At 43.9% G+C, this 235,325-nt stretch overlaps 5 protein-coding genes across 18 annotated transcripts; 3 read left to right on the plus strand and 2 right to left on the minus strand.

Moving 5' to 3' along the window:
- Positions 1-1,646: 1,646 nt before the first annotated feature.
- On the plus strand, positions 1,647-107,623 carry LOC110529583 (protein FAM184A). Of its 11 annotated transcripts, XM_036985005.1 has the most exons (20): positions 1,660-1,799; positions 1,922-1,972; positions 2,199-2,385; positions 44,024-44,878; positions 48,002-48,137; positions 51,507-51,688; positions 54,060-54,245; positions 58,981-59,103; positions 59,628-59,789; positions 60,969-61,090; positions 70,708-70,858; positions 74,588-74,800; positions 78,334-78,487; positions 78,891-79,018; positions 94,941-95,125; positions 96,574-96,720; positions 99,540-99,663; positions 100,055-100,159; positions 100,891-101,102; positions 107,099-107,623. In XM_036985005.1, the coding sequence occupies exons 3-20, from the start codon at positions 2,224-2,226 to the stop codon at positions 107,178-107,180; spliced, it is 3,429 nt and encodes a 1,142-aa protein (XP_036840900.1). In that variant the 5' UTR covers positions 1,660-1,799; positions 1,922-1,972; positions 2,199-2,223; the 3' UTR covers positions 107,181-107,623. The 11 variants fall into 11 exon arrangements, with proteins under 11 accessions (XP_036840897.1, XP_036840901.1, XP_036840903.1 ...); XM_036985002.1 differs by lacking the exon at positions 1,922-1,972 and having other exon boundaries at positions 1,647-1,799; XM_036985003.1 differs by having other exon boundaries at positions 1,658-1,972; positions 2,128-2,385.
- A 1,081-nt stretch (positions 107,624-108,704) lies between these two features.
- Positions 108,705-128,151, plus strand: mcm9 (minichromosome maintenance 9 homologous recombination repair factor). Its single transcript, XM_021611923.2, has 13 exons — positions 108,705-108,981; positions 109,759-110,075; positions 117,675-117,988; positions 118,139-118,220; positions 118,633-118,833; positions 119,021-119,146; positions 119,263-119,382; positions 119,490-119,664; positions 119,797-119,999; positions 123,198-123,404; positions 123,590-123,672; positions 126,030-126,175; positions 126,417-128,151. Exons 2-13 carry the CDS (start codon positions 109,766-109,768, stop codon positions 128,080-128,082), a joined length of 3,633 nt encoding a protein of 1,210 aa, XP_021467598.2. The 5' UTR covers positions 108,705-108,981; positions 109,759-109,765; the 3' UTR covers positions 128,083-128,151.
- A 6,243-nt stretch (positions 128,152-134,394) lies between these two features.
- Positions 134,395-221,436, plus strand: LOC110529585 (centrosomal protein of 85 kDa-like). Of its 2 annotated transcripts, none has more exons than XM_021611926.2 (13): positions 134,395-134,430; positions 149,478-149,636; positions 177,224-178,023; positions 201,866-201,951; positions 208,110-208,227; positions 209,911-210,108; positions 210,327-210,479; positions 211,321-211,475; positions 211,600-211,717; positions 212,056-212,106; positions 214,766-214,867; positions 216,552-216,735; positions 218,788-221,436. In XM_021611926.2, the coding sequence occupies exons 1-13, from the start codon at positions 134,415-134,417 to the stop codon at positions 218,949-218,951; spliced, it is 2,304 nt and encodes a 767-aa protein (XP_021467601.2). In that variant the 5' UTR covers positions 134,395-134,414; the 3' UTR covers positions 218,952-221,436. The 2 variants fall into 2 exon arrangements, with proteins under 2 accessions (XP_021467601.2, XP_021467599.2); XM_021611924.2 differs by lacking the exon at positions 134,395-134,430 and adding an exon at positions 145,617-145,961.
- Positions 178,856-188,524, minus strand: LOC110529586 (cardiac phospholamban). 3 transcript variants are annotated; one of them, XM_021611927.2, is made up of 3 exons: positions 188,310-188,518; positions 181,141-181,495; positions 178,856-180,251 (listed from the first exon to the last, which is right to left on the minus strand). In XM_021611927.2, exons 2-3 carry the CDS (start codon positions 181,296-181,298, stop codon positions 180,242-180,244), a joined length of 168 nt encoding a protein of 55 aa, XP_021467602.1. In that variant the 5' UTR covers positions 181,299-181,495; positions 188,310-188,518; the 3' UTR covers positions 178,856-180,241. The 3 variants fall into 3 exon arrangements, 2 of the variants coding, with proteins under 2 accessions (XP_021467602.1, XP_021467603.1); XR_005052832.1 differs by lacking the exon at positions 181,141-181,495 and having other exon boundaries at positions 188,310-188,497; XM_021611928.2 differs by lacking the exon at positions 178,856-180,251 and having other exon boundaries at positions 181,137-181,495; positions 188,310-188,524.
- Positions 221,437-222,617: 1,181 nt separating the features above from the next.
- On the minus strand, positions 222,618-232,476 carry si:dkeyp-114g9.1 (oocyte-specific F-box protein). The gene is given in 8 exon segments (NM_001197208.2): positions 222,618-223,206; positions 225,022-225,191; positions 226,334-226,515; positions 228,207-228,298; positions 228,713-228,970; positions 229,922-230,044; positions 230,444-230,723; positions 232,207-232,476. Coding segments are annotated over 8 exon segments (1,545 nt in total). The 5' UTR covers positions 232,465-232,476; the 3' UTR covers positions 222,618-223,024.
- Positions 232,477-235,325: the final 2,849 nt, after the last annotated feature.

Raw genomic sequence — 235,325 nt, forward strand, 5'->3', positions numbered from 1 at the left:
CAGCCACCCTCGAAGCATCGTTACCCATGCAGAGCAAGGGAAACAACCACTCCAAGTCTCAGAGCGAGTGACGTTTGAAACGCTATTAGCACGCACCCCGCTAACTAGCTAGCCATTTCACATCGGTTACACCAGCCTAATCTTGGGAGTTGATAGGCTTGAAGTCATAAACAGCGCAATGCTTGATGCACAACGAAGAGCTGCTGGCAAAACGCACGAAAGTGCAGTTTGAATGAATGCTTACGAGCCTGCTGCTGCCTACCACTGCTCAGTCAGACTGCTCTATCAAATCATAGACTTAGTTATAACATAATAACACACAGAAATACGAGCCTTAGGTCATTATTATGGTCGAATCCGGAAACTATCATCTCGAAAACAAGACGTTTATTCTTTCAGTGAAATACGGAACTGTTCTGTATTTTATCTAAGGGGTGGCATCCATTAGTCTAAATATTCCTGTTACATTGCACAACCTTCAATGTTATGTCATAATTACGTAAAATTCTGGCAAATTAGGCGGCCCAAACTGTTGCATATACATTGACTCTGCGTGCAATGAATGCAAGAGAAGTGACACAATTTCACCTGGTTAATATTGCCTGCTAACCTGCATTTATTTTGGCTAAATATGCAGGTTTAAATATATATAGTTCTGTGTATTGATTTTAAGAAAGGCATTGATGTTCATGATTAGGTACACATTGGAGCAATGATACACACCGCATCGATTATATGCAACGCAGGACACGCTAGATAAACTAGTAATATCATCAACCATGTGTAGTTAACTAGTGATTTTGATTGATTGTTTTTTATAAGATAAGTTTAATGCTAGCTAGCAACTTACCTTGGTTTACTGCAATCACGTAACAGGCAGTCTCCTTGTGGAGTGCAATGAGAGGCAGGTGGTTAGAGCGTTGGACTTGTTAACTGTAAGGTTGCAAGATTGAATCCCCTGAGCTGACAAGGTGAAAATCTGTCGTTCTGCCCCTGAAGGAGGCAGTTAACCTACCGTTCCTAAGCCGTCATTGAAAATAAGAATGTGTTCTTGACTGACTTGACAAGTTAAAAAAAAATACAAAAATAAAACCGGCCAAATCGGTGTCCAAAGATACCGATTTCCAATTGTTATGAAAACTTGAAATCGGCCCTAATTAATCAGCCATTCCGATTAATCGGTTGACCTCTAGTTACTAGCCTACTATATTCAGCAGCGATTTAAGACTAGCTCCGTGGAAATGTTCCTATGTATAGGTGCTCCAGGCATGCAGGCAGCAAGCTTGATCAATGAACAGCTTTGTCCTCCTCACACATCTCCTAAAATGTATGATCTGGCCACACACACACACGCACGCGCACACACGCCATGAACCATATCCCCAAAATATGCAGCTTTGTCCTCCTCACACACCTCCTAAAATGTGTGATCTGGCTACACAGACACAGACACACACACACGCGCGCGCACACACACACACACACTCGCTCCTTGAACCATATCACCAAAATATGCAAAAATTACAATGTTTTGATTAATACTATTGAAATGTGGTGAAGGTTTCCGCTGACTCTGATCCCCATCGTAGCAGTACCAATAATATTTCATCGCATCAATGAAACTGAGGGGAGAGCGTGAAAACGAACGGAACTGACGTCAGTCATGTAAACTGTTGAAGTGATCCATGGTAACCGAGTCCTTAGCAGTGCAGCAACCACTCAGCCTGTCATAGCTAGTTATGCATTGAAGAAACCACTCTTCGGACCGGCTCTCTCCGGTGCAAAATATCGTGTTCAACGTGAGTAACATCAATTCACCAAGCTCTTTCATTCGTGCAAATACAAATCGACGAATTTCCGGAATTTGAGTGTGGTCAAACCAATGCTGTTGCTACACCTAACGATAGCTATCTAACGTTAGATAATGCTGAGGACCTCTTCATGAAACTGCAACATTTCTGTGATGATGATGGTAGGCAGTGTTAATTGGTTCAGCAAATAAGCGCAAATATTACAACGTTATGCTAGCAGCTATTGCATTAGTTTTTTTCCTGCGCAAAATGAGAGATTGATATCCAGCAGTTGAAAAATTGATGTCTTGATGTTGTTTTATTTTACCGTTTCGAGGAGAAAGATCCCGTTGCAGGAGAACCTGCTTTGACCATTGTGCCATTGATCGCTACATCACATTCTTATAGTAACAACATTTGAAGGATCGTGAAGATGGCGACTGGAGCGGGTTGGCAGCAGTACTACAGCCCTGCTGTTGGCAATCCATCGACCGGAGCAGGGAAATATAATTCTGGCTCATCATCAACAATCACCATGGAATATACCCAAGATCTGCACCTCAAAATGAGCAAGAAAATAGCACAGCTGACAAAGGTAAGGATTGTAACTGTTATATTTAGATATTCGGGTATCAAGGGTCCTTGTATCAGGTGCTGTGACCCTGCTACTGCACCTGTCAAGGCTCGGGTGCTGAGGAGGTAACTGACCCCGATCCTATCGTTCATCAGCGAATCGATGCTCTGACTGTACAGAACGCAAATGTAACAATTATGTTGCTAGCTAATGTAGTCATTAAGTTTGTAGAAAATGAAATGCCTAGTTTGGTCATGGGTATTATTCAATCATACAATTGAACACGGGACGCCATTACTGTATTACTCAGTGTCTTATACTGCTCAATAATAATAACTTTTAACCCGAGGTGCTAACAGCTGTTTATTCCACCAGCTGGAATGAAATGATTGTGTGTGTGTGTGTGTGCTGATCACATCCTAAAGCCATTTTCAAATTGAGAACATGTAATTGTTACCCCTTTTAATAAAGCCTATGTTTTGCTACAAGGTAATTTAGGACGCAAGTATCCCATCCACACTAGGAGCAAGATCCATTGAAGTAAAGAAGAGATAGTGGTTCCACATGATCCTAGAACCTGACCTTGTATGGGCTATTAACCCTTTAAAGTGGGCACAGATTTTGCTCGGGGCAGGGTTTCACATTTCAGTACATTTTATATGTGAGTTGGCTAAAGTACAAGACAGACTAGGACACCAGACTAGTATTTTACCTACTCTAGCCTTGCGGTTTTCCATTTGATAACCAATCCAAAAGGATGGTCCTGCGAACTAACCCAAAGTGTGTGTGACCATGTTGTTTGTACACCCCAGCAGCCCCTCTCCTCTGTCTGTGCTTCACCTGTTAAGACATTTCTTTTTCTTTTTCTGCCCTGTCAAACAGACACAGACAGACTTCAACTGATTTAAAGACTAGTGGCAAGTGTCCTCTTGTCCAGGTCATAACTCAGTCTAAACATTGCAGTAGTGGACATGGGTCTGAAAGGGGATACATCTAACCTGCCCTAAAGAAGCATTAGAAGGCAGCTCCATTGTCTGTTTCTGAAGCTCTAGTTTGGTCAAACCACTGTCTCCTACTCACTACAGTAAGGTCCTGATTCATAACTTTTGCAGTGTCATTCCGAGTAGGTTGACACTACAGTATTTTGAAGCTCATTGGGATGCAATACTTTCATATTTCTCAGCTTTACAGCACAGCATTAGATGTTTGTTTCAATCTCATAGTCACCTGAATGAGTGATGCAGAAAAAAAAGTTTGGATGCAGGCATTTCAAACTGATGGGCCATATTTTAGCCTACTGTAATCATCTTTTTGAACGGAAGCCTAATATCCATGTGATTTATATTTCCTTTATTGGTCTTTTTAAATCAGATCTTGTGTTACACCATTTGCACAAAATCCTTTCTGTAAAATGTTTATTTTTCTTGTACCGCTGCCCGCGCGAGAGCAGTATTTTATTGTCCGTTGAATTTTATATAGGATGGCTGTGAAGACTGTAAGTTGGCCATAGCAACCAGCTCCATATAGTTCAAGGCAATATCATGCAGGTATTAAGATGCATGTTTTTCTGAAGCAACTGGCCTTGACCAGTCTTTTGTCCTTAGCTTCGGCTATGAGTAAGGTTATGGGTTTCTAGATAAAAGTACCTAAAAACAGAATATTATGCAGATATATTATGCACCCTTAATATTGTTCCAAGGACAAACAGGTGCAAGGCAGTCTAATTTTATAGCCTATTTTAAGTACAGAGCTGGATCTAGTTGTAGGCTTTAAAAGCTTTCCACCTGAATAGTCAAACTACAACACTATTATACACAACAGGGCTACAGACTTTGACCATTTAGTCACATTTATGCGACCCTTTGATATGGCTGTGTGAGTTATATTTTTAATTGGTAGCATCTGTGTGAGTTGCACATTCTACCTGGACACCGCAATCAAAACTGCCTATTCCTTGCCTGGATAAGACCATGACTTGGTCGAACAGTAAAGTGCATTATCCTCATTATTCCTGAAATGATTGTGTCTGCCCTGCGGCTGTGCCTGTTTCGTTAGGGACGGCTGCTGTGATGAGCGAGCTCACTCCCTTTCCCCTTATGTGGGCACTGAAACATGCATTCTCTATGTATAAAATGCAATTTGGAAGCAACTACTGTTGTACTTGTTGAAAAGCCCATCTCCACTTTCTGTACTGTAGGTATACTTTTTATTTTTCAACTCTCAATATTGAGCTAGAACCCCACGGTTTTATAATACTTAATTTCACCTTTGAATGTAGTTTTTATAACCGTGTGTTGAGCTACTTCTGCGCATTTAGCCCTCCAGTCATCCCTGACATCAGTATACTATTTTCCCCACCTCATTGGCAATTACAGGCTCTCATTGAACAGTTTCCACAAGACCCAAAAAAGATCAATGCAAAACACTCAGTTCTATCATGGTGAAAATCCTGTGTTCCAACGGCACGTTGTCTTAGCTAATCCAAGTTTATAATTTTAAAAGGCTAATTGATCATTAGAAAACCCTTTTGCAATTATGTTAGCACAGCTGAAAACTGTTGTTCTGATTTAAAGACACAATAAAACTGTCCTTCTTTAGATTAGTTGAGTATCTGGAGCATTAGCATGTGTGGGTTCGATTACAGGCTCAAAATGGCCAGAAACAAAGATCTTTCTTCTGAAACTCGTCAGTCTATTCTTGTTCTGAGAAGTGAAGGTTATTCCATGCAAGAAATTGCCAAGAAACTGAAGATCTCGTACAACGCTGTGTACTACTCCCTTCACAGAACAGTGCAAACTGGCCCTAACCAGAATAGAAAGAGGAGTGGGAGGCCCTGGTGCACAACTAAGCAAGAGGACATGTACATTAGAGTGTCTAGTTTGTTTCTCAAACGTCTCACAAGTCCTCAACTGGCAACGTCATTAAATAGTACCCACAAAACACCAGTCTCAACGTCAACAGTGAAGAGGCGACTCCGGGATGCTTTTCTTCTAGGCAGAGTTGCAAAGAAAAAGCCATATCTCAGACTAAAAATAAAATATTAAGATGGGCAAAAGAACAGACACTGGACAAATTTAAGTTTTTGAGGTGTTAGGATCACAAAGAAGAACATTCGTGAGACGCAGAAAAAAATGAAAAGATGCTGGAGGAGTGCTTGACACCATTTGTCAAGCATGGTGGAGGCAATGTGATGGTCTGGGGGTGCTTTGGTGGTGGTGGGAATACATGTACATGTCTTGGAATGGCCTAGTCAAAGCCCAGACCTCAATCCAATTAAGAATCTGTGGTATGACTTAAAGATTGCTGTACACCAGCGGAACCCATCCAACTTGATGGAGCTGGAGGAGTTTTGCCATGAAGAATGGGCAAAACTCCCAGTGGCTAGATGTGCCAAGCTTATAGAGACAAACCTGACTCAGTTACACCAGCTCTGTCAGGAGGAATGGGCCAAAATTCACCCAACTAATTGTGGGAAGCTTATGGAGGGCTACCCAAAAGGTTTGACCCAAGTTAAACAATTTAAAGGCAATTCTACCAAATACTAATTTAGTGTTGTAAACTTCTGACCCACTGGGAATGTGATGAAAGAAATAAAAGCTGAAATAAATCATTCTCTCTACTATTATTCTGACATTTCACATTCTTAAATAAAGTGGTGATCCTAACTGACCTAAGACAGGGAATTTTTACTTGGATTAAATGTCAGGAATTGTGAAAAACTGATTAAATGTATTTGGCTAAGGTGTATGTAAACTTCCAACTTCAACTGTGTGTGTGTGTGTGTAATATCAATTTGATCAGAAATACAGTGTCGACATTGTTAATGTTGTAAATGACTATTGTAGCTGGAAATGGCACATTTTTTTATGGAATATGTACATAGGCGTACAGAGGCCCATTATCAGCAACCATCACTTTCAATGGCAGATTGTGTTATATACACTGCTCCAAAAAATAAAGGGAACACTAAAATAACACATCCTAGATCTGAATGGACGAAATATTCTTATTAAATACTTTTTTCTTTACGTAGTTGAATGTGCTGACAACAAAATCACACACAAATTATCAATGGAAATCAAATTTATCAACCCATGGAGGTCTGGATTTGGAGTCACACTCAAAATTAAAGTGGAAAACCACACTACAGGCTGATCCAACTTTTATGTAATGTCCTTAACAAGTCAAAATGAGGCTCAGTAGTGTGTGTGTGTGTGTGGCCTCCACGTGCCTGTATGACCTCCCTACAACGCCTAGGCATGCTCCTGATGAGGTGGCGGATGGTCTCCTGAGGGATCTCCTCCCAACCTGGACTAAAGCATCCGCCAACTCCTGGACAGTCTGTGGTGCAACGTGGCGTTGGTGGATGGAGCGAGACATGATGTCCCAGATGTGCTCAACTGGATTCAGGTCTGGGGAACGGGCGGGCCAGTCCATAGCATCAATGCCTTCCTCTTGCAGGAACTGCTGACACACTCCAGCCACATGAGGTCTAGCATTGTCTTGCATTAGGAGGAACCCAGGGCCAACCACACCAGCATATGGTCTCACAAGGGGTCTGAGGATCTCATCTCGGTACCTAATGGCAGTCAGGCTACCTCTAGCGAGCACATGGAGGGCTGTGCGGCCCCCCAAAGAAATGGCACCCCACACCATGACTGACCCACCGCCAAACCGGTCATGCTGGAGGATGTTGCAGGCAGCAGAACGTTCTCCACGGCGTCTCCAGACTCTGTCACGTCTGTCACATGTGCTCATTGTGAACCTTATTTCATCTGTGAAGAGCACAGGGCGCCAGTGGCGAATTTGCCAATCTTGGTGTTCTCTGGCAAATGCCAAACGTCCTGCACGGTGTTGGGCTGTAAGCACAACCCCCACCTGTGGACATCGGGCCCTCATACTACCCTCATGGAGTCTGTTTCTGACCCTTTGAGCAGACATATGCACATTTGTGGCCTGCTGGAGGTCATTTTGCAGGGCTCTGGCAGTGCTCCTCCTGCTCCTCCTTGCACAAAGACGGAGGTAGAGGTCCTGCTGCTGGGTTGTTGCCCTCCTACGGCCTCCTCCACGTCTCCTGATGTACTGGCCTGTCTCCTGGTAGCGCCTCCATGCTCTGGACACTACACTGACAGACACAGCAAACCTTCTTGCCACAGCTCGCATTGATGCGTCTTCCTGGATGAGCTGCACTACCTGAGCCACTTGTGTGGGTTGTAGACTCCGTCTCATGCTACCACTAGAGTGAAAGCACCGCCAGCATTCAAAAGTGACCAAAACATCAGCGTCGTCTGTGGTCCCCACCTGCAGAACCACTCCTATATTGGGGGTGTCTTGCTAATTGCCTATAATTTCCACCTGTTGTCTATTCCATTTACACAACAGCATGTGAAATGTATTGTCAATCAGTGTTGCTTCCTAAGTGGACAGTTTGATTTCACAGAAGTGTGATTGACTTGGAGTTACATTGTGTTGTTTAAGTGTTCCCTTTATTTTTTTGAGCTGTGCGTGCGTGCGTGCGTGCGTGCGTGCGGGCGGGCGGGCGGGCGGGCGTGCGCGCGCACACAATTGGGCCTCGATGACATCACGGTATTTCTGTCCAATCAAATTGCCATCAATAAAATGAAATTGTTGTTCATTGTCCGTAGCTTATGCCTGCCCACAACATAACTCCACCGTCACCAAGGTGCACTCTGTTCACATTGTTGACATCAGTAAAACACTCAGCCACACAATGGCATACACATGGTCTGCGATTGTGAGGCCGGTTGGACGTACTGCCAAATTCTCTAAAACAACATTGGAGGCGGCTTATGGAAGCAAAATTAGCATTAGAATATATGGCAACAGCTCTGGTGGACATTCCTGCAGTCAGCATGGCAATTGCACGCTCCCTCAAAACTTGACCTTTGTGACATTGTGTTGTGTGACAATACTGCACATTTTGGTGGCATTATATTGTCCCCAGCACAAGGGGCACCTGTGTAACGATCATGCTGTTTAATCAGCTTCTTGATATGCCACACCTGTCAGGGTGATGGGTTATCTTGGCAAAGGAGAAATGCTCACTAACAGGGATGTAAACAAATTTGTGCACACAATTTGAGACAGACAAGCTTTTGTGCGTATGGAATTTCTTGGGACTTTTTATTTCAGCTCATGAAACCATGTGACCAACACTTTACATGTTGCGTTTTATATTTTAGTTTAGTATGTATACATTTTTTGGGACAATTTGGATATCTGAAAAAATGTCATGCCAAGCCTACGAGATATCTCATATGGTTTTGAGATACGGATTGTGCAAAATGCGCATCGGCCATTGCAAGTGTATACATAGACCTCATTGGTGAAAAGTATTTTAGGACATTACATTAAAAATACATGGCTTCTAGAGTGGGTTTTATATTTAGAGTTAGCGATCAGCCTCGTGTTATTAGTTTCCACTTCCTCAGGTCAATTAGCCCTAAATCATGAATCAGGCCTATGTGATATTAGTGCACATAAAGATGTAGGGAAATTCATCTCGATTGAACAATTCTGGAACCCTATTTTGACAGTAAAATCTAACAACAATAGCCTAATGTCATGAATTTTGGTTTGACAAATCACCGGATTAGGTTGCACATCAAATTATCTTGTATCATGCATTCCTGCTTGGACATGTTAGATGAAACAACTTACAGTATTTATTGAATTCCATCTCAGTAGTCTGACACTTCTGAATAAAGAACTGTGAATGACTTTAATGACTGTATAAGATGGGTACATTTTGTTTTATTGTGTGGCGCTGCAGAATGTTTTTGTGTTACCAAATCATGGGCTGGTGTCACCAACTGCAAAAGTTACAGTAGTGGAAACATTAGTCGCAAGCCTTGCAGCACAGTTAAAACATGTTTCCTCATTTACATAGAATAAACCCATTAGTTACGTAGTTATATTATCTTAATGATGCAGATTCCCATTGGTAACAGAATATTGCCTTTAAAGAGTGAGTTGGAGCCAGAGAGTCAGCCTTCTCAGCCCTCCTGTTCTCCAAGCACTGCCCTGTTAACCTTTTCTTCTGGAGCATGTTTCACTTAGAATGAAACCAATCTCTGATTTAGCTCCAGCTAGCTCCCAGCACCCTGTATTTACTTCTGAAATGGAGAGGATTGCTCTCTGTAAAGTGATGACAACCACACTTGAAGGAATGTGTTTCTCCCCTTTAGCCCAGCCGTGCCAAGTGGTACCGTCCATCCCATCTCCCCTGTGGATTTCTCTCTGTAGTGAGATCACTCAAGAGGATGGGCTCAGGCTGCGTTAATACCTCTGCCAGAGAGGGGAATGTAGTGCAATGCACTGTCTGCATGTGTCGTGCCATAATCCCAGGGGTTAAAAGTGATTTGATTTCTTTGTCTTATCAGGTGGCAGGATTGCCTGGGCTGTGCTACAGAGCAGATGGCTGTGGCCCAGGGCTTAGTTCCAATAGGTATTGCTGGGAGGAACTGTAACAATATGTTATTTTAGGAAACAGCTTCAGCGTTATCCGGTTGACCTCAGAATGAAATGGCACTGCAGGCTTAACAGAAAACGCTTATTCTGCGTAAGCATGTTAACGCTACAGTACCTATGAGTGGGTAGGAAATGTACTGCAAGATTGCAACCAAAGATGTGCTCCAGAGGGATGGCAAGAAAGAAAGTCTGACAACTCAATCTTTCTCAGGAAATATGCCATTTATGGAGAGAGAAAAAATTGCACATTTTATAGTCAATAGTATTTTGTGGTGAAGAAAAAAGCATGTTATTTGAGAACACATTGTCCATGACTTTACCTGCAGGCACTGGGGATATTGAACATTATTTCAATTACTCTCCCAGAAGGATTCAGAGAGGGGTCAAAATCAAATGAGAAAACTGTCAAAATCAAACCCTGCTGTAGATAAGGCAGGGTTGTTATTAACCTTGGCAGGATGCTTTGGGATGAATCCCATGTCAGATTTCATTAAGATACGCTCTCATACCCCATGGCTACCTTGTCACAGGATACATGTGGAAACTTGTCTCCGATTCACCACCAACTGTCAAATCAAACTTTATTTGTCACATGCAACTAATACAACAAGTGTAGACCTTACCGTGAAATGCTTAGTTACAAGCCCTTAACCAACAGTGCAGTTCAAGAAGAGTTAAGAAAATAGGTAATTTGTACATGTAGGTAGGGGTGAATTGACTATGCATAGATAATAAACAGCAAGTAGCAGCAATGTACAAAACAAATGGAGGGGGGGGGGGGGGGGTCAATGCAATGGTCCGGTGACCATTTGATTCATTGTTCAGCAGTCTTATGGCTTGGGGGTAGAAGCTGTTAAGGAGCCTTTTGGTCCTAGATTTGGCGCTCTGGTACTGCTTGCCGTGCGGTAGCAGAGAGAACAGTCTATGACTTTGGTGACTGGAGTCTCTGACAATTTTATGGGCTTTCCTCTGACACCGCCTATTATATAGGTCCTGGATTGCATGAGGCTTGGCCCCAGTGATGTACTGGGCCGTACGCACTACCCTCTGTAGCACCTTACGGTCAAATGCCGAGCAGTTGCCATACCAGGCGGTGACGCAACCGGTCAGGATGCTCTCGATGGTGCAGCTGTAGAACTTTTTGAGGATCTGGGGACCCATGTAAAATCTTTTCAGTCTCCTAAAGGGGAAAACGTTTTGTCTTGCCCTTTTCACGACTGTCTTGATGTGTTTGGACCATAATAGATCGTTGGTGATGTGGACACCAAGGAACTTGAAACTCTTCACTCGCTCCACTACAGCCCCGTCGATGTTAATGGGGGCCTGTTCGGCCCACATTTTCCTGTAGTCCACGATCAGCTCCTTTTGTCTTGCTCACATTGAGGGAGAGGTTGTTGTCCTGGCACCACACTGCCAGCTCTCTGACCTCCTCCCTATAGGCTGTCTCATCGTTGTTGGTGATCAGGCCTACCACTTGTGTTTTCAGCAAACTTAATGATGATGTTGGATTCGTATTTGGCCACGCAGTCGTGGGTGAACAGGGAGTACAGAAGGGGACTAAGTACACACCCCTGAGGGGCCCCAGTGTTGAGGATCAGCGTGGCAGACGTGTTGTTGCCTACCCTTACCATCTGGGGGCGTTTAGTCCCAGGGTCCTTCGCTTAGTGATGAGCTTTGAGGGCACTATGATGTTGAACGCTGAGCTGTAGTCAATGAACAGCATTCTCACATAGGTGTTCCTTTTGTCCAAGTGGGAAAGGGCAGTGTGGAGTGCGATTGAGATTGCATCATCAGTGGATCTGTTGGAGCGGTATGCGAATTGGTGTGGGTCTATGGTATCCGGGAGGATGCTGTCGATGTGAGCAATGAACAGCCTTTCAAAGCACTTCATGGCTACCGACATGAGTGCTACTGGACAGTAATCATTTAGGCAGGTTATCTTTGCTTCCTTGGGAACAGGGACTATGGTGGTCTGCTTGAAACATATAGGTATTACAGACTCCTTCAGGGAGAGGTTGAATATGTCAGTGAAGACACTTGCCAGTTGGTCCGTGCATTATTTATTTTTTGTTTTTTTTTTGTGTGAATTTTACCCCTTTTTCTCCCCAATTTTGTGGTATCCTTTGTTTAGTAGCTACTGTCTTGTCTCATCGCTATAACTCCCGTACGGGCTCGGGAGAGACGAAGGTTGAAAGTCATGCGTCCTCCGATGCACAACCCAACCAAGCCGCACTGCTTCTTAACACAGCGCCCTCCAACCCGGAAGCCAGCCGCACCACTGTGTCGGAGGAAACACCGTGCACCTGGCAACCTTGGTTAGCGCGCACTGCGCCCGGTCCGCCACAGGAGTCGCTGGTGCGCGATGAGACAAGGATTTCCCTACCGGCCAAACCTTCCCTAACCCGGACGATGCTAGGCCAATTGTGCGTCGCCCCACGGACCTCCCGGTCGCGGCCGGTTACGACAGAGCCTGGGCGCGAACCCAGAGTCTCTGGTGGCGCAGCTGGCACTGCAGTACAGCGCCCTAACCACTGTGCCACCCGGGAGGCAGTCCGCGCATGCTTTGAGTACACGTCCTGGTAATCCATCTTGCCCCACGGATTTGTGAATGTTGACCTGTTCAAAGTTCTTGTTCACATCGGCTACCGAGAGCGTTATCACACAGTCATCCAGAACAGCTGGTGCTCTCATGCATGCTTCAGTGTTGCTTGCCTCGAAGCTAGCATAAAAGGAATTTAGCTTGTCTGGTAGGCACGCTTCACTGGGCAGCTCCCGTCTGGGTTTCCCTTTGTAGTCCGTAATAGTTTTAAAGCCCTGCCACAACTGACGAGCATCAGAGCCGGTGTAATATGGAGTTGGTCCCCAACTTTTGCTGCTATAAGGCTTTCCACTAGATGTTGGAATATTGTTGAGGGTACTTGCTTCCATTCAGCCACGAGCTGTGTGATGCAACCCGTGGTAAACAGTCATTGCCATACATACTCTGGGCAGAGTAATTCAGTTGGTGGTGCAGTAACCAAACAAAGTTTGGAACCACTGCTGTTTTGTACTGAGTTTCAATTGAGGAACCCCAGAACAAAAACAGGTGAAGACGATTAGAGAGGGCAGGTTGGAGGTGTCAGGTGGGGAACTGATGACAACACAGGAAGGACACGATCCTGAATGTCAGCACAGGTCAGACTGTTGGACTAAATAATAATTGTTATTTACATCCGTTTGGAATCTAGCATCATTCTTATTCTTATAATGTTTTGAAATTGAAATGCATCCACTGTCAACCACTGTAAACATAATCAATGTCAACCATCGTCATTTACATTATATTTCCAAAAGTATGTGGACACCTGCTTGTCAAACATCTCATTCCAAAATCATGGGCATTAATATGGAGTTGGTCCCCCCTTTGCTGCTATTACAGCCTCCACTCTTATGAGAAGGCTTTCCACTAGATGTTGGAACATTGCTGCGGGTACTTGCTTCCATTCAGCCACAAGAACATTAGTGAGGTCAGGAGCTGATGTTGGGCAATTTGGCCTGGTTCGCAATGTCGGAGTTCGATGAGGTTGAGGTCAGGGCTCTGTTCAGGCCAGTCAAGTTCTTCCACACCGATCTCGACAAATCATTTCTGTATGGACCTCGCTTTGTGCACGGGGGCATTGTCAAGCTGAAACAGGAAAGGACCTTCCCCAAACTGTTGCCACAAAGTTGGAAGCACAGAATCGTCTAGAATGTCATCGCATGCTGTAGCGTTAAGATTTTCCTTCACTGTGGAACTAAGGGGCCTAGCCCCAACCATGAAAAACAACCTCAGACCATTATTCCTCCACTAAACATTACAGTTGGCACTATGCATTCGGGCAGGTAGCGTTCTCCTGGCATCCGTCAACTCGGATTTGTCCGTTGGACTGCCAGGTGGTGAAGCGTGATTCATCACTCCAGAGAACATGTTTCTACTGATCTAGAGTCCAATGGCGGCGAGCTTTACACCACTCTAGCCGACACTTGGTATTGCGCATGGTGATCTTAGGCTTGTGTGCGGCTGCTCGGAAATTGAAACACGTTTCATGAAGCTCGCGATGAACAGTTCTTGTGCAGATGTTGCTTCCAGGGGAGTTTAGAACTCGGGAGTGAGTGTTCCAACCAAGGACAGAAGCACACTCGAAGGTTCTGTTCTTTGAGCTTGTGTGGCCTACCACTTCGCGGCCGAGCCGCTGTTGCTCCTAGTAGTTTACACTTCACAATAACAGCATTTACAGTTGCCCGGGGCAGCTCTAGCCAGGCAGAAATTTGACAAACTGACTTGTTGGAAAGGTGTCATCCTATGACGGTGCTACGTTGAAAGTCACTGAGCTCTTCAGTAAGGCCATTCTACTGCCAATGTTTCTCTATGGAGATTGCATGGCTGTGTGCTCGATTTTATACACCTGTCAGCAACTAGTGTGGCTGAAATAGCCAAATCCACCAAAATAAAGGGTTGTCCATGTATTTTTGTATATACAGTGTATGAAACATAGCTAGCTAGTACACTTATTTACAGTTGCCGATGTTACACGTTTTCTAACAAGTTGTGAACGCGAGGCGTGGTGCATAGCAAATTAGGAAGCACCAGGCTAACTAGCTAGCCAACTCAAGTCATGTGCTAACGTTTGCTGGTAGGTGGCTGTAGGTGTCTGGTTGTAACGTTAATGCTTGCTGTTTAATATCCATATCTATATACAATTTATCCCTGATTTGTAAAACTATATTTTTAGTCGTAGATATGGCAACAGATAGTTTTTCAGCTAACTTAGCCCAAAACATATTTTCCCCCCACTGTATGTTTGCCAACAATACCAATAGGGGTTTCATTATATAAACTAAGCTAGCCACCGTATTTGCCACCTGCCCTCTTGGTTCTGTCATCGGCAATAGCTGAGCTTCTGTTCTAGCTAAATCCAACTCTTTGTTTCAAAATCTGTTCGCTATATTCAGGTTGAAACATGTATGGTTGAATGTCACCATATACTGTAGCTAATAGAAAATCAAAAAATGCTCCATAGTCGTGCTAGTGAGAGGAATCACTTGAAGCCATTGCATTCTGGTCAGTGCTTTCAGTTGTGCCCAAACAGTATTTCCAATCATTTTTCAGTGAGATCCCTATTGGCTCCTTGATTTGCCGATAGAAGTTGCTAGATAACGTTTTGCTACGATGACGTCACAGCACCAATTTGCCTTGCTGCAGCAAGGTTTTCATCAAGGATCTCTCTGTACTTTGCTCTGTTCATCTTTCCCTCAATCCTGACTAGTCTCCCAGTCCCTGCCTCTGACACACTTCACCATAAGGATGGTTTCAGGTTTCCTCCAGACATGTCACTTGGCATTCAGGCATTCAGACCAAAGAGGTCAAACTTGGTTTCATCAAACCAGAGAATCTTATTTCTCATGGTCCGAGTGTCCTTTAGGTGCCTTTTGGCAAACTCCAAGCGGGCTGTCGTGCCTTTTACTGAGGAGTGTCTTCCGTCCGACCACTCTACCATAAAGGCCTAATTGGTGGAGTGTTGCAGAGATGGGATAATCTTCCAAAAGGACAACCATCTCCACAGAGGAACTCTGGAGCACTGTCAGTGTGACCATCGGGTTCTTGGTCACCTCCCTGACCAAGGCCCTTCCCTTCCTCCCGGCCGACAACTCTAGGAAGAATCGTGGTGGTTCCAAACTTCTTCCATTTAAGAATGATGGAGGCCATTGGGTTTTTGAGGATCTTCAATGCTAGACATTTTTTGGTACCCTTCCCCAGATCTTTGCCTCAACACAATCCTGTTTTGGAACAATTCATTCAAAGGGCTTGGTTTTTGCTCTGACATGCACTGTCAACTGTGGGACCTTATATAGACTGGTGTGTGCTTTTCCAAATCATGTCCAATAAATTGAATTTACCACAGGTGGAATACAATTGTATAAATAATTCAAGGATGATCAATGGAAATAGGATGTACTTGAGCTCAATTTCGAGTCTCATAGCAAAGGTCTTATGTAGTGTGTTTTACATTGGATAAAAGTAGAGACTCACAGCTAGACAATGTTATATCATACATTGCAGTTGAGGAGCAATGGGAAAGTCATTCTGCTTTGAAAGTTGATAAACTTGTAACCTCACGTTTGAGAAAATGGCCCTTGAATGTTTTGGTACACCTACTGGAGTGCTCTTCTTTCAGCATCGTTCACATCCTCTTAAGACTTAGTCCCACCCATCTCTAAGGATTCACATGTGAGGCCATGTGGTAAACACACACTATTTGTCACATGCACAGGATACAGAAGGTGTAAACACTAGAGTGATAGTACTTGCATAGTAGCAATATTAGATTATGTTTACGGATGGGTCATGTGAAGGAAATGCTATAACCACCCCCCAGCCACATTTAGCTAAGTGGACCGGTCACTATGGTCTAGACATGTACACATGTTCATTAAATACTATCGATGGCTGTAATCACCCCTAGACACACCTGCTAATTTCATGGGTCATGTAATAATCCGCCTGAAGTGGTGTTTTTTTATTTAGATATGTAGCTAGCTAACTAGCTAGCGAAACAATGAACCAGAATAACCCCAACTCATACTACCAATACAAACATTGGCATAGCTGTAGTATGAATCTTCAACAAAATAGGTCCAATGTTAGCTAGCTAACATTGGGCTATAATTAGCATTGCAAATTGATTTCTGATTAGAATAATATTACTACACAGATCATACACGTAATGTTAGCTAGCAAGCCAGCAAGCTAACTTTTGCTAGATAACTAACAGTAACGTAAACTCACCCCATTCCATACAAATGTGCGCAACCGTGACATTCAAACAAGGCTACAAAGAAAATTAATGGGACTGTAGCGACTGTGTTGACTTCAAAATCTGCGGAGTGAACTACGTTTCTATTCAAGCGTTGGTCGACATGGTAATGGCTCCCTGGTATTGGAGAAAAGTTTAAAAAACTGACCCTCCGTTACATCGTAGTGTGTCATGTCGTAACGTACAACAGGCATAAAGCAACTATTTCTGTCTTACAATCTCTCTCCACCAGGTGTAGCACTTCTCATCATTTAAAAACAAGAAATGGACAGTGACTGGATTAAGGGGGGGATACCTAGTCATATTTTGCGTCGTCACTGCAAGTGATCACGACTCTCAAAAAAACTGTTGACTTCTGAAGATCACTTTAGCACCGTCCTAAAAACCCGATTCAAATTCGACACAAACCTTGAAATAGGTATGTAATCACACCAACTAGGTCCATAAACTCTTTATAGCGTTTTATTTACATTTTAGAGGCGATAAGGTGATAAGTTGGACAGATCGAGTGGAAAAAAAAGCTATTTTCCCACAAAACATCTCTCCTTACTATCACGTATTAGTTTAGCTTCCCCACCCGCCATTTTTAAAAACACCAGACGGGCATCATTGCCTGCTTGAATTATGCAGAAACGGGCAGCGTTTAGGTCATGTCATTTATTTTGTTGGCAAGGGGAGAAAGTGTGCTTTACAATGGTATTGACATTACAGTTGATCTGGAAGTATTACGTTTTTTGGGGTGATAAAATAAGGTCAATTGTACAGACCAAGGCGATGTACAAAAGTGAGTGAGTTTACATTACGCTTTAACTTCCAATAAAAACTACTTTATGACAAAATTTGAAACTTTTTTTAACAGAAAATGTAGCTAGACTCTTACCTGTATATGTGGATGAATGCTTCACGGCAGACTAGAACCATTTAACTCCGTTTGTTTGTAGCTACATCTTGTTTGCCCAGCTTTGTGTCAAGTCACTCCGGCTCACACTGACGGTGGCGTGTGCAGAAAGTAGCCCATCACTTTTTCCTACTGACCCGTCAATGGCGCCTGCTAAATTCAGGGCATCAATGTTGAGAAAGTAGCAAAACGTTTGTAGTTCTCGATGGCTAACATTATATCTTTCAAAAACGGCGCGGTAAAAGGACTGTCAACACATATTGAACAGCTCACGTTATAGACAGGAGCGTGCTACATGGCAGACCAATCCAAACTCCTCTCCCTGCATGTCCAGGCCATACATTTTCTCAGCCAATCATGGCTAGTGGGAAGGTTCCTGTTTCCATGGCTAAACCAACTAGGCTCATTATGGGGTATTGTGTATAGTTTGAGGGATTTGTTTTATTTAATCAATTTTAGAATAAGGCTGTAACCTAACAAAATGTGGGAAAAGTCGGTCTGAATAGTTACTGAATGCACTGTACATTGTGAGTTCAGACTGATGGCCTCTCCAACACTGAAGTGCCATTTTCTTCTATTGTAAGATATTTTGTGGTAATTTGCACCCTTGCAGCATGTTGTGAATTCTCAATGTGGCCTAGTTCATATTTAATTCTGCACGTCATGCCTGTCTGTCCTGCTGGGTTGGGAGGAACTTAGAGAAACATGACACCCTATCCTCTCACGGCCTCACACGTTGTACCATATGATGGAGTCATTTGGTTTTATTGTCTCTCGCACATTGTCTCCCCACGGTATTGTCAGCTATCACGCTGCATGTTGGCTTCTCCAGCGCTCTGCTTTTGTGTACTCTCTTCTCTCTGACACACATATTGGTGTCAAGCTTCTCGGATGGTTTGGACACATTGGTCTCTGGCTCATGCACACACACTCACATACACACAGATTAGAACACCACAAGCAACCAGAAACATCCTGCTCCTACAGGGAGGGTAGGGAGAGCACTAGCGTGTGAAACAAGATAACATAAACAAATTAATATTCTAACTGGCTGAGGGGCTACAGGTGAGAGTGTACAGCTCCTGCTGTGTCATGGTTACAGAGAGATGATGGAAGGGGACAGGGGCTTTCCCCAGGGACATCCGGAAGGCCCTCTGCTATTACAGCCCAGTCGCCCCCTCTCTCTGCTGCCTCACCCCCCTCCATCAACCCCCAATTAAGATTAGAGGGAGCCGATATGACTTGGCCTTTCTCATCAGACGGCGGAAAGTTAATAGATGTTGACTCAAGAACCCCTCCACCTGCGGCCTGTAAGCGGGAGGCGTGGGGTGATGAAAGAGGCTAAGTAAGTCGAGGACTGGTAAATGGTAAATGGTAAACGCCTGGTAAATGGCTGCCACATCAACATGCCGAGTCGGTGCAGTCTGGGGGACCGGGCTGCCGAGGTGTCTGCCGAGGTGGCCGGCTCAGTCATCCAGGCGCTGTAAAACGACTCATATCAGTGAAAACGGACTGGCTTGGGTCAGGAGCTGTCCTACCATGCGTACTGGAAGACACTGCTGCAGGCGCTGCGTCTGAGTGTAGCTGTCTCGTACTCTGTCTCCGACTTGTCAGTTTCTCTGTTCTGCAAGCTCTCCCCCTCCTGCTCTTTTTCTCTCTGCTTCTTACTATCACACATCATCCTAGCCTCCAAGGTAAATACACAATGAATGGTAAAATGCTTCCACCTCAACCACCCCTCCCATTCCTCGCTCACAGAGCCGCGGAGGGATGTATAGCGCTGCCGTCAGCTCTATGTTTAACACTGAAGTAAAGTCAGTGGTATTCAACTAGCTTTGAGTTGCGGACCTCCCCAAGATCTTTGAAGTTGAATGGTTATAAATCTCTTGGCTTGGTGTTGGGCTTGTTTGTGTGCCCGACAACAGGTGTGATTGTGAGTGTATATTGTGTGTAGAGTGCTACTCTCTCCTCCCCCCCTATAATCACAGTTCTCCCGAGCTCCGCAACAAATCTGTTTTACTGGCCTCGTTGACATCGTACTTGGTTTTTAACACCCAACGTGGTGCTGACAACTCTACATAAACGCTCATCATACTACAGACGATAGATCAGGTTGGAATTAGCTCACAGTGAAACCCTCAATGGGAAGAACTTAGCAGAGGAGTCAAACTCCAGAAAGTTGATTTAAATATGTAGCCTAATTGATGTAGTGTTTCGTTTTCTTACTGTATTACTGTTCCAGTGTCAAATCTCAGGATTTTATGGTGCATGTGCTAGTTGTGCTAGTTGTGGTCACTTGGCTTTTAGGGCCTATCTCTGTGTGAGACATTTAAACAGGTGAGCTGTGTCAGCCCACTATTTCTCCTCCTTTACTCCACTATAAAGCCAGTTTTAGAGAAGTCTGATCTAGAATTCTCCCCCAGGACTGACTGACTGGCCTCTCCCACAGCCTTCATCACCCTTTCATGATGCTCCTCTCACCTCATGATGTGCCTCTCAGACAGGCCTAATGAGGGAGAGTGGTGGCACAGGCTCTCTCTCTCTCTCTCTCTCACACACACAGACACCAGACTAATGTGCAACACGGTGGCAGCGGCGCTTTTAAATAAACATCCATTGTTTCTTGAAGTAGAGATGAGAGGGATATACATGTTTTTGAAATGCTGGGGGCCAGCTGTGCAGATCCTAATGCTGCTTTGATCTATCGCCATGCTAATAGCGGTGTGTGTGTGTGTGTGTGGGGGGGGGGGGGGGGGGGGGGGGGGGGGGGGCTATTATCAGCTATTATCAGACTTTTATTTCCTGTAATGATTTTCCACCTCACACAGACAGCAATAGGATACAGCTGCCCTCTGTGTGATGTGTGTTGTTTAAGTGTACATCTGACACTTTGCTGTGGTAAATGACAACCCTTGGCTTGGTGATGATTTTTATTGCCCGGAGTCTGATGGAGAACGTATTGTTACGTGACCTTGCAGTGCGGGAACCAAGGTCATGGCTGTCATTTTCTGTAAATATTAAAGGGCTCCAATTTGATCAGCTCTGTGTATTCATCTCATTGGGAGTCATGAGTGACGTATGCTCACTAGTCGAATTGTGCTTCAGCTATAGCTGGGCAATTCCAATGTTAGAGTGATGCTGAGACACTGAAGATGCCAAATTTCTTAACAGAATGGCAAAGTTTGCGTCTGCACTGGTCTTTAAGGAAACTTGTTTTTGTCAAATGTTCAGGGGAAATTGTTCAAAGACGTCCTTGTGCATAGAGTTGCATTGTTTGTTTGACATACATTTTAAAGTCTCTGCATCACAGCTTCACTGCCCAGCTTCTGTCTCTTTTTTCTTTATGCCGTTTTAAAAGGCGAGGCCTATCTTACCTGAAGAATGCCCCTGAATACAGGAACCTGTCCAGCCTGCTCCATCCAGCCTATCCTTCTCTCTGGTAAATAGCCACACCGCTCTGGGCTCTACAATAGAAGATAAAAGCCAATGAAGCCAATCTGTCCACATGTCTTTGTGTCTGTGCCTATAGCAGCTCTATTGATTAGACTCTTTTGTAAGACAGAAGTGAATGGGGTAAGCTATATAGTTCCACCACAGAGGTGATGGCGTGAGTGAGCGAGCCAAAGCATTGGACGGGCATGGACTTGAGAGCACTGTGCACTGTGTGTCTGGACAGGAGAGGAGGGCAGAGTTAAAAGGCCCAGCACACTGGTGTGTCTGGACGGGAGAGGAGGGCAGAGTTAAAAGGCCCAGCACACTGGTGTGTCTGGACAGGAGAGGAGGGCAGAGTTAAAAGGCCCAGCACACTGGTGTGTCTGGACAGGAGAGGAGGGCAGAGTTAAAAGGCCCAGCACACTGGTGTGTCTGGACAGGAGAGGAGGGCAGAGTTAAAAGGCCCAGCACACTGGTGTGTCTGGACAGGAGAGGAGGGCAGAATTAAAAGGCCCAGCACACTGGTGTGTCTGGACAGGAGAGGAGGGCAGAATTAAAAGGCCCAGCACACTGGTGTTTCTGGGGGCAGTTTCTGTTCCGTGCCACTGCCCATGAGAGGCTGTCAGGATGCTCTGCTCTCTTCTGTTTTGACCAGGCTCAAAGAGGAGACTCGGCAGTAATCTCCAAAGCTTTGATTCTCTGGCTTCAAGCATCACTCCGCAGGATACAATTCTACTAGAATGAATGTGGTCTATTGAGCTGTCGATGCTGGTGCCTAGTACTGGAATGGTATGCAAGGGAGAGAGGGAGTTACTGGGTCTCAGCTTAGCTGGGTCTTGTTCTCTCTCTCTCTCGCTCTCTTATTATATTGGTTTCCTCTCCTCTTTCGCTCTCTTATTATATTGGTTTCCTCTCCTCTTTCGCTCTCCTATTATATTGGTTTCCTCTCCTGCCAACTGACTCAACGAATCGCTCAGGTGTCCATGAATACACAGGTTCACTGGAAGGTTCTTTGTCATAGACTGAAGTACCCACAGTGATGGAAACCTATGTTCCAAAGCATGAAAAGAAACAACTTTACAAGAAATATGTTTACTGTTTTTGGTTTTGCTTTGGGGCTAGAAAAAAGAGAAAAAAAGAGAAGGTATTCGCCACACCTCAGTGGGGGACTTTGAAACATTACTTTTGATGTGCTCAAGCACACTTCTATTGCAGAGACAAAGCACCCTGAAGGGGTAAGAAACAATCAACTTCGTATTCATGCAGTAGTGCTTTTGCGATAGCGAGGGAGGCTGAGGGGGGATGCTGTGCTTTAGGCAGCCTAGCCACAGAACACTGGCAGGACGTGGGCTTTTAGTGTGTGTGTGCCCATCCATCTTCCTCTGTCAGAAAGCAGCTCCCAAATCCTCCTCTTCCCCCATCCTACATGTCCACTGGATGTTTCATTATGTCCTCCTGTGTGTAATCTTACGGCATATTCTCTCTCTCTCTTCTGTCTCTGTCCCTTAGAATGCATCCCCTGTGTGAAGACTTCTCTCTCTGTGTGTGTGTGTGTGTGTGTGTGTGTGTGTGTGTGTGACCCTGTAGGGTGTACATCCTGTTATGGGCAGGAGGTCTGTCTCTGCATCCAACCTGGACCATAGCTGATACACCATTTCACAGCTGGCCTATCCATCAGCCACGCAGGGCCACCGCAGTCAGGGCACTGGGCCGCCTCAGGGCGCGACCTCACCTAGTGGGCAAACAGACTCCCTGGGCTCAGTTGTGTGTGTGTGTGTGTCTACCAGACAAGACCAGGTCGGTTCTGTTTAGGTGGCATATGGTGAAGGGGACAGCTAGAAGAAAGGGATGGTTAAATGGACAAGTAGCTAGGCCGTACAGATGAATATGAAGTCAGAAAGGACCCAACATTTATTCATGGACTTAAGTTGAATTGCTGTTGCATAAGCATGTTGGCACTTTTCTCTCCCTCTATGTGTCTGCCTCTGTCATAATTAAAGCTGAATTTCACATTTGGATGGCAGTACATTCCCTGGTTGGACAAGTGCAGAGAATTCCTAGTGTGCATACTCTGGCTACAGGTGTGTGAGGCTGTGAGTGTGGCTGTGTGTTTGTGACAGTGTAGACAGACAGGCTGGATGGTGAGGAGGTATTAAAACAGCAGCTGTGGAAGACAACCAGCAAGTCAACAGAAACAAGTAAGACTGCGTGGTTAACAGCTAATCAAAATGAAGTAGAGGGTTTATAAGTTAAAGACTTGCCTTAAAAGCTTACAGGCAATTGATTTTGTGTTTTTTTTCTGGCGTGCAGTGGGTGTACATTTAGTGTGCTGTTATAATGGATGCTAAGGTGAAACAGAATCTTAATGATTTAGAATTGAAGGTTGGTGCTCCTGAAGTGCGGGTAGCGTGAGGGCCGGACTAGATGCTCCTCTCCTCTCGAACATGAAGGCACTGCTATGGACTGGTGACTCATCCAGCTTGATTCTCTCTCTGCTGCAGAACATCAGCAGCTAGCTACCTTTATCTCACTGGCACTGGCTCTGTAGAATCTATAACACACACACACACACACACACGTATCAAAAGTATAAATAATTTCAAATGTCTTATTAAGTAAACCAGATGGCACAATTATTATTATTTTTTTAAATGTACGGATAGCCAGGGCATGCTCTTACACTCATACATAATTGACAAACAAAGCATTTGTGTTTTGTGTCCGCCAGATAAGAGGTAGTAGGGATAACCAGGGATGTTTTCTTGATTAGTGTGTGAATTGGGCCATTTCCCTGTCCTGCTAAGCATTCAAAATGTAAGTACTTTTGGGTGTCAGGGAAAATGTATGGAGTAAAAAGTACATCATTTTCTTTAGGAATGTAGTGAAGTAAAAGTTGTCAAATATAAATAGTAAAGTACATACCCCCAAAAACGACTTAAGTAGTACTTACACCACTGTGTACAGTATATGGTGATATTACATAAGAACAATGGTGCAACACTAATAAAAATACTACCATCTTATAACAAATGCGCCTTTTCCCGCTTTGGATAGTGGTCGCGGTTCATGTTGCTATATGCATAATAGCAAAGTTAACCAGCATATTGGTGTTGAGAGCAATGTGGTGGAGGCAGCAGCAGAATGAGGAGACGAGAAAACAGCCCGTGCCTTATTGTCTAAGAAAAGTGAGGAGAGAGGAAACCACAACTAAATGATGTCTATAATCAATAGCCTAACTGTTAAATGTGCCTGGCTTTATAAATCATCAATATATCTAGAGAAATAAGACAGATCCTACTTGTGTTGCCTGTTTGAGTGTTTAACAGATTACTGATTCCGTGAGCACCAAGCCTGTCAAGTAAAGAATTTCACAAATTTGTCTTTTAAGCTTTGCTTTGCTGTGACAAAGAGCTTAGCACTATACCAAAGATGGTTTGGTACGGTTTACAAACTTGGGAACCAAACTCGAGTTATCAGTGGACATCACCTGGACATGTTGAAATACTGTATCTTCACACCTAGAATAAAAACCTCCAGGCTTCCATCATAATTGTTGATTTCTAAAAATAAAAAACGAATCCCGTCTGAATTGGCCTCTTGAATAAAGGACATTCTGGAGTAATTGTTATATAACCAACATTCTCTAGTAATATTAGTCCCGTGCGACTAGGTCTTTCATGAATACGTGTCACGTAAAGAGAGCAAGGGTGGAGGAATAGGGAATGTTTTTCCTAAATAAATGAGGGGTTTTGGTAACAACTTTTCAGTGGCTGTAATTATGTTGCAGCTTTAGCAACATGGACAGCGAGCTTAAACACGTTGATGTTCTGTGGTGGTCGCTACTGCAGGGAGGAGGGAGAGACGACGAGTGCTAGTCACACAGTCACTTGCTGTCTTTTTTTTTAACACAGCGCAGGAAGTCTGGTCGGACTCCCTCTAATCATTAGTGTGTCTTAATTATTTAATTAAACTGCGTGCTTAAAGCATCAGACAAGCTCAGTAAATATAGTTTATTAATGTCCAGACGGGGCCAGTTCACGGGCCTACGGTTGAATGGCCCTGATGTAGCTAGACATGGCATTTATAAATTAACACGTGCAAAATGTTGATGGTAATGTAGGCTATGGCCTGTCTGACTTTGCTGGTCTGACCAACAAACACGTCTTTTTTTTTGTCCTTGATACACTTTTCACATAGGATTCACGGTATGTTGCCTGTAAAAATAATTGGGCAATGTTTATATGATCCCCTTCCAAATAGACCCATTTTTACCTCTTTCTTGTCAGCATTCACCTTTTTATATAGCCGTTGCTTAGCCGGCAAGGAGCAAGAGACATTCAACTGACCCTGTTGTTGTGACCGTTGTCTTGGTAACCTGATGTGACAATAGCAAGGTCTAAATTCCTCCTACAGAATGCACTGCATTCATTTCTTTGCATTCACAACAGTAAGTTAGCAGCTACTCGTGCTTGTAAATAATTACCTTGTAATGTGTTAATTTTCCTGTTAGGGTGGATAAATAGTTGTCTAACTCAAAAAGTTGTCAGATATGTTCTGGTAATTATATGAGCTGGCTAGCCAGCTAACGTAAACTCACCCCATTCCGTACAAATGTGCGCAACCGCAACATTCAAACAAGGCTATACAGGAAACGAATGGGACTGTAGCGACTGTGTTCACTTAAAAATTGGGGGTGTGAACTCGGTTTCTATTCAAGCGTTGATCGACATGGTAATGGCTCTATAGTATTGGAGAAAAGTTACATCTTGACGTGTCATGTCGTAACATACAGAACGCATAAAGCAACAATTTCTGTCTTACAATCTCTCTCCACCAGGTGTAGCACCAGGTGTAGCACTGTAAGGGGGGGATACGATCATCATTGCATGCGATCATCAAAGCCGCTGTTTACTTCTAAGATCACTTTAGCACCGCCCTAAAAATCTGATTCAAATTCGACACAAACCTTCAAATAGGTATGTAATGATACATTATATAAACTCGTTATAGTGTTTTATTTACAATTTACATTTACATTTTTATTTACATCTCCTTCTCACTATCACGCATTAGTTTTGCTTCCCCACCCGCCAATTTTAAAAAGAGGCTCATTGCCTGCTTGAATTATGCAGAAACGGGCAGTGTTTAGGTCATGTAATTGATTCTGTTGGAAAGGGTAGAAATTGTGCTTTACAATGGTATTGACATTACAGTTGATCTGGAAGGATTATGTTTTTGGGGCTCTAAAATAAGGTCAATTGTACAGACCAAGGCGATGTACGAGTTTGTGAGTTTACGTTAGATAGCTAGCTAACATCGAACCAAAGTTGCCTGGCTTGTTAGATTCACATATCCTAAATACATTTTTAAACGCATAGTTTTTTTGTGTGTAAAAATAGAACAGGTAACGTTGCTATTTGGACAAGGCTGCTGCGATGTCATGCCGTTTTGTGTTTATACTTTTTCATAAGGACAAGTTTGATGTCGGACAACAATAGAATGTTCATGATTTAATGGCGTTAAAGACGCTAAGATGAAAGGGGATGTTTATACTAACGGGCTGGCAGGACTTTTTCAACAGATTACTGAATCATAACTACCACGGTTGGCGGAATAAATGTATGAGCTTTTTTTTACAAGCAATACCTTTCAGATATAAAGAAAAGGCGGAAAAAGGTTGGCAGCTTTTCGTCTTGGTTTGAAGGGTTTTTAGAGACAGAAGCACGCGATTGTATGAATATCTTAACTCAATCACATCTTTATGTTTAGTGCGTCAACCGCTAAAGTAAATTACAGCGAGGAAAATGACCCGACGGCTCGGCTCTCGCCTCCACCTCTCTCTGCGGAGGCAGCTGTTGCCACGGCAACTCTCTTTCTTTATGTTAGATTTGCTGTGTCAATCAGGAAGGCAACAATGTGCCTCAATTCCCTGATTCTCTGCCGTGGTGTGCAATTATAGTCCTCCCACACAATGCTAACTATAGCACACCACCATACAAGGCTTAATATGAACTTTCTGCATGAAACTGCTCTTTGTTCTGCTCTCAATACCATTAAAATGCTGTAGGCATCCAGTCACTTTTTTTTTTTTTACACATAATGTTACATTGTGGATTTATGAGTCATTAAAACATTACAAACAATCAACGTAAAGTTGCTCAGCATGGGATATGAGGCAAAAGTAAAACTCATGACTGATACAAGCTTTTCATTGTGCCTCAATCCCATTGCCTTTACTATGCTAATTAAAACTGGGCTGATTTATTTTTTCCTTTGGTCTCTCTGGGTTCCATTTAGGGCCTTTGTTAAACACTGTGAACTGTAACAAGTGGTGTAATTAGGAGAGGACCCTCTCATTATAGTTCTGGTGATGGTCAACCTGCCGCAGGGTACAGATAACACAGGCACCAGTTCAGAGGTAACTATGTTACGATAGTTCCCCACTGTGTGGTCTTGAAACTGACTGCCATGACCCTTAACCTTCACTGTGAGTTATCGACGAGCCTACTTCCGCTCATAATCATCTTGTTCTCTGGGAGTCTTTGGCCAGGGACACATTTGTTTGTGCAGGTCACCTCTGCTATAACAAAGATAGACATTCTGGAACAATCCCAACTGACAAAGCAGTGATTTGTGAAGTTCCTTATACAAATTGTCCCTCTGATTGGCTGCTGGCCAGCTCTCCTGTTCAGATCTCTAACCCTCATATCAGAGAGAAAGATTAGTGACTCTCCCCCCCCATAGGTTTTACCTGGGCTTTCAAATGGCACCTGCAATGTCTCATAGTGAGGATTTAATTTGACACTCCCAGCCAGCCATACTGTGTAAGGTCTTTTTAAAATGCTATCGGCTTCATCTCTATTTTCCGTATCTAGGCTACATCATTAATGTGGTAATATGTGTGTCATTGCTTGATCAGAGAATTGAAAATAATAATTAGTAATTGATTGGAGAAGTCAAATAGCTTTCAATCCATGAAGGAAAGATGCCTGGCCTGAAGGAATAGAGCTGTCTCTTCCCAATCCTCTGGCCTAAAGCCTGAAACCTGTGTAGTCAGCACTGTATAACATCATTACCAGATGTTGATATCAGTCAGAGATAATTTTGAAACAATTATTTAGTTGGACTTCATCCACACAGGAAAAACTATTTGAAGAGTGAAACAGAGGAAGGAAAGGTTGTCTTTGTAAGTTTTCTTTATACAGTGCATTTGGAAAGTATTCAAACACCTTGACTTTTTACAGCCTTATTCTAAAATGGATTCAAAAATAAATAAATCTGCACACAATAGCCCATAATGACATAGCAAAAATCTTTTCAATTTTTTTTACAAATCAAAAACTGAAATATAAAATTTACATAAGTATTCAGAGCCTTTACTCGGTACTTCGTTAAAGCACCTTTGGCAGTGATTACAGCCTCAAGTATTCTTGGGTATGATGCTACAATGCTACAAGCTTGGCACACCTGTATTTGGGGAGTTCCTTTCTTCTCTGCAGCTCCTCTCAAGCCCTGTCAGGTTGGATGGGGAGCATTGCTGCACAGCCATTTTCAGGTCTCTCCATGTGTGGTTAGGGTTGTTGTCCTGTTGGAAGGTGAACCTGCGACCCAGTCTGAGGTCCTGAGCTCCATGGTTTTCATCAAGGATCTCTCTGTACTTCCGTCGGGCCACTCTACCATAAAGGCCTGATTGGTGGAGCGCGGCAGAGATGGTTGTCCTTCTGGAAGATTCTCCCATCTCTACAGAGGAACTTTAGAGCTCTGTCAGTGTGACCATCTGGTTCTTAGTCACCTCCCTGACCAAGGCCCTTCTCCCCGGGTGGCCAGCTCTAGGAGAGTCTTGGTGGTTCCATACTTCTTCCATTTAAGAATGATGGCGGCCTCTGTGTTTTTGGGGACCTTCAATGCTGCAGACATGTTTTGGTACCCTTCCCCAGGTCTGTGCCTCGACACAATCCTGTCTCTGAGTTCTACGAATAATTCCTTTGACCTAATGCATTGACTTTTGCTCTCACATAACACTGTCATCTGTGAGACCTTTTGTGTAGACAGGTGTGTGCCTTTCCAAATCATGTCCAATCATGTCGAAGAAACATCTCAAAGATAATCAATTGAAACAGCTCAATTTCGAGTCTCATAGCAAAGGGTCTGTTTTCACTTTGTCATTATGGGGAGTGTGTAGATTGCTGAGGATTAATACATTTTATAATAAGGCTGTAATGTAACAAAATGTGGAAAAGGTCAAGGGGTCTGAATACTTTCCGAAGGCACTGAATGGATTCAAAGACGCCCCTCGCAGACAGCATACAAGCTTCGTGGACTGAAGGTTGTTCATCATAGAGATCCAGTGCCCATGTCTGATGTAGGAAGAGTAGAATGGGACTGTGTGGGATAGATGCTGCTGATGTGGGGTGGTTAGGTGCTGCTGGTATCTACAGTCTTTAGTGATAATTGTAGGTCCAAGCGTCATTCCTGCGTCACTGCAGTGGGTTGGAGGAGAGATGAAATAGACAAAGGAGGGATGCATTGGAGGGATGAGCCAGCATGTGTGTGTGTGTGTGTGTGTGTCTCTCCACAGGGACTCTCAAGCTATCTGTGTCAACAGACAGGTGGGAGACCAGGTTGTGGTTTGTATTAAACTACATAGATAGATAGTCTTTCTAGTGTTGAGTCAACAACACCAATGTCAGCATCTGATGGTCGACCCTGCGGGAGGGATCGTAGTCTCAGATAAAACATTTAGCACAGTGACCTGACAGTGGCATCACTGCTGAATGTTGATCTCTGGGTGTCATAGATTTTACAACGATGTTGCCTGTTCGCAAAGTGAAAGGAGCTAATCAATTTTCCAGCTCGGCATGTTTTCTGTCACATCATCTTTAAACAGTGCAGACAGATGAACGAATAAACTGTCAAGCGAAGCAACGCGGTGTCATAATGACATCGTTGAATCCACTCAAACCATTTTGCACTCCGAAGCATGATTTTTGTCAGAGTCTTGTGAAGTTTGGGAGACTGTTTTAGCCTCAGATTAGCCAGGACAAACATATTTTTCCAATGTCAATAATATAATCAAAATCAATAAAATCATAGCATGTTATGGGGCTCATGAAATAGTTTTTACCATATAATTGTGTTAAAATGTATATTCCTAAAACATGCATTAAATGATACTTCCTGTTGTGATCGCTTTTTGATTCATGGCAGAGTGTTAAAACACTGGTTTTAGATGTCCAAATTCATAATCAATATGCTGAAATAAGTTGTGATATTTTGACGACCAATACATAAAAGTGACTCCCTACACACACGTGTCCCACTTGTCTTCAGCTTTTTTTGTATTTTGCTAAACTATAACCTGAAACTGCACACGGAAACATTATTGACCAAGCGGTCACTCTAGACTGGAATTGATTAGCTTGTTCTGCTGTAATCAATAGTGTGTACAAATTAATCACTTGCACCAATATTGTATTGAAATTAATGGAACTGGGACAATAACCATGGCGATGTACTTTCTGCGCTCTTCTAACAGATAAACCTCAGTGAACTTGGATATGCTGCATATATCTGTTGATAGATGAAACCTGTCAGAGCAATTTATCAATGTATTTTTCTGAGAATCTGATTTTGGTAGATGGCCAATGCGAAAAGGAAACGCAACACTTTTTTGATTGAATTTATTCAACGAATAACCACCTCACATTGGTTTCTAAATAGCAACAGGAGTTGGGTTTCATTTAAATTATAGATTAACCCTCAAATCCATGAATTGTGAGGCCAGAAATGTTGATAGAAGGAGCGCCCAATTTCTTTCTGGCCATCGTGGTCTGAAAATGACAGTTACAGTTGAAGTCGGAAGTTTACATACACCTTAGCCAAATATATTTAAACTCAGTTTTTCACAATTCCTGACATTTAATCCTTGTAAAAATTCCCTGTTTTAGGTCAGTTAGGATAACCACTTTATTTTAAGAATGTGAAATGTCAGATTAATAGTAGACAGAATGATTTATTTATTTATTTCAGCTTTTATTTATTTCATCACATTCCAAGTGGGTCAGAAGTTTACATACACTCAATTAGTATTTCTTAGCATTGCCTTTAAATTGTTTAACTTAGGTCAAACATTTCGGGTAGCCTTCCACAAGCTTCCCACAATAAGTTGGGTGAATTTTGGCCCATTCCTCCTGACAAAGCTGGTGTAACTGAGTCAGGTTTGTAGGCCTCCTTGCTTGCACAAGCTTTTTCAGTTCTGCCCACACATTTTCTATAGGATTGAGGTCAGGGCTTTGTGATGGACACTCCAATACCTTGACTTTGTTGTCCTTAAGACATTTTGCCACAACTTTGGATGTATGTTTGGGGTCATTGTCCATTTGGAAGACCCATTTGCAATCAAGCTTTAACCTCCTGACTGAGGTCTTGAGATGTTGCTTCAATATATCCACCTCATTTTCCTCCCTCATGAAGCCATCTATTTTGTGAAGTACACCAGTCCCTCCTGCAGCAAAGAACCCCAACAACATGATGCTTCCACCCCCGTGCTTCACGGTTGGGTTGGTGTTCTTCGGCTTGCAAGCCTCCCCCTTTTTCCTCCAAACATAAAGATGGTTTTGGAGCAGTGGCATCTTCAAACCGTAGTCTGGCTTTTTTATGGCGGTTCTGGAGCAGTGGCTTCTTCCTTGCTCTATGGCCTTTCAGGTTGTCGATATAGGACTCGTTTTACTGTGGATATAGACACTTTTGTACCTGTTTCCTCCAGCATCTTCACAAGGTCATTTGCTGTTGTTCTGGGATTGATTTGCACTTTTAGCACCAAAGTACGTTCATCTCTAGGAGACAGAACATGTTTCCTTCCTGAGCGGTATGATGGCTGCGTGGTCCCATGGTGTTTATACTTGCGTACTATTGTTCGTACAGATGAACGTGGTACCTTCCAGCGTTTGGAAATTGCTCCCAAGGATGAACCAATAACTTTTTCTGAGGTCTTGGCTGATTTCTTTTGATTTTCCCATGATGTCAAGCAAAGAGGCACTGAGTTTGAAGGTATGGCCTTGAAATACATCCACAGGTACACCTCCAATTGACTCAAATGATGTCAATTAGCCTATCAGAAGCTTCTAAAGCCATGACATAATTTTCTGGAATTTTCCTAGCTGTTTAAAGGCACAGTCAACTTAGTGTATGTAAAAATCTGACCCACTGAACATGTGATACAGTGAATTATAAGTGAAATAATCTGTCTGTAAACAATTGTTGGAAAAATGACTTGTTATGCACGAAGTAGATGTCCTATCCGACTTGCCAAAACTATAGTTTGTTAACAAGAAATGTGTGGAGTGGTTGAAAAACGAGTTTTAAAGACTCCAACCTAAGTGTATGTAAATTTCCGACTTCAACTGCATGTCCCACTATGGACTGGCGAGTATGACAAAAATACCAGTACTAAACCAAAGATATTGATCTGTTTTAAGCAACTGATTTTGTGAGATCTTGATGACTTAAGCTTTAATACTAGCATCACGAATGTAAGGTAAAAGGATGTCCCTTTCATGTATTCAAATCACATTTATTTATATAGCCCTTCGTACATCAGCTGATATCTCCAAGTGCTGTACAGAAACCCAGCCTAAAACCCCAAACAGCAAGCAATGCAGGTGTTGAAGCCCATTGGCTAGGAAAAACTCCCTAGAAAGGCCAAAACCTAGGAAGAAACCTAGAGAGGAACCAGGCTATGAGGGGTGGCCAGTCCTCTTCTGGCTGTGCCGGGTGGAGATTATAACAGAACATGGCCAAGATGTTCAAATGTTCATAAATGACCAGCATGGTCAAATAATAGGTCTGGAACAGGTAGCACGTCCGGTGAACAGGTCAGGATTCCATAGCCGCAGGCAGAACAGTTTAAACTGGAGCAGAGAGAGAAAGAGAGAATTAGAGAGAGCATACTTAAATTCACACAGGACACCGGATAAGACAGGAGAAGTACTCCAGATATAACAAACTGACCCTAGCCCCCCGACACATAAACTACTGCAGCATAAATACTGGAGGCTGAGACGAGGGGTCAGGAGACACTGTGGCCCCATCCGATGATACCCCCGGACAGGGCCAAACAGGAAGGATATAACCCCACCCACTTTGCCAAAGCACAGCCCCTATACCACTAGAGGAATATCTTCAACCACCAACTTACCATCCTGAGACAAGGCCGAGTATAGCCTACAAAGATCTCCGCCACGGCACAACCCAAGGGGGGGCGCCAACCCAGACAGGAAGATCACATCAGTGACTCAACCCACCCAAGTGACGCACCCCTCCTAGGGACGGCATGAAAGAGCACCAGTAAGCCAGTGACTCAGCCCTTGTAATAGGGTTAGAGGCAGAGAATCCAAGTGGAAAGAGGGGAACCGGCCAGGCAGAGATAGCAAGGGCGGTTCGTTGCTTCAGAGCCTTTCCGTTCACCTTCACACTCCTGGGCCAGACTACACTCAATCATATGACCCACTGAAGAGATGAGTCTTCAGTAAAGACTTAAAGGTTGAGGCCGAGTTTGCGTCTCTCACATGGGTAGGCAGACCATTCCATACAAATGGAGCTCAATAGGAGAAAGCCCTGCCTCCAGCTGTTTGCTTAGAAATTCTAGGGACAATTAGGAGGCCTGCGTCTTGTGACCGTAGCGTACGTGTAGGTATGTACGGCAGGACCAAATCAGAGAGATAGGTAGGAGCAAGCCCATGTAATGCTTTCTAGCAGCCGTATTTAGCACTAACTGAAGTTTATTTAGTGCTTTATCCGGGTAGCCGGAAAGTAGAGCATTGCAGTAGTCTAACCTAGAAGTAACACAAGTGTGGATACATTTTTCGGTATCATTTTTGGACAGAAAGTTTCAGATTTTTGCAATGTTACGTAGATGGAAAAAAATCTGTCCTTGAAACAGTCTTGATATGTTCGTCAAAAGAGAGATCAGGGTCCAGAGTAACGCCGAGCTCCTTCACAGTTTTATTTGAGACGACTGTACAACCATTAAGATTAATTGTCAGATTCAACAGAAGATCTCTTTGTTTCTTGGGACCTAGAACAAGCATCTCTGTTTTGTCCGAGTTTAAAAGTAGAAAGTTTGCAGCCATCCACTTCCTTATGTCTGAAACACAGGCTTCTAGCGAGGGCAATTTTGGGGCTTCACCATGTTTCTTTGAAATGTACAGCTGTGTGTCATCCGCATAGCAGTGAAAGTTAACATTATGTTTTTGAATGACATCCCCAAGAGGTAAAATATATAGTGAAAACAATAGTGGTCCTAAAACGGAACCTTGAGGAACACCGAAATTTACAGTTGATTTGTCAGAGGACAAACCATTCACAGAGACAAACTGATATCTTTCCGACAGATAAGATCTAAACCAGGCCAGAACTTGTCCGTGTAGACCAATTTGGGTTTCCAATCTCTCCAAAAGAATGTGGTGATCGATGGTATCAAAAGCAGCACTAAGGTCTAGGAGCACGAGGACATATGCTGAGCCTCGGTCTGATGCCATTTAAAGGTCATTTACCACCTTCACAAGTGCAGTCTCAGTGCTACGATGGGGTCTAAAACCAGACTGAAGCATTTTGTATACATTGTCTTCAGGAAGGCAATGAGTTGCTGCACAACATCCTTTTCTAAAAATTGAGAGGAATGGAAGATTCAATATAGGCTGATAGTTTTTTATATTTTCTGGGTCAAGGTTTGGCTTTTTCAAGAGAGGCTTTATTACTGCCACTTTTAGTGAGTTTGGTACACATCCGGTGGATAGAGAGCCGTTTATTATGTTCAACATAGGAGGGCCAAGCACAGGAAGCAGCTCTTTCAGTAGTTTAGTTGGAATAGGGTCCAGTATGCAGCTTGAAGGTTTAGAGGCCATGATTATTTTCATCATTGTGTCAAGAGATATAGTACTAAAACACTTGAGTGTCTCTCTTGATCCTAGGTCCTGGCAGAGTTGTGCAGACTCAGGACAACTGAGCTTTGAAGGAATACGCAGATTTAAAGAGTAGTCCGTAATTTGCTTTCTAATAATCATGATCTTTTCCTCAAAGAAGTTCATGAATTTATTACTGCTGAAGTGAAAGCCATCCTCACTTGGGGAATGCTGCTTTTTAGTTAGCTTTGCGACAGTATCAAAAATACATTTCGGATTGTTCTTATTTTCCTCAATTAAGTTGGAAAAATAGGATGATCGAGCAGCTTTAAGGGCTCTTCGATACTGCACGGTACTGTCTTTCCAAGCTAGTTGGAAGACTTCCAGTTTGGTGTGGCGCCATATCCGTTCCAATTTTCTGGAAGTAATTATTGTGTACATTACAAAATTATTGTATGTCATGTGGTAACGGGTTCTGTCCAATATAGGGAAATGCACTTATAATACAGTAATTTATCATGTCAAAATAATTTGAAGTACATTTAAGATACTCACAGATTTTTACAATAATTTCATCTTTCTCACTACTTTTACCCTGGAGAATAAAAATAGCTCTTAAACACAATTTAGCCAGGTGTTTTAGACCTAGAGCTTCCTTACTGACTGCAGCAGCCTGAACATTTTGACATCCCTACTCAGATTCCTTGGGAGTCTAGCCAGGCGTAGGTCAACAGTAGACAGTTGAGCTCTGAAAGGTCTGGAGTCACACCTGTAGCTCCTCAGTGGAGCTGACCTTTACGCTCCCCACATCCCATATTGGTTTGGGCCACAGATGGCACCAGAGCAAATGTTTTCCAACATTTTGTCTCATCTGTATGCAAAGTTCAGAGTATAAAGTACTGTACAAAGTTATCACGGACACTGTGTTGAATAAGAGGCTATGATTTGGACTCCAGATATTGTATTGTACATCTTCTGCTTGCTATATTCGTGCATTTCTCATTAGTCAATAATATGTCTCGCTCACTGCCGTTTCCCTGCTAAGTATTTCACTGCCAAAAGGCACAGTAAAGTCTTCTTTAATCAATACTGGAGCTAACGTGGTCAGCTGTACAAAAGGCAAAAGTTTTGTGGTCCCAGTAAATCTAGATATGTCTATTGATCAGACCCAGTTCTAACATCCAGGTAAAGGCTCTGTTCAACTCTTTTAATCAGCTCTGAGAACCACATTCAGTAAAGTTTCATTTTACAGGCTCATCCAAGCCAAGCATTGGTCAGCTTCTTATAAAGTGCAATTTGCCAGGTTCACATTCAGAACCTGAAGCATAGAAACATGTGGATTCATAAAACATGGCTGTAAAGTGGTTATTGCTGTGTGGTAAACAAATGTGGCTTGTAACAGACTCCTTATTTGAGTTGATAGACCAGGTGGTGCTTAGCCAGTTTAGTGAGGTTCTAGGAATCCCTCTGAGAATTCTTTAAGGGATTCTTTACGACACGGATGTAGTGAGTGGGTTTATGAATGGGAATGCAGCGGTTAGTAGTATGTGATGGCTTTGATGTAATCAGGACGGAATTGAATAAATGAGATGTGGGAAGACTGGGCAGCTGTGTGATACAGACCGGCGGTCTCTAATGAGTAGGAAACATTCCCTCATCCCCACGTCTTTCCAGCCAAATAACCTTCTGTAAGAAGCCCAAAATGGATAGCTAGCAGTTTGAATAGTGGGGATTTCTGCTTCTTTTCTCCTAATTTCTCATCAAATCGTAGTGTTCTTTGGATTTTCCATGCTGCTCAAGGATAGAGCTGATATTTAATTAACTTGGCCCACATCCTGAAACTCGGAGCCTGTCTGCGACTACCTTCCCAGAGGCTGCTTTGAGTTACCATCAGATAGTAGCTGGGTATTGAGCTGAAATTACAGCACACTCTCTTAAATACACATCACTTTGTCCAATTTCTTCCCATTCGCCACAGGTAAAGGTGATAATGGATGGATTCAGCTGATTTAGGTTTAATTTTAGGTGTCATTTATTTGCGCCAAGGAAAATAAGTGATAAAGATCAAATAAAATAAATGATGTGTAGGTGTGGTTGGTAGTCCATGGGATTCTATAAAAAACACACCATTAAAAAAAACAATATACAATATATAGGTACAAAAATAAATAAGGTTTGTAAAAGCCTGGTGCTATTGGCTGCTGACCTACTTAATGCAACTTTGTTCTTTGTGCAAAATCGCCTAGCCTGAACTTAAAATCACTCTCCTATACCTTTTATGGTCAGAAAGCTACTGATATCTGTTAAGTGTCTTTTGCCCAGAGGAGAAAAGTAGAGTCCAGAGAATCTAGAAAGGGGACAATGGGGCTGTGGACCAAAAAACACCTCACTGAACCAGCTGACAGAAACGGCAGTCGTGCTGTTAAGGCTGTTTCTGCGGTAAACATGGACTCTTAACAACATGATGAAACTTTGTTGCACCTTCCTGAAAAAGCAAGGGGTGGGTCAAATGAGTCTTCGGTTGCCAAGGAAATGCCCCCCCTCCCTGCAAAAGCAGCACACATAGAAATAGAATGATTGAACATGCTTAGAACCTCTAACCCTGGCCATTTTTTTTTTATTTTTTACAATATATTTATTGTCAACCCTGGCAATTTGACTGGTACTCTTGCAATAACTGCCTGCAATTGTGATGCAATACTTTCCATGGTAATGTAGAATGTTCATTCAAATGATCTTAACTGATGTGGCTCATGCAATAGAATGTTTGAAAAAAATATATATATAATTTCAGTTGTGTTGACTCAACAAATCACACACTTCCTGTGTTGCTCCTATTGGTACACTTGCAATGGCCGCCAGTCCACCCATTATGTCATGACTTAAATGGGGACGCCCGTTCTATTCATTCTATTTCTATGGAAGCACATGCGGTCAGGAGGAGAGGAGAAGATGTGCGTTTTTGCTATTAGAACGGTTATTACGTTGATTGTGGTCATTTGGCTGGCACATTACCGTCATCTAAAATTCACTGCCCTATCTGTAAGTGCACTGAAGAATGTGCATAGTGTAAGATCAGAAGAACCAGTTATTGTAGGGAACAGCCCCTACCCAGCTTCCTCTCTTCAATCACTAGAACTCCAACTAAACAATGGCACTGTGAGCTTTCAAAGACTGAGCTTTCTCCTGGCTTACACTTCTCCAGTGGAGTTATGCATTCACAATGTGACAAGCCCTGTTGACAGGTTTGAGATCAAGGTGGTGATTTGGGAGGGGCCCATGGGCCATGGTTGCGACGATAATAGGCTGCGGGATGGAGGCTGACAGGGATTGAACCCCCTGCCCCCTGCACCACCCGTGCTTACTCTCACATGGGTTTTTCTCCAGGCAGCAGAAGGCCTGTAAAGACTCTTGATGAGCCCATGCATGGGCAGGGAAGGCCTGCCCTGTGTGGGTAGAGCTGATGTCTCTCTCTGCCCATACACTCGGTTAACCTGGAACTAAAGTCTTGCGTCAGATGCTCGATTTAAGTTCTGGGTCCATACAGTGCTAAAAGAAGAGGGAGAACGAAGATCGGAACCGGAAACAAAGAGCTCCACCCGCTCTCTTTGCAAGTTACGGGCAAGTCTATGCCTAAATGTCCCCTCCCATTTCGAAATTCGAAAGATGTTAACACCTGCAAAATTGTGATTTGCCCAAATAATCAGTGAGGAAAAACTCAAGCACCGGAAGTAATGCTGCTTTATCTCACTCATCTTGTTGTGTCATGACAGCTCTACAAAATAATTTTATGTTTACGTAGTCTTTCCATGAGAGATTATGCTGCCCACCACTACCCACTACCCAGTCCTGTTGGGCTCTGGAGATGGTGAGGAAAGAGGGCCAAGAGACAAATAGACCGACTGACCCCCCCCCCCCCCCCCCCCCCCCCCCACCAGACAGACTGTCATATCAGGGTCACTGACACCGTGGAATCTCGTAGTCTGGCCCATATCCCTCCCTGTTTCAGCCCCCCAACAGAAAGGCCCACTGAACCCAAGTAGGAGTGGAAGAACACTTACCTCCTTGGCAGACAATCTGATTCCATATTGCCTCGCGCAAGGAGCATCATGTAACCTGGACAGCTCTTTTGAAGTAAACATAAAACACTGAGATGATGGAGTGACTATTAGAATTGGGATTGAGCATATCAGACTTGGCAGCGTGTGGAATGTATCTCTGTAATACCTCCCTCAACTCCACAACCGTCCAGGGCCTGGTTTCCAAGGCGGTGCTTTAGAAAGTTGTTCGTCGCTGTGCTGATGGAGCGCTATGTACAAGGCCAGTCAAAGTCCTCTAGTACTCCACTCCCTCTGCCTCATTTTCTCCAGCTAGTCCCTGGGATGAGGGGGAGAAAGGAGGCCAACAGAAGTGCTTTTTCTTCCCCGGCTGATCAGCCTGTTTCCCCCTAGGGCGATGGATCACATAACAAATTCTCCACAGCACGCTGCCTGCGATGCGCTCTGAAAAGGATGCTCCGAACCCCACTAGGAGATGCCTTGTCTGTCGCCTCACTCAAAAAATAGGCTCCAAAATACTGTTGTTATTTTGATGTGAAGATATTGATCTATAAAGAGCCTTTCTGTAATTTCCAGATCTTTTAAACCATTTTGTTCTCTTGCATTGTTCGAGGTGTCATCCAGTCATGTGTGGAGACATGATCACATGCACATTTATACAGGCAGCTTCTCCAGCAACGCCACAGTCTGTTCTCATCATGTTCTATGGCAAATAGCTACAGAACAAAGCAAGTCATACATACTGACATTTTGACCAATAATGTCTGTCTCTCTACTCAAAGTTATCTGAATTGAAATGCTATAAAATGACCTCAAAGTAAGAAATGTATTTGAGTGGCTGGTAAGACGTAGTAGGTCCAGCCCTGGACACATTCTCAGACAGACGTTTACACTGTTCCTTTCCAGCAGATAATTACAGATGTGTTCTGCTTTCTGCCCTGCTGACAGCCTCCACCTTCTAGAGGGTGCTGCCCAAGTTGGATGACATCAGGGGCCTGGCAACCGTGCCTTCCAGCAGCAGGCACTAAACCCCCTGGTAAAACAGACTAAACCTGTCAAGGCCGGCTAAGGAAATGGGAACCACTGTAATCAAGGCTTTTCTCACCACCCAGTGCTGCAGTCTAGTACACAGTATTAGAGATTGATCAGACAGTATCCCAAAAGTTGGCATGAGTCCTCTGCATTAGTATCTGAGTCCTCTGGTTTCATTTGCTTTAGTATCTGAGGAAGATCAGGGACCGTAGACAATGCTGTTGGAAGGAAGCATATTTACAATATTAAAATGAGAGGCATGTGATTTAATTATCTTAATCAACCATTACATTTCTGAAGGAGGAGATTGCAGTGCTTTAGAATTAGATCTCATTCAGTTAGGCTTTCAGGGTAGTTAGATGAATCAGAGACAAATTGGGGCATGACTCATTTGTTTTGCACCCACACACTAAAGGTAACCACTCCACCATCCATTAACACAGGCACTTCCTGTCTGAAGGCAAGTGGAGCACATCACTTTCTGTGACCTTCGCCATGTGTCTCGGTTGTAATTCAAATGTGTTAAATCTCAATGGAAGACCGATAGGGAAGTCAACGTTTCTAATCTCAGCCTACAGTACAGTGCATCATGATTAGACCAAGAGTTGTAAATGAATATTGCAGATTATATATATATAGAGCGTGTGAAATATTCATCACTGTAATGAAGCTGTGGAAAAAAACATCTATCCCAATAACTAAGAACGCACCAATACAGTTACGTAACAGAACAGAGAGAGGAACGCCAACACAACATCAGTGAGTGAGTGTCTGGAGTTTCTCTATGAAGAAACACCATATAGTGGATTCAGAGCAATGACTCCCAGAGCAATGACACTGCAATCAATCAAACCTGCCTTAGATAAGATGACGCAATGACTTGTGTAAAGACTATTTACACAACTACTGCCTATGTACGCAAACCATAATCTTCTGTCTGAGAGAGGCTTAAAAATGAGAGCGGGAAAAATAATACATTAATATGTGGACTGCTGCTAAGTCAGGCTTTTAAAACAAACATATTCACAATCAGGCCATGTAAAGGCTGCAGTGGGGGAAGTTTTGGTGACACACTGCTGGAGAAACTCATCATAGTGTTCCCTCTGTATGAAACCAAGTAGCGTTTACAGAACCAGCCCAGTCCTACCCCATCATCTGCCTTAATTACCTTCTGGATTAAGGTGCACCTTGCAGTTTAGTGGAAAATGTGCATGTAATTACTGTAATTAGCACTAGGCTATCTTTCGACTTCATTCAATCCTTTTCCACACTTAATGCATATTCAGTAGCTTAGCGAATCAGCATCTCACTTCTTTAAGTGGCCTCGAAGGTGGTTGATGTGCTACAGTATATTTGTACGTTACTTAGTCCAACTAATACTGAATACGAGTCAGGAATTAGGTTTACAAAACTGGAAACATAAGCAAGATTGCCTTTATGTTGGCCTCAACTGAATACTGATGCAGACAGTCAATGGCAAAGCAGCTGAACATTGATGACCGCCCGGGCATTGAGATGGCAGTCAGTCATTCTGCAGGCTGTCCGTTAATGTTGAAAATACATAACATTTTGATCTCCAGCACAGAGCAGAATGTGATTGCAGCCTCACCAAGGCAGTTACCACCGCTCAAAGCTAATTTGGCCCCGTTTACCGAGTCCCCCATTGTACTGAACAATGTGTTACCCTTCCGCACTGCTCTGCAAATGGCGGTAATAATATCTATCATCAAGGTCCCATTTGCAGATGTAAAGACATTAGTAATGACCCCTGCACTGGGCAATAGGAGTGATTTTAAAGCCCCAGTGCCAGGAGAAGAGGAGAAGTAGTGGATTTGTCAGAACTGAGCCCTCTCCTGTTGAGGCAGATGATGCCTCATGCTGACTTCGGCCTAGATATGAATACCCACAACCAGAGAGCTTTGAGTTGACCATCCCGGTTCATTTCTATGTCTCAATCTTGTCACCTGGAATCTTTGATCATCATTCATTTATGGCAATAAGTCCGATTTCATACTCGTTTGTGTATCAGTATTCTGTATGACAGAGTCTGATGGGGAATATTGAGTAGTTCGCTCTGAAACCTTAGCCCAGAACCATCTCCAGTGTAGCCCTGAGGTGTCTTTGCCTTTTGTGATCTAATGGATCACTCTTTATTCTCTATCTTCAGCATCGTCAAACCATTCTGGGACCATGAATGAGGCTTACCTCTCTGCAGGTGTTGTAACTTAGTGTTATGACTGAGACCACACATTCCTAGCTTCAGTAGCACTAAGTAGGTCCAGGCCTACACTTGGGGCTTTTGGCTCATGTTTCAGATTGACTACATCCCATCAGTGATGAATGTATACATCTAGAATCACTGATTCAGCTTTCACATTTTTTGGCGCAAAGCGCACAAGGCTGGGATTTCAACCACTCAAAGTTTGCCTTAGTGGGATTGACCATATAATTCTATTGGAGTCAGCCAGCAGTTCCACACATTGATCTGTGGAGGTGGGAACGGCTGATGTTAATAACACATGGAGACCTTCTCCGCTCACTTATCCAGGCAGCAGCAATAATTTACTATGTTGAGTTGGGAGTTTGTGATCAATACATAACTATGATGTCGATATTTTTGAGAGCGAGAGAAAGAGAGAGAGAGAGGAAGGCAGGCAGCAGGCCAACAGGGTTCCTCTCAGGTCAAATGGAGGAGAGAATCATTATGGGATGATGACATCACTGCACACTTCTCTGCCAAAGCCATTGTCTCTCAGTCCACTGCTTTCACCCGCTGAGCCTATGGGACTGCAGACCGCACTCTCTCTATCATCTCTCTCTCTCTCTCTTTATCTCACTCTTTATCACTCCCTCTCTATCTCTCTCTTCATATGTGGCTGGCTAGATTGCCGCGCCAACACCAGATAGGCCCAGAACTTTTAGCTCTTTCCCCTAGTCATTTGTCAAAACAATTATGGAAATGAATTCTGACTCAGCCCTCATCGCTCGTGAGAAACTTCACAAGCTGGGGCCCTTTCATTCCCATAGAATGCCTTTCATTGAGGGTATTAAAAGATTAATATTATGTTTATAATGGGAATTGAGCTGGGATCCTGCTGCATAGGCCTTTTATCTCCTTTGAGAGCTTGCCATGCGATTGAGATATGGCACAGCAGTAGAGGTCACAATAGCAAACAAGAAATGCCTGTTGGTTTAGTATTTTCTTGAATAAACCTTTGATTAAAATGTTGTCCTACCTGGCTGGGAACAATGTATTGCATCTGCTCTTGTTTGATGGAGAGCTGGAACGGACAGTCGTACGAGTGATGCCAATAGGAGTCGGTTTAAAAATGAACATTTTCTGAACATATTAAAAACACAGGCAAGTTGGCAAAACGTTTAAGAGATGCACAGTCCTCCCCCGGTTATTCACCCTGGCATATAAAATATGGATACAATTCTCTGAAAAGGGCATTTTATTTTCCATTTCTACTCTATCTTCTTATGACAGGCGTTTTCAAAAGTATTAAAGTGATGAATTATTGACTAGGTTTATCTGGTGACAAAACAAATAGCCTTATTCCGTAAGGCAGCACCCTGCCTGGAGCCAGCACCCTGGATCAGTAGACGGGAGGGAGGATTAAGATTAGGGGGGAATTTCTCATGGCTTTTGAACTGTAAATGTAAAACGTATTTCCCCCCTAAATTCTGTGTGACCAGAAAATCACTTTGTATTCAGATTATCCAGGCTTTCAGTTGGAAGTCATTTTTGGGATTTAAAGGTCAGCCACTCACTTAACTGTCAATCATCTGTCTCATAAGTGGTTTTTTGATTGTTGCAAGTAATGATAAACTTTCAAGGTATCCCTTTTAGTTTGAGGACAATGCTAACACATCCCCACACAGTTTTAACTTTCTTACTGGTGAACATTTACTTTGATCTCCAGCACCCGCTCAAACAATCCATTGGATGTGCGTTTGTTCTATGCTGTCCTTTCTCAACCATCATACTGATGCTCTCTCTGCCTCCCCAAGGTGATCTACGCTCTGAACACCAAGAACGACGAGCACGAGGCGGCCATCCAGACTCTGAAGGAGGCTCACGAGGAGGAGGTGCAGCAGATCCTGTCCGAGACACGGGAAAAAATCATGCAGTACAAGAGTAAGATCAGCGATGAGATGGACCTTAAGCAGCGCATCCAGTCGCTCGAGGAGTCCATGGAGCTGCATGAGCGCATGAAGCGCCAGGCCCTCGCCGAGTTTGAGACCTACCGGCAGCGTGTGGAGGACATGCAGCTCTGCACTGAGGCCCAGCACACACAGCGTGTTGTCACCATGTCCCGTGAGGTGGAGGAGATGCGGCACTCGTTCGAGGAGAAGCTGCGCTCTTTCGGCACGGCGCAGGCCCAGTTTGAGCAGGAGAAGAAGCTGGCCCTGGAGGAGCTAAAGGCCAACCATCGGCAGGAGGTGTCGGAGCTGCTCCGCAGCCACCAAAGCCAGAACCAGAACCACAGCAAGGACCAGGAGAAACTGGGCCAGCTGCACAAGGTGGAGGTGGAGTCCCTGTCGGAGCGTGTGGAGGAGGTGAAGGGGGACAAGAAGAGGCTGGTGGAGGAGTACGAGGCCAAGCTCAACAAGGCCCAAGCCTTCTACGAGCGCGAGCTGGAGGCCATGAAGCGCACGCAGCAGCTCACCGCAGATAACCTGCAGGCCTGGAAGAAGACTGAGGCGGAGCTGCGGAGGGAGTTCCACATGCAGGAGGCAGCGCTGCAGAAGACCCTGGGGAAGCTGCGCTCCGAGCTGCAGAGGGTGCAGGAGGAGGCCCGGGAACATAGGGAGAAGTCCCACAAACTGCAGGCCTCGCTCACTGCAGCCGAGAGCAATATCAAGGTAAGAGAGCCTGTGGAGATACCCAACTGTGGCTTAAACATCCTAATGAAAGAGCCCAAAGCTATTAGTCTTAAAGAGATACATGAGTGAACTTCATAGTAGAGCATATGTAGCATTGATGTTAAATTATCACTGTAATCTTTAAACCCTGTAATCCTTAAACCCAGAAAGCAGTTAATATCTTAATCCTGAAAATCCCATTGTGGTTTAATAGTCATTTAATGAAATGATTAGAAGTTGAAATCAAACTTTGAAGTGCGCAGGATTAAAAAAGTGTAATCCACAGTTTGATCTAAATTTAAGGGTCCATTTAAATTGCCATAATTAGACCTCTTCATCATTCACACTCTCCTAATGTTTAATCATTTTGATTTTTACCAAAAATGCTCCTACCTAGAATGCTCCTCCTACCTAGGGTTACACGATATGGGAAATGTTTTGATCAAATATTGCTGTTGCGATTTGATGTGCGATATAGATAAAAACAGTTGGAATCATATAATTAAGCAAAAAGGCATGAGAACCCGGGGGATTATTGTGTGAAAACTCCCAACTAAGGGCTGTTTTTAGGATGAGGTTATCACACAATAATCCTGGGTTCGAGGGCCGTATTGCTTTTATAAAATGGTTGGCAATATATTTAAAATATTAACATATTTTCATTTCATTTTAATGAGTACATTTGTTTTATTTCATCCTTCCAGCAGACTATATAGTCCGGGCAAAAAAACAGTTCTTAGTTCTGAAGTTGCTAACCAAACAGGCTGGTCGTTAATTCTATTCTCATGTTTTCATCTGTCGTTCATTCTATTCATTCCATGTTGCTATGCTAAACAAATCATTGGCATGTAGCTAGCAACAGAGGTTCAATGATGATGAGAGACAACGATGACGAGATAAATAATTTATAAATAGGCAGCTGATTGTCCAATAAAATATTGCTAGGCTAACGTTACTTCTCCTTTGCTAGCTAGCTAGCTAGCTAGCCAACTAAAGCTAACACACTATCACATCAAGCAGCTGAAATAGCAGCAAACTATGTGCACTTTAGTTTGTTTTACCTTTGGATATATCCAAAGGAATTGCAATAGAAACTTTCTCATTATTCTGATGAATGAATTTGCCTGGCTCAGAGAAGCTGTCAGTCTCGTCACATTCATATGTGTGGCACGGTGGAGATGGCAAAAATAACTTTGCTTTGACTCAGGAAGGAATGTACCCTATAACACTGGTTATTACAGATATTCCCTTTCAGTCAGCCAAAGGCCTAGTCTCTGTAACATGTATTGCTGGATCTTTGTTAGCTACTTTCTCTGAATGTATTTTAATGGATAGCTCCCAGGAGCTCTTCCAGTCAGTTTAGTATGGGACGGGTGCTCAGGTGTGACACGATGATATCAGTCATGCCGCCACAATTTGATTGTTCATTAAGGAAACAAAACAAACTGTGAGGGTGATTAAAGCGTGTCCTCTCCACCTAAACAGCTCATCACACACACACACCAGCAACTGCTCATCAGGGAAATCATACCACACGGACCAATCAGAATGCATCCCCTATCTTACTCCTGACAAGATTTTTATTTTACTTTAGCTAGCATGGTTTGTCTCTCTACAAAACATGCAGATGTTATTTAAAATCAAATGCTTACTTACTAACCTTAACCAACAATGAAGTTTAAGAACTAGAGTTAAGAAAATATTTACTAAATAAACTGGGCCGTACGCACTACCCTCTGTAGCGCCTTATGGTTGTATGCTGAGCAGTTACCATACCAGGCGGTGATGCAACCGGTCATGATCAGTCCATGATCAGCTCTTTTGTCTTGCTCATGTTGAGGGAGAGGTTGTTGTCCAGGCACCACACTGCCAGGTCTCATCGTTGTCGGTGATCACTGTTGTGACATCAGCACACTTAATGATTGTGTTGGAGTCGTGCTTGGCCACTCAGTTGTGGGTGAACAGGGAGTACAGGAGGGGACTAAGCACACACCCCTGAGGGGCCCCGGTATCTATAAGGATAGATATAAACCGGGCCTTATGAGGGAATGTGGCACTTAAGGCCTAAGATACTTTACAACTCCAAATTAATATTTGGAGATGCACCGAGGCGTTCTTAAATTTAATATCATATTTTAGCTTGAGGACATATAGTCCCAAAATCAAAAACAAGTTCTCCCCACACCGATCCTTCAGAAAAAGGTTTACATTTCAAATTGACATCTTAGTTATTTAGCAGATGCTCTTATCCAGAGCGACTTACAGGAGCTATTAGGGTTAAGTGCCTTGTTTAAAGGGATACTACGGGATTTTGGCAATGAGGCCCTTTATCTACTTCCCCAAAGTCAGATGAACTTGTGGATACCATTTGTATGTGTCTTTCTCCAGTATGAAGTAAGTTAGTAGTTTCGGGAGCCAATGCTAACTAACTTTAGCGCAATAAATGGAAGTTTATGGTTATCTGTTAGCATGCTACGTTAGTCTACTACCTTAGCTTCCTTCATACTGAATACATATAAAGAGACATAGAGACATATAAAATGGGGAATTACATAAAAGGCCTCAATGCCAAAATATTCCTTTAAGGGCACATCAACGGATTGTTTTTCATCTAGTCGGCTTAAGGATTCAAACCAGCGACCTTTCGGTTACTGGCCTAATGCTCTTAACCTCTAGGCTACATGCCTCCCTGCTTCCTACTGCCCCACCAGACTAGTCAATATATTTACATATGCATTAGAACTCCACTTCCATATGGACTATATTCCCATGGGAAATGTAAATCTAAGTGACTATTTCATGGCCAGTCCTTGAGAGCAGTAGAGAACATGCACCATACTGTAAAATCTGTCCAATTAAGAATGAAAAGTGGCTAGTTTCTCGAGCTCTACATCTCTACAGAGAGAGTGCAAATGCAGGAAAGAAAAAAAGAGAGCGATGTAGAGAAAGTTAAATGATTATTAGAGCATATGAGTGAGTGAGTCGTGTGTATATATATATACTGTTTCATTGTTCTGGCAGAGAGAATGAACACGGGTCAGGAAGTTGACCCTGTGTTATGCGTGTCTGTGCCTCAGGAGGGTAAGCTAACCTGTGCTCTGTGTATCTCTGTCTATGCTCCAGGAGTTGAGCAAACAGCTGGACGAGGTGACGCAGGATGCCGAGATCGTGGAGATTCGACAGAAGGAGGCGGAGTGTGAGCTGGAGGCCACCAGAGATCGTGTGCAGCAGCAGGCCACAGAGATCCTCCTCAAAGCCAGTGAGTTAGCATGCCACCCTCCTCCCAAGCCTTTTTATCCTACACTCTACGCTATCCTTCTCTTCCCCTCTTCTTCCCTCCTTTCTCTGTTACAACCCACAGTACCGCACTACCTGAACAACACTAATTAACCACAATTTGAATAATGACCCACAACACTCTTAGTCCAAACTTGATTTCCCCCAACGTTTAAGTCTATGTACAGTTGAAGTCGGAAGTTTACATACACCTTAGCCAAATACATTTAAACTCACTTTTTCACAATTCCTGACATTTATTCCTAGTAAATATTCCCTGTCATAGGTCAATTAGGATCACCACTTTATTTTAAGAATGTGAAATGTCAAAATAATAGTAGAGAGAATGATTTATTTCAGCTTTTATTTCTTTCATCACATTCCCAATGGGTCAGAAGTTTACATACACTCAATTAGTATTTGGTAGCATTGCCTTTTAAATTGTTTAACTTGGGTCAACCGTTTCGGGTAGCCTTCCACAAGCTTCCCACAATAGGGTGAATTTTGGTCCATTCCTCCTTACAGAGCTGGTGTAACTGAGGCATCTCTTTTGCTCACACACGCTTTTTCAGTTCTGCTCACCCATTTTCTATAGAATTGAGGTCAGGGCTTTGTGATGGCCACTCCAATACCATGACTTTGTTGTCCTTAAGCCATTTTGCCACAACTTTGGAAGTATGCTTGGGGTCATTGTCCATGTGGAAGACCCACAAGCTTTAACTTCCTAATTGATGTCTTGAGATGTTTCTTCAATATATCCACGTAATTTTACTCTCTCATGATGCCATCCATTTTGTGAAGTGCACCAGTCCCTCCTGCACCAAAGCACCCCCACAACATGATGCTGTGCTTCAGGGTTGGGATGGTGTTTTTCAGCTTGCAAGCTTTTTCCTCCTCATCGGACCAGAGGACATTTCTCCAAAAAGTACGATCTTTGTCTCCATGTGCAGTTGAATACCGTAGTCTGTTTTTGTTGTTGTTTTTTTACCCCCTTTTTTCTCCCCAATTTCATTGTATCCAATATCCAAGCGATTACAGTCTTGTCTCATCGCTGCATACTCCCATCGGGAGAGGCAAAGAGCCACGAGTCCTCCGAAACACATCACAAGACACCCCAACCAAACCGCACTGCTTCTTGACACAATGCACATCCAACCCGGAAGCCAGCCGCTTCAGAGTACACCAGGCGACCTGGTCAGCGTGCACTGGTCAGCTTGCACTGGTCAGCGTGCACTGGTCAGCGTGCACTGCGCCCGGCCCAACACAGGAGTTGCTTGTGCGCAAAGATATCCCTGCCGGCCAAACTCTCCATAACCCGGACGACGCTGGGCCAATTGTGCGCCGCCCCATGGGCCTCCCGGTCGTGGCCGGCTGCGACAGAGCCTGGGCTCGAACCCAGAATCTCTGGTGGCACAGCTAGCACTGCGATGCAGTGCCTTAGACCACTGCGCCGCCCAGGAGGCACAGTCTTTTTTATGGTGGTTTTGGAGCCGTGGCTTCTTCCTTGCTTAGCGGCTTTCAGGTTGTGTTTATATAGGACTCGTTTTACTATGGATATAGATACTTTTGTACCGGTTTCCTCCAGCATCTTCACAAGGTTCTTTGCTCTTGTTCTGGATTTGATTTGCACTTTTGCACCAAAGTACATTCATCTCTAGGAGACAGAACGCTTCTCCTTCCTGAGCGGTATGAGGGCTGCATGGTCCCATGGTGTTTATACTTGCGTACTATTGTTTATACAAATGAACGTGGTACCTTCAGGCGTTTGGAAATTGCTCCCAAGGATGAACCAGACTTGTGGAGGTCTATGATTTTTTTTTCTGAGGTCTTGGCTGATTTCTTTAGATTTTCCCATGATGTCAAGCAAAGAGGCACTGAGTTTGAAGGTAGGCCTTGAAATACATCCACAGGTACACCTCCAATTGACTCAAATGATGTCAATTAGCCTATCAGAAGCTTCTGAAGCCATGACATCTGGAATTTTCCACGCTGTTTAAAGGCACAGTAAACTTCTGACCCACTGGATTTGTGATCCAGTAAATTATAAGTGAAATAATCTGTCTGTCAACAGTCAAAAATGACTTGTCATGCACAAAGTAGATGTCCTAACCAACTTGCCAAAACTATAGTTTGTTAACAAGACATTTGTGGAGAGGTTGAAAAACGAGTTTTATTGACTCCAACCTACGTGTATGTACATTTCTGACTTCAAATGTATATATCAACAACTTCAAGTCATGAAATATTAAAATAATGTTGGTTAAAAAAGTATTTGCACCAGTTTGCATCAGATATTTTCACAGGTACACAGGCTCAAACCTACTGTATATAGGCTTCCAGCTATTCTCAATTATGTGTCACGCAACTCTTTCCTTTTCACTGGTATGATACATTCCCAGTGGATGGCAGAATGAACCAGAACCCAGATAGACGTTTTTAATTCATTCTGGAGGTAGGTAGCTCCAGCTTCAGCTAGTGTACCTGTTGACAGGAGATTGTGCTGTGACAAATAACTTCTCCGGTATCCCGGCAACAGAGGTCCAGTGTGCTCTGCAGCCTAGCCCCAGCTCTGCTCCGAGACCTCTTCACCACCCCCCCCCCCCCCCTGGCTCTGGAATGTACCCTGATGGGGAGAGGGCTTACATAGACCCCCTCACCTAGCTCTTATCTAGCCCTGCAACATCTGTTGTGGTTCAAATGCCTGTCATACCGTGGTCAAGGTATACATCAAGGACAGAGAGAAAAAAAACTTGTTTGCCTTTGTGTCTGGAATGTTCTGTGGTGCCTATTGTGTAGCTGTGTAGTACTGTATATATCTGCAGCCCCATGTTTGGCATCAGACACAGAGAGGCTGCTGCTGCTGCTGCTGAAAACACTCACCTCTTAGCTGTTGGAGAAACACTTAGAATATTAGCATCACGGCTACTTGGGCTAATCTGAACTGCTGTAACATAACTGTTTAATGGTGAAATGGTGTATCCCTGCATTGATGGTAGTCATGAGCCCAAGGAGGTGAAAGCCGTGTTCAAATTAATTATGCCTAGTTTACGGCGTGCTGCACTTTGTACGGTCTATACTGCAGCCAGCCCTGCTGTATACTCACAGCCATGCCTGTGTGATCTCATTTGATTATTAGTGATGCCTTGCTGCATCAATATTTAATCTGGCAATGAAATACTGGCTCACCGAAACGTCAATGTTTAAACAGTACATTGACCCAGGGCAACTCTCTGTGGTTACACTGCTGTTACAGGTAATGTCATTCTAATAGCCCTGTCTGGCTGGACTGTTTGTCACTGTGTTCTCTCTCTTCATCTCTCTCTATCTCTCTCTCTCTTCCTCTCCTCTGCAGGTCACATTGGCAGCCTGCAAGCCACTCAGATGAACCACGAGGCAGCCATCCGGGACCTGGAGTCTGAGAAGTCTCGTCTGAAGGACAAAGTGGTACGTCTAGAAGAGGAACGCGGGGCCCTGCAGAACAAGTCCCAAGCACTGGACGACAGGCAGAGGCAACAAATTCTCTCCCTGGAGAAGGTGAGCCTTCAGGGGTGTGGAGGGAACTGTATTTCTGCCACTGGAGCCTGGAGTTGTCTGAGGACAGACTCTTATTCTGCACCAGCTCCTCTAAAGAGAAAATATTAGGTTTGAACGTGTTTACAACAGATCACCCCAGTTAAACACTCCTCACTGCTTTACTGGCCATCAGCTGCTGCAGGGCCTAAATCCACCCCTCCATGTTTAATTCACTACTAGTGCTGAGCGATTAGTGCTTTGTGAGGTCGGTTTGACTATTAAAAAATTATCACGGTTTTCGATTTGTGTTTCAATAAAAAAAAAAAAACATTAAATGCGTTATCAAATAATGACATTAAAATTATTTTAGAGGTTCCCTCAGCCATCACCTGCCTTCTTCCTGACAGTGGGTTGAATGCTGTAACAACACAGAATTAAACTATATGAGCCCCTTGATGGTAGTGAATGCCCATTACTGCTGGACACTTATTAAACCATCATTTATTCACTTACTTTACTTACTTTAATAAAATATTACAGTTGTGTATATTACTTAGTTTTTTTTGTCTTATTTTTCATTCCGTCATCATCTGATCTCTGCCCAGACAGTAGCAGCCAGCCAGTCAACCATCTAACGTTATCTCACGTTTCTGTGATGAACTAGGTTGATTATTTGCCTAATGAAAACTTCCAATCAGCCCAACAGCCCATAGTTCTTGACAAATTCTCTCGTGAATAGTTTGATTTCTCCCTAGAGAAAACGGCGCGTTGAGCTCACTAACTAAATGGAATTCAAGTAATTGAACCAACGTCGGTCAATTAGTTGTTAAATAACCGAAAGGAAGCTCAACATTTTGATTAATGGCTGAGCGCTATTCCCAAAACTCAACATCTTGGAAAGAGAAGTTACTGGACAAAACCATTTTTTGTTGACGTTTAGCTGATTATTTCGATTTAGGAGACTACACTTTAGCTGTAAATAGACATCCATTTTGTGTCACAATTCGCTTCATATATCTCAACTATTAGCCATGGCTGCTACTTCCACTATAGTCAGCATTTTTCTTTCAGCCATGCTTTCTGGTTGTAAAATAGCATTTAACTTCAATTATTAATGTCAGATTACACATATAAACTCAGATTTTACGACTAAGCATTTAGATGGCTCCTTGGAAAGTCCTCTGTGCTCTCAGGAGTTACGGAGCCCTGAAATATGCATGGCTTCTGAACACACAAAACTGCAGATGGTCATGCTCCTTATTTACCAACAGTAGAGCCGAAGACAAACTGCACTTCCCCCGTAAATGAATGTCAAGTATAATCTATTTTTCATTCATCGTTTACATTATGGTAAAATGTACAGTTGAAGCTTTCGCAATATGCCGTTCTGCATGACGATATCAGTGGAGGCTGCTGAGGGGAGGACGCCTCATAATAAGTGCTGGAACGGAGCGAATGGAATGACATCAAACCATGTGTTTGACGTATTTGATATCATTCCACTTACTCCGCTCCTGCCATTACCACGAGCCCGTCCTCCCCAATGGAGGTGCCACCAACCTCCTGTTATCAATACGCTCTCAAGACAGGTAGCGTGTTCTGTTGACAGTGACAGTGACTCAATGCTATGTCCCTGTCTCTCTTTAACCTTTATGTAACGAAGCAAGTCAGGGAGCGAACAAATTCTTATTTGCAATGACGGCCTACCCCGGCAAAACCCGGACGACACTGGGCCAATTGTGCGCCGCCCTATGGGACTCCCAATCACGGCCGGATGTGATACAGCCTGGGTTCGAACCAGGGACTGTAATGAAGCCTCTTGCACTGAGATGCAGTGCCTTAGACCGCTGCGCCACTCGGGAGCCCTAGCCACTTTTACCGCAATGCTGTAGCCTGAAAACCTGACCTCATCTCTCCAGTTTCTAGGAAATCTTCTGTTCTGTTTGCCATTACCATAGCCTTGAGTTAGGTGTTACTATGGCAACCTGCTGTGAACGGAGGTGTGAGTGAATTGTGCAGTAATCCACTGGGCCACTGGCATGCTGAGAAACGCTGCTCTCTCTCTCTCTTGTCTGGTAATAGAGGCCTCTCTCTCCGTTCGTTTTGGCTTGCTGCTTGAGCCTCATCTCTGAATGGGAATAATGTGTCAGAGGGGATTTGAAGCATCTTCAGGCTGTCACTTTCCTCCGTTACAAGACACCAAACAGCCGTTCACATGTTACCTGTACGTGGCTGACTCAAGCTCACTCAAATGACTCAAAGGAAATAGAAATAAGACAGTAATGAGTTTAGCATTCTGTTCACAGCTGGGTTTTAATAAAACTAGAATCAAACGTCTTTTGATTATCACAGGGCATACTGTCATGGTGTTGTGTCTGTGTTGTTCTGTCAGACTCTACGGGAGGAGAAGCAGATGTATGAGAAGGAGATGGTAAACATGCGTGCCAAATACGAGGACGATGCCGCCCACTTCAAAGAGTCACAGACCCGGGCGCTGGAGGAGCTGTCGAAAAAACACCGGACCACCCTGGAGAACACACAGACTACTGCCGAGACGGAGAGGAGCTGGCTACTGGCCGTAAGAAGAGTGTACACACACACACACACACACACACACACCTTAGGTAACACTGCACTGAATCTACGCAACACACACACACACACACACACACACACACACACACACACAGCAGCGAAACTGCACCTACACACCTCAGCAATGGGATGGGATTGGGATTTCCACTGCAGAAACAATCACTTCACCTCCAAGCTATGATTTGCTATGATTTGGCTATTGTTATGAATAGCAAATGGCCTTGGCTTACGGGGTAATACATTATCTAATTGCATTATTGTGCATATCTATACCAAACTACACTCATCTGCTCTTGCAGTGCACAGTGCCATTACAACCACCCTAATGAACCAAGTCACATAGGATCCAACAGCAAGACTAAAGAACAACAGTTGAAACAATGATTCTCTTCTACTAATTGAATGTGGGGATAAGAGAAAAGGTCAATGCTGAGTCTGAACCTTATTATGAAAGCCCAATGATTACCAGTTTGAAATAGGTTTTTAATTAATCACGGACTACAAACAGCTGGTGGAACCACTCTGTAGAGACCGAGAAAGAGAGCCGTGGATAGCCAGAAAGAGAGAGAGGAGAAGGGAGAGAGCGAGAGACTCATTACCATGGGCAGAACAGCTTATCTTTCCTCCAAGTCCCTCCATGTCATTTGCATGCATGAATTCCAGGCTTTTCCGTGCTGGTTTGGCTCTACAGCTTGTCAGAGCTACTTGTCAAGGCAGTCCCATGAGTGTTGAGAACAGCTCTATGCTGGTATAGCTTTGACTACCCTCAAGTGCTGCCTTCCATTCCACACAGAACACATAAGTGCTTCCACTATGGATGTCTAGTGGTTTAAAATCATACAGAAAGAGATTGGTTATATTGGTTGACAACAGACCCATCCAAAAAAATATATAGTTTCCTTGCTGTAATGTGGTTTGTCACTAGTCTCCCTCAGCTTTTAGGGCCCTGTTTTGCTCAGTTCTTGATTAGGTATTTCTCTCTGTTCAGCCTTCTCTGTATGAGAGCCCAGTGCAATGTACCTCCGCCATGTCTGTGTCTCTCAGGTTGTGTCTGTGTCTCTCAGGTTGTGTTTGTGTGTCCCATGTTGTGTCTGTGTATCTCAGGTTGTGTCTGTGTCTCTCAGGTTGTGTTTGTGTGTCCCAGGTTGTGTCTGTGTCTCTCAGGTTGTGTCTGTGTGTCCCAGGTTGTGTCTGTGTGTCCCAGGTTGTGTCTGTGTGTCCCAGGTTGTGTCTGTGTGTCCCAGGTTGTGTCTGTGTGTCCCAGGTTGTGTCTGTGTGTCCCAGGTTGTGTCTGTGTGTCCCAGGTTGTGTCTGTGTCTCTCAGGTTGTGTCTGTGTCTCTCAGGTTGTGTCTGTGTCTCTCAGGTTGTGTCTGTGTGTCCCAGGTTGTGTCTGTGTGTCCCAGGTTGTGTCTGTGTCTCTCAGGTTGTGTTTGTGTCTCTCAGGTTGTGTCTGTGTCTCTCAGGTTGTGTCTGTGTCTCTCAGGTTGTGTCTGTGTCTCTCAGGTTGTGTCTGTGTGTCCCAGGTTGTGTCTGTGTGTCCCAGGTTGTGTCTGTGTGTCCCAGGTTGTGTCTGTGTCTCTCAGGTTGTGTCTGTGTGTCCCAGGTTGTGTCTGTGTCTCTCAGGTTGTGTCTGTGTGTCCCAGGCCTGTGTCTGCCTCTTTCCCAGTGTGCTCTCTGTGTGTGTCAGGGCTCAGAGCTCTGCTGCCTCAGCTCTAGTCCTGCAGGCAGTAGAGCAGTGCCTAGCACCCACGCCTCGTTATAAACTACCATGACAACAATCTCCCCACCCCGCTCTGCTCAGCCCAACCACTCAAACACACACACACACACACTGTTCCAGGACCTGCCTATGCCGAGGTGTTGGAGATGCTGACAGAACCTGGCTCTCACTCTATTAAATAATTACTCTTTTTTTGTTTTCTATCTGCTTGAAAACATCTGCTGCAGTGACATGACTAAACTGTCTGTTTTGATATCCCTGACTGATAACATATTCAATTAAAGCACTCAAAAGACATGCACGATTGACTCAGCCAAAATGCAATTAGTCATCTTTTTATTTCTCAGCTCGGTAGCTGCCAAAGGCTCCTGTCAACTCGTCCCTCTCCAACATGGTTGCATGATTTACTCTTTATGTAATAAAATACCGGCCAAATGACAGATGTTGGGTTAAGCCGATGTAATTAGCCAGTCCCTTGTTTATATCAGGGCCGGCCAACCTAACACCATTGTGGCCACTACTCTCTGGCAATTTGAAGGATGACAGTGGCTTTCCTCATGGGCTTTGGAATGTGTGTACGTGCGTGGGTGTCTCTGACACACAATGACCCTGTTAATTCTTCATAGTCAACACATTTTCCACTGTTTCTCCTTCCTGTTTTAAATGGGAGGAAATGGAGGTAACGACCCCTCTTGTTTTAAATGGGAGGAAACGGAGGTAACGACCCCTCTTGTTTTAAATGGGAGGAAATGGAGGTAACGACCCCTCTTGTTTTAAATGGGAGGAAATGGAGGTAACGACCCCTCTTGTTTTAAATGGGAGGAAATGGAGGTAACGACCCCTCTTGTTTTAAATGGGAGGAAATGGCGGTAACGACCTCTCTTGTTTTAAATGGGAGGAAATGGAGGTAACGACCCCTCTTGTTTTAAATGGGAGGAAATGGAGGTAACGACCCCTCTTGTTCTTCCACCAGGATGCTATTTGAGCTCCGGAGTCTCATCGGCAGAGGAAGACTGTGATTACACCTGTCTGCACCTCACCAGCTGCTTTCAGGAACCTTATCTCAGGCAGACAAACGTTGGTCGATCCCGTGTGTGTGTGTGTGTGTGTGTGTGTGTGAGTGAGAGAGAATTTCTCTATCTATCATCTCTGCTCCTCGCTCTCTCAAATGGGAATGGAGAGAGCGGAGAAAGGAGAGCATAATGAAATGGGTCGATGTTTGTGCGGCGGTGAGTCATTGTAGTCGCAAAGAGCAGCTTGACAAGGCCATGTGGCGGCAGCTGACATCATATTTTGGGCCAACTCCCCCAGGCTCTTCCTCTGCGTACAGCAGAGAGTCATTTTGTCGTCAGCACCAAGGTGTGGGATGGACTTTTTAGTTTGGACACTGAGATAGAACTAGTGACTAGTCAAACTACAGTGGCCCGGCTGACAGACTTTGTGTGGCACACTAAACGTTTAGAAGCTTTGAAGAGTATGCACTTATTCAAGAAGCGTGGGAAATGGGAACTCAACGTCTTCGCACACACATCCCTTAACTTGACACCCAGTGTAAAAAATAAACATAGGGGAAGACTCTAACAAGATTAAATGCATAATGTCATACACTCTTGTTGGGATGGGATCACGAAACATAGATGAGCTCCTATTTGCATATGTGAGTGCAGAGAAGGATGAAAGCGCTAAACGATGTAGCCTTAACCTACCAGACACGCACCTACAGTGTGCAGCGCAGTACTCAGCCTTACTTAGTCCATCGCGCTGACCAGTCTTCTGCTCATATAAAGACCTTTTGAGATTGCACTTTGATGTGTCTGTGGTATATTCCATTTTGGGTCATTGGAAAGCATGAACCGAAGTTACAGAGGGAGAGGATCATGCTGCAGAGTGTCAATCCCCTTCTGTATCAGAGGAACCTTAATATTGGAGTGGACATGGTTCACATAGTAGTCTGTCACTAGTCAGCTCAATGCATTTAGTGTTTATTTGGCAGTCATTGATTTAGCTCCAAGGCGTCCTTTCAGAGTTTTATTTTATTTTACCTTTATTTAACTAGGCAAGTCAGTTAAGAACAAACTCTTAAGAGTAATATACTAGTCATAATGTTTTTATGAAAGTGGTCAAGACTTCTGTTTTCGTAGAAGATGTAGGCCTATATGAAGGGGTTTGAACAATGTCCTGTCCACAGTTGAATCAGCGCTGACGTTAAGAGATGCAGAGCTGTTGAGAATTTCATGGCATTTCCATGCCTGGTGCTAAAAAATGCCACTCATTCCCTCCATCTCATTGGCCTGTCCCTGCTATGGTGATGTCTACTGATTTATATTGTCACTTTGGTGTCGTCTACTGGCACAAATATCCTGCAATGAGAGTGAAATGGTAGACTAGCGATCTATGCCATACGAGAAATGTCTGAAGGCTGCATTTGATCTGTGATATCGCACCGTCACAGCGGAAAAATCTTTCCTCCCTGCAAATGGAATTCCATAATGTGACATGACTTTTATCAGTAAACGCTGCATCTTTTATTTGCTTTGCAGACATCTTTGTCTTGAGTGGCCTGACTTTGCTTAAATAATGAACTCACTCATGTCATCTGTTTTCCCAGCAGGATATTAACCACCTGCCCTGGGGTACCACATTTAATGTGTCACTTGTGATTTAAACACACACACACACAACCTCCTAAATATAACAGCTCTCGAAACAAGCCCTCCTCCAAAGAGCTCCACTGAATCCATATTACCGGATTGTGTAACAACGATGCTGACAAAACTCTTTTTATTAGTGTATTCATGTGAATAATGCCAACTATTGTCCTTTCATGTACTATTCATTCCCTTTTAAACTGTCATTGATTTTCCTCATTGATTTTCCTCTAAAAGCACAATTATATCTACAAAGTATTTTCAATTCATAAAAAGCCTATAATATTGTAAGCCCTGTAATGGTTATTGTGCTGGTATTATTATAACAGTCTTTGTGGTATGCCTACAGGAAATGGAGCAGCAGTTTGAGAGGGAGAGGCTCTCATTGGTGGAGCAGAAGAACCTTCTCAGACAACAACTGGACAGCCTGAGGGAGGAGCTCGCCGCCAAACTTGAACAAGCCAATCAGGAGGTCAGTCATGAGTCACTCTACCTATCAGATCTCTCCTCTTTCTCAATTCATTTTGACCATGTATTGTGGTCAGACACATAGAATTAGAATTACTGGTGCTAATTGGTGTTCTTTGAATTTTGATGCTTTCGATTCTCAGAAAACAAACCAGGTTTGAAAGGAAAATAACAGCAGGAATGTATGTCTTGGCTCATTTGAAGTGCAGTTTCCCAACTCTTCCCAACTCTGAAGGGAATGTCTAGGAGTTCATTACAGCTGGTTAAGATATTAAGGCCTCTCTGAGCACTGAGATAGACTTCTAGAGAACAGCTGCTGATGTGTAGAGTGTGTCTTGACTCATTTCAAGTGCAGATTCCCAATTGTAATTTATTACAAAAGGGAATATATTTGACTCTACTTTATTACAGCCGTTTTTAAAGCCTGTCTGGGTACTGTGGTGTATGATAGACTTCTAGCCTTTATTCTTGTTCTGTGCTGAGTGTGGGTCTGCTCTCCCTCCCTCCCTGTCCCTCCCCTGTGTGCAGGTGTTGCGCCTGCAGGAGCTGGTGAAGGAGGGTGAGCAGGGCATGGGTTCAGCAGAGGGACACATCTCCAACCTGAAGGAGGCCCAGGACAAACTAGTGGAGGAGTTGGACGCTACCAGGGCCAGACTGAGAGAGACCAGCAACCTGCTGACCGCCCTGCAGGTGATAGCACTGTTACAGCGCACACACACACACATACATACACACACACACACACACACACACACAGGCAGGCACACGCAAACACACACAAATTGATTTTTTATGGGTCCTTGGTGGGGTTACCTCATCAGGGAGCCATTGGATTCTCCAACAGGCACCCTAATGATTTTCCTTCCTCATTCCCTCTTCTGACCAGGTATTTATTGATTGTATATTAAGCTTATTTATGGGGGTAATAAAGTTTATCTGTACTGAATAGCCTTGAGTCTATTCCCTTACTAAATCTATCACGTCCACCCGCTTTGTCCCAGATTCCAATTCTTCATATGCCAAGCAGTCTTTCCAGCAGCTTTGTCCCAGATTCCAATTCTTCATATGTCAAGCAGGCTTTCCAGCAGCTTTGTCCCAGATTCCAATTCTTCATATGCCAAGCAGGCTTTCCAGCAGCTTTGTCCCAGATTCCAATTCTTCATATGCCAAGCAGGCTTTCCAGCAGCTTTGTCCCAGATTCCAATTCTTCATATGCCAAGCAGGCTTTCCAGCAGCTTTGTCCCGGATTCCAATTCTTCATATGCCAAGCAGGCTTTCCAGCAGCTTTGTCCCAGATTCCAATTCTTCATATACTAAGCAGGCTTTCCAGCAGCTTTGTCCCAGATTCCAATTCTTCATATGCCGAGCAGGCTTTCCAGCAGCTTTGTCCCAGATTCCAATTCTTCATATACTAAGCAGGCTTTCCAGCAGCTTTGGGTTGACATACCTAATCAGGCTCAGATTGTAAATTTTGTTCTCATCTTTAAGGAGCCCATGTGGCATTGGCACTTCATTATGCCATTGACCTTCTGAGGCTCCCCTCTCTCCTCTTCCCTCTCTCGCTCCCTCGCTCTGGTCCTGCGTAATGAAGCAGGCTGTAGTCTGAATGAATGTCAGGGGAAGTTTTGGAGCGGCATTGATGGTAGTAGGTCCAGGCTGTTTTTCCTCTCCTCTGACTGATCACACAGAGCACAGAGCACCCATGTTCACACAGGCCCCCAAGATCCTCATTGGTAGTAATGTGTGTTGACTCCTGTCCATACATGGTTAGATCTCATGCTCAATTGTGTTGTTTATCATGAGAGTTAATATCATTAACCCTTTCTCTCTTTATTCCTGTCTTTCTGTCTTTCTCCTTCCCCGTCTCAGGGAGAGATGGAGGCCCAGAAGAAGCAGCACGAGGCTAAAGTCATCACTATTAAAGAGGACGAGAAGCTCAAGATGGACAAGATGGCACTGGAACTGGAGCTCAAGTGGACCGAGACGTTAAGGTGTGTGTGGTGTGTGTGTGTGTGTGCGTACATGCATTTCTTGTTTTTGGGTCTGCCTTGGCCCTGGGGTTAATTTGGTTGAGATGTGCCAAGGATGGCGATGGAGAAGTTAAGTGAAAGAGTGAATCCAGCTTCATACTAATAATACCAGTCCAGGGCTGGTCTCTCCCCAGCAGGAGGTCCTTCTCTCCCTGGCTCAGAGGATTATGAATGGACGGCTTCATTTAAAAAGAGCCAGTGCTGCAACACAGATTATGACCACTGAAAAGGCCTGTGACCATTGGAATTATCTTTAGAGGGCTCAGCGTCCACACAGATCATTAGAGTAATAATAACACTAATAATGCTGTACTTGTAAGTACTGTAGCTAGCTAGGTCACACATTGAGTTAGTGTGCAAGTGAAAGAGGAGGAGATGATGATGATGTGAAATTATACTGCCCCAAAATATGGGCCTTCATTTTTCACAACATTTGTTCAGCCGCTGCCCTCGTCTACCTCTAAATGTGTTTTTCGTCTGAAGCAAAAGCGGTTGTTTACCAAGGGAATTGAGCCCGAGTGACAAGCCACTGCTTATGAATTTCAAGTGTAAAAACATTTTGTTGGCACAATAAAGGGCCATTTGAATCTCAATGTCGACCACAGCGCATCAGGGACATGTGAATCACGGTGTGAACAGAACTGCAGCTCAGAGATGTGACACTGGAGATGAGGAGGAGGAGGAGGAAGTTCATCCTAGCTCATCAGACAGTCCAATTAGTGTCTCTCTCCCTTGCTGGGGTCAATGTTAATACAGCATTAGGGATGCCTGATCACCAGGAAGGCTCTGCTACACATGGACTTCTACAATAACACCATCCAGATCAGCTCAAAGTTTTCTCCTGTCCTCCTCTTTATCTCGTGTACTGTAATTAGGTTTCATTTACCCTCCTCTCTCGCAATGTTCATATTTCACAGTTGCATTCCCCTTCAGCGCCTTTTCATTTTGTAATTTGTAAGTTATGCATTTTACATGCTCTTTAGTTCTGACAGCATTTAGGGTTTTTATTAAGTGAGATAGTAATTAAAACTAAATTGAAGACTGCTTTTTCTCTAGTAAAGCATAATGCAAAACACAACCCCCGGGGGTTCTGATTGTACTTCTGCCATGTCGAACTCGAGCCAACATGCCACTCAGGGAGAGCGAGAGAGAGAAAGAGAGAGGTAAAGGCAGAGGGAGAGATATTCCCATTTTCCTCCTCCCTCCTCTGTTCTAGGCCCTTCTCAGTAGGAGGAGGTGCTAAGGAGCACCTCTCTTTCATGTCCTGTGACGGACTGTCAGACACATCTCTCCACCTGCTGGTGATGTGGAGCGAGATACAGCAGCAGAAATACCCACATTTAAAACCTCCTCTCTCTGTTTACCTTATGTAATGGTGGGCTTGAACATGAACTGCATTAGCAAGAGGGACAATGCAGATGGGCGGCACCACCCGACCGCACCGCAGCGTCTATGACACACCTGCACACCTGCACAGAGAACACATGGAGAATACACACACACGTAGCGTCACAGACAGAAAATGATTGAACAGAGCTGGTCTGGCTCTGTGTATGTTCTGAGAGAGTAAGCCCTTTAAGGTCCACCATTCCAGACGGCTAGAATAGAACAGGGAGCTTCGCTACTGTGTGTTTCATTGCGGTGATGTCAGAACTGGGTATAATGAACATCCACAGTCAGTTTCTATCAATTGAGATTTACCTCAGTCAAATGAAAGCTTTGTGAGAGATGCAGTTATTGGCGTTGGTGTGCCCCAGATATGGGGGGGGATTCTTGAAAGTCAGGTTAATCCTTGTCCAGCAGGGAAACAACATTTTTATAGTTGGAAAAAAAAAAAAGGATTATTTGAGCTTATATACATTTAGGGGAATTTTTATAGTAAAATATAAATGTGGAGAATTTTCTAAATACTTTCAATACTAGTAATTTCATGTCGCCTCTATGCCTGGAAATTCCCTTGTCCTGTCACGATCGTCGTAAGAAGCGGACCAAAGCGCAGTGTGGTGTGAATGCATCATTTTAATGGATGACGAAAACACAAAGTAAACTGAACAAAACAATAAATGAACAACGACCGTGAAGCTATATACCAAATGTACTAACATAGACAATCACCCACAACCCACAATGACAAAACAGGCTGCCTAAATATGGTTCCCAATCAGAGATAACGACTAACACCTGCCTCTGATTGAGAACCATATCAGGCCAAACACAGAAACAGACAAACTAGACATCGAACATAGAATGCCCACTCAGATCACACCCTGACCAAACAAAACCTAAAAACATACAAAGCAAACTATGGTCAGGGCGTGACATGTCCAGAGCAAAGGATCCCAATTTCAAACTTAAAAAAAAAAAACTGCCAATAGTGGATATTAATTAGAGGTCGACCAATTATGATACCGATTATTGGAGGACCAAAAAAGCCAATACCGATTAATCGGCCATTTTTAAATATATATTTTTTTATAAATATATATTTGTAATAATGACAATTACAACAATACTGAATTAACACTTTTATTTTAACTTAATATAATACATCAATAAAATAAATGTAGTCTCAAATAATGAAACATGTTTAAATAATGCAAAAACAAAGTGTTGGAGAAGAAAGTAAAAGTGCAATATGTGCCATGTAAAAAAGCTAACATGAAATCTGGTGGTTCCTTTTAACATGAGTCTTCAATATTCCCAGGTAAGAAGTTTTAGGTTGTAGTTAGTTATTATAGGACAATTTCTCTCCATAATATTTGTATTTCAAATACCTTTGACTATTGGATTTTCTAATAGGTACTTTAGTATTGCCAGCCTAATCTCGGGAGTTGATAGGCTTGAAGTCATAAACAGCTGCTGGCAAATGCAGTAAAGTGCTGTTTGAATGAATGCTTACGAGCCTGCTGCTGCCTACCACCGCTCAGTCAGACTGCTCTATCAAATCATAGACTTAATTATAATATAATAACACACAGAAATACGATCCTTAGGTCATTAATATGGTCAAATCCAGAAACGATCATTTCGAAAACCAAACGTTTATTATTTCAGTGAAATGCGGAACCGTTCCGTATTTTATCTAACGGGTGGCATCCATAAGTCTAAATATTGCTGTTACATTGCACAACCTTCAATGTTATGTCATAATTGCGTAAAATTCTGGCAAATTAGTTCGCAACGAGCCAGGCGGCCCAAACTGTTGCCTATACCCTGACTCTGCATGCAATGAACGCAAGAGAAGTGACACAATTTCCCTAGTTTAATATTGCCTGCTAACATGAATTTATTTTAACTAAATATGCAGGTTTGAAAATATATACTTCTGTGTATTGATTTTAAGAAAGGCATTGATGTTTATGGTTAGGTACAGTGGGGGAAAAAAGTATTTAGTCAGCCACCAATTGTGCAAGTTCTCCCACTTAAAATGATGAGAGCGGCCTGTAATTTTCACCATAGGTACACTTCAACTAATCAATCCAGAAAATCACATTGTAGGATTTTTAATGAATTTATTTGCAAATTATGGTGGAAAATAAGTATTTGGTCAATAACAAAAGTTTATCTCAATACGTTGTTATATACCCTTTGTTGGCAATGACAGAGGTCAAACGTTTTCTGTAAGTGTTCACAAGGTTTTCACACACTGTTGCTGGTATTTTGGCCCATTCTTCCATGCCAACCAATGGTTTTCACAGCATTTCTCTGTTATTTTGAGATTAGCTAAAGCTGCAGTATGAGGGGAGAGATGGTCTACAATGCTGTTCAAATCAATATTTTATATTTTGATGTTTCTGAAGTGATATTTTGCTGAAAAGGCTAGCATGAGGGACAAGTAGCTATCCACAATAAGATGCGTTTTGACAAAAGTCACCCAACCTTGTAAGTTACCTAGGTATAATCAATCAATCAAATGTATTTATGACGCCCTTTTTACATCAGATGATGTCACAAAGTGCTTATACAGAAACCCAGTCTAAAACCCCAAACAGCAAGCAATGCAGATGTAGAAGCACTGTGGCTAGGAAAAATTCCTTAGAAAGGCAGGAACCTAGTGAAAAACCTAGAGAGGAACCAGGCTCTGAGGGGTGGCCAGTCCTTTTCTGACTGTGCCAAGTGGAGATTATAAGAGTACATGGCCATTAAGACAGATCAAACGTTCATAGATTACCAGCACCTCAGGAGTAAATGTCAGTTGGCTTTTCGTAGCTGAGCATTCAAAGGCCGAGACAGCAGGTGCAGTAGAGGGGGAGAGAGAGGGATGAAAACAGCCGGTCCGGGACAAGGTAGCATGTTCGGTGAACAGGTCAGTGTGTATAACTAACAGGTCATGGTGTATAACTAACTAGCTAGCAACTAACTAGTTCAATTTCTCTCACGATTATAAAGGATGATGATGCTGAATGAACATGGTAGCCTCGCCGCGAGCTCCTAGAAAACTTTGCAGGTTTCTACTTTTTCTAGTGTGTTCTCTCATTTTCTTGCTCTGTTTGTTTAATGCATTACTTCATACACCCAGGTAGAACTATTGGAATATGAATTGCTTGGTACTCACCATCCACCTGATCTTCCCGAATTCCCAGAGACAGCGGAAACAATGTTCTAGCCTCGTCAGTGAGGCACCGGGTAGCCTGGGAGTCCTACCGGATAGAAGAAAACAAAGACGCTGATGGAGAGGCAGACGTGGAGGGGTCTTAGTGCGATTGAGACGCCGGGCGACCCGTCCTCCATTACATTTTATACTACTCATTAGTGAATTAGCTTGACAAACTCAGAACGAGGATCTCCTTCCAGACGGACATCAGATTCTGCAACATACTTTTTCAGTTTTTCTGAGACTTGGCTTTCCTCCGACATTCAAATTGATTATATTCAACCAGTGAGTTTTACAGTTCATCGAGCAGATAGGAAGTGGGCTCTCTCTGTCTGGCAAGAACAAAGGTGGTGGTGTCTGCTTCATGACCAGTAACAAGTATTGCGATTGGCGCAATGTACAGGCACTTCAAAGGTTCTGCTCTCCAGACTTCGAATAGTTGGTCATCAAATGTCGCTCTTTTTATCTTCCCGAGAGAGTTCTCGGGGATTATCATCATGGCTGTGCACATCCTGCCCCAAGCAGACACCAATCGCCATTGCACTGGATACTACCCTCACTCACCTGGACAAAAGGAATGCATACTTTGAGGATGCTTTTTGACGGGCCGTCCCCAGGTGTTGAAGGTAGGCAGCAACACCTCCTCCTGTGGTCCTTAACACAGGGGCCCTACAAGGGTGCGTCCTCCGTCCCCTCCTGTACTCCTTGTATACCCAGAGATGCATGGCCGTACACAGTTCCAACTCAATTATACATTTCACTGACAACACGAGAGCAGTATGCCTGATTACCGACAATGACGAGGAGGTCTGCACTCTGACGACGTGGTGCCAGGTAAACAACCTCTCCCTCAACGTCAGCAAAACAAACGAGCTGATTGTGGACTTCAGGAGGAACCAGGCTGGGCATGCCCCCATCCTCGTCAACGGAGCTACCGTGGAGACGGTCAAAAACGTCCCTGTGAAACTGCACTACGCCACTGGATGGAGTCCATTTGTGACTGACTGCCTGTCATATTTTTGGTGTTCAGAGTGAAAGCTTGGATCTCAATGGGAATTTCACACTGACGTAATTCCTCCATTCTCGCTATACCCTCCCATTCTCCTTCCTCTACATGCTCCACTGTCCTTCTTCCATTATCCCCTACTGCCTACACTCCTCAATCCTCTCTGTCTTCTCTACATTCTCACCACTTCTTCCATCTCCTCTGCACACCAGGTGCTGAGTGCCCTCCTAGGTAATTAGCCAGATTGGGGATTCGGGGCTGGGTTATGAATATGAATGTGAGGCTCTTTACAATATAAAGGCCCTGAGAGCTGCGTGTCTGTGTTTTTCTGAAGCGATGAGGATCAACACATGTCCTTGCAGAAGTGTCAGCGGGCTAAACTGGTGTGATGCGTCATAGCACTCACTCACCCTGATGCTCATCTGGTGTTAGGAGGGTCAAAAACACTGGTGGCGTCCTGCCCTTAACAACGTCATTCTCTGATAAATAACGATTAACATGCAGTCCACACTCCTACTAAAAGGTATTTGCAGCGCCGTTAAACATGTGGGCATTGGATAGCACTGAGATGGTGAGGTGGGAGATGTCTGCATGACGCCGTGGGGAATTCTACACAGATGTACGCTCTGCTCTGTTCCCAAGGATGTGGACTCGGAACACCTCCAGAGCTCCGACAGCCAGCGGCGTGCTGGAAATGTTCAGCAAATACAGGACATAATGTTGAGCTGTTACAACTTCATAAGGCTAGGGGCCCCGCTAGCGGGACAACTTCCGGTGAAACTGGAGGGCACACAATTCAAATAAATAATAATTAAAATTATGGATATTAAACATTTAGGAACATACAAGTGTCTTATATCATTTTTAAGCTTAAATTCTTGTTAATCTAACCGCACTGTCTGATTTACAATAGGCTTTACAGCGAAAGCATGCCATGCGATTGTTTGAGGACGGCGATCCACATCAAAATATTATTCCACAAGCACAGGTTTCATAAATTCACAAATAGCGATTTAAATATTCACTTACTTTTTGAAAATCTTCCTCTGATTTGTCTTCCAAAGGGTCCCAGCTACAACTTGTAGTGTCGTTTTGTTAGATGAAAATCCGTCCTTATATCCCAAAAAGTCTGTTTAGTTGGCGCCATCGATTTAAGTAATCAACTCCGTTCAACATGTAGAGAAAGGAATCTAAAAAGCTACCGCTAAATTTTGTTAAAACAACTCAAAATACGTTTCTATTTAATCCTCAGATACCCTAAATGTAATTAAACTATAATATTTCATACGGAAAGAATATGTTCAATAGGAAAATAATATTAGCAGGTGCGCGTCCTCTTCGTCGCGTGCGCGTAAGACTGATTTCCAAGTCTGTATCCCAATACTAAAACTCAGAATTCTAACTCGTTTGGGAAGAAACAAGCCTGAAACCTTGAACAAAGATTACTGACATCCAGTAGAAGCCATAGGTATTGCATACTGGGAGCTAGATTGAATTATTTCCCTATACGTTCCAATGGTACCAATTATATGCATATCCTGGCTTCAGGGCCTGAGCAACCGGCAGTTTACTTTGGGCACGTCAGTTAGGCGGAAATGGAGTAAAATAGACCCTGTCCTGAAACCTCTTAGAGACCCTCTGTGTCCCAGGCGCATGCATTAACATCTTCGCTGTTATTCGGCCCCCGTCTCTCTCCTCTCTAATGTTCACTGTTATTCGGCCCCCGTCTCTCTCCTCTCTAATGTTCACTGTTATTCGGCCCCCGTCTCTCTCCTCTCTAATGTTCACTGTTATTCGGCTCCCGTCTCTCTCCTCTCTAATGTTCACTGTTAGTCACCCCCCCCGTCTCTCTCCTCTCTAATGTTCACTGTTAGCTGGCCCCCCTCTCTCTTCTATCTAATGTTCACTGTTATTCGGCCCCCCTCTCTCTTCTATCTAATGTTCACTGTTAGCTGGCCCCCCTCTCTCTTCTATCTAATGTTCACTGTTAGTCGGCCCCCCCTCTCTCTTCTATCTAATGTTCACTGTTAGTCGGCCCCCGTCTCTCTTCTATCTAATGTTCACTGTTAGTCTGCCCCCCGTCTCTCTTCTCTCTAATGTTCACTGTTAGTCTGCCCCCCGTCTCTCTCCTCTCTAATGTTCACTGTTAGTCGACCCCCGTCTCTCTCCTCTCTAATGTTCACTGTTAGTCGACCCCCGTCTCTCTCCTCTCTAATGTTCACTGTTAGTCGACCCCCGTCTCTCTCCTCTCTAATGTTCACTGTTAGTCGGCCCCCGTCTCTCTCCTCTCTAATGTTCACTGTTAGTCGGCCCCCGTCTCTCTCCTCTCTAATGTTCACTGTTAGTCGGCCCCCGTCTCTCTCCTCTCTAATGTTCACTGTTAGTCGGACCCCGTCTCTCTCCTCTCTAATGTTCACTGTTATTCGGCCCCCGTCTCTCTTCTCTCTAATGTTCACTGTTATTCGGCCCCCGTCTCTCTCCTCTCTAATGTTCACTGTTAGTCGGCCCCCTTCTCTCTTCTCTGTAATGTTTACTGTTAGTAGGTCCCCGTCTCTCTTCTATCTAATGTTCACTGTTATTCGGCCCCCGTCTCTCCTCTCTAATGTTCACTATCAGTCGGCCCCCGTCTCTCTCCTCTCTAATGTTCACTGTTAGTCGGCCCCCGTCTCTCTTCTATCTAATGTTCACTGTTAGTCTGCCCCCCGTCTCTCTTCTCTCTAATGTTCACTGTTAGTCGCCCCCCCGTCTCTCTCCTCTCTAATGTTCACTGTTAGTCGGCCCCCGTCTCTCTCCTCTCTAATGTTCACTGTTAGTCGGCCCCCCGTCTCTCCTCTCTCTAATGTTCACTGTTAGTCGGCCCCCCGTCTCTCTTCTCTCTAATGTTCACTGTTAGTCGCCCCCCCGTCTCTCTCCTCTCTAATGTTCACTGTTAGTCGGCCCCCGTTTCTCTCCTCTCTAATGTTCACTGTTAGTCGGCCCCCGTCTCTCTCCTCTCTAATGTTCACTGTTAGTCTGCCCCCCGTCTCTCTTCTCTCTAATGTTCACTGTTAGTCGCCCCCCCGTCTCTCTCCTCTCGGCACCCGTCTCTCTCCTCTCTAATGTTCACTGTTAGTCGGCCCCCGTCTCTCTCCTCTCTAATGTTCACTGTTAGTCGGCCCCCGTCTCTCTTCTCTCTAATGTTCACTGTTAGTCGGCCCCCGTCTCTCTTCTCTCTAATGTTCACTGTTAGTCGGCCCCCGTCTCTCTCCTCTCTAATGTTCACTGTTAGTCGGCCCCCGTCTCTCTTCTCTCTAATGTTCACTGTTAGTCGGCCCCCGTCTCTCTCCTCTCTAATGTTCACTGTTAGTCGGCCCCCGTCTCTCTTCTCTCTAATGTTCACTGTTAGTCGGCCCCCGTCTCTCTTCTCTCTAATGTTCACTGTTAGTCGGCCCCCCTTCTCTCTCCTCTGTAATGTTCACTGTTAGTCGGCCCCCCGTCTCTCTTCTCTCTAATGTTCACTGTACGCCAGTGTGCTCTGGAGATGAGTGCAAATGGATTATGTTTATTAAATATGCACGTAGTGGCAGATTTTTCTCTATTTTCTTTTTGCTGCTAACAAATGTCTTGGCTGTGCTGCGTCGCTCATTCCAATGAGAAGTGGAGTTTGAAAGGGTCTTAAAACATGCCACAGATGAAATATTTATAGAGGGGGCTTTTCAAGCATGTGCTCTTGCACGCATGACTAGCATGATGTTCCCCGGAATACGTCGACCTCACGTTACTGTGAACAGACCGCTGTTCTATATGATTTGCAGCAGCTTCACTTTTTATGGAATACATTACTACTATATTACTACTCCATTAAGTTATTTCCAGAAGGTTTTGCTTTCCGAGTCAAACTGACATTATTTTGATCTGCTGAGCCCTGGATAGTCATCATTATCTTGTGTTTATTTAATTTAATGGAAAGTGTGTGTGTGCGTGTGTGTGTGTCCACAGACAGGAGTGTAAGAAGCTGCGTGAGGAGCTAAGGGAGGATCATGAGGATGACAAGAGGGCAGCCCTCATCCAGCTGGCCCAGAACAAGGAGCAGGAGCTGGGCAGTGCCCGCGAGAGCTGGCAGAGGAAGGTGGAGGACCTACTGGAGCAGGTAAGAGACAGTCCACCCTCACCCTGCTGCACCAACTGGGTGTTGTGATATACACACTGGGCTGGGCTCCTGGTTAACTGGACAGTAAGAGGACTCTATCATTTCTACATCTGTCCACTATTATCATCAGTGCTAAGGTTTGGCTGAGATTTCTATAGGGATTTAATATACCTTAAGGTCAATAACATAGGTCGTAAATGTTCACCACTTAACCCATTATATCATGAAACGTCCATTTGGAAGTGTTTGTCATACAATATTAAATCATCCACTTTCTTAATGTCCATGAATAGGCGCGTGGAGAGTGCTCAGGGCCTCGCCCTATGCAGGTAGCCATCACAATGAAAGACTGCTGAGGAACCTGTTCTGTTACCTTAGCTGTAACTCCCACTGCAGTTATAGCCTGCACTGTCACTGACACAAAAGAGGAGAGACTGTAGTGTATGAAGACACAACATGGTGAGTTTGAGGTTGTCATTTGAACCCCCTCTATTGGATATCTATTCAAATGATTGCATTTTAAATCTTCCCAAACTGGCACTGGCAGCCCTGTGAAGGGGACTGAATGGACCAAATATAATTCAAACTGAAACGTTTAAAGTACTTGAACTTGCTAATTGCATTAATATTCTACTTTCCCCTCTTTATTTCCCCGTCACTGTACTGTATTTACAAACAAATACCAGTATATTTAACTGGTGTGAGTGGCTTGCATGATGCTGCTATGTGTACTCGCTCTGGCTTGCACTAAAGATGCTGGTTTCACTTCAGAGCGTCCATTTTCCTTTACGCAGGTCAGGGTTTATTGTGGGCAACACTTGCAGTGTTGTGTTTTTTCAGGATGGATAGAGTATTTTACCTGGGCTATATACCTATATACCTGGGCTATTTACCTGGGCTATATTTCGGTTTGAAATCTCTGTTCTTTCTGAATGTACCGAAGTATGTTTGGCTTCTCTCTTCACTCCTTGTCTCGAAACAGAGAGAGTTGTTGTAGAACCACTGTGACTGGTTGCTACAGCAGTGAAGCAACGCCATCCAGTTCACAGGCAACACGCATGAAACACTCATGACCTGAGTCTGCCCTCTTCTGAGCATGTATATTCTGTATATGCTCTGGAACTGATTCCTGCTGCACTTCCCACTGGACTGTTTTCATCTTCTTGACCCTGTGAAAGGTGTGTATTTCTGTTATTTTGACGAGACAGAATTACAGCCTCTCTGAGTGGCATGTGATTTACTATACCTCCTACTCGGCTCTCTCTGCTGTGCCATAATAACTACAGTGCCTTCAGAAAGTATTCACACTCTGTTACTTTTTCCATATTGTGTTGTGTTACAGCCTGAATTTTAATCCATTTAAAATTGATTAAATATGTATATATTTTTCCCCCACTGGCCTACACACAATACCCCATAATGTCAAAGTTGAATTATGTTTTTTGATGTTTTTACAAATTAATAAAAAATCTAAACCTGAAGTGTCTTGAGTCAATAAGTATTTATCCCCTTTGTTATGGCAAGCCTAACTATGTTTAGGAGTAAAAATGTGCTTAACAAGTCTCACTCTGTGTGCAATAATAGTGTTTAACATGATTTTGAATGAGTACCTCATCTCCGTATCCCGCACATACAATTATCTATAAGTTCCCTCAGTCGAGCAGAGAATTTCGAACACAGATTCAACCACAAAGACCAGAGAGGTTTTCCAATGCCTCCAAAGAAGGGTACCTATTGGTAAATGGGTAAAAAAAAAAAAAAAAAAAAAAAGCAGACATTGAATATCCATTTGAGCAAGCTATTAATTACACTTTGGATTCTGTATCAATACACCATGTCACTACAAAGATACAGGTGCCCTTCCTACCTCAGTTGCCGGGGAGAAAGGAAACCGCTCAGGGATTTCACCATGAGGCCAATGGTAAATTTAAAACAGTTACAGAGATTATAGGAGAACTGAGGATGGATCAGCAACATTGTAGTTTGTTACTCCACAATACTAACCTTATTGACAGAGTGAAAAGAAGGAAGCCTGTACAGAATAAAAATAATCCAAAACATGCAACCTGTTTGCAATAAGGCACTAAAGTAAAACTGCCAAAAATGAGGCAAAGAAATTAACTTTATGTCCTGAATTCAAAGCTTATGTTTTGGGCAAATCCAGCAGAACACATCATTGATTACCACTGATTATTTACAAGCATGGTGGTGGCTGCATCATGTTATGGGTATGCTTGTAATCAGCAAGGATTAGGGAGGGTTTTTTTTTATTATAAAAAGAAACGGAATAGAGCTAAGCACAGGCAAAATCGTATAGGAAAACTTGGGTTCACTCTTGGCATTCCAGGTGAAGCTGGTTGAGAGAATGCCAAGAGTGTGCAAAGCTGTCATCAAGTCTCCGGCTTGATGCTGTTTGCGCTCAGGTCCCAATGGAAGGCATAAAGTAACCTCTTATCCCTCTTCACAAGGAGTTGTGATTTTATCAGGGATGACGAGGGGTGCCATTTAGATAGCAGTCAAACATTTTGCCCAGCAGGAGATGACTTTGATAATGACTCTGGGCACACCAGTGAGTGAGCATTACAGCCTTACAGGCGCTGTATGTCACCTCTTGTTCACTCCAAGGCAGTGTGGGTATTGATTCTATGGGAGGTGTGAATGTCTTCTGTCAATGGCCCGACTTTGCACTGTCAACAGCAACCCACGGCTTGATCACCACTAAAACCCACTAGTCCCTCTCTGACATGAACCCACAGACACGTCCACTGACTCCACTTAGATCACTGCAGCCTGTCTGCCACATGCCCACCGTATCACTGTGTCCTCTGCTGCCCAGAGACAAACTAAATACACTCACTGCATTATAACAGTTTGTCTTTGATCTGCCTCTGGCTTGATAATGTACTATGCACTTCGTACTGTTTGTTGTCCAAATGTTTCATTACGCAGATGCTGGAAATCAATGCATGTGGGGAGAAGGAGGGCATTCAGACAGAGATTCCATTCTCAAAGGCTTTGCTCCAGATTCTTCCTGGTAGCTAGCAGCAGAGTCAGGGTGACTTATGGAGGTGTCACCACCGTGGTTCTCTTCTTCCCATAAACTCCTCTCCTGCTCTGGGCCCAGTCAGTCTCATTATTCACAGTAATAATACTAAGTACTAATGAAGCCATGGCTGATTCATGTGGGATGACTGAGCTGTCATGTTGATCACACGTACAATACAGTACTGATTGGACATCACCAAAGGTTGCTTCTTCACCTGCATTGCTTGCTGTTTGGGGTTTTAGGCTGGGTTTCTGTACAGCACTTTGAGATATCAGCTGATGTACGAAGGGCTATATAAAATAAATTTGATTGATTGATTGATTGATTGTTGCAAAGCAGCCAAAGTTGCTCCAGGCCTACCATTTTGAAAGAACGATTTTGAGGGCGTAATGGAAAATGTCATTTTGTTGCACCCTTTAACAAAAATGTAATGTTGTGTTGCTTCAGGTCATAACTGCCGGTAAAAATTGATATCTGTTTTTGTTGTTAACAAAATAGGCATATGTTAAGGAAGTTTACAGACAAACAGCTATCTGTAAGAGAAATACTAATAACACGCAGACAATCTGATCTAAAATCTGTTCTTCTCTATTCCCTCTCTTTCTCTCTCTCCCATCACTTTATCTCTCTCTCGTCCTTCTCTCTCTCGCTCTCTCTCCCTTTACTTCCCTCCCCCTCATCAGATCTCGTTGCTGAAGCAGAGTCTGGAGATGCAGTTGTCTCAGTCGCAGACCTCCCTGCAGCAGCTCCAGGCCCAGTTCAGCCAGGAGCGGGAGCACTTGAGCCAGCAGCTCCAGGAGCTGCAGCTGGAACACCAGCGCAGGGAGCACAGCCTACAGGAGGCCCACTGCTGCGCCATGCAGGACCTGGAGGAGACCCGCCAGCACGACCTCAAGGTGAGGCCCCTACCGGTCTGTCTACAAAGTCTCCGGTCATAGTAAATGTCCTGACCATCAGACCAACCCGATCACCACCAAGCCCAACCCCTTTTGTCTACTGGGGGATCTAGCCATGACATTCCCTCTGTCCCTGTGACATCACTACCTCTTATCTGTATCATTTGTACTTTATGCCCATTGACATGCACATTGCGACTCTGCTCTACAGGGTGCCCAACCCTCTTCCCTTTTACATATGAACTCTTTCAGCTTACAAGTGGTTAGAATCACTGCCAGTGTGAAGGCTCCCATCTGGTGGCTTTAGAGCACTAGATTAGAAATGAGGCATTATGGGCCAGTATAGGCTCTGATGTGTCAGTAAGACTGGATATCAGTCAGGTACACAGAATGAGGAGAGACGGTGAAGATTTACTGGTGACGTGGCCAGATGAAGTTTTACAACAGTGAGTCCATCAACATTACCAGAGACGTGAAGGGGTTGACTCCTGAGCGGATCAGTGATTTGGACCTGACCCTGATTGCTGTCTGGGACACACACTATTTTTCAATTCTTCACCCTTCAAAACGAAAAGGCTACATCAGCATAGTATTTGATGGAATTACGATGCAACACATCTAATATTGTCCCAGGGTTTTAAATATGAGTAATGTGGTGCAGTAATGTAATATTATGGGAATGTTTTGGGAATCTGGCGTGGCATCTGTGTAATAGTAATTCAGATGGTGATGAGTTTGTTGTCAGCACAGCCGGGGGAAATACACTTGGGTCCATAAGCCAGTAACTTCATGCTCAGTTCCAACTCTTTAAAAATCAGCCCTCTGCTCATAGAGCTCTTTATAGGACATGAGAGTCATGTAGCAAGATGGAGCTATATCGATCAGCACGGGTCATGAATGTGGGTTCATGCTTGAAAGGCAGATTGTCAGTCAGGCTCATGCATGGGTTAACTGTGTAGGTCTTTGTCAGGAAGACGATTGGATCTGTTAATTTATTCACTGGTGTTTACTAAGTAAATGCATCTGGGTGCAGGGTTCACTGTGGCACAATCTCAGCTGGAGCAAGCTGCATTTCCTCCTCGCAAAACAATTAATACTGGATAGCCAAAGAGCGGGTACCATTTTGTGGCAGAACAGATATGCCCAGTTCTCCGTCTTTACATATAACACTTACTGACTGTACCCTAAAACACTGACATTTCAGTACTGATCTGGGCATTTCATAATCATGGTTGAAGTATGAATCAGAACTTATTTATTAATCCAGAAAATACCCAATACGTGAAAATAGACTTCTGAAAAATATAACGACATTCACATTTTCAAACACGGAATCTTTTCTTTCCAAAGAAAAGGGAACAAATGGGTTTTTCTGCACTCAACACTCCATTATACAGTCAAGGCCGTTTTGAAATGCATTTAACCTTACTCAGAGGCTTCGTTTGAGATTCTAAAACCCTCGGTTGAAGTTTATGTTAAGGGGTCATGCAGGCGTTATGCAAAGCTGACACATTGTCCCTGAGCATTCTGTCTCACCTCTCCAGCCACAGATTGGATTAGAAGTATAAGACCTATGAGTCATCGGAGATTGAATGGGACGAAAAGTCTTTCCTGTCTGCTAATGAAAGAACATAGCTCACAAACCTCCCCTAGGAACACATTTATCTCAATAGCTGTTCTCTCTTAAAAAGACGCTAGGTTGACTCAAAGTTGTTTCTTATAACCTTTTGCGGGGATAAATGTATTTGGGTTTAGTTTGTTCTAGACATGTTTTATGAGGAGAAAGTCATTTAGAGTGTAGTAAAGCAAACAGAACTGTATTGTTTGAGGCATTAGGGACAAATTCAGTTTCTCCTTGCCTGCAGGAGGAATACACATCCCCTGATTGTATCTATTTGCATCACAAACTCTGTTATACAATAACTAATAAAATGCTAATTTTAACATCCAATCTAGATCTCTACTTTTTCACAGTAAAACATTTCCTGTAAATCCCCTAGTTCTAGGTATGAACACACAATACGGTGTCTCTTGGGATTCTCGCAAACTATCGTTTTTTTCTCCGTTCAATTTTATTTTCAATTTGTGCACAGGCTGCAGACAGTATCAACTGCATGAATGAGACTGCGCACAGACCTAACAGACCCAGGGCTTTGGACCTGAGAGAAAATATATAGATCATTTACTAGCCTTGTCCCATACCATTGTCAACCAATACATGAACAAACACACTTAGGAATTAGCTAAAACACAAACACAAACACGGCCCAAGGACCACCAGCCTAACAATTACCATCTAGATACTACACTACATAGACTCTGACAAATAGGCATTGAAATAAGCCTTGTTACTGAGATACCAACATAGCCATTCCCTCTAACTCCCATGTTTCTACAGTACATGGTTTGATCTGGAACTTTGTTTGTGGTGATGGGAGACTTTAGCTTGTTATCTATTCTAAAAGGGCTGCTGTCGCTACGGGGTTCTTCCCCCACTGAGGTTAGGAACATTGCTTTCTACTGAACTCTCCCAGCAGTAGCCTATTAGAGGCCTTGCTGCCTAGCCACAGAATGTCCCCCCTGACGGCCATTAGAATGATACTGACATGACCTAACCTTTTACTTCTCCACAAGGACACTGTGCCGACACACACAGTGATGTGGCTCAACCACTAACTGTTGGATATAGTATTCAACAAACATAATTGCTAAGAACATCATGCCTCAGCTGATTTATTCTTGTTTACTTTGTAAGGCCTACCTATTTGATTTAATATTATACAAGTCATATGTTGATTGAAAGGCACTGTTATCTTTCCATTTCCATCTAAATCGTGTTTTATCCCTATCAATCTGGTGTTGTGGCCCCTGTCTCTCTGTCTCTCTCTACTCTCTCTACTCTCTTTCTTTGTCTCTTTCTTTGTCTACCCCCTCCCTTCCTCTCTCCCTCCCATGATTGGTGATTGTAGTGTGATATGAAAGGTGTATTCATGAGGTTTGACAAGTACCAGGTGTCTAGTGTTACTTTATGGAGCTGTGACCTTATCCTTGCCATGTTAACGGCTCTGTGTCTACTTAATTGAGTTTTGAGTGGCGTATTGTGTGCTGTTTTGCTTGCTGTTGCTGGAAAACCTTCCAAAAGCCCTAACAAGCTGCTGATGTGCTTAATATGCTTAAGTGCTAATTAATTGTAATATAATTCCATAGTGATCAGGAATAATGTTTAGAACATGCCACTGCCTGAGTACCTTTCAGCCTTTTTGTTACTGAACTACACTTAGTCCAACAGCAACATATAGGTTGAGTTGAACTGATGCTGTTGCAAGATTCTCCCAAACTGATCTTTCTCTTCACCATCTGAACTCTTCATATATGTTTCAGACTTTCCCTTCTAGCGATGAAAATAATGATTCTTTTTTTTTCATTAACCATTGCCAACATTATATACAATGATTTGTATGTCATTAGTTTGTCCTTGTCCTAACCTGTGTGTGTCCCTCCTGACCTCTGAACTCGCGTGTGCGTGTTTGTAGAAGCTGGAGCATCGTCTGCGGCAGCAGCACCACATAGAGCTCCAGTCTGTGAGAGAGGCTCACAGACACAGCATTGAGACGCTCAAACAGCAGTCAGAGCAGGAGCTGCAGACTCTACGCTTCGAGCTGGAGGACGAGGGCAAGGCCATGCTGGGTAAGAGCCATGCTGGGTTAGGGTCTGATGGGGGAATGGTTCTCCGGGTCTCTCCGGGTCTCACACTGGGTTAAGGGCCCAGCAGACGTTGGGGCCACATCGGAAGCCCTAACAACGAAGGCCATGTTGGGTAAGGACCTTGAGAGAGAGAAAGGCAATATGTAGTGAAGGACCATTCTAGGTAAATAGCAGACTTGGTTGTAGCCTTTAGAAAAAGCCATTGGAAGCTAGTCTTGCTAAACACAGCCTGACACTCCTCCCTTTAGGAATCAAGGCAACGCTGGATATTCCATCACATAGCTTATTAGAAGCAGGAGATGTACTGTGTGATGAATGTGTTTTAATTAGCTAGAGGCGAGCTCCCTAAGGACCCTGTCTGTCTCTCTATCTCTTTGGTTCCTAGCCTCTCTGCGCTCTGAGCTGAACCACCTCCATGCCTCGGCCATAGAACATCTACGGCAGACCCACCAACAGGAGACGGCTGCAGCTAAACTGGAGCTGGAGAACGCCCTGGAGAACAGCCGGACACAGGTCAGAGTCACCGGGACTTACTGGCATTCCACATATCACTTAGTTAACAGAGATAATGGAAACAATATGGATGGGCCAGCATTAGTTTGTACTACAGTATTATTGGATATTGGCCATGAACAACAGCATTGTAAAAAAATATGTTGGTATTGTAATCGCCTTTAACAGCAGGCAATTTTGTATAGTGGCTTAACGATGAGGTTAGACATTAGCTCAATGAATGAGGATAGATAATGATATTAAAAAAGGGAGAAATAGTAAAAAAAATCTAGATAATCCTTCTGTGCCTTTTATTGTGCAGACTGAAATGATTTAGCAAAAATGGCCATAGAAGAGAAATATCTCCCTTGGCAACAGCCCTTTTTTCTCTTCTCCACTCTGGCTTCTGTTGCTTGTATATTCACACATCTGAATAGCTGTGTGGCTTGTTGGATACAGCTTGAGCAAGAGTAATCAGTGGGTTGGAACCTGGGGTTCTGGCCTCCTAGAGAGAGAACAAGTGACGGCCTCCCTCGCTCCCACACACAGACAGACAAACACACACACTCCACAGAGAAAGGGTATTTTAAAATGCTCAATACATCCTCCATTTGCTCCCGATTCCTCGACTTTCTGCAACATATCTGGGTGCTTTATAACACTAACACATGCGCTATTCACAGAAACAAAGATCTTAACTATTGCCTATTGTACATAACCAATAGCTTTGCCACACCCAGATTACAGTATGTGCAGTTTAAAAGATGGTAATACGCACGGGGGAAGGCTGATGTGTCTGTTAGAGAGCAGTAGGTTTACCTCCCATAATAACAGCACTCTGAGCCGGTCCAACTCCTGTCAACGGGCTCTTCATCTCAGGCATAAATCACTCTAATTAAGTCTAATGCCCTGGGTCCTCTCTCATCGCCATGGCAGAGCCAGATGTTCAGGACCAGGCACACAGCTGTTTCTGAGGGGACCTACTCCTACGCTAGTCAGCCTACAGCAAGGTTACAAGGCAAATACAAGTTCTACCTGCCAAATAAAAGAAGATACGAGCCAGGGTACCTACTGCAGTGCGAGCAGGTTCACTTTCCACAGTGGGGGCAATGCAAATAGTCTGGGTAGCCATTTGATTAGATATTCAGGAGTCTTATGGCTTTTAAGAAGCCTTTTGGACCTAGACTTGGTGCTCCAGTACCGCTTGCCCTGTGGTAGCGGAGAGAACTGTCTATGACTAGGGTGGCTGGAGTCTTTGACCATTTTTAGGGCCTTCCTCTGACACCGCCTGGTATAGAGGTCCTGGATGGCAGGATGCTTGGCCCCAGTGATGTACTGGGCCGTATGCACTACCCTCTGTAGTGCCTTGCGGTCGGAGGCCGAGCAGTTACCATACCTGGCGGTGATGCAACCAGTCAGGATGCTCTCGATGGTGCAACTGTATAAACTTTTGAAGATCTGAGGACCATTCCAAATCTTTTCAGTCTCCTGAGGGGGAATAGGTTTTGTCGTGCCTGCTTCACGACTGTCTTGGTGTGCTTGGACCATGTTAGTTTCTTGGCGATGTGGACACCAAGGAACTTGAAGCTCTCAACCAGGCTCCATTGCAGCCCCGTCAATGAGAATGGGGGGCGTGCTCGGTCCTCAATTTCCTGTAGTCCAAAATTATCTCCTTTGTCTTGATCACGCTGAAGGAGAGGTTGTTGTCCTGGCACCACACGGCCAGGTCTCACCACGAGGCTGTCTCGTCGTTGTCGGTGATAAGGCCGTTGTGTCATCGGCAAACTTAATAATGGTGTTGGAGTCGTGCCTGGCCATGCAGTGATTTGTGAACAAGGAATGCAGGAGGGGACTGAGCACGCACCCCTGAGGGGCCCCGTATTGAGGATCAGCGTGGCGGATGTGTTGTTACCTGCCCTTACCACCTGGGGGGGTGGCCTGTCCAGGATCCAGTTGCAGAGGGAGGTGTTTAGTCCCAGGGTCCTTAGCTTAGTGATGAGCTTTGAGGGCACTATGGTGTTGAACATTGAGCTTTAGTCAATGAATAACATTCTCACATAGGTGTTCCTTTTGTCCAGGTGTGAAAGGGCAGTGTGGAGTACAATCGAGATTGCATCATCTGTGGATCTGTTGGGGCAGTATGCAAATTGGATCTAGGGTTTCTGGGATGATGATGTTGATGTGAGCCATGACCAGACTTTCAAAGCACTTCATGGCTACAGACGTGAGTGCTACGGGTCAGTAGACATTTAGGCAGGTTACCTTAATGTTATTGGGCACAGAGACTATGGTGGTCTGCTTGAAACATGTTTCTATTACAGACTCCGACAGGAATAGGTTGAATATGTCAGTGGAGACACTTGCCATTTGATCAGCGCATGCTCGGAGTACACGTCCTGGTAATCCGTCTGGCCCTGCGGTCTTGTGAATGTTGACCTGTTTAAAGGACTTACTCACATTGACTGCGGAGAGCATGATCACACAGTCATCTGGAACAGCTGATGCTCTCATGTACGTTTCAGTGTTATTTGCCTCGAAGTGAGCATAGAAGTAATTTAGCTCGTCTGGTAAGCTCGTGTCACTGGGCAGCTCGCGGCTGTGGTTCCTTTTGCCATCTGTAATAGTTTGCAAGCACTGCAACATCCGACGAGTGTCGGAGCTGGTGTAGTACGATTCAATCTTAGTCCTGTATTCATGCTTTGCCTGTTTGATGGTTCGTCGGAGGGCATATTGGATTTCTTATAATCTCCCGGGTAAGAATGCCACTCCTTGACAGTGGCAGTTCTACCCTTTAGCTCAGTGTGGATGTTGCCTGTAATCCATGGCCTCTGGTTGGGATATGTGCATACAGTCACTGTGGGGACGGTGTCATTGATGCACTTATTGATGAAGCCAGTGACTGATGTGGTGTACTCCTCAATTTTTATTTTTATTTATTTCACCTTTATTTAACCAGGTAGGTAAGTTGAGAACAAGTTCTCATTTACAATTGCGACCTGGCCAAGAGTCTATATACGATGTGAGCAAAAGTCTATATACGATGTGAGCAAATGAGGTGAGATAAGGGAGGTAAAGGCAAAAAAGGCCATGGTGGCAAAGTAAATACAAAATAGCAAGTAAAACACTGGAATGATAGATTTGCAGTGGAAGAATGTGCAAAGTAGAAATAAAAATAATGGGGTGCAAAGGAGCAAAATAAATAAAATAAATACAGTAGGGAAAGAGGTAGTTGTTTGGGCTAAATTATAGGTGGGCTATGTACAGGTGCAGTAATCTGTGAGCTGCTCTGACAGTTGGTGCTTAAAGCTAGTGAGGGAGATAAGTGTTTCCAGTTTCAGAGATTTTTGTAGTTCGTTCCAGTCATTGGCAGCAGAGAACTTGAAGGAGAGGCGGCCAAAGAAATAATTGGTTTTGGGGGTGACCAGAGAGATATACCTGCTGGAGCGCGTGCTACAGGTGGGTGATGCTATGGTGACCAGCGAGCTGAGATAAGGGGGGACTTTACTTAGCAGGGTCTTGTAGATGACATGGAGCCAGTGGGTTTGGTGACGAGTATGAAGCGAGGGCCAGTCAACGAGAGCGTACAGGTCGCAATGGTGGGTAGTATATGGGGCTTTGTTGACAAAACGGATTGCACTGTGATAGACTGCATCCAATTGGTTGAGTACGGTATTGGAGGCTATTTTGTAAATGACATCGCCGAAGTCGAGGATTGGTAGGATGGTCAGTTTTACAAGGGTATGTTTGGCAGCATGAGTGAAGGATGCTTTGTTGTGAAATAGGAAGCCAATTCTAGATTTAACTTTGGATTGGAGATGTTTGATGTGGGTCTGGAAGGAGAGTTTACAGTCTAACCAGACACCCAGGTATTTGTAGTTGTCCACGTATTCTAAGTCAGCGCCGTCCAGAGTAGTGATGTTGGACAGGTGGTCAGGTGCAGGCAGCGATCGGTTGAAGAGCATGCATTTAGTTTTACTTGTATTTAAAAGCAATTGGAGGCCACAGAAGGAGAGTTGAAGCTTGCCTGGAGGGTTGTTAACACAGTGTCCAAAGAAGGGACAGAATAATACAGAATGGTGTCGTCTGCAGCAAGAGCGACATCATGGATGTATACAGAGACGAGAGTCGGTCCAAGAATTGAACCCTGTGGCACCCCCATAGAGACTGCCAGAGGTCCGGACAGCAGACCCTCCGATTTGACACACTGAACTCTATCAGAGAAGTAGTTGGTGAACCAGACGAGGCAATCATTTGAGAAACCAAGGCTGTCGAGTCTGCCGATGAGGATGTGGTGATTGACAGAGTCGAAAACCTTGGCCAGATCAATGAATACGGCTGCACAGTAATGTTTCTTATCGATGGCGGTTAAGATATCGTTTAGGACCATGAGCGTGGCTGAGGTGCACCCATGACCAGCTCTGAAACCAGATTGCATAGCAGAGAAGGTATGGTGAGATTCGAAATGGTCGGTAATCTGTTTGTTGACTTGGCTTTCGAAGACCTTAGAAAGGCAGGGTAGGATAGATATAGGTCTGTAGCAGTTTGAGTCAAGAGTGTGTCCCCCTTTGAAGAGGGGGATGACCGCAGCTGCTTTCCAGTCTTTGGGAATCTCAGACAGAAAGAGAGGTTGAACAGGCTAGTAATAGGGGTGGCAACAATTTCGGCAGATCATTTTAGAAAGAAAGGGTCCAGATTGTCTAGCCCGGCTGATTTGTAGGGGTCCAGATTTTGCAGCTCTTTCAGAACATCAGCTGACTGGATTTGTGAGAAGAAGAAATGGGGAAGGCTTGGGCGAGTTGCTGTGGGGGTGCAGTGCTGTTGACCAGGGTAGGAGTAGCCAGGTGGAAAGCATGGCCAGCCGTAGAAAAATGCTTATTGAAATTCTCAATTATAGTGGATTTATCAGTGGTGACAGTGTTTCCTATCTTCAGTGCAGTGGGCAGCTGGGAGGAGGTGTTCTTATTCTCCATGGACTTTACAGTGTCCCAGAACTTTTTTGAGTTAGTGTTGCAGGAAACAAATTTCTGCTTGAAAAAGCTAGCCTTGGCTTTTCTAACTGCCTGTGTATAATGGTTTCTAGCTTCCCTGAACAGCTGCATATCACGGGGGCTGTTCGATGCTAATGCAGAACGCCATAGGATGTTTTTCTTCCAATGTCATTGGAAGAATCGCGGAACATATTCCAGTCTGTGCTAGCAAAACAGTCCTGTAGCTTATCTGTTTCATCTGACCACTTTTTTATTGACCGAGTCACTGGTGCTTCCTGCTTTAGTTTTTGCCTGTAAGCAGGAATCAGGAGGATAGAATTATGGTCAGATTTGCCAAATGGAGGGCGAGGGAGAGCTTTGTACCCGTTTCTATGTGTGGAGTAAAGGTGGTCTAGAGTTTTTTTCCCCCCCTCTGGTTGCTTATTTAACATGCTGGTATAAGTTTGGTTAAACAGATTTAAGTTTCCCTGCATTAAAGTCCCCATTCACTAGGAGCGGCGCCTCATGATGAGCGTTTTCCTGTTGGCTTATGGCCGTATACAGCTCATTGAGTGTGGTCTTAGTGCCAACATCGGTTTGTGGTGGTAAATAGACAGCTATGAAGAATATAGATGGAAACTCTCTTGGTAGATAGTGTGGTCTACAGCTTATCATGAGATACTCTACCTCAAGCGAGCAAAACCTCGACCACTTTTCCGAGAGAGAGATATTGATTGATTCATTGATTCATTTGAGGGAGCTTTGAGGGATACTTAAGTTCACACAGGACACCAGATAGGAAAGACTCACCCTAGCTGCCCGGCACATAGACTATTGCAGCATAGATACTGGAGACTTGACAGGGGGGGTCGGAGGACACTGTGGCCCCATCCAATGATATGCCCGGATAGGGCCAACTAGGCAAGATATAACCCCACACCACTAGAGGGATATCAACAGACTACCAACTTACTACCCTCAGACAAAGGCTGAGTTTAGCCCACGAAGATCACCTCCACCGCACAAGCCTGGGGGGGGCGCAAAACCGGACAGGAAGATCACGTCAATGACACACCCATCTTAGGGACTGCATGGGAGAGCGCTAGTAAGCCAGTGACTCAGCCTCCGTAATGGGGTCAGAGGCAGAGAATCCCAGTGGAGAGAGGGGAGCCAGCCAGGCAGAGACAGCAAGGGTGGTTCGTCACTCCAGTGCCTTGCCGTTCACCATTGCACCCATGGGCCAGACTACACTCAATCATAGGACCAACTGAAGAGATGAGTCTTCAGTAAAGACTTTAATATCGAGAACGAGTCTGCGTCTCTCACATGGATAGGCAGACCATTCTATAAAAATTGAGCTCTATAGGAGATAGGGACAATAAGGAGGCTTGCGTCTTGTGACCGTAGCATACGGCAGGACCTAATCGGAGAGATGGGTAGGAGCAAGTCCATGTAATGCTTTGTAGGTTAGCAGTAAAACCTTGAAATCAGATCTAGCCTTAACAGGAAGCCAGAGGCTGGCACTGGAGTAATATGATCACATTTTGGGGTTCTAGTCAAGATTCTAGCAGCTGTATTTAGCACTATTTGAAGTTTATTTAGTGCTTTATCCGGGTAGCTGGAGAGTAGAGCATTGCAGTAATTCATCATCATGCAGTGTTCAATATGGAATAAAATTCCAAAGAACAGGCAAAATAAACTAAATTGAACGTTTGTATATATCAAAAGATGACCGATTTTGGTTTGTAACCCTGAAAATGTCTGCTAAAGTAACAAAACAAGGCTTTGCCATTGCACAACCAGGCTTCTACAAGCAAGTGCAACTGCTGAGGTTACTGCCTTTTTGAGGATTGTGTTCCACGAGATAATATAACCAGTTGATGTTTCGGTTGGCACTTACTTTTTATTGACTGAATATATATATATATATATATATATATATATATATACAGTGCCTTGCGAAAGTATTCGGCTCCCTTGATCTTTGCGACCTTTTGCCACATTTCAGGCTTCAAACATAAAGATATAAAACTGTATTTTTTTGTGAAGAATCAACAACAAGTGGGACACAATCATGAAGTGGAACGACATTTATTGGATATTTCAAACTTTTTTAACAAATCAAAAACTGAAAAATTGGGCGTGCAAAATTATTCAGCCCCCTTAAGTTAATACTTTGTAGCGCCACCTTTTGCTGCGATTACAGCTGTAAGTCGCTTGGGGTATGTCTCTATCAGTTTTGCACATCGAGAGACTGAAATTTTTTCCCATTCCTGCTTGCAAAACAGCTCGAGCTCAGTGAGGTTGGATGGAGAGCATTTGTGAACAGCAGTTTTCAGTTCTTTCCACAGATTCTCGATTGGATTCAGGTCTGGACTTTGACTTGGCCATTCTAACACCTGGATATGTTTATTTTTGAACCATTCCATTGTAGATTTTTCTTTATGTTTTGGATCATTGTCTTGTTGGAAGACAAATCTCCGTCCCAGTCTCAGGTCTTTTTCAGACTCCATCAGGTTTTCTTCCAGAATGGTCCTGTATTTGGCTCCATCCATCTTCCCATCAATTTTAACCATCTTCCCTGTCCCTGCTGAAGAAAAGCAGGCCCAAACCATGATGCTGCCACCACCATGTTTGACAGTGGGGATGGTGTGTTCAGCTGTGTTGCTTTTACGCCAAACATAACGTTTTGCATTGTTGCCAAAAAGTTCAATTTTGGTTTCATCTGACCAGAGCACCTTCTTCCATATGTTTGGTGTGTCTCCCAGGTGGCTTGTGGCAAACTTTAAACAACACTTTTTATGGATATCTTTAAGAAATGGCTTTCTTCTTGCCACTCTTCCATAAAGGCCAGATTTGTGCAATATACGACTGATTGTTGTCCTATGGACAGAGTCTCCCACCTCAGCTGTAGAGCTCTGCAGTTCATCCAGAGTGATCATGGGCCTCTTGGCTGCATCTCTGATCAGTCTTCTCCTTGTATGAGCTGAAAGTTTAGAGGGATGGCCAGGTCTTGGTAGATTTGCAGTGGTCTGATACTCCTTCCATTTCAATATTATCGCTTGCACAGTGCTCCTTGGGATGTTTAAAGCTTGGTAAATCTTTTTGTATCCAAATCCGGCTTTAAACTTCTTCACAACAGTATCTCTGGACCTGCCTGGTGTGTTCCTTGTTCTTCATGATGCTCTCTGCGCTTTTAACGGACCTCTGAGACTGTCACAGTGCAGGTGCATTTATACGGAGACTTGATTACACACAGGTGGATTGTATTTATCATCATTAGTCATTTAGGTCAACATTGGATCATTCAGAGATCCTTACTGAACTTCTGGAGAGAGTTTGCTGCACTGAGAGTAAAGGGGCTGAATAATTTTGCACGCCCAATTTTTCAGTTTTTGATTTGTTAAAAAAGTTTGAAATATCCAATAAATGTCGTTCCACTTCATGATTGTGTCCCACTTGTTGTTGATTCTTCACAAAAAAATACAGTTTTATATCTTTATGTTTGAAGCCTGAAATGTGTCAAAAGGTCGCAAAGTTCAAGGGGGCCGAATACTTTCGCAAGGCACTGTATATTAGGATTTGTTATCTGTAATGGTTATGGTAAATTAGGCATTGTTTCGGACTGTTGGCATACACCTATCAATAAATGCGCACATATGTTTTTTGAGTGTGGGCCTGTTGTAAAATTTAAAAAAAATTCTCTCTCGATTCGAGTCCTCTAACAGTAAAACAATGTCAAATGCCCATCTCTACCATGGGACGTGTATGACCTGCTTTGTGGTCTGTTCCCATCTCCTATATACTGTAACTGCCATATCCAGTCACCACAGTACACACAATACCTCAGACAACTCACATGGGATAAACAGGCTTCCTGGTGGTTTCTCAACCAAAACAACAACCTTCCCCTAAGACCCCTCGCTCCCTCTGCTTCGACTGTCTGTGTGTTCAGTAGTCAGATATGTCAGGACACACCCCTGTCTCTCTCTCTATGTCCCATATGACTGTTTGATTTACTAGCCGCTGAGCCATCCCTCCCTCCCGGGTGGGTGGGACTCTTAATCATTTAAATGCATTATGCCTATACTAACCGTACATCGACTTATCTTTAATTATACAGATATCCTAATCACAGCAGCCAGTTGTCTCCCAGACTGTACGGCTGTTGTTACCTTTTATGGACATGTGTTGTGTTTTTACCCAGTAAATGGTAAAGCTCTGATCTTTAGAATGAACATGTACCTTCAGCGCTTTAATCAAAGAGCCTTAGCAACACCGAGCATGTTGTTTTCCTTTGAACAGCCCCACTAGCCCAGCAGCCCTGGCAGACAGTAAAGAGATGGGGCCATCTGAAGAGAGACTGGGAGACAGAGAATGGTTTCTAAGAAAGAACTCCCTGTGCTGAGCCGTGGAACGTTTGGCGTGGCCGCAGGGCCCGCGTTGAGCGCTGTGTTGCCTTAGCTTTAATTGTGGACCCCTGAGAGATGGACGGTGCTGGCTCGTTTAATGAGATTAGCAGGACTGGTCTGCGGTGTGGATAATTACATTTGCTGGGGATAGTGATCAGCTGTCCCCACAGATGAAAGCTCAGCTTCTGACAGACAAATGGCTCTGAAGAATGTTTATTTTCTATACTCCCCTGGTACATCTTGTCTCTCTCTCTCTCTCTGTGCGTGTGTATGTGTATATATGTGTGTGTGTGTGCGTGTGCGTGTGTGTGTGTTTGCGTGTGTGCTTGCGTACATGTGTGTGTGTGTGTGTGCTTGCGTACGTGTGTGTGTGCGTGCATGCGAACATGTGTATGTGTGTGCGAACATGTGTATGTGTGTGCGTGCATGCGAACATGTATATGTGTGTGCGTGCATGCGAACGTGTATGTGTGTGCGTGCATGCGAACATGTGTATGTGTGTGCGTGCATGCGAACATGTGTATGTGTGTGCGTGCATGCGAACATGTGTATGGAGTGGTCTGTGCCATATTTCCTAATGTTTTTTGTATCTGATGTCTAATCTTCTCACACTGATTCCTCAAAACAATGAGACCCGTCTTAATGAAATCCCACACAGCTCTTTATGCTCAGTGAATCTCCAACAATTGAAGCATTGCTAATGGCTACTCATCCGCAGCGAACCTATTTTTCACAGGGAAGATGGGCCGCGGCCTGTTTGCAAACTGTGATAAATGCCTCTATTTTCCCAGATGAATGGGCAGATGGTAAGGATTGGGGGAGGTGCGCTCCTGTCATCTCTAATATAGGGATCAATAGAACTGCTACAGATTTGGGATCTTAATTTGACCTATCGTCACAGCAAAATAATCCTGCAGCAACAGGATTTGAACATTTTAGTTCATAGTGTTGCTTGATCAGTGGTTGGGCTATTAGCTGGCCAAAAGTAGGCTGCATGAGAAGCGCAATACTATTCATATAAAGTTGGGTTGGGTTTTCAGTGAATTTCTGCAAATCAAGATGGTCATCTGCCTTCTCAGTGATCAAATGAAGCTCTGTATGTAGCAGTATTGGGAATGATTTTAATTCAAACTACAGGTACTGTATACTTGATCTCCTCATTTCTGGAGGCTGAAGGAAACATTTTGTCTGGTCCTAGGGCTTGTGATCACCTTCCTCTGGCCTTTTGATCACCCTGCTCTGAAACTATAGAGACAGACAGTCCTGTGGAAGCAGGGATAGAAGAGAGAGAGAGGGGAGCTGGGGCTCAGAGAGTAGACTTGTCTTCTAATCAGCTCCTCGCTGAGACCTGTCTATTCCCAGACCACTGTACTGTGCCCTCTAAATCAAATCAAATGTATTTATATAGCCCTTCGTACATCAGCTGATATCTCAAAGTGCTGTACAGAAACCCAGCCTAAAACCCCAAACAGCAAGCAATGCAGGTGTTGAAGCACGTTGGCTAGGAAAAACTCCCTAGAAAGGCCAAAACCTAGGAAGAAACCTTGAGAGGAACCAGGCTATGAGGGGTGGCCTCTTCTGGCTGTGCCGGGTGGAGATTATAACAGAACATGGCCAAGATGTTCAAATGTTCATAAATGACCTGCATGGTCAAATAATAGGTCTGGGACAGGTAGCACGTCCGGTGAACAGGTCAGGATTCCATAGCCGCAGGCAGAACAGTTTAAACTGGAGCAGCAGCATGGCCAGGTGGACTGGGGACAGCAAGGAGTCATCATGCCAGGTAGTCCTGAGGCATGGTCCTAGTGCTCAGGTCCTCCGAGAGAGAGAAAGAAAGAGAGAATTAGAGAGAGCATACTTAAATTCACACAGGACACCGGATAAGACAGGAGAAGTACTCCAGATATAACAAACTGACCCTAGCCCCCCGACACATAAACTACTGCAGCATAAATACTGGAGGCTGAGACGAGGGGTCAGGAGACACTGTGGCCCCATCCGATGATACCCCCGGACAGGGCCAAACAGGAAGGATATAACCCCACCCACTTTGCCAAAGCACAGCCCCTACACCACTAGAGGAATATCTTCAACCACCAACTTACCATCCTGAGACAAGGCCGAGTATAGCCTACAAAGATCTCCGCCACGGCACAACCCAAAGGGGGGCGCCAACCCAGACAGGAAGATCACATCAGTGACGCACCCCTCCTAGGGACGGCATGAAAGAGCACCAGTAAGCCAGTGACTCAGCCCTTGTAATAGGGTTAGAGGCAGAGAATCCCAGTGGAAAGAGGGGAACCGGCCAGGCAGAGACAGCAAGGGCGGTTCGTTGCTTCAGAGCCTTTCCGTTCACCTTCACACTCCTGGGCCAGACTACACTCAATCATATGACCCACTGAAGAGATGAGTCTTCAGTAAAGACTTAAAGGTTGAGGCCGAGTTTGCGTCTCTCACATGGGTAGGCAGACCATTCCATAAAAATGGAGCTCAATAGGAGAAAGCCCTGCCTCCAGCTGTTTGCTTAGAAATTCTAGGGACAATTAGGAGGCCTGCGTCTTGTGACCGTAGCGTACGTGTAGGTATGTACGGCAGGACCAAATCAGAGAGATAGGTAGGAGCAAGCCCATGTAATGCTTTGTAGGTTAGCAGTAAAACCTTGAAATCAGCCCTTGCCTTGACAGGAAGCCAGTGTAGGGAGGCTAGCAGTGGAGTAATATGATACATTTTTTTGGTTCTAGTCAGGATTCTAGCATTCTAAAATGGATACATTTTTCGGTATCATTTTTGGACAGAAAGTTTCTGATTTTTGCAATGTTACGTAGATGGAAAAAAGCTGTCCTTGAAACAGTCTTGATATGTTCGTCAAAAGAGAGATCAGGGTCCAGAGTAACGCCGAGCTCCTTCACAGTTTTATTTGAGACGACTGTACAACCATTAAGATTAATTGTCAGATTCAACAGAAGATCTCTTTGTTTCTTGGGACCTAGAACAAGCATCTCTGTTTTGTCCGAGTTTAAAAGCAATTTTAGGGCTTCACCATGTTTCATTGAAATGTAGAGCTGTGTGTCATCCGCATAGCAGTGAAAGTTAACATTATGTTTTCGAATAACATCCCCAAGAGGTAAAATATATAGTGAAAACAATAGTGGTCCTAAAACGGAACCTTGAGGAACACCGAAATTTACAGTTGATTTGTCAGAGGACAAACCATTCACAGAGACAAACTGATATCTTTCCGACAGATAAGATCTAAACCAGGCCAGAACTTGTCCGTGTAGACCAATTTGGGTTTCCAATCTCTCCAAAAGAATGTGGTGATCGATGGTATCAAAAGCAGCACTAAGGTCTAGGAGCACGAGGACAGATGCAGAGCCTCAGTCTGATGCCACTAAAAGGTAATTTACCACCTTCACAAGTGCAATCTCAGTGCTACGATGGGGTCTAAAACCAGACTGAAGCATTTTGTATACATTGTTTGTCTTCAGGAAGGCAGTGAGTCGCTGCGCAACAGCCTTTTCTAAAATGTTTGATTTTTGAGAAGAATGTAAGATTCGATATAGGCCGATTTTAGTTTTTTATATTTTCTGGGTCAAGGTTTGGCTTTTTCAAGAGAGGCTTTATTACTGCCACTTTTAGTGAGTTAGGTACACATCCGGTGGATAGAGAGCCGTTTATTATGTTCAACATAGGAGGGCCAAGCACAGGAAGCAGCTCTTTCAGTAGTTTAGTTGGAATAGGGTCCAGTATGCAGCTTGAAGGTTTAGAGGCCATGATTATTTTCATCATTGTGTCAAGAGATATAATACTAAAACACTTGAGCGTCTCTCTTGATCCTAGGTCCTGGCAGAGTTGTGCAGACTCAGGACAACTGAGCTTTGAAGGAATACACAGATTTAAAGAGGAGTCCGTAATTTGCTTTCTAATAATCATCATGTTTTCCTCAAAGATGTTCATCAATGTATTACTGCTGAAGTGAAAGCCATTCTCACTTGGGGAATGCTGCTTCCCTCTACCCATCTCCATTCACATTACTGTCAAAATAACTATCAGCCAGCCACAGAAATGACATTTTTCAAGATAAGAGATCAAATGTGGTGATTATTGGAGGTGGGAACTCCATCTACCAACTTCCCACCAGTCCCTCAGAAGAAGCTTTTAAAAACTGCTATTTTGTTCCTGTGATATTTTATCCAAATGCTTTGATGCTTCCTTTGACCTGGAATAGTTCCACCCACAGAAGGGGCTGATTTTGAGGAGTGCTGCTCGAATGGTTACACCATAGAATTTGCTCTCCAACAGAATTCCCATCTATGTATGGACAATGAATATTGCTATTCTATAGTGTCATCTTGACAGAGTCCGTGGTTTTTAGACTTGCCCTCAGGCAGCGTGTGTCCTCACTGTGAGTCTCAGTTCTGCTAATAGAGCTGTCACCACTGTCTCACTCCAAAGCCCCCACACACACATGGATACGCACACACCTGCGTGCACACACATTCACATGAATGGACACAAACACACACACACTTTCCTAACCAGCCGCAGCCTACACAAATATAGGGTCAAGCGCCAATTACAACCTAGCTACAAACTTCCTTCTCCCACACTGATGTTTAGCCTTTTAACTCTGTTCTCCACTGCTGGCAATGTCTGCCTCTCTACCTGTCCTTGTGGAAATCCACAACCCAACCATGCAGAGACATGTCAATCATGTTTGCCTCCAAGCCAAACAGGTATCCACTGGGGAGATTGGAAGGCAGCAGAAATGTCACAGTGAATGTCTGTTAAGCAGAGGATGGAGAAACGATCTTCTATGGAGGAGAGAGAGCCAGTGCCCTTAAACCTGCCCCCTGCAGTGGCCCACACACGAATAACTAGATTACTGTTTTCACAATAATCCGCTGGCATGAAATTATATTTGCAGGAATTCAAAGTTAATACATGCAGATTGTAATATGATTACACAAGAGCCATTAACTTTATAATACCAGTGTTTGGCTTGACGGTATGCTGCTGTCTCTTTTAGAGAGGGAGAGACTTCTAAAAGAGGTGCCGTTGCCGAAGTGGAAAATGACCCTTGAGCCAAGCAAAGCATGATACATCTACACCCTGGCTTTACTTCTAGCTCCAGTAAAATCAGGTAGTTACATGTATTTCTAGCTGGGCAAAAGGAGATTATATATTTCATATATCAGCCTGGTGAGTTAACTGTTACGTAACTTTGGGAAAGAGAGTGATAATAGCCTAGAGTTGTCTAGATTCAGATGGCAGCGTTGTCCCTATTACATACTGAACAATTGACATGTATTCTAGGGAATGTTTTCCGATATGTTTTCAGTACAATTGACTGGACCAGACCGGAGCAGCCGTGTTTGAGCTAATAGTCAGGAGATGACTCCCGAGTTGCGCGGTGGGAGTTGCGAGTTGCGCGGTGAGATGCACTGCATCTCAGTGCAAGAAGCGTCACTACAGTCCCTGGTTCGAATCCAGGCTGCATCACATCCGGCCCGTGATTGGGAGTCCCATAGGATGGCGCACAATTGGCCCAGCGTCGTCCAGGTTTGGCCGGGGTAGGCCGCCATTGTAAATAAGAACTTGTTCTTAACTGACTTGCCTAGTTAAATAAAGGTTAAATAAACAAATGTAATGACCTTTTCCAGGCGATCTAACAGTCCTCTAACACGTTGTTGTAACTCGTACTAACTATAAACAAATACAAGCAGCACAATTATTTATCAGTATATCTATTCAGCTATCAATATTATCAACCTCCCAACAGACGTGTTCAGTGAAGCCCACATTTATTTCTGAGAGAGGCAGAGGAATGCCATGGCATGTGAGTGTGCTCACGTATTATGATGTAGCATCCATGGCAAAGCTGTAGCATCCATGGCAAAGCTGTAGCATCCATGGCAAAGCTGTAGCATCCATGGCAAAGCTGTAGCATCCATGGCAAAGCTGTAGCATCCCATGGCAAAGCTGTAGCATCCCATGGCAAAGCTGTAGCATCCCATGGCAAAGCTGTAGCATCCATGGCAAAGCTGTAGCATCCCATGGCAAAGCTGTAGCATCCATGGCAAAGCTGTAGCATCCATGGCAAAGCTGTAGCATCCATGACAAAGCTGTAGCATCCATGGCAAAGCTGTAGCATCCATGACAAAGCTGTAGCATCCATGGCAAAGCTGTAGCATCCATGGCAAAGCTGTAGCATCCATGGCAAAGCTGTAGCATCCATGGCAAAGCTGTAGCATCCATGGCAAAGCTGTAGCATCCATGGCAAAGCTGTAGCATCCATGGCAAAGCTGTAGCATCCATGACAAAGCTGTAGCATCCATGGCAAAGCTGTAGCATCCATGGCAAAGCTGTAGCATCCATGGCAAAGCTGTAGCATCCATGGCACTGTAAACATGGTGTCAGAAAGTATCACAGTGCCCCCTGGGAATACAAGGGGACAGCACAGCAGCACACGCCCGTGGGATCAAATGCTAACTCAAACTTGTGTTTTTTCTTGTTTTTGTCTGTTCTTTTGTGCCGTTGTATGTCTGCCTTTTCCCCATTCAGGAGAGGGAGTTGCTGGGCCGGATCTCGGACCTGCAGGAGGAGGTGGTAAGGAGGAAGAACCACATTGCTCAGCTGGACCACGAGATTCACACACTGAACGAGAACATCAACACACTCACCAAGGAGCTGGAGCTCAAGGGCAAGGAGGTGCTGAAGATCCGCAGCGAGGCCAACCAGCAGATCAGGTGGGCTGGAGGAGAGTGCATGAGGGGAGGGCAGGGTTGTGGTCCTACCACAGGGCATTATGGGGTGACACACAGGAGGGTTGACACAATAACAGGTCATCTACAGTAAAGCTGTTCTGGTGCGTTGCCAAACTTAATTAGGTGAATCTCTGTACGCTATCTCTGCAGGCAAATGCCTGTACCTCGTTTTAATATGGCCACGATGAAGGTTTTTAACACTTTTAGTTTAGATGACTGGTGAATCACAACACGACAAGTTCAGTTGTGTGAATTCCTCTTGTTTAGACGTGACAGTCGGTGGCCATTGGCAGTGCTGGCATCGTTTTTGAGTTGGATTACATTTGAAGGATACTGGAAAGAGAAAGAGAGGAGGCCAATTTGCCTCTCCCTTCTGGAAGTCGTGTTTTATGCACTGTTATTCCCTTTGAAGACTTGGTCTCTCTGACATTTTTTTTTCTCCTGTAGTTTAATGGTCAAATAAATGTATAAGAAAATATGAAAGTCAGGGTTATTTGGGGCAAGGCCTGAATATAATCTATCATGCTTTTCCCACAGGCTGATATGAATAATTCACTCTTATATTAATTAATAATGTGGTCTGAGGCCTGGATGGAACGAACAGCAGGCTCTCTCATTAGAATTGAAGGCCTGTTTGGTGATGAATCAATAATGGAGGCTGATGCTTTTCTAGAGCTAGAGATAACCAAGCGCATGGGGTTAGTGTGTGTGTGTGTGTGTGTGTGTGTGTGTGTGTGTCCGCGTGTGTGTGTCCGCGTGTGTGTTTGTGCATATGTGGCGTCAACAACACATATCACTGGTAGGATTCCAGGCCCCTTGTGGAGCACCTTTCACTTCCAATTATGTAACACGCAGGCGAATCCTAGTTTCCTGAGATAAAAATAAATAAATTGGAAAAGATTTGTGTCCCTCAGGGAGCATTACTCAGGGAGAGGCAAGCGTATTCATTCCTCTGCACTCCTCGTGCTCTGCCTCTCTCTCTGACTGCAGTAGCTCTGCGTGAGCAACACTGCCATATAGTCTACTGAGGGGAGAGAGGGAGTCGCCGCTACAAGGCAGAGAATTTCAATCAGCTGGTGTAATGCCTTGGAAGAGTCCTGTCTATCTGTCCCACATCAAAATAAATCAATAAGTAAATAGAAAAGAGTGTTTTCCACTTATGGTGAAACAGTGATATCTCTCCTCCAGAGCCTCCTGCTATAAATTATATATGTCTTTCTTGGCAACAAAAAAAAGAAGGAAAGTCAAAGATGAATGAAATTGTAAAGGTGCCAGCGGGATCAAAAGATATGTGTCTGTGGTAATTGTGCCAAGTTAGGATACTGAGTTAGGATACTGTAACAACTCTACACAGGAGACTGTACCTCAGAGCTGGATAGGTGTATAAAGACGTGATCTGAATGGGTTTTAATGATCTGGTCTCTTCTCAGGGCTCATGAACAGGACCTGTCGAAGAAACACGAGCGAGAGATGGCTGAGATGAACGCCATGCACAACAGAGAGACTCAGAACATGCTGTGTGACTTCAACAAGGCCCAGGAGCTTCTCAAAGACAAGATTTCTGCTCTGCAAGTCCTGTACGTACAGTACATCCAGTATGTAGTTGATATAGCACTCACTGTGAGAGCATATGTGATACTGTGATTATATAAAGCCCTGGCAGATGATGAAAGGCCACAGTCACTGGCAGAGCACAGGCTGAAGAGGTGAGTATCCCACACAGATACAGAAATGGATGGAAGGAGGAAGGAAGTATTGGATGGGAGGGAGGGAGGGAGGGAGGGAGGGAGGGAGGGAGGGAGGGAGGGAGAGGAGAGCGGGTGGCTGCACATGATCTCCGGAGGTGAATATGGCCCATTGGGAAGGTCCTTCCCTTTTATGAGAGATCTGACAGACCTGTTTTGTTTTCCACTGTGCTGCATGGAGGTGACTGTGTCCTCAATCCCCCACCGCATGCACACGCACACGCACATGCACACACACACACACACACACTGTCTATCAGCAGCAGTGTCCTACTTGGGATAAACCTCCAGCTGGGTGTGCAGGTCCCCTAGCTTTCATGACACCACAGTACTGTACACAAACAGTACACACCAGAAAATACGACCATAGACATAGAAATCCCCTGTAATCTACTCTGAATAGATCCAGGGACATGTACTGTAATGATTATAGGGATAACAGGCAGCTGTCTCTGTAAGAAATATGTTTGGGATGTGAGACTGAGAGTGAGACTGAGAGTGAGAGTGAGACCGAGAGTGAGACCGAGAGTGAGACCGAGAGTGAGACCGAGAGTGAGACTGTGAGTGGGTGAGAGTGGGTGAGAGTGGGTGAGAGTGGGAGAGAGACTGAGAGAGAGACTGAGAGAGTTAGATGGAACAGATATACAGGATCCTGGGACTGGTGAGTGACCTCATTTAGTTTCATGTGAATGAGAGCACCATCTAGACACAAAGCCAGCTACTGCAGAGAGAGCATCTGTGATGCCCTCTACCAAATCTTCTCATGGCTCAATCACACCTTTCAAAATGAAATGCTAGTGAAGCATACGTCATTATTTGTGCATGTTCCTCAAGTAAATTTGACTGACAAACAGAATCCAGTACAATCCTGTAAAAATTGTTCACATTAGCCTTACGCAGATTTGTCTGTTGCTAACCTTTCCAAAACCAACAAGGTCCAAGCCCCTGTCATTTTCAAGTTTCTAGTTTCCAAGGCCTTACCTCGAGGTTGATAATTTACTGCCTGCTAATTAAGCACATAACAAATATATTTTAACAACAGCTCTTGTCCCCTCCCCAATTAATCACCTTGGCAGCCTCGTTCCCCAAAGCCGGTCCCTGGCCACCTCTAAATATTATGCCATTCAAGCTCTATGAATATTTTATCTCAATACATCGCTTGGTTAAACCCATGGGAACCAACACAAGTTTGTTGTCTGATTGGTTTGTTTTAGTTTGTTTGTTTTAGTGCTTCCTAGCCATTAGTTACATCTGTTTTGAGTGATGTCGCTGGAGAGTTGACTGGAGTGTGATGATGAGCAGTGTTAGGGAGTAGTGAACTACATGTAGTTCAACTAGTAATTTAACTCCATTTTGCAGTAGCTTGGTGGTAGTTGAACAAAATACTAATCTAGGTAGTGTTTTCAGTAGTAAATACGTTGGTTTTTTTACCATGTGTAGGTAACTACTGGAACTACACACACTTATTTTTTGTCTAAAATAAAATGTGGGTAAAGTAAGCAATACTTTCCTTTCTTTTTCGGCATCAGCCCTGTCTAATTCTCACTTAAAACATAGTTTTTGTGTTAAATAAGCTAAATTACACATTCTGTTAACAACTGACTCCAGAGTGATCTGTTCTTGCAATTTATAGTCTATGACATCAGATTTACATATGATAGTTTATCACTCAGTAGTTTGGATGTAGTGAACAACTTTTACAAAGTAACTTTAGTTAAGTCAGCTATATTTTCTTAAGGGCTTAGCTTTAGTGTAGCTAGCTTCTTTCAGTGTGAAGTAATTGGTAGCTTGGTAAACTATATTTTCAGAATAGCTTCCCCAACACTGATGACAATATTTATTTAAAAAAAGCAAGGCAGGACCATCCTCCCAGGCTGCATTGCAGCAACATGTTGGTTTCACATTGTTTATGTTTGGAGCATGTGTAGGGATGCAGATGAGTCTGTAGTGAAACGTGACACTGAAGTAAAGTGTAGTAGATGCTGTTTCTGTCAATTAAGCAACAAATGAACGGATGGCTGATGCATAGCAGCGTGACAGAAGCCATTATCATTATATCCAATACGCTCCCTGTCTAATTCAAGCGTGTTCCTGTCTCTGTCTTGCGTCTGAGTTTGATGGAGAGTTTGGTATCACTTGTCATTCCACATCTGTAGTGCTGAGAACGTCATGCCAAACTGGACATGATGGATGCTTGTTTCGAGCACGAGGAATATCTCAGTGTATTAAAGTCATCAATCTCAAATTAGAGGCAGCACAACACTGTGGAGAGGCAGATGGCTTTGATCACTGATAAGAACTCTTCTAAAGTGAGCTTATTTGTTGAGAAGTTTAATTGGAATTCAGAACAACATGTAATGTTTCTCGTGTTTTGATCATAGTAATACACAAGCACTAATAGGCTTTCTGATTATGAGATTAAAGGTAGGAGAGTTAAAAGCTAATGCTTTAGTATTGATCTGCAGATGATGGAAGGGAAGCTTTAAAAACATGCTCCCTCAATGTATGCTCATATCCCCATACTGATCCAAGGCACTTTGATCATCATGTTACACAAACAAAACGTTGTTTCCACAATGTTACCTGATTCACACTGTGTTGTGAGGAAACTGTGATATGTCAGAGCCCTAATGGCCCCCTCCTCTCCCCAGGTTGGAGGGCACGGAGGATAAGTTCCGGAACAGGGAGAGCCGGCCTGAGGACCTGCAGGTGATCGCTGAGCTAAAGGAAATGGTGACTGAGAGGGAGTCTCTCGTCAAGAAGCTGGTGGTAAGTGTATGTACACAGTACAAGATGGCTTACAGGATGCCCTTGTGTGGTTTTACCCAACAATCCTAGACATGGAGCCTGCATGCCTGTCTACCTCCAATCAATAGTAGTATGGAGTGCTGTTGCCTTGCGTGATTAAGATTTCTCATTCAGCTGCAGTAGACTCCGGTATGTTACAGCCATTGAGTCCCAACAATGTATTGTAGACCGCTATTCAGTATACTGTATCTATAGCACTAGAGCTTGGCTAGAAACACTGTGACTTTTGCGGGTTGTATCACACGGTACTGGTATTTAAGCCCACGAATGACATTTTAATTAGAGTGTGAGGTGTGAGATTCTCCATCAATAACCCAGAGCACCATGACCTAACTGAAGTCTCTCTGTTGACGTGCAGGACGACAAAAAGTTCTACCAGCTGGAATTGGTGAACAGAGAGACCAACTTCAACAAGGTGTTCAACACCAGTCCCAACGTGGGAGTAATAAATCCCCTCATCAAGGTGAGCTGACCGCTGCACACACTCTTTGACTCTTTGTGAAGACCAAAAGCGTCAGGTGACAATTTGAAACCCTTAGGGAACCATCCCGATCATTACAAGCCTAAACCACTAGCCTGTACCTCAATGTAGAAAATGGTTGAAGTGGCGATTTTAAGTTGCCTTTCCACATATCCTTAGTCTTGATTTCCATTGGAACCATTCCATCCCTTAGTGGAGAGAAGTTGTGTCCCATTCCAATGTAAACGCATCAACCCCCTGTCTCCCAGTTGAATGGATCACTCTGCATGGTCAATATGTAACTGTTGACTCCATTTCAAGTTCTATAACTTCTGATATTTTGGTTTACTGTTACATATAGTTTGTGTGTGTGTGTGTGTGGGGGGGGGGGGGGGAGGGGGGGTTAGTCAGTGTGTGTGTCTGTTATCTCACTGTTCAAACATCCAGTTCTCCTTTGCTTTCCAAGCCATTCTTTGTTAGTGTGAACTTTCTGTAGCCTCTTCATGTGATACTTTTTTCTCATCTTAATTCACATATTATAGCTGAGAGCGACTGTTCCTTCTCTAGTTGAGTGGTACGAGCCTGACCTTCAGAAAGCCTCCATCCACATAAATCCTCTGAGAATGAGAAATATATAGATGTATAAATATACAGTATATACACAAGTTATTTTTTTTTTCATTGGACTAGTTCTCCCTATTTCCGTTTCTTTGTGTTTTTGTCCCTCTGTGTAGCAAAAGAGAAAGAATGACAAATCAGCAAACCGATTCAGCAGCTCTCCAAACCTCAGGGCTCTGGAGGCAGCAGGAACAGGGATGGGGAGCGGGCAGCCCCAGCCCAACCGCTTAGAGCCTATCCCCAACTCCCCCATTCACCACCTTGACCTCAACACTAGCAAACCTCTGCCTCCACCGACCCCTCCGACAGAGCCCAAGAAATTCATGAGGTGAGCGCCGCCCCTCCCTCGCCGCTGACGCCTCGGTCTGCGCCATGGGCAGGCCCAGGGTCAAGCACACTAACACACAGACATTGCCCTGACCCTCGGCCCATACAGCTGCAGATAGGCGGCTTTCATACAAACCTCTCCAGTCAGCTGCCATATCCCTTTCTGATGGGCTTCAGTCTTTGAAAGAAACTTCTCAATGTGACCCTCACTGGAGGATGTTGATGTTCTTCCCCCCGTTTTCTGACTTCGCTCTGATGAAACAGAACAGCGTCAAATCAGGAATTACGGCTTTAAAAAAACAAAAAGACACTCCAGTCTGAAAGTGTAATTAACTTGAATAATAGATTAAGTTGCCTGCTGCATGTTGCCAACAGGCTGAGGGGTTCATCCCAGGATTCCCTCTTGATTGCTATTCTATTTGAAGGACATGATGGCTTTTTTCTTTGCCTGCATTTTTTGCGAGGCTTTGATTGTGTCCCCAGAGATTTGGCTTTCGGCGAGAGGGAGAGCTCCCACAATTACTCCCCCCACTTCTCTGTCAACTTATCTTTACTGTATACCAGGAAGTCATTGGCTGTACTTGACGGTTTCTTTTCAAACACACAAAGGGATATTCCATCTGAACCTACACACACTCCAGGAGATGTATGAACACATTACTATATTATTCGAAAGCCCCATGCAATACATGAGACTTTGAAAATGGCATTGGAATGCAAAAGGAGCATGTGTACACCCCACCGTCACTCTTAACATGTTAGCATAAGTGCTCCTGCTAGCAGTTGCGTCTCTTTGTGTCTTTGTATTTTTCTCATTGGGTGATGTGTTGTTGTTCTGTTAAACCACCTCATCCTCATCGGCCTCCAGGCATGCTGCACTTACTGCACTTTGTTGTCCACATTGATGTGCAATTGTTTGATTTGTATATGAGGAAAATCTGATTGTGTAATATTGTTGATGTTATTTTCTTCACCATGTACAGTTCTGTGTGGTGATGTGTGAAACCTTCGAAAACAACAACACTCTTCTCATCAACAAACCCCTCTCTCTCTCTTGTGCCTTGGCATTGCTTTGCTTGTTGTTGTGTTTCCAGCTATCATTCTGCACATGTGTAACAAGCACACATGTGAATGTGATACTCTCTTGTGCATGTGTTGTACTAGCTTGTGTGTCTGCACTCATCCGGTGCTTAGGTTTCTGCCTATTGATGCACTTGTTATCCATCTGTGTGCCTCTCTGTGCTTTGGGTTCCTCTTGCCCTTGCTGCATGCTGCTCTGTATGTAAGTAAGTTGCAGATGAGTCAGCGTGGCGGATTTGTGCGGGGCTGCCCTCCATTGTCATGGGACTCTCCCATCACTGCATCACACACACGGCCTGTCTGTCTCAACCCCTGTCAAGGTGACCCTGTTTCCACTAAGATGCACCCCCACATACAGAACCTCTCTACTGCAGCATATACCACACTTATGATGCTCTGGATTATACACCTGTTTTCAGATCATATAAAGCTGCTTCTATCTCTGTGCATGCAGTGTCCTTTAAATGCTGCCCTATTTCGATTCAGGAGGCCTATACCAGAATACAAATGTTTGTTTAGTACTTGAAGAGGCCTAGATCAATAAGACTTCTTAATTCAGCTCACCAGCAAATTTGTACCAATAGAAATTGCATACAGTGGGGCAAAAAAAGTATTTAGTCAGCCACCAATTGTGCAAGTTCTCCAACTTAAAAAGATGAGAGAGGCCTGTAATTTTCATCATAGGTATACTTCAACTATGACAGACAAAATGAGAAAAGAAAATCCAGAAAATCACATTGTAGGATTTTTTATGAATTTATTTGCAAATTATGGTGGAAAATAAGTATTGTTGTTGAAGTCAGCCCTGTCTGTCTCAGCCCAGGTGTTCCCTAGATCTGGAGTTGGTGATTAACAGACCAACAGAATGCATGTTCAATTCAGCATTACATTGGATTTGCTGCAATGGAGACTACTGAGACCGAGGAGAGAATGATTGCAGAGGAGATATTTTAGGATAGTTTTCAGAGACATAAACAGTTCTGCACAGGATGAAGAAGCCACCTGTCGTTAATTGAAAACTTCAGACATGTTTAGCTCAATCAGAGCAGTACAGTTTGTGCAGTGCAGAATGAGTACCGAGTCCAGACTGTGTTTAATAATTTGTCTTGTATCATCTGGTCATGATAATATACTGAACAAAAATATAAATGCAACATTCAACAATTTCAATAATTTTACAGTTCATATAACGAAATCAAATCAAAATCTAATCAAATTGTATTGGTCACATACACATGGTTAGCAGATGTTAATGCGAGTGTAGCGAAATGCTTGTGCTTCTAGTTCCGACAGTGCAGTAAATCTAAGTGATCTAACAATTCCCAACAACTACCTAATGCACACAAATCTAAAGGGGTGAATAAGAATATGTACATATGTGGATGAGCGATGGCCGAGCGTCATAGGCAAGGTTCAATAGATGTTATAAGGTACAGTATATAAACTCAGCAAAAAAAGAAAAGTCCTCTCACTGTCAACTGTGTTTATTTTCAGCAAACTTTACATGTGTAAATGTTTGTATGAACATAACAAGATTCAACAACTGAGACATAAACTGAACAAGTTCCACAGACATGTGACTAACAGAAATGGAATAATGTGTCCCTGAACAAACGGGGGTCAAAATCAAAAGTAACAGTCAGTATCTGGTGTGGCCACCAGCTGCATTAAGTACTGCAGTGCATCTCCTCCTCATGGACTGCACCAGATTTGCCAGTTCTTGCTGTGAGATGTTACCCTACTCTTCCGCCAAGGCACTTGCAAATTTCCGGACATTTCTAGGGGGAATGCCCTCACCCTCCAATCAAACAGGTCCCAGACGTGCTCAATGGGATTGAGATCCGGGCTCTTCGCTGGCCATGGCAGAACACTGACATTCCTGTCTTGCAGGAAATCACGCACAGAACGAGCAGTATGGCTGGTGGCATTGTTATGCTGGAGGTCATGTCAGGATGAGTCTGCAGGAAGGGTACCACACGAGGGAGGAGGATGTCTTCCCTGTAACACAGCATTGAGATTGCCTGCAATGACAACAAGCTCAGTCCGATGATGCTGTGACACACCGCCCGAGACCATGACGGACCCTCCACCTCCAAATCGATCCCACTCCAGAGTACAGGCCTCGGTGTAACACTCATTCCTTCGATGATAAACGCGAATCCGACCATCACCCCTGGTGAGATAAAACCGTGAATCGTCAGAGAATAGCACTTTTTGCCAGTATTCTCTGGTCCAGCGACGGTGGGCTTGTGCCCATAGGCGACGTTGTTGCCGGTGATGTCTGGTGAGGACCAGTCTTACAACAGGCCTACAAGCCCTCAGTCCAGCCTATCTCAGCCTATTGCGGACAGTCTGAGCGCTGATGGAGGGATTGTGCGTGCCTGGTGTAACTCAGACAGTTGTTGTTGCCATCCTGTAACTGTCCCGCGGGTATGATGTCTGTCTGTCCTGTCTCCCTGTAACGCTGTCTTAGGCATCTCACAGTACGGACATTGCAATTTATTGCCTTGGCCACATCTGCAGTCCTCATGCCTCCTTGCAGCATGCCTAAGGCACGTTCACGCAGATGAGCAGGGACCCTTGGCATCTTTCTTTTGGTGTTTTTCTGAGTCAGTAGAAAGGCCTCTTTGGTGTCCTAGGTTTTCATAACTGTGACCTTAATTGCCTACCGTCTGTAAGCTGTTCGTGTCTTAACGACCGTTCCACAGGAACATGTTCCTTAATTGTTTATGGTTCATTGAGCAAGCATGGGAAACAGTGTTTAAACCCTTTACAATGAAGATTTGTGAAGGTATTTGGATTTTTACAAATTATCTTTGAAAGACAGGGTCCTGAAAAAGGGACGTTTCTTTTTTTTAAAAGTTTACATATGAGATGGGTAGTGTAATATATGTTAACATTATTAAAGTGGCATTGTTTAAGGTGACTAGTGATCCGAAGTGACTACTGATCCATTGAAATTAATTCATTAGGCCCTAATTTATGGATTTCCCATGACTGGGCAGGGGTGCAGCCATGAGTGGGCCTGGGAGGGCATAGGCCCAACCACTTGGGAGCAAGGCCCACTCACTGGGGAGCAAGGCCCAGCCAATCAGAATGAGTTTTTCCCAACAAAAGGGCTTTATTACAGACAGAAGTATTCATTAGTTTCATCAGCTGTCTGGGTGGCTGGTCTCAGATGATCCCGCAGGTGAAAAAGCCAGATGTGGAGGTCCTGGGCTGGCGTGGTTATACGTGGTCTGCGGTTGTGAGGCTGGTTGGGAGTACTGCCATATTCTCTAAAATGATGTTAGAGGTGTTTTATAGTAGAAAAAGTAAATTAAATGCTCTGGCAACAGCTCTGGTGGACATTCCTGCAGTCCGCATGTCAATTGCACGCTCCCTCAACTTGAGACATCTGTGGTATTGTGTTGTGACAAAACTTCACATTTTAGAGTGGCCTTTTATTGTCCCTAGCACAAGGTGCACCTGTGTAATGATCATTCTGTTTAATCAGCTTCTTGATATGCCACACCAGTCAGTTGGATGGATTCTCTTGGCAAAGGAGAAAAACTCACTAACAGGGATGTAAAGTTTTTGGGGATCTTTTATTTCAGCTCATGAAACATGGGACCACCACTTTACATGTTGCATTTATATTTTTGTTCAGTAAAATCCAACCTTTTAAGGTTAGAGGTTGTTATTTGACATGACAACTGTGGAAATAGCCATGGTAGGAAATTAAAACTTGAAAGTGTCTTAAGTTACATAGTTCTTTATCAGATCCAATATTGGAATTTCCTTGCCTTTTGTGTTTCTCAAATATTAACTGCAATATGAAGTTATGAGTCATATATCACAGAGATGTTAATCTTGAACTCTTTGTGCACTGTCGTTGTTGAGAGGAGAGGCCTTCTCATTATTACTGTATGTTCTGACATTTCATTGAGAGTTCTCCTCCCACTCATCCTCTCCTCTCCTTTGGCTCTCCAGACCCTCGGATGTCAAGCCCTTCTTAGATAGGAGGCATCTGGTGCCCGTCAACGGGTTAAGACCCCTGGACAGAAACTGAGGAAGGGGCCTAAACACCAGACAACCAGTCAGTCAGTCAGCAAGTCATCCAGACAGACAGTCAGACAGGCAAACACCAGAAGGATATCCAGTGCTATAAGCAAAGAGCAAAGGTTATGTTATGTGGAATAAAGCTGTAACGTTACAATACAGTGAGGTTTGTTGGTGTTTATTGTGAATTTCCAATGCCAAGGCTATGGTCAACCCAGCAACCCAGTGAAATGCATTAGGTTGAATAGGTTACAGCTTGGGTAGACTGCATAGAACAAACCACAATAGGCAAGTTTGGGGTCTTTCAATACATTTTCCCTCTAACATTCTTTCCTTGGACTTATCATTGGGTTTGCTTTTCAGAAACTACAGTGTATGAGGAGAACAAACACTATTTGGTATTCAGGATTTTTAATAGATGCATTCACATTGTATAACCAAGAGAGCATAATCCCCTAAGGACCTGAGTCAAGGATTAACAACTACATGGTCTTGTTGTAATTCAATCTCACAAAACCCCATGGTTGGATGATCATGTAGAACGGAAATGGTTGTGTTAATACAATCACCGGCTCTCTTAAAAATGAGCAACCTTAACACGTTTAAAGGCTGATTAGTGCAACAGAAATGTTATTGTTTTCGAGGAAGCATTTACACTCGAGAGCAGATAATCAAATCTATAGATATACTGCCTCAATAAAATGCTCTGAACTGGATGAATGACTACACTGACTTCAAACACAGAACATAAGCATAAAAACCCAGCCTTTAAATACAATACAACTACTCTCAACTCTGAGGTGCAATAAGGATTTCTTAGTCAATCATGTCCTGTATAACTGTTTGCTGCTGTTGTGGTGTGTGCCCCCTGTGTAGCCCTCCTGAGACAGAGGAGTCACCCCTAGGATCCCCCGACCACCAGCGCCAGGAATGGTTCGCCCAGTACTTCACCTTCTGATTTTTGCAACTTGAGAGCATGTCAACCATACGAAACGAAAAAGACTTTAAAATATATATATATATATTATTTAATGATCAACCACTCCATTGCATTCTGTTGATTACTTCACTGTGAATGGGTTCCTTGTTTGTACAGTGCCGATGAGTATGTTTGACGTTTTTCTTTTTTTGCAGTTTGTAATGAGTGGTACATATGCTGCTATCATATGTTAAATACAGTATACAGTAAATTGTCCTCTCTCTTTACCTTATTTTAGGATGGCACTGTAATGATAGTTTATTACAGCCGCATAAGACATTTTGGTAGAACTAAACTGTTTGTATGGTTGTCTCAACACAGATATAATGATGTCTCACCAATTTTAAAAATAAATTGCATATTTTATATTTATATTATACTGTGTATGCTTAACTAATAAATACTGATTATTGTGACATTTACTCATGTGTGTGCTGTCAATTATGTGGGCCTTTCAATGTATGTATGATTTGTACAAAACAGTACTATGTGCCATAGAATCCCAACTTCAGCAGAAAATATTTATGGATAAAAAAATAAAAATAAAACTCTGATTGTGTTTCACAATGTTTTAGGTCATATTATGTACAGGTATTACTGTGTTCAGGTGATGCATGAGTTTGACCTCTGTGGGCAGAGCCGGTAGAGGGCACTGAATGGCTCTGGTCCTGCTGTGGCGGTTTTGACCAGTGGTGGAAAAAGTCCTCAATTGTCATACTTGAGTGAAAGTAAAATACCTTAATAAAAAATGACTCAAGTAAAAGTCACCCAGTAAAATTCTACTTGAGTAAGTCAAAGTATTTGGTTTTAAATATACCTAAGTATTAAAAGTAAATAGAATTGATAAAATGTACTTCAGTATCAAAAGTAAAAGTATAAATCATTTCAATTTCCTTATATTAAGCAAACCAGATGGCACAATAAAAAGTAAAAATATATTTTAAAATATATATATTGCTAGCAGCACACTCCAACACTCATAATTTACAAACGAAGATGTGTTTAGTGAGTCCACCAGATCAGAGGCAGTTGGGATGACCAGGGATGTTCTCTTGATAAGTGTGTGAATTTGAAGATTTTCCTGTCAAAATATAGTACTTTTGGATGTCAGTGAAAATGTATGGAATAAAAAGTACATTATTTTCTTTCGGAATGTAGTGTAGTAAAAGTTGCCAAAAATGTTAATAGTGAAGTACAAATACCCCCCAAAAATACATAAGTAGGCCTTTTTACTTAAGTACTTTACACCACTGGTTTTTGACTAAACAGGATGCAGCTAATGTCAGAAGTGACTTTCTCACTGGAATTTGCGTAGCAGATTATGAGAACTCGGTTATACCATCTAAAATGCTAAATTCTCCGACGCGACTGCAATATGCAAGTTTTGACGTCACTTTTGACATTAGCTGAGTCCCTTCGAGACATTCCCTACTCTGGCATGTGAATCTGAAGACCTTGCGGCTGCGCACTTTATTTTGCGAGACACTACCAAGTGAGAGAAGATAGGGGGTTCCTTCCATAAAAGCCTTTTCACATTTTGTGAAAGACACCCACGTGTTTTCCATTCTATTATTGTTGATTTTTTTTTTAATTCGTTGTATTTAATTCATGGTGACTATTTTAAGACATTGCTATGATGTTTATTTAATATTATAGTTTGAACACCCCCTGTGGAAGTAGTGTATGAATCCAGCGGGAAGTACCAAAGTGCTTAGTGTGTCCGTGGGACTTGTGTTGATATCGCTAGCTGTAGAGAAACCCTAACACTCAATAAAATAGGGTATGTATAAAGTTATATTGTTTGCTAATACACATTACACGTTGAAGATTACATTTAGATTTTGTAATCATGTTTAGCTGTTGTCAAACGTGCCTCACTGTTATAGCTAGTTGACTTTAGCCAAACAATCAGATCTGGGACATCGCGTTATGGCATAGAGTAATTATTTTCCAACTTTGTTTAGTGACTGGCTTCAATATACTTTTTATTATTCACAAAAGTAAAAATGTTGTTAGTGTTGACAAACATTTTTCCATAAATGCTAGGTGTTTCTCCAAAATAGGCCACACTAGGTCTTGTCCATACGCGTGCGTCTGATATGAAGCGAATGTATCTCGTAAATCTTTGTCTTAGTACAGATCGGATGCATACGCGTGGACCGCAGCTACTATTAATAAAGGAAATGCATTCAACTGAAATGTGTCTTCCGCATTTAACCCTACCCCTCTGAATCTGAGAGGTAAGGGGGGCAGCCTTAGTGACATCCACGTATTCGGTGCCAGGGAAACAGGGTAACCCCCTTGCTCAGGGGCAGAACGACAGATTTTTACATTGTCAGCTCAGCGATTCGAAACAGCAACCTTTCGGTTACTGGTCCGAAGCTTTAATAACTTCACCAGCCCGAGTTATCAAAAATTGTGTCAGCACCACTTCACCCCTGCAAATAAATTGCCATTCTTTGTTTTTCAATCTCTCTGATGTGCCACTACTATTAATGTCGCCTTCAGTTTACAAGCCTGACACTATAGATGAGCTAAACCATATTCACCCCTCCAGATCCAGGATGTTGATAAGCCCAGAGCAGGTAGCTCTGATAGGGCAGGTGTTTGAGGCGTATGTGACAGAGCACCACAGGAGTGACATCCTGCAGATCCTTCAGGAGCCTGATGAGGATGCCCACTACCCGGTGGTTATCAACGCCATGACACTGTTTGAAGCCAACATGGAGGTGGGCGACTACTTCAACGCCTACCCCAGCGAAGTCATCAACATCCTTGACAACACCCTTCACCGAGCTGCTAAGACAGTGTTAGAGAACTCTACACAGCAAAGGTGGCACAAGGTCAAACACCACCTGCATGCCCGAATCACAGGTAAGAGGCTCTTACCCACTTCCAAATCGACGCAAATAACCTCCTAGGCCCTTGTATAGATCTGAAAAGATAAGCAGTATGTTGTAAATTTGTTCCACCTAGCCTATCATAGATCAAATTGGAGTTATTGCTATAATTTCTAATTAGTTATCCAATCTCTTTATTTACATGAAGACAAGTGCATAGAGAGGTCAATAATATGAGAGACTAGAGAGCTCTTTCTGCTCCCTTCTATGAATGAATTGTCCTCGTACATAGTTATGGCCCTCTGCTGATGTAGCTTTATGGTACGTCTGAGATCTACAGTACAAGTCAAAAGTTTGGACATACGTACTCATTCAAGGGTTTTCCTTTATTTTTACTATCTTTTACTACATTGTAGAATAATAGTGAATACATCAAAACTATGAAATAACACATGGAATCATGCAGTAACCAAAAAAGTGTTTATCAAATCAAAATATATTTTATATTTCAAATCAAATTTTATTGGTCACACACATATTTAGCAGATGTTATTGTGGGTGTAGCGAAATGCTTGTGTTCCTAGCTCCAACAGTGCAGTAGTATCTAACAGAGCAAGAAGAATGGAATTAAGAAATATATAAATATTAGATTGAACAATGTTGAAGTGGCATTGAATAAAAAAACTGTAGAATAGAATACAGTATATACATATGAGATGAGTAAAACAGCATGTAAACATTATTAAAGCGACTAGAGTTCCATTATTAAAGTGGCCAGTGATTCCATGTCTATAGGGTAGCAGCCTCTATGGTGCAGGGATGCGTAACTGGGTGGAAGTCGGTTAGTGATAGCTATTTAACAGTCTGATGGCCTTAATATAGAAGCTGTTTTTCAGTCTCTCAGTTCCAGCTTTAATGCACCTATTCTGACCTCGCATTCTGGAAGATGGCGAGGTGAACAGGCCGTGAGATTCTTCAAAGTAGACAGCCTTTGCCTTGATGACAGCTTTGCCCACTCTTTGCATTCTCCCAAACAATTAACAGATGTGCCTTGTTCATTTGTGGAATTTATTTCCTTAATGCGTTTGAGCCAGTCAGTTGTGTATACCACCCCTACAAGGTATGTATTTATTTATATTTATTTGGTAAAAGACCAAGTCCATATTATGGCAAGAACAGCTCAAATAAGCAAAGAGAAACGAAAGTCCATCATTACTTTAAGACATGAAGGTCAGTCAGTCCGTCCCGGAAGATTTCAAGAACTTTGTAAGTTTCTCCAAGTGCAGTCGCACAAACCATCAAGCGCTATGATGAAACTGGCTCTCATGAAGGATCGCCACAGGAAAGGAAGACCCAGAGTTACCTCTGCTGCAGAGGATAAGTTCATTAGAGTTACCAGCCTCAGAAATTGCAGCCAAAATAAATGCTTCACGGAGTTCAAGTAACAGACACATCTCAACATCAACTGTTCAGAGGAGACTGCGTGAATCAGGCCTTCATGGTCAAATGGCTGCAACGGAAACCACTTCAAAAGGACACCAATAAGAAGAAGAGACTTGCTTTGGCCAAGAAACACGAGCAATGGACATTAGACCGGTGGAGATTTCTCCTTTGGTCTAATGATTCCAAATTTGAGATTTTTGGTTCCAACCGCTGTCTCTTTGTGAGACGCAGAGTAGGTGAACGGATGATCTCTGCATGTGTGGTTCCCACTGTGAAATGTGATGGTGTGGGGGTGCTTTGCTGGTGACACTGTCTGTGATTTATTTAGAATTCAAGGCACACTTAACCAGCAGCCATCCCACCTGGTTTGCGCTTAGTGGGACTATCATTTGTTTTTCATCAGGACAGTGGCCCAACACACCTCCAGGCTGTGTAAGGGCTGTTTGACCAAGAAGGAGAGTGGTGGAGTGTGGCATCAGATGACCTGGTCTCCACAATCACCTGACCTCAACCCAATTGAGATGGACCGCAGAGTGAAGGAAAAGCAGCCACCAAGTGCTGAGTATATGTGGGAACTCCTTCAAGACTGTTGGAAAAGCATTCCAGGTGAAGCTGGTTTGTCATCTAGGCAAAGGTTGGCTACTTTGAAGAATCGCAAATGTGAAATATATTTTGATTTGTTTAACACTTTTTTGGTTAGTACATGATACCATGTGTTATTTCATAGTTTTGATGTCGAAAATGTCGAAAATAGTCAAAAATAAAGAAAATAGAAAAACCTTTGAATGAGTACATGTGTCCAAACCTTTGACAGGTACTGTATATTTGTGAGTTAGTGGGTGGTTGTCCTCCTTGTCTAATTGCAATGCTTGAAAAGCTCCATTTAAAGCAGTGTCTGGAGGGGTTTGGCCGAAGTGTTCATTTCACTTGTTCTGCTGGAGGCTCACCTCATCAGTCTGCTCTCTGCAACAGAAGAATCATTTAAATTGAAACAGACACCATTAGAGTTCCTCATCATAGATAGCTGAATCACTTGTCCAGTGGAAAACATTAGCATCCTTTTGATGCAGCTTGATAATGATAATAATCACAATAGGAAGTACAGTATAACCATCACTGGCTAGCAGGATTTAATGAGAACATTATGAACATCTTGTCTCCGTGTAGGTATCTGTCTGGTTGTTGACTTGGGATGAATGTCTGCCTGAAATGCAGGAGAACAGTAGGCAGTAAGAGACTGAAACAGGAGACTCAGCGTGATGTAACAACAACAACAACAATAAGCCATGCCAGATATCACTCTCAGCAGGCCCATTATTGACTTCCTGAGATGACACATGATTACCTGAGATGGGGCCCATAAAAACTGTACCTACTCAATGAGGGTTTCTTATAGAGGTCGACCGATTTATCGGAATGGCCGATTTCAAGTTTTCATAACAATCGGAAATCAATTGCAGATTTCAGATTTAAATAATATATATATTTAATTTTTGTTATACCTTTATTTAACTAGGCAAGTCAGTTAAGAACACATTCTTATTTTCAATGACGGCCTAGGAACGGTGGGTTAACTGCCTTGTTCAAGGGTAGAACGACAGATTTTCACCTTGTCAGCTCAGGGGATCCAATCTTGCAACCGTACAGTTAACTAGTCCAACGCTCTAACCATTGCACTCCACGAGGAGCCTCCCTGTTACGCGAATGCAGTAGAAGCCAAGGTAAATTGCTAGCTAGCATTAAACTTATCTTATAAAAAACAATCAATCATAATCACTAATCCAGTTTAGCAGGCAATATTAACCAGGTGAAATTGTGTCATTTCTCTTGCGTTCATTGCACGCAGAGTCGGGGTATATGCAACAGTTTGGGCTGCCTGGCTCATTGAGAACTAATTTGAGAGAATTTTACGTAATTATGACATAACATTGAAGGTTGTGCAATGTAACAAGAATATTTAGATAAAATACCGAACGGTTCCGTATTTCACTTAAATATTAAATGTTTTGTTTTCGAAATGATAGTTTCTGGATTCGACCATATTAATGACCAAAGGCTCGTATTTCTGTGTGTTATTATGTTATTATTAAGTCTGATTTGATAGAGCAGTCTGACTGAGCAGCAGCAGGCCCGTAATCATTCATTCAAACAGCACTTTCGTGCGTTTTGCCAGCAGCTCTTCGCAAGCACAGCGCTGTTTATGACTTCAAGCCTATCAGCCTAATGGCTGGTGTAACCAATGTGAAATGGCTAGCTAGTTAGCTGGGTGTGCGCTAATACCGTTTCAAACATCACTTGCTTTTAGATTTGGAGTAGTTATTCCCCTTGCTCTGCAAGGGCCGTGGCTTTTGTGGGGTGATGGGTAACGCTGCTTCGAGTGTGGCTGTTGTTGATGTGTTCCTGGTTCGAGCCCAGGTAGGGGCGAGGAGAGGGGCGGAAGCAATACTGTTACACTGGCAATACTATAGTGCCTATAAGAACATCCAATAGTCAAAGGTTAATGAAATACAAATGGTATAGAGAGAAATAGTCCTATAATAACTACAACCTAAAACCTCTTACCTTGGAATATTGAAGTCTCATGTTAAAAGGAACCATCAACTTTCATATGTTCTCATGTTCTGAGCAAGGAACTTAAACGTTAGCTTTTTTACATGGCACACATTTTACATGGCACATACATGGCACATATTGCATATTGGCACATATTGCATATTGGCACATATTAATTTCTTCTCCAACACTTTGTTTTTGCATTTTTTAAACCAAATTGAACATGTTTCATTATTTATTTGAGGATAAATTGATTTTATTGATGTATTATATTAAGTTAAAATAAGTGTTCATTCAGTATTGTTGTAATTGTCATTATTACAAATAAATAAATCAGCCGATTAATCGGTATCGGCATTTTTGGTCCTCCCAAGTATCGGTATCGGCGTTGAGAAATCATAATCGGCCGACCTATAGTTTCTTATGTACACTGTCTCGAGCAATAAGGCTGCGTTTACACAGACAGCCCGATTCTGATTTTTTTTGTTGGACTGATAGGTATTTTAACCAATCAGATCAGTTCTTTTGCCAACAATTGGGCTAAAGATTATAATTGGTCTGTCTGTGTAAAGGCTGCCAAAACTCAGCCGCACTATGGGTTCTGACATCTGCCAGGCTGCCACAGGTTTTACCGACACCATTAGTTTAACACCTGGAACGGGTTGACATGGATTGGCCTGATTTGATTTTAATATGCAGATGATAAAAAAAGAGCACAGACATATAGTCAGATGGGAATCATCTGTAATGATTGACCTTGTCTGTCTGCCAGCCTTGCAAAGTAGCTCAACCTTCACATCTAATTACTTTAGCCATTGCGTACTGCAGTCTGGGGTCTCACCAGTACAGAGAGCAGTGTTATAAATAGCCAGATGATGTGCTCGACTCGTATGCTGTTCCTTGGTTGGTTACATGGCGTGAATGTAGAAGGCATAGCAAATAGCAGCAGGGCTCTTGGTGATGCAGCTGTGTGTGTTCTGGTGGGGGATGTTACTGCTACAAGGCCATGTTTAAGATCAGACCAGTATATGCTTCAATACTTTCAACAGGTTGCCCGCTCGAAATTCAGAATGTCTCTCTGTGGAGAGGACCGCTGTATGTGGGCTGCATCTTAAAACTCAGTTGTCTACTCTCATGAGAAAATGGAAAGTGCTTCACATAAACCACTCTGGAGATGTGGACGGAAAATGTCAATGTTGTTTGAGATGCCAGATGGAGAGAGAGGACAATACACTGTATATACAAAAGTCTGTGGACACACCTTCAAATTAGTGAATTCGGTTATTTTAGCCACACCCATTGCTGATAGGTGTATAAAATCAAGCACACAGACATGCAATCTCCATTGGCAGTAAAATGGCCTTACTAAAGAGCTCAATGACTTTCAATGTAGCACCGTCATAGGATGCCACCTTTTCAGTCAGTTCGTCAAATTTCTACCATGCTAGAGCTGTCCCGGTCAATTGTAAGTGCTGTTATTGTGAAGTGGCAACATCTAGGAGCAACAACGGCTCAGTCGCGAAGTGGTAGGCCACACAAGCTCACAGAACGGGACCGCCAAGTGCTGAATCGCATGGCGTGTATAAATCATAGTTTCCATGGCTGAGCAGCCGCACACAAGCCTAAGGTCAACATTCACAATACCAAGCGTCCGCAGGAGTGGTGTAAAGCTCGCCGCCATTGGACTCTGGAGCAGTGGAAACATGTTCTCTGGAGTGATAATGTTCTCTGAAACGCTACCTGCCCCAATGCATTGTGCCAACTGTCAAGTTGGGTGGAGGAGGAATAATGGTCTAGGGCTGTTTTTCATGGTTCGGTCTAGGCCCCTTAGTTCCAATGAAGGGAAATCTTAACGCTACAGAATACAATAACATTCTAGACGACTCTGTGCTTCCAACTTGGCAACAGTTTGGGGAAGGCCCTTTCCTGTTTCAGCATGACAATGCCCTCGTGCACAAAGCGAGGAAATGGTTTGTTGAGATCGGTGTGGAACAACTTGACTGGCTTGCACAAAGCCCTGACCTCAACCCGATCTAACACCTTTGGGATGAATTTGAACGCCGACTGCAAGCCAGGCCTATTGTTCGACGAGCATCTGGTCCTACTGGACACCAAGATGTCCACATACTTTTGGCCATGTCGTGTATGTTCTATTTAAAAAAAATAATGTGTTACTAGGGAAGTCCATTAAGAACACATTCTTATTTACAATGACGGCCTACATTGGCCAAACCTGGACGATGCTGGGCCAATTGTGTGCCGCCCTATGGGACTCCCAATCATGGCAGATGTGATACAGCTTGGATTCGAACCAGGGATTGTCGTGATGCCTTTTGCGCTGAGATGCAGTGCCTTAGACTGCTGCACCACTCGGGAGCACCTATTAATCCATGATAACATTGGTGGGCTGGAGTATTGCATTTTATCCATAAACGCCTATTTTCCTTTTATATTCTATCAGTGCATGGGATTACATTTTACACTGACAGTGTCTGGGAGTCCACAGATTTATCAGGGGAAAAGACTTCACAAGTCTGCTATGGATTCTCAGTGGTCACTGCTTAGGCCTAAAGCTACCTTTTACCAAAGAAGGCTTCTCCCATAAATCAAATCAAATGTTATTTGTCACATGCGGCGAATACAAAAGGTGGAGACCTTACTGTGAAATGCTTACTTACAAGCCCTTAACCAACAATGCCGTTTTTAGAAAAATAAGCGATAAGAAAAATGTAAGAAATAAACTAAAGTAAAAAATAAAACCGCAACAATAAAATAACAAAAACGAGGCTATATACAGGGGGTACCAGTACCGAGTCAATGTGCGGGGGTACAGGTTAGTTGAGATAATTGAGGTAATATGTACATGTAGGTAGAGGTTAAGTGACTATGCATAGATAATAAACAAGGAGTAGCAGCAGTGTTTTGGGGGGGGGGTCAATGCCAATAGTCTGGGTAGCCATTTGATTAGCTGTTCAGGAGTCTCATGGCTTGGGGGTAGAAGCTGTTAAGAAGCCTTTTGGGCAGACTTGGTGCTATGGTACCGCTTGCCATGCGGTAGCAGAGAGAACAGTCTATGACTAGGGTGGCTGGAGTCTTTGGCAATTTGTAGGGCTTTCCTCTGACACCGCCTGGTATAGAGGTCCTGGATGGTAGGAAGCTTGGCCCCACAGTGATGCACTGGGCCGTACGCACTACCCTCTGTAGCACCTTGCGGTCGAAGACCGAGCAGTTGCCAGACTAGGTGGTGATGCAACCAGTCTGAATGCTCTCAATGGTGTAGCTGCTGAACTTATTGAGGATTTGAGGACCCAGGCCAAATCTTCTCAGTCTCCTGAGGGGGAATAGGTTTTGTCGTGCCCTCTTAGAGTTCTCTGCGTTAGTTACTTTTATCCAATAAAATACTGTTGGCTACTTGACAGATGTACAGTAAGGCTATGTAATGGGCTACACATCACATTACACACACAAAATTATTTTGTGCAAGATGCATGCGATACATCTCTCTTCAATACAATAGTGGGTAGAGAGCCCCATCTGGTGGTTAATATTGACAAGGAACTAGTCCAGTGCTCATTGGTCTGTTTGATGTCCATAAACCTAACATTTCTCTGCATTGCTGTGTGTCATCACGCCTCAGGTCTTCCTGTGTGTCCTGAGCTCACCAGGGAGAACATCCCCAAGTCTCGGGACGCTGGTCACTTCCTGTCCGTCACGGGCACGGTCATCCGCACCAGTGTGGCCAAGGTTCTGGAGTACGAGAGGGACTACATGTGCTCTAAGTGCCGTCACGTGTTCTCCCTGCAGGCTGACTTTGAGCAGTACTATAGCTTCGTTCCCCCTACCAGCTGCCCCAACCAGGACCTCTGTAACTCCAACAAGTTCACCTGCCTGTCAGCCAGCTCCACCCCGGCAGCATGCAGGGACTACCAGGAAATTAAGATCCAGGAGCAGGTGACTTGGGGCTAAGGGGCTCTAGTACTGTTTGTTTTAATTATAGTCTACACATTGTTTAACCCTGTTGAATAACATCTGCAAACACAAATTGTAAGCCTATATTTGATCAAACTGCGCCCCTCTTTCCCTGCTGTTCTGTGTGCTCAGGCCCAGAGGTTGTCTGTGGGCAGTATTCCTCGCTCCATGGTGGTCATTTTGGAGGATGATCTGGTAGACAGCTGTAAATCAGGTAACATTGGTCACTATGATGTCATTTGTCACTATGATATCACAGTTGACATTTGTATTGGAAAATACATCACAGTGGGATTGTTACATAAAGGATATTCCCATATTGTATTATGGGAATTTGTTTTGCAGAGGGTGACATCATTGTGTTAGGTAGATTGTGTCATCACTGAGTTTTGGAATTCCACATTGTGATGTATTACCAATGATGTCATAATACTGTATGACGTACGGATGTTACATTGTGGTGTCATGTTGTGTGTGTGATAACATCACAATACCATATGATTGTCTTTCACCCAAGATGAAGCCGCAGTAGATGAGCATGAAGGTTTTTAAGGGATTAGTGTCATCACATTGAATGTTGGGACTGAATTTCTAGGATATCACCATCTGTGATGACATTTTTTCAGGTGATGATGTTACAGTGTATGGAGTAGTTCGTCAGCGATGGAAGCCCCTGTACGAGGACGCACGCTGTGAATTGGATCTGGTGTTGAAAGCCAATTTCATTGAAGTGAACAATGAGCAGACCATGGCAGCTCTGGTCCTAGAGGACATGCAGCAGGAGTTTGAGGAGTTCTGGGACAATTACAAACATGACCCTATAACTGGTACATAATAACGCGACTGTAATACTTCCCCAATCCCCATAATTACAACTGTTGCCATACAGATTTAGATACTACTTTTTAATGTATTTAATAGTCATTATTACATGATAAATACTATATGAGATGAGATGGACATGAAATGTGTATGGAATTTGATTGGTGTTCTTCTTCCATGTTCTCTCTGAAGGCAGGAACCAGATTCTCATGAGCCTGTGCCCACAAGTGTTTGGAATGTATGTAGTTAAGTTAGCTGTTGCCATGGTGTTAGCAGGTGGGGTGCAAAGAATAGATCCTTCTGGAACGAAAGTAAGAGGTATGTATCCTTGTTCAAAATGTGGACCAATTTCTCTTACATGCCTCACAAACTGCAACTCTATTGGTGTCGATGTTAATATCTGATTCTAGATTTGTAATACGTTTCTGGTTTAGGCGAGTCTCATCTTCTGCTGGTGGGAGACCCAGGCACAGGGAAGTCTCAGTTTCTGAAGTACGCTGCTAAGATCACTCCCCGGTCAGTCCTCACTGCTGGGATCGGCTCCACTACCGCAGGTCTGTCTACCCTCTGCTGGTTCATCTGAAACAGTTCACTTTGCTTAAAGGAATCACTGAAATAACTACTTATGTTAGTCAAAAAAGGAATATGTGTTGTGTGTCAGGGTTGACGGTGGCAGCAGTGAAGGACTCCGGGGAGTGGCATCTAGAGGCAGGAGCACTGGTGCTGTCTGACGGAGGCCTGTGTTGTATCGACGAGTTCAACAGCATCAAAGAGCACGACCGCACCAGCATCCACGAAGCCATGGAGCAGCAAACCATCAGTGTGGCCAAGGCAGGGTAAGGAAAAATCTTATCTTGCACTCACTTCTGTTATGGGCTGAAGCAGGGTCATAATGACTGACATGCATAAAGCATCTTTCTATTTCCTCCATTGACTTTGTGGGGTCTATTTCCCTCTGTCCCACCCAGCATGGTGTGTAAACTGAACACCAGGACCACCATCTTGGCTGCCACCAACCCTAAGGGCCAGTACGACCCAAACGTGCCTGTGTCGGTCAACGTGGCCCTGGCCAGCCCCCTGCTCAGCCGCTTTGACCTGGTCCTGGTCCTACTGGACACCAAGAACCCTGAGTGGGACCGCATCATCTCCTCCTTCATACTGCACAACAAAGGTGTTTATACAGAGTCCTTATATATATAGAGAGAGAGAGAGAGAGAGAGAGAACAGGCTCTGAAGAGCTAGTGTGTTCACATCCACCAGTTTTTAGACCACACTGCGTTTTGGCTTCATAATGATAGAAACTGGTCCAGACCCTGGAGAAACAGGACTCTGGTCAATTAATTACATTAATTAATCTGTATGTCGCTATGGATAAAAGCATCTGCTAAATGGCATATTATATATACACTGCTCAAAAAAATAAAGGTAACACTTAAACAACACAATGTAACTCCAAGTCAATCACACTTCTGTGAAATCAAACTGTCCACTTAGGAAGCAACACTGATTGACAATAAATTTCACATGCTGTTGTGCAAATGGAATAGACAACAGGTGGAAATTATAGGCAATTAGCAAGACACCCCCAATAAAGGAGTGGTTCTGCAGGTGGGGACCACAGACCACTTCTCAGTTCCTATGCTTCCTGGCTGATGTTTTGGTCACTTTTGAATGCTGGCGGTGCTTTCACTCTAGTGGTAGCATGAGACGGAGTCTACAACCCACACAAGTGGCTCAGGTAGTGCAGCTCATCCAGGATGGCACATCAATGCGAGCTGTGGCAAGAAGGTTTGCTGTGTCTGTCAGTGTAGTGTCCAGAGCATGGAGGCGCTACCAGGAGACATGCCAGTACATCAGGAGACGTGGAGGAGGCCGTAGGAGGGCAACAACCCAGCAGCAGGACCGCTACCTCCGCATTTGTGCAAGGAGGAGCACTGCCAGAGCCCTGCAAAATGACCTCCAGCAGGCCACAAATGTGCATATGTCTGCTCAAAGGGTCAGAAACAGACTCCATGAGGGTGGTATGAGGGCCTGACGTCCACAGGTGGGGGTTGTGCTTACAGCCCAACACCGTGCAGGACGTTTGGCATTTGCCAGAGAACACCAAGATTGGCAAATTCGCCACTGGCGCCCTGTGCTCTTCACAGATGAAAGCAGGTTCACACTGAGCACATGTGACAGACGTGACAGAGTCTGGAGACGCCGTGGAGAACGTTCTGCTGCCTGCAACATCCTCCAGCATGACCGGTTTGGTCAGTCATGGTGTGGGGTGGCATTTCTTTGGGGGGCAGCACAGCCCTCCATGTGCTCGCCAGAGGTAGCCTGACTGCCATTAGGTATCGAGATGAGATCCTCAGACCCCTTGTGAGACCATATGTTGGTGCGGTTGGCCCTGGGTTCCTCCTAATGCAAGACAATGCTAGACCTCATGTGGCTGGAGTGTGTCAGCAGTTCCTGCAAGAGGAAGGCATTGATGCTATGGACTGGCCCGCCCGTTCCCCAGACCTGAATCCAATTGAGCACATCTGGGACATCATGTCTCGCTCCATCCACCAACGCCACATTGCACCACAGACTGTCCAGGAGTTGGCGGATGCTTTAGTCCAGCTCTGGGAGGAGATCCCTCAGGAGACCATCCGCCACCTCATCAGGAGCATGCCCAGGCGTTGTAGGGAGGTCATACAGGCACGAGGAGGCGACACACACTACTGAACCTCATTTTGACTTGTTTTAAGGACATTACATTAAAGTTGGATCAGCCTGTAGTGTGGTTTTCCACTTTCATTTTGAGTGTGACTCCAAATCCAGACCTCCATGGGTTGATAAATTTGATTTCCATTGATCATTTGTGTGTGATTTTGTTGTCAGCACATTCAACTATGTAAAGAAATATATAATATTTCATTCATTCAGATCTAGGATGTGTTATTTTAGTGTTCAAATCAAATTTATTTATATAGCCCTTCGTACATCAGCTGATATCTCAAAGTGCTGTACAGAAACCCAGCCTAAAACCCCAAACAGCAAGCAATGCAGGTGTAGAAGCACGGTGGCTAGGAAAAACTCCCTAGAAAGGCCAAAACCTAGGAAGAAACCTAGAGAGGAACCAGGCTATGTGGGGTGGCCAGTCCTCTTCTGGCTGTGCCGGGTGGAGATTATAACAAAACATGGTCAAGATGTTCAAATGTTCATAAATGACCAGCATGGTCGAATAATAATAAGGCAGAATAGTTTAAACTGGAGCAGCAGCACAGTCAGGTGGACTGGGGACAGTGTTCCCTTGATTTTTTTGAGCAGTGTATGATCAGTTGAAGTACAGAACAGTCATTAAAGAAACCAGTCCTCTAGAAGTGGAGTGGAATAATCCTGCGCTTAGTGCCTGAGATATCCACCAATTACATAGGTCATCTGAGGAATCAGTGGGATATCATATTGCTGAGTTAAGCTACACTGCAAATTAGAGTTGAGACCTCCTCTGGGCTCTTCATTAGAAAAGATAATCTCTCTCCCCAGAAAACAGCATTTGATCATTTGCATAATATCATTCCCACAGTATTTGCATAAGGAAGAGAGCTATGTTGAATGAAAATGCCAATGATGTAAAGTCTCTCTGGCATCGCCCCAGTTTAATTAGTGCTCTAGGTCATTATCAAGACGATCACTCAGGGAGTTGTGGTTACGGAAGCCTGGGTCCTATTCATTATGACAAAACATTTTGCAACAAAAAAATAATCTTATTGGACAAGTTTAGGTATTCCCATCCTGTTTCAGTTAGTTTTCTTCTGTCTGGTAAATAATAAATACAACCCCGCATCTTGCTCATTACTTTAATCAGAAGGCTAATATCAATATTCATGCCAGTCTCTCTTGGCTAAAAGTAGAGGAGAGACTGACTGCATCACTTCTTGTTTTTATAAGAAACATTGATGTGTTGTAAATTCTAAATGGTTTGCATTGTCAACTTACACACAGCACTGACACACACACTTACCCCAGCAGACATGCCACCAGGGGTCTTTTCACAGTACCCAAATCCAGAACAAATTCAAGAAAACATACAGTATTTATAGAGCCATGATTGCATGGAACTCCCTTCCATCAAAGATTGATCAAGTGAACAGCAACCCTGGTTTTAAAAAACAGATAAAGCAACACCTCACAACACCTCCCCTGTTTGACTTAGACATTGTGTGTATGTACTGATTCGTGATGTTTTAAATGTATGTAATTCTATCCTTGAGCGGTTCTTGTCTATTAATGTTCTGTATTATTGAATGTTTTCTGTGGACCCTAGGAAGAGTAGCTGCTACTATCGCAACCGCTAATTGGGATCCTAATAAAATACCAAATACCTTCATCTGCCCTTCAGGAGCTCCCTGCCAGTCGGAGGATTCTTTGTGGAGCATGGAGAAGATGAAGGCCTACTTCTGCCTGATCAAGGGGCTGCAGCCGCATGTGTCTGAGGAGGCCAACTCCATCCTGTCCCGCTACTACCAGCTGCAGAGGCAGAGCGACAGCAGGAACGCAGCCCGCACCACTATCCGCATGCTGGAGAGCCTCAGCCGCCTTGCTGAGGGTGGGACAGCATTTTACATTACACATCTAATGTCTTTCCTTCTGAATTTCTTTGGGTTTGGTTTAGGAGTTTAGTAGTTACTGAAAGTGTTCAAACTCATATTTATTATGTGAATGCGTTATGCTATAGTTGTTGTTGATATGATGTGGTCATGAAGCTCATGATCTTTGTCTTGATACTGGCAGCACACGCCAGGTTGATGTTTCGAGACACTGTCACTGTGGAGGATGCTGTTGTTGTTGTCTCTGTCATGGAGTGCTCTATGCAGGTAGGAAGCTACACTTTGTTACATTCTAACATGAAATAAGCAGTAAGGCCCAAGGGGATGTGGTATATTTAAGCAATAAGGCCCAAGGGGATGTGGTATATTTAAGCAATAAGGCCCAAGGGGATGTGGTATATTTAAGCAATAAGGCCCAAGGGGATAGGGTATATATTCCACAAACCACCAAGATGCCTTATTGATATTATAATAAACTGGTTACCAACGTAATTAGAAGAGTAAACATAAATGTTTTGTCATACCCATGGTACACGGTCTGATATACCACGGCTTTCAGCCAAACACTATTCGGGGCTCGAACCACCCAGTTTATAATGGCCAATATATCACGACTACGGGCTGTTCTTATGCACGACATGAGGCTGAGTACCTGGATACAGCCCTTAGCCGTGGTATATTTGACATATACCACAAAACTCTGAGGTTCCTTATTGATATAATAAGCAGGTTACCAACATAAATAGAACAGTAAACAAGTATTTTTGCATCATAACCATGGTATATTGTCTCATACACACACACACACATACAGTGATGTGCGAAAGTATTCGGCCCCCTTGAACTTTGCGACCTTTTGCCACATTTCAGGCTTCAAACATAAAGATATAAAACTGTATTTTTTTGTGAAGAATCAACAACAAGTGGGACACAATCATGAAGTGGAACGACATTTATTGGATATTTCAAACTTTTTTAACAAATCAAAAACTGAAAAATTGGGCGTGCAAAATTATTCAGCCCCTTTACTTTCAGTGCAGCAAACTCTCTCCAGAAGTTCAGTGAGGATCTCTGAATGATCCAATGTTGACCTAAATGACTAATGATGATAAATACAATCCACCTGTATGTAATCAAGTCTCCGTATAAATGCACCTGCACTGTGATAGTCTCAGAGGTCTGTTAAAAGCGCAGAGAGCATCATGAAGAACAAGGAACACACCAGGCAGGTCCGAGATACTGTTGTGAAGAAGTTTAAAGCCGGATTTGGATACAAAAATATTTCCCAAGCTTTAAACATACCAAGGAGTACTGTGCAAGCGATAATATTGAAATGGAAGGAGTATCAGGCCACTGCAAATCTACCAAGACCTGGCCGTCCCTCTAAACTTTCAGCTCATACAAGGAGAAGACTGATCAGAGATGCAGCCAAGAGGCCCATGATCACTCTGGATGAACTGCAGAGATCTACAGCTGAGGTGGGAGACTCTGTCCATAGGACAACAATCAGTCGTATATTGCACAAATCTGGCCTTTATGGAAGAGTGGCAAGAAGAAAGCCATTTCTTAAAGATATCCATAAAAAGTGTCGTTTAAAGTTTGCCACAAGCCACCTGGGAGACACACCAAACATGTGGAAGAAGGTGCTCTGGTCAGATGAAACCAAAATTGATATTTTTGGCAACAATGCAAAACGTTATGTTTGGCGTAAAAGCAACACAGCTCATCACCCTGAACACACCATCCCCACTGTCAAACATGGTGGTGGCAGCATCATGGTTTGGGCCTGCTTTTCTTCAGCAGGGACAGGGAAGATGGTTAAAATTGATGGGAAGATGGATGGAGCCAAATACAGGACCATTCTGGAAGAAAACCTGATGGAGTCTGCAAAAGACCTGAGACTGGGACGGAGATTTGTCTTCCAACAAGACAATGATCCAAAACATAAAGCAAAATCTACAATGGAATGGTTCAAAAATAAACATATCCAGGTGTTAGAATGGCCAAGTCAAAGTCCAGACCTGAATCCAATCGTGAATCTGTGGAAAGAACTGAAAACTGCTGTTCACAAATGCTCTCCATCCAACCTCACTGAGCTCGAGCTGTTTTGCAAGGAGGAATGGGAAAAAATGTCAGTCTCTCGATGTGCAAAACTGATAGAGACATACCCCAAGCGACTTACAGCTGTAATCGCAGCAAAAGGTGGCGCTACAAAGTATTAACTTAAGAGGGCTGAATAATTTTGCACGCCCCAATTTTTCAGTTTTTGATTTGTTAAAAAAGTTTGAAATATCCAATAAATGTCGTTCCACTTCATGATTGTGTCCCACTTGTTGTTGATTCTTCACAAAAAAATACAGTTTTATATCTTTGTTTGAAGCCTGAAATGTGGCAAAAGGTCGCAAAGTTCAAGGGGGCCGAATACTTTCGCAAGGCACTGTACACAGCTGAAATGCTTTTTCAGCCAATCAGAATCCAACACCCAAACTACCCAATTTATAACATGTTACATTTTACAGTTACATTGAATGTAAACTGTAATGCCTTCAGCATGACTTGAAACACATGACATAATACAAAATTTAAGGTGAAGTTTCAGTGCGGTGTGTGTGTGTGTGCCTCAGGGGGGCGCTCTCCTGGGAGATGTGAATGCTCTTCACACGTCATTCCCTGACAACCCCAGTCAGCAGTACCAGACACAGTGTCAAATTGTTCTTGAGGGCCTCCAGATGCCTCACCTCCTCTACAAGGAGATGGACAGGCTCTCAAGGTGAGACATTATACTTGTGAAAACTTAAAGAACAAGCTTTGTGAAGATTCAACTTTGTTGAACAGGACAAAAAGTAAATATTGCTTATAAATAATGCATTCTCTAACTTATAGTCTTCTACACCATCAGAATAAATCTCACTTATAACAACTCCCCCTCCAACATATTACCTCTAAACCCTAGCCCAGTGAAAATACTGAGTACAACCCCCTTTATGTATGAATCATTGTGTTTTCTTTAGACTGCAGAATAATGGGCCAGGCTCCCCTAAAGGAACAGAAAAAGGTTCTCCTCTGCCTGCAAAGCAGCACAGTGATCTGAGAAGCAGTTATCATCACAAGAGTTCTCCATTCCAGACAAGCGGTCCAGGGCACTCTGACATCCCCACAGACTCAGAGAGTGGACTGGACTGGTTCCACTCACTGGCTGGCCCAGTGGGGGGAGGACATGCCAACTCGCCGATCATCACTTCACCCATCACAACATCCACACAACACAACCACAACTCCTTCTCAAAGCAGGCCCGAACCCTGCCAAAACACCCCGCTGTGTCGTTGCTGGGCAACAGCGGTGCTGCACACAAGGAGAGTGGGAGAGCGCCTGTGTGCGATAAGACACCCAGTATAACTGCGGAGGAGGAGGAGGTGGTAGAGAGCTGTAAGGAGAGCAGTAAAAGCACAGCGTCAGCAGCAGCAGAAGACGGATCCTGTTCTGTTGTACAGAAGGTGTCCAAGAAATTGCGAGACAAACGGCTCAGAGCGATGACTCATGTTCCCCTTCAGGGAGACAAAGCTGTGGGAGGAGGCAACATCAGCACCAGCAGAGACCTCATAGACCATCTAGATGTGGAGCAGGCCTTCTCCACAGACTCACTGCCCTCCCACAGCACACCTGTAGCAGGGAAGAAACGCAACTCAAAAAAGAACAATGTCCCTTGTAACCTCCCGTCTGGAGACCAGGAGCTCTCTGGTACTGTGGGGGCAGGGGGAGAAGAACTGCACTCTAAGTTCACAGGGTTCACATTTAAACACAGAGAGAAGATGACCCACACGGAACCGCTCTGTCCAGATACTGACAGCTCAGACTTTCACACAGAGAATAGAGGTCCACCTAGCAAAGCAAAGACGCATAACAGAGAGAACCATAACACAGTTTCTTCAGCTAGAGAGAAAGAGAAAACAGAAAAGAAAAAGAGTGAGAAACAGTGTTACAAAGACAAGCCAGCAGATGGCAGCAGTTCTGCCCTGAGGCTGAGGGTTCAGTCTAAGGAGAAAGAGTTTCCCATTGAGGTGTCACGTGACCTGAACCCAGAGGTCAGTGGTCCCACGGCAGAGGGAGGTGATCGTGGGGATCATGGGACAGAGCAGAAACGCCAGCAGTTGCTGAGCAGAATTGCTCCAGGTGAGAACAGAACTACATTCACAACCTCCACAGACCTTCCACCACTACAGCCAGACCACCCAAAGCCCACTGTGGTGGCCTCTACCCTGGCCAAACTCTCCAGGTTCTCCTTCACAACTACAAAGGACAAGGAAGTTACAAACCTAATAACAACTCTTACATCAGGTGCTCAGGTTACCTCGTCCATAGAGCTTAAAGCAGGGCAGCAGGACACATGGACACAAGCTATCACCAGCATACAGCAGAGGACAGGGGTGCAAGCTAAAGCCTCTACAGAGGATAGGACTGAGGCAAGAGTTAGTGGAGACAAAGACTTCCAGACATTTAACAGTAAGGGCCAAAACCCTGCTATAGATTCTGCTGTCAACCCTAAAAAGAGAAAGTGTTTTGAGCTGGGCTCTAAAGGCCTCTTCTCTGGCCTGTCCATGTTCAGCACCTCCAACTTTGATGAAGATGATCTGAGTGTAGACTGGGATGAGGAGTCGGGGAAAAAAACTAAAATGTAACAGTGAAATGATGTTTGAAATGATGTAATGTACTGAATATTATTTGTGACTTCTCACCGTGTGTGTGCATGTGTGTTTGTTGTTGTATTGTCAATAATTGGTATAAATTTGCAGATCAGTGTTTGATAATGAGATTCACTATCGACTATCGTCATGCTGTTGGATATTGAACACACATTATGTCAGAGAAACAATCTTGTAAATCTGTTTCTTCTTTTACAAAGCCTATGGTCTTGTGTCACAATATCTGAAATAATGCTGTTATATGAGGTAGTCAAAGGGCACATTTTCATCATGGAATGAGCAATATTACACGCTCTGTGAAAACACGCAATGTTGCTGTAGGCAAACGTTATGTTCATTCAAAGTAAAAAATGAGAGGCACAAATCAATGTGGGTGATGATTGACTGGGCCCTACATTTGCCTAAGGCTGTGTATTATGATGTGGTATATAATGGTTTCATCCTCTGAGCCAATGCCAGAAAGCACCACACCAAAGGGAGTATGGCTGTTGTCATGACTGTGTGGATGGCATTCCATAAGGAAGCTGCATGACAGCTCCTTGTCAGGTTGTATAAGGATCAGAGACAGGCGCAGGAATACGTAATAGGGGGTTTTATTACTCCACCCAAAATACATGACATGGGGACGAAGCCCAAAACAAACACGTATATAAAATACACAGGGATGTAACCCAAACAAACACGTATATAAAATACACAGGGATGTAACCCAAACAAACACGTATATAAAATACACAGGGATGTAACCCAAACAAACACGTATATAAAATACACAGGGATGTAACCCAAACAAACACGTATATAAAATACACAGGGATGTAACCCAAACAAAAGAGCGAGGTTTAAACCTCTAAAGATTACATGGGACAAAACCCATAATAACACTCCACAGGATGAGACCCGAAATAACAAGTGCACGAAAGCCGAAACAACAAAGCACAACTCACAAGACCAACGGGCATGGGAACAGAGGGCACAGGGAATGGGAACCAGGTGTGAGTAATGAGACAAAACAGTCGGGTTGGTGGTAATGAATCCAGTTCAGTGATGCCTAGAAAGCCGGTGACGTAAACCTCCGGAGCTGGTGTACGGAATGAGCAGCAGTACCAGGGGGATCCATGACTACTCAGCAATAGCTAATGGGATCAGAGGAAGTCTGGAAGATGTGTTGGCTCGGTCAGGCAAGGCCACTAACAATATCAAGCCCACTACTTGTATAATTATACTGAACAATAATATACAGTGCCTTGCGAAAGTATTCGGCCCCCTTGAACTTTGCGACCTTTTGCCACATTTCAGGCTTCAAACATAAAGATATAAAACTGTATTTTTTTGTGAAGAATCAACAACAAGTGGGACACAATCATGAAGTGGAACGACATTTATTGGATATTTCAAACTTTTTTAACAAATCAAAAACTGAAAAATTGGGCGTGCAAAATTATTCAACCCCCTTAAGTTAATACTTTGTAGCGCCACCTTTTGCTGCGATTACAGCTGTAAGTCGCTTGGGGTATGTCTCAGTTTTGCACATTTTTTTCCCATTCCTCCTTGCAAAACAGCTCGAGCTCAGTGAGGTTGGATGGAGAGCATTTGTGAACAGCAGTTTTCAGTTCTTTCCACAGATTCTCGATTGGATTCAGGTCTGGACTTTGACTTGGCCATTCTAACACCTGGATATGTTTATTTTTGAACCATTCCATTGTAGATTTTGCTTTATGTTTTGGATCATTGTCTTGTTGGAAGACAAATCTCCGTCCCAGTCTCAGGTCTTTTGCAGACTCCATCAGGTTTTCTTCCAGAATGGTCCTGTATTTGGCTCCATCCATCTTCCCATCAATTTTAACCATCTTCCCTGTCTCTGCTGAAGAAAAGCAGGCCCAAACCATGATGCTGCCACCACCATGTTTGACAGTGGGGATGGTGTGTTCAGCTGTGTTGCTTTTACGCCAAACATAACGTTTTGCATTGTTGCCAAAAAGTTCAATTTTGGTTTCATCTGACCAGAGCACCTTCTTCCACATGTTTGGTGTGTCTCCCAGGTGGCTTGTGGCAAACTTTAAACAACACTTTTTATGGATATCTTTAAGAAATGGCTTTCTTCTTGCCACTCTTCCATAAAGGCCAGATTTGTGCAATATACGACTGATTGTTGTCCTATGGACAGAGTCTCCCACCTCAGCTGTAGATCTCTGCAGTTCATCCAGAGTGATCATGGGCCTCTTGGCTGCATCTCTGATCAGTCTTCTCCTTGTATGAGCTGAAAGTTTAGAGGGACGGCCAGGTCTTGGTAGATTTGCAGTGGTCTGATACTCCTTCCATTTCAATATTATCGCTTGCACAGTGCTCCTTGGGATGTTTAAACCTTGGTAAATCTTTTTGTATCCAAATCCGGCTTTAAACTTCTTCACAACAGTATCTCGGACCTGCCTGGTGTGTTCCTTGTTCTTCATGATGCTCTCTGCGCTTTTAACGGACCTCTGAGACTATCACAGTGCAGGTGCATTTATACGGAGACTTGATTACACACAGGTGGATTGTATTTATCATCATTAGTCATTTAGGTCAACATTGGATCATTCAGAGATCCTCACTGAACTTCTGGAGAGAGTTTGCTGCACTGAAAGTAAAGGGGCTGAATAATTTTGCACGCCCAATTTTTCAGTTTTTGATTTGTTAAAAAAGTTTGAAATATCCAATAAATGTCGTTCCACTTCATGATTGTGTCCCACTTGTTGTTGATTCTTCACAAAAAAATACAGTTTTATATCTTTATGTTTGAAGCCTGAAATGTGGCAAAATGTCGCAAAGTTCAAGGGGGCCGAATACTTTCGCAAGGCACTGTAAATGCAACATGCAACAATTTCAATGATTTTACTGAGTTACAGTTCATATAAGGAAATCAGTCAATTTAAATAAATCCATTAGGCCCTAATCTATGGATTTCACATGACTTGGCAGGGGTGCAGCCAATCAGAATGAGTTTTTCCCCACAAAATGGCTTTATTACAGGCAGAAATACTCTTCAGTTTCATCAGCTGTCTGGGTGGCTGGTCTCAAAGGATCCCACAATTAACGAAGACTGATGTGGAGGTCCTGGGCTGGCATGGTTACGTGAAGCCGGTTGGACGTACTGCCAAATTCTCAAAACCAGGTTGGAGGTGGCTTATGGTAGAGAAATTAACATTAAATTCTCTGGCAACAGCTCTGTTGGACATTCCTGCAGTCAGCATGGCAATTGTACGCTCCCTCAAAACTTGAGACATAGGTGGCATTGTGTGACAAAATTACATATTTTAGTGGCCTTTTATTGTCCCCAGCTCAAGGTGCACCTCTGTAATGATCATGCTGTTTAATCAGCTTCTTGATATGCCACACATGTCAGGTGGATGGGTTATCTTGGTAAAGAAGAAATGCTCACTAAAAGGGATGTAAACAAATTTGTGAACAACATTTTAGAGAAATAAGCTTTTTGTGCTTATGGACAATTTCTGGGATCTTTTATTTCAGCTCATGAAACATGGGACTTTACATGTTGTGTTTATATTTTTGTTCAGTATAACATTTAAGAAGGTGGAAACAAATCAATCAAATCTCCTTAGGAACAACAGTTTTACTTTTCAAACTCAAACCAGAGAGGCTGACCCATTCTGCAATAAAAGAAAATAGCATCAGCCACAAGCATAAAGGTAACATATCAAGATGTGTTTTACACGTTACAATTCTATCATCCAAACATGCTGAAGCATCTCTTTTGTTCCAGTTGGTGAAGGTCAGACTGCTCAATGTCAGCCAGACAGTCCCCAGTGAGATGGTGTGATGTTGATATTAATGGAGGTGGGTGACAAAAGGAGGTAAGATGAGGAGTTAATGGATACTAACTTCCTGCAGATGAAACAGCAGCCTCATCAATAAGGAAGACATATTGATTAGCCATCTGCCTGACTGTCTCACAACACTGGCACATACAATACCTAACCCAACCACTACATGATGTCATCCCTCTGGTATGCCTTCGCTTTTACAAACATTTTCAGGAGCATATTGTATTTCTAATTTGTCCTCTGTGTCCAAGGTGTGTGTCTGAGGCTCTTCTGATCTCCCTGTTCAAAGGATTGAACATGTTCTTGCCACAATAATCTTGGCACAGTAATAATGTCAAGTGAAATGTATGCGCTCATAATAATACAGATTTTAGAAAAGGTGCTGTACTTTGGAGAATTTCAGTTTGACCTAGAATACTTATACAATAAAATGAGCTATACTTATTAAAAGTAGGAGAGGTAAAACAACTGAATAAATATGCATTCCTTATTGAAATGTAGAATATATTGCATAATTCCATAGTTCACATACTGCTAATTAAGGACTTATTAGCCATAGTGGTAGTTTATCTCAGCAGGTTTCGGCAGTCTGAACAGCTGACAGTTGCTTTGTGCCAAATGCACATGTCTGGGTACTCACATGAAGTGGTCTTTGTTTGTTGTTAGTGGATTTAACAGAGTCTGTTTGGTTTTTATCCTCAGCTTATTCCTCGTGGCTGTTTGGAGTTATTCTTCAGGGTTTGCCTTTTCAGTTGGAGCATCTTTTATGGTAAGTCTGTTCTACGTTTTGTATTATCATTTCTCAACTGCTTGGGAAAATTGTCTTTAAATAATTTTTACGACATAGGCCTACATAACTAAATTACTCTAAAACTGTATTTTTGTTGTTTCTTTCGCACTGCAAAGCTTATTCAAATAATCAGAGCTTGATGAGTTGATTATATGAAAATGTTGTGTAGTGCTAGGTCAAAAAAACGTGCATACAGGAGAGGCCCCAGGAACGAGTTTGGAAAAGCATGCTCCTAATCTAACTGGCTTGCTAGATTCCTCTCCTATTCCCTCTCAGGCCATCCCTATCTGTTAAAAAAACATTTCAGGTTCCTAATGTACTCCAACGTGCCCCTGAAACCTGTGGTACTAGATCTGCGGGTTCCATAGGAATGAGCAGCAGTTAAAGGTGGCCTGCGTGCCTCTGGAAGGCTGCACACTGTTACAAAAACAGACTGGAGATATTTCACAGGCTTGTTTTTGCAATGGTGCTGCAGGAACAGAGAGGAGAGCTGAGTGGAGAACACTGACTGATAGATAACTCCTGTCAGAGGAGCTGGATGCCTGAGGTATGAACTCGTGCAGTCTAACGTGACTGACAACACCTCCAAGCCAGTACACTTCACCTAAACTCACCTTGTCCGAGTTTGAAAACAACATGCATTAGATTCAATATTTTTGAAACTCACTTCTACTGTAAAGGTTGGGATTCAATCTTACACTTTAGATACATTCATAACTTTCTCACTGAGATGTATTCAACTGTGTATGAGAACATTGTTGATGCAAAAAGTTGGGCAACACAACACCACTGTTGCAGGGTGGACACGAACACACTGAACATAATATAACTGCTGACTAAGGAACACTTACTGTGTAGAAAGACACTACTACTACCAGCTTTCAGCATCCTCTGAGTTTCACACTGAACTTCCCAAAACTGCACCTAAATGATCTTATCTTAGAGTAAGAGGGGGAAGAAAGGGGTGTAGAGATCTATTGCAGAAGTTTAGTTGACCTCTGGTTCAACTTGAAGGTGGAGCTCAAAGCTTCCGGAATGACCATGAGGAGATTGTGGAAGCTGGAGTAGAGACCATGGGCCTGTCCAGACACTTAATAAAATGTAGACGAACAATATTGATCTATACGGTTAACGACAGAGGGTCAGATAAAACACCCCATCAAGATGGCATTTAACAGGCAACCTAAACCCATGGTTTGAGAAGTGCACTTTGACTAAGTCTAATGGTGAACACAGGCAGATTTACTAGAGGCCTAGAGGAAGCAGGCTTCTTGTTCAGCCATAAAGCTGCACTAAGTGTAATAGTGAACACAGGCAGATTTACTAGAGGCCTAGAGGAAGCAGGCTTCTTGTTCAGCCATAAAGCTGTAACTTGATTGTGTTCCCGCTGCATGTTTCACTGCCGAAAGATTGTATGATATAGTTTTTTCTTTATAACGTGTGTTAAAAGGTGAAAGATCTTTTGACTCCTTTGATGTTTTGAATCCTTCCTCAAAAGTAGGCCAAATTCACAAAGCGAAGTGTGACATGAGTCATCCACGTTGCTCATTTGCACCTCTTGTATTCAAAATGTAACTTTGCTGTGTTTGGTGAAAGTGATTGGCTGATCAAGTTCCTGTGTTGTTTCATGTCAAGGCATTCTGAACCCTTTACCACTTCCTCACTCTGCTCCTGCATTGTGTGCTGAAGTGCTCATGAAGAAGAACGTGTGTAAGTGATCATTTTTTCTCATGCCATGGTATTATACATGTTTTCCTTTCTCGTGTTTGTTCATGTCGGTGTATAGTTGCTCACAATCAAAATGAATACATTAAATCTGGTTGTGTGGTTTGAACCGATGGAAAAATGTGAATTCGAGGATACAACCAAAATACAGTAAATGTCTTTGGATTAAGGCTACTTAAAATAGAATTTGACTTGTTTTTTATCTAGATTCCATTCTAGAGGCCATTTGGATCTTGTTGATATATTCTCGAGTTCCATTAGCACCTCTGCCATCCATTGCACTATTCAGAGAAACTATTTCTGGCAGAAATGTGTTAAAGTTGAGGCATGTGAACAGCCAATGCTCCGTAAACATGTAGTGGTCATGCTAGTGTAATGGTATTTTAGTGTCACACATGGTCTGGCCAGGGTTTTCTGTTGACGCGTGTGTGCTGTGGGCTGTGCAGGTTGGCTTTAGTAGTGTGTTCAGGCCAAGTCATTGGTTTCCTGGCTGAGAAACAGGAAGTGGGCGCAGGTAGCAGTCTGCAGTGAGCTGATAACATGCACAAAAACACTGATTCTGACACTCCTCCATTTGCCCAAAGTCCCTCTTGATTGATATTGCTACAACGATGTGGAGATTCTACATGGAATCCACCTCTGCTGATCCAATATCTGAGGTAGAGGGAGAGAAAACAACAAGGAAACAGCAGGTCACTGCTGTCCTCAGTGGAACAGAAATATTATTTGAGAGGAAATGTTATGTACTGGATAGCGACTGTGTTCATTACTCTAATAAGGGCTGGGTGCCAGACTTCAGCTTTGATACCAAAACATGTGGTCTTTGCTTTGAAAAATGAGGCCTTCTTTGAGCAGTCTTGTAGTAATGCATTCCAGTATTAGCTATTTGTATTGGAATTCTCCCTGACTTAGTCACATTCCAGATGTGGTTTTGTAATGTGCCGAGTTTACAAGCCTCTTCACGTTAAATGTTTACTCAAGTTATTTTTGCTGCTCATAAAAGGTGCATCTGAAAATAACCAGACATGAGTTTAATCACACTTAAATGTGTGCTGATAGCAGCCCAAGGATTGTTTGGTAAATGTGAAGTGTTCTTTGTTCTGTGCTGAAGAGTGTTGTCCACTGTTCAGAGAGGGAGTGGGCCATGGTGTTTGACTGAAAGAACCACTGTTGTCGTGGAGACGGTATGTTGTTTCTTGCAGTGCCAGGGTTCCATACAGAACTACATGTCTGCTCTGTGTCTAGAGATATATGCACAACTTAGTTCCTCTTATACGCAGGTGTTATTTTTCAGGCCTCACCCAAACATTTTCCAAAATCACCAGAAGACAGTTACAATTGTGCTAGCTTTGACAGTAGAATGATTATTAGAAGTGGTGATTGACGAATCGAATCCGAGTTATTCTTGGAGTGCTGCCAAAGTACTAAGTTGTCAAGTATGTGACTGAACGGGAGAGTGTTCTCAGTAACTCATGTTGATGATGGAAATGGGTGATTATGTAATACGCTGTTGCAATACCATTCATGTTCTGTCCTGTTGAGAGACCCAGTTTTGTGTTTGGTTCATTGTACAGTTTGCTATCTGGAATTTCTTGTACCTGCTAATTCTGTCATCTTTTTTTTACACTTCTCTTTTCTTTATATCGTTATTATGGATTTAGATGATGGATTTAGACCCCATTTCTGATGTTTACTGTGTTGTATAACACTGCAAACCTTGGGGGATGAAATTCCTTAACAAAACACTATATTTGTCTTACATCAGGAACACTACCATCATACTAGCCACATGTTTTATGCAATAACAGGGGGAGTGTGCAACCATCATGTGCTCTCACTTTGTGGTAGTAAGTCTTTTATTGAAAAACACATTTAATGATTCAGAACACACACTTCCCCATGTGTCCTATGTCTTTTGGCAGCTCTGTTTAACTCTTCTATTGAGACAATTGCATTTTTATGCAGGCACACAAAGGGTGGCACTTGTTTAATTGAGAGGGTATGGGTAATTGAACCAGGACAATGCTGTACACAAATAATTATGCAAGGGGGCTGTTCCCCTTGGCCTGAAACAGTCTCATTCTGCATGACTGCCATTGTAGCAATGGAACTGAAGTGCAATCGGTCCTCCTGTGTCATATCTGGTCAATTTGACAGTCTGGTAGTGATGCAAAAGTGTGGCTCACGTTGAAATATTACACAAGCTTTGTCTGTGATGTTTTAGATGGTTATTATCATTGGTGTGCTCCTTCCAACTATTTTTCACTAGGTTTAAACCTGTTAATGGCCAGGGAATGATCTCTGTCATATTGAGATCTTACTGTGTAATGAACAATAACGTATTTATTTATCACAATTTGTCCATTTGTTGACACCATTGTATGTTGCTAAGGAAGCTCCTCTGTTCAAACTTAAAGCTGCAATGTGTAACTTTTTGGGTGACCAGACCTTAGTGTTATAGATCTGTCATTCTTATTGAAAGCAGAAGCGGTATATCTGTTCTGTGTGTGCTATGCATCCAGGTTTTAAGCTTTGTTTTCGTACACCAGCTTCAAACAGATGAAAATACAATGTTTTTGGTTATGTAAAATATATTTCACAGAGGTTTAGTTGCTACTATGATTCTTTACACTATAGTTGCTTGTTTTGTACCATAAACTGAAATTAGGCAAACTATTATAATTTTAGCAACCAGGAAATGGCGGAACGATTTCTGCATAGTGCATTAAATCAAATTGAATCAAGCTTTATTTATACAGCACATTTCAGACATGGAATAATAAAAAATAAATAAATAAAATAAAAACTGGAAATAGTTACTACACAACAAAAATAAGAGGATAAAAACTAAATAATAACAAAAACTGAACAAAGCTAAAAAAGGTGTGTATTAAGATCTCTTTTTAATATGTCCACAGTTTTGTCCCCCTCAGGTTCTCTGGCAGGCTATTCCAGAGTCTGGGAGCATAATAACTAAAGGCTGTTTCTTCATGCCTCTTGGTCCTAGGCTTTGGGATAGTTAAAAGGCCAGTGCCAGAGGACCTGAGGAACCTACTGGGTATATAACTTAAAAGCATGTCGGACATGTATTGAGGTGCACAATCATGGATTGATTTAAAAACCAATAGAATAATCTTAAAGTTAATTCTAAAACTCACAGGCAGCCAGTGCAGTGACCTTAAAACCGGTGTAATGTGTGCTCTCCATCTGGTCTTGGTCAGGACCTGTGCTGTACGATGAGTCTCTTTGTATCAACCTGAGAGAGAAACGGATGCACCGTGGCAATGTTCCTCAGGTGGTAAAAAGCTATTTGGTCACATTCCTAATGTGTGATTCGAAATTTAGTTCAGAATCTAAAATAACACCTAGATTTTTTTACTTGTCGTTTTATCTTTATTGCCCGTGAATTAAAATGTGCGACAAGATTTTCTCTCTGTGCTTTGGCTCCAATAATAAGTACCTCGTCTTGATTTAGCTGGAGAAAGTTGAGCCATCCAAGTATTTAAATCATGAATACAGACTAATCATTTATCCGTGGAGCTAAAATCCTCTGGTGACACAGAAATTTAAAGTTGTGTATCGTCTGCGTAGCAGTGAAAACCAATGCTGTGCTTGCTGAAAACGCTGCCAAGGGGTAACATATATAAACTGAACCAGTTAAATAGGTCCTAAACCAATTTAGAACTGGACCGGAAGGACATCATGGTCAACAGTGTCAAATGCAGCACTTAAATCCAAGAGTAAGACAGGACAGAGAGCTGTTTGGCATCTGTGTTGGCGCTAAGATCATTTACCACTGTAACTAAGGCTGTCTCTGTGCTGTGGTGGGCACGAAAACCAGATTGGATTTTTTTTTAAATACAGTTGACACTTAAAAAATGATTCTGCTGTTTGAAAACCAATTTCTCTAGAATTTTGCTTAAGAATTGAAGTTTGGAGATTGGCCCAACATTTTTAAGAGCTGAATAATCTAGATTACTTTTCTTAAGAAGGGGTTTCACCATAGCACTTTTTAGTGCAGTTTGGTAAGTTTTAGTGCAGTTTGCCAGCAAACCGGGAGTGATTTATCAATAGCTTGAACTTCTTCAGATATGCAATTAAAAACTGTTTTGAAGAAGGTCGTAGGGATAGGATCGAGAAGGCAGGTAGAAGGCTTAAGTTGTGATATCACTTTCCTGAGCATGTCTGTGTTAACCAGGGGAAATCAATCCATAGTGCCTTTGCCTGGTAGGCTAGGGCACATATCATCAAACGTATCATCAGGTCTTGGCTGACTGATACCCAGCCTAATGTTGGTTATCTTATCTCTAAAATATACTGCAAACTCATCACATTTAGATGTGGAGGAAAGTTCACATAGGTTTGAGGAGGTAGGATTTATCAGGCCATCAATGGTCGAGAAGAGCACTCTCTAATTATTCTGATTAACAGTGATCAAGTTAGAGAAATGAGCCCATCTGGCATTTCTAATTGCCTTGTTATATATGTCAAGTTGCTCTCTCAGAATATCATAATGGACCTGCAACTTTGACTTTCTCTCCACTTCTGCTCTGCCTTTCTGCAATTTCTCTTTAATTGATTCATTTCCTCACTCATCCAAGGGGCTCTCTGTTTGGATGTGGCCTTTTTCAACTTTACTGGCATCAATGGTTACCCTTAATTTGCTGTTAAAGTTATCAACTAAATCATCACAAGAGGAAGGCAGAATAGGTGGTGGAGTATTGTTCATACACTCAATAAAATCTGTAGCAACTTCAGAGTTAAGATAGCATTTCTTAATAATGTGTTCAGTATTACTCTGTGCTATGGGCAACAAGGTAGCAGAGGTGGAAAAAGTACCCAATTTTCATACTTGAGTAAAAGTAAAGATACCTTAATAGAAAATGACTAAAGTGAAAGTCACCCAGTAAAATACTACTTGAGTAACATTATAAAAGTATTTGGTTTTAAATATACTTAAGTATCAAAAGGACATTTCATTTCAATTAAAAGTAAAAGTTGTAAATTCCTTACATAAAGTAAACCATTTTTAGTTTTCTTTAGCCAGGGGCACAATCCAGCACTCAGACATCATTTACATACAGTGCCTTGCGAAAGTATTCGGCCCCCTTGAACTTTGCGACCTTTTGCCACATTTCAGGCTTCAAACATAAAGATATAAAACTGTATTTTTATGTGAAGAATCAACAACAAGTGGGAAACAATCATGAAGTGGAACGACATTTATTGGATATTTCAAACTTTTTTAACAAATCAAAAACTGAAAAATTGGGCGTGCAAAATTATTCAGTCCCCTTAAGTTAATACTTTGTAGCGCCACCTTTTGCTGCGATTACAGCTGTAAGTCGCTTGGGGTATGTCTCTATCAGTTTTGCACATCGAGAGACTGACATTTTTTCCCATTCTTCCTTGCAAAACAGCTCGAGCTCAGTGAGGTTGGATGGAGAGCATTTGTGAACAGCAGTTTTCAGTTCTTTCCACAGATTCTCGATTGGATTCAGGTCTGGACTTTGACTTGGCCATTCTAACACCTGGATATGTTTATTTTTGAACCATTCCATTGTAGATTTTGCTTTATGTTTTGGATCATTGTCTTGTTGGAAGACAAATCTCCGTCCCAGTCTCAGGTCTTTTGCAGACTCCATCAGGTTTTCTTCCAGAATGGTCCTGTATTTGGCTCCATCCATCTTCCCATCAATTTTAACCATCTTCCCTGTCCCTGCTGAAGAAAAGCAGGCCCAAACCATGATGCTGCCACCACCATGTTTGACAGTGGGGATGGTGTGTTCAGCTGTGTTGCTTTCACGCCAAACATAACGTTTTGCATTGTTGCCAAAAAGTTCAATTTTGGTTTCATCTGACCAGAGCACCTTCTTCCATATGTTTGGTGTGTCTCCCAGGTGGCTTGTGGCAAACTTTAAACAACACTTTTTATGGATATCTTTAAGAAATGGCTTTCTTCTTGCCACTCTTCCATAAAGGCCAGATTTGTGCAATATACGACTGATTGTTGTCCTATGGACAGAGTCTCCCACCTCAGCTGTAGAGCTCTGCAGTTCATCCAGAGTGATCATGGGCCTCTTGGCTGCATCTCTGATCAGTCTTCTCCTTGTATGAGCTGAAAGTTTAGAGGGATGGCCAGGTCTTGGTAGATTTGCAGTGGTCTGATACTCCTTCCATTTCAATATTATCGCTTGCACAGTGCTCCTTGGTATGTTTAAAGCTTGGGAAATCTTTTTGTATCCAAATCCGGCTTTAAACTTCTTCACAACAGTATCTCGGACCTGCCTGGTGTGTTCCTTGTTCTTCATGATGCTCTCTGCGCTTTTAACGGACCTCTGAGACTATCACAGTGCAGGTGCATTTATACGGAGACTTGATTACACACAGGTGGATTGTATTTATCATCATTAGTCATTTAGGTCAACATTGGATCATTCAGAGATCCTCACCGAACTTCTGGAGAGAGTTTGCTGCACGGAAAGTAAAGAGGCTGAATAATTTTGCACGCCCAATATTTCAGTTTTTGATTTGTTAAAAAAGTTTGAAATATCCAATAAATGTCATTCCACTTCATGATTGTGTCCCACTTGTTGTTGATTCTTCACAAAAAATACAGTTTTATATCTTTATGTTTGAAGCCTGAAATGTGGCAAAAGGTCGCAAAGTTCAAGGGGGCCGAATACTTTCGCAAGGCACTGTATAGTCAGGGGCACACTCCAACACTCAGACACAATTTACATATAGCCAGGGGCACACTCCAACACTCAGACATCATTTACATATAGCCAGGGGCACACTCCAACACTCAGACATCATTTACATATAGCCAGGGGCACACTCCAACACTCAGACATCATTTACATATAGCCAGGTGCACACTCCAACACTCAGACATCATTTACATATAGCCAGGGGCACACTCCAACACTCAGACATCATTTACAAATGAAGCATGTGTTTAGTGAGTCCACCAGGTCAGAGGAAGTAGGGATAACCAGGGATGTTCTCTTGATAAGCATTTAAAATGTAATGAGTACTTTTGGTTGTCAGGGAAAATGTATGGAGTAAAAATAACATTATTCTCTTTAGGAATGTAGTGAAGTAAAAATATAAATAGTATAGTAAAATACAGATATCCCCCAAAACTACTTAAGTAGTACTCTAAAGTATTTTTACTTAAGTACTTTACACCACTGCAAGGTAGTACAAAATACACAGTGTTGATCAGATAAAGCAACATCAACAATAGAGGATATGTCAGTAGAAAGCCCCTTGGTAATAACTAGGTCCAGAGTATGGCCACGGTTATAGGTGGGCTTAGTAACATGTTGGATAAAGCCCGTAGATCTACAAATATTCATATATTCAATGGCCTTGGAGACTGTCTGTTTGTCAACATGAATATTAAAATTGCCCAACACAATGATTTTATCACAGTTCTCAGTAAAGACAGTGGGGCTGTCCTTTGGTGGCCTATATAGGGGTTATAGCCAGCACTGGTGGCTGACATTTAAACCGTATAGCATGATACTCAAAAGACCCAAAGTCGCCAAATAAATATCCTTACAGCTGAGAGCATTAGTCAAAATAGAAGATGACAGTTTGTATAAACTCACTAGAAGGTGGAGTTAAAGGAACATAAATTAGGATAACCATAGTGCCATTTCTACAGGAGTTGATATGCTTCCCAAGTCCTCTGTTGGTTATTCTGACAGGGAGAACTGGAGCACTACCAGACTTTGTCCATCAGTCGCTAAAACAGTTTGATGTTGCTGGAAATAATCCTGGAACCCCTGCGGTTAGGGGGAAGTATCTATTTGAAGTTAGCAGGAGGATGTGTTTTGAAATTGTGTTTGCCGAAATGTTGCTTATTGCCACATTATTATGTTTTTGCCAAGCAAATATTGTGTAAAAATAAACATTTGATGACAAGGTTTGTAATGGATTTGAGGTAGATTACTGAGGTTTATTTATTTTTCAAGGGAGGAACAAAGCTGGACAGTGAAGTAGTGTTGCATGGTATACCGATACCATGGTAATATCACGGTACCAAAACGTCATGATACCAACATTTTAGAATACCGTAGTCCTATTTCATATGATACTACCGACTTTTTCAGCCCTACCGATCTAAAGAACCTACTGGCTTCTGTTATAATAAAATGTTTAGAAAGTCAGTTTGGTTTATACATTCAGTTGAATTTAATCAACAGCTACTAGTTTCTTGTATGCACAGGTCCAATAATATCTACTTCACTTTCATGGCATATCATCTGTGGCAGCTGTAATCATCCAGCCACATCGCCTACCAGCCCTCAATCACCTGCTTCTCTGTCCGCTCTTCATGCACATCTATTCCTCCATCAGTTTTTAAAATATAATTTAGCCGTGATGACAAACAGGGATGAAGACCCTGTTGAGTTTTCTGTTGTTAGATTTCTAAATGTGTTACATTGGAGCATTCCATCACCTGTTATAACCAATGATGGGTTTATATAGTGGTTATAACCAAGCGCACAGGCCAGTCTGGGTAGACTTTGCAAGTTCACTGTCATACAGCCTCTGAGTGCCAGAGAGGGAAAATGGTTGCAGCATTACAGCCAAGAAAATGTATTTTCTCTAGCCTAAACAGTACCTTTTGTTTTTACGCATATTACCCGAGATTACTTTTTTTCTTTCTAAAGGGATTTGCAAGCATTTTAGATAATTTCACAAACCATGTCAACGAACGTTTTAATCTAATCCCGGGCCGTGGGGCGAACAGGATGCTAGGCCACAGATTTATTTTCTTGGTGGTATTGTGATACTACTTGGTATCTTGATACCTGACCTGGTATCATATCGTTAGTACATTTTTGGCCTCGTGACAACACTACAGTGAAGCACATAACTAGCTAGAAATTAAACAGAGCAAAGCCAGGTCTAATATTTCATGGACAGACTGCAGAACCTAATCAAGCATCTGACCAATTACAAAAACTTTAGTTCTGGGTTAACCAACATTAGACAAGGCCTAAAATAATATTTGCTGCCAGCAAAAACACACACCCTGTTTTCAGCTTAATGTTAGCCTACAAGGTGCTCTTTATCATTTCAGGATGTGAGTACAAAAGTATCAATAGCTACATAGAACGCAGCAGGAATGTGTAGGCTTTCATTAGGAATGTTACATTAGGAATGCTACATTAGGAATGATTCAGACTGGTTGGGTTAAATGTGGAAGAAATACAATTCGGTTGAATGCATTCAGTTGTGCAACTGACTAGGTATCCCCTTTCCCTTAGCCCTGCTTTTGGTAACTGGCATCAATATAGGCGACTAGAGCTCATCTCACTTTGTTGACTGCTGTTGTTGTCTGACAGCTTTAACCAGGTGCCTTTTACAGGGCCCCAAGCACAACTGTGAATATACTACTCTACTGAGTCTCCCTGTGAAGAGCCAGCTGATTAGAGGTGTGAAGACTTTAGTTGGAGAAGATTCCACATCACTGAGGCTTCTGGGGTAACCTTGGTAACCTATTCATGGCAGTACTGTCTTGGTGTGAAACTTGTATTATTGTGTATTATATATTACACATTAGTTACACATACAGTGCCTTCAGAAAGCATTCACACCCCTTGACATTTTCCACATTTTGTTGTGTTACAGCTTGAATATAAAATGAATTACATTACAATTTTTTTGTTGTCACTGGCCTCCACACAATATCCCATAATAAATTACATAAAAAATGTCAACTTGAAATGTATTGAGCCAATAAGTATTCAAGCCCTTTGTTATGGCAAGCCTAAATACGTTCAGGAGTAAAATTATCCTTAACAAGTTACATAATAAGTTGCATGGACTGAGTCTGTGCGCAATAATAGTGTTTAACAGGATTTTTGAATGACTATCTCATCTCTGTTTCCCACATATACAATTATCTGTAAGGTCCCTCTGTTGAACAGTGAATTTCAAACACAGATTCAGCCACAAAGACCAGGGAGATTTTCCAATGTCTCGCAAAGAGTGGCACCTATTGGTAGCTGGGTTAAAAAAAAAAAAGCAGACATTGAATAGCCCTTTGAGCATGGTGAAGTTATTAATTACACTTTGGACTGTGTATCCAAAGTTAACATTAGCCTACTACAACTATCTACATATTGAACTTCCATCCTCTCAGGCCAGAGGCACAATGTATGTATTTATGGTTGTTTCGGAATCGCCGTTATAATCATTGGCCAGTACGGAGAATTAAGTAAAACCACATGTCCAAATCACTATCTCCATCCATAGCTAGTTTAGGAAAGGGACCATTTTTGCTAGCTAGCTAGCCACCGGAAGACAACAACACAACAACAGAGACGCAACAATTAAAGTTTTTTTCTGTCAATGACATTTGGCTTGATGTGATGTGATTGATGTGAAGCCAAATCCAAACTGGCTTCCCTTGACAGTTTTTTTTTTTTTTTTGGTGCTCCAGGATTATTCACAGTGGAACGCAGATTAGCTCAACACTTATTGGCTATTATTGTTATTTATTTATTTTATCAAGGGAGGCCACATGCTTGCGGTCTTCCCTTGCATTCAATGCTACGGTCAGCCACAATATCATACTATTTTAGACCAGACAGCATCAGAAAATGGGCTTTACATGCAGACAGAGGGGCGCTGTTTTGCGCGATCAAATGTTCACACGACGCGCGCCGCTGAGATACGTTCAGCCTCTTGCGAATTTAAGGACAATTATGAAACACAGAGAGATGGGAGTTAAATGATTTTATGTTTTATATCTTAGTCATTTTGGGGGAGAACTCTGGCTTCCCTTTGCAGCCATGAATACACGCCACCTTGATAAATAAAGAATACACAATTGACAGCGGGCCAAGAAACGTCACAATTTATGCATGATGCTTACCTATGGGCTGCAACTTCAAGAAGACTGCTGAATGTCAGGTGGCATTTTCCCTTTGACTGCATACAGCAGCTCAAAAACAAAAGGCCAAAAAACTACACAATGAAACGTTTCTCAGAATGTGAGAAAACTATATGATGCCCGGTTGGCTGTGTTTAGGTTCGCCAATGCAGTGCACTCAACCACTGTGGTATAGCACCCAACCATTGCCGAGCTGCAGTGGTCTCAGCACTGTTTGAGGGGGAGGAGACTAAACTCAGATTGAGCCTTTCGCCAGGAGCTGTGGCACGCATTCAGTGAGATCACATCCTTCCATGCATTGCTGTTGCCATCGATTTAGTAGTAGTTAGTTCTTCAGTCAACTTTACCCAGATTTTCGACTTATGGAGCTCGTTTTGGGCAGAAGACATGTTATAAATAACCGTTAAATTTCAGTTTTAAAGCTATGATTGTCCTTTCGCGCAATGTAATCATGGCAAGTTCTTGAGGAATTCTCTCCACCTTTTGTTTGATCACGTTTTGCTCTACCCTCGGAGTTTCACTGCGATCGGGCGCATACAATCAGTCATAATGTGGGGGAGAAACGAATTTGAGGATGGATTTGATACTTTTAAAACAGGTAAGATCTTATTATTTAGATTTTATAGAAGAATAAAACCCCTGTGTTGATATTTTCATAGCAATAATGTCTGAACAGACTAGAGCCTTGCTCATGCTCATATCGGTGAACGTCTTCACAAGCTTCTAGCTAGCTGATGCTAAACTGATGGATACAGAAGGGTTTCTGCGGATTCAGCTAGCTCTCTAGCTAGCAGTAGTAGCCCTCTCCGGGGCATCTGGTGTTTCTTGATAATGCTATGATGAAGCCTCGTTGTTGATGCGACATTGTAATGGAAATTCCTGAATAGATGACTATTAATTGTTGACAAAATAATGCAGGTTGCAGAGAGAGCGGAGTTTTTCCCCTCATCGGGGGATTTAGCGTTCTGCTCGTCCTGATAGCGATTTCTGTTTCTGGACTGAGATTCGAAAGATGTCTACATTGTAACATTTTGATATAGCTTGCTATATTATGTCGCTAGAATTATATTATGATGAATGGACCGCTGCGCGCCCTCTTCTGTTGAGCAATGAGTCACTGACGGCTTTCTGCGTTGTCAGTTATTATAGCTAAGTATGTCATGTGGCCAGATTTATAGTTAGCTATATCCTCTAAAGCTGGCCAAGCTGGCCATTGTCTCTTACAACTATGTAATAACACTACACGTCGTTAACAAAAACTACACAGCCCAAGTTCAAAGCAATTAGCCTACTAACATGTTGTTATGAGGGCCTCCTGAGTGGCGCAGCGGTCTAAGGCACTGGATCTCAGTGCTTGAGGCACCACTACAGACCCGGGTTCGATCCCAGGCTGTTGGTGTGGCTGGCTTCCGGGTTAAGCGAGCAATGTCAAGAAGCAGTGAGGCTTGTCAGGGTCGTGTTTCTGATAACGCATGGCTCTCGACCTTTGCTTGTCCCGGGTCCGTAGGGGAGTTTCAGTTACAAGACTGTAACTACCAACTGGGGAGAAAAGGGGGTACAAAATGTTTTTGTTACCTAACAACAATTTGATATAAAGTCTTTAAAAAGTATTCTGCCACCTGAACTGCAGGACAGGACAGTGTAGGGCTTGACATTAACTTTTTTTTCGCCACTTGTTCTTCTTACAAGTTGGACAGATTTTTTACTTATCCCAAAGCTCAAGTCACTTGTCGTCGTCCCCACCCCAAAAAATGGTCTGTAACACCATGGGCCAAAAAGGTGACTGAAAAGTGTGATTCAAAGAACCACTTCACAATATAACAGTCATTATTATCACTGGTTTTGACAATGGACAGATGCTGGTCTCTAATCCCATGTATTAAACCTCCTGTCATTATGGCCTTGAACAAGGCACTTAACCCCCCCACAAAGTAAAATACTGCATTGATAGGCTACTGTATAAAACACATGGTCCGTCAACCCTCCATCTGGAGAACTACTGGGTGTGCAGGCTTTTGTCCCAACCCTGCTCAAACACACCAGGGTCCGCTTATCAAGGTCCTGTTGATCTGGACATTTTTCACAATGTGGTGTGTTTGAGCAGGCCTGGAGCAAAAGCATGCACACACAGTATCTCTCCTGGACTCTCCTGGAGGATGGTTGGCCACCCTGCAACATTACAATTGCCACCAAATACTTTTTGTCTTTATAAAATAATAATAATGTATCAAATAAAATAGATGAGAATCCTAGACAATTTTGAGCGTTGTATAATTAAATAGCTAACTAGCGAGATAACCGGCCAAACTAAACAATATGTGTTGAGTTTGCTATCTAGTTAGTCTGTTGTAGGCTATACCATTATTCTACCTGCTGAGCAATGTATTCCGCTCTCTCTGTCCTCTGGAAAGACCCACTGGCACACACTCAGGTGCACAAACGTCTTTTCCAAGATTGTCATTGCTGACCAAAAATGAGCTATAACTGGGCAAGTAACTGACTTAACTTGCAATGAATATCAATAAATGTGCGCACGTAGCAAGGCTCACTTTGATCCAAAAAACTCATCTCAAGAATGCATGATTGAAAGACAGTTCGTGCCTGTCAATGCAGGCCTAAATAATTATATTCTAAGGTGCTGTGAGATCTGTCAATGCAGGCCTAAATAATGATACTCCAATGCACTCTGCAGAGATTGGGGGGACTGTGTAGAACACATCGCATCCAGAAGACACTTTGATCCACTTCTGATCGGAGTAGCCTAATTGTTTGATATTGTGATTTTTGCGTGATTTTATTTACTTGTTCAGTCGCACAACTTAATCTATAATCTGATAGTCCATCAATTATTTGTACTTGCCCTGGGCAAGTGGACAAGCGTTAATGTCAAGCCCTGCAGTCTGTTCTGAAATATTATTTCTGCTCTTCTGAAGCACAATTTTGATAGATGTTTTTAAAGTGTATTTTGGAGTGCCTCAGCCCGGTGTCTTTGTGATGGTCACAGTAGAGCAGGGGGACAGTAGGACGGTCACCTCTCCATGTTGTGGAGCAACATTACATATCACATCTAGGCTGCACCCCCTTCAACCTGCTGCCTCCTTCTGGCACAAGATAGGACAGCTTTAATGACTCATGTCTTAGCGGATTACACAGTCAGAATAGAATTCGCAGATAGAGGACATATGACCCCGCAGTGTGTAGAGACAGAGATGGATTGTTGGGATGCACCACAGTGTGTTTGAGACTCACCTGGTCCTTACCTTGTCCAACCTGAGTCATTACCCATGCACACATTACTGTTGCTGAATGTGACAAGGGCAAATGCCTGAATGAACCCGAGGAGTCTGAAACCAAAAATCCCTCCTGTCATCTGAAATTATTCAGGAAATATTGTGTAGGCTCTGCTTTCATTTCCATACGCCTGGGAGAGGGCTTGTTTTCACTAGAGGAGAGGACTGTTATTATAATGGGCTAGTGACTGGTTTTCACAGTTATGGATTGGTGTAGTTTAGCACTAGACTAGGGCCAAGCACACTATCTGTAAAAGCTGAATATTGCAGGAGACAAAAGGTATTTCCATATCTGACTGTGTAACACAATTACATGGACTGTAATTAAGAGAAATGTAGATCTATCCTAGTTGTAACGTACAAGCGGGCTTCAGACAGCAGGGTCTGTTTTTTGCCATCTAGTTAGCAGTTGTGTGTTTACTAGATGGGGGAAGGGGTGTAGAGCAACAGTAATGTAGTCTGTAACCAAAACATATGCCAGCAGAGCTAAGCAGCTGTTATTAGAGTCTCCAGCTGTGCAGATTCTGTTTTCTCTAATAATCATCAAACAATCCCGATCTGTTAGAGATAAGGTAACCCACCAAGACAACATTTATTGGCTAAATGTTCTCCCAGTCTGAGTAACCAGGAAGAGTTAGCTGTTAGGCTACCCTGGGTGGTAGGCTAATTCCTTTTATCTGTTATGAAAACACAGGATTGTTAAGGTAGAACGTTTGACAGTTTGACCTTTGTCGGGACTGAAGCAGACTATTTATTACAGCGTAGTAAACAGTGAGTGTTACTAAGAAATGCCTTCCTACCTGACCGGGGGTCATGCCTTTTAGGTTCCAGCACCAGCTCTCCTGGATGGGTCCCGGGGTGTGAGTCGCCATGGCAGGGTACCTCCTCGGTCCCCGGTAACAGTAACCGAGGACGACGCCACAGCACGGCCTCCGACAGTGGTGACACGGGTATCGGCACGTCCTGCTCCGACAGTGCGGAAGGTAAGGACTGGCACAGACAGGAGGTTCACCCCTCCACAACACTCCACAAAACATATCATTATTATTTTTTAAATTATTATTATTTTATTTTACCCCCTTTTCTCCCCAATTTTGTGGTATCCAAATCTAATTACTATCTTGTCTCATCGCTACAACTCCCGTACGGGCTCGGGAGAGGCGAAGGTCGAAAGCCATGCGTCCTCCGAAACACAACCCAACCAAGCCGCACTGCTTCTTAACACAGCGCGCCTCCAACCCGGAAGCCAGCCGCACCAATGTGTCGGAGGAAACACCGTGCACCTGGCTACCTTGGTTAGCGCACACTGCGCCCGGCCCGCCACAGGAGTCGCTGGTGCGCGATGAGACAAGGATATCCCTACCGGCCAAACCCTCCCTAACCCGGCCGACGGTAGACCGATTGTGTGTCACCCCACCCCACGGACCTCCCAGTCGCGGTCGGCTGCGACAGAGCCTGGGCGCGAACCCAGAGTGTCTGGTGGCACAGCTAGCTCTGCGATGCAGTGCCCTAGACCACTGCGCCACTCATTATTAGAAACACAGAGAGAGAGAGAAAATCTTACTTCACTTCATCCTCTTGCTAAGATTCTGCTGTTATATAGATGAATAGTTCTGAAGCTATGGATAAGGGGTTTCTGAAAGAAAGTAGTGATAACAGAAATGGAAACCAAAGTTATGTCCTTTTGGCAGGAATGTGGCTAAACTGGCTGGCTAACTGGAAGGAATTAAACAGATAAACAGAGATTTAGGGGAGACTCCTAAACCACCCAAATTGAATCGTTTGGGACACACATTCTTAACTATCCCTGTCTCTCATCCTAGTTTCTAGCTACAGTGGAAGATATGTATTCTTTCCAATAATCAAGACTACAGCTCTTACATTTGGATTGATTACTCCCTGTCTTACTGCGTCCTACATCCTAGGCCTTACAGTCCAACTTGAACATACAAGAGGAAAACGTTTGCCTATAAACAAGTCCATCTTGGACTACTAGTTTCTAGTAGCCAAACTTCAAAGCACTACCCAGTTTGGTGTTGTGGCTTGGCCAGATCAGAGGGTGAGGTCGGCTCTCCACTCTCGTAACCTTCACAGGGCCAGATGTCAGGACCCAGGCAGACCCTTCTACCATCTCCCTTCCCTTGGGAGCTGGGACTGGGGCTCTCTGGTCCGGCCATCAAGCCCCTATAACCACTATAACCATTAACAGCTGGCCAGCCACAGCCTGCCTCAGGCCCAGGGCTGCTCAAACAGATGCTCTACATTCAGGTCACTGAGACATTTTGTGGGCTGCGCTGGGGAGATCAGTTTAAGGCCTTGCTTTGTTAGGATCATTTAAACAAGCTCACAGAATAGTTTTGTATTTCTTTAGGAGCTCACACACTTAGAGCTTCAGACACTGGTGAATGTCACTGCTTTGTGAGAGATGTGGATAAAAGTGAATAGGAGAGTGACTCTCCCAATAGCAGAGCATAGTCTTCGATTTAGAGACCTCTGTGTCCCACTCGACTGTACACAGACAGCACACACCCAAAGGAAGTGCCGTTACCGTGGGAACCCTCCTAGTTAATTAAGACACGAGCAGTCAACAGTTCCTAATTGGTGCCCTTGGCGATGATTGTTGCCCGTGGCGATGATTGGTGCCCCTGGCGCCAACGTTCTGTGTGTCCTTACCTGCGGAAACACCCAGCTGGCCTACTATTTCAGCACCCAGCAGTTGGCACCCCGTCCTTCTCCATCCTCCCCCCATGCCAGAGGCACTGGGCCGGGCTAGGGCACACAGTCAGTCACTCCCTGGAGCCTGGCTGGATCTGGAGCTGCTCTGATGCCCCTGTCTGCCAGCCAGCCTGCCTGTCTGTGTGTGTGTGTGTGTGTGGGGGGGGAGCTAACTAATACTGAGCCCCCCTCCCTCTGTCTGATGAGCACCGGACCTGTCAGACTCCCATTGATTGCAGCAGCTCTGCTTTTAATTGATCTCAATATCTTCAGTTCAGGAGCCTATCAGGCACCGCAGATGCCCAGAAACAAGGTCAGATGCAGTTCTTCTCTCACTTTTCCATCTTTGCTGCTACTCTTTCATTCTCCCAGGCTGACGTGTTAGGATCACGTGGGATAACATCGACTTGACTTTCAGGATGACCTGTACTGGCTCTTGTATCCTGCCTATTTTAAACCACAAATAGTGAATTGTTTTGTTTGTTGTATTTTCGTAAACCCTCCTTACTGAATGCCGTAACAACTGGGGATGTGAATCGTTACAGGCAGAGAGAGTGCTGGAATCAGAATTAGGGCGACTCTGCCATGACAATGGCTGTAATGTCTAAGTGGATAGATCAGGAGCTCTGCTATCGCCACCTCATTGGGAGGAGACTGAGACCACCCTATAGCATGACTACATACTGTAGCTAGGCTAACTACAGACGGACAGAGGCAAGATAAGGTTAGATTATGTTCACGTTGTAGGCTCAAGTGGCTAATCCACTGGGCTCTGTGTGCCTGTAAAAGATTCATGTAAAACAAAGGGATGATTGAATTCTCTGTTTTTCCTGTTTGTTTTGTTAGGACATTGGACTCAACATTTTGAAAGATACCTTTTCGCTATTAAACCCCCTCTTTTCTGGATCTCCTGCAGTGTACACATTTCCACCTCATGTCAGTGCGCTGGCATTTGAGCTTCTGGTAAATCTGTCTTTCTCTCCATACAGTTCAAGCAGGGACACAACTAATCTCCTTGTTCTAATATCAATGTATAGCTGCAGTTCTAATGTGGTATTTATGCAACGTTGGTGTTTTTACTCCAAACACTTGGTTTCTGGAGGAGATATTCTGTGCAGACTATGGCTGTAATCCACACAAAGGGAGGATTCTATTCCGGGAGCCACTGCATAATCACTGCATCAAGCCTACCGTTTACAATTGGCTTATCATCTCTTCCTCCCCATATGACGGGACAATCTGGTTTTACACAAATCCAATCAAAACGTACTGACAGTATACCCCCTCAGTACCCCCTATCAAGAGATTGCTATCTTGTGCACTCCTCAGCTCTTTCTGTCTCCCTCGGTTTTCTTCTGACACAAACGGCTCTATTTCCATCCCCTTTTTAACCCAATGAGTCCCACCGTAACCCTGGCTCGTTTTGGACTTCTGACCCCTTTTAAACATTGTGTGTTTGAGCTACAGACTAATGGGTTGTACCATTGTATTGGTCTATTTCTTCTGCATCCGTAGATACATTAGTCTGTGTGATAGACAGGGGCTGAGCTAGAGGGGTGCTTGTGAGACAAGGTGCACGGGGCCAGGCCTTTTTTACAAACATGTCTCTAGAGTCCAAATGATTTGAGCTATAAACTATTAAAAGCGATCTATGGAAAGCTAGGACTGGCACGAAACACGCACATGTTTAGCTCTGTCACGCTCACCAGCTACATTAGTCATTAGAAGGAAAGGGGTTCTTCTACACAGGAAATCCCAGGATAGAGGGTCTATAATACAGTAATAAGCTCGCATACTGTAGTTGCTGTCACAAACTCCACACAGTTTTCACTGACTAGTTGGATATTCATTTCCCAGTGAGCAAACCATTTCTGTACTTACAGCGTTCGTATGAATTCATTTTGATCAGGTTTTTGCTTTGGCAGAACTTTTTGTTGCTTTTGACATTTGTCAATAAAACTCTTGAATGCAAAACTATTTATGCCACATTGTTTTGTGTTTTACTTGTAGCCCTTGTTGTCCTTGTTGTAACTATTCTCGGCCTGATTCCGGTTCATTAGGAGGTAGGATACAGTGGATGGGTGGCCTTCGGCCGGGGGACATTGCTGCATCCAGGTCACTGCTTTTTTCCCTGGTTTCTGTCCCATATCCCAACACCAGTGACCTCTGATGGCGAGACACCGATGCCATCGACCAATGGGTCTAGCCTAGTAGCCAAAACACAGGCTCAGCGGAAAGGGGCCAGTGAACTCTGTCCAGCCTCAGAATTCCAGACATAATATTAATGTAAATATAGGTCATCCATCCCAGCCAGCATGCTAGGCTGTCTGTCTACAGCAGCCCGCTCGGAGCCATCTGATTGGTGCATGAAGTCAGCTGTAGCTAGTTCTGTATTCAGGGTTGCACATACTGTACAAGCGCTCATCTGAGCCCTGAAAAGTTTAGAATTACATTTAGTGTGTTCTAGACTTCTAGTATTAGCGCTGGCAGGCTTGGATATTTACATCCATGATTCAATGCCTCCCAGTATAAGTGCAGAGATGGAACGTGTTCACACTGGGGTAATGTAAGAGAACTCTGATGAAAGACCCTGTCTGGTGAGTTACTAGGCACATTGGACATTGGTGTAATGGTGCGCTCTCTTTCCTGATTGTGTGAAGTCATCACGTTTTTGAGACCTGCATTTGTATGCAATACATATCGGTTATGGTTGTGTCATCCTGTCCCTAGATGTAATCTCTGTATCCGGGTGGGTGTCGGATAACCCTCTCTCAAACTCTCTGGGGGACCTGGTTTTCCACAAAACGATCCAATCCGGAATGTTTTTTATCTCGCTGTCTTTGCTCTTCAGTTATATTGCATTGAGCTAAGTATTTGATGCATTGTCTTTCTGAGTCAACCAACCTGTAACGAACGACACAGTTTTCCAGACCTATGGAGAATCCAAGAGCCCTTCTATAGAATCTCCCCGTTTCTAATTTAGCTCTCCTCCGCCTGTGACCTAGAACAAGGAGGAAATTCCTCCAGTTTGGAACCATGCCGCCCCATGACCCTCCTCTCTAATTATACATGGACATGACAGCACCAAGCCTCCTCATAATTACCTCTGGGGTGTCTTATGACTTCACCACGGTGGTTTGGGGTAAAACAGGCCCGTCAGACGGTTGGAGTAGCAGGCTGTAAAGCTTTTGATTGGCGGGCTTTGGTGGAGATGTGGGGGGATGGTGAGAGGAGAACATATCTGTTCAACAGAGTGATTTTGATTCATGTCTACAGTCTGTTTTCTGTTGACGTCTCCAATGACTCCAATGAATGTCTAGCGAAATGTTCAGCCAGGGTTTACTGCTCCATAAGACCAAGTGAAGGTCCTCCTGACATCAGGCCAGGAGTTGTTTGTGGCATGACATGGACAGTGTAGTAGGATTCCATGCTGCAGTTCCAGCTACAGTCCTTCTCCAGAGTCCCGAGGTCACTATAGGCTGTGTGTGTACACCACCAGGCTCTCAGATTCTGATTTTGGCCCTGCGGAGACATCGAGATCAATGGAGTGCTTTACGTAATGCAGGTCAAGCCCAGGCCATTATCGGGGTGTTAGGTTACCATGTAGAAGACAGCGGTTTGGAGAGGCAACCTGAGCCCAGTAACTTATGGGCCTGCAATAAACACAGATGTGGCTCAAGACATGCAGGAAGGATGCTTGTCATTCTCCTGAGCATTCCATTAATACTAGAGAGCTTTCATACGTATTGATGAAGCGCTCAGCACTTCCTCCATCACGAAGGCTTTACACTCAACACTCAACCCTTTGTATCAATAGTTGGTGTCAGGTCTATAGCTCAACGTGTCTATGTTCCATTCTTCATAGTCCCCCACTCTTGCAAGCCTTTGTATGACCAATTCCATTTCTGTAGAAGGTAGGCCCAGGATAGGCTCACATTTTGGAGGGAATTCTGGAACCATTGTCCCCAGTTCCCTCTGTGCTTTTAATTGTGTCGAATGCATTTAGGCGGCTCAACAATCCATGTAGATTAACTGTATAGAATCCCAGTTTCTAGCAGATTGGAGCCATTTTGGAGCAAATCTCCTGCTGATCCGAGCCTAGTTTCCACCTCCCAGGAGGGACTTAAGTGGTAAAATTTGTTTTATTATAGATTTGCACCATCCCAGGCACGCTCGGCCAGTTGGGGCTCATCTCATTAATGTTTGACTGTGAGGGGGGTAATTGTGTTAGGCTGGGCCCCCAGATCCCTGCCCCTGTGAACCCTCTAGTCCTTAACACGGCCGCTAAACCAGCTGCTCCTATCCCATCTCACTAATGATGGGTTGAGGCAGGGCAGGCCATACAAAGCCTTGGCAAGGACAGTCCTTCACTCAAGTTAGCAAGGTTAGAAATCAAGTTAGCACGGTTAGAAATCAATAAGCTAAGGACCCTGGGACTAAACACCTCCCTCTGCAACTGGATCCTGGACTTCCTGACGGGCCGCCCCCAGGTGGTAAGTGTAGGTAACAACACATCCGTCATGCTTATCCTCAACACAGGGGCCCCTCAGGGGTGCGTGCTCAGCTCCCTCCTGTACTACCTGTTCACTCATGACTGCACGGCCAGGCACAACTCCAACATTGTCATTAAATTTGCCGATGACACAACAGTGGTAGGCCTGATCATCAACTTCAACGAGACAGCCTATAGGGAGGAGGTCAGAGACTTGGCTGTGTGGTGCCAGGACAGCAACCTCTCCCGCAACGTGATTAAGACTGAGGGAGATGATTGTGGACTACAGGAATAAGAGGACCAAGCACGCCCCCATCGTTGGGGCTGCAGTGGAGCAGGTTGAGAGCTTCAAGTTCCTTGGTGTCCACATCACCAACAAACTAACATGGTCTAAGCACACCAAGACAGTCTGAAGCAGGGCACGACAAAACCTATTCCCCCTCAGGAGACTGACTCTATGCACATTCACAAGACTATATATACATGTACACACTGTATACACACTCACACACACACTACACTGACACTCTCACACACAACCCACACACATCCACATATACACACACACGCATACTGACACAACACACACGCACACACACCCACATACACACGCACCTTTACACTAATCATATGCTGCTGCTACTCCATTCTTTATTTTACTCTTATTTTTATCTATTCTAGTCACTTTACCCTGCCTTGATGTATATATCTACCTAAAATACCTTGTAACCTTGCACATTGACCTGGTACTGCTACTACATGTATATAGCTTCATTCTTATGTAATTTATTCCTCTTGTGTTACTATTTTTATTTTTATTATTTTTTAACTCATAAGCAAGAATCTCACAGTAAAGTCTACACCCGTTGTATTCGGAGCATGTGACAAATTTGAATTTGATTTGATTTGCCTGTCGGCGTGTGAGTGAGTGTCTTATCACTGTCAACTTTACAGTGAGTCACAGCTGGGCTGAACCCAGCTCCATCTTCCTCCCTCGTCTTCACAGAGAGACGGCTTTGGCGACGTGGCTTTTATGCACCACACGTGACCCGACGATGACTTGGACAGCGTTAACAAAGGGAAAGGTGTCCCTAATGCTTTCCAGTCTGGGACTGTTCTTATGGTACCACTGTGGAGGGAATCGAACAGACCTGTTGTTAAGGTGGCTCTGTAGAGTTTAGAATAGTTTGTGTCTTTCTTTATCTTTCAGGCTAAGTGAGTGAGACATTGTCATGTGTTATAGGTGTTTGTTGGCTCCTATCTCTGCACTGCTGGCATTAACACATATTCTTCTGACTAAATATGCGGTTGTCGGACAGAATGCATAAATTAGCACCTTAAGGAACAGTAACTGAGGTCAACCAACAAAAATTGCGAAGGACAATAAGATACTGTACTAACTTGCATGCCAACCTGCTATTCCACCGTGCATGTTAGCATTCTGTTACATTCTGTTATTTACATGGTGCTGTTACCGCAAAACACTGTTTCCCATAAATAATCCTTTAATCAAAACAGAACCCTCTTACACCAATCCTGGACCCAAGGAACGTAATCCCAATTTGATTAACACCTAATTTAATGGCTCTTGTAAAACTGCTCTTTGTACATAATCTCATGTTATTAGTAGGATTTATGAAATAAACCGGAGGCCCCCAACTGTTCTGAATCTGTTCTGTAGTTTAGGGGAGCTTGACAGGGCTGGGGGTGTCAGACGGGAAGAGGTCCAGTTCATGTATGGATTAGTCAGTCGACTTGGAGTTGAGCCTTTCTGCAGCCTCCAGCGCTGCCCTTTGTAATTAGTGGACCCCCCTAATCTAGAGGCGATGAAATGACAGAACGCAGCTTGTCTGTCTGACTGTCAGTCCATGCCTGGTACACACACTGTCCATCGTCACCGCCCTTACACAGGCTAGTGTGGGTGGCGGGGAAGAGGACTGTGTGTCTGTGACTGGTTGTGTATGGTTTGTTTCCCCTTCTAGCAGTGTGAAGGGGGTGGCTCTAAACTCTGTCTTCTTAAAGAAGGCTTGATTGATATTCACCCAATAAACACCCAGCTCCTCCCTCCTCCTTTAGGTTTCGCAGGGAAACTAAACTTTCCCCTTTGTCTCTCTGGCAGCCCTTAGCACTTCTCTGGCAGTTTTGTCCATTCTCCACTGTGTGCACTTTCAAATCAGCTCTTCATCTCTTTATTCCCTGGATGCAGCTCAAGTACATTTTCCAGTCAGTGTTTCTCTAGCTAACTGAAAACAATGAGGGACTTCCACGGTGACACAGTGTTTCAAGGTACTGCTGCTAATGTAGTCTACATTGTTTCTGTGGATATTTTGGTTACATTCAAGAGAAGTCAGTGGATTCGCCACCCGTTTAGATAAAGACGCCATCCATGCATTTCTAATAGGATATTCTTCCATCCTGAACCGATCTGAGATTTGATTCATTTTGAAGAGTTGGGAGACTGTAGTGTGTGCAAAGCTGATTATGATGAGTGGAGACACAACCAGGTTAGCACCTCTCAATGGATTACACACACTTCATATTCCTCTTTAAATGGATTGTCTTGTCGTTCAGTGTCACATCTTTTCTGAATTATTCCCTGATTTGAACACGTGACTGAGATGACACACAGGAAGTGTCCTGGCCAGTCTCCATGCCAGCTTAATTCTGTGTTCCCTTAGAGAGGATCGGCCTGGAAAGCCAATCCTCTGACAGACAGGGTGAGAGACCAGACTTCCGTGTCCCAGGTCTTTTCTCCAGACACACAGCCTGCTTTTCACTGTGTTAAATTTGACCCCTCTGAGGAGGAAGGACGCGTAGGAAGAATAATCTATCGCAGCAGGACACTCGCTGGGTTAGGGTCCAGCTGAATCTTTGATAATACACTGAACAAAAATATGAACGCAGCATTTAAAGTGTTGGCCCCATGTTTCATGAGCTGAAATACAAGGTCATATGAACGCAGCATTTAAAGTGTTGGCCCCATGTTTCATGAGCTGAAATACAAGGTCATGTAAACTTTCCATACTCACAAAAGGCTTATGTCACTCTAATTTTGTGCACACATTTGTTTACATCCCTGTTATTGAGCATTTCTCCTTTGCCAAGATAATCCATCCACCTGACAGGTGTGGTAATCAAGAAAATTATTCAACAGCATGATCATTACACAGGTGACCCTTGTGCTGGGGACAATAAATGGCCAATCTAAAATGTAATTTTGTCACACAACACAATGCCACAGATGTCTCAAGTTTTGAGGGAGTGTGCAATTGGCATGCTGACTGCAGCAGTTTCCACCAGAGCTGTTGGCAGATCATTTCATGTTAATTTTTCTACCATAAGCCGCCTCCAACGTCGTTTTAGAGAATTTGGCAGTGCGTCCAACCGGCCTCACAACCTCAGACCACGTATATGACGTCGTGTGGGCGTGCGGTTTGCTGATGTCAGTGTTGTGAGGCCGCACAGAGTGCCACATGGTGGCGTTGGGGTTATGGTATGGGCAGGCAAAACCAGTTTTTTTTAAAGATATCTGTGAACAACAGATGCATATCTGTATTCCCAGTCATGTGAAATCCATAGATTAGGGCCTAATGAATTTATTTAAATTGACTGATTTCCTTATATGAACTGGAACTCAGTCAAATCTTTGAAATTGTTGCATGTTGCCTTTATATTTTTGTTCAGTGTAGAAGACTAAGGGGAAAAGGTCAGGGAGCAAGGTATCAGATTTTCTCCAAACGTCTCTGTGCGGGACGTTATCGGGCTACATGAATGTAGAATGTCTTGACATTTTGTAGGCTGAAGTTCTTTGGGGGTTTGTAGGCATCACCATCGTCATGGTCTCTTTCAGTGACATCTCTTGGAGAAAGGCACAACATATTATTGCAAAAGCTAGACTCTGAAAATAGGGTTACCAGTACCCAGCTGGAGATGAAGTGGGAAAAGATGGCGCTGGTATTTGGTTAGTATGCTTCTGCATGTTGGCAAAAAAGAGTTGTGGTTTTCAGAGCACAAGATGCACGCCCTCATCTTGTTTCACTTTCTAAGATTTAGGTCCTCCATGTGGCTTCTCAAAGAATTCAAGAAATGTTGAATATTATTTTAATGAATAATACAGTTGAAGTTGGAAGGTTACACACACTTAGGTTAGAGTCATTAAAACCCATTTTTCAACCACTCCACAAAGTTCTTGTTAACAAACTGTATCTTTGGCAAGTCGCTTAGGACATCTACTTTGTACATGACACAAGTGATTTTTTAATTGTTTACAGACAGATTATTTCACATATAATTCACTGTATCACAATTCCAGTGGGTCAGAGGTTTACATGCACTAAGTTGACTGTGCCTGTAAACAGCTTGGAAAATTCCAGAAAATGGCATCATGGCTTTAGATGCTTCTGATAGGCTAATTGACATAATTTGAGTCAATTGGAGGTGTACCTGTGGATGTATTTCAAGGCCTACCTTCAAACTCAGTGCCTCTTTGCTTGACATCATGGGAAATGTTTTAAAAAATCAAGCAAGCCCTCAGAAAATAAATTGTAGACCTCCATAAGTCTGGTTTATCCTTGGGAGCAATTTCCAAAGGCCTGAAGGTACCACGTTCATCTGTACAAACAATAGTACGCAAGTATAAACACCATGGGACCATGCAGCCGTCATACCGCTCAGGAAGGAGACGCGTTCTGTCTCCTAGAGATGAACGTACTTTGGTGCGAAAAGTGCAAATCAATCCCAGAACAACAGCAAAGGATCTTGTGAAGATGCTGGAAGAAACAGGTACAAAAGTACCTATCCACAGTAAAATAAGTCCTATATCGACATAACCTGAAAGGTCGCTCAGCAAGGAAGAAGCCACTGCTCCAAAACCGCCATAAAAATTACAGACTACAGTTTGCAACTGCACATGGGGACAATATTGTACATTTTGGAGAAATGTCCTCTGGTCCGATGAAACAAAAATAGAACTGTTTGGCCATAATGACCATCGTTATGTTTGGAGGAAAAAGGGGGAGGCTTGCAAGCCGAAGAGCACCATCCCAACCGTGAAGCACGGGGGTGGCAGCATCATGTTGTGGGAGTGCTTCTCTGCAGGAGGGACTGGCATCATGAGGCAGGAAAAGTATGTGAATATATTGAAGCAACATCTCAAGACATCAGTCAGGAAGTTAAAGCTTGGTCGCAAATTGGTCTTCCAAATGGACAATGACCCCAAGCATACTTCCAAAGTTGTGGCAAAATGGCATAAGGACAACAAAGTCAAGGTATTGGAGTGTCCATCACAAAGCCCTGACCTCAATCCTATAGAAAATGTGTGGGCAGAACTGAAAAAGCATGTGCGAGCAAGAGGCCTACAAACCTGACTCAGTTACACCAGCTCTGTCAGGGTGAATGAGCCAAAATTCACTCAACTTATTGTGGGAAGCTTGTGAAAGGCTACCTGAAACGTTTGACCCAAGTTAAACAATTTAATGGCAATTCTACCAAATACTAATTGAGTGTATGTAAACCTCTGACCCACTGGGAATGTGATGAAAGAAATAAAAGCTGAAAGAAATAATTATCTCTACTATTATTCTTACATTTCACATTCTTAAAATAAAGTGGTGATCCTACCTGACCTAAAACAGGGAATTTTTACTTGGAATAAATGTCAGGAATTGTGAAAAACTGAGTTTAAATGTATTTGGCCAAGGTGTATGTAAACTTCCGACTTCAACTGTATATAATGCTCTTGAAAATGTTAAAGTCTCAAATGACAGAGATGAACAAGCTTTGCCGGTAAACCATTTCTCAAATCTAATTGTCTCCAACTGACGTAATTCAACAGAACCAAAGACCTCGTGGACAAAAAAAGAGTATCCTTCTGAAAATGAATGGCGGCTCTGAATGAGGTCACTCCGCTAATCTCCTCATTTCTAAAACCCAGAAAGTTGTTTTTTCTGAGCTTTCTCAAGGTTTTTCAGCAACAGCCCTGCTCTGAGATTGTAGAGTTTAGCCTAGTGATGAGTCATTTCTGGCGTCAGTATGGCATCTTCCTTTTGCTGTAGGCTAACAAAAATAATTGTGACCGACTGCCTCAATTCGTTTTTTTGTAGCAACATTTGAAATTATGTTTTTTTTTTACATTAAATAAAGGTAGAGACTCAAAGTGACAAAATGGTATATCATACACTGCAGTTGAGGAACAATGGGGGGGTAATTCTGTTTTGAAAGTTGATAAACTTGTAACCCTACTTTTGATAAAATGGACCTTGAATGTTTTGGCACACCTACTGGAGATTTTATCTACACCTATTCAGCATCGTTCACACCCTCTTAAACGCCACTAATTTCTTTAAGGATTCACATGTGAGGCCATGTGCTAAACAAGAGTGAGTAAGGTAGTGTAGTAAACAACCAAAGATTTCAAGACTAAAAGCAGTGGAAGTAGTAGCCTACAATAAGTAGAAACTCCAGATAAAAATACACATTGTCTCGTCATTGGCCTATATCCTAATCTGACTTTGGTGCAGGTCATGTTGTTCTTCACATTACCATCTCTGGTAAACACACACTATATCAAATAAAATCTATGTTTATTTGTCACATGCACAGGATACAGAAGGTATAAATGTTACAGTGAAATGGTTACTTGCATATTTGTGTATTTACATAAGTATTCAGACCTTTTACTCAGTACTTTGTTTTTACACCTTTGGCAGCGATTACAGCCTCAAGTCTTCTTGGGTATGACGCTACAAGCTTGGCACACCTATATTTGGGAGTTTCTCCCATTCTTCACTGCAGATCCTCTCAAGCTCTGTCAGGTTGGACGGCGAGCGTTGCTGCGCAGCTATTTACAGGTCTCTCCAGAGATGTTTGATCAGGTTTAAGTCTGGGCTCTGGCTGTGCTGAAGCCACTCTTGCGTTGTCTTGGCTGTGTGCTTAGAAGGTGAACCTTCGCCCTAGTCTGAGGTCCTTAGAGCCATGGAGCAAGTTTTTTATTATGGATCTCTCTGTACTTTGCTCCGTTCATCTTTACCTTGATCCTGACTAGTCTCCCAGTTGTTGCCGCTGAAAAACACCTCCACAGCATGATTCTGCCGCCACCATGCTACACCGTAGGGATGGTGCCAGGTTTCATCCAGATGTGATGCTTGGCACACTACCATAAAGGCCTGATTGGTGGAGTGCTGCAGAGATGGTTGTCCTTCTTGAAGGTTCTCCCATCTCCACAGAAGAACTCTGGAGCTCTGTCAGAGTGACCATCGGGTTCTTGTTCACCTCTCTGATCAAGACCCTTCTCCCCTGATTGCTGAGCTCTAGGAAGAGTCTGTGGTTCCAAAGTCTTTGTGGTGCACTTTAAAACCCAGTGTATGATGGAGGGGGCAGAGGTCTTTCATTCATCAATCTGCCCCAGCTTCAGGGCCTTTCTGGGGGACATGAAGTCATGACCCCACCCTACCTGTCATTCAGAACCCCCAGGGTAGTAGGTGGAGCAGAAACCAGGCATGTTCTGTTGGTGTATTATTCCTATGGGTCCGGGTACAGTCAGGCACAGGATCCCACTTCCTTTTGTCCCTCTCTCTCTCCTCCCCTCCGGCTGCCTCCCTCTTGTCTTTCTGTCTTCCTTTCCTCTGCTCCCACCCTCAGGAATACACACAGAGACAGTCAACTCATGCATCACCTCTCACCATCTTCGCCGTCTGACTTTTTTCCGTTTACGTAGGCAAAACTTCCACTTTGCCCTTCTCCCTCTCTGCTCTCCTTTCCCCCTTTTGTCACTAGCTACACAGCAGGAAAATGGATCCCTCTCCCCTCCTCTCTCTCTGAGTATGGTCATATAGCCTCTCTCTTTCTCTCTCTTTCTCTCTCTCAGTTAAAGCTGATGCCTATGCCATCACATACAGATGAAGTGAGACACCCTGGATTTAATGAATGAAAGAAGCAGGGATGAGGGGAGAGCTAATAGTCCTGATTCATTACAGAGGCAACATGAACATGGCAGGAGTTTATTGGATAGCTAACAGGGTATTACAGTCTCCACCCATGCTCTATGGTATACACCAGGAATACTTGTCCCCTTATTGTTAAAGGCAGGGCTCTAATTAAAATGTGTGTTAAATGAGTTAAGGGAAGGATACAGCCGCAAGGCTGTAGTTAGACTACAGATCCATGTGCACTGATACTCCAGTCCGGTGTAATGCATATTGTTGGCCTGCAATGTGCTGCTGGTTTTGCGTTCCTGTGGGCTGCTGACAGAACGATGTGAACTGCTACAGGAAGGAGAGAACACAGTGGTAGATCTGACCAAGCTCAACTGAAGTAATTGATGGATCGGCTTGGTGCATGGTGTTCTAGGAATGACAGGGAATTGTTGGAGAGCAGAGTCCAGTCATTCGTCTCCTCTCTGTCTTTATGAAGTCCATCACTCAGCTCTGACAGACCTGATGGCTCAGCACTTCTCTTCAGCGTCACGCAGCCAGCCAGCCAGCCAGCCTCCTCTCCTGTTCAGGCTTGTTTTATCTGGTCAACCGTTTCCATGAAGGATATGCTGACTGCTGAGCCCTGTGTTTGTGCTTCAGGTCTGCTGAGAGAGATTGAGAGAGAGAGAATGTAGCTCCATCCATCCAGCTAGTCTGTCTCTCCCACAGTGGCCCTCCGTCAAGAGGCCTCCATTAAGTATAAACACACACACACTGGGCCATAGGACCATCTGTCCCCTCGTGTGCATGTGCACAAACACACAGACACACACACAGCGCTTTCACCTGGTTGGGACTATTGACTTGTGGTGCCATGATGCAGCCATGCGGACACACTGCTCTCACTAGATATTAATCTGGGCACATGCATGTAGGATTTTAATTTGAGCCAGTTTGCTACAGCAGGAAAATAATCCTGCAGCAACAGGAAATGTGGATTATAATTAATGGACATTTTTGTGGGCATTGGGGAATTTTTCATAAGAGAAGTCCAGTCTCAAATTTTCAAGTGGAAACTTTTCAAACTTACATACACAACAAGTTTATCATTTCCTGCAGTGCAGGAAAGTTCTCCTGCGACAGAGTGATCAAATGAAGATCCTACATCTGTACACACATGCTGTGCAGAGTTACAGTATACTGCACACACTTGTTACACGTTGCTGGTTGTGCCTGAGGATTCTCACAAGACCGTTGTGTTGGAGAACTATTCCATAAACAAACACAAACACACCACATCAAAGCTGCTGCTCGCCCACTGAAGGTCTTATGCAACCCCTTTAAAAGCACCGGATCGGGAACCGCTGCTCTCTTCTTGTCACTAAGAATTAGTCTCGAGCTTGTTATTGTTGTTGATGGGCGCAGTGCATAACTGGTAGGCTATTTAGAGTTGAGATCAACAGCCATATCACTAGCTCCCATCTCTGTTTATGGCCACTAAACTGTGATCCTCTTTGACCAATGCTTAGATAGCACATCCCACCTACCCTCTCTCCTCTTCTGTCCGATGCGCTGACTCGTATTTCAGCTGGTGCCCTTGCCTCCGTCTCCCCGTCTGCCTAGCTCGCGTCCTATCTACCTCTCTCTGGTTACGCCAGCACATCTCGTCCATGAAGCCTGCCGTTACGTCCAGGACATGAGCAAGCTGGCGGGGTTAGCTAAGTGCTGTCTGTGGTGATGTAACACCAACGGAGAGAGATTTCCAGTGCTGCTCAGATGACAGCTAGCAGGTCAGGCATGTCATGTCACAAGGAGCGCCACACTACAGAAATAGATTAGATTGGTGTGCTTTGAATTACATTCCTGATGTTGAGTTATAAACCACATGGCTGTCTTTGCAGATTGAATGACATCATTGTGAGCGGGTCTGTCAACAAACATCAAAAGTCTGACGAATGATGATGTTGACTGACATGAAAGCGTGTTTGGATCAGAAGAACTGAAAGGTGTTGGAACAGTGAGCTGTCCATGGTACTGCTGTTGATAAGGGAGTATTACTCAAAGGTGTTGGAACAGTGAGCTGTCCATGGTACTGCTGTTGATAAGGGAGTATTACTCAAAGGTGTTGGAACAGTAAGCTGTCCATGGGACTGCTGTTGATAAGGGAGTATTTCTCAAAGGTGTTGGAACAGTGAGCTGTCCATGGTACTGCTGTTGATAAGGGAGTATTACTCAAAGGTGTTGGAACAGTGAGCTGTCCATGGTACTGCTGTTGATAAGGGAGTATTACTCAAAGGTGTTGGAACAGTGAGCTGTCCATGGTACTGCTGTTGATAAGGGAGTATTACTCAAAGGTGTTGGAACAGTGAGCTGTCCATGGTACTGCTGTTGATAAGGGAGTATTACTCAAAGGTGTAAACAAATCCTGAGTCATATGATGACACATGGTGTGTGTGACTGATGACATTTTAAGCCTACCATGTGGCTGTCCAGTCACCTTATTCTTCCTGTGTTTGTGACCGGCAGGACAGAGGCTACCTACCTTAACCCAGGGGTCCTTCCTTACATCACATCCCTGAGTGGCTGGATCATAGGATGTTTACCCATACCAAATGAAACCTGAATCAAAACATCCTATTTATATCTCTCCCTCCGCAGTACGCCAAGCAACAGGCCAATATAGCACCCCTGCCCCCTTCCGGTTCCCCTTACTCTGGCCCCTGTCGGACCCCATCTGTAAAAACAACTGTGTTTTTATAGGAACCTCCTTCTTAGCCCCTGGCCGGGCCCTTGGTTACAAGAATGCAACGTCCAGAGCTCCTGAGTCGTGTGTCCTTCCCCGGTGACCCGTCTCCTTGGCGCCAGCGCTGCGGTAACATCCCGGTGTCGTGAAACCAGATAGCAGTGGCTAAATACGTGCTAATGTGGACCACACCTTTCAGGGAGCATGGCTGTCTGTAAAATGGGAGAAAAACATGTCCAGTCATGTTAGCATTTTGTCTGACACGTACAGTTCACACACACACTCTGAACTCTATACTGTACGCACAAATTGGCTACCACACATACCATCTTTCACTCATATGTTCTCGTATATTCATCCACTTACACACACACACACACACACAGACACACACTACACACACACTATATACACACACACACTACACACCGAGCTGTGGATTGGCTAGTAGACGTGTGTGGTTGCTCAGCAGGGCCTGGCTGGTGGAACACAGCAGGGTTCTATTTACAATGATGACGACGTAACCTTCTCTTTCAGAATCACTCTTCATCATCACCATCACCACCCAACTGTCATATCAGTTGTCATTTTTGTCTCATTGTTATCCACACCTGGCCTGTCCTGTACCGAGTATACCATCTAGCCACCATACCCCACTGTACAGCCACCATACCCCACTGTACAGCCACCATACCCCATTGTACAGCCACCATACCCCACTGTACAGCCACCATACCCCACTGTACAGCCACCATACCCCACTGTACAGCCACCATACCCCACTGTACAGCCACCATACCCCCACTGTACAGCCACCATACCCCCACTGTACAGCCACCATACCCCACTGTACAGCCACCATACCCCCACTGTACAGCCACCATACCCCACTGTACAGCCACCATACCCCCACTGTACAGCCACCATACCCCACTGTACAGCCACCATACCCCCACTGTACAGCCACCATACCCCCACTGTACAGCCACCATACCCCACTGTACAGCCACCATACCCCACTGTACAGCCACCATACCCCCACTGTGCAGCCACCATACCCCCACTGTACAGCCACCATACCCTACTGTACAGCCACCATACCCCACTGTACAGCCACCATACCCCCACTGTACAGCCACCATACCCCCACTGTGCAGCCACCATACCCCACTATACAGCCACCATACCCCATTGTACAGCCACCATACCCCACTGTACAGCCACCATACCCCACTGTACAGCCACCATACCCCCACTGTACAGCCACCATACCCCATTGTACAGCCACCATACCCCACTGTACAGCCACCATACCCCACTGTACAGCCACCATACCCCCACTGTACAGCCACCATACCCCAATGTACAGCCACCATACCCCCACTGTACAGCCACCATACTGTTGTGTTGGCTAGATCACAGTGTGGGATCGTTGCTGCCCCCAGAGACTGTCACAGTCTGTCGAACAGCAGTGAGCAGGGTTGCTGGGAAAGGCCACTGACCTGGGTGGGTGGCTCGCTGTGACCCTGCTGGGGCACGAGAGGCAGAGGGGGTGAGTCCTGTACCTTTCTGCCTGTACAGAGAGGGAAAGGGAAGAGGATACCAAGTCAGGTGCACAGCTGAATGCATTCAACCAACATTACATTTGTTTCCTCCTTCCCAAACCTCATCATCCTCTAAGATGGAGGAGGCAGTACTCCTATTTTACTCTATCAAGCTCTATCTAGCTCTATCAAGCTTTATCAAGCTCTAGCTAGCTCTATCAAGCTCTATCTAGCTCTATCTAGCTCTACATTCTACAGCTGACTGTTACTGACTGTAACTGGGCGTGGAACAAGAAAGAGCCGTCCTGGCCGTGTGTACAGGGACCCGTATCTGGGACACCATGACTCTGATTGTGATTATTAGAAGCAAGAGCACCGTAAGGAAGCTTTCCCCAAATCTGTGAGTTGTGGGGGGTTGGGGAGCTGAATACTACCAGTCCCAGGCTTCTACAGGCCTAGTTCCCCATCACTTTCTGTCTCTCAATTCAATTCAATTCAAGGGCTTTATTGGCATGGGAAACATGTGTTAACATTGCCAAAGCAAGTGAGGTAGATAATATATAAAGTGAATATATAAAGTGAAATAAACAATAAAAATGAACAGTAAACATTACACATACAGAAGTTTTAAAACAATAAAGACATTACAAATGTCATATTATATATATACAGTGTTTTAACAATGTACAAATGGTTAAGGTATACAAGGGAAAATAAATTAGCATAAATATGGGTTGTATTTACAATGGTGTTTGTTCTTCACTGGTTGCCCTTTTCTCGTGGCAACAGGTCACAAATCTTGCTGCTGTGATGGCACACTGTGGAATTTCACCCAGTAGATATGGGAGTTTATCAAAATTGGATTTGTTTTCGAATTCTTTGTGGATCTGTGTAATCTGAGGGAAGTATGTCTCTCTAATATGGTCATACATTGGGCAGGAGGTTAGGAAGTGCAGCTCAGTTTCCACCTCATTTTGTGGGCAGTGAGCACATAGCCTGTCTTCTCTTGAGAGCCATGTCTGCCTACGGCGGCCTTTCTCAATAGCAAGGCTATGCTCACTGAGTCTGTATATAGTCAAAGCTTTCCTTAATTTTGGGTCAGTCACAGTGGTCAGGTATTCTGCCGCTGTGTACTCTCTGTGTAGGGCCAAATAGCATTCTAGTTTACTCTGTTTTTTTGTAAATTCTTTCCAATGTGTCAAGTAAATATCTTTTTGTTTTCTCATGATTTGGTTGGGTCTAATTGTGCTGATGTCCTGGGGCGCTGTAGGGTGTGTTTGTGGACAGAGCCCCAGGACCAGCTTGCTTAGGGGACTCTTCTCCAGGTTCATCTCTCTGTAGGTGATGGCTTTGTTATGGAAGGTTTGGGAATCGCTTCCTTTTAGGTGGTTATATAATTTAACGGCTCTTTTCTGGATTTTGATAATAGTGGGTATCGGCCTAATTCTGCTCTGCATGCATTATTTGGTGTTCTACGTTGTACCCAGAGGATATTTTTGCAGAATTCTGCGTGCAGAGTCTCAATTTGGTGTTTGTCCCATTTTGTGAAGTATTGGTTGGTGAGCGGACCCCAGACCTCACAACCATAGAGGGCAATGGGCTCTATGACTGATTCAAGTATTTTTAGCCAAATCCTAATTGGTATGTTGAAATTTATGTTCCTTTTGATGGCATAGAATGCCCTTCTTGCCTTGTCTCTCAGATCGTTCACAGCTTTGTGGAAGTTACCTGTGGCGCTGATGTTTAGGCCAAGGTATGTATAGTTTTTTGTGTGCTCTAGGGCAACAGTGTCTAGATGGAATTTGTATTTGTGGTCCTGGTGACTGGACCTTTTTTGGAACACCATTATTTTGGTCTTACTGAGATTTACTGTCGGGGCCCAGGTCTGACAGAATCTGTGCATAAGGTCTAGGTGCTGCTGTAGGCCCTCCTTGGTTGGTGACAGAAGCACCAGATCATCAGCAAACAGCAGACATTTGACTTCGGATTCTAGTAGGGTGAGGCCGGGTGCTGCAGACTTTTCTAGTGCCCGCGCCAATTCGTTAATATATATGTTGAAGAGGGTGGGGCTTAAGCTGCATCCCTGTCTCACCCCACGACCCTGTGTGAAGAAATGTGTGTGTTTTTTGCCAATTTTAACCGCACACTTGTTGTTTGTGTACATGGATTTTATAATGTCGTATGTTTTACCCCCAACACCACTTTCCATCAATTTGTATAGCAGACCCTCATGCCAAATTGAGTCGAAGGCTTTTTTGAAATCAACAAAGCATGAGAAGACTTTGCCTTTGTTTTGGTTTGTTTGGTTGTCAATTAGGGTGTGCAGGGTGAATACATGGTCTGTTGTACAGTAATTTGGTAAAAAGCCAATTTGACATTTGCTCAGTACATTGTTTTCATTGAGGAAATGTACGAGTCTGATGTTAATGATAATGCAGAGGATTTTCTCTGTCTCTGTCTCTCGCCAAAGCAGTACTGCACAGCGCTATATTTTTGCGTGAATACTGCAGCCAAAGCCAAATCCACTGCAGTGCACTCTTACAGACTCTCTGTCTGTCTGTCTGTCTGTCTGTCTGTCTGTCTGTCTGTCTCTCTCTGTCTTTCTCTCGCTCTCTCTGTCCAACTCTCTAATCTCTCTCTCTCTCTGTCTTTCTCTCCCTCTCTCTGTCCAACTCTCTAATCTCTCTCTCTCTCTGACTCTGTCTTTCTCTCCAATCTCTCTCTCTCTCTCTCTCTCTCTCTCTCTCGCTCGCTCGCTCGCTCGCTCTCTCTGTCTGTCTGTCTTTCTCTCCAATCTGTCTCTGTCTTTCTCTCCAATCTCTCTCCCTCTATCTGTCTTTCTCTCTCTCTCTGTCTGTCTGTCTTTCTCTCCAATCTCTCTCTGTCTCTGTCTTTCTCTCCAATCTCTCTCTCTCTGTCTGTCTTTCTCTCCAATCTCTCTCCCTCTCTCTGTCTTTCTCTCTCTCTGTCTGTCTGTCTTTCTCTCCAATCTCTCTCTGTCTCTGTCTTTCTCTCCAATCTCTCTCTCTCTGTCTGTCTTTCTCTCCAATCTCTCTCCCTCTATCTGTCTTTCTCTCCCTCTCTCTTGTCTTTCTCTCCAATCTCTCTCCCTCTCTGTCTTTCTCTCCATCTCTCTTGTCTTTCTCTCCAATCTCTCTCTCTCCCTCTCTGTCTTTCTCTCCATCTCTCTCTTGTCATTCTCTCCAATCTCTCTCTCTCTCTCTCTCTCTCTCTGTCTTTTTCTCCAATCTCTCTCTCTCTTAGCCTGTTTTTCCTCTTCTGCCGTAATTGAAATCAGAACCAGATGAGTGTGTTCTGGGTGCATTAAACCCCAGTCTGGAGTTTAACTAGACTTTTCAGTTACTACCTCCCTACCTATATAAGGGTGGAAAACAGACCTCCTTTTTTATTGTGTCATGAATAACAGTTGTTAGAATGTGTGTGTGTGCGTGCGTGCGTGCGTGCGTGCGTGCGTGTGTGTGTGTGTGTGGGGCTCTTGCCCCGCTTTGATTTCATACAGTAAATAACATCTGAAATCACTCTTGATAAGGCCCAGGTATTTCATCAAGTTTTATTCAAGCCTGCTGGGCCTCAGAACTCTGTGTAGCCTTTCACAATCATTTTTTTGGTGATTTTGCTCCAGTAACAAGCTTATTGGCAGCGTTTAAAAATATAATGCAACTCCCAAACTTGTAAAAGCCAAATCCTCTTCTTTATTTTTCCTCCCTTTGTCCTGAACACATCCTCCCGGCCACCAATCCTGTCACCACTAGGTGCTGTTTTCTCTTTGTGGTTGCTCCCTGGTAGCCCACTATCATATCAGTTACCATCAACTACTGTACATGGCAGCATCATCAGGCTGTCAGAGATGGTTGTCAGTGTTAACATACTGAATGCCTTTTCCAGGTTGTTAGACTTGTGTCTTCTTCAGTTTGAGCCAACACGCCTTCCAGACTGCCTGTAGGGGGCTGTGTTAGTGGTCTGGATGTCTGGTTTAGAATAACCGCGTCCAGACCAGGTTATTGCACACAGCCGGCTAGGGGAGGAAGTGTTCTGTGAGACTTGGAGAAAGGGATTTGAGTGGCAGCCGGTCCTGTGTGGAATGTGCTGTCTCATAACCAGAATGACTTGTTCTGGCTACGTCAGTCCTCAACCCCCAGCCCCTCCAGCCCTCCAGCTACTCGGTTTACCCCTCTCCTCAACCCCTAGCCCCTCCAGCTGTTCTGGCTATATGTCCTCAACCCCCAGCCCCTCCAGCCCTCCAGCTGCTCTGTTTACCCCTCTCCTCAACCCCCAGCCCTCCAGCTGCTCTGTTTACCCCTCTCCTCAACCCCCAGCCCCTCCAGCTGTTCTGTTTACCCCTTTCCTCAACCCCCAGCTCCTCCAGCCCTCCAGCTGCTCTGTTTACCCCTCTCCTCAACCCCCAGCCCCTCCAGCTGTTCTGTTTATCCCTCTCCTCAACCCCCAGCCCCTCCAGCTGCTCTGTTTACCCCTCTCCTCAACCCCCAGCCCCTCCAGCGGCTCTGTTTACCCCTCTCCTCAACCCCCAGCCCCTCCAGCTGTTCTGTTTACCCCTCTCCTCAACCCCCAGCCCCTCCAGCTGCTCTGGCTACATAACTCCTCAACCCCCAGCCCCTCCAGCTGCTCTGTTTACCCCTCTCCTCAACCCCCAGCCCCTCCAGCTGCTCTGTTTACCCCTCTCCTCAACCCCCATCCCTCCAGCTGCTCTGTTTACCCCTCTCCTCAACCCCCAGCCCCTCCAGCTGCTCTGTTTACCCCTCTCCTCAACCCCCAGCCCCTCCAGCTGCTCTGTTTACCCCTCTCCTCAAACCCCAGCCCCTCCAGCCCTCCAGCTGCTCTGTTTACCCCTCTCCTCAACCCCCAGCCCCTCCAGCTGCTCTGTTTATCCCTCTCCTCAACCCCCAGCCCCTCCAACCCTCCAGCTGCTCTGTTTACCCCTCTCCTCAACCCCCAGCCCCTCCAGCTGCTCTGTTTACCCCTCTCCTCAACCCCCAGCCCCTCCAACTGTTCTGTTTACCCCTCTCCTCAACCCCCAGCCCCTCCAGCTGTTCTGTTTACCCCTCTCCTCAACACCCAGCCCCTCCAGCTGCTCTGGCTACATAACTCCTCAACCCCCAGCCCCTCCAGCTGCTCTGTTTACCCCTCTCCTCAACCCCCAGCCCCTCCAGCTGCTCTGTTTATCCCTCTCCTCAACCCCCAGCCCCTCCAGCTGCTCTGTTTACCCCTCTCCTCAACCCCCAGCCCCTCCAGCTGTTCTGTTTACCCCTCTCCTCAACCCCCAGCCCCTCCAGCTGTTCTGGCATTTGCTCTGATACACACTAACAAAGGAGCACTTTGTCAGAACCTCAACTAGCCGCGTGCCAGTATCTATATGTGCGCCCTGACCTAAAGGTTTCCCGGGGCTCAAGGTGAGCGGGAACTGAATCCATAAGAACTGAAAACCCACCAATGGAATCTGGGTGGCATGACAACAGGGTCTCAGTACAAATCAGTCCAAGTAGGCTACTTCAGTACAGCTTGTAAACCAGTGCAATTGACCTCCATTCTGAACTAACGTTGCTTTCAAAATATTGCTGAATCTTTTAAGTTGATTGACCTTATAACTCGACAAAGGATAAAATCATAATGGATCATTTAATGTGTCTCCCAGTGCCATTTTCACATATTTGACAACATTGCGGTCGTGAGGCATGTGCATTTGGGGGATGTCATGTGAATGGCACTAATGAATAATTTGACATGAGGAGGGCTGACAGAAGGACTGCTCTGTCACTGCCCTGTCTGGCTGGCTCCTCCTCCATAGCATCTCTGTCACTGCCCTTCCAGGCTGGCTACTCCTCCATAGCATCACTGTCACTGCCCTACCTGGCTGGCTCCTCCTCCATAGCGTCACTGTCACTGCCCTGCCTGGCTGGCTCCTCCTCCATAGTATCTCTGTCACTGCCCTGCCTGGCTGGCTCCTCCTCCATAGCATCTCTGTCACTGCCCTGCCTGGCTGGCTCCTCCTCCATAGCATCACTGTCACTGCCCTGCCTGGCTGGCTCCTCCATAGCATCTCTGTCACTGCCCTGCCTGGCTGGCTCCTCCTCCATAGCATCTCTGTCACTGCCCTGCCTGGCTGGCTCCTCCTCCATAGCATCACTGTCACTGCCCTGCCTGGCTGGCTCCTCCTCCATAGCATCTCTGTCACTGCCCTGCCTGGCTGGCTCCTCCTCCATAGCATCACTGTCACTGCCCTGCCTGGCTGGCTCCTCCTCCATAGCATCACTGTCACTGCCCTGCCTGGCTGGCTCCTCCTCCATAGCATCTCTGTCACTGCCCTGCCTGGCTGGCTCCTCCTCCATAGCATCACTGTCACTGCCCTGCCTGGCTGGCTCCTCCTTCATAGCATCTCTGTCACTGCCCTGCCTGGCTGGCTCCTCCTCCATAGCATCTCTGTCACTGCCCTGCCTGGCTGGCTCCTCCTCCATAGCATCACTGTCACTGCCCTGCCTGGCTGGCTCCTCCTCCATAGCATCTCTGTCACTGCCCTGCCTGGCTGGCTCCTCCTCCATAGCATCTCTGTCACTGCCCTGCCTGGCTGGCTCCTCCTCCATAGCATCACTGTCACTGCCCTGCCTGGCTGGCTCCTCCTCCATAGCATCACTGTCACTGCCCTGCCTGGCTGGCTCCTCCTCCATAGCATCTCTGTCACTGCCCTGCCTGGCTGGCTCCTCCTCCATAGCATCTCTGTCACTGCCCTGCCTGGCTGGCTCCTCCTCCATAGCATCTCTGTCACTGCCCTGCCTGGCTGGCTCCTCCTCCATAGCATCACTGTCACTGCCCTGCCTGGCTGGCTCCTCCTCCATAGCATCACTGTCACTGCCCTGCCTGGCTGGCTCCTCCTCCATAGCATCACTGTCACTGCCCTGGCTGGCTGGCTCCTCCTCCATAGCATCTCTGTCACTGCCCTGCCTGGCTGGCTCCTCCTCCATAGCATCTCTGTCACTGCCCTGCCTGGCTGGCTCCTCCTCCATAGCAGCACTGTCACTGCCCTGCCTGGCTGGCTCCTCCTCCATAGCAGCACTGTCACTGCCCTGCCTGGCTCCTCCTCCATAGCATCTCTGTCACTGCGCTGCCTGGCTGGCTCCTCCTCCATAGCATCTCTGTCACCGCCCTGTCTGGATGGCTCCTCCTCCATAGCATCTCTGTCAGGGTACAGAACAGTCAGCATCCTTCCCTGCAATGCTCTTTTTTTTGGCAGAGGTTCTTTGGACTCTCTGTTTTTCTGGTCATCAATCATTGAGATTCATTTGAAGGGAAATTACACAGGGGTCTGTGTTGGCCAGGAGCAGTTCTTTGCTGCCTGTACTAGAGGACTGTGGGGATGTTGGAGGACTGTGGGGATGTTGGAGGACTGCCCTGACCTGTCACCATCAGACAGGTCCTCTGTCCTCCTCATCTGGTGGCAGATCAATGTGCTTTAGTTTAACCAACTGCTCAGTCCTGTGGTGTATGTCACCATGACAACTGTATTTCTCTATATAAAGGCATGACAAGGAATGACAAAGAAGTTGGCCCGAAGCTGAGACCAAGCTACTGTCCACCCACTCTGCCCCAGCTTCCAGACTTTCCCTGTCTCTGTGGCTTACTCTCCTCTCCCTTTCCCCCCCAAACAAAGCCAGGCTACTTACAGTACTTCTGCAACAGTACATTCCTGCTCTGCTGCATTGCAGAGTCCTCTAGTTTTAATAAGATGCACGGAAGCCCTGCTGGAGGCTTTGATGCCTTTATATTTGTCTATTTCTGTACATGATGAAAGATGGATATGGGTCATGGGTTGTTGCATGGTTCCCATGATGTGCTGATGTAATGGGCTGAAAGGATTTTTGATTTGGAGTCCACTCCTCCTGGCGTACTCATGGCTAACTAGCGGCTGTATTTTAGTGCTAAGGTCTACAGTAGTACTAGTCCATAGGGTTCTTCCTATTCATTACAGAATGGGGCTTTAAGATATTATACTATCATTCATTTTCAGATGTGAACTGGGGAGCTAATATGTCTTGCTTTGGTAGTTTACAATGGCTCAGCCAGGCAGCCATAGGCACAACCTTTCGTTTCCCCACGGTGTTTCTAAGTGTGTGTGACTGGCCGTGTGTGTGTGTGTCCTATGAATCAAATTGTGTTTGTAAAATGCTTTGTAAACAACAGGTGTAGACTAACAGTGATGGGCTTACTGATGGGCCCTTCAACAAGGCAGAGAGAAACAAAGAGAAATGTATAAATAATAACACAAGGAATAAATGCACAATGAGTAACAATAACTTGGCTGTATTCACGGGTACCAGCACAGAGTCCATGTGCAGGGTACGAGGTAATGGAGGTAGATATGTACATATAGGATAAAGTGACTAGGCAACAGGGTAGATAACAGATAGTAGCAGAAGCAGTCCATGTGCAGGGTACGAGGTAATGGAGGTAGATATGTACGTATAGGATAAAGTGACTAGGCAACAGGGTAGATAACAGATAGTAGCAGAAGCAGTCCATGTGCAGGGTACGAGGTAATGGAGGTAGATATGTACATATTGGATAAAGTGACTAGGCAACAGGGTAGATAACAGATAGTAGCAGAAGCAGTCCATGTGCAGGGTACGAGGTAATGGAGGTAGATATGTACATATTGGATAAAGTGACTAGGCAACAGGGTAGATAGCAGAATCAGCGTATGTGAAAAAACTTGTTAGTGTAAAATTGGTTAATTGGTTACTTGGTAACTTTAACTAACTATTTATCAGTCTTATGGCTTGGGGATAGAAGCTGTTCAGGGTGCTGTTGGTTCCAGACCTGGTGTACCGCTTGCCCTGCAGTAGCAGAGAGAACAGTATATGAGTTAGACCTACTGCAGCCTTTTATGAACCAGGACGCCTTTCAGAAAACATAATGCCCAGTAAGAAGTATGAAATGGTTCTTGGGACACACTGTGCAGTACAATGTTTAGAAGAATCACTCCGACGCACTTCCTTTGTTCCCAAAGTCTGCAATTCCAATAAAGTTGTGTTCATTTTGTTGTAGAAATGTATGTAGTTTGAATAAGTAAGATAGTCCACACATACTGTTCTGCTTCTCTAAGTGTCTTTCTCGTTCCCTCTCTCCTGTCCTTCAGACCAATCTGGCTCCAGCACCACACTGTCCTTCCAGCCACTGCGCTCCCAGGGTGCCCTCCCCACGGCCCACGTCATGCCCTCGCCCTCTTCCGGCTCCAAGCTCAGCACGGTTCTCTGCCCTGGGGGCAGCCCCTGGTCCTCCTGCCAGCTGCCCTCGCCCCTCGACAGCCCCCTGGATATGAAGGACCCCCGGCCCGTCAGCCCCTGGTCCTCCTGCCAGCTGCCCTCGCCCCTCGACAGCCCCCTGGATATGAAGGACCCCCGGCCCGTCCGACGCTGGTCCTCCCTCACCCGCCTCAGCGTCCAGGAGAAGTCCAGCCCCGTGGGACGGGCAGCATACCGCCCTGACCCCCACGGCTCCCTGGACAGAGGCATGCTCTACGGTTACAGGCAGGACCCTCTGCGCCCCACAGAACCCTACCTGTCCCAAGGGCTCCACCTGCGCTCCCCAGGGGCTGAGGCCCGGTACAAATACCCCCTAAGTACTAAGACAGACTCTCACTCGGCCTGCTCATCCCCGCTCAAACCCAACACCTTAGACCTGACCTACAGTGCCTTACCGGAGACCAAGCACCCTGGCGTCGGGCTGACGGTACCCAGCCAGAGGGGCCTACCACTGGGCCACCAGGCAGTAGGAGGGTCCCCCATCCAGCCGGCGGTGAGGACCCAGATGTGGCTGAGTGAGCAGATGGAGTACCGGCCTCCCGGACCTGGGACAGAGCTATGTGGGGGCTTGTCGGCCTGGCAACAGGAGCAGCAGCAGAGAGAGAGGTTGCGTCAGGAGGCCGAGCTCAACCAGGTGAGAGGAGGGGATGAGGAAGTACATTTAAAAAAATGTATTTCACCATTATTTAACCAGGTAGGCCAGTTGAGAACAAGTTCTCATTTACAACTGCGGCCAAGATAAAGCAAAGCAGTGTGACAAAAACAACAACACAGAGTTACACAAACAAACGTACAGTCAATAACACGATAGAAACATCTATGTACAGTGTGTGCAAATGTAGAAGAGTAGGGAGGTAAGCAATAAATAGGCCATAGAGGCGAAATATTTACAATTAAGCATAAACACTGGAGTGAAAGATGTGCAGGTGATGTTTTCCAAGTAGAGATACTGGGGTGCAAAAGAGCAAGAAGATACATAACAATATGGGGATGAGGTAGTCGGGTGGGCTATTTACAGATGGGCTGTGTACAGGTACAGTGATCGGTAAGCTGTCTGACAGCTGATGCTTAAAGTTAGAGAGGGAGATATAAGTCTCCAGCTTCAATACATTTTTGCAGTTCGTTCCAGTCATTGGCAACAGAGAACTGGCAGGAAGTAGGCTACAGTATCTGTTAGACACCTAGTCAGGGGACTCTGTCAAGTGAACTGAAGGCTGTTAGTTTGTTGTTGTGGGTGTTAACCTGACAGATTTTCACCACAATATGTGATGAGTCTGTATTCAAAGCTGTTCAGTATTTCCCTCCAAATTGTGCACGTTCATGTAGGACTAAATTTGAGGGCATGGCGCCCTCTGGTGGGCGTCTGAGGCGTTGACGTTTTTCCTGTAGACCAAAGATAAAAGTTGCACCTGCATTCCGTAATTTTAATGAAGTCCTTACAATTTTCAATGAAGACAGACAAATGCTTTATAGTTTGTGTATTTTATCTTTATTGTTAAACATTCTTTAGAAAATGCTGTGCGACATAAGAAAGTGTAAAGTGGAGCCAGCGCCTGCAGACAGACAACACTACAGCAGTTCTGCAGTGGTCATGCATGTTTCTTCACACTGTAGTGAGCTTCACTGTGTTTAGCTGGAGGTGTTTGCTCTATTTACTCTGTAGCTATTCATTACTCTGCCAAAACAAATCAACTACTACTACTGAACACGAAAACATTTTCACTACAGCACACAGTTATGTTAGGATATTGTAGTAACAATATTACATATTTCACTGAAAGGTTTACAGGCTTAAGCTGTGCGTACCCATGTTTATTGAGCCAAGTATCTGTTGTACTTATCAGCTACTAGTTCAAGAGCAACCCGAGTCTCCAAAGGGAAGGACCCTGGGCTTCACTCAACAGTTACATAAAGAACTCATATCACACGGAAAAGGACGGTCGGTTTATGGCTTTAATCGTTTTCAGTTACATTTCAGTTGTCATTTGTAACATGTGCTTTGGTCCTAATAGCTTAGAATAGTCGGTGACTGTGAGTGTTAGAGCTTTGAAATGATTGTTATCTTATGGCTCATATCAACCACAACTCTAGCATGAGGATCAGAGAGCATGGATTTATCTCTGTGCTCAGTGCCCTGGCCAGAAGTAGATGTGGTGCAGTTTGGTGATTCTACCACTAGAGGGGGGTAAACTAAACGTAAAGGAGGGCGTTCTATTGATCATGCCATGTCAACGTTATTTCATTTCTTTTCCATCGGTGGGTGGAGTTTCATCCTCCTGTTAATTGATATTTTGAATCTTGCCATCCCATGTAACGATCTCATGGAATCCCAAACTCTTTTCTACTCTCCAAAAGCTCACAATGTTTAGTTCTCCTCCCAACAGGTTCAATGGCTTTTATTCAGTGATTTTTGATGTGACCTGTTGAATAATAATTAGTTGAAGTCGTGGTGTATTTATATGATCAAATCAGAGGTAGAGGGACTCCCATCAGACCCTGTGGCCCTTGGGGACTGGAATTGCTCAACCTATGCCATGAGGTCATACTGTATGTCAGAGGTTACATGAGTTTGACCAGGACAAGCATTAGGAGCAGCATGATGACGATGAGGAGGAAGTTGAGCATCAGGTTGAGACCGCGGTTGTTGACCAGGTCCATGGTTTCACTCGACATGGAGAGGCTGGGTTGAGGCTGCAAATGCCCCAGGCAGAGTGATCAATTCTGGGCAAAGCTCTTCAGTTAAGAGGGTAATTCTGGAGGTGTCCTCAGGAAGACCAGTGATGGAGATGGTTTGATGGATCGTTACACCCCCCTGCTTAGCCCTCGCTGTGCTCTGGTGGTTGTTGGTTCAGCTACATAGGTCTGGGAGGGAAAACAGGGGCCCAGTGAGAGACTGGAACACTTACACAGACATACACATGATCATCACCCACAGACAAGTCTGATTCCCCTGGGTTAATATTGTCAGTAAGTTTATTTTGTCTGTCTGTGCGTGTCTCTGTGTGTGTGCTTGTGTGAGTGTCTGTGCTTGCTTGTTTGTGTGTGTGTGTGTTTTTGTCTGTGCTTGTGTGTGTGCGTGCGCGTGTGCGTGCGTGTGTGTGTGTGTGTGTGTTTTTGTCTGCTTGTGTGTGTCTGTGCTTGTGTGTGCGCGTGTGTGCGTGCATGTGTGTGCGTGCGTGCTTGTGTGTGTGTGTGCTTGTGTGTGCGTGCTTGTGTGTGCGTGCGTGCGTGTGTGTGTGTGTGCTTGTGTGTGTGTGTGCTTGTGTGTGCGTGCTTGTGTGCGTGTGCGTGTGTGTGTGTGTGTGTGACTAGCCCAGTGTAGCCAGGTGGCTGCAGGCGTTGAGTTCTAGTGAGAGGTGGCAGAGACACTGTGGTGGTGACATGATGTGGAGCACGGATGACAGACCTACAGGAGGGTGACGTGTGTGACACAAAACTGACATAAACTGCATCTGAGACCAACAACCTTCTACTGCAAACTCACACACGGCACCTTTATAGTGTTATAGTGGTTATAGTTGTGCCATTAAAATCAGGCAGAATTTATTAAACTACAAAAACAGAATCTGATCTTATTCTACACAAATTCCTTTCAAATTAAAACCAGTTTATAAAATACTAGGATAATCTCCATGTTTGCCACCCAATCCCCTCCTCCCCTCCCCTCCCCTTCCATTGTTTGGCCCTCTTGAGAGGTCATGGCCCTGTTGGGCTGTAGCCTGGCCCCTCCCGGCCCCTCTGAGGCCCTCACATCAACAACACGATGATGTAGATGAGCAGCAGGCAGATGAGGATGAGGCTGAAGTTGACAAAGAGCTCCTGCAAGTTCTGCTTGGCTTGGGGGGGCACGTCCACCACCATGGAGGCCCTGCGGATGGCCGAGCGCATCGTGTGCTGCACCTTCTCCATGCTGGGGCTCGGTGCTGGGCAGTGAGAGGGAGTGAAGGGGCGAGAGTGCACTCTAGTGGTGGCCGCAGGTTAGTGCAGGACAGGTGTACAGAGAGGTGATGTAGATGATAGTGTAGTGGTGGGGTGGGTGATGGAGGGAGGGAGGTGGTGGAGGTGACAGGAGTGGTCCCGGTGCCCAGGGGCCTGGTGGAGCTGAGCTGGGGGTTGGGGGCAGCAGAGAAGGTTGAGTCAGTGAGCATGCAGAAGACACAAACAGAAACACACTGTGGAACGGAGTCAGGAGGAAATGATCAGTCACATACTGTTCATTACTTAAAGGGTTGAACTGAAGGACACATTTTTCTCCACCCTAACCCATCATGGCCAACAACAGGAATAACAATCAAACACCACTCACTTTGGGGGCCCTCATAACCTCAGGCTTTATAATCTATCACAGATCTCCTATCTCCAGTGATTCTGCTCTGGACTCCGGCGTGTTTGGACGGTTCTGCCCTCCTCTCAAGGCAGACGATACAGAGGGGAGGATAATAGATTGAGGATAAAATGGACTCCAGTCTTCTCACATAATTCATTCCTCTCTATAAATGATATTTTCCGTCTGGCTGGATATGGCCAATCTTATTTGAAATTATGAAGGATGCACCGCTATTTTTTCTGAAAAGGTGAACGGTTTTGTACTTTTCTCTCTAAGAGGTTTATACGTTGCTTATCGAGTCAGGAGCTAGGTTTGAAGGGATGTTTGTAACCCAGGATGTTTCCGTTTGGTATTCAGGGTGTATTTGGCTTGTTTTTAAATGTGCCTTTGTGTATTTTGGTATATTTGAATACTTTCAGGGTTCTTGAAGGTGGTGATGCTGTAGGTGGATGGTTCGATGATGATTATATGTGGAATAGGTGTTTCATGTACTGCACCCGCTTTAGACAGACAAATGAACTCCCCACTTCTCTGCTGCGTCTCTGACAACTATACAATGGAGAGAGCAGGAGTTGTATACGGTGTGTTTTATTGATCTGGCTCACTGCGTTATCTCAGGCAGTGCATAATATGGAAGGATAAAGAGATCACATGCTGGAGATCACACCCCTTATGTGACCATTCAAACATCACAGTGGCTGAGGGGGTGCTGTTAAGGACATTACTGTGGGTAATATGTGCACTGCATTGTGATTGTCAGAGCAGCCCCACTTCTGTCTACTCCATCCAGAGAGGCATTATCCCTCCTTCCAGACTCCTCTCTCCCCACAGGGTCTCCTCAGTGACGGGCATGCCCAGGGAAGGTGAGGGTCTGTGAGTCACTCTCCCAGCTCTTCCCCTGGGCCCTGCTGGTTCCCTGAAGGGAGGGAGTTATTTGGTGAGGCGGTGGTCTTGCCCGCTGACAGCAGTTATCTGCCCGGCTCCAGCTATGTGCCAGCGGGTATTCTTAGGGCTGACCTTTGGCTATCTCACAGGGGTGGAGTCCATTTCAACACTAGCCAAACCTAAACCCCTCTTAAACATGCTTCTGACCTGACCCTGTGGACACCAACAGTGAGGAGGGAGGGGAACTGGGAGAGGGGTGCCAAGCATGGGCAGAGAGCAGGCGAGTGTGGATTTAATGTGTCAGAATGTTGAATCTGAGTAATCTCTAGAGTCCTGATAATAAATCTGTGATGACTAAGGCCCTTTCCTCTATCTACTATAGCACCTGGCTTATCACTGTGATCACTATCTCTGTGATCTCCTATAGATCTCTGCTACAGAGCCAAAAACACTAAGAAAGCAGTCTGTCGCATAGCAGACAACGAAATCTCAGCTCGTAGAATGCTGCATAGAACATTATTTTCGTACATTTCTCATTTTTCTGAGTTGTTGTTTACATTCCATTGTGGTTGAGAGGAATGCTAGGCTATTTCCTGCTGTTCTAAGGAGATCACTAGTGGCCACTTCACTGGAGCTTCCAGCTCTGGAGTGGTCATGAGAGTTTCCCCCCTTCATCTCAAGACAAGGGGGCATAATAAGTTAATTAATAGTAACATCTCCCTTGGCACCACTAAACATGTCACCATCTACTCATTCACTGCGACCTGGGTTTACCCACCCTTACAAGGGCCTTCTGAAGGGGAGGCCCAGAACCCAGCATGATGAAATGCTGAACTAATAGAGGCTGTTATTGAAACGAGGGGTGTTCCAGCACACAAGTACATGGACAAAACTAGTATTTTACAGCTGCCAGCACGCATATCTCTTTCACTCAAACAGTGTGAAGCGCTGTGTGCTCTGAACAACTATTGGCTAGTTCTTCTGTCTGTCAAAAACGGTGCAGGGTATCGGTTGAGTCTGCTGCAACGATTGAATTAGATTAGATTGGATTGGGCTCCCGAGTGGCGCAGCGGTCTAAAGCACTGCATCTCGGTGCTAGAGGCGTCACTACAGACCCTGGTTCGTTTCCAGGCGGTCTCACAATCGGCCGTGATTGGGAGTCCCATAGGGCGGCCCACAATTGGCCCAGCGTCGTTAGGGTTTGTCCGGTGTAGGTCGTCATAGTAAATAAGAATTTGTTCTTAACTGACTTGCCTAATTAAATAAAGGTTAAATCATTTAATTTTTTTTACAAGCCTCTCTCCCTCAACTCTCATTTCCCCAGAAAAAACACTCAGCCACTCATCTCAGAGCACACGTCTCCACTTCTCCAAGCACCATGTATGAATCAGAATCCGTAGTCATCAAATCTAGACTCTGCTGAGGCCGTATAGTTGTTTTTGTCTGTCAACTTGGCAGTAGGCCTACTTTGTCTGTCAACTTGGCAGTAGGCCTACTTTGTCTGTCAACTTGGCAGTAGGCCTACTATGTCTGTCAACTTGGCAGTAGGCCTACTATGTCTGTCAACTTGGCAGTAGGCCTACTTTGTCTGTCAACTTGGCAGTAGGCCTACTTTGTCTGACAACTTGGCAGTAGGCCTACTTTGTCTGTCAACTTGGCAGTAGGCCTACTTTGTCTGTCAACTTGGCAGTAGGCCTACTTTGTCTGTCAACATGGCAGTAGGCCTACTTTGTCTGTCAACTTGGCAGTAGGCCTACTATGTCTGTCAACTTGGCAGTAGGCCTACTATGTCTGTCAACTTGGCAGTAGGCCTACTATGTCTGTCAACTTGGCAGTAGGCCTACTATGTCTGTCAACTTGGCAGTAGGCCTACTATGTCTGTCAACTTGGCAGTAGGCCTACTTTGTCTGTCAACTTGGCAGTAGGCCTACTTTGTCTGTCAACTTGGCAGTAGGCCTACTATGTCTGTCCGTATAATTATTCTATTGCTGACGTCGTTATGTGGTGATCCAAGCCCATGCTGTCTATTATTATTTATTATAGCCCAGGTACGTTTACTGGGCGTCAGTTCATTAGATAATACAATGACAAATGTCGATAGTTTATTTTGATTGTACAAATGTTAGGCACGGAGATTATCCCAATGGCCTAGGCCAAGTGTCGGGAGAGAAATGTTTGCTCCTCTCGAAAGTGAAAGTAATTACGAATAGGAGTATGATAAGATCAGCACACCCATAATTGAAACCCTACGGGGTCGTTGTTTTGATTTAAAACCCAAACCCACCATTCTTCTTCATAAAAATGTTGGCATGGTTCTAAGGAGCTAGTGGGTGAAAAACAAAGAAGAACATTCAATTGAATCAAACCTAAGAAGGAAATCCTTCTGAAGCCTGGCAGAAGCATTCCCATGCCAATAATGCTTGTGTTTTTAAAATGTTCTGCTCTCTTGGCATAGCTGCGGTGATAATAAGTCATGTGCAGGCAGGGAGAGGAAGGCTTCCAATAGGCCGTTAAACGGAACATTCCACGATGACATCACACAGTAATGTAGAGGGAACTGGACATCACTGTGGTTGTGTGGCCCAGGAGAGGGCGTGAGTCAGTGCCCTCCACAGGCAACAGTGACCGCCAACGTTCAACAGACCCAATTCCAGTACATACAACAGAGTGTCTGTTCTATTCAAACAAGAATCCTCTTCATATCAGCCTCTTCCACCAGGTAATATTGAAATATAGATTACAATGAAATGAGAAGTGATTATTGGCAGGCTTGGGTTAGGAGATACGTTAGGAGATAAAGCACATTGCCTTCTTCATTTCACCCGTCACATTGATGAAGTTTACCGTAGTTTACCGTAGTTTACCGTAGTTCCCCAGAACAGTTGAGCCAGTCATGTGTTTGTTTGTAAATAGCACAATGGGAGAAAGCGGGAGCTGGGGGTCAATGCACAGCTGGACCATCATATTGTGTTAGCTTTCTACCGTGTTTGAGAAGTCAAAGCCCTTTGGATGAGATATCTGTACAGCTGCTACTGCAGCTTGATTTCCTTGTGTTTTTTCTCCTCTCCTCCGTTTTCCTAGATAAATGTTGCTATGTGCATAATAGCAAAGTTAACCAGCATATTGGTGTTGAGAGCAATGTGGTGGAGGCAGCAGCAGAATGAGGAGACGAGAAAACAGCCCGTGCCTTATTGTCTAAGAAAAGTGAGGAGAGAGGAAACCACAACTAAATGATGTCTATAATCAATATTCTAACTGTTAAATGTGCCTGGCTTTATAAATCATCCATATATATATATATATATATAAATACAGAAATAAGGCAGATCCTGCTTCTGTTGCCTGTTTTAGTGTTTGTTTAATAGCCTACTGATTCCGTGAGCACCATGCCTCACACAACCACAAGTCGGATAAACAATTTCACAAATCCGTCTGTTTTTAATCTTTGTTATGCTGTAATTAAGGCTTTACACTTAGTTTTTTTGTGAGAACAGCATCTGGCATTATTATTTAGTGTTGTTTACACTGTTCCAAATGGTCAGAAAATGTATATTCATCAAAATAATAACCCTTCTTATTGTTATTATTACCATTATTATTATTATTATTATTATTATAATAAGTCATGTTATTATCATTAGCAGGCTTAGTACAGCAGCATTGTATAACCACCATTGAGCTGTAGGTCTCAGAGAGCATCCTGTTTAGTCTTATACCATAACTTACGAAGGCCTATATTTCAATACTTTTATAGGCTACTGTATCAATCAATCATTCATTTGTTCATGTCATCACACAGCATTCGAGTCATTCATGATTTGAAATGCAATCAAGTATTTTAGTTTAAAAAGAAAATAACAAAGCGAACCTTGAATAATTAGCATAAACAATAAATAAGCCGTTCCATTTCGTAAATTGCATTCACAAAGGAATGGGACTGTTTTTAGTCTTTGCTGTAATAAAGGCTTTACAAAAAAGTGTTACAACATCATTTATTTAGTGTTGTTTACATTGTTCCAAACGGTCAGAAAAATGATATTTGTAATCTAACAGCATCTGTTTGGCAGAGACATAATATGCACGAAGCATTTTCTCCTTACCTTCTTATTCTTTATCTCCGGTATTTTCCACAACTAGTCATATTTATTCCACACATCTGACTTCCCCTTTACCTCCTGAGCAACCAGTAAACTTTGTCACGTCCTCGGCATCCATTTTGTTTGTTATAACCAATTTTTTGATGTGATTATGATATGCTGTCAGGCCCTATTGGTCACGTGCATGCGATGAATACATGTGTCAGGTAAAGAGAGCAAGGGTTGAGGAATAGGGAATGTTTTTCCTAAACAAATGAGGGATTTCAGTAACAGAACTTTTCAAATGGCTGTAATTATGTTGCCGCCTAAGCAACACGGACAGCGCGATAAACACTTTCATGTTATGTTTTGGTTGCTGCAGCAGAAGAGCGAGACAAAGGGTGCTAGTCACAGTCACTCGCTGTCATGTTTTTTAACACAAGTCTGAGCCTGGCCCGGCACAATCAAATCAATTGCGTTTGACCCCCTCTAGTCATTGGTGTCTTAATTATTTAATCAAACAGTGAGCTTAAAGCGTCAGACAAGCTCAGTGCATATGGTTGATTTTATTAAAATACATAGGATGTGTCTATATATGGAAAAATACACGTAGAATTTCAACCAATCGATTGATCAAAAGAACAGACGACTCGGTTGACCAAGATTTTTTGTTGTTGTCAGGGACAGCCTTAGTACACAGTACTGTTGTTCCTTCAGACAAGCATGCATCAAAACTTTGTTCAGTTGCACAATTTCTCTCGTTCACATGTAAATGTCCAAACTCACCAAAAATGACATTCGGTAGCTCCTACCTATATATGTATAACTTTGTGAGCCAGATTGTCCTATTTAGCAGCCTCCATGGAAATTCACTATTATTTGTGCTACTTTTTTAGCATTGTGGTAATAGATGCCCAATGGGCTTTTTGTGTGTTTTTGGCACCCCCTTGTGTACTAAGCCAGTAAATACAGTAAATCCCAGTGTGAGAGAAGGACGATATGACGATATGAAAATCTGGATACTGCCCAACTCTACACTGAGGCATGTCAGAATGGGTCATTTCATTCCTGTTATTTCCTCCAGTGTATGGTTTGTTGGTTGGTGGTAACCCTTTCCTGTCCACAGACTACCCTCTCATTTCAATAAATGCACATTTCAGGCCTTTGCTAGGTGCAAATGTGTGTGTTGTGGATAGGTCATGGCTGGCCTCTGATTCGTGTGTGTGTCTCGTGCTGTGAACTACTTTGTATGTTTAGATAGGAGGACAGTTATGTTCGATACTGTTTTGTCCCAGACTGCAGTTCACCGTTGTCTCAGGATTTAGCCTCGATAACAACACAATTGCGTATCAGAAAACCATCATTACTCTCCAGACAAGTATAACTTTTCATGTATTTTTGTGAGTTTCTTTGTCTATTTGAACTCCTGTTGGAGCTGGACCCAGTGATTACATTTAAAATACTTTTTGGAGCCCTCCAAAAATGCATTGTTATTTGTTTCAAATGAATGTAGATAATATCATTTTAGCCCAAGTTTAGCTGGAGCTATATTACCTTTTTTTCCCTCTTCTCCTTACTACAGAGAAAGTTGACATTCCAACAGACAAATCGTCATCAGGATTGTGTTCTTACCTGCTCCAGAGGGGTGGATGGATTAATGGATAGATGGATGGGTAGATTCTGCTCTGGGGGTCACAGGCAGTCTGGTGAGGAGGCTGGGAGAAAGGCTGTGAGTCCAACAGGCGAGAAGGTTCTCTGGCAGCTCTCTACGCTATGTCACCTAGTTTATGGGAGGAAAATCAGATGGGCGGAGAGTAGAGAATAGAGAGGGGGAGAGAGGGGTGTAGCTGCCTGGGGGGAGTGGCATCACTGATATGGGGTCTGTTTATCCTTCTATTGTGGAAGAGGATGCATGGATGGGCCAACCCCCTCACCTGGCATATATAGGTTAGTACCACTGGGTTTGATGTTATCAGGACTGGTTCTCTTCCTCCATCTCTAGGAAGAAGCCTGCTGCTGGAGGACCTAAACCATCTGAAACCCCTGAGGAGTTGTGTCTCTTCACAGTCTTGTCTGCTAATTCGGTTACACTGGGTCATTCTGAAAGGACACATGTAGGCTGATTATCACTCATGAAAGTCATGAGCAGCCACAATTGAAAGGCACAATGTCGTGGTGGTTGTTGGTTTCTCAGGAGAATGTCCATGAACGGCTGGCTATATTCTGTTGCTTAATTCCATGCTGAAATGACTGTTGCTGTTGATGTTCTTTTTCTCTCTCACGAGAATGAATCGGCGTTCTTGGAAAGTCTCCTGAGAAAAGAATCATCAACAACATTGCTTACTGGTTTCTTATTGAGAATGAATTTAGCCAGATGCAGTTTGTTCTCCATCAGCGTTTCTGGCTTCCAGTCAAGCAGGTTTGGATAGCTTGTCTCATAGCTGCAGCTCCAGTGTGAGCATGCTTCCTAACCCACATAGACCCTGTTTGTGTTTGAATGATTGTCTAGTGCTGTTTCATGCAGTCAGTCCTCTATGCCATGTATCAGAGAAAACAGTGGTCATCAGTCTCTCCGGGGACTCTGGATCTGGGAACTTTCCTGCACCGTTTTCAGCCCCAAAACATAAACAATATCCTGCCTTTTTGGCTCTTCTGTCTTCCTTAAAAGGAGATTTGAGCTGGGTCTTGACTCAATCAAAGCAAGCTCCAAAATGCCTGTTGCTTTGGACAATGCGGAAGGGCTTTAGGGCGACATGCTTCGTCCCTGTTTCCTGTGCATCAGGGGGGGTACTGTTCTTGGCACCCCCTCCTGCGGTGGCACAGGTATGCCCTCACATGCTGGATGCCAGCGGTCGGTGCCCTTCATTAGAGGTTTAATGAAGCATGTCATCCAAGCTGTGGCTTACTGATTGTACTCTCCACACACACTCACTGGAGCAGAGAAACAAACGCACACACGCACGCACACACGCACGCACACACGCACACACACCCACTGGAGCAGAGAAACAAACGCACACACGCACGCACACACACCCACTGGAGCAGAGAAACAAAAACACGCACGCACACACGCACACACACCCACTAGAGCAGAGAAACAAAAACACACACGCACACACATACACCATTCATACCTATCTATGCAGGGCTTTGTCCCAAAGCCTGCTATCCCTGTCCCTCAAATCCTCTCATCTTGTGGGGGATTGAGAGAGAGAGAGAGAGAGAGAGAGAGAGACACACAGACACAGACACAGAGAGAGAGTGGTGTATATCAGAACCTGTTGTTTAGCTAGTTCATTAAAGTCCAAGCACGAGTGTGGGTCTCGTTAACTGTGACCCGCAGTCTATGGGTTGGTTTGCAGCCTGTGTTTAGTGCATGTAACAGCCGTGTGTATGCGTAAACACAGAGCAGCGAGTAATAAGCAGGTCACAGTGTGTTGTAGCTGGCATGGCAGTGCCCTCTGGCTGTGTGTGAAGGCCAAGGCCATGCTTTAGGAGCAGAACATCCACATCTCTCGGCTCCGTGTCCCAGACCACACCGCTCTATCCCTCACCTGTCAACACACAGACTCCTCCCAGCCTGGTGCCTTATTGTTCCCTCAGGCTCTCTGTTTGTGTGTGTGTGTGTGTGCGTGTTCGTACGCGTTCACACACACTTTTAACCCTTTATACTCGTGACAATTAGCCTATATTGATAGGGCTAAATTGACATTTGTATTACAGAAGAAATATGAAGTGCATTTTGACTCCCGAGTGGCGCAGCGGTCTAAAGCACTGCATCACAGTGCTACAGACCCTGGTTTGATTCCAAGCTGTATCACAACTGGCCGTGATTGGGAGTCCCATAGGGCTGCTCACAATTGGCCCAGCGTCGTCCGGGTTAGGGTTTGGCCGGGGTAGGCCGTTACTGTAAATAAGAATTTGTTCTTAACAGACTTGCCTAGTTAAATAAAATAAGCATGGTAGCAATTTAAAGGGACCAGTTTGGATATTATGGGAATATTATTAGACCTGTGAGGACACAACAAGTGAGGACACAACAATTCACCTGACGACACAAGACTGAATCCAAACATTACACTGTGCATTTTACTTTCATGTAATTTTCAGCTGATTTGTTGATAACAAAATCTGAACATATTCTGGATACATTCAGTAAGATGATAAGACCATTTCTGGAAAATGTGGGATAGGTTCAACATAAGACCAAAAAATGACAAGGGTTTGAGTGAGAGGACTAGCTGGTGTCTCCATGTGGCCTCTCCACAGGGTGCACAGTTCCTAAGCAATTTCAATGCATTTCATGACTCAAAGAAGAGTCTTGAACTGTAAGATACTTTATTGAGCTCTCCTAGCTGTGCCGTTGAGGAACTAGAGCAAGCAGACTTGTAGTTGTTTTGTTTGGAACACAACCCTGCATCCCCACCATCACACAACTACTGGTGTTGTTCACGCAATCCAAAAACGCTCCATTATAAATCGCAATCTGGGTCAGGTGGGCATGATTTGAAAGCTTGTTATATTGCCAACATGACTAGCTAAGTTATAAAAGACAATCTTACAGTGGTAGGCTTTCACAAGGCAATTCAGAGAAAGAGGTCATCATGTTGGTGTGTATAGAAAGGAGTCAGGTGTGACAGCCTCACCAGAGCATGTGGACAGCGATTACACCCCAATCTACTAGGTTTTGTGGTCACTTGTCTGAAAGTCAGATGATGCAGTCCAGCTGGCACCATTTTGAGCCATTAAGGTCATGTGGGTCATGCTTGACCATTGTAACTACATTATATGGTGGAGTTGACTCTGAATGAGGGCAGTCAGATCAGGGCAGTCCCTGTCCCGATGTTTCAATGCTCGGGGGTGGCGTGTCAGTGGAGGGGGAGGTGTGTGTGCTGAAATCCGGGGTGTCTGGACTGGAGAGCCCTGGGAGGAGGGCGGCGGGGGCGATAACATTCCGAGAATTGGCAGCAGATTAGCTGTGCTACTTGACAAAGTGGAGCTCACTTCTCAGGTGTCATTTAATGTAAGCCATCTCCACAGGAAGTCATGGAAGTTGTGTTGTGCCGAATGTGCCAGGTTCAGTTTAAATGCTAACATATCGATGCAGCTTAAACCTGCCCCAAAGCCAAATGCTGACCTCGACTGGATGGTCCAAGATAGACTTGGTGGAACATGCCATTTCTGTTGGAAGTAGAAATACGAGGAAGCTGATACAACCGCACTCTTTCAGTTTGTAACTCTAGCTGGTGAGATGTAGTAGCAGTAGGTGGTAACAAGCTAGCAATGTTCACTTCTCTTAGTGTAACCTGAGTCATAGCTGTGCCGTGTTACTTGTAACTCAAAGCCACACTAACTAGCCAGCATCACTTTGAACAGTAGTCCTAACATAATTACAGTATGCTGCTGTAATCTCATCTGATCTTTAAGTAACAAGCTCTGCCAGGAAGATAGTCATTTGACATGGTGAAAGACCTCCCAGTAACAATGTCTTTAACTATAAATATACCGACATACACTGAGTGTAGCAAACATTAGGAACACCCCCCTTTTCCCTTCAGAACAGCTTCAATTCGCTGGGACATAGACTCTACGAAGTGTTGAAAGTGTTCCACAGGGATGCTGGCCCATGTTGACAGGGATGCTGGCCCATGTTGACAGGGATGCTGGCCCATGTTGACTCCAATGCTTCCCACAGTTGTGTCAAGTTGGCTGGATGTCTTTTGGGTGTTTTTTTATACACGGGAAACTGTTGAGCATGGAAAACCCAGCAGCGTTGCAGTTCTTGACACAAACTGGTGCGCCTGGCACCTACTACCATACCCTGTTCAGAGGCAGTCTTTTGTCTTGTCCACTCACCCTATGAATGGCACACATACACAATCCATGTTTCAGTTGTCTCAGGGCTTACAAATCCTTCTTTAACATGTCTCTTCTCCTTCATCTACACTGATTGAAGTGGATTTAACAAGTGACATCAATAAGGGATCATAGCTTTCACCTGAATCCACCTGGCCAGCCTATGTCATGGAAAAAGCAGGTGTTGTTAATGTGTTGTATACTCAGTAGGGCTGTCCCCGACCACAACAAATCTTGGTTGACCGAGAGACGTCCTGTTATTTCGACCATTCTATGTGTTTGAATAAAACCAACTACATATGCACTGAGCTTCTCTGATGCTTGAAGTACACAGTTTGATTAAATAATTAAGACACACAAATGACTCAAGTAAGAGCCCGATGGTGACACTGTGTTCAAAAAATGACTGTGTGACTGGTGGTCATTGTGACTGGTGGGCGTTGACTCGCTCTCCTCCCTACTGCAGTGAAACGGCACCACAGCACAGTAAGTGTTTATTGTGCTGTCCGTGCCCAAGCTGCTACATCGTTTCATCAATTTAGTTTCTTACTTGTTTCTGACTGAAAAGTTCTGTTACCAAAATCACTAATTTGTTTACAAAAAATATTCCCTATTCCCTCAACCCCTGCTCTCTTTACGTGAAACATGTAAGCATTGTATGCTTGTGGCCTTAAGCCTGACCTATAGCCTATCATAATCACATCAACACATTGGTTATAACAAACTCTGAGCACAGTAATGTCGACAGCAAAATGGATGCGAAGGACATGAAAAAGCAACTCGAAACGGGCTAATATTTACAGGTTGCTCAGGAGGGAAAGGGGAAGTCAGATCTGTGGAAGACATTTGACTTAGTGGTGAAAACTACTGGAGATCCAGAAAAAGCAAGGTATAGGAGCAAGTGTCGTGTGAATATTATGTGCCAAACAGTTGCTGTTAGATTACAATGTTATAATTTATTCTGACCATTTGGGACAGTGTTAACAACACTAAACACATATGTTTACCAGAGAGTCTGTACTAATGGAAAAAATATAGATAAAGCCTTTATTACAGCAGACTGAAAATAGTTGCATGCATTCGTGAATTGTGGTTTATTTATTGCTCAGGCTAATTATTCAAAGCTCCCTTTGTTATGTAATTTGAAAACTAAAATGCTTGATTGCGTTTCAAAGCATGATTGTCTTGTATGCTTTGTGATGGCAGGAACGAATGAATGATTGATTGATGCAGTAGCCTATAGAAGTATTGAAATTATATATAGGCCTAAGTAATATATATATATAAATGCGCCTGCTCGACTAAAGAAATCTCGGTCGAGCAACAGCCTATCAACCAAACAATCGACCAGTCGACTAAATGGGGTCAGCCCTAACACTCAGTGTATGTGGGACATGTTATACAAGATGATTTGGTTCCTGGTTCTTTAGGCTCGTTGTGTGTGCGTGTGTGTGTGTTTCTATCTCCCTGTATGGTGCAGATAAATAAACCTAAATGAAACTTGACGTTTGGCATTTCCAGCGTTCAGCCCAGTGTAATGACTTGAGCTGGTAGCAGCTGTTACTGTTGGTACTGTAATTGGTTGAAACGACTGTGTGGAGAAAGAGAACCACAATGATCTTTAGATGGAAGCCTGTTGCAGGAGAGACAGATATATACAGTATGGTCTTGGACCAGTGACAATGAGAGGTAACCTGAACCTGGGTCTAGGGGTGGCTGCTGGGATTAGGCTTAGGTCTCTCTGCGGTTGATGCATGAAATTAAACCATTGCAGTATAAAAATGTGGGTGTGTTGTGAGGTTAGCAGTCCCGCGGTGACACACTCAGCCAAAGGGCGGTGGGTGTGTTGTGTTGGGTGCTATCAGCTGGTAGGGAATGACAGCTATGCCTTAGACCAGGCATTCGCCCCTAATCTTAAAGTAAACCCCCCCAGGCCCGACCCAAGAGCCTCCGACTGAATGGTGACACACAAGCTCACCCCTCCACTCATCCCGTCTCTCTTAACGTACTCTCTCACTTTCTGTGTGTCTCTCCCTCTCTTTCTCTCTCAATTGAACAGGCTGATCTCTTTCATTGATTCCCAGAGAAAGTGGTATCCAGCATACAATGCCATTTAGTTTTTAGTTCCATGTTCAAAATCGACCATCATCCATCAATGTTGTTTCAGCGGCAGTAGAGCCACACTCCAGTGGGTTTCTTCCTGTTAACTGAGATTATCAAAGAGGGACATGTCAATGAAGTAAAGTGGGCTGTTAAGAGTTAGATAGTGGACTCTTTTATCAGTAATTGGTGCCTTAGTGACTCGTGTGACCTCCTAAGGGTGATGGAGAATCTACTGAATAGGGAATTTCCTTGTGCTGGATGGATCCCCAGTTCATTCCCTTGTGTCCTCATTCTCTCACAGCAATGTCACTGAGAGAGGCAGGACAGGACAGAAACCACAAGTCCGAATTTAGACCTTGGTCTGTTTGGACAGTGACTTCCGCTCCTGTGGATGGTTCCTGCTTCCAGAGACACACATAGTTTCCTCTACACGGGGACTTCTCCTCAGCTTGCCATGCTTGGTATTTACGCTCTATTTAGACCAGCCTAAAACGAAAGGGAGTTGGGGCTTTCCTCTGTTTCCTTTGCAGCAAAAGACGTAAACACTAATGCTTGCCGATATTGTCAGAACTAACGAGCATTGACGTATGTTTTTAGCCTTGTCCCAGGCCGGCTGTGGGTCTGTGTTGTGATGAGAGGGCCAAAGCCAGCAGTGGGACCCCCAGAGTTCAGGCCAGTCCCTGTGGGCCCCACTGGCCTGTCTTACCCCGGCCTGGCCTGTCTTATCATAACCTGACTTACCCTGTCCTGCCCTGGCTACTTCACACAGCTGCTCAGTGTTGTGGAAACTCCCCACCTCTTGTTTGTTGTCACTACAGAAAAACCTCATGGGGGGGGGGCGGGGATAGAGAGACAGAGACAAGAGCTCTACAGCTGATTCCCAGCAAACCAAAATTGGTTCTGTGAATGTTCCCAGAACATTCATTAGGTTAACCTAAATGTTCTAATAACACAAACACTGTCCAGTTATGCTTATGATTATACAATGTTTGTTTAAATCTTTCACCTGATCTTGCAAGAATGTCCCAGAAGACATTTTGTCTGTACTTTAAAGGTTCCCAGAATGTTTCATTAGTTTGTGGGAACAGAATGGGGACATCACAAGAGATATGTTCCCCACATTTTGTCCCACATAATGTTGTAAAAACATTACTGGGACATTGTGTTATTACATTACCAGGAAACCTAATAAGAACATTTGGGGAATGTTCTGTGGTGATTGTGCACAACATTGTAGTGAGTTTTAGGAGAACAGTCCATTTAAAACATTTTGTTATCAAAAACATTCTTTGAATGTTTTGGGGATGTTGTCAATGTAATGCTAGATAGAATCCTAACTAGAACTTAAAGGTGCACTATGTAGTGATTGTATGATTTAATAATAAATGATTGTATTTTTTAAATAATGTTTTTAATAATTTGCCTAATTGTCAGTTTGTGACAAAAAAAAGCAAGTATAGTGTAGACAATCATTGTACCATCTTACCCGCTTTGAAAGATATTTTCCATCACCAAACAGATTGTATTTTCAGCTGTTTGAAGCTGGAGTACAAAACCAAAGTAAAAGATGCAAAAACAAAACTTAAGAAAGGGAAGCATAGAAATAGCGCACATATAACTGATCTACCGCTTCTTTGACTTGCTTTCGATGCGAATGACAGATCTATAACGCACATTTCTACGTGAATTATGTCGGGTTGCCCAAATATTGCAGCTTTAATGAGAATGTTAGCCAATGTCCTGGTAATGTTCCCGGTTTACTGGGGAGGGCATTAATAACAGAGGTATTTATAACCTGGTGGCAGGCAGGTTCTGGTTTGCTGGGGAGGGCATTAATAACAGAGGTATTTATAACCTGGTGGCAGGCAGGTTCTGGTTTGCTGGGGAGGGCATTAATAACAGAGGTATTTATAACCTGGTGGCAGGCAGGTTCTGGTTTACTGGGGAGGGCATTAATAACAGAGGTATTTATAACCTGGTGGCAGGCAGGTTCTGGTTTGCTGGGGAGGGCATTAATAGCAGAGGTATTTATAACCTGGTGGCAGGCAGGTTCTGGTTTGCTGGGGAGGGCATTAATAACAGGGGTATTTATAACCTGGTGGCAGGCAGGTTCTGGTTTGCTGGGGAGGACATTAATAACAGAGGTATTTATAACCTGGTGGCAGGCAGGTTCTGGTTTGCTCGGGAGGGCATTAATAACAGGGGTATTTATAACCTGGTGGCAGGCAGGTTCTGGTTTACTGGGGAGGGCATTAATAACAGAGGTATTTATAACCTGGTGGCAGGCAGGTTCTGGTTTGCTGGGGAGGGCATTAATAACAGAGGTATTTATAACCTGGCGGCAGGCAGGTTCTGGTTTGCTGGGGAGGGCATTAATAACAGAGGTATTTATAACCTGGTGGCAGGCAGGTTCTGGTTTGCTCAGGAGGGCATTAATAACAGGGGTATTTATAACCTGGTGGCAGGCAGGTTCTGGTTTGCTGGGGAGGGCATTAATAACAGAGGTATTTATAACCTGGTGGCAGGCAGGTTCTGGTTTGCTGGGGAGGGCATTAATAACAGAGGTATTTATAACCTGGCGGCAGGCAGGTTCTGGTTTGCTGGGGAGGGCATTAATAACAGAGGTATTTATAACCTGGTGGCAGGCAGGTTCTGGTTTGCTGGGGAGGGCATTAATAACAGAGGTATTTATAACCTGGCGGCAGGCAGGTTCTGGTTTGCTGGGGAGGGCATTAATAACAGAGGTATTTATAACCTGGTGGCAGGCAGGTTCTGGTTTGCTGGGGAGGGCATTAATAGCAGAGGTATTTATAACCTGGTGGCAGGCAGGTTCTGGTTTGCTGGGGAGGGCATTAATAACAGAGGTATTTATAACCTGGCGGCAGGCAGGTTCTGGTTTGCTGGGGAGGGCATTAATAACAGAGGTATTTATAACCTGGCGGCAGGCAGGTTCTGGTTTGCTGGGGAGGGCATTAATAGCAGAGGTATTTAAAATCTGACCGTCACTGGAACTATTTTAAAGAGAGGATTACTGAGGGGTTACACACATCTGATAAGAGGCGCTGTAAAATGAAGAATGTGGTTATGTGTCCAGGATCCATGTTATTGGTGTGCATTTTGTGTGCACATAGCACCTAGGGCTACTAAGGCTGAGGTGGATGATGACTGCCAGACCACCACAGTTGTCAGAAGGAGATCCTAGTGTTGTAGACACAACGTCCAGTCCACCACACCAGGATACCTATGGGATTTTCCAGGGATTTAAATGTTTCTGTTGAGCGATACCCTGAATGTACAAAACATTAGGAACACCTTGCTAATATTGAGTTTGCACCCACTTTTGCCCTCAGAACAGCCTCAATAGTGTCGGGGAAGGGACTCTACAAGGTGTTGAAAGCGTTCCGCAGGGATACTGGTCCAATGCTTCCCACAGTTGTGTCAAGTTGGCTGGATGTCCTTTGGGTGGTGCACCATTCTTGATACACACAGGAAACTGTTGAGTGTGAAAACCCCAGAAACATTGCAGTTCTTGATAGACTCAAACCGGTGCGTCTGGTACCTACTACCATACCCTGTTCAAAGGCACTTACATATTTTGTCTTGCCCATTAACTCTCCGAATAGCAAACATACATAATCCTCAATTGTCTCAAGGCTTAAAAATCCTTCTTTAATCCTTCTCCTTCCCTTCATCTACACCAGGTTTCCCCAACTGGCAGCCCATGGTAGTTTTCAGAGCAAAAATAAATATTTTTTTTTAGGGATGCACGATATATCAGTGAACATATCGGAATCGGACGATATTAGCTAAAAACGCTGGGCCAATTGTGTGCCGCCCTATGGGACTCCCAATCACAGCCCGATGTGATACAGCCTGGATTCAAACCAGGGACGGTAGTGACGACTCTGCACTGAGATGCAGTGCCTTAGACCACTGCGTTCATGTGTGTGTGTTAACTATTTAACTGTACTAGAATGCTTAAAACGCCACTAAAATGTTAAATATCGGTTATCGGTATCAGTTTTTTTTTGGCAAGGAAGATATCGGATATTGGTATCGGCCAAAAATGTCATATCGGTGCATCACTACTTTTATAATTGTTTCTTGTTGGACATAAAAGTGTAGCTCCAAGAGATTGTAATTATGAAAATCTGTTCCAAAGTATTCCCACGCATAATAGAGAGACACGTGATCAGATACAAATGTAAGCAAGGTTTGAAATGATTATGTTTAGTCAAATATAATATCTGTTTGGGATTCTTGCGATCAGTTTGCAGTCTACAAATGATTTGTAATTATGTTCCTGGCCCCCCGACCATCCGCTCAAGAAACAATCAATAAGGGATCATAGCTTTCACCTGGATTCACCTGGTCAGTCTGTGTCATGGAAAGAGCAGGTGTCCTTAATGTTTTGTACACTCAGTGTATGTTGCAGCTTAGATGTAGCAGCCTCCCATACAACCAATTCATCCCTTTATGGAGACTGAGACCAGCTTATAATATAAAGGATCACCATCAGCAGGCAGAAAACTGCAGAAACCCATATGAAACAGAGGCGGTAACTGAATTTCTCCGTAAGAAAACTCGATTTTTGTCTTTCCGTTTAAAAAGACGATCATGCCTACTGAACATGACTCGGGTCTCTGAAGAATCAATCTATCTTTTTTGACTGTTAGAATATGTATCTGGTCAATATGTCAATGTATTATGTCTGTCTGTAACTGTGAAAATGTGATCATATTATAAATTGTATTTTAATGCTTTGGGACTCTTGGGAGATTAGTCCAAATGAGGACTAAAAGAGATCCTAATAAAATGAAACACAATCAAATCTCTGCCCTGTGCTCCTGCAGTAGCTGGTAGCGAGGACATACCTGACCTTATAATGGGACCTTTTCAGCACCCTGTTAGAGGGGCATAGCGTGATCTCTGTGACAGCTCCTCACCAGGGCCCTGCTTCAGCCCAGCCTTCTGGAACATATACCTTATGCTATATAGTCTTGTTATTTTTTATTTTATTTAACCTTTATTTAACTAGGCAAGTCAGTTAAGAACAAATTCTTATTTACAATGACAGCCTACCAAAAGGCAAAAGGCCTCCTGCGGGGACGGGTGCTGGGATTAAAAATAAACATAAATAAAAATATAGGACAAAACACACATCACGACAAGAGACACCACAACACTACATAAAGAGAGACCTAAGACAACAACATAGCAAGGCAGAAACACATGACAACACAGCATGGTAGCAACACAACATAACAACAACATGGTAGCAACACAACATGGCAGCACAAAACAGGATACAAACATTACTGGGCACAGACAACAACACAAAGAGAAGGAAGGTGGAGACAACAACACATCACGCAAAGCAGCCACAACTTATTACCCCATAATGACAAAGGCAAAACAGGTTAAATGTTAAATAAAACACTGAAATATCACATTTACATAAGTATTAGACCCTTTACTCTATTCTTTGTTGAAGCACCTTTGGCAGTGATTGCTGGGCCAGGTGTGCCTGGAGAGTTTCTCCCATTTTTCTCTGCAGATCCTCTCGGGCTCTGTCAGGTTGGATGGGGAGTGTCGCTGCAGAGATGTTCGATCAGGTTCAAGTCCGGGCTCTGGCTGGGCCACTCAGGGACATTCAGAGACTTGTCCCGAAGCCACTCCTGCATTGTCTTGGCTGTTTGCTTAGGGTCATTGTCCTGTTGGAAGGTGTACCTTCACCCCAGTCTGAGGTCCTGAGCGCCCTGGAGCAGATCTCTCTGTACTTTGCTCCGTTCATCTTTCCCTCGGTCCTGACTAGTCTCCCAGTTCTTGCCACTGAAAAACATCCCCACAGCTTGATGTTGCCACCACCATGCTTCACCGTAGCGATGATGCCAGGTTTTCTCCAGACGTGACGCTTGGCATTCATGCCAAAAAGTTCAATCTTGGTTTCGTCAGACCGGAGAATCTTGTTTCTCAGTGTCTGAGAGTCCTTTAGGTGCCTTATGGCAAACTTCAAGTGGGCTGTCATTTGCCTTTTACTGAGGTGTGGCTTACGTCTGGCCACTCTACCATAAAGGCCTGATTGGTGGAGTGCTGCAGAGATGGTTGTCCTTTTGGAAGGTTCTCCCATCTCTACAGAGGAACTCTAGAGCTCTGTCAGAGTGACCATTGGGTTCTTGGTCACCTCCCTGACCAAGGCCCTTCTCCCCCGATTGCACAGTTTGGCTGGGCTGCCAGCTCTAGGAAGTCTTCGTAGATCCAAACTTCTTCCATTTAGGAATGATGGAGACCACTGTGTTCTTGGGGACCTTCAATGCTGCAGCCTTTTTTTGGTACCCTTCCCTAAATCTGTGCCTCGACACAATCCTGTCTCGGAGCTCTATGGAACATTCCTTGGACTTCATTGCTCGGTTTTTGCTCTGACATGCGCTGTCAACTGTGGGACCTTTATATAGACAGGTGTGTGCCTTTCCAAATCATGTCCAATCAATTGAATTTACCACAGGTGGAGTCTAATCAAGTTGTAGAAACATCTCAAGGATGATCAATGGAAACAGGATGCATCTGAGCTCAATTTCAAGTCTCATAGCAAAGGGTCTGAATACTATGTAAATAAGATATTGTTTTTTTTATTTTGAATACATTTGCAAACATTTCTAAACATTTTTTCGCTTTGTCATTATGCGGTATTGTGTGTAGATTGATGAGGAAAAAACATTTATTTAATACATTTTAGAATAAGGCTGTAAATGTAAGAAAATGTGGAAAAAATCAAGGCGCCTGAATACTTTCTGAATGCACTGTAGTCTTGTGCTATATAGCCTTGTTATGCGACAAGAGATTAGTCACCCACTGATGCAATGTTCAAGAGACGCCCGCCTACCTGCCTGGCCGCAACACCCTCTCCCACATGCCTGCATAGAGGAGGGCTAGGTTATACAGCATATACTGTAGGAATGTGTGAAGGCACAGTGTGTGGAGTTGTACGTGGGCTTTGAAGACAGATGGAACGTTTTAATTAAGCTGTGGCTCATGTGTTTGGATAGGGACTACAGTAGATCAGGGACTACGTTAAGTTCATGAATGCAAAATGGCTTTTGGCTAGTTGAGTCGCTTGCTTGGGTGTCTCTTAGTTAAACCTTTATATTGTTGAGGCTGATGTGGATTGGCCTGTTTACTAGATGTTATTGTAAATGTGCTGATCGACTTGTATGTTTCTTGTGCAGAAGCTGGGCGGAGCCTCCCTTCCTGTGAACACTCTGGTGAAGATCAAAGAGGGCCTGCTGCGACAGAGAGAGCTGGAGATTGACAGGTCAGTAATACAGAGCACAGAGCACAGAGGAGGAGGGCCATTTCAACAAGCAGGGCTGCACTGAATCATTGGGAAAAGCAGGGGAATTAATTAAGGCTGGAGAAAAACACACCAGAACAATTCTAGGAGGACCACACCAGAATCAGTCTTATTGTGTTGGGGCCGCAAACATGACTGAGTCTCTATGCACCTCATTATATTTCACCACTGTGTCTGACTCTGTTCGTCGCAGTAGGAAAAGCATTGTGAGAGAAAGTGTCCCTTCCCTTCGGGGTGTCATTGCCCAGGGGAAGGTTAGTGCACTGTAGTCTCTGATATGATGGGGCAGTACTGCATTCATTTTTCTATGGGCCACACACTGTCACTGTCACCCCTTCGAGGCACACAGACACACATTTTTTCCAATGACCTTGAGCAGATGTCAGTGTGACGGCATGCGGCCACACACGTCCGAGGTGTCCCCTTTCAGAGTGGCAGGCTGGCGCTGACAGGTCAGGCTGGGCAGTGCCAGGGGAGGCGAGTGGACAGGACAGGGTCACCTATCACCACCCACCCATAGATTACTGTAGGAAATACAGGCAGAGACACAGCAGACACACAGCACAGAGACTTACCCCACCTTAACATGAAAGGTTGGGCCGGACTTTGAATTGGAGGGATCGACCATTGATTTATACACTGCTCAAAAAAATAAAGGGAACACTAAAATAACACATCCTAGATCTGAATGGATGAAATATTCTTATTAAATACTTTTTTCTTTACGTAGTTGAATGTGCTGACAACAAAATCACACACAAATTATCAATGGAAATCAAATTTATCAACCCATGGAGGTCTGGATTTGGAGTCACACTCAAAATGAAAGTGGAAAACCACACTACAGGCTGATCCAACTTTGATGTAATGTCCTTAAAACAAGTCAAAATGAGGCTCAGTAGTGTGTGTGGCCTCCACGTGCCTGTATGACCTCCCTACAACGCCTGGGCATGCTCCTGATGAGGTGGCGGATGGTCTCCTGAGGGATCTCCTCCCAGACCTGGACTAAAGCATCTGCCAACTCCTGGACAGTCTGTGGTGCAACGTGGCGTTGGTGGATGGAGCGAGACATGATGTCCCAGATGTGCTCAATTGGATTCAGGTCTGGGGAACGGGCGGGCCAGTTCATAGCATCAATGCCTTCCTCTTGCAGGAACTGCTGACACACTCCAGCCACATGAGGTCTAGCATTGTCTTGCATTAGGAGGAACCCAGGGCCAACCGCACCAGCATATGGTCTCACAAGGGGTCTGAGGATCTCATCTCGGTACCTAATGGCAGTCAGGCTACCTCTGGCGAGCACATGGAGGGCTGTGCGGTCCCCCAAAGAAATGCCACCCCACACCATGACTGACCCACCGCCAAACCGGTCATGCTGGAGGATGATGCAGGCAGCAGAACGTTCTCCACGGCGTCTCCAGACTCTGTCACGTCTGTCACATGTGCTCAGTGTGAACCTGCTTTCATCTGTGAAGAGCACAGGGCGCCAGTGGCGAATTTTCCAATCTTGGTGTTCTCTGGCAAATGCCAAACGTCCTGCACGGTGTTGGGCTGTAAGCACAACCCCTACCTGTGGACATCGGGCCCTCATACCACCCTCATGGAGTCTGTTTCTGACCGTTTGAGCAGACACATGCACATTTGTGGCCTGCTGGAGGTCATTTTGCAGGGCTCTGGCAGTGCTCCTCCTGCTCCTCCTTGCACAAAGGTGAAGGGAGCGGTCCTGCTGCTGGGTTGTTGCCCTCTTACGGCCTCCTTCACGTCTCCTGATGTACTGGCCTGTCTCCTGGTAGCGCCTCCATGCTCTGGACACTACGCTGACAGACACAGCAAACCTTCTTGCCACAGCTCGCATTGATGTGCCATCCTGGGTGAGCTGCACTACCTGAGCCACTTGTGTGGGTTCTGGACTCCGTCTCATGCTACCACTACAGTGAAAGCACCGCCAGCATTCAAAAGTGACCAAAACATCAGCCAGGAAGCATAGGAACTGAGAAGTGGTCTGTGGTCACCACCTGCAGAACCACTCCTTTATTGGGGGTGTCTTGCTAATTGCCTATAATTTCCACCTGTTGTCTATTCCATTTGCACAACAGCATGTGAAATTTATTGCCAATCAGTGTTGCTTCCTAAGTGGACAGTTTGATTTCACAGAAGTGTGATTGACTTGGCGTTACATTGTGTTGTTTAAGTATTCCCTTTGTTTTTTTGAGCAGTGTATTACAGACACATTAATGCTTACTTTAAAATGATATTCTGAACAAAAATATAAATGCAACATGCAACAATTTCATTGGTTGTACTGAGTTACAGTTCATATAAGGTAATCAGTCAATTGAAATCATTTCATTAGGCCCTAATCTATGGATTTCACATGACTAAGAATACAGATATGCATATGTTGGTCACAGATACCTTTAAACAAAATGGGCCTCACAATGGGCCTCAGGATTTCGGCAAAATATTTTTGTGCAATCCAATTGCCATTGATAAAATGAAATTGTGTATGTAGCTTATGCCTGCCCTTACCATAACCCCACTGCCACCATGGGCCACTCTCTTCACAACGTTTACATCAGCAAACTGCCATACATACAAACTCTCTCCAGAAGTTCAGTGAGGATCTCTGCATGATCCAATGTTGACCTAAATGACTAATGATGATAAATACAATCCACCTGTGTGTAATCAAGTCTCCGTATAAATGCACCTGCACTGTGATAGTCTCAGAGGTCCGTTAAAAGCGCAGAGAGCATCATGAAGAAGAGTATCAGACCACTGCAAATCTACCAAGACCTGGCCGTCCCTCTAAACTTTCAGCTCATACAAGGAGAAGACTGATCAGAGATGCAGCCAAGAGGCCCATGATCACTCTGGATGAACTGCAGAGATCTACAGCTGAGGTGGGAGACTCTGTCCATAGGACAACAATCAGTCGTATATTGCACAAATCTGGCCTTTATGGAAGAGTGGCAAGAAGAAAGCCATTTCTTAAAGATATCCATAAAAAGAGTCGTTTAAAGTTTGCCTCAAGCCACCTGGGAGACACCACCAAACATGTGGAAGAAGGTGCTCTGGTCAGATGAAACCAAAATTGAACTTTTTGGCAACAATGCAAAACGTTATGTTTGGCGTAAAAGCAACACAGCTCATCACCCTGAACACACCATCACCACTGTCAAACATGGTGGTGGCAGCATCATGGTTTGTGCCTGCTTTTCTTCAGCAGGGACAGGGAAGATGGTTAAAATTGATGGGAAGATGGATGGAGCCAAATACAGGACCATTCTGGAAGAAAACCTGATGGAGTCTGCAATAGACCTGAGACTGGGACAGAGATTTGTCTTCCAACAAGACAATGATCCAAAATATAAAGCAAAATCTACAATGGAGTGGTTAAAAAATAAACATATCCAGGTGTTAGAATGGCCAAGTCAAAGTCCAGACCTGAATCCAATCGAGAATCTGTGGAAAGAACTGAAAACTGCTGTTCACATATGCTCTCCATCCAACCTCACTGAGCTCAAGCTGTTTTGCAAGGAGGAATGGGAAAAAATGTCAGTCTCTCGATGTGCAAAACTGATAGAGACATACCCCAAGCGACTTACAGCTGTAATCGCAGCAAAAGGTGGCGCTACAAAGTATTAACTTAAGGGGGTTGAATAATTTTGCACGCCCAATTTTTCAGTTTTTGATTTGTTAAAAAAGTTTGAAATATCCAATAAATGTCGTTCCACTTCATGATTGTGTCCCACTTGTTGTTGATTCTTCACAAAAAAATACAGTTTTATATCTTTATGTTTGAAGCCTGAAATGTGGCAAAAGGTCGCAAAGTTCAAGGGGGCCGAATACTTTCGCAAGGCACTGTATGTGGGAACTCCTTCAAGAGTGTTGGAAAAGTGTTCCAGGTGAAGCTGTTTGAGAGAATGCCAAGTGTCATCAAGGCAAAGGGTGGCTACAAGGTAAAGGGGGGCTACTTTGAAGAATCTCAAATATAAAGTATAGTTTGATTTGTTTAACACTTTTTTGGTTATTACATGATTCCATATGTGCTATTTCATAGTTTTGATGTGTTCGCCATTATTCTACAATGTAGAAAATAGTAAAAATAAAGAAAAACCCTGAAATAAGTAAAAACATTTTCCTTAAAGTATAATTAACCTAATGTTACTGGCCACGCTACAACAAAATACTTAAATACATATAATTTTGTCCCTAAAACATTTAATTGAAATTCTGTAGAATTCATTCCTATGGAGGACTGCTCCTACTGGATAGTGCCAATATGGCCGACCGATAGCTTCAAAGCCCCTCAATTGCCAACACATAGCATCAGCAATCCAGGGTTTACACACACATTTGAACCCAGCCCAGCCTGCTCATTCTTGAGACTGGTCAATTGTTGGTACCTAGGCGTTATAGTGAATTAGACGAGATGCTATGTGCATTAGATATGGTATTAACGGTTTCTTACCATTATGTTTCTAGCCATGAGTTGGATTAACAGTAGGCTGTTCAGGGTGTTCAAAGTTGGACTTTCTCAAGTGTATGCCTCCTGATTCAGAGGGGTTGAGTTAAATGCGCAAGACACATTTCAGTTGAATACATTCAGTTCACTTTCCCTTTTATTGATTATCTCCCTCAATGTGATGCAAATTAATGAGAAAAAAAGCTAATTTCACCACCAGATGGCATTCTTAACCAAACCTACATACACTGAGTATACCAAACATTAGGAACACCTTCCTAATATTGAATTGCACGCCCCCTTTTGCCCTCAGAATTGCCTCAATAGTGTCGGGAAAGGGACTCTACAGGGTGTTGAAAGCGCTCCGCAGGGATGCTGGCCCATGTTGACTCCAATGCTTCCCACAGTTGTGTCAAGTTGGCTGGATGTCCTTTGGGTGGTGGATCATTCTTGATACACAAAGGAAACTGTTCAGCGTGAAAAACCCAGCAGCCTTGCAGTTCTTGACACAAACCGGTGCGCCTGGCACCTACTACCATACCCTGTTCAAAGGCACTTAAATATTTTGTCTTGCCCGTTCACTCTCTGAATGGCACACATACCCAATCCATGTCTCATTTGTCTAAAGGCTTAAAAATCCTTCTTTAACCAGTCTCCTTCCCTTCATCTACACTGATTGAAGTGGATTTAACAGGTGACATCAATAAGGGATCATGGATTCACCTGGTCAGTCTATGTCATGTAAAGAGCCGGTGTTCCTAATGTTTTGTAAACTCAGTGTACTTGTGTAGTATCTTAATTCGACCAGTTTCTTACAGCAGGAAAAAATACCTACAGCAACAGGAAATGTGAATTATTATATGGATTATAATGAATGCACAGTGTTGTAGAGGTTGATACATTTTTAGCCACGATAAATCTGACATTTTGAAGTGTGAATTACAAACGTTAGGTTTTTTCATCCTTGAATACACTACAATTTATTGAATATAGTATATCGGTACACAACATTTAGTATTCCTATCTTGATCCAGTAGCATTAATCAACACTCCCCTTTTATTTAGCTGAAAGGCAGAAAATGTCAAGGTAAGAGCATTAGGAGCTGATTATAAATATGACATTCTTTCAGGGCGGGGGGTTTAGGGGAGTGAAATTGTGCTTGCCTCATCAGGATAGCATGCAGGCAGCTGGCCCACCCTCCACTAGAGAGAAATATCAGACAAGTGATTTATACTGAGTGGAGATTCTGTCACACGGCCTTAATCTTCATGTTTTACTGGCCAACCAGGGCCCAGTACAAAGCACCGTATATTACCACCTGTCCACAACGCTGATGTCAGAAGTACCCAGGGCTACATATGTATGCTGTATACTATATGCTATAAACTCTAGTGGCATTAAGATGGATGTTATTATATATTGTTATTATATATCATCCTACATGATCCGCACAGAATGGGCATTCATTGGCCTGTTGCCTGTGTAATATAGATAATGGAGAGAGCTGGCACTGTGTGTGACCATTGCTTATTTTACTGTGTACCTCATAAGATGTTTTCCTATGTTAGTATGACTTGGATATCAGTATACCTGCTTCTGTAATCAATAATGATGTGTCACTGACATGTTATTCTGATGTGTGTTTTACAGACAAAAGCAGCAGATCCTACAGCTCCATGCCCGGATCAGGGACAATGAGCTGAGAGCGCAACAGGTCCTCCAGAGCCAGAAGGGGCGCTGTGACGACCCATATCTACTTAACGCTAAGGTAATAAAATCTCATCTAGTGTATCAGTAACTGCCAGCAGCATACCACCCTGTGTTACACTGCTGGCTTTCTTCTGAAGCTAAGCAGGGTTGGTCCTGGTCAGTGCCTGGATGGGAGACCAGATGCTGCTGGAAGTGGTGTTGGAGGGCCAGTAGGAGGCACTCTTTCCTCTGGTCTAAAAAATATCCCAATTCCCCAGGCCAGTGATTGGGGACACTGCCCTGTGTAGGGTGCTGTCTTTTGGATTGGACGTTAAACGGGTGTCCTGACTCTCTGAGGTCATTAAAGATCCCATGGCACTTATCGTAGGGGTGTTAACCCCGGTGTCCTGGCTAAATTCCCAATCTGGCCCTCAAACCATCATGGCTACCTAATCATCCCCAGCTTACAATTGGCTCATTCATCCCCCTCCTCTCCCCTGTAACTATTCCCCAGGTCGTTGCTGTAAATGAGAATGTGTTCTCAGTCAATTTACCTGGTAAAATAACAGATTTTAAAAAAGTAACAACCCAACTGTTTTACCTACTATACTGTTATTCCCAACTGTTTTACCTACTATACTGTTATTCCTAACTGTCTTACCTACTATACTGTTATTCCCAACTGTTTTACCTACTATACTGTTATTCCCAACTGTTTTACCTACTATACTGTTATTCCCAACTGTTTTACCTACTATACTGTTATTCCCAACTGTTTTACCTACTATACTGTTATTCCCAACTGTTTTACCTACTATACTGTTATTCCCAACTGTCTTACCTACTATACTGTTATTCCCAACTGTCTTACATACTATACTGTTATTCCCAACTGTTTTACCTACTATACTGTTATTCCCAACTGTTTTACCTACTATACTGTTATTCCCAACTGTTTTACCTACTATACTGTTATTCCCAACTGTCTTACCTACTATACTGTTATTCCCAACTGTCTTACCTACTATACTGTTATTCCCAACTGTCTTACATACTATACTGTTATTCCCAACTGTCTTACCTACTATACTGTTATTCCCAACTGTCTTACCTACTATACTGTTATTCCCAACTGTCTTACCTACTATACTGTTATTCCCAACTGTTTTACCTACTATACTGTTATTCCCAACTGTTTTACCTACTATACTGTTATTCCCAACTGTTTTACCTACTATACTGTTATTCCCAACTGTTTTACCTACTATACTGTTATTCCCAACTGTTTTACCTACTATACTGTTATTCCCAACTGTTTTACCTACTATACTGTTATTCCCAACTGTTTTACCTACTATACTGTTATTCCCAACTGTCTTACCTACTATACTGTTATTCCCAACTGTTTTACCTACTATACTGTTATTCCCATCTGTCTTACCTACTATACTGTTATTCCCAACTGTTTTACCTACTATACTGTTATTCCTAACTGTCTTACCTACTATACTGTTATTCCCAACTGTTTTACCTACTATACTGTTATTCCCAACTGTCTTACCTACTATACTGTTATTCCCAACTGTTTTACCTACTATACTGTTATTCCCAACTGTTTTACCTACTATACTGTTATTCCCAACTGTCTTACCTACTATACTGTTATTCCCAACTGGCAGAAGGTTTTAACATTCCAAGCGTTGACATATCTGGAACTTTTTAAAAGAATGACAACTAATGTATCTCCTTGTCTCTTTCCCAGGAGTCTCCATATGACAGTCCTGTAGCACAGCCCCACCCCCAGCTGCAGGTCCCAGATAGGGTGAGTCCTCTGTGCTGTGACAACGGGGCGCTGGGCCATAAGCTGGCCGCTGCAGAGCTGGAGGTCATCCACCTCAACGAGTTCCTCAAACAGAACACCCAGAAATACACAGAGGACATCAAGAAGCTGGAGGAGAAGGTGACCAACGGGCACATTACATAGATCAACCTTAACACTAGCCTCAACCACAAACACTAGCCTCAACCACAAACACCAGCCTCAACCACAAACACCAGCCTCACCACAACCCTAATCTTAACCCTAACTCTAATGTAGTTCATGTCCACACCCCGGATCAACCCCGGTCAAAATTCTAACCCTAATGAATGTAATCAACCATTTCTCCTGCCTTTCAGATGAAGACGCGCGACCGCTACATCAGCAGCCTGAAGAAGAAGTGTCTGAGGGAGAGTGAGCAGAACAAGGAAAAGCAGCAGAGGATAGAGACCCTGGAGAAGTACCTAGCTGACCTGCCCTCGCTCGATGAGGTCCAGACCCAAGCCCAGCAGGTAGTTTGTCTCCCCAGCCACAGGACCACCTCAGGGGGTCCCGTCTGGCTGGCTGACCACAGGGGTTCTGCTCACATCTCTACTGACATCTCTGCTAGTATCTCTGCTAAGCTTCTTAGTTATTTGATGGCCATGTTAGAATACTTTTTTGTTTTATTATTATGAGAAAGTACACGAGCTAGCCTGTATGATCTTGGTTTAGTTTTAGGGTTAAGATTAAAGTCACGGTTCTGGTGAGGGTTAAAGTTTAAGGTTAGTGGTCCATTGGATTTGTGGTCACTGGTCAGAAAGCTCCTTATTTCTGCCCTCTCTAGCGTTGTCAGAGAGTCAGACCCTGCTAGCGTATCTGCTAGTTAACGTCTCAGTGCTAAGCTAACACCTGGTAATGGAGCGGGGGCGTCTCTTCATTACAGCTCTGTAATCTCATTAGACCTGATTAGATCAGCCATTTCAGGCTGCATTAGTGGTAGTGGTAGAGTGGGATGGGGGTTCAGAGTGGCTATTAACAGCCTCCGGTCAACCTTAAGATAATATGTCTCCTATTGTGTTTGCCCTGTCTATCTTTACTGTAATGATAATTAAATCATTGTCAAATGTATTGTTGTTTAATGGTAATCATGCAATACACCACCTTGCCACCAGAGGTCAATAAGAACCAAACAGTGTCAACTTTATTTAGTGGTTTGTGTGTATTGGGTACTGATATTCCTTTGGCCAGGTCAGTCTTAGTTACTGGTCTTTGTGTACATATGTTCCTGTGGTGTTCTCTGAGATGTGGTTGGGATAGTCACAGATAGTGTGTGTATAGTCCTAATGTTCTTTTCCTGTATGTGTTCATCAGCTGGAGGACGGTCAGGGGAAGGCCCAGGGTCTGCAGGACACAGTGGCTTGTCTGGAGAAGAGGCTGGAGGAGGGCTGCGCCGTGCTGCAGGCGAAGGAGGACCTGATTGAGATCCAGTGCAAGCGGGAGAAGGAGCTGGTGGCTGCTGTACAGAGGTGTGTCGGAAATACAATCTTCCTCTGCAACTCCTCCTCCTTGTTGTAACAGTGTGTTAAAACAGTCAGAGCTGGTAAGTTGGGGTTGTGTTGATGACGCTGTGTCTCTCCCTGGCTCCCCCAGCCTGCAGGAGAAGGTGGAGCAGTGTCTTGAGGACGGGGTCCGGCTCCCCATGCTGGACCTGAAGGAGCTGGAGGTAGAGAACGCACGGTTACAGGAGCAGCAAGCCACCACCACCGAGGTGAGACACAGAATGCATACAAACGCAGGGATGCATGCAGACACACACAAAGATACACACACACTTAACGCTAAGGTAAAGCCTCATCTAGTGTATCAGCAACAACCCAACTGTCTTGTCAACTATACAGTTATTCCCAACTGGCAGAAGGTTTTAACATTCTCAAGCTTTGACATTTGTTGACATATCTGGAACTTTTTAAAAGACTGACAACTAATGTATCTCCTTGTCTACACCCCAACACGCAAACACACACAACACAAACACACACAGGGTCACTCAGAGAGATGAGCCAGGCTGCTACCAGACATTTACAATGCCCCTCTGCTCTTTTTCAGCTGATAGACAATCAGAAGAACCAGATTGAAAAACTCACCCTTGAGCTGACGGTAAGACCCTGCTATTAGGGGTGTAACAGTTCACCATACCCCACAGTTCAGTACGTGTCACGGTTCCATTTCTGATTCATAATACTTGATGAGGTCATCATCTGGAATAACAACAACTTTTCTGAAATGAAAACGCCCGATTACTCATCGACAACACTAAAATAAAGTGCAATATGCGTGTAACCATGGCTCAGACATTGTATAGGTCTATACATATAATATGTGCACTTGTGTGACTCTCATAAAGGGGGCGTGTCTGTAGTACGGTACACTTTGGGGTAATGTGATGGGCTGTCACTGTTAAGTAGCTCTCTGTAGCCCTGGAGGTCCATCCATGTGTACGAAGCACAACACAATTCATTGACAACTACAGCTTTAGCTTGCTAGTATAGAGCGAGGGGGAAAAGTTGTTAACGTCGCTCGAGCACTTTCACGAGCTGCTGAAACCCCCTATTCTTCTTAACCACAAAGAGTAGGCTCATATCCTCGGCTGCGGCTGTAAACATACCTATCGCTCGTCATGTCTTTGGCCTGGTCAAAATCAGCTGCCAAGGGCTGCTTGAATGCAGAGGGGAGACCGAAGTTGTGTTCTTTGTTTGCGTTTAGTAGGAATACTGGTGGGATGTCGGAGTAAATGTATCAACATGTCTGAGGTGTTGGCAGCTGCATAGACTATTCTCATTGGGCAGTGGAGACATACTCTCTCTGTCCGTCATCGTTGTAACCTACTGGGAAGACCAAATGTTCCCAAACTGGAGGTTTAAACAATGATGGAGAATCCTCCTAGTTCATCGACCCCACCACTCACCATCGTACAGAACTAGTTCATCGACCCCACCACTCACCATCGTACAGAACTAGTTCATCGACCCCACCACTTACCATCGTACAGAACTAGTTCATCGAACCCACCACTCACCATCGTACGGAACTAGTTCATCGACCCCACCACTCACCATCGTACGGAACTAGTTCATCGACCCCACCACTCACCATCGTACGGAACTAGTTCATCGACCCCACCACTCACCATCGTACGGAACTAGTTCATCGACCCCACCACTCACCATCGTACGGAACTAGTTCATCGACCCCACCACTCACCATCGTACGGAACTAGTTCATCGACCCCACCACTCACCATCGTACGGAACTAGTTCATCGACCCCACCACTCACCATCGTACGGAACTAGTTCATCGACCCCACCACTCACCATCGTACGGAACTAGTTCATCGACCCCACCACTCACCATCGTACGGAACTAGTTAATCGACCCCACCACTCACCATCGTACGGAACTAGTTAATCGACCCCACCACTCACCATCGTACGGAACTAGTTCATCGACCCCACCACTCACCATCGTACGGAACTAGTTCATCGACCCCACCACTCACCATCGTACAGAACTAGTTAATCGACCCCACCACTCACCATCGTACGGAACTAGTTCATCGACCCCACCACTCACCATCGTACGGAACTAGTTAATCGACCCCACCACTCACCATCATACGGAACTAGTTCATCGACCCCACCACTCACCATCATACGGAACTAGTTCATCGACCCCACCACTCACCATCATACGGAACTAGTTCATCGACCCTACCACTCACCATCGTACGGAACTAGTTCATCGACCCCACCACTCACCATCGTACAGAACTAGTTCCCGGCTGCGCCCCACAAAAGGACCGTTTGAAATGCACTAATTAAGATTTGAATTTTGATTACAAGGGGCGCATAGGATCTTGTTTTAACGGAATAGCTTGAAAGAAATTCAGCTCAGATTTACTCATACAACGCAGTGTAGGCATAACCTAGAGGTGTTATGAGAATTTTGTTATCAATGTTCATTAACGTCAATTAATCTACTCAGTCTGCAACCCAGAGTTTGTAAGATTCTGGTTGAATGATACAGGCAAGAGTCCCAACTTACAAAAATCTAAGTGTTTATTCGCGAGAACGTTCCAACATCAAAAATGCAAACCCAGTCTTTATAACACACACAAACAAGTTCAAATCTTAAGCTACGCATTGCTTAGACAGTCTGTGTTTTTCCACTACATAGATACATTGTTTAATCTGCAACATGTTTCATGATTTTCTGCAAGCCTAACAGTTTCTCCCCTCCACGGGTGGAGACAGAATGTAAGGAACACAGTAGTCCAGCTTGTCTGTCGATAGCTCCTCTTATCATTTGTTTCCCACTTGCACTCTGCTTACATACTAAAAAGGAACAAAAGGTCCTTGTTCTAATTCTGACTAAAACTACACACATCATCTGACTATAGTTTTATGATTCTAATACATGTCATACAATTATATGGTTTCAGAGTGGAATTATTTCATCATTATCTTTAGACATCAATTATTTTATCAATAGGCCTAGTGCTTTTATTTTGGGGTTCACAGTGCGGACCGAATCGAGGTTTCGATACCAAATGGTTTCGTTACAAATATATGGACCGGTACACCCTTACCTGTTTTAGACTTAATTTGGGTCAACAGTATGCTTCAATCAGCCGCTGTTGTAGTAGTTGTCATGTTGTGTGTGTGTCTTTATGTCTGTCAGTGGTGGGGATGATGATGAGTCATCACTGTCATCAGAGCATTATACAGTATGTGACGCTGTCTTATTGTTCTGTTGCAGGCTGTAGAGCAGAGGCTGCAGAAGGAGCGATGTCTCTCCCAAGAGCTCCAGCAACAGCTGCAGGGCGAGGACCTGGCTTCACTCGCTGACACCCTCCATCAGGTAACCAGCCCCACACGTAGTAGGACTATTCTTGGGAGCAGACATTTTTTTTATTTCTCAGATTTTCCAACAGCTAGAGTGGTGTAGCTAGCTAGTATCCACTGTAGCTGGTAGCTTCCTCTCTCTCTCTCTCTCCACCCTACATCCTGACAGACAGTTCTCTGTCCCAGGTTTAGCTGGTGTTGGAGAAGTCCATTCACCACCATTCTGTTCCTCTACAGGCCCTTTTTGTCCTCAGATCTTTTCATAGCAGCAGAGTCATGAATAACCCAATATGGCCCCTTCAGCACCCCCACTACCACACGGACCCAATTAGAATTCATGGTGTCATTTTTCAACTCTCCCGCCCGTCTCAAGGTGAGGATGAGCCTGGTGATAAAAGGTTTGAATTCATACAGGCAGACACACACACACACAGAAGGCTGACACCCCAGCACCATACATTATCCCTCTGACAGGGAAACAAAAGGCAATTATCAGCTGGAAGATTCCCCCGCCTGGCTCCCACAAGGGAAGGTCGCTGGTTTGGAGAGAGGGATGGGGGAGTGCTTGTTGGCTGACCTTGCCTGGCTCTGCAGTGACTCCCAGGAAGCTCGTGTCTGAAGGGACAGAGAGATATGACGAGATAGGGCGCTGTGTAGACTGTCTTACTGGTTTTAATTTGACCGTGCTCTCCACTGCTCTGTGTGGCTCGTGAATGTTGGAGGCTGGGTATTTATCTGCACACATACTATGTTCCATCCAGCACCGTGTAGAGCGATTGAGAGGGGAGGAGAGAGATTTGACTCCCAGCGTTACCTTTTTACATTCATGTAATTTAGCAGACGCTCTTATCCAGAGCGACTTACAGTAGTGAGTGCATACATTTTCATTCTAGTCCCCAATGGGAATCGAAGCCACAACCCTGACATTGCAAGCACCATGCTCTACCAACTGAGCCACTCGCCTTTAGTTACATAGAGATGACACTGAGGTGAAATGGCCTCCATTTTGGGAGAGCAGGAAGTTGGATAATCCGCCCAAAAAAGGACTTTGCAGCAACTTTGACTTGAGTGTTAGTGTTGCTATGATACCTTGTTATCCTATTGAGTTATAATGATGGTGATTATTATTCTAATTTTCTCCTTGGTATTCTGTGAGACATTTAGAGACTAATTTGGAAGTGTATATTTTAACTCTTGTGTTTCAAAGCCCAGCCATGGAGAGGGTGTTGAAGTGTTGATGATCCACACAGGGAGACATACTGAGCTTTAGATGCCAGCGGCAGCTCTGCAGCAGTTCTCCCTCTCAAGTTCAGTTTTAATGTAAAAAGAAATATACACTCCAAGCCCTAATGGACAAATCCACTTCTGTTCAGAAATAATTGTATGGCTGTCATGTTATAACACAAAATAATTTGAGTGTGGCTACACTCCCTCCAGCATTTTACAATGTGTATTTATTAATAAATGCAATCTGGCAGTGATAGAGAATAATAATGAAGCTTTTCAGCACAAAAGGATTTAGCCAATGTATGTCTCAGTTCAGGAACACTTGATCTACTTTAAACTGGCGCAAAAATCTGATTTAATGTTTGGGGGGGGGGGGGGGGGTGTTTTACTGAACACTCCTGAGCTCTGCTGCATTAGCGTTTTGTTTGATAATAAACCCAGTGTTGGTCTCTAAGCTATGCGTGTTTCAACAGAACCAAAGGCAGGTGGAGGATGGCGTGGTGATTCAGCAGGGCTGCGGGGGCCAGGAGCCAGATGCAGGGCCCCTGCTGAAGGAGATGTCCTTTTGTCTGCTTGACCTCAAGGCCCTCTGTAGTATCCTTACCCAGAGGGCCCAGGGCAAGGAACCCAACCTGGCACTGCTACTGGGCATCAAATGTAAGTAGATACATCTGGTTTAATCCTCTTAAACTGGGATTCAAATCCGATCGCAGCTTTGGACAATGTGCCATTTCAAAGGTCATTTCCAATTGAGCCGACAATGCAGCATTTTACAGTGAATGTAGTCTCCACAAACGCAGAAACATTGCCTTAAAAACCCGCATTGCCAACAGAGCAATCGGATTGAATCCCGGCCTCTCCAACCTGCACACACACACACACAGCCACCCACCGTGAACTACTGCCATATGTAAACCCAACATTAGCTCCTCGGACTAGCCTATCTATTCAGTTATAGGCTTCTGAATAGCTACTTCATAGTTTCGGGCATCAACAGTAATTCCACTGAGGAAGACGTTACTTCTCTAACTATCTACCTTCCAGTTAAGACTTCCTAGACTTCCAGTAGGATATACTTCTTTTCCCTAAGAAAACAGAGGGGGAATTAGGCTGTCAGCTCACAACAAGCTCCTCTGAATACATTCACAGTCGTGGCCAAAAGTTGACAATGACACAAATATACATTTTCAAAGTCTGCTGCCTCAGTTTGTATGATGGCAATTTGCATATACTCCAGAATGTTATGAAGAGTGATTGGATGAATTGCAAAGTCCCTCTTTGCCATGCAATGAACTGAATCCCCAAAAAACATTTCCACTGCATTTCAGCCCTACCACAAAAGGACCAGCTGACATGTCAGTGATTCTCTCGTTAACACAGGTGTGAGTGTGGACAAGGCTGGAGATCACTCGGTCAGGAGTTCAAATAACAGACTGGAAGCTTCAAAAGGAGGGTGGTTCTTGGAGTCATTGTTGTTCCTCTGTCAACCATGGTTACCTGCAAGGAAACACGTGCCATCATCATTGCTTTGCACAAAAAGGGCTTCACATGCAAGGATATTGCTGCCAGTAAGATTGCACCTAAATCAACCATTTATCAGATCAAAAACTTAATTGTTGTGAAGAATGCTTCAGGGCGCCCAAGAAAGTCCAGGAAGTCTCCTTTAGTCTCCTAAAGTTGATTCAGCTGTGGGATCTGAGCACCACCAGTGCAGAGCTTGCTCAGGAATGGCAGCAGGCAGTTGTGAGTGCATCTGCATGCACAGTGACTTGAAGACTTTGAGGATGGCCTGGTGTCAAGAAGGGCAGCAAAGTAGCCACTTCTCTCAAGGAAAAACATCAGGGACAGACTGATATTCTGAAAAGGGTACAGGGATTGGACTGCTGAAAAGTAATTCTCTGATGAATCCCCTTTCCGATTGTTTGGGGCATCTGGAAAAAAGCTTGTCCGGAGAATACAAGGTGAGTGCTACCGTCAGTCCTGTGTCATCATGCCAACAGTAAAGCATCCTGAGACCATTCATGTGTGGGGTTGCTTCTCAGCCAAGGGAGTGGTGTCACTCACAATTTTGCACAAGAACACAGCCATGAATAATGAATGGTACCAACACATCCTCCAAGAGCTATTTCTCCCAACCAACCAGGAACAGTTTGGTGACGAACAATGCCTTTTCCAGCATGATGGCGCACATTGCCATAAGGCAAAAGTGATAACTATGTGGCTTGGGGAACAAAACATTGATATTTTGGATCCATGGCCAGGAAACTCTCCAGACCTTAATCCCATTGAGAACTTGTGGTCAATCCGAAAGAGGCGGGTGGACAAACAAAAACCCAAAAAATCCAAGCATTGATTATGCAAGAATGGGCTGCCATCAGGATGTGGCTCAGAAGTTAATTGACAGCATGCAAATATCGACTTTGTGCATCAACTTCTTGTAATTGTACTTCAGTATTCCATAGATATTTTTGTCAGATGTTAGACACTGAGGCAGCAGACTTTGAAAATGAATGTGTAATTCTCAACTGTTGGCCACGACTGTACACTTCTTTCACTCTGAACTAGATAAGAGCGGTCACACACACACTCATCTCAAAACCTAGCGTATTTCACACAATGCTCATTGACAGAATTTGAAGTCTTGCCACGGTAGATTTGAGCTAAAGCCCCATCAGATTGACGGTGTATTTCTCTCTCTGACCCCCATAGCGATGAGCATGTCAGGGGAGGAGAAGGACAACTCTCTGGTGGAGGACAGCTTGCGGGCCAAGCTGCTGGAGGTAGGCCAGCTTAGGAAGGACATTGAGGACCTGCGCACCGCCATCTCTGACCGCTACGCACAGGACATGGGCGAAAACTGTGTGACGCAATGACACACCCGCAATGAGGGAGCACTGATGCCCAGCGACGGCGTGCCCACTCACCAAGGCTTGTGTCACAGCCAGTGAGGGTAGGAAAAAAATCCTGATTGGAGGAAAACCAGGAAGAACAGTGTTAAAAATGGAATAAGAAACTAGGTACTGTCAATGCTGTATTTTATTTAGTTTTACGTGATGGAGGTATCTAGCTCCAGCTTTCTGAATGTAGGATCAAGCTGTGAATCAAGTTTACAAGTTTACTTAAAATAGGATGTTTTGATTTTTCAAATGTCAATTGCGCTTCCTGTGTAATAGAATGAATTCCTGCATGATCATGTACATTGCTTCATGCACAGAGACTTATACTCCCTTCTGTGAGGGCAGGGCCTCCAGGTATAAGTGTTTGGCCCCTCCCACACAATCTCACCGGCCAGTAGGAAACTGACTCACTGCTGCTCTGTCAAGTGCCTCTGTGTGTGACAGCTTCTCCACGAATCAGCTGTCCTCTTCCTAAGTTGTCTCCAATGGCAACCCATAGTGCTCCTCTCACGTCACCCCGTGTGTTATCCAAAGACAAACTCCCCAAACTCTCAGCAGCTGCCCATAGTAGAGACTGCCTAGTGGCACTTGCTCCACAACATGCCACACAAACTGGCCAACCAAGAGGCTGCTTCTGTTCCTTTTCAGCATTTCCGGTTCCTTGTTATGGGTGTTTCTTCTGTGTACAAGTAGTTCGCTATTTGGGATATGAATGGTTTTCAATAGAAGATTTCAGTGATGTGGATCACCCCAAACTGGTTATTTAGATATTTTTAATGAAAAAGCACAGCAACCCCTTTCATATTATTTGCTGTTGTGTTGAACATAATAGCATCAGGTAATATTCAGGTGTTTTTCTAACAATTAAATTCAGGAATTGTTTTTACAAGTTCAGATTGACTAGTAAGATCAGGGCTTAATACTGCCCCATTATTTAAATGCATTTACATAGGCAGCACAATTCCGATCATTTTTCCACTAATTGGTGAGCTGATTAGTCAAAAGATCAATTATTGAAAAAAAAATTTTTAAAAAAAAATAATAATTCAGGCTGCTTGTGTAAACACAGCCATAGACACCATTTGATTGAGACTAAAACTAATGCAAAACCACCACAGCAGCACTTCTACAGTATAGGCCCATATTACCTACTGGGACTTGACTCATTTGTATTAATCCATTGTCAATATAGGCACCAGTTACACATTGAGTTGACAGATATTCCTCCAACCTCAACCACAGAGGGGTCTCTAGATTAATGCATCCATGGAGTAATCGTTGGTTCACATTCTTCTGTTTTACTTTGATTACTGTTCCCACTATTTGTCACAGGAACACTCTTGCTTCATCTCAAACTATTTGGAATGTGAATTTTAGCGAGCCGGTCATGACAACCAACACATTACTGTTTCCTATAATGCAGGGTTTCAAACTGTCCTCGGGGACCCCCCAGTTTGTTTTCACCTAACGCGACACAGCTGATTCAAATTATCAAGCTTGATTTGAATCAGCTGGTGCAAAACAACCTGCTATAAAGTGTTATACATTTTTACAGATATTGTAATTTATCCTGGTGACAAGTGGTTAAAAAAAAAATGGTAATCAGTTTAGAGCCAAGTATATTTTGCATGTCTCAAATTAGACTAATGTAGGTTGTAGAGTATTCTATTATACTGTTGTATTACCAATCTTAGAAAGGAAACATTGGCTATGTAAAATGTTTTGGCAGGTTACGATAAAGAACAAAGGTCGACTCGGGCCTAGATTCAAACCATACCACTGAAGAGCGGCATTGAAAGGTCATTTCCGATTGGGCCGACATGCAACTTTTACCATGATTACAGTCTGAGAAACTTGCCTTTAAAAATTGCACAGGTCTTCAGCAATATAGATTGAATCTAGTCCTAAGCCTCACATGGAAACTAATATGCAATGTCACATGCACCAGCTAACACCCATTCAGTAGCAGATCTGAAATGTTCTTGTTCTTCTGTGCCTTTTAATCTATGCAGCAGATAAGAGCTCCTGTTTCTCCCTATTGACAGGGTCTGGAGACAACTATTCTGCATCTTGTAAATAAGAGGCTACCCCTCACAATTATGCTAAGCCATAGCCACAAAATAAATATAGCCACTCAGGTAAATTAAGGCCATAGCAGGCTCTTGTGAAACCTGAAGAATGTACTCTGATGCACAGCATCCATTGTGAGGTGTAGGTCTGTGGGAGTATAGTGCTCATGTAGAGGGAAACAGGTGTGGTTGTCATGGCTGTCTGCACTGGACTAGGAGCCACTGGTTGGCTTTCCTGTACATAGGAATTTCTGTTTGTTACACTTCGTTTTGCAGCTAGATTTTATGAATGCCAAAACGTTTATTTATATATGTTCGTAAAAGTATTTTTCCATTTAAGGCTTGATTGTCATTTGTACAGACTGCAAATAAAATATTTTTCTATAACAGTTTAAGTGTTCTCTAGGCCAATCTCTGCTATTACACACTAGCGGTCGACCAATTAATATCGTTATAGCCGATTAATGATAACAATCGGTAATCACCATATTTGGACACCAATTAGGACTGCGTGGCAGGCTGACTACCTGTTACGTGAGTGCAGCAAGGAGTCAAGGTAAGTTGCTAGCATTAAACATCTTAAAACAAACCTTAACATAATCACTAGTTAACTACACATGGTTGATGATATTACTAGTTTATCCTGCGTTGCATATAAGCGATGCGGTGCAATTTATCATTGAATCACAGCCTATGCCGCCAAACAGGTGATTTAACATGAATTTCTTTCAGCTCGGGAAATTGTCACTTCTCTTGCGTTCTGTGCAAGCAGAGTATATGCAGCAGTTTGGCCCGCCTGGCTCGTTACGAAGTGTGTGAAGACCATTTCTTCCTAACAAAGACCGTAATTAATTTGCCAGAATTGTACATTATGCCATAACATTGAAGGTTGTGCAAAGTAACATCAATATTTAGACTTAGGGATGCCACCCGTTAGATAAAATACAGAACGGTTCTGCATCTGACTGAAAGAAAACGTTTTGACCATATTAATGACCAAAGGCTTGTATTTCTGTGTGTTACTATAATTAAGTCTATGAATTGATAGAGCAGTCTGACTGAGCGGTGGTAAGCAGCAGGCTCATAAGCATTCATTCAAACAGCACTTTACTGCAGTTACCAGCAGCTCTTCAAGCATTGTGCTGTTTATGACCTCAAGCCTATCAACTCCCGAGATTAGGCTGGCGATACTATAAGAACATCCAATAGTCAGAGGTATATGAAATACAAAATGGTAGAGCGAGAATTAGTCCTATATTAACTACAACCTAAAACCTTAACTGGAAATATTGAAGACTCATGTTAAGGAACCAACTTTCATATGTTCTAAGCAAGGAACTTAAACGTTAGCTTTCTTACATGGCACATATTGCACTTTTACTCATTGTTTTTGCATTATTTATATGAGACTAAATTGATTTTATTGACGTATTATATTTAGTTAAGTGTTCATTCAGTATTTATCATTACAGATATATAAAAAGCTGATTAAATCGGTATCGGCGTTGAAAAATCATAATCGGTCGACCTCTATTACACACACACACACTACTTAGAATCGACAAATCAGAAGTAAGTTTGTCAGAGTTGTTTATTCATTATACAGCAACCCAGCACTGTTAAGTTTCTAGCCTGTTAATTGGCCAAGAATTGTTAGGCTTTGAATATGACACATTTACCATTTGAGAATGATTGAGCAATGTCATCACTTCAATAGCTTGCCCCAAATGTTGGCTGTAGAGTAATTACATGACAGCAAACACGGTTTCTACAATGTACATCAATAGCCTACATTTCATTAACTATTGATAAAGATTCAAGTTTAAAAATTCATTTAAAATCTATTAATTCCAGCTCGCCAGCTAAAATACAGTAAAAAGTGATAAAAGCACTGGACACTGGATCCAGTAAAGAACAACAACGTGGTACTGTACATCTCGTAGAGGCTCTAAAACAGAGTGATCAATCTGCGTTAGCCAGCTAGCTGACATGGGGCTGAATAGAGGCACCAGGGGAGAGGCTGCAGAAGTGTCCCAGACTGGCCTGAGCACACTGCAGCACCAGGCCTTTCACTGCCTCCAGGTAGAGTGTCTGTCCAGAGTGGAGGTACAGCCACATCACCCTGCTCAGCTGGGCTGGCATGGAGTCTCCATGCAGGCTGTCTGTAAAGAGACACCGTATCAGACAATAGCCCTGCAGTCAGTAAGCATGAAAGCATTTGTGCAGCCATCCACTACAGGAAACCCTCCTAGGAACACTAATACAGTGAGTACCGGTAGTGTAAAAACAAAGGTTAGCTGCTGTGTGTATTTGAAGAACTACAGGTGCAGCATAAGGAACAGACCTGCAAAGCCATTATTTGAAGCTTGTAAACAAGACAAATGGCCCCTTTGGGTGTGTCAATCTATGATCAGGCCCATGGGTCACATAGCTGTTGGCAGGCACAGGTACTAAATCCTAATGAAGGCTTTTACAGTGTTTTGACAACATGTCATGGCCAGGGCCAGTGATGGATGGCTGTAGCACAGCCCAGGTTAAATGTCAAACCATTTGCAGTCAATACCTCCCACCCTGAATGCCTGGAGGGGGGGGGGGGGGGGGGGGATTTCCCCCGATGTACAGGAGAAATGTATACCAACCAAGAACATTTGTTTTGTCACTATCAAATGATAGATCAAATGACGATTAATATCGTCATGTGCAGCTCTATTCAGTCTAAAGCGTTACAGATTGAGCTGACATGCAGTGTTTAACATGAGTGGTCCAAAGCAGGAACATTGAAATTGAAAGGCAATCAGGCTGTAAACCTGAACTTCTGTAATGCAGAAAGAAAGTCCTTCAAGGTTGAAAAAACCTGCCTCAACGCTACAAGTTACACTATACTGAACTAAATAAAATGTTGGTCCCATGTTTCAACTAGGCAAATCAGTTAAGAACACATTCTTATTTACAATGGCAGCCTACCAAAGGCAAAAGTCCTCCTGCGGGGACAGGGATTAAAAATAGACAAATCACAATACTACACAAGAGACCTAAGACAACATAGCAGCAACACATGACATTCAATACACAAAATGCTTATTTCTCAAATTGTGCACAAATCGGTTAAAATACCTGTTAGTGAGCATTTCTCCTTTGCCAAGATAATACAGCCACCTGACAGTTGTGACATATCAAGGAACTGATTATTTATGTCTAAAGCCCTTTTGTTGTAAAATAACTGATTCTGATTAGTTGGGCCTATGCCCTCCCAGGCACATCCATGGCTACACCACTGCCCAGTCATGTGAAAGCCATAGATTAGGCCCCAATTTCTTTCTATTGACTGATTTCTTCATATGAACTGTAACTCAAAATGCAAAGACTAAGTATAGTAAGAACCTAAATGAGAAAGGACAGCGTTGAAGAACTCAATAGAAAGAGGGAAAGCTAAGCGTCAGTCTCCAGAGAACATTATGTGGCTGATTCAGTGGTGGGGGGGGGGGGGGGGGGGGTATAAAGTATACAAAACATAACACCTGCCATGACAGACTGACAGCTATGACCTCATTGATGTCGCTTGTTAAATTCGGGGAGGACAGGTTAAAGGAGGATTTAAGCCTAGAGAAATGTTTGTGAATGTGGGCCATTCAGTGTATACGGGCAAGACAAAAAATATGTCAGTGTCTTTGAACAGGTTATGCCAGGCACACCAGTTTGTCTCAAGAACTGCAATGCTGCTGGGTTTTCCACACTCAAGTTTCCCGTGTATCAAGAGTGGTCCACCACCCAAAGGACATCCAGACAACTTGACACAACTGTAGGAAGCATTGAGTCAACGTGGGCTAGCATTCCTGTGGAACGCTTTTGGCAAAAGGGGGAGCAGCCCAATATTATTAAGGTGTTCCTAATGTTTTGTACACTCAGTGTATACTGGAGAACACAACCTTGTGGCTGATCGGATGGATATATACAGGAGAACAAAGGTTCTACTATACCTTGGGAGATCTTGGTGTCAAACTCCAGCAGAGGGTAGAGGTCCCCAGGCAGCAGCTGTCTGACCCAGGTGTTCTCCTTCATGAAGAACCAGTCATGGACCAGCCTCTTCCTGTGGAGGAAGCCCTGCACGTGGTCTAGGTAAACCATGTTGCCTGACACCAAGTACAGCCTGAGGGATGGCCAGAGTTCAACACTTCAGTCATTTCTAATGGGCATCTCGCTAAAACTAAATTCATTTTAATAAATTACAGAATGCATGGAACTCCTAATGTTCCTGATATAAATTAAACAAGATGAAGTGGTGGGTGGGTGGCCCTGAATTGAGACCCCTAAAAGTAACAAGGAGAGAGTCTTCAGTTTCTTTGAGCATCATTCTTTTAGAAGCAGGGACACATTTTATATGATCAAACCACAGAGGCTGGAAAATAGCACGTGCAAGAAAACAGTGAAGTGCTATGAAGGCAATTTCTCATCTTAGAACAATGAACTGTTCATTATATTCAACACCCAAATCACTAGGGACGTCTACTTTCAGAGAAGTGCTGTGGCCAAAGTAACTTTAAGAGAACGCAAGTTATGCTAACAACCCATTCTCTCCAAAGCCTTAAATTTGGGAGCAGATTATCAGAATATTAAATGACTCACCCAGCCAGGCTCTGAATACTAAGGGCATTTTAAACATTACATTGATACCATTGTGAAAGGCTTTTTATTCTCAAGCAGTCATTAAATTGTCCTGCAGCCAGTCAGTGCTTTTTCAGCTCCTCATCCCTTAAGGCAGGGGAAAAACACCATTTGGAAAAATGTCATTCATCTCTGGGGTAAAAGACTCTAGCTTTGGGTTTGAGTGCTTCTGATGAACTTCACTGTATAGGTCGAGGGGATGAGCGGTCTTCAAGTTCAAACAGATCGACTGACAGTGGATAGCGCTGGGTGCTGCGCTGCAGGCACTGTGTTTGAAGCTACCAGCAGTGCCCCAATACTCACTGCTTTCCCCCCCGGCTTCAAAGCCCTGTCAAAGAGCATACCAGCAGCACACCCCTCAAGTAGTCAAACTCACTTTTAATAGAGTAGAATCACTTTCTAGCTAATCACAACCTCACAGGCCAAATTCACATCAGGTAGCCCAGAATCAGCCAAACACAATGAGTCTTAAAATTGGGAAGGTTATTGAAGTCAAGCAGTGACTGCGAAGAGGTCAAGAGGCTTTTCTAGTTAACAATTTTCTTCCAACCCCAACCAGTAATCCCATATTCCCACAAGAATCTGAAATCCCGATTATGCAGCCCAAACTTTAGAACAGACACATACTTGTAGTAGGGCAGTGTTTCAATCATCTTCCAGTTGACATAGTTTACAGCAGTCTCCTCCAGGGTACACACTCGGGTCATCTGGACCTTGGCCACCTGCCAGAACCTCTCGTGCTCCACCAGGGTCTCCTGCATCTCCCTCCTCAGCAGCAGGTACACACCCTCCAGCGTGTCCTCGTACACCTGCACTCAGTCAACACATATTAACACTTAACATGTAGTGTTGGCTGCTCTTAAGTTTGGTTTCAGCCAGAAGTTGAAATACAAAAACACATGAGCAAACCAAAAGTTTGTGGACAAACTTAAACATCTAATTCCAAAATCATGGGAATTAATATGGAATTGGTCCCCCCTTTGCTGCTATAACAGCCTCCACTCTTCTGGGAAGACTTTCCACTAGACGTTGGAAAATTGCTGCAAGGATTGCTTCCATTCAGCCACAAGAGCATTAGTGAGGTCGGGCGAATAGGCCTGGCTCGTAGTCGGCATTTCATTTCCTCCCAAAGGTGTTTGATTCGGTTGAGGTCAGGGCTCTGTGCAGAAGCACAGAATCTAGAAAGTCATTGTATGCTGTAGTTAGTTTCCCTTCACTGGAACTAAGGGGCCTAGCTCAAACCATAAAAACAGCCCCATACCATTATTCTACCAAATGTTAATTGGCACTATGCATTGGGGCAGGTAGCGTTCCCCTAGCATCCGCCAAACCCAGATTAGTCCATCACACGCCGATGGGGGAGTGAGAGTCATCACTCCGGAGTCTTATGGCGGTGAGCTGTACGCCACTCCTATGACAGTGCCACGTTGAAAATCACTGAGCTCTTGAGTATGGCCAGTCTACTGCCAAAGTTTGTCTATGGAGATTGCGCTCAATTTTATACACCGGTCAGCAACAGGTGTGACTGAAATAGCCAAATACAATCATTTGAAGAGGTGTCCACATATCCCCCTTTATTTTACCAGGTTAGTCTCAGATGAAATATCTATTTTTCAAGAGAAAAGTCAAACATTTCATAGAAACACTGAAGTTTCAACATAAACACTAAGCAGGCAACAATTCAATACAACAGGCTAATAAGTGATCACATCATGAAGGGATTATGGACCAGGGGAGTTGAAACCAGTTTTGAAAAGATAATGTCATTGAGGCAACGGTCATACATAAATTACAGTAGACTCTGCAATATGACAGACAGAAGGTAGACAGCATTGTCAATTTTCACTACTAAGAGCGTTGAGAGCGTGGGGCTCAACTTCCCATGGCTACCATCCTGTAACAGTGAAGCAAATCTGTGCACATACTGTGTGACAGAGTCTTGCATCACGCTCATCTCAATCGGAGGTGCTGCTCATGGCAACATGTCAGTGAGTACCTTTCACAAGTGCTTTTCCATTTCTATAGGTTAATTAAACCAGATGAGAAAACAATCTGTCATAATTGGTTCCATAAGCAGTTTATGTGCCAATCTGATGTTACCAATTCTCTTGGTAACAGTCCTTGACTACTGCTATGGAGTGCATTGTAGCAGCTTAGTTGGAGTCACACATGAAGTGTAATTGAGCAGGACATCACTGATATGTCTATAATACATTTAGCAGCCCATTACATAAGACTGCGTGCTTCCTGCTGCCTGTTCAATCTGTGACTTGTGAAACCACCAGCACAGAGCTAATGCTCTGGAGATGCACACTGATGGAATACTAACGACTACTGAATAGATGCCAAAATGTAATTTGTATAGAAGCAGTCTGAAGGCATCTCATTTTTTCAGCATGGTGCTAAAATCAGTGTGGGCAAAAACATTTCAGTAGGTACACTACTCACTTTCCCTGACACCAAGTCATTAACGGGCAGAATAGAAAGTCCTTTACCATACCTTTTTGCTTTTCAATCTGCCCCAGTCACGCCCTAAAATCCAGGCCACCAGGGATTTGCACATGGAGAAATAGTTTTCCACTGTCTGAATTCCTAGGAGGAAGGACAATAGATACTTGACTAAAGCCAGCAGCCAGAGAGCTCCATAATGAGCCATTTGATCACAGGAGGCCTTGTACAAGACTTGTCAGTACAGAGCACCACAGGGTAACATTGCATGGAGAGGCTTATTCATTGACCTATACTCACTGGTCCAATTAATAATTTAAAGAAATTACACCATTAGTTAGAAATCAAGATGGTATGATATTCTTGAGGCATAGAAAATGAATATAAATACACTTCAGTCATTATGGTTATGACCTGAGGGGGCACTGTTCTAAAACAAATCCAGAACTAAAGATTTAATCCACTCCAAATAAGAGTGTGTGCCATGAATGTGCATAACATTAATACAAAGCAGAATTAAAAGTGGTGCGAGGAGCAATATCTGAAAGCGCTACTTACCCACAGTCTCGTCACCCTGGGCCAGCTTGCCCCGCCAGTAGTCGGAAGTGATGTGATGTAATGAGGCCAGGTATCTGATGTCACACAACGTGCCTCCCCAGGACACCACCTTCCTCTTGCTGTGCTTCTGCCACTGCAGGTAGATGGCCCTGAGCTGCCTGTCGAAGGGCGCTGGCTGGCGGAACAACCAGTAGGTGAAGAGCCACTGGAACCGACACTGGCTGTACTGACTGAACATGGCCTCCAGCTCACAGTGGTCTGGTAGGGTAGAAGTCCACATCAGGGTAGAAACCTTTAGCTCAAGTGGATGCACTGTGTCGAGGGCTAAAGTTGCATTTATGTTCCAATACATCTAAAGCCAGCTGAGCCCCAAAACATGACTCATTTATCAATGGACATAGATCAATGCCTGTCTGCCACTTAGTTTGTAAGTACTTTGGTATCATAAGATACAAGGGAGGCCTGAAGGCCATTAGCTGCCTTACCTATAGGCTTAGGCTGTTAGTTTAAGAAGGAATACGAAGGGCAGGGCTTCAGTCCAGAGAGTAGAAAATGATTTATAATCCAGAGGGAGACAGCTCAGACTGAAACCATGCGTCTAGTTTCTGCTCCGCATATCAGCTGAACCACTTTGAAGCAGCTCAGCAGAGCAAAAAGATATACTTTTTTTTACCTTGATGTCTTCCATCATAAACCAAAACCCAGCAAGGGGGATATGGCTCAGAAAGGTATTCGAGTAAAATGGCAATTTCGTGCTTCCCAGTACAACATTCAAGAGATTGGGTATGATGAGTAAGATCAGAGCTGTGTTTTGAAGATGAAATAAAGTCATTGCTTATAGGTGTGGTGTCAACTTCAAAAAAAAAACAGAACATTATCTTTACCCATTGGGAACAGCCATATTTCTGGACAGAATTCACAAGTAAGTTGGCCATAGATACAGCACAACAATCAGGAGCCTTCATCTGCACTGCCAAAAAGTCAATCTGAATAACAATATGGCAGCAGGCTCATAGCTGGCAATAAAGGACAGAACCACCTTTGAGTCACATTGCAGTCACCGTAAAGAGATTGCAATTCATAACTGGTTGTAGAAAGCAGACATCTTAATTATCCCAGCAACAACCCACCTTTAGCAAATGAACAGAGTATTGCCTGAACAAAGGGCACTAATGAAAAGCTAAAAGTGGTATGGCCCATACAACCTACCATTGCTCTGTTGGTTGAGAACATGCTGGAAAACCTTGGCAATGCTTCCATGGTGCTCAAGGGCCAAGGCATACAGCTCCTTCCATTCGAACTTCAGCATTCTGCCCTCATCCTCATCTTTCTCTGCCAAAGAACAAAACACTTGCAATATTAACGCGACCAACATTCCTCCACTACCTGACAAACCTTGTTTAGATTCAAGGAGTTTAGCCACATGCACAGGGTTGCAGATGTACATGCAGGCTACAGTGAAGAGCCTAAGCGCCGAGCCCCAACAATGCAGGTCACAGGGAAGAACACAAATACACATATTAATCATATTAACGTGTTAAATTACCATTGGGGTGGTGCAGGAAGGGGGACAGGGGAGCAGGTAGCTAACTAGTGGCAGCTATTCAGAAGCCTGATGGTCTGGGGGGGGGGGGGGGCAATTTTAATATCAAGACAAGGGGTGGCAATTCCTAGGAGCCAAACTGCTAATATGAATACAGCTTTACATCTTCCTAAAATAAATTAACTTACCTTGGACTTTACCTTCCAACACTTCCTTCTCAATTCCCCATAAGCTCTCTATGTCGGTGCAAGGCAGTCTCACGGAGGGCAGAGGAACAGTCTCTTCCAGAACCAGCCACTGGACCCAGTACTTGTGTGGTGGGAATGGGATCTCTGCAAAGAGCTTCTCCTGAAGAGACCGGTTACAATGCAGGTTTCTAAAGAGAGTTCGCCACATGAAGACCAAACGGAAGGCACTCTTGGCAGAGATGGAGCAGGCGGCGGTGGCAAACGGGACTCCAAATGAGGTCTGCGTAGAGAGAAGAAAAAGCCTAGTGAACATGCAATGCTAGCTACAGATTGTTAGACCAGACATGATTCAACCAAAGACTTGGTATCCATTTTACAGAACTCTTAGTGTTTGGTGTAGCACAGAATTTGACTAACCTTAGCGATACAGTCCTCATTCTCAATTCACAGAAATAGGAGTCTCAAAATGTCCATGTCCAGTTCGCATTGAGAAAATGCAAACGATATTTTGCACGAAGTAATCCAAAAACGTGTAAATCTTCTCTCATGACATGCAGCACATCAGGGTGGACACCCACTAGCCCTTGATCATGGCTAGGTTCCATTACATTAAACATAAGTAATTGGACCATAGTGTCTTCTGTACAGGGGATTTTTGTTGAAGATGCACTATGCAAAATTCACAATGCCATTTCCTGGCTGCTGAAACTAATGTTTGCGACAAAACAAGCAAGATGGTCCAATGACTCCACTAAACCGCTGTGAAATCTTTCTCTAACCAGAACTAAGCCAAACTAAATTTAATGGAAAGCATAGAAGTGGCACAGAACAGATCTACCACTTCTTATACTTAATAAGACCGAGCTTTAACATTTGTGAATTTGGTCAGTCACCCAAAAAGTAACAAATTGCAGCTTTAAGACCCCTGACGCTGGGACTGAACATTAACAGACATTGCATGCAGTAAGGTTTGGGAAACATAATAACCTTATTTCATATCAGAGAGAAATAATATTCCCAAAACGGTTCAACTGACGCACCTTTACAGGGTTAGGGTTCCCACACGGTCATAGTTTCATGTTACAGCACTTGTTCACAGAAACCCTGTGCTAATTAGCCATCTGCTCATCCAAAAGGACGCAGATGGATAATTACTACGACCCCACAAACGTGTTGTCACTAAAAACTACTGTCCGCTGCAACTTAAATTGTGAAATGATTTTCATGTGATCGAAAAGTAGAAAGGATGTATGTTATTAAAACTGTACAGAGATGATCGAGTCACGGATGTGTATTGGCTTCCCGAGCCAATTCGCCGTTAAACGCTATATGTAAGGACCTTAGACAATAAGGAGTAACGTTAAGGCCTTTAGTCCGATATTGGGCTAGACACTCAGTCTCTTTCAATGAGAGAAGACTTGAAATAAACATCGCAACACACTCATTGTTAGATTACTTAATGGAGAAAAAAAAAATTTACGGAGTATTTTCAAACATTCAAACAGATCCACTGCAATTGGACAGACATTGACTCTTTCTGCGAATCGAGGGCAACGGCAGTATCGCTAAAGTTAATGTACTACACCATATAGTACCTATCCTGTAACTACTAGTAATATATACAAATGTTGGTTAAATTAAATTACCTTGTGTAAGTCTGTAGTTGGGGCAATGCATAGTCAACCAACTTCATTCAAAAGAGGATCAGCAAATTTCAGGCCTACATAAAAGAAAATACTAAAGTCTAATTCAATGTACATTACCTGGAAGTGTTTTGTCCACAGTGAGTTGCAGGAACAAACTCGAAACAGGGTTCGGCAGGTGCTCCCAACTCTCAAGAGAGACGTGGGATCCAGCCGTCGTAGGATGAGAATAAAGACTTCGTCACTTAAGTCTAGTATCCCCGTTTCGGAGCGTCCATGTGTGTCCTCACTTTCATCTGTGACCTCGAATGAAGTCGCGGATAAAAGCGAGAACTGTCCCTGCAACTCATCCTCCGAACTATCCTCACGAAGTGCCATATTTGCCACCTGCCAAAGTCGGCCATGCTTGAGAGGAATTTAAGGTTTAGGAACGTACCATTGTTGCAGTCAAACGGGAAATCACCAGGGAGTTTAACACCTGGGCACGAGCTTGCCTGGCGCGCCGAGTAAGTGGGGTTCGCCTAGTGAGCTACCAAATGATGAATAGGCTTTTCCAAAGGGCAAACTAACCCGGTGCGATCTAAATCAAGCGCACCTATTCTGGTTGTACCATTCAATTATGTATATAGGTAGCCCACCATTCCATTAGGTAAATTTGACTTTCCATCTAATTGCGTGGTGATCATCAGGATTTTACAGTTAATACATTACCACAGACAATCCATTTAGAAAATGGCAATATCAAATGGTAATTTAACTCCTTCCCAGTGGTGACCTGTTTAGAGCCCCACATTTTTAGCAGAAATTAAGAGGATGTTTCATGTTTTGCATGTTATTTTGGCATGAATGTGTGCCACATATCAGTTTGCAAACAATATAAAAAATTCATAAATAATTGAGTTCATAAAGCTGCAAACAAACATGGCCTCTTTTTTGCTTTTTGGAATAAGGCAGCTCCAAAATGCAGGTGTTTCAGCCTAGCTCAGTGCTTTCCGAGTGGGACAGGCACTGCATCTCAGTGCTAAGAGTGTGTCACTGCAGTCCCTGGTTCGAATCCAGGCTGCATCACATCCGGCCATAATTGGGAGATCCATAGGGCGGTGCACAGTTGGCCCAGAGTCGTCGGGGTAGGCTGTCATTGTAAATAAGAATTTGTTCTTAACTGACTTGCCAAGTTAAATAAAGGTTAAATGAAAAAATAAATAATACAAATTGAAAAATGTCAGTGGTGGGGCAGCCAGCGGAAAATACAGAGCGTAGGGGTTGGTAATGTTCTCTAGCTGTGCCGTGATTGGCTCAGTGTTCTGTCACAGGATATTGATAGCACTTTATAGGCCTAACATAAGACAGCAACCTTTCCTTTAAACTTTTGGCAATGTTATGATTGTGTATTGTATTTGAAGTGCAATGCACTATGCAAAGTAAGAGATAAATGATGTGGTTTCTCTGATATTCCATATACAGGTAAGTGCCAAAATAAAGGAAACACGAGTAAATTAGGGTTATAAAGTATATTGAAAGCAGGTTCTTCCACACAGGTGTGGTTTTCTGAGTTAATTAGGCAATTAACATACCATCATACTTAGAGTCGTGTATAAAAATGCCCAGTTGCCCATTATTTTGGCTGCATCTCAGTGACTTTGAAAAATGTGTCTCAAAGGAGCATAGGGGTTTTAAAGGGTGTGTGTCTGTCTGTCTGTCTGTCTTTCTGTCACCAGATCTCAACCCAATTAAACACTTATGGGAGATTCTGGAGCAGTGCCTGAGACAAGGGTTTTCCACCACTATCAACCAAACGCCAAATAATAGAGTTCCAGATACTTGTAGAATCTATGCCAAGGCACATTGAAGCTGTTCTGGTGGCTCAACTCCCTATTATGACACTATGAGGGTGTTTCCTTTATTTTGTCAGTTACCTGTAGACTGATATTGTTTTAATATCTTGCTGCATATGTGCGGACCCACTTTAGCATTTCATATAACGTTTTGAAAAAACCTACAGTACCAGTCAAAAGTCAAAAGTCAAAAGTTTGAACACACCTATATCATTTTCTACATTGTAGAATAATAGTGAAGACATCAAAACTATGAAATAACACATGGAATCATGTAGTAACCAAAAAAGTGTGAAATACATTCTTGAAAGTAGCCACCCTTTGCCTTGAAGACAGCTTTGCACACTCTTGGCATTCTCTCAACCAGCTTCATGAGGTAGTCACCTGGAATGCATTTCAATTAACAGGTGTGCCTTGTTAAAAGTTAATTTGTGGAATTTATTTCCTTTAATGCGTTTGAGCCAATCAGTTGTGTTGTGACAAGGTAGGGGTGGTATACAGAAGACAGCCTTATTTGGTAAAAGACCAAGTCCGTATTATGACAAGAACAACTCACATAAGCAAAGAGAAATGACAGTCCATCATTACTTTAAGACATGAAGGTCAGTAAATGCAGAATATTTCAAACTTTGAACTTTCTTCAAGTGCAGTCGCAAAAACCATCAAGCAATGTGATGAAACTGGCTCTCATGAGAACCGCCACAGGAAAGGAAGACTCACGAGTTACCTCTGCTGCAGAAGATACATTCATTAGAGTTAACTGCACCTCAGATTGCAGCCTAAATACAGTTGAAGTCAGAAGTTTACATACACCTTAGCCAAATACATTTAAACTCAGTTTTTCGCAATTCCTGACATTTAATCCAAGTAAAAATTCCATGTCTTAGGCCAGTTAGGATTACCACTTTATTTTAAGAATGTGAAATGTCAGAATAATAGTTGAGAGAATGATTTATTTCTGCATTTATTTCTTTCATCACATTCCCAGTGGGTCAGAAGTTTGCATGCACTCAATTAGTATTCGGTAGCATTGCCTTTAAATTGTTTAACTTGGGTCAAATGTTTCAGGTAGCCTTTCACAAGCTTCCCACAATTGGGGGAATTTTGGCCCATTCCTCCTGACAGAGCTGGTGTAACTGAGTCAGGTTTGGAGGCCTCCTTGCTCGCACACGCTTTTTCAGTTCTGCCCACACATTTTCAATGCGATTGCGGTCAGGGCGTTGTGATGGCCACTCCAATACCTTGACTTTGTTATCCTTAATCCATTTTGCCACAACTTTGGAAGTATGCTTGGAGTCATTGGTCGCAAATGGTTCTTCAAAATGGACAATCTTTAACTTCCTGACTGATGTCTTGAAATGTTGCTTCAATATATCCACATAATTTCCTACCTCATGGTGCCAT

The sequence above is a fragment of the Oncorhynchus mykiss genome, chromosome 8 (genome assembly GCF_013265735.2).
Source record: "Oncorhynchus mykiss isolate Arlee chromosome 8, USDA_OmykA_1.1, whole genome shotgun sequence".
Lineage (NCBI taxonomy): Eukaryota > Metazoa > Chordata > Actinopteri > Salmoniformes > Salmonidae > Oncorhynchus > Oncorhynchus mykiss.

Coding starts and splice junctions, on each gene's coding strand:
- LOC110529583 (XM_036985002.1), top strand. CDS start 2,224: ATGGCGACTGGAGCGGGTTGGCAGCAGTACTACAGCCCTGCTGTTGGC. Junction 2,386..44,023: donor AAATAGCACAGCTGACAAAG/GTAAGGATTGTA, acceptor TGCCTCCCCAAG/GTGATCTACGCTCTGAACAC. Junction 51,689..54,059: donor AAATTCTCTCCCTGGAGAAG/GTGAGCCTTCAG, acceptor TTGTTCTGTCAG/ACTCTACGGGAGGAGAAGCA.
- mcm9 (XM_021611923.2), top strand. CDS start 109,766: ATGTTGATAAGCCCAGAGCAGGTAGCTCTGATAGGGCAGGTGTTTGAG. Junction 110,076..117,674: donor CCTGCATGCCCGAATCACAG/GTAAGAGGCTCT, acceptor ATCACGCCTCAG/GTCTTCCTGTGTGTCCTGAG. Junction 119,665..119,796: donor ATCAGTGTGGCCAAGGCAGG/GTAAGGAAAAAT, acceptor TGTCCCACCCAG/CATGGTGTGTAAACTGAACA.
- LOC110529585 (XM_021611924.2), top strand. CDS start 145,913: ATGTGGGGGAGAAACGAATTTGAGGATGGATTTGATACTTTTAAAACA. Junction 208,228..209,910: donor CATATCTACTTAACGCTAAG/GTAATAAAATCT, acceptor TCTCTTTCCCAG/GAGTCTCCATATGACAGTCC. Junction 210,480..211,320: donor TCCAGACCCAAGCCCAGCAG/GTAGTTTGTCTC, acceptor TGTGTTCATCAG/CTGGAGGACGGTCAGGGGAA.
- LOC110529586 (XM_021611927.2), bottom strand. CDS start 181,298: ATGGAGAAGGTGCAGCACACGATGCGCTCGGCCATCCGCAGGGCCTCC.